The sequence below is a fragment of the Saimiri boliviensis genome, chromosome 19, assembly GCF_048565385.1.
Source record: "Saimiri boliviensis isolate mSaiBol1 chromosome 19, mSaiBol1.pri, whole genome shotgun sequence".
In the NCBI taxonomy this organism is placed as follows: Eukaryota; Metazoa; Chordata; class Mammalia; order Primates; family Cebidae; genus Saimiri; species Saimiri boliviensis.
Window position 1 is genome coordinate 14,409,064 of NC_133467.1, and position 288,358 is coordinate 14,697,421.

Genomic DNA, 288,358 nt, shown 5'->3' on the forward strand with positions numbered 1-288,358 from the left:
ATTCTCATATTTTCTTTTTCTTTTTCACCACGCTCTGCTAATTTTTTCTATTTTGGTAGAGCAGGGGTTTCACCACGGCCAGGATGGTTGTGATGTCCTGACCTGGTGATCTGCCCACCTCCGCCTCCCAAAGTGCTGGGATGACGGACGTGAGCAACCTCACCCGGACTTTTTTCTTTACCCTCTTTGGGAAGAACTGGGGTCTGAATTCCCATGGCAGAACTGAGATTGTGCAGTCTAACCTGGGCCCAGGTGGCTCTTGGAAGGGCCTGGTTCTAGTGCAGCCTGCAGACCCAGTGGGCTTTCTCTCTTCTCTGCTCCAACACCTGGAAGTCAGGCCTTAGTCATCTGTTTACAGCAGAGAACAAGCTTTAGGTCTGAGATGCAAAGCAGCTGGGCGCCTGGGGATAGATGTGACTATGGTTCCTGATCCAGCTCCGCCACTTACTAGCCGATGATATTGAGCAAATCAATTACACTCCCAGTGCCTCAATGATGTATAATGCATCTACTAACAACATGTTCCAAGAAATAATAGTTGAACAGAGACACAGGCATAAAGGCGTCTGGAGGCCCCGGGAATTGGGGGTGGGGGGCGGGGAGGAAGGGTAGCTCACCCCTGTAATATCAGCAGTTTGGGAGGCCGAGGTGGGCAAATCACCTGAGGTCAGGAGTTCAAGACCAGCCTGGCCAACATGGAGAAACCCCCGTCTCTACCAAAAATTAAAAAAAATTAGCTGGGCGTAGTGGCGCATGCCTGTAATCCCAGCTACTTGGGAGGCTGAGGCCAGAGAATCGCTTGTACCAGGGAGGTGGAGGTTGCAGTGAGCGGAGATAGTGCCATTGCCCTCCAGCCTGGGCGACAAGAGCGGAACTGTCTTTAAAAAAAAAAAAAAAAGCGAGCAAGTGCCTTCACCTTCTTAAGTCTCCTCACCTGGAGAATGGGGCTGGCCTCAGAAGGGGTCGTGAGGGCTCCGCGCGGTCAGCTGGGCGGGGGCCCATCTCTCGTGAAGGCTTTCGTTGGGCCCACGGAGAAGCGAACGTGGAGGCTGTGAGGGTCCGCATTGTCCAGGAGGGGAGTGGTGGCATGGAGACAGGAGCAGCCTGGGCGCGAGAGGGGAGAGAGAGGATTCCCGCGGCCCACGAGGCCTGGCTCCGCTTCCGGGCTCCGCGAACTTACGAACTTACGGCTGATGACTGCCGCAGCCTCCGGCGCGAGGCAGGGGAGGGCGTGGCCGAGGAAAGAGGGTGGGGCAATTGGGATTCACTGTTAAGAAGGTGGCTTTTCTGGCTCATTCTTCCAATTCACGTGACTTATTCTGACTTCTCCAGAGTGCCCCCTCACCTGTGGGAGCATGGATGTGTTCTGGCTTCTGATCCTATCAGGTTGGGGATAGGGTCAGACCCTGGTTGTGGCAAATTGTCCCAAGTAGTTAATGCCCCTTAGTGGGGGCTCTTGCCAGTGACCAACGGCCCTTCCCCCAAGCCACCCGCCTTCAGCCACTCAGAGGGTCTTTCCAGCCAGCACAGCTGCCACCGCGAGGTTGCTGAAGAATTGACAGGAGAAATCATTCGTTAAATGAAGCTGAAAATGTCAGGCCGGGTGCCGTGGCTCATGCCTGTAACCACAGCACTTTCGGAGGCCGAGGCGGGCGATTCAGGAGGAGGTCAGGAGTTCGAGACCAGCCTGGCCAACATGGTGAACCCCCGTCTGTACTAAAACTATCCAAAAAAAAAAAAAAAAAAAAAAAAAAAAATTAGCTGGGCGTAGTGGCGGACGCCTGTCATCCCAGCTACTCGGGAGGCTGAGGCAAGAGAATTACTTGAATCTGGGAGGCGGAGGTTGCAGTGAGCCAAGATGGCACCACTACACTCCAGCCCAGATGACAGAGTGAGACTTCATCTCGGGAAAAAAAAAAAAAAAAAAAAAAAAAAAAAGGCAGTCGATGGTGTGGTTCCATCCCGTCTCTCCAGCCCCATCTCCTCTTCCAATCAAAACAACCTGCCTTTCTGCTTTTGCTCCCATTTCCCCTTCACATGAAACACCTCCTCCCCTTGCTCATACTTCCCCTTCGCGCGAAACACCCTCCTGCGCCTCCTCTTGAAAGCGCTCTTGGTGCCATCGGCCGCAGCTGTCTTTCCCACCGCGCGAGGAACCTGCAGGTCAACATGCTGTGAGGCAGCCCGGCTCCAGCCTCCCTCATCTCCATCAACGGCTCGCCAGCCGCCACCAGCAGGACAAAGCCCTCTCCCTCACCACCCGCTTCAGTCCACGCATCTCTCCATTCCCAGCCAACGCTCTAGCCGCGTTCCCATCATCGCCTCCAATAGCTTCCTAACACGTGTTCTGCTCCAACACCTGGCGCATTAAAATTCACTCTGCACTCAATTTCTCATGTCACTCTCCTGCTTACAACTCTCCAAGTGAAGCATTGTACCTCGAATAAATCCCAAACCGTCCTGTGGCCCACGAGGCCCTCTTGGATATGGGCAGATCCGTGTCTACCAGTCTCCCTTGTTCACTGCGCTGTGGCCACACTGGTCTTCTTTCTATTCCTCATTCCCATCTCAGGGCCTTTGCACTGGCTGTTGCCTTTGCCTGGAATGCTCTTCCGTCAGATCTTTTCACAACAGGCTGCTTCTCCTCTTTCAGGTCTTAGCGCCAGTGTTAGCTTCTCAGAAAGGCCTCCCCTGACCTCCTTGTGTAAAGTAGCTCCTGCCCAACCCCCCATTTCCCATCACTATTCTAGGTGCTTCACAGATCTTAACCACTGTTCCGTTTATGCATTGGCTTTCTAGCTTCTTCTCTGTTTCCCTGCACTGGAATGTGAGCTCTTACAAGAGGGATTTTGACTTCTTGTTTTCTTTTGGGATCCACAGTGCATAGAACAGTGCCAGCAAATAGCAGATATTTGTGGAATGAATGAATGAATGAATGAACCCAGCCCTGGATGGGCATTACCTAATGGCGTCCTTTACTTATTAATACATGTGTATTTTGTCTCCACACCCTGATTATAAGTCATGCTAGGCAAGGACTGTCCTCCTGGGAAATTTCAAGACCTTCTGGCCAATGAATGAGGTCCAGAATGATGGCTTCTCTGGTGCTTTAGGCTGAGAAATTGCTCCATGTGGGGACTGTTTGACAAGCAGTTGGGCCCAAGGGTGGAGGGATGGAAAATATGAGCGTTCAGGGCCCTTCTGGTCATAGTAGCACACACGGAAGGGTGTGGTGTGATGATGCAACAGGTCAGCAATGACTACTCACACCTTTATTTATTCATTAACTCATGATTTTGCCAAGAAAGTCGGCAGCTCAGGATACTATTAATCATTGGCAGACACTGGTGGTTGTGAAATTGACAGCTATTTCCCCACATTTCTTCCTTACTCAAGGAACCTACCTTCTACCTTTACAGCCCAAAGGTCTAGACGCTTGCTCTGAGTTTCCCTTCCGATTTGTGGTGATCATTGTGAGCACCATTCCTGGCCAATGACACATGAGCAGAAGTTTGCCAGGGACCCCTAAAAACATGTTTTAAGTTTAAAAATTACTTTGTAAACTTTTCTGCTCTCAGGAATACTTTCCTAACATTAATTTTCTAACGTTATTTTTTAAATTGTCAATTTTAAAAAAAATTAGGTGATTTCTTTTAAACGTATAATTTCTCAGAATTTTACTCTCTGATGAAAGGAGGGGATAAGGTAACTAGAAGTCCCCCCCCTCCCTTCTCACGTTGAACCTTGTGTGAGTACGGGATACCGGAGCTGCTGCAGCCGCCTGGACCAAGAGATCCAAGGAGGAGTTGACCCCAACCCTGACGCTGCAGAGCCATCGGCCAGCGCTGGTGTCATCTGTCTCCCTCTGGGGTCCTTGTTATATGAGAATTATAAACTCCCGTTGTTGAGACTTTGAGGCAAGTAATTTTGTTCCTTGTTGTCAAATGCATATTAGCTTGCCTCAGTTCTTCTCAGTAATTTGCTTTTCATAATGGCAATTTCAGACATTGAGATCCTTAGCTCTTTTTATTTATTTATTTTTATTTTTTATTTTTTTGGATAAGAAACCAAAGAACGGCTGCTCCAGAGGCAGAGCCGTCCTTAGTCCTTTTTCTAAACAAAGATGTAGAAACCAATATGATCTTATTTCCCTTTGCTGGCCCCTCTTTGAAGAGCAAAACCTTTCAATGGTTCAGCTTCTTCACTGGAAACCAGCAGATCCTCCTGTCTGCTGTTCGGGGTCTCCTCAAATCATCAACATCCTGCAGATGTCTGTTCAAACCTCATGTTATGTATAGTTTCGGAAGTAGAATTAACTAGATAATGATCTCTCAAGCCAAAAGCAGAGATGACACAATCTTGCAGCTCCTAAGGAATCTTTATTTTTTTAAGGCAGGGTCTCATTCTGTCACCCAGGCTAGAGTGCAGTGGCCTAATCACAGATCAGCACATCCATGATCTTAACACCCACCAACCCCAGTAGCTGGGGCTACAGGTGCACATTACCAAGCCCAGCTGATTTTTTTTTTTTTTTTTTAACTTTTAGTAGAGACGAGGTCTTGCTATGTGGCTCAGGATGGTCTTGAACACCTGAGCTCAAGCTGTCCTTCCACCTCGTCCTCCCAAAGTGCTGGGATTACAGGCATGAGGCACCACTCCCAGTCAGAATTCTTGAGTAAATGCCTTTTCTACCCCTTTTCTCTAAGTGAGTAAGTTCAACTGTGAGACTTGCAGTAGGAATTTCAAGTTCTAATTCCATTTGGTTCATCTAATTGTTTGAATTAATTTTCTCAAAACAGTAGCAGTGGTACTGACAGACCGGTTGGGGAAGTTATTTAGATGATTATTATTTTTAAAAATATTTTGATTGTTTTAAAAATGGGTCATCACACATACCTGTTTGTGTTGTGGAAACTGAGAATCGTGGAACGCATTTAGGCTTAAAAGAGTGTTTCTGAGTTTCCTGACATACGTTCTTCAGGTGAAAAGGTAAGTTGCATAAAACATATTTTCATGTGGTAACCCTTTTTTTTTTTTTTTTTTTTTTTTTTTGAGAGAGAGTCTTGCTCTGTACAGTGGCGCGATCTTGGCTCACTGCAACCTCTGCCTCCCGGGTTCAAGAGATTTTCCTGCCGCAGTCTCCTGAGTAGCTGGGATTACAGGGGCGTGCCACAGCACCCAGCTAATATTTGTATTTTTAGTAGAGACAGGGTTTTGCCCTGTTGGCCAGGCTGGTCTTGAACTCCTGACCTCAAATGATCCATCTGCTTTGGCCTCCCAGAGTGCTGGGATTACAGGCGTGAGCCACCACACCCGGCCCATGTGGTACTCTTGTTCAAAACAGAAGCACAAGAAAATGTGATATATACTTGCAAAAGACGCCAGTACCACGACAACAAAATATATTCTAATGGAAAATAGGGTTACAGGCCAGGCACGGCGGCTCATGCCTATAATCCCAGCACTTTGGGAGGCCGAGGCGGGCAAATCACCTGAGGTCCAGAGTTCAAGATCAGCCTGACCAACATGGTGAAACCCCCATCTCTACTAAAAATACAAAAAAAAATTAGCCAGGCGTGGTGGTAGGTGCCTGTAATCCAAGCTACTCCAGAGGCTGAGGCAGCAGAATTGCTTGAACCCGGGAGGAGGGGGTTGCAGTGAGCAGAGATTGTGCCATTGCAATCCAGCCCGGGTAACAAGGGTGAAACTCCATCTCAAACAAACAAACAAACAAACAAAAAACAAAAGAAGAGTTACAGAACCAAGAGAATGAAGTCGAATGAAATCTCGGCCTCCATAGTGTGGTTCTACACAGTGTGACACACAGAGGCTGCTAATTAGTGACACAACATGACAATTATTTTCCTACACTGTCTGCCTACCACCAAATGCACATCTTCTTCTTTTAATACAAAAAAGCACCAAGAAGCACTAAGAATGCTTGAATTGTGTTAAATATACCACTTAAATTATGCATGACAGCAAAGCTTTTTAATTCCTTTGAGTCCAATTTATACTTGAAATAAAAACTATTTCGGTTAAAAAGCCCCAACCCAAATTTAGCTTCTTAATTTCAGCAGATAATAGAATTGGAATAGTTTTTAGGTTATAAAAGGGAGTATCATTTTATCTAAATGTGCCCTGTGCAGCACTTTGCAGAGAGAGAAAAATGAAGACGTGTGGAATGTGTCCTCTTTGGTGAACTTTGGTTGTTTGGGAGAGAATATTAATTTTTATTATCAGATGATACTTGTACATAGCAAAATAATCTTTTTAATTACACGGGCACACACGCGCACACGCAACACACACACACACACACACACACACACACACACAGAGTCAATTTCAGCCCCATTCCTCTCATCAACATCCTGCTTGCCAAGGGCACGCGTTGTTAACCATTTCGTTTTAACATCTTTGTTCTGGTGTTCACCTCTGTATTAAAAATATATATATTTTTATATTACGGATGTGGGGGCTCACATCCGTAATCCTGGCACTTTGGGAAGCTGAGGCGGGTGGATCATCTGAGGTCGGGAGTTCAAGATCAGACTGGCCAACATCCTATCTCTACTAAAAATACAAGTATTAGCCAGGCGTGGTGGCGGGCGCCTGTAATCCCAGCTACTCAGGAAGCTGAGGCAGGAGAATTGCTTGAACCCGGGAAGTAGAGGTTGCAGTTAGCTGAGATCATGCCATTACACTCCAGCGTGAGTGACAGAGCAAGCCTCCCTCTCAAATGATAATAATAATAAAATTAAAAATATATATGCTGACTCTTGAGTCATTAGTTGCAGACTTTAGCTACTGACTTCTTGTATTCCTCCAGGTTCCCCAGATAATAGAACCAATAGGATTTGCATGTATGTACACATACCTATGCATCTGTGTGTGCGCGCACACATGTGAACTGGCTCATGCAGTTGTGAGGGCTGGCAAGGAGCAAAGTTGCAGAGCAGACTGGTGGGCTGGAGCCCCAGGAGAGAGTTGATGTGCAGCTGGAGTCTGCAGGCAGAGGCTCACCACATCACGGAGGGGAATCTGCTTTCTTCAAAGTCTACCCATTTAACTGTTAATCTTACCTGAAACACATCATCACAGAAACATCTAGACTGACGTTTGACCAAATAGCTGGGTATTGTTGCCTAGCCAAGTTGACACATAAAATTAACCATCATGCTTCGTAACGTGGTAGATGCAGCCTTAAGCTCATACCTCCCTTCCTGTCTCCCCAAGGTAGTGACATCACAATAGTCAATGTTTACATTATGGTAACTGTAAATATTGTTCATTGCTGAGCCCAGAAGTACACCATGATTGTGCCTTACTTCCATGGTGCTTTGCTTTTCCTTTTATTATTATTATTTTTTGAGATGGAGTCCCACTCTGTCCCCCAGGCTGGAGTGGAGTGGCGCCATCCCGGCTCACTGCAACCTCCACCTCCCGGGTTCAAGTGATTCTCCTGTCTCAGCCTCGCGAGTAGTGGGGACTACAGACATTTGCCACCATGTCCAGCTAATTTTTGTGTTTTTTATAGAGATGGGGTTCCACCATGTTGGCCAGGCTGGTCATGAATCCTCATTTTTTCATTACTCTCTTTTCTTGGAACCTATTACTAAGTCCTTCCTCACCCTTTTTTCTTCATGTTGTTAAAAACATGAGGGTATTTACTCCCCTCTCCTCCCTTCCTGCGGGAGACCTTCCATCCTGTTCTGGTCTAGACTGCTGACTCTCTAGGCCTGCCAGACGACGGTCATCCTGGAAGTGTCCCTCATGCTTTTCCTGGGTTGGAGTCCCTGCTGTGGACCTCAGGTCTTTGTGCTTCATGGTTGATGCCCTTTGAGCAAGAATACGTGGGAAACAAGGGCCCTGCATTTCTGAAAATGTCCATATTGTACCTTTGCACTGGATTCATAGGTTGGCTGCAAATATTTTTACTGTTCTTGAAAACGTCACTCTATTAAGACTCCAATGCTGCTCTTCAGGGCAGTAATGACATTTTGTTCCTAACCTTTTACGTGTCGTATTTTATTTTTCTCTTCAGAAACTTTAGGATAATTTCACTTATTTATTTATTTATTTAATTTGAGATGGAGTCTTGCTCTGTCCCCCAGGCTGGAATGTAGTGACACAATCTCGGCTCACTGCAACCTCCACCTCCTGGGTTCAACCAGTTGCCCTGCCTGAGCCTCTTGAGTGGCTGGGATTACAGGCACGCACCACCAGGCCCGGATAATTTTTGTGTTTTTAGTAGAGATGGGGTTTCACCATGGTGGTCAGGCTGGTCTTGAACTCCTGACCTCATGATCCGCCCACCTCGGCCTCCCAAAGGGCTGGGATTACAGGCATGAGCCACTGCTCGTGACTGGATAATTTCTTTACCTATAGAGTTTTGATATTTGACAATGATATATAAAATGTTAGACCATTTCCAACTGGAAATCACATATTTGAGTTCTGGGATTTTTTCTTGTATAATTTCCTGTTTTCTCTGTTCTTTGTAGATATCTGGTTAATTTGACATTGGATTTCCTGGATTGGTTCTCTCATTTTATCTATGTTTTGTTGCTGTTTCACTTTCTAGATTTCTTCATTTTCAGGCTTTCTATTGAATTTTAAATTATGGTGACCGTACTTCTAATTTTCAAGAGCTTAATCATGTCTTCTGACTCATTAATCTTTTAGAGTGTCCTAACCCCATTTCATGATGCAAGATTATTTCAGCTGAGGATTTAATTACAGATCTTCTTCTGTGCCATGCAGCTGTTTCACCAGAATCCCTCTTTGTCTTTTTGGTTTGGTCTGTTTCACATTGGTGGCTTCCCTCTGATGTCTGGAGATGGTTGGCTATTTGTTCACATACAGGTGATGTGCTAAAAATGTGATGAGCAACTCAGTGTGCATGGGTGTGGCTTTTCGGCTGGTGGATTTCACAGGAAGGGGACAAGCCAGCTTTTTCTTTGGAGGCATCTCCAAATGTCAGTAACTAGAAGCCTTTTCTCTGTAGACAGTTTTACCAGAGAAGCATCCTCCAGTCTCCTTCTGTGGGAGAGGGTTGTGGCTAAGCCTGGCTGGGTCCCTCACTCCATCCACAGACTTGAACTTCATCCTTATCTTCAGTCTGTTGCCTGACTTCCATGCTTCGTTGTGTCTGGCGTCCTCAGGTTCAGGCCCTCTTGGTTCCACTTCTCCAGAGAAGTACTCACCTCCTGAGAGCACCGGAGAGAGCAGAGACAGTGACCTGGATCCACCAGGTGGGTGGGTACCTGCGACATCTAACTGTTCCAATTAGACTTGCCATCAACTTCTCTGTTTTCTTCCCTGTTGGGAAAGGCAATCACACGCAGCTTCCTGTCACATGAGAATGGGTCTGGAACACTTACTGAGAGATGAGTGCTACAGCCCGTGCTGGGCTTATCTCCATGAGAGGGAATATCTTTCCCTGTTGCAGACTCAACTGTGTGCTCCTTTGTTCTGCTTAAACTCATGTGTCAATGTCCGTCATAGACACCAGCTTTCTGCCTTTCAGACCCCAAGGCGGAGCGGGAGGGTCCTCCCACTGCAGCACGAAGTGGGCACTTACAGTCGCCTTGCCTGTGTTCACGGCGGGGCAGATCTACCGCCCTTGTAGGGTCGATGCCTTGCAAGGGGCTGAACCTCGTGCACTCTGCCCTCTGGCTGTAAGTAAACACCGAGCTTCCTGAGCCTGGCGTGTGTGTTGTCTGTCCTCACTGATCTTGCCTCACGCACTGGTCTGGTCTCTTGCCAGGGAGGCATGTATCTACCTTTTGACCCTGGCTGCACAGCCTGCACACCCAGCGGATGGTTAAACTATCTCCATGTTTTGCACCTTTTACTGTGACAGCCAGTGCCTCCAATTCCTGAGCTTTGCTGGGATTTCGTAGGGCATGAGCTGTTTCTCCTCAGTACAGTCATGCATTTCTTAACGACTGGGATAAGTTCCGAGAAATGCATCGATAGGTGACTTCATTGTGCGAACATCGTAGAATGCACTCACACAAACCTAGATGGTATAGCTAGCCACACACCTAGGCTATATGGTGTAGTCTATTGCTCCTAGGCTACAAAACTGTACAGCGTTACTGTACTGAACACTGTAGGCAGTTGTAACATGGTAAGAATTTGTGGTTATCTAAAAATACTTAAATATAGAAAAGGTAACAGTAAAATCATAATAAAAAAGATAGAAAATGGAGGCCGGACGCAGTGGCTCATACCTGTAATCCCAGCACTTTGGGAGGCCCGGGCGGGCAGATTTCGCGGTCATGGCAAAACCGTCTCTACTAAAACACAAAAAATTAGCTGGGCGTGGTGGCACGCACCTGTAGTCCCAGCTACTTGGGAGGCTGAGGCAGGAGAATCGCTTGAATCGCTTGAGGCAGAGATTGCAGTGAGCTGAGATCGCGCCACTGCACTCCAGCCTGGCGACAGAGCAAGACTGTCTGTCTTTTTTTTTCTGTCTCCAAAAAAAAAAATAAAGATAGAAAATGGAATGTGTAGATAGGGCACTTACCGTGAATGGAGCCTGCAGGACCGGAAGCTGCTGTGGGTGAGTGGAGGCTGACTGTGAACACGTAGGACATTGCTGTATACTTTCACACAACTGGCAGCACAGTGGGTTTCTTTACACCAGCATCACCATCATCTCGTCGGTAATGCGTCACGCTACAAAGTTACAATGGCTGTGACCTCCTTAGGTGATAGAAGATTTTCAGCTCCATCATATAGGATCTTCCGGACCACAGTTGTACATACGGCCCATTGCGGACCATTATTTGGGGATGACTGGCTTCCCTTCAGTAGGACTCGCCACTGTAGTTCTCCCCAGGGTAGGGCTCATGGTTCCCGGTTTGCTGTGTCAACTGCCATCCTCTCGACTACCACTTTCATATACTTTGACTCATGGTTACAGGTATTCTGTCTTTTCTCCCAAGATTCTATGTTATTACTGTTGTACTTTTGTGTCCTCAGCACGAACCATAGTATCTAGCACATGGTAGGCACTCAAATATCTGATTTGGATTTTTTTTTGAGACAGGTTTCACTCTGTTGCCCAGGCTGGAGTAGTACAGTGGCATGAACATGGCTCACTGCAGCCTCGACCTCCTGGGTTTAAGAAATTCTCTCACCTCAGCCTCCCAAATAGCTGGGACCACAGATGTGTGCCACTGTGCCCCGCTAATTAAAGATTTTTTGGTTGGGCACTGTGGCTCATGCCTGTAATCCCAGCACTTTGGGAGGCCAAGGTGGGCAGATCACGAAGTCAAGAGATTGAGATCATCCTGGCCAATGTGGTGAAACCCCATCTCTACTAAAAATACAAAAATTAGTTGGGCATGGTGGCACGCACCTGTAGTCTCAGCTACTCAGAGGCTGAGGCAGGAGAATAGCTTGAACCCGGGAGGCAGAGGCTGCAGTGGGCCAAGATTGTGCCACTGCACTCCAGTGGCAACAGAGCAAGACTCCGTCTCAAAAAAAAAAAAAAAAAGTTTTTTGTAGAGACAAGGTTTCATTATATTGCCCGGGCTGGTCTTGAACTTCTGGGCTCAAGCAATCTTCCTGCCTTGGCCTCCCAAAGTGCTGGGATTACAGGTGTGAGCCCCCAGCCTCAAATATCTGTTTTATGAGAGGAAGAATTTCTTAGGACCTACTGTAATTTGGGGCCAGTCTTTTCCTGAGAATTTCCGTAATGTCCATGGTTGTGTTAGGGGTTAAAGACAAAGCAGAGATGGCCACCTAGTGGCAGCTAGAGGAATTCAGGTCAGATGATGGTGGTTACCACTTCTAACTTGTTGGACCAGACACGATTCATGGTCCTGAGTGCCATACATTTCCATCCTTGGATTGCTTTTCTTCTTCTAGCACTTCGCCTCCATTCTCCTCTGAGTTCCTATTTCCAGACAGCCTCCACACCTGGGCATCAGCTACTTGGCTCTTCTTTGTGGTCCATTTGAGTGTGACTTTTTCCATGTTATTTTGCAAGGGTGATCAAAATTTAGCTGATTTGGGAGAAATGGCATTTGCCATCAGTTAGAAGGATGCAGCTCATAAGACAGTTATAATCTACCAGAGAACTGTTCCCTGACTCACTCTCACCCTTGTTGGGCCCTTTTATTAAGATATTCTCAAATCCTATGTATGCTTCCTGTGCAGCAGGTGTTGTAACTTATCACACAGGTTTTCAAATTATCTTCTGGTGGCTTTCATGAGACATTTAAGTTTTCTGAGGTCAGGGGCCATGCCTGTTTTTTTTTTTTTTTGCTATCTTCCCAGTGCTCAGCGCAGTGCTCAGAACACGAGGTGCTGCTCAGTGGCTGTCTGCTGAATCGGTGAGTGAGGGACCCAAGACCAGGCTGCTCAAAAGTACGTGCTGATGGCATGTACGTGCAGGTAAACAGCTCTCACCCACAGCTTACCGTATTCTACCGTCCAAGCATTAGCACACTGTAACCAAATAAGAAATCACAAATAAGTTACGGGGACTAATTTTCTGAAGCTGTCTCAGGAGGGAAAAAAAGGAAGACCTAACATAAAATTAATTTATAAATCAGTTTATTTACAGATTTTATCTTTTCTTAAAGTACATTTCAGTTAACAAATCTATTTACACAGGTATACATGGGAATTCCTCCCAGTTATTTTACATATCATACTTACAAACCACACCCTTAAGTGTTTGGTGCAAAATTGCACTGGATGTGACTATTGGCTGAAAATGGCCTGATGACCAGGCTATTTACATGTACACAGTAAACGGGTTTATTTTTTCATGTCTGCACAGTACAGTACACACAAGGAGGCTAAACCTCCCAGAGAATGCTTTGCAATGTGTTTACCATGAAGGCTTTGCAAAGTCCAGAAGGAAAAGCTATTAAACATAATTAAAATGACAGTACCTCCTTTACACCAGTTGACATTTTTCCTCACATTTTTATAATACAAAGACATTTTATTGAATTGCTGCACAACCAGTTGAAGATGATTTGTAAACATGTAAATTCCTACAATTTGCATTAAACATCATTGTAGTTTCTATAATTTGCTCTTTGAATTTGTTTTATTTCACTAGTATTATTAAGGTAGTAAAAGGAAGATGTAAGTTTGTATTTCTTGCAGAAAAGTTATGAGTCTCTAATGCTGTGCTACAGAAATTCTTTTGCAAGTACACACTTCATTCAAGTATTGCAAAAAGCTAAGGCCACTTTTTTTCAAGACAAGAAAGTGAACAAAATTGTTTTTATCAATAGGCCACAACACTCTTATGAGCAATGAAATCTCTTTTGAAAGATAATTTCTCAGAGACCTGTAGTCACAGAAGGAATTTTCTTTTCTTTTAGGTAAAAGAAAAACAAATTACCTTCCTTATTAACTACGTTTGAGCTCTTCCCACTTTTCCTACGGTAAAAATTCCTGTTTAGACCTGAAGAGGGAATCTATACCCTGTACTTATTTAACCCAGAGTTAACTACCCTGGATAGCACAAATTGTTTGGGACTCAGAAGTGAATCTGAAGCCTGTATGTTGGTTTACTACTAAATTCTGATAGTGCTATTCTAAAAGATATTACTGCTGATGCAAGGATATTTTTCTTAGAGGAATTATGAAGAAAGAGTGAAAGAGGACGAGGGTGTAGGGAGAAGGAACAAAGATTAGAAAGAGGGAATATTTAGGTTCTTGAGTAAGAGGCAGAGCTGATTTAAAAGATACCAATATGGAACGAGTGGCTGGGTATCCACATCTCTCTTAATCCTAACAATAAATCTATTTCAATTAGATCCAAATAGTTAAAATAATAAGACATCTGCTAATTATGGATTCCTTTTTTTTTTTTTTGCTACCAAACTACACGTAATCATTGTTAGCAAAGAGTAAGCCTGATCCACTTCTGCCTCTCATCTGGAGTCCAGGACTCTTCAGATGGCACAGACAGCTGCAGTCTGTCAGGACAGCCACGGCCACATTCTTGGCAGCATTTCTTACCAGATAGCTGATTCTATGACTTGTATGATTATTTTTTCATCTTCTGGAGTCATAATGTCATAAAGAGTAAAGATAAACTTTCTTATTAAAAACTGGTTTTAGGTCCAAATAATGATGTAGAAAAACAACCTACAGTCCCATTATAACATTTTGAAATTCATTTATAAAAAATTTACAGCAGCTGTAAAGTTTCAGTGTCATAAGGACAACGTGATCCTACAAACAGCCAAAGGATGCAGACAAGATGCTTTTCTGTCTTCCAAATAACACAAACTGAAAAGAAAAGCCTTTGCTTTTCCTTGGCCACATAAAAATAATATTTCCACACTACTGGTTAATAACCCCAAGAAACCTTTGTTCTCTTAGTCAATTTGCTCATTATGGCTACTAGACTACAGCTCAACATCACAAGCCCAGAAGAAACGCTGCTAAGACATCATTCTGAGCGTTTCCCAAGACCCAATCACAACATTTCAGTGCTTTCCTCATTTGTCAAGAGCTATCATACCAGTCATTGTGCAAAATGCAAATATTCCAATGATTATTTCAGTACGTTTCTTATAATGACAAGATGAAACCCAAGAGAAATGGGAGTGTGCATAGTGAAATATTTAAGATGCAAAGGCAAGTTTGGAGGGAAGATGCAGAAATGAACGAACGTGCACACTTAAAGATTATACCATCTTTGGGGTTTTTCTAACATATTTTGAAGCTATAACATTCCAGGATATTTGTAAGTATGAATCCAGTGGATGTCTTATATCATGCTTCTAACCAGGACCTTCAATATTAAGGCATTTACATTCACGCCTAAGAGTATCCACATTCTTCCAGATTACTTGAAGAGGGACAGGACTGATGAACAGAATCCAGTCAAGAAGGCAGGGTACTGAGGTCCCAGGAGAGCATCTCTTATGCTCTAATGTAGCAGCTGGAGTCTATAGATTTGTTTTCAGATGCAGGTAATAGTTGTGAGAAGCAATGCTGCAAGAGAGGCAGAGTTAAGTTGTACAGTGTCTTTAAATCATTTCATCCCACTCCTGCTACTGCAGGTGATCTTGGAAAAGCCCATATCTTCGTTTCACTGAATTAAAATGACTTCTTCAATAGGTGTAAGGTTTGTTAAAACCATAGGTTTCCTGTGCAAAGACTATGAACCATAGAAGCTTCAAGATGGAGATTTTAACTATTACAAGAAGAATCTTTCACTTCTGAATAGGGACACACATTTTCAACTTAATAATTTATCTTAAAATAAATTAAAAAAATGTTCCATAGCACAAAACAAGCACACGAATAACAGACAGTATCTTTTTGTCTTTGGTGCACACACTCATTTCCTAAATCATTCAAGTAACAGCGTCTCTGACTTCCTGGGGAAAGATGGGTGTAGAAGGTTTGAAGGCCAAAATGCATGATTTCCACTTTGCCATGCCTGGATGCCTGAGATGGTCCTGAGTATCTGTGATTCTGGGAGCAGCTGGTAGAGATTCAGAACGAGTACGGAAAGTGCAGGAGTAAACCAACGGGGAGAAGAACCAGCCCTGCACTGGTCCTTTGAGCCGTCTTCAGTAGGGGCATTTCTTTTTTCATGCCCACACAAAGAACACTAAACATAATGCAGAGGTTTATAATTCTTTAGATGGCGCTGGGACAGCAAGGCCACCACTTATTTCTGTGAGCCTGACAGGCCACCTGGTGCTGCTCAACCGCAATAATGGAAGAAAATGGTCTTCGAAAAGAAATGAAATGAACTCCAGAATGTGAAGTTGGCAGACATTAATAAGCGTGCCTATTTTAGAAGTGGTTAAGGGTTTAATACTGTTTAGAGGTTATAATGTCCATTTATGACTTCCACGGTACAGGCCAGGACTGCGTTTCACAAGTGATGTGATGCACTCATCTATACCTCTCTCACTTGACTTCAGACTCAAAGAAGTGATGCCCTAGTCTAAACTCGGAGGTAAGTCTGGTGTTTTCAGCCCTCATCTGAGACCTAGTGGGGGTGCTAGTGACAGGTGTAGGATTACACTGTGCAACCCTGCCCACCAAAAATAACCAATTAATCCAGTGGCTAGTCTCGAATGGCAAAGGCTGTAATACCAGATATACCACATCGTCTTATCAACTCCAAACCCGTAGTCTTTAAGAATAAGTACAAGGTCCGGAAGCACTCTTGCCATGATGGCGATGGGGTGTACATCAGGAGGCAGAAAGGCCCAGGACTCACATTAGCACTCAGTGTTCTATTTATTTGCAAGATGTCACACAAGTAGCATTCTCCCCTGCTTTTCACTGATCTGATTGAGAACATCAATGGTATCTTTGATCAGGGTCTCAAAGATCCCGTCGGCTAGCTGCATCTTCACACACAACTCATCCTCGTCGTAGTTTACCCACTGTGCCTCCTCCTCATGCAGCTCCTGAACCTAGGATTTAGAAGACAACAAGGTTAGAAAATTGCTGTCGCATAAAATTTAGGAAATATAATTGCTGACTCTGTACTCCTATTCACAGGAATACAGCCCAAGGAAATAAACCAGAGAAAAAAAGATAACTGATACGACATCAATACTCCTTTTAAAATTGCAAAAAGTTTAAGAAACTTCAATTGCTAAACATATCAAAGTGACTTCAAATTTACATTTGATAATATTCCAGTATTTCAGAGATATTAAAGACTACCAGTTTATGGTCTATGTCCACATGAGGGAGTATGTATCGGAATTTAACGGGGGGAGAACACAAACTGTTTAGACAGAAATGTTCCTCTACTTCCAGTGGAGTTACGTCCAATGAATTCACAGTAAATTGGAAATATCATTAAATCAGAAGTGCAGTTAACACACCTAACTTATTGAACATGACAGCTTAGCCTAGGCCCTCTGAAACATGCTCAGAACACGTACACTGGCCTACAGTCAGGCAGAATCACTGGCACCACGGGTGAGTGTCGGCGTTCACCCTTACGATGGTTGGCTGACTGGGAGCTGGGCCTCGCTGCTACCCCATACCATACATCACTAGGCCAGGAAAAGATCCAAATTCAAAATTCAAGTACTATTTCTACTGAATATGTGTTGCTTTCACACCATCGTAATGTTGAAAAATAGTAAGTCAAGCCTTTGTTAAGTAGGGGAGGCCTGTAAATGGATTTACAATTGTAAAATGCATATATCCAAAGATAATATTGAATGTGATTCTTGAGTATTATAAATAAACGAATAACACAATATTCCTTAGGGTAGTTTTGAAATGTAATATCGCTTATTTTTCGAATGACTGTTATATTAATATAATACTTGCTCTTTTTTCATTTTAGGATTCCTAGGTAAATAAAAACTAATCAAACATAAATAACTGCTCTAGATTTATTGCTTGCTTATAATACATTAAAAAAAAAAAAAGATTTTATTCTAAAAGAAACACATTAGATTGGCTGGGCATGACGGCTGACCCCTGTACTTCTAGCACTCTGGGAGGCTAAGGCGGGTGGATGACCTGAGGTCAGGAGTTCCAGATTAGCCTGGCTAAGATAGCAAAACCCCATCTCTACTAAAAATACAAAAATTAGCAGGGCATGGTGGCATGCGCCTGTAGTCCCAGCTACTCAGAAGGCTGAGGCAGGAGAATTGCTTAAACCTAGTGCGGGGTGAGGGGTGGAGGTTGCAGTGAGCTAAGATTGCATCACTGTACTCCAGCCTGGGTGACAGTGAAACTCCGTTTAAAAAAAATAAAAAAGATATCCACACTTTTATCAGGTATTATGAAAATTGTGTTAAGCTTTGTCAATCTGTTACATGAAAACTTCTCATCTGTTTTTTATCTCCAATAACTTCGTCAGATTTTTTTGACCAGTTGTATTCTTCAATTGTGAATTACCTGTTGTATTTCTTTTAGCTGTTTAACTTTTTTGTTATAGATAGGCAAGAGATCTTTGCACAATAAAGATATTCATCATTTACTTGTCAAAAAAAAAAAAAAGAAAAAAGAAACACATTAGATTTGCTATACAAAATGACATTGTAAATGGAAAGAAGGCTAGGTAAGGAAGTGAACCTGATCTAGTCACAAATTCAGCAAAGTTAATTACAGCGACAGGGGTCTCTAACCAGAAGACTTACTTGGCAAAAAAGCCAAGTGACAACACGCTTCTGGCTTACCCTGATACTAGCTTCATCTTTAAAAAGGCAGAGAAAGTGAAGAGGGGAACTTGTTCTCTGGGTTTGCCTTATGAAGAAACAAGAAGACTCTAGCATCCTGAAGCTTGAGAGAGCAAGAGAGGGAAAGAATCGTATTGTCCAACATATACCATTGGCTGGAGTTGACAAATATATAACAGGGTGGCTGCCACATTCTTTCTCTTTGAGAAAGGTTGTTGGGAGCATATGAAAACATTCATTCCTCTGTTCCCTAATGTGCCACCAAAAGCCAAATCAGCTTCAGAGAACTCCCTCTGGGAGAGTTACAGTGGACTTAAGCCTATGAGACAGAAGCCCACCAGTAAAGAAACTTGTTTAACTCAGATTTTGACCACAGAATCATGTTGTGTGGGTAGCTAAGAAATACCTGTCAACCTACCATGGAATTGGTGTTCCTTTCTTATGAAGGCTACTATAATAAACAGCCTAAAACAAGACTTCTTGAACTTGTGCTGAGGGATGGTCTAGGTGCCTGCACAAAAAATTTCACACCTCCAGTGAATTTGTTATTCAAAGTTGCACAACTTTCCTTTCTATAACTGTTCTCTTAGCTTTTTTTTTTTTTTTTTTTTTTTTTTTTTGAGACAGGGTCTCACTCTGTCACCCAGGATGGAGTGCAGTGGCGCAATCTCAGCTCACGGCAACCTCCACCTCCCGGGCTCAAGCTATCTGCCCACCTTGGCCTCCCAAAGTGCTGGGATTACAGATGTGAGCCATGGTGCCCAGCCTCTCTTGGCCTGTAATATTAAATTTGTTCTTTGAGCAATTTCCTCCACAGTAACAAATTTAGGAAACACCAATAAAATATTTTGTGCACTTGCAGTAGAAATATAGGCTTATGACATTTTTGTTCTCCCTCTTCGGTGTAACCTCAATGCAGCCCCCTCTCAAATGGAAGATTTCTGTGTTAGCAAAAGCTTTGTTCCTACTTAAGAACAGGAACTATTTCTCTATCAGTCAGTAAGAACATCAACTTTTCCATTTCTCTCTGGCCTTTAGAAAGTTCCCAATTTGGAACTTCAGCTATAACACCTGAGGGAACTCGTAGCCTGCAAGTTTGCCTCTATTTTTTTCTTCTGACCTTCAGAGTCTATTATATTCTATCATACATTTCCCTGATCTTGCTCCTGAAAAAATATGTATGTATATATAAAAATTAAAAAATTTAATATATAAACAGCTAAATTAATTACATCTAAAAGACTTAACAGTAAGGCTTTTTTTGGAATGGGTATTAGGCCGGTGGAATAGAGAAATGTAGCAAATAGAATATGGCCGGATTTCAGCAAGCAGATGCCAGGATCTTTCATCGTATCCTTGTGAACAAGTTGGGAAAAAAGAGACAGGTCAATTAGGCAGATTTACGCTTGTTTTAGGTGAAGTCTTACTCTGTCGCTCAGGCTGGAGTGCAATGGTGCCATCTTGGCCCATTGCAACCTCCAACTCCTGGGTTCAAGCGATTCTCCTGCCTCAGTCTCCTGAGAAGCTGGGATGACAGGCGTGCACCACCACACCCGGCTAATTTTTATATTTTTAATAGAGATGGGGTTTCACCATGTTGGCCAGGCTGGTCTCAAACTCCTGACCTCAAGTGATCCACCTGCCCCCACCTCCCAAAGTGCTGGGATTACAGGTGTGAGCCACTGCACCCGGTTGATTTACACTTTTTTGATTAAATGACAGCTTTCAACCTGGAAGGAAGTTTCTGCCTTGAAGACTCAGGGGGTTTTTCCCCTTCGCTCCCATTCTACCTTCTTCATATTCCATTACGGCAATTACCATACTGAATTATATTCTGTGCATCTGTTTTCCCACTGGGCTGTGAGCTCTTCAAGGGCTGTTTCTTTTTACTTACGATTTCCTCATGACTAGGATAGTGCAAATAGAAGGTGCTATATAAATATCTGCCACATAGAATAGATAATTTTTGTGAATGCCGAAAAGCTGTCTTTGGCTCTACTTCATTGTTTTTAGCAATGACCTAGATGAAGGCAGGTACATCAATTTTAGAAATGACATGAAGCTGGGAAATACAATAACTATGTTCAAAGAAAGAATCAAAACATGTGGTGGTAGCCTGGAACAATGGGCCACATTTAACAAGACTGAAGGAATAATAAGGTTCTATAATAGGGTCCAAAATAAATCACCATAAAAGCACAGGTTGGTCTTGGGGTTTTCCTAAACTCCTCTGAGTACTGTAAGTATGATACAGGTAAAAATAAACAAAAGAAATGTGATCATAAACTGCACTAATCAAAATATACTATCTAGAAAAAAATAGGTTGAATGACTACTAATTAAATAATACATGAGGCTGGACATGGTGACGCATGCCTATAACCCCGGGGCTTTGGAAGACTGAGGCAGGAGGATCCTTGAGCCCAGGAGTTCAAGGCTGCAGTGAGCTACAATCATGCCACTGCAGTCCAGCCTAGGTGACAGAACAAGACCTTGTATCTAAAAACAAAAACAATTCACGAAACATTACATGGCTAATTCTGAGCACTGTATTTAGAGAGGAACCCTGACAGAGCTAAGTTGATGTTGAAGGGACTGAAAACGGCATCAGACAACAGGAGACAAAGTCAATGTTTTACAAGGAGAAAAGACTTGGGTGAAACATGAAAGCTGTTTCAAAAGTGTGTAGAAAAACAGTTGTTACGTAAAGCCCCAAAGCTGTAGAAACAAACTGCAATTAACCGAAAGCCAGTGTAGGCTTAAGATAAGAAAGAAGGCACAGACAGGAGGAACTCAGGAGGGCTGAACGTTCTTCTCATCGGCTCACAGGCTGTAAAGGAGACTCAGTCATTAGCTAGGTGGTTTTACTACAAGATTTGTCATTTTAGGTGCAATTCTACCTACAGTACGGAGATTCTTCAAGGCTACTATAAAGGTCATACAAATGGTCCTCTAATTACTTCTTACTCATTCCGCAGCATCTACACTTTGAGAATGTACTGCTAAAAACAGCTCAAATTCTTAGCTAACCTAAGATATAAATTAATCAATGCCACTGTGAAAGAAAAAAGGGGCAGTGAATGACAACTAGAAATGAAAGACAGATTTCTCGTTTGACTAACAGAGGCCTTTATGTCTAAAAAAGTATTTGTAAATATACATTTTCTTAAACTGGAAGAAGCAACTGTTTATTATGAAATGTTTACTAAGATAGTTTATCAAGTCACAAATGTTTTAAAGGGGGATAATTAAGATTTTGATAAAAGAATCACCATGATCAAGTGGGATTTATTACATACATAAATCAATAAATGTGACATACCACATTAACAAAATGAAGGATAAAATCAGATGATCATTTAAATAAATGCAGAAAAGCCCTTTGATACCCTTTCATGATAAAAACTCTCAACAGATTAGGTATAGAGGAAATATACCTCAATTCAAAGGCCATATATGACATTTTATCTACAGTATTGGGCTGACCAATACTGAATGAGGCTCAATAAGTTTCAGACACCTTTAAAACTAGAGTCCCTAAGCAAAATTCCCAAAAGTTGAACCTCTAGAAAAACAATAAAAACATCACTTTTATAGGAAAAGGCGACTTCATCTTATCTACATTATGGGCTGACCAAAATTATAATCACTGTCTTCTGCTCTTTTGAACTACAATATCCAAATATTACTTATAAATAAAATTTGAAAATCTCTTAGAGCATATTAAAAAATAACAAAACACAACTCTACAAAACAAACAAACAAACAAACAAAAAAAACAGCTGTCAAGATCCAGTTCCAGCAAAAACGGTAAAGTAAGATAATGCCAAAAACGTCCTCATATAAATATGTAGGTTTATTAGATAAAATATAGCAAAAAGTATTTGTAATGTATAAATAAATTTTGAGAAAGGAGGAAAAATCTTAAGTCACAAATAGCAATTTAAAAGAGAGGCAAGTGCTATGACTACCTAGGGAGTTAAGAGCCATGGAAAGAGAATAAGGTCAAAGATGTCTAAGAAGTGCCACAGAGAATTGGGAAAGTTGGGAAGAAGTAATCTTTTAAAAGACAACAGCAGAGAATTTTCTAGAACTGAGTAAACATATGAATCCATAGATTCAATGAACATGAGTCTAAAGCAGAATAAAAAATCCACATTTAGACACATCCTGAAAAATTACAGAACACACACACACACACACACACACTCTCTCTCTCTCTCTCTCTCTCTCTCTCTCTTTCTCTCTCTCTCTCTCTTAAATTAAAAACAGAAAAACCAATTCCCCATAAAGGACTGTCAGCAGATTTCTCAAGAGCAAGGAGAGGTCAGAATGATACAGGAGTTAAACCAGCCCCGAAATCATTTTCTAATGAAGAGCAGCCTGTAAAACAAAGCTGCAGACACAGACAAGCTGGAAGCTAGCAGAGGGGCGAATGCCAGCAATTGTGCCAATAGAAAAAACTACTTGAGAATAGACATGTTCAAAATGGTGGCTTCATCTTCTTTGCCAGCCATGTGTACAGTAAGAAGCAGGCAGGATGGCACTGGCCAAGTAGAAAATCCATTTGCATAATAAGATTAGGGTGGAGTGACCACCCTTCCCCACACACCAGTAAATGTCACACCTGATGGGACCAATGGGCCCTATGTAAATCAGACACCGCCTCCTGAAGCCTGCCTATAAAATCTGCTGCAGTCTGCTGCTTTTCCTTTTTTGGAACGCCTCTCTTTCATAAGAGAGAGAGCTGCTCTCCTCGCTCCTTTCTTCTGCCTATTAAACTTTCTGCTCCTTAACCCACTTCATGTGTGTGTGTCTGTGTTGTTAATCTTCTCAGCTCCAGATGACGAACCACAGGTATTCACCCCAGACAATGATGCCACTTCAAAATTACAATGAAATATCTTCAAACTGCTTACGTAAAAAGAACTATCAACTTAGCACTCAATATACAGCTAAAATATAACTCAAAAGTAAGAGCTGAAATAAAGATATTTTTAAACAAAGACAGTTTACATTAAAGAGCTGAAGTTAATGAAATACTAAGTGTGCACTTTAGGTAGATGCAACTGAGCTCAGAATGAAGGAAAAGGATGCAGAAACAACGCACTCGTTATTATTTTCTGTTTTTTATGTTTTAAAAGTATTTCATAATTTTATTTATTTATTTGAGACAGAGTCTTGCTCTGTCACCCAAGCCAGAGTGCAGTGGCACGATCTCAGCTCACTGCAGCCTCTGCCTCCCAGGTTCCAGTGATTCTCCTGCCTCAGCCTCCCAAGTAACTGGAATTACAGGCACATGCCACTATACCCAGCTAATTTTTAAATTTTCAGTAGAGACAGGGTTTCACCATGTTGGCCAGGGTGGTCTCGAACTTCTGACCTCAGGTGATCCGCCCACCTTGGCCTCCCAAAGTGCTGGGATTACAGGTGTGAGCCACTGTGCCTGGCCTAAAAATATTTCACAATTAAACATGTAAAAGACCTAGAAAAATAACCAATAATGAGTGAAAGGTGTAACAAAATTATAGACCAAATAAGCTCATTCTTTTAGTAAAGACTTAAAAAGTAGGTAATAATTTCCATAGCCCTTGTTATAGTCTTGTTAAAATGTAGGGGGTTGGTGGGGATTATGCTGGCTCACACCTGTAATCCCAGCACTTTGGGAGACTGAGGCAGGCAGATCACGAGGTCAGGAGCTCGAAACCAGCCTGGCCAACATGGGAAACCCCTATCTCTACTAAAAAACAAAAATTAGCCAGGCGTGGTGGCGGGTGCCTATAATACCAGTTACTCTGAGGTTGAGACAGGAGAATTGCTTGAATCTGGGAGGCAGAGATTGTAGTGAGCTGAGATGGCACCATTGTACTCCAGCCTGGGTGATACAGCGAGACTCTGTCTCAAAATAAATAAATAAATAAAATAAAAGTCAGGGTGTTAGGCCTCAGTGGCAAGACTGCCCTCCTTTCATTCTAATGTTCCCCTGGCTTTCTGACTGTGGGTCTTAAGGCCCTCCCATGAGAGGGTCCCACCCAATACCTTGAGGGAAGGAATGCTGATGTCATGAAGCTTCCAGAAAAACCCAAGAGAAAAGGGTTCAGGGAGCTTCTGGATAGCTGAACCTGGAGGTTCCTGGAGGATGGTGGCCCAGGGAGGGCATGGAAGTTCTGTGCCCCTTCTCCATACTCAACCCCATGCATCTCTGCATCCTTTGCAATATCCTTCATAATAAATCAGTAAACCTAAGTAAGTGTTTCCTGAGTTCTGTGAGCTGCTCCAGACAATTAATTGAACCCAAAGAGGGGGTCTTGGGAGCCCCAACTTGAAGCTGGTCAGTCAGAAGTTCTAGAGGCCTGGACTTGCAACTGGTGTGTGTGTGGAGGGGGCAGGAGCAGTCTTGGGGACTGAGCCCTCAATCTGTGGGATATGATACTATCTCTGGGCAAAGAGTATCAGAACTGATTTAGGGGACACCCAGCTAGTGTCCACTGCTTGGTGTGTAGGGGAAAAGCCCACACACATATGGTCACATGAGTTTTCTTGTGTGGTGATGACTGTTGTGACGTAAGAGTAGAGAAAAAAGGTGGTTTGAGAAGTTTCTGTGTTATTTTTAAAAAACGGTATAGATGAAAGATGGCTGGCTTAGGTATATTAAAGCAAAACGTCTTAGATAAATTTGTCTTGAGCACATGTCACAGTAGAGGAAACTAGCATAGTCTGTGACTAGCTGGAAGCCTTCTGTATTAATTTGCTCTCTCTGGCATTTTGAATTGGTATATTACCCTATGCTAGTTTCCTCTACTGTGACATGTGCTCAAGACAAATTTATCTAAGACGTTTTGCTTTAATATACCTAAGCCAGCCATCTTTCATCTATACAGGTTGAGTATCCCTTACCTGAAATGCCTAGGACCAGAAGTGTTTTGGATTTTGGAGGATTCTGGATTTCAGACTTGTGGACTTGGGATACTTGACCTGTAGTACCCTTCTAGCTGGCCTTTCTTCTTTTGTACTCTTGTTCCATTTTAAGCATTCTTCCATGATTTTTAAAAACTGCAAGTCTACTCTAGTAATTTATGTTGCTTAAACTCATTGCTTGCTTTTAAGATCATATCCAAAACTTAACATGGCTTAAAAAGCACTGCACCATATAGACTGTCACCTCTCCAGCTGTATCTATGCCGCCTCCCCCTCATACTCTCACAACTCATGTACCTTCCCATTTCAGGGTCTGTGCACTTGTGGTTTGCTCTCCCTGAATATTCTTCTCTCTATGATAGAGGTCAGTTAAATGCTTATTCATCTTTAAGATCTGAGCTCAAATGTCACTTCCTCAGAGAAGCCTGCCCTGACCATCCTCCTTAGATCAGCTTCCTGTGGTTTTAACAGCACACTACATTTTTGTGCTTAACTTATAGCCACACACTTGTATAATGATATATTAATGACTAGTTTCTGCCATCAAACTGGAAATCTATGAAGGTGGGGTCTATGTCTGTTTTGCTTACTATTTTAACATCAGTCCTTAATTAGCCAATTTTTGACTCAATGTATAGACAAAGGGGATTTATTAGGAATATCATCAATTTAACTTATAGATTAGATGAATGTCTCTTACTATGCTTTTTTCTTTAATTCCTAAGAAGTAAAGGAAGTAACAGCTTGGAAATTATTATCAATTCAAACTTTAAAACATGATGGAAATATAAGAACAAATTCACTTTCTTGAGATGTGAAGATCTATGAAGAATTAGTTGATTAAAATCTTGTCTCTTATTTTACTGGGCTGAGGTGGGTAGATCATGAGGTCAAGAGTTTGAGACCAGCCTGGCCAACATGGCAAAACCCTGTCTCTACTAAAAATACAAAAATTAGCTGGGCATGGTGGCAAGTGCCTGTAATCCCATCTACTCAGGAGGCTGAGGCATGAGAATCACTTGAACCTAGGAGGCAGAGGCTGCAGTGAGCAGAGATGGTGCCACTGCACTCCAGCCAGGGTGACAAGAGCAAGACTGTGTCCCAAAAAAGAAAAAAAAAATGAAGCATAAGAAAGAATGATAAACTATAAAATACTAAGCAAATGTTACCTGCTATAGTTATTACTGAGTAAATGAAACACTAGAGAGGTACATATATGAGAAAGGTAATAAATTTATGTATTATACTTTCATTATATAAATGTGAATTTTCTTTCTTTTTTTTTTTTTTTTGATAAACACTTTTCTAATGTTAGAGAAATATATTGCAAATCCAAATAAATCCTATCCAGGGAATGTTCTGGATAATGATAACAGTGATGATGTTGAGGTAACAGCTAGTATTTACTGAGAACTGTTCCAAGTGCTTTACACATATACTTATTTAATTTTCTTAATAATTTTAACAGATAAGTACTATTATTGTTACCTTCACTTTGCAGATAGGAAAATGAAGCATAAAAATGTTAGATAAATTTGTCCAAGATTACACACCAAGTAAGTGGCAAAACAGAGATTTAAACATAGGCAGTCTGGCTCCAGAGTCCACACTGGTCTCTTTTCAATTCACTAGCTTAAACTTTGCTTCCATTCGAGTTTTAATTTCTCAAGTTCTACATAAAATGCTACCGATCAGTTTAAATGTTCATCTACTGACCACAAAAGAAAACAATTTACAAAACTGAGGGGCAGAAACACAGCAAGTAAAGGCTTTAAGATTTTAATACCATAGACTTAAGATTAATTATATCCCTTTTCCCTTTAGAATCTAACTACATTCTGAGTTTAAAAGATATGGTCAAAATAAAAACAGTTTCGTTGTATGCACTGACCAGGATATGATCCACTCGGTCTCTCTTCTTTCTTCCAAATTTCATCATTTTCTGCCAATCTGTTTTATGGTTTGGCTCCTTTTTAAGACTGAATAGCTTAAGTACTTCACTTGCTATGAAGCTCTGTAGAAACAAGAAAAATACATGAAACACAAACAAAAGAATTTCTGAGATTCATGTATTTACAATGCAGTAATCAGATTCATGCTAAGAATATGTTTACAATAAAATACCATACAAATTTCTTCCGCTTACAGTTCCATGTAGCAATTTGAAGGGAAAAGCATTCCGAATGCCGAGACTTTATTCACTTACACAACATATAAAAGTGAAACCTGGCTGGGCACAGTGACTTATGCCTGTAATCCCAGCACTTTGGGAAGCCAAGGCAGGAGGATCACTTGAGCCCAGGAGTTCGAGACCAGCCTGGGCAACATGGTGAAAGGCCTCATTTCTACGAAAAAAGGTACAACATTAGCTGGGCATGGTGGTACATGCCTGTAGTTCTGGCTACTCAGGAAGGTGAGGTAGGAGGATTGATTGAGCCCAAGAGATCCAGGTTGCAGTGGGCTGAGACTGCACCACTGCACTCCAGTCTAGGTGACAAAGTGAGATCTTGTCTAAAAAACAACAACAACAAAGTAAAACCCATTGATTAATTCTGCAAAAAAAAAACCACTTTAGAGTTCCCTTTACTTACGAAGCACCATTAGCTAACCTCAAGCTGGCAACACTACTAAAGAAAGCATAAGATAAATCTCTGAATTGGAAAAATCTCATAGAGAATTTTGGGACAATGTAATGTGAGAAAAGCAAAAGACTGCATCTGGGGTAGTTCATTTTGAAGCACCAAAATTCAAATATGTTAAATGAAAAATATTAATCAACACTTCAGTATGGAAAGCATAGTAATTTTATTACCAACAATATTTGAACTAGCACCCTTAAAAACTTTATAAAATGCTATGTCAAAATTAAAATTAGTGGGTAGCATTAATTGTATGCAGGCAGTTTGATTGTTGGTATACATTATGTATCTTGTCTTCAATTTATTGCTTTACTAATTTATTTTATTACTTTTTATGGTTGTTCTACTAAAAAATAGTGCTCTTAACAGGGGAAGGACACATTTATGAATCAGAATCACCTGGAAAGATTCTCAAAGTACCAATGCGCCCACAAATTCCATCACTCCCCACCTGTTCACAGACACACATACATGCGTTCAAACACTTATTAATTGTGGAAGGCTAGAAGGAATGAGTATACAAGTGTGTTTTTAAAGAGCTACTTACTTTAAGCCAGGGGCTGGCAAACTTTTTCAGTAAAGGACCAGACTGTAAATATTTTAGGATTTGTGGGCCACGTGGTCTTTGTCACAACTATTCAATTCCACTGTTGTAGCAAAAAGCAGCCATAGATAACATGAAAACAAATGGGCATGGCTGTGATCCAACAAAACTTTATTTATAAAAACATACAGGGGGCTGGATCTGGCTCATGGGCCATCGTTTGCCAACCCCTGAGGTAAGCATACATCCCGTCTCATAAATATCTGTTGCTGTTCTATCAGTATAAAATATTTTTAAACACTTTCTGTGATCAAATAAGTCTGAGAAATACAACTTTAAAGCTTTGCTATTCGGCATGGTCCTGGGACCAGCAGGACCAGCATGACTTAAGAGCTTGCTAGAAATGCAGAATTTCAGGTCCTACTGCAGACCTACTAAATTAGATTCTCCATTTTAACAAGATCCTCAGATCATTTACATGCTCATTAAAGGTTGAGAATCACTGCTCTGGAAATAGAACCTTTCCTGTAAAGAAACATGTGACTAGGCAGAGCAGACTGCTACCAATGTGACTTTAAAGTTTGCAGTCCTCGTAGCTTCTGGGCAAAGGTTTCTTAGATAACAAAATAAATATATTTATGTATCATATTACTATCCTACATAGGTCAAAACCACATTACCAAATTGAAACCTCCAAAGTCAAAGACAGAAAAGAAACACTTATCTGTCCAGTGCTGGCATACTGAAAGACATATATATGACATGTTTTCATACATACTTTTAGAACATTATACCTATCTCTACAAGCCCCAGAAACTTACCTAAAACTCCTACAAGTTGCAAAAATTTATCTCCCTCAGTATTTCCTGATTTTTCTTAAATATTATAATTATGTATATATAGAAAATGGTAAAAGTCATTTTTTTTTTTTTGCACAAACTTGAGAATTCAGGGTTTCCTTTCATTCCAATCCCTCCATTGTCCATGGATTCAGTGAATCAACAAATCTTTATTGAATACCCCACTATGGGATGGTCCTGAAGACACAAAGGCTAATAATACAGAAGAACACCTGCTTTTACAACATTTATAGATTTGTGTAAATGAACGGCAAGTCAAAAAAGAAGACACTTTATAGTCTGCAGTTTACCTTGATTTCATCAAGGTTATTTGGATTTTTCACTCTTCGGAAATAACTAGAGTTGATTCTACATGGCTTCATCCAGATAGGTTGATTTAAGTTGGGATCCTCAGCAAATATTTCCTCAAAAATCTCTTTTGTTAAATCAAAAACCGCCTTGATAGAGAAAAACAAACAAACAAACAAAACACAAAATGGCTAAGAATCCAAATTTCAGACAATGGGAAAAAAGTTTAAAAGCTAAAATTATCCTTTTACCTACCTGTTTGTAGACCCTTTTACTAGTGCTTTCTATATCTAGGCCTTTACTGGCATAGCCAAGAAGTTTTGTAGGAATACTGATGCTATGAAGATCATGGCCTAATTCTTTCCACTTCCAAAGTTCTTCTGCTGCATTATGTACAAGAATCTCGACTTCCTCTGCAGTATGGGGGACTGCCAATAATGTCTCACATGGCTGCTGAGGTTCTCTTTTAGGTTCTGCCATTAGAGGTACAATGGTTTCTTCTGCCTTATTTTTTTGGATCTTGTGAGATGAGCTCAAACCAAAGTCTTCATCAAACCAGTCTTGATCATCTCCTAATGCGCTCAGGAACTCCCGGCTGAGCTCGAGTTCAGCAAGTCTCTTAGCAAGTTCTTCCTGCCCACTGGCACCAAATACTGGGCTCTCCTACAGAAATGGAGCCATTCAAACAGAACACCATTTAGGGACCTCAGATCATTTTTTAAAATACAGAGTAAGTGTATTATTTATATATTTAATATTTCTCTGTAAGTAAGCAGAATGAAAAACAATATGATGGCTACTAATAAACAATTTAAGATAAAGTTATGCTGTTCTCTCAATTCTACTTACATAAATCTATATATAATTGAAGTTTTATAAAATGTTTATTGATTGGGCCTCTCCCTCCTTTTCACATTATCATTATTCTGTTTCTAAAGAACTGTCTGCCTATGGGATATGGAAATGGGATATAAAATTTCTCACCTGGTCACTATCTGACTCAAGTTACTCAAAGTCATTACTTTCGCTCAACTGTCCATGGGCAACCTAAACAAGCTGATGGTCTGAGTGCATGTCATAGTGGATATATTTCATTTTACCAGAATCAACATCACAACTGCTAACCTCTGCAGGGCAACCATGAATGAGCAGATACGTAAACAATTTCACAGGCAAAAAAGAATTGGGTGGTGAACCGCTGGAAAGCTCCATGGAACGAAGTTGTTTGGTGAATCTAGAAGGAGATGTAATCTGTGGACAGTACAGGGGTTGTCAACTCAGCAGTTTAAATGGATGGTTTAGTTCCCTAAAATCTGCCAGTGCTTGTGACAACCCTACAGTGACTACTCATGACATAATAGAGGACAATTACACACTTCAGCCAGAAAAACAGCTACAAGGCCTTTAAAAACTAGTATAGTGATCTTTCTCTAACAAACAACACATCAAAGGGGAAAAAAAAAACCTATCAGGAGTCACAGAATTAAAATGTACTATATAGGCAACGTAAGTTGCCTTGTTAAAGGTGTCAAAAGGTACACTGACACTCTTTCTAGACAAAATACTCACCGGTCTGGGACACATATCTGGAGAGGAAATCTCTTCTTTTTCATCTTCCAATTCAGTCCTTAAGAAGCAACTTGAAACACTCGGTGACTGCTCCTCAACACTTTGGGATAGGTCTTGGGGTGGTACTTTCTTTTGGTCATCACCAAGAAGCTCCTGATTGCTAAGCTGGATTTTCTCATCTCTGTTTTTTTTAATTTGTTGTAGTTGATTGACTGTGTCCTTTACAAAGACTTTTAGTAAACTATCTGTCAGTAAGCTGACTGTTTCCAGTTGTTGCTTTGACTTTTTTTCCTCATTTAGTGATAACTTCAGTTGGGCTTCCAGTTGGTTTTTTTCTCTTGTTAAAAGATCCAGAAGTGGTGTAGAAAGCTTTTCTGAAACTTCAACATATAGGTTGTCTTCTTTTTCTGTAAACTGCTGTTGCTTCTGCAATTCTTCAGAAAAGGTATTGTCTAAAGTATCATCTTCTGCAGCCATGGAAACCTTTTCTATGGCATCAGAAATGAGGTCTTTGTTTTCCTTTGAAGAAATCAGTGAATTCACTGAAGACTGCTGGTGAACATGGGCTTCAAGTACCCCAGAAATGTCCTGTACATCGCCTGTTTCTATTTTAAGGCTTCTATTTCTATTAACTGAGGCTTCTATATCATTCACACTAGGTAGGGATTTCTCATAAAAATATTCACTTATATCCTTTTCTCTGTCTTTTGGACCCTCTTTATCATTTTGCTCTTCATTATAGTATTGATACTGTTCATCTGAGTAAGAGTCTTCATCTTCATTAATGTCTACATAGTCATCAAAGTTTTCTGGAATGTGAGATATTTTTTGAGGAGGAGCAAAAATACCATGCTTTTCTTTGCATTCAAAATATGCAATGCCATCATATGTTCCATTGTTATTTCCTTCAGGTTTATCTAACTCCACTCCAGCCCAAAATCCTTTAGCAAAACTAGTCTCACCTTTGAATCGAAGAATTCCTGGCTGAACATTTCCAATCAACACCCTATCACCAATGTGGAAATCCAATAACTCATCTGCAGTAGGAACTGAAGCCAAGGAAGCGGATTCAGTAACTTGCTGTTCATGCTCCACATCACTGCGCTCCTTATCTTTCATAAGCTCAGTAGGGGACTTGAGTTCCAACAGCCTTTCAGAGTGAACATTGCTATGGACAGAAAGGCTTTTCTCACTTAGGCACTCACTGATTTCATCATTACTACCAAAGCTAGTGGCTCCACTTCTAGAGCTCCTCATTGGCTGTGACTTATCTCTGCAAGACTGAGCATCTTTCCTGAGTGACAGCAAAGATGAGACCTCAAAATCATCTTTGTACAATTCAGCTGAAATTTCTTTCTTGAAAGAAGACATTTCAAAATCTTCAGAGTATGGTATCTCTCTAGGAGCAAAAAGATGTTCTGACCAAGACAAATTATTTTCCTTTGTGTTCTTTTGAATGTCTTTTCCCGACTGGATGTTTGGACTATGATTCATATCTTGATCTGACTGTCTCTCTTTCAACATTTTCTCACGTTTTTGGAGATTTTCAATGGCTAATCCAACTAGATCTTTCTGAACATTTTCAGAATCTAAAGGAAAATCTTTCTTTGAAAGAATTTCAGATGCATCTCCCTGTTCTAGGTCTAATTTCCGTAAGACATCAGATTTACCTTGTTTAGAACAGGTATCTTCAATCTTACTCTCCTTCAATTTTGTATTCTCTATTTCCTGTATTTCTGATTTTTTACTAGATTCTTCAACCTTGCCATCTGACACATCAAGAGTTCTACTAGCGGCATTTAATTCTTTGAGAAGATGTAATGAAGGTACATTTTCTAGAGAATCTCCACATTCTTCCCTGATTTTCCGTGATGATCTGAGAACTGCAGATGGAGTCTGAAAATCTTCTGTTCGACTGTCCCATTCATTTACTCCCTGCGCATATGCAGATAAAGATCTTTCTGATACTGATCTCTCAGACTCTGACAGTGAAGCATCTTAAAGAAAAAGAAATCACCACATCAAAATTATTTAATCACAATCTTTCAATTTTGTGAATCAAAGTTTACAGAAAAGCCAAATTTTCATGGAAAAAAAAAACAAACCCTCTGGTTAATAAATATGACCTGTTGTGGCTATCTTACAAGTTTTTCTTTTATGAGAAGATCACCTGTATCAATAATAAATAGAACATTTAAAATTACTGAACATTCTAAAGTCTGGAATAATTTCTTAAGTGTTGTCTTAACTTATAAAGTGAAGAAAAATAGATCTAAGTTGATGAAGTCAGTGCTTTGCACATTCACCCCCAAATTATGCAAAAACAAAATTGTATGATGGTTATTACAAACATTTTTCAAGCAGGAAACCAGTGAAGGACAAACAGACTTCCATATATACTTCTAAAAGAATACATTTTCCTAGGAGCTTCATCTAAGCTCTTGAATTAAAAAGAAAATAGATCAACTATTTCTGCAAATACAGCAATTTAAGAGCTAAACTTGCAAAATATGATCAAAGTACAATATAATGAGCTAACAAACCAAGAATTAAAGTTTTGAATTCAAATCTCTTTTTTTTCTTTCTTCTTTTTTTTTTTTTTTTTTTTTTGTTAAGAGTAAGCATCTTGTTCTGTCACCTAAGCTGGAGTATAGTGGTCATAGCTCCCTGTAGCCTTGAACCCGGGCTCAAGTGATCCTTAGACTCACCCTCCTAAGTACCTGGGATTATAGGCGCAAGACACTGTGCTCAAGCCTATAGTCCCAGGTTCTTAGGAGGGTTGGCCAGATCTCTATTTTGTCACTGATGTTTCTCTGTGCCTCAGTTTTATTTCCTCACTGAATTTCATTTTATTTTTTGAGACAGTGCTTCACTTTGTCACCCAAGCTGGAATGCAATGGCTGATCACAACTCACTGCAGACTCAACTTCCTGGGTGTAAGCAATCTTCTAGCCTCAGCCCCACAAACAACTGGGACTACAGGTGCACACTACCATGCCCAGCTAATTTTTGTATGGATGGAGTTTCATCATATTGCCCAGGCTGGTCTCAAACTTACGAGCTCAAGTGATCTGCCCACTTCAGCCTCCCAAAGTGTGGGGATTACATGCATGAGCTGCTGCACCTAGCCTACATTTTATTTTCAATAATTAATTTTCTTTTGGTTAAACTGAAAAAATGTATGTAATTATTTATCTGGGAACTAGGCTAAAAACATATATAACCAGATTAAAAATCTGGTTGGGGGAATTAAGAGACACTGAAGATATACTCAGCTATTTAATCTTCATGCTTCAGTTTTTCTCATAAATTCTGGACAATAAAGACTGATTCAGCTGGGTGCGGTGGCCCATGACTGTAATCTCAGAACTTTGGCTGAAATGCTGGTAAAGTTCAACCCGGCTGAGGCGGGAGGACTGTTGAGCCCAAGAGTTCCAGTCCAGGCTGGACAGCAATGGTGAGACCCCCATCCCTTTAAAAATAAATAAATTAAATAAATAAATAAATAAATAAATAAAAAGATGAACTGGGTGTGGTGGCATGTGCCTGTGGTCCTGACTCCTCGGGAGGCTGAGATGGGAGGATTGCTTGAGCCCAGGAGGTCAAGGCTGCAGTAAGCTATGATCATGCCACTGCACTCCAGCTTGGGTGACAAGAGTGATTCTTTCTGTCTCAAAGAAAACAAAAACAAACCAAAAAAAAAGAATTCACATAGCCAATAAATCACTTTAAAATATTAAAAGTGACTTTAAAATATTAAATAATCTATTTAAGAAATTCCCTTTTTAATAAAAAAAGCTGTAAAGGTAGAATTTTGTAGACCTTTGCATAAATCCTTAAACTATGTAGCTACAACTTAAATATTTTTTCTAGTTACATACCAACATGTTCAGCAATAGACTCCAGGGATCCTCTGGAACGTTCTGACTCTGTTAGTGATTTCCAATTCTTGGTCGTTTCAGATCTGACATGTAAAAATTAATGAGCAGAAAGAAACATATTATTATAATAACTGGTAACAAAAAGCAGACATTCTTTTTATTTTTTTTGAGACAGAGTTTTGCTCTGTCACCAGGCTGGAACGCAGTGGTGCGATCTCAGTTCATTGCAGCCTCTACCTTCCAGGTTCAAGTGATTCTCCTGCCTCTGCCTCCCGAGTAGCTAGGATTACAGGTGTGCACCACCACGCCTGGCTAATTTTTGTATTTTTAGTAGAGACAGTTTCACCATGTTTGTTAGGCTGGTCTTGAATTCCTGATCTTCTGATCCACCTGCCTCAGTCTCCCAAAGTGTTGGGATTACAGGCATAAGCCACCACGCCTGGCTCAAGTCTACTTTTTAATCCTTCGCTATTCTAAAATACATCTCCTATTTTCTATTCTTACTACTGCTTACTTGAGGTCTGGCTTAGACTATTTTTCTTCCTGCTTCTAAGCTTACTCTTTTCTATTTTTCCTCTATACTGTGGTCAGAAAAATCTCTGTAAACACAAATATGATTGTGTCACTCTCTGGTTAAAAGCCTTCAGTAGTTTAAGAATATTACAAAGCCATTTAATAGCATATTACGTAGAAATTAAAATGTATATAGCATAATGGAAAGTGTATATGTAACAAAAACACACACAAAATCTAAGCGTAAAAGATCCTGGAAGGAAACATATCTAATTGTTGACATTTGCTATTTTGGGATAGTTGGGTATGGTATCACTTAAACTTTTTTCTTTTTACTACTTCCCCAGAAATAATAACAGTAATAATAATAGCAGCAGCTAATACACAATGCTTACTGTGTTCTAGGCCCTGTTAAGTCTTTTAACCCTCATAACAAGTGTATTAATCAGGTATTATTATTACTCCTGTTTAATAGGGTATAAACCCTTATTAAAAAAACTCAAGTACAGAGGGGTTAAAAAACTTGCCCAAAGTTACAGAACCAGCTAGGCCTGGAGCCAGGATTCAAACTCAGGTAATGCTAAATTAACTGTAATGAGCCTGCATTACCTCTCTAACAAAAAAGTCCCAAAATCTTCTTAAACAAACCTTCAAAGGCTCTACATTTTCTAAAAGGTAAAATACAAACTACTAAGAATACACGAGTACAAGGTTTTTCACAATCTGGCTTTTTTTTTCTTTCTTTTTTTCTTTTTTTCAATTCAGGTATACAATTTGGCTTTTATTTATTTTTCCTTCTGCTAACTCCAGCAATATCCTATTATGTTCAGCTTCTATGATATGCTAATCTGTTTTTTACACTTTTAGTCATTCATGAATAACCTTCCCTCTGAAATGACCCCTATGTCTCAATTGGACTGATCTGTCTAACCTTTACTTTTTGTTCAAAATTTGGTTTAAATATTATAACTTGATTTTCTAATATACAATATTGTATACTCTAATGTTTTAACTTAGTATCTTCTCTATTTGTTTATTGACTGCATAATATTCTATCGCCTGCATAGAACCATCATTAACTGAGCTATTCATCCATTTTTGGACACAAAAATTGTTTCCAATGTTTTATGAAAATAAAGAATGTTATGATAAATATATTCATGCGAATAGAGATTTTCAGTATCCATATTTTCTCAAGCTAGACTTCTGGGAGTAGGATTACTGGGTCAAATGTTACAGACTTTTGACTTCTGAAACAAAGCAAAATTGTTTTTTCAAAGGTTCACATCAGCTTACGCTACTACTACCAATATTAGAAAGTACCATTTTCATTGTACCCATCAGACTGCAGGATTAAAAATGTATTTTAAAATCAATATCTTATAAATATAACTTTTAATTGTAATACATGAAAATTTTAATTTACTGACACTAAAAATATAAAATATTTTTACTTCTATAATTTCAGTTACTTAAAACGTAGCTTCTATTGAGAATATTTCCTTATTCTTTTCTCAAACAAGGCAGAATATAGACAAGTCATCAAAAATTTCTACCTGTGTAGTGGTGTGAGGGGTTTGATCTTAGGTTTTTCAGAAGCTGAGGAGAGTGTTTTAATCTGAGGCTTGGCTGTTGGTGATGTTTCCAAATCTCGGCTAAGCTCGGCTTCAGTTTTCTTAATAAATTCGTCATATGACTAAGTTTAGAAAAATGAGATAAGTCATTAGGCAGAATTTTAAAAACCCATTTTAAATTATCAAATAGTGTATTTTAAGGTAAAATACTCAATCAGTAAAGAAGATATAACATAAAAATCTCCCTTCCTGCCCGCTGCAACATCATTTCCCAGAGCGCTATAATCTGTATATCCATCTCAAAATATTCTCTATATAAGCAAGATATAGAATTGTAATCCCAGCATCAATTAAGAAACGACATTCCACATCTACAGTTTAATACTACAAAGCAATGATTCATACCTTGCCACATTAAAAACTTCTTTAACTGATGATATTATTATTTTCTAAAGGGTGTATTACTACTTTCATGGTATTTTTAAGAAGTTAGCCATTCTGCTCTGAGTTTCAATGGCAGTCTCTGATGGGCTAAGTACTTAAGGATACAAATTATAAAGAGAAAGGTGTGGTTGACAGTATGATAGTGGAGAATTAAAAAAAATGTTTCTTGGTTATTTCCCATTCTGAAATAAAACTTTACTATTTTACAATTATAATTTGTATGAAAATTATATTTATAATTTAATAATTTGTAAAACGATGTTCCCTAGTTTTCTGGGCTGAAGTCCTTACTTTTACAGCTCTCACTATTTGAGACTAGTGTTTTGTTCAACACTGTATGTCTGGTATACAATGTGCTATTCACAATGCCTGGTCCAAAGTAGTTTATCAATACATATTTACAGAATGAAGTAATATGGATGGATGGATGGATGCTTGTCAACTGCTACAGATCCCTAAAATCTGGGCTGAAATGACTACTTTTACAACTCTCATCATCCACGCTATCTTTATCTGAACTGTCCACGTTTTGTTAAAGTAACTCCTGGTATTACAGGACAGCTAGGTGTTCCACACCTACACCACAGCTAGGTGTTCTAGCTTGGTAGGTATCCATGAGGACTATGAATACTAAGATCTGAAAGCTCTACATATAGGAGTGTAGTCCATTTATTAAATCTATGATCAAATAAAATCCAATAGACTTTTTTATATGAACTGCTATGCATTACATATTTTTCTCTCATATACTATAATTTGAAAAGTTAAATACAGAATTTTCTTTTGACTTTGTTTAAGCCATTAAGTAGAATACTGGATGAGATGGGTCATATGGCATTTCTCTAGAGGTCTCTTTTCTGACTGACATAGCTAATAAGGAACATTTTCCAGCAATACTATTCATTCCAATAGTACTTATCTCCAACAGTTACTTCAGTGACACCTCATTACTTGATATATAGGATGAAATCCAAACTCAACAGTTTGATTTCTAAGGTCCTGAATATAATCTTTATTTTTAAATTTTGTTTCCACTACTTTCCAGCATGAACTCCTCAGTATGGTCTTTGTATCTTAATCACTTTTCCTACTCGAACCACTGTACAAGTTACAATCCCTATTCTATCTCTGTATTATGTACCTGTTTAAATTAGTTTTATTTTCTCCACATCTATTAACAGGCCTATTTTCTGTGTGGAAGACAATACAATGGTAAAGGCACAGAATTTAAAATTAGAGCTAGATTAAAATCCTGGTTTCATCATTTATGAGCTGTGTATCCCTGCATAAATCATTAATCTCACTGAAACTCAGTTTCCTTATCTGTAAAACAGGGATAATAATACCCATACCTTGTTGTGAGCATTAAATGAAAAATATGTGTAATTAGCTTAGCTCCTGGTATATAAATAGGCATGTGAATATCTGATGATTAAATTAATAATGGTAGGAGGAGCATGTGTTTGTTATTACACAACAAGGATCAATGGGTGGAAATTAAAAGAACAGAAATTTTGACTAAATACAACAAAGAGCTCTTCTAATACTTAGAGCACTTTGAGTCTAACAAGGAAACCAGTTAGCCTGAAAGTTTGAAATTTCCAATTACTGAAAGTGTTCACGTAGAAGTCGAATGACCTTCTCCGGTGATGACATGAGAAGGAATTCTTGCAGTGAGTAGGGGATTCAGTCTGATTCTACAATGAATGTCATGTTCTAGGAATGCCAGGCTGGCAGAATGTGTGTGATAGGGAAGCAGCATGAGGCAGAACATTGAAGAGACTATGCAGACAGTAGAGGTAAGAGGTCATAAGGGCCCCAACTAGCTTGGAGAACATCTAAAAGAATAGGCAGACAGTAGAGGCAGCAGGAATGGACAGGGACAAACAAGGAACTGTATAAAAGAATCCACGGGAACTAGTGACTGGACAGGAGAAAACAGAGTAAGAAAGACATCAAAACCAGGTTCCCAGACTGGGACCGAATCAGCAAGGCTGCTACAGCTTGGGGGAAAATCCAAGTTAAGAGTTATCATTTAGAAGCTATCCAAATAGTACAGAATTGTACTACTTAATAAGTCGTGTGGCATGAAACACCACTCTGTGAAAGAAGGGAAGGAAAGGGGGCAGGGGAAAGGGAAGGAGGAAGGAAACGGAGAAGGAAAAGGGGAAGGGCACAGGGAAGGGAAGAGGGAAGGAGGAGGAAAGGGGAAAGGGGGAAGAGAAGGGGGAAGGGAAGCAGTAACAATTCCAAAAGCTAAAATTATTTATCTAATGGTTCTCTGCTTACAAGGGCATAGATACCAATCTTTCTTTCAAAGGCCTAATCTTTCTTATTTAGAAGAAAAGTTTTAATACTTTATTTTAAGATTTATTTATTTTTTAGAGGTAGGGGTCTTGCTATGTTGCCCAGGCTGGAGTACAGTTGCTATTCACAAGTGCAATCATGGTGCACTGCAGCCTCAAACTCCTGGCTTCAAGCAATTCTCCTCCCTCAGCCTCCTAAGTGGCCAGGGACTACAGGAACACACCATTGTGTGTAACCTTGATATTTATTTTAATGTTTAAACTTAAAATTTAATGTTTTAAGCAAGAATGTCCTTAGATACCCTCAGATTCTTTTAAGAGGATAAAATGTGGTGCCACACTAATAATGAGGAAACCTAATCCATTACTTTATTAACAACATTAAAAACATTTTAGGCATCACATACACATTAGCCTTGACATTAAACCCCTTTCTTCCTATGTCTAACCTCTAACTGCTTGATCAGACTGGCTTCCTGGGCTTTCAGTCTTTCCTTTTGCCTTTTTTTCTGTTCCTTCTTCAACTGGTTCACAACTGATTTTCTTTTCCGCAACTCATCCTTCAGAGCTCTGATCCTACCTTCAATGTCACTCTGGTCAGAAGTAGTTTCTGAAAGAGATACAAAATCTTTCATTTATAATTTTGACTTAAGCATAAAGTTAACTTAGTAACTACTAATAAAAAGCTATAATGTAATTTTCCATTTAAATAAAGCCAATCCAATGATTAAAATGATAAAATATGAACTTCTGAAAAAAATTTATTATAAAATGCATCCCTGCTTTTCTATAATCTCCCACACACACTATTTTTGGCTTGATTCCTCCTATTTATTTTCACTTTCTAATTGTACTACTTAAAATTGTAAATAAATCTGGAGATATGCTGTCTTGGTAAGACATGCAGCTGGAAGTTAAGAAATGTTTAGACTGATGAAATGTGGATATACTACAAGAAATTACTTCTGGTAACAAGATAATTACATTTAACTGTCTTTCCCCTTACTTGTTAATACATAATTTAATAGTTTTTAAGTCACATTAAAATCAAACTAGAATTATACCACATCAAATTGCTTGTGATTCATTAGCTGATGGTTTAATACCACATTAAAAAGAGAGAAATTATATTAAAAAAAAAACTCTGCTATAATCTTTGTCTGAAAGCTCTCAAAATATTTAAAATAGCTGAAATTAAGCTAGTTAAATCTTTTCTCTCCAACAGTTCACATACACAAGACATCTACTCATAGCAACATCATGAAAAAGATATTTTACTACAATGTGTCACACGCATGCTATGAAAACAAATAGGTATCATTTAAAGATACTGCTTATTTCATTATACATGGAAATTACATGGTATAGAAATTACTGTTCCTCACAGCTCCCTCAACCACACAATGGTGTCATTCCCATACATACATAATGTTGAGTGAGACATTTAATAATCTTACAAAAGAAATAATATCATACACAAATCTTAAGACTCAGATTTAACACTACATCATAAGCCAGGATTTTATCAGTTATTTCAGGTTAAATTTATTAAGAGCTAGTTAAGGAAGTTATTTAAATGCAAAAAGATTACTGTCTTTTTAATAGTGTGGTATACGTATCTGAATAAGGAATAATAAAATCTGAGTTCCTGTCACTTCTATGACACTGAGTTAAGGCACACTAGGAAAGTTAGGCTTGTTTTACATTAGCGGTAGCATCATACTGAGCCCTTAGCACAGGCAGAGCTCAGTATTTATTTATGTGCTTCCAAAATTACTATTTTGATAAAATTTTGTATATCACTACATTCTGACAGGCTTAGTTTCAATTTTGCCCCTATGCTAGCGATGATTTTCTACTAAAAATATCTTTACCATCTATGGTTGATGATTTAACAGAAACTGATGAAAAACCTGGAGTTTTTAGATAAAAGACCTCAGAAAATGTTTATGTTTTTAAGTACTAAAGGAACCAAATGTGGGCCTGGTGCACTGGCTCACGCCAGTACTTTGGGAGGCTGAAGTTAGCAGACTGCTTGAGGTCAGGAGTTTGAGACCACCCTGGGCAGCATGGCGAAACCCCATCTCTACAAAAAACCAAAAATTAGCCACGTGGGGCAGCATGCACCTGTAGTCCTGGCTACTTAGAAGGCTGAGGTGGGAGAATCATTTAAGCCCAGGAGGCGGAGGCTGCAGTGAGCTGAGAACATGCCACTGCATTCTAGCTTGGGCGACAGGGCTAGAAGCTGTCTCAAAACAAAATAACTTGTTAGAATATCCTGATTTTTAAAAATTAAGTTTCTGATTATTTGACACAAACTGATTATATTAGCTTGGTTGATAAACTCTCCATCACTTAAGTAAAAGTATTATAACTCCACTACATTAATATCTACCACTTCCACAAATACTGAATATAAATGATGTCATCTTGAATAGGTGGTGAATCTGTAGTTTACAAACCTCAGAGCTACTTTTCTGAAACTATTCATTCTTACTTAAATAAGCTCCACCAATAAAACAGTATCTTACAAATGTTATCATTAATCCTTTGTGCATAACTCATGCAAAGATGGTTGAAACATTATTCCACTGCCAGCAAATGAAAAAGATAATCTAGTATTGGCAAAGAAACTTGAAGAAAGTCACCAGTAAGTAACAGATCCAGGATAAGAACCCATGTTTCCAAGTATTCAAGTTTATGTCTACTGACATGTTATTCTCCTGGAAGTAATTTTTTACCAAAGTACATAAAAGCAAATATATAAAAACGTTAATAACTTTCCACAGAGAAATATGAGACATCCTTCAACTGTTCTGACTCAATGATTCTATTCCTAAGAATCTATTCCATAGTTAAATATACAAAAAGAGTTTTCATTATATATATGATAAACACACATATAAATGATATGTGATATCACACACAGACATAGAGTTATGTACCACATATGACAGTTTGGTCAATGACAGACTATGCAGCAGACTACATATATATGATAGTGGTCCCAAGATTACCATATTATATTTTTACTACATCTTTTCTATGTTTAGATATAGAAATACTTAAATTGCCTACAATCAGTGTAGTAATACTGTACAGGTATTACAGCCTAGGAACAAGAGGCTATACCATATGGCCTGAGAGTACAGTAAGGATCCACAGTCTAGGTTTGTCATTCTATGAATTTCACACACTGATGAAATTGCTTAATGACACATTTCTCAGAGCATAGCCTGGATATTAAGTGACATACGATTGCATATATACGTCTGTGTAAATATTTACATAAAGATATTTATTATGTCATTATTTGCAATTGTGAAATATTTGAGAAAATCTAAATGGCCATCACTAAGGAAATAGTTCAATAAATTATGGCACATCTACTCTTTGAAATATTATATAGTTAACTCAAAGAAGAAAGGAGAGCTATAAATATGGGTGTGGAAATATTCCATGATTTACAATTGTCTGACACATGGAAAACAAAAGGGTATAGCACAGGATCAATGACAAAAACAAACAAACAAACAAACATTTTTCATGTTTTCTTTACTAAATACTTACTCTCAAAACTAAAACTGAGTTCAAAAAGCAATACATTGGGAAGGGTACAGCGGTTTACGCCTGTAATCCCAGCATTTTGGGAGGCCGAGATGCGTAGACCACCTGAGGTCAGAAGTTTGAGACCAGCCTGGCCAACATGGTGAAACCCCATCTCTATTTAAAAAAAAAAAAAAAAAAAAAATTCAAAAATTAGCTAGGTGTGGTGGTGGGCACCTATATTCCCAGCTTCTCATGAGCTGAGGCAGAAGAATTGCTTGAGCCTGGGAGATGGAGGTTGCAGTGAGCCAAGATTGCACCACTGCACTCCAGCCTGGGTAACAGAGTGAGACTCTGTTTCAGAGAGAGAGAAAAAAAAAAAGCAAGACACTGAATATGTTTAACTCAATATATTCAACATGGCAATACTCGATATGATATTAATCTTCCTCACAATCTTACATAAACCCACCATTGTCTGTCTACATATGCTTCTTAAGGTCAACAAACTCCTTGAAGCCTTTTAGAGCAGAGGCTGTTCAAATACAACACAAATACAAACTCCTCAGGATTAGTCTTACCTGACTGTGTCATAGATAAGGACTCATCTGACCAACTGTAACAGTGCTGATGGGACTTGATAGGCAGGTGACATTGTCCTCCAGTCCTATGACTTCCTTTGCTAGACTCCTGCTTTGACATAGATGTACAGCTTTTGGGAAGTGACTGTTCAAACAGAAAACCAAATGAGAACTATTTTGTGATGTCATTATAAAATTCTATTTAAAATTTGAGATACTAGCCATTTAAAGGTAATATTTACAAAGAATTTAAAATAACTGTTGGACATAAGTGAAAAAAAGTTTACAAATTATTCAACCTGGGAAAGCTGATTTTTTTTAAATAGTTACAAATTACATAGGAGATAAGACCTCAATTTTTTTGAAGACAAATTATAAAAGAGCATGCTTTTAACAAGGTTTACAATAAATTAGAAGTGATTATCATGTCAGTGATGTTTACTCCCACATTCTTTTAATTTAAAAAATGCAAAGTATGTACTACTTTTATGGAAAGGAGAGGGGGAGAGAGGAAGGGAAGAAGAAAATAGAGCAAAAGACATTTGCCCACAAGAGAACAAAAGACAAAATTTCTACCCTGACATCAGGTGGAAGTGAGATGCCTGATTTGATTCCTAGCTACTATCACTTCCTATCCCTGTGACTTTGGGTAAGTTTCCTTGCTTGGGAATTAGAAGAGTAGTATCTACTTTATAGGATTCTTGCCAGGATTAAATGAGATAATCCATGTAAGGCACTTGGTAAATACTTGGTAAGTAAACATTCAATAAATATTAGCTTTTGTTATAAAAACCACTTTAGGACATACTAGTTTAGACTTCCGTGATATACTTTCTTGTGAAAAAAGCTCTAATTTTTAATAGTCAATCAGTTCTTGGCTATTCTGAGCCTCATCAATAATGATGCTAGGTAAAATCTAATCAATTTTTAAGAACTAATAAACTCGTAAGATTGTTTAAATGCAGTTTGGTTGTAAATGCCTAGAAGGTAGAAATTTAAAGGATAATAGATAATGCTACAAATAAATTATCTATACAAGCCTAATATTATCATACAATAAATAAGAAACCACTAACATGATACTCATTAAAAGTCTTTAATAACCTAAAAATGCTGATTTCAAGTATGTGCACAAGGACACTGGAATATTTTTTAACAATATTAAATAGGATCTTCATTGAATAAAAAATGTTTTTCTTCTAGATCTTCTAGGTGCTGTAACACATATGGATCTGATTGATTTTTCAACAGGGGAAATAAAATAAATTCTTTACATCCACAATAAAAATAGAAGACTCTAACAAAGGATATTCCATTCTGAATTTGGGTAGATTAAAAAAAAAAACATAAAAAGGCTTTAACAATGTCTGTGTATACTTTAGTATATCACAGCTATACTAAATATTTAATATTGTTTTGCTAATTATTTGCTATATTTAACAAAAACAGTTAACTTTCTATCTTGAGTTTTTACCAGCTAGTCTTTTTCTATAAAGTACACAGTTAAGGACAATGTAGAAAATCTTCTTAGCCTAATAATGGCCATTATTTTAATTTAAAATCAATAACTATTTCAGACCTGTCTTTAAGAGATTAAACCATTATTTTTATTCTATGAGTTATACAGAAGTTATTAGTTCAGTTACAGTAAAGGTACTCTTGTATTTTAAGATCTTACTGTTTTTGTTATGTGAAAAAACAAATTTCAGAAAGAACCTGTGTTGCTCCTATAAATTGTTTTTCATACTTTAGAAGTTCCTATTCCCTCAATATTAACAGACTTGATAGCATACAATTTTATAACCTCCATTAATGCCATCACTCATATATTTGTAAATCTACAGAAGTAAATGAAAAGCTTTATTTCTATTCAAATGTTATATCCTGTATGTTACAAGTATGGTGATAGTTAATACTGTCATTAATAGCAATAATATAACTGTTAATAATGTAACTTTCAGGCAATTTTTTTCTAGAGAATCTTTAAGATATAAATATACATTAACTTACATGTTTACTAGGAGAGGTAGAAGATTCTAGTTCCTGTGAACAAACCATTTCTTCAGTTAGTATACTGCGATCTGGACTCCCTGGTTGCTCCTGTCCTATAGACTCAGATGGTACATATTCAACAGCAGGGCTGCCTAATTCTTCCGGAATGGAGCTTTCACTGTTTAGATGAGAGTATAGAGGTACTGGAGATTCCTCTTCACTCGCTATTTCTATTAAGAGAGGGTGAAAACAAGAAAAAAATATACAATCTTGGTCAATGGGAAAATTACACTGATAAACATTGTTTTTAGCATATTATTACTCATTGCATTTATTTATTATTGCTATTATTACTTTTTGAAACAGTTTCGCTCTTGTTGCCCAGGCTGGAGTGCAATGAAGCCATCTTGTTTCACTGCAAACTCTGCCTCCCAGGTTTAAGCAGTTCTCCTGCCTCAGCCTCTCAAGTAGCTGAGCTTACAGGTGTGTGCTACCACGTCCAACTAATTTTGTATTTTTAGTAGAGAAGGTGGTTTCACCATGTTAGTCAGGCTGGTATCGAACTCCTGACCTCAAGTGATCCACCTGCCTTGGCCTCCCAAAGTGCTGGGATTACAGGCATGATTAGCCACCGTGCCTGGCCTACTCACTGCATTTAGATAGAATTTCTTTATCATCATCACTTAACATTTACTATAAAGTCTGTTTAGTCTAATTAAGAATTTTGGCTGATGCCAACTGAGAGAAGATACCTACCACCGTAATCAGCAATGACAGTAACTTACAATTTAAGTGTGTGTGGGGTGCAGAGCAGTTTCAACTCTTATACATTCTTTTAGGAGTGGAAATTGGTCCACCTACTTTTTGCATTATTTTTTTAGACAGGGGTCTTGTTCTGTCATCCAGTGTGGAAAGCAGTGGTGTGATTAGGGCTCGCCAAAGCCTTGATCTTCCCAAGCTCAGGTGATTCTCCCACCTCAGTTTTCGCAATTTTAGTAAAGACGAGGTTTCACCATTTTGCCCGGGCTGGTATTGAACTCCTGGACTCAAGTGATTTGCCCATCTTGGCCTCCCAAAGTGCTAGGATTACAGATGTGAGCCACCACTCTGGCCTGGTCCAACTACTTTGGTATTACTTGGAAAGGATGAAAATACATATTCTAGCAATTCCAATCCTAGGTATACATTCTAGATAAATCTTACCTATATGCAGCAGGAGACATGTACATGTTCATTGGCAGGATTGTTGTAACAGTCAATAATTGGAAAAAACACAAAAGTCTACTGATAGCAAAATAAATAAACTGTGGTATATTTATACAATGAAATGGGGCACAGCACTAAAAAGGAATGAACTAGACTATATGCACTGACGGAGATGAAGATACTATGCATTTGATTTAGCACTTTCAAAATTTATAGCACTGTCTTGCTTTGGGAATTTCCTGTCTATTGTGGCTTCTGCTCTTTCTAAAAAAACAGAAAGTTGTTTGACACTAAACAAAATTTTGGCACATATTCTTGCATAATCTTACAAATGTACATGGTTTGCTTTCTTTGCCTCTACAGGTAACATGCCACAAAAGGAGGTTATAATATCAAGCTTTGAGTAAGTACTGGAAATGTTTAATGTACTCAAATTTTAAAATGTCACTTAAATATTTTGTCTGTAATTATCTCCTTCTAGACCTGAAATCTGTAAGTTTATTTAACATAAGAAATACCTATGCCCCAAATTATGTTTTACTTCAATAAATAAGAGTGATATGACATTCCAAGGCATTTAATCCAAAATTTTAAAAGTATATTTTTACTGTGTATGTGTGGCATAATAGAAATGGTTGAATGAATGAATGAAAAAAACTCTAAAAATCATCAAGAAGGATATTTGTCTATGAAAGATAGAATGTGGGCCAGCCAGGCGCGGTGGCACACAGTTGTAATTCCAGTGCCTTGGGAAGCTGAGGTGGACATAAGGTTAGGACATCGAGACTAGACTGACCAACATGGTGAAACCCCTTTTCTACTGAAATTACAAAAAAAAAATAAAAATTAGTTGGGTGTGGTGGAACGTGCCTGTAATCCCAGCTACTCGAAAGGCTGAGGCGGGAGAATTGCTTGAACCCTGGAGGCAGCGGTTGCAGTGAGCCAAGATCATGCCACTGCACCTGAGCAACAGAGCAAGGCTCTATCTCCCCGCCACATCCCCAAAGAAAAAAGAATGTGGGCCAAGTGCAGTGGTTCACACCTGTAATCCTAGCACTTTAGGAGGCAGAGGCAGGCAATCACCTGAGCTCAGGAAGTCAAGACTAGCCTGGGTAACATGGAGAAACCCTGTCTCTACTTTAAAAAAAAAAAAAAAAAAAAAAAAAAAAACTTAGCCGGCCATGGTGGTGCATGCCTATAGTCCCAGCTACTCGGGAGGCTGAGGCACAAGAACTTGAGCCCGGGAGGTAGAGGTTGCAGTGAGCTGAGATCGTGCCACTGCACTTCAGCCTGGGCAAAAGAGCAAGAATCTGTTTCAAAACAAAACAAGCCAGGCGCGGTGGCTCAAGCCTGTAATCCCAGCACTTTGGGAGGCTGAGGCGGGTGGATCACGAGGTCAAGAGATCGAGACCATCCTGGTCAACATGGTGAAACCCCGTATCTGCTAAAAATACAAAAAAATTTAGCTGGGCATGGTGGCACATGCCTGTAATCCCAGCTACTCAGGAGGCTGAGGCAGGAGAATTGCCTGAGCCCAGGAGGCGGAGGTTGCGGTGAGCCGAGATTGCGCCATTGCACTCCAGCCTGGGTAACAAGAGCGAAAATCCGTCTCAAAAAAAAAAAAAAAAGGAACTTTGAAAAGGGTTTAGAAAATGTTTTAATTTTTAGGTAGTAGAGAATAGAACCCTTGTATTTCTGCTTTATAGCCCTCAATAGAGATACTTTATAATTATAAGTCACCTCATCAAAAGAGAAACTCAAATATATTTAACTATAAAGAAAAAAACGAAAGTCACATTTACTATTACCTCCTGGGAGATAACCACCAAGGATTCTCTCATCAGATGTCTCTTTGGAGGACTTCATTTTTTCCTTTTCCCATATTTCAAAAATTGTAATAGTTTTTTTTTAAAAAAGTTCAAAAATTAGAGAAGGATGTAAAGTGACTACTTCACACACCCATCCCCAACCACTTTCACTTACCCAGTTGCCACATCTCAAAGGTAAACCAGTGGTGGGTAAGTTCGGTTGGCAGACATGTGTCTTTCAAGATCTTTTCCTATACTCCCTGACTTCTTAAAAATTAACTTTGAAAAACTGTGGCAAAATACACATAAAATTTACCAACTTAACCAAATGTACAGTTCAGTGACATTAAGTACATTCACACTGTTGTGCAACCATCACCACTATCCATCTCCAGAACTTTTTCTTCCAAAACTGAAACCCTATACCCATTAAACAAATTCCCATCCTCCCTCACCCTAGCCCCTGACAATCACCATTCGATTTTCTGTCTCTATGAATGTGACTACTCTAGGTACCTCATGTAAGAATAATACCGTATTTCTTCTTTTGAAACTGGTTTATTTTACTAAGCACAAAGTCTTCAAGTTTCATAAATGCAGTATGTGTCAGAATTTCCTTCTTTTTTATGGCCAAATAATATTCCATTGTACATATTTCCCATATTTTGCTTATCCATCTGTTGATGGATACTTGGATGGCATTTACCCTTTGGCTACTGTGTATAATGCTGTTACAACCATGCATGTACAAATACATCTTTTAGATCTTGCTTTAGATTCTTTTGGATATATACCCAGAAGTGGAACTACTGAATCACATGTTAATTCTATTTTTAACTTTTTTGAGGAACTGCCACACTGTTTCATAGAAGCTGCAACCATTTTACATTTCCAACGGGAGTGCACAAGGGTTTCAATTTCTCCACATCCTCATCAACATTTTTTATCTTCTGTTTTTTGATAACAGCTATTTTAATTGCTGTGAGGTGGTATCTCATTGTATCCCTGATTTTTGAAGACAGAGTTACATGTCAATAAAAATCTGGCAAAATTTGGACATATATAAAGAAATATAAACAGTATCAGCCAATCTTCAGTTTTCTTTTGAAACATATTCCATATAGTGTGACATAAAACAAAATGGAGAAACATCGAAACTTTGTAAAATATATAATCTGCATGCACTGTCCAATACAGTAGCCATCAGCTACATGTGGCTACTTGAATATGAATTAAATTTAAAATTCCAGTTCCTTAGTTGTACCGCCAAATTTAAAGTGCTTAATAATCACATATAGCTAGTGGCTCCAAAATATAAAAAAATCTGAAATCTGAAACACTTCTGGTCCCAAGCATTCTGGATAAGGGATATCCAATCTGTATCTCTTTGTGGTTTTCATGCCCTGATTACTAAAGAAGTTGAGCATCTTTTCATAAATCCTTGACCACGCTTAGTGACCATTTGGAGTTCCTCATTGTGTGTCTGCTCTTCTGTCTAATTTTTATGTGGTTTTCATTTTATTATTGATTCACAGTAGTTATTTATATATTCTTGATACTATACCTTTTTCAGTCATATGGATAATAAAATCTTACTTTGTACTTTTTACTTTATGACAAAAAACAGAAATTCTTAATTTACTGAAGTCAAATTTATCAATTTTTTACTTTATAGTTTTTGCTCTGTGTCACATGCTCAATCCTTATTTCCCCCGGTGTCATAAATACATTCTCTTTTATTCTAAAAGTTTCATAGTTTTAATTTTCTCACTTAACCCTTTATTTCCTTCTTGGAACACATCTTTTATATTGTCAGGTAGGAATCCAACTTCATTTTGGCCTCCCACAAACAGGAGAGTCAGCTTCCATAGATGTACAGATCGGGTTATCTGTTTCACAGTCTATTTGTCTCTCTTTCTGTGCATATGTATTATTTTAATCACTATGCCTCTTGATATATGGTAAAGTAAGTTTTCTGCAATTTGTGGTTCTTATTTAGTAGTGTTGTTACTTTTTAGTCCTTTGTTCTTTTGCATAATTTTTTTTTTTTTTGAGACGGAGTTTCATTCTTGTCACGCAGGCTGGAATGCAGTGGCATGATCTCGGCTCACTGCAACCTCCGCCTCCTGGGTTCAAGCGATTCTCCTGCCTTGGCCTCCCGAGTAGCTGGGATTATAGGCATGTGCCACCACACCTGGCTAATTTTTGTATTTTTAGTAGATACACGGTTTCACCATGTTGGCCAGGCTAGTCTGGAACTCCTGACCTCAGGTGATCCACCTGCCTTGGTTTCCCAAAGTGCTGGGATTACTAGTGTGAGCCACCATGCCCGTCCTCATATAAATTTTTTAATGAGCTTGTCAAAGGTTTCCTACAAAGAAACCTTGCTGGGTTTCTGATGTAAATAGTCTTGAATCTATAGATTAATTTAAGGAGAATTAGTACCTGATGACAGTGAATCTGTGAAAATGGAATGTTCTATTTATTTTGTCTTTCTTTTATTTACTTTTTGAGACAGGGTCTTGCTTTGTCACCCAGGCTAGAGTGCAGTGGCATGAACAAGGCTCACCGCAGCCTTGACCTCCCAGGCACAAGCAATCCTCCTGCCTCTGTCCCCTAAGTGGCTGGGACTACAGGCATGTGCCACCATGCCCGGCTAATTTTTTTGTATTTTTTATAGAGACATTGTCTGGTCATGTTGCCCAGGCTTGTTGTGAATGCTTGAGTTCAAGAGATCTGCCTGCCTCGGCCTCCCAAAGCGTTGGGATTATAGGCATGAGACACTGGACCAAGGCTATTTTGGTCTTCTTTAATGTCTCCTAAAAAAATTCTAAATTGTTCTATTTAAAGATCTTGTACACTTTTTGTTAAATTTATTCCTAGGTACTTCATTTTTTTTGTTGTTGTTTCTATTATATTTTATTTCTATTTGTTTCTTTTTAAAAATTAGATTTTTCTAATCAATTTTTGCTGATCTATAGACACACAGTTGAGTTTTATATATGAATTTTATAACCAGAAACCTTTCTAAGCTTACTTATTAAGTCTAATAATAAACACGTAAATTCTGGATTATCTATGTGTATAGCTTTATTAATTGTAAATAATGAGAATTTTGCTTCGTCTCACTCCGTATAGCTTTTAATTCTTTTTCTAGCCTTAAACATATATGTAGGACCTCCACACAATGCTGAATAGAGCTAAAAACAAGCATCCTTGTCTTATTTCCAAATACAAAGGAAGTTTCTATGTTTTATCATTAAGGATGGTATCTATCATAGGTTTGGTTTTTTTTTTGTTGCTGTTGTTAATATCCTTTATTTGATAAAGAAAGTTCCTTTCTATGGCTACTTTGATGTGAAGTTTATTTATTTTAAAATAAGTTGAGAAATGTCTATTAAAGAATTATAATACTAGTTTATCCCCTGCTTTAGAGTCTTATATACTGGTAAAGATAAAGGAGGTCAATGTAAAAAGATGCTTAGCTACTGGGGTACAATTCCTCTACTGGTGGAATAATCAGAAGGGTTCTCTTACCTTACTGAGTAAGCTTTGGTAAGTTGCAGTTTTTAAAAGAATTTAGCCATTTCTTGTAAGTTTTCAAGTTTATACTGGAATAAAGGTGTTATAATATTTTTTATCTTTCTAATTTTTCTAGCATTTGCGGTTATATCATCTTTCTCATCATTTGCATCATCTTAATATTTTCATTTTAATTATAATTTTTTTTAGAGAGAGGTCTCACTCTGTTACCCAGGCTAGAGCACAGTGGGGGTGACCATAGCTCTCCATAACCTTGACCTCCTGGGCTCAAGCAAGCTTCTCTCCTCAGGAGCTAGGAATATAGGCATGCACCACCATGCCCAGCTACTTTTTAAGTTTTTTGCAGAATCAGAGTCTCCTATATCACCCAAGCCGGTCTTGAAATCCTGGCCTCAAGCGATCCTCCAGCCTTGGTTTTCCAAACTGCTGAGATTATAGGCATGAGCCACTGAGCCCAGCCTCTCATTTTTAAAAGTCATGAAATAAATCTTTCAATTATGTTAGGCTTCAGTCTGAACACAGTCAGTATTTATTACCTTTCTGTTCTGTTCTCTGGTCCTCTAGTTCTTTCTTAGGAGTTTTGGGTTTTATTACTTCTTTGTCCCATGCAGCCAAAGCTTGTTTTTCCATTTGACGGATTTCTGCTTCCTCTGCATCCAATCGTCGCTTCCACTCTAGGAGCTCCTCTGCATGTTGTCGCCGTTGCATTAATTTCTGCTCTCGCTTTGTCAGAAACCTATGGTCATACCATGAAGAACAGTTTGAGAGAACAAACCAATAGAGATCACTTTGAGAGCTCTATCTCTCACCACCTTATCAACAAGTTGTGCAAAAGTAGAACATTCATACTACTCTTCTCTCTGAAAAAAGCTTGAGATAATAGAAGCTTTCATGAGTCAACTTATTCAGAAAATGACGGAATTTATGTTTTACTCATAATGGTTTGTAAAGTTAGCAAAGGAAAAATAGTAGATTCAGAAAAAAAAAACCTTCAGAATACCTAGACAACCATAATTGATAATGTTCATACGTATATAGTAATTTTTTGTAGGTTATTCTTTTCCATAACAGAAGATGTAAGGAATTTATTCTGAAGGCTCAGACTAGAAAACACACAAAACCCAAAATAACAAATACCAAAAACAACAATAAAAAACAAACCCCAAAGCTGCAAAACAAGCAAGCAAACAAAAAACATGTTCATGTCCCTTTTTCACTTTTATTTTAAATTTCTGACTGGCTTTGCTTCAGGTTTAATGAGTTTTGTTTCTTCTACTAACTAAGAGATGCAATGTCAAGTGGTAAATCTTTTTTTCATGGAGAGAACATTGAGCACCACAGTCCAGTGTCTAATGCATGTAAACATAACTATTTATTTACTTGAGTAAAGGAATGTATCAAATTCTGAATTTAATCTGATTTCTGAACTTAAATAGCCAATGATGGGTTAGAAGACATTACTGAGTTAGGAAAAATTACTTAGTTTAGAGGCTACTAATAAACCATCTTCAAATGTAGATGCCACAACTAAATAAAATGTGAGCTGCTCACATTACTGGTGTTACATCTATGTGGTAGTTAACCAATAAACATGCGTTCATGTATCGCACAAACATTAAAAAGCACAAGAACTGTCACTCTACCTCTTGAGCAACGATCATAAGCAATCATCAAATTAATGTGGAAAGAAAAGGTAAAATTTATGGGACATTTGACAAGAGGCCTCTAGGCTATTAAAAAAAGAGAGAGAGAGAAAGCAAATAAAACAAACAAAAAGAACAGAGCATGCTCTATCAAAGAGTGCACTGAAAAAGGTGCAAAGTTACCTGACCAACTGGTTGTAGATATACAGCTGGAATTTGGGATGAAGGTTGGGAAAACAGACACTGAGAGAGGCCCAGTGATGAGACGTAAAGACAGAGAAGAAGTAGTGAACAGGAGAGCAGTGTCTACAAAATAAGGAGGAAGATTTTAAACCAAGAGATCAAGAGGCAGAAAGAATGAGAAAGGGAAAGCATAAGAGCTGAGTGAAGAACTTTTAATATGCTTCCTGAAGAACATTATAAGCGACTCAGTTAAAGCAGGCATTACACTCTCTGTGACATATAAAAAAGTGTACTTTTATAGATCTTACCAATGGTTTCTGAATAAACATGTCTTTCTTCTCAAATGTTGTTTAACCACCATCTATATTTTCAGTTAAATTTACTTATTTGTCAGTAAAGTAAGTACACTATGGGACTAAATTAGTTTTCAATTAAGCTTTAACAGATAGTATAACAATTATGGTCATGAACCTAGTATATCAGCAACTCTACATACATACATAATCCTGAGCAAGTGATTTTTTTAATCTGTACCTTGTCATGTATTTTAAGTTTGAAGTTAAATTTTAAAAGTACTACATTTGCCTTACTTAACATTACCTTCACAATCTAGCTTGAAAATAATATAATTTAGTAAATTGATTTACACAAAAATACGCTGTTCACCTCTACAATATAAAACTTAACTGCTAACAGGACCTACTGGAGTTATCTTGCTTTATAACTAACAAAGGCCCACTTAATAATATCGAAATACAATACCCATTCTATAAGATATCAGGATGCATAATAAAGTGAGCTAGTCCCAATAAATACTGTCATTTGGAAAAAAAAAACTGCTATGGATAGCTTAATCTTAAGGTTAAAGGTAAGAAGAACATTCCATTTTACAGTTATAAAAGCAGGGAAAAAAAAAAAAACCCAAATCTTCTTCTTTTGTAACAGTAAGTAGGTGTGTTTGTATATGTGCATGTGTGTGTGTGTGTGTGTGTGTGTGTGTGTGTGTGTGTGTAAAAAGTCCAGTAATAACTTTGGAAAGGTTAGTCCTCTTTGACAGAGCATGCTCCTGTTCACATGCACAACAACAATAACTTATAGATCAAGGCAACATTTTTGCCTTGGAAGGGCAAGGAGTAATACCAGTATGTCACAGAAGTGAGAAAATCTAGGTATAAATCCAGCCATTCGTTTGGATTCTTAAAATTATGTATAATCTTGCTTACATGTATTTGTAAATAACAGACTATTTTAATGTCCGTTTCCCCACATATCACATATAACTTAGTATTTCATTTCTCCTTTACTTACACACACACATACACACATGCAAAAACACACACATTCACATCTGGATTGCCTTGATTTTCTACACTGAAGTTCAAGGAAAAACATTTTTGCTAAATTTCAAATTAAGACATTGCAATCTTCCTTGCCATTCATTATGAATGCACAATAAACTTATTTTGATGCCAATTATCAAAATATTATGCAAAACAAAGCACTTGGCAAAAGGCTCAAAAAACCTATTCATAACATTCAAATATCACCCACCCTCTTAAGTGTATAACTGCTAAATGCAGGCATGACCTAGTACAAAAAGTAAAATAATATTGGAACATGTGAAATAAACTTTAAAAATGTACAATTTAAATTTGTCTAGCCCAACATAGAAAACATTAATTTTCTTCTATTAAAGATTAAGCATATTCAAAATCTCTAGTTTCAGAATGAGGAACGAAATAACTAATAGAAAATGAAAATAAAATAGTTTAAAAAAGTGTAAGAAAAGTTTAAAACTAGAATTTCTTTCTAGAAACATGTTCCTTATTAAATATTAACATTCTATTAAAAGTGCCCTTTAATTAAATATAAACATATTCTTATAAAAAGTGCCCTTTAAAAGTTGAATAAAGCTGAGACAAAAGAGCATTACTTCAATATAGAATTGATCATCCTTCAAGATGCTACATAGGAAAGAAAAAAAAATTGTGAATGATGGAGACAAAATTCCTACTAATACAAAATGCTTTTGATTGATGTCAAGGCATTCCTCCAACAAATCCTCTGATGGTAACAGAACACTGGACAAGAAAAAGATATACAACAGATTCAGTCTAGTATGGAAATCATTATGGCTAATTTTTTTGTATTTTTAGTAGAGATGGGATTTGACCACGTTGGTCAGGCGGGTCGTCAACTCCTAACCTCAAGGTGATCCACCACCTCAGCCTCCCAAAGTACTGGGATTACAGGTGTGAGCCATGGCACCCACCTGGCCAGCTTAATTTACTTTTTTTTTTTTTTTTTTTTTCAGACTGAGTCTTGTTCTGTCACCAGGCTAGAGTGCAGTAGCATTATCTCAGCTCACTGAAACCTCCAACTCCCTGGTTGAAGGGATTCTCCTGCCTCAGCCTCCTGAGTAGCTGGGATTACAGGCAGATACCACCATGCCCAGTTAATTTTTGTATTTTTTAGTAGAGCCGGGGTTTCACCATGTTGGACAGGATGGTATCGATTTTCTGTCCTCGTGATCCACCTACCTAGGCATTGCCAAAGTGCTGGGATTACAGGCATGAGCCATCGCCCAGGCCTTAATCCACTTTTAGTCACACTTTCACATCTGAACTTGCTCTGTACAGCTATTCAACTGTAGTAATTAGCTATCTAGGACTCTGCTAATTTCAACAAAATACTATTTAGAAGGATCAGTTTCTACTGAAGATAACTAAGTCATCAATTTAGGTTTTAAAAAAAATCTATGAGGTTGAAAGCAGATATGCTCACTTAACTTTAACTTTAGCTAGACGAACTCTGGAGAGCAGGATTCTAGTTTCAGCTCTACCATTCTGCTGTGTGTGTGACCTGGGGAAAGCTACATAAACTCTGTGGGCCTCAATTTCTTGATGAAAAACAAAGGGACTATACTTGATGACTTCCCTAAGAGCCCTTCTAATTTTAACATTTTATCACTCTTTCTCCACCGGAGCATTTCCACTTATTTTGTACCTCAAAAGACTGCTAGATCATGTGACTGCTAGACCATGTGACATGAGAACTTTTGTTGCCCACAGAGCTAATATAATTGTGGCCTGCATTCCAACAGATTATAAAATCATTCTATACTTTGAATAAAATTATGATCTAAATTTCAAATGGAACTCCTAGGTGTAAAAATCTTTTCATTATAAAAGATACCAAAAATCAACAAAATCTTAATAACTTCACAGAAGAAAGATTTACAGTTCTACATTTGTCTGGGATGTTACTGTGCTTCCTTTATCATTAGTTACTCAGATACCAAGGAGTCCATAGATCCCCTGGAATTGCATGTAAAAGTGTATATATGTGTGTATATGCATTTTTCTGAGGCACAGTTCCAAAACATCCGATTTACAAGCAAATTCAAGATCCCCAAAAGGTTAAGAAACATTGCTCTATTTTGTACTGATCTTGATGAAAATTACTGCTGCCTTATTAATGAATCCTTATGCAATGCTATGTATCTCCAAGCTTCTGAGACTACCCACCTATACTAAAACATGACTTTTTACTCTTCCTAAAACAAAACTCACAAAAAACTTAATACCTTAAATCATTTTATTCCTTCTGGGTTTTTAATTCTATTACTGTTATAATTAAAAAATGGAACACAGTACTTTACATTTTAAAATGGATTCTTTTGAGTACTTTAGCATCTTTAATAATAGAGAAACAGAGGCACAAATGAGGATATAGGTAGTTCTGACCAAAAAGAAAATGTACAGCAGGTCTGATTTTCTATAGTAAAATATTCTATAACTTAAAATCACCTACTAATCTACATGTACCTAGGCAAACAAAATAATACAGTACATTATTCCTGACCAAGGAGTTCCTGCAAAGAACAAAAACAGAGTATCAGACTTTCAGGATTTATTCAGCTACTACACTTAGACTAGAATGTTGTCTAAGAAAATTCTATTCATTTAAGGCAATGCTATTGAACATTATGACAATCTAATTAAAATATCTCCTTTAATGGAATATCAAAATCCTTCTAATGAAAATCCTTCATTATTAAAACTTAGATTAATGGTGAAGATTTTGACATTGATCAGACAATATCATAAATACTTTTGGACAGAAAAAGATCATAAAATATTTATCTGCTTAACTTTTTGATCAATCATTTAAAACTAAACACATTAATTTTTCTCCTTTAACAGTTTTGTAAGCCAACTGGGAAGTATAAACGGAGTATTTAAAATGTTTTGTGACGAAAGTCTTCATTTTTCTATGCTATGTTGGTCTGCAATGAATGATCAAACCAAAAAAATAGCTATATACTTTTTGTCCCTTCTTCTTATGTTAGAAAGTACTTGCTAATTTAACAGTATTCAGGAGGCTGAGTGGGAAGGATTACTTGTGCCCAGGAGTTTGAGTCCAATCCTATCCTGGGCAACATAATGAGACTGTTTAAAAAGTTTGGGAGGCCAAGGTGGGTGGATCATGAGGTCAGAAATTCAAGACCATCCTGACCAATATAGTGAAACCCCATCTCTACTAAAAATACAAAAATTACGGGGCATGGTGGTGCCTGCCTGTAATCTCAGCTACTTGAGAGGCCAAGGCAGGAGAATCACTTGAACCCGGGAGGCGGAGGTTGCAGTGAGCTGAGATTGTGCCACCACACTCCAGCCTGGGAGACGAAGCGAGACTCTGTCTCAAAAAAAAGAAAGAAAAAGTACACTCATCTATGAAAATGTCCTTGACATACATCATACTGTCAGGAAGAATTTATCTTTTCTGAACTTTCTCAGCAATTGATCTAAATATACTTCTCTATATGAACTTGCCACTCATTCTTTTTTCCGTCTACACTCTAAGCTCTCTGAGGACAGGGTTTAAATCTGATTTATCTTGGTATCCCTCAGAACGTAGCATACTCACACATTAATTAATAAATAATTGCTGAGAGAATAAGTGTATAATTAATACATCATATGGAAGAAGCAGCTACTGTTAACAAAAGAAAGAAAAAATGCATTGTCCTATAAAATAGGACAATGAAACACTTAAAGATGAAGAAAACACCATTCTTTCAGTGTTTCACTTGTTCTGTAAACAGAAAGAGTCAATTGCATGGTGTTTTTTTAATGAGTAGCTGTTTCACGTTTATAGGCAATCCACTTAAATTATAAATAATATCCCTCACAGTAATAAAACTCAGATTTCACTTACCAATAAAACCAAAAACACTGAGAGCTATTCAGTCCACAGGTTAGATCTACTGTATGTGTTTGCAAACATGTTTTCATTATTATTGTCTTTCACATTTTGAATATTATTTTTTGCTTTTTACTATACTGATAAATGGAAATTACATGACATTTACAAAATATCTACTCAACAAAGAGATCAAGAAAAGCCATACGTTAGGAATATAACATGGTTTTTAATATTTAACAAACACATTATTATCATAGTGAAATATTAAAAAAGGAAATCTTTCACGAAAGCCAAGAATGATATGATCACTTCAAAAAAAAAATCTGTCATAAAATCAGAGTTCAGAAAGTTAACAATAAGCAATGATATATAATGAAAAGGTTACTCCTAAAAACTAACTAAACTTATTGAGAAGGATGACTGCTCCTTGGTGATTTATAAGAGTAAAATAGGAATGACTGCCTTTGCGAATCTATAGAACAAACAAGTTCCGGGTCACGAAGTAGCAGAGGTTCAAATGATTTTGTTTTTAAGTGTCTACTGTAGCAAATAACTATGAAATTAACTGACACACTGTTTACTGAGCTGACACTCCAACATCATTGAAGGAGATCAAACTGTAGCGCTCTGGTAATATAAATGGTATTTAAAAACTAGTTTTCACATTACTTTGTTTCAGAGATCAAAAAATAGTGCATAATAATACCCTTTTCTATGCACCACCAATTTTGAAAAATACTTTAATTCATCCTTAGATTTCTTTTCTTTGAGACTAAGTTTTGTACTTGTCGCCCAAGGTGGAGTACAGTGGTTCGAACTCAGCTCATTGCAACCTCTACCTCCCAGGTTCAAGGCAATATTCTCCTGCCTCAGCCTCCAGAGTAGCTGGGATTACAGGCATGTGTCACCACATCTGGCTAATTTTGTATTTTTTAGTAGAGACAGGGTTCACCATATTGGCTATGGTTGGTCTTGAACTCTTGACCTCAGGTGATATGCCCACCTTGGCCTCCCAAAGTGCTAGGATTACAGGTGTGAGCCAGCACACCTGGCCTCATCTTCAGATTTCAGCACCATCATTCAAACATTTCTTTGCCACTACTGCCTTTACTCTGTTCCTATTACAAACATGATTTCATTGCTTCAAACAGATCAAAAAGTCACCGAATGCTTCAAAGCCTATTCTACTTGACAAACTTTTCAAAAATCTATTCCCATAGTTGTCAAGAAAAGATAGACGAATAATACAAAAATTCTAGATGATTAATATTTTGGAGTCTATGAAAATAATTAACAAAATGTGGATCAAAGTCAATAAGCTCATACTTGAACTTGTTATTTAGGATTTTTAAAGCTTTAATCACATTTCAATGAAATAAGCACCCCAGAAACTGACCTCAAGGACAGACTAGAATTAGCAGTTTTTTTCTACGAAGGTGGTTAAATTAGAATATCATTCTTAGAGACTAGCAATGAAGATTTTATTGAAATAGAAGAGCAAGAGATCAATGAAGAAATCACCCTGCCGGGCGTGGTGGCTCAAGTCTGTAATCCCAGCACTTTGGGAGGCCGAGGCGGGCGGATCACCAGGTCAAGAGATCGAGACCATCCTGGTCAACATGGTGAAACCCCATCTCTACTAAAAATACAAAAAATTAGCTGGGCATGGTGGCGCATGCCTTTAATCCCAGCTACTCAGGAGGCTGAGGCAGGAGAATTGCCTGAACCCAGCGGGCGGAGGTTGCGGTGAGCCGAGATCGCGCCATTGCACTCCAGCCTGGGTAACAAGAGCGAAACTCCGTCTCACAAAAAAAAAAAAAAAAAAAAAAAAAAGAAATCACCCTGACACTGTCTTCCCCCAACATTTACTACTCAAAGACATTTGTGGCACATATACAATGTCAAATTAGTGATACAAGTTTATGAAAGATTATTTTAATTTTGAATTCAAAGACTGCTGAAACAAAATAAAGTATGCTCATATAGGCTACTGTAAAATTTTATCAGAAAGGAAGAAAACCTCTTTAATCTAAATTTTAATAAATTCTTACCTGAAGAAGCTTTAAATAGTCTATGGAAAACATCCAAAAAATTCATATATTTATCAATATTTGGTTTCACTTCTTACATTTTTAATTAAAAAATTATTTTTAGGACTTATTTTTATAATTTAGGTATTTTTAAATTTAAGTATTTTTAATATGAAATGGCTTTCTTGCAATGAAGTGCCAATGTATAACTTTGCCTACAAAAAGTAAGGATTTCACATACAACTGCTTGACTGTTGTAACATAAACTAAATCAGAGATTAATATAACATATAATATAGAGCATTATTAAATTTGATGATATGCAGTATACTGCCAAAGGTAATCAAGTTAAAATTTACATTGTAGTAGTTCAAACTGCACACTTAAATGGTAGTCAACAAAAATTTCTAATTTCTCCATATTTAATAGGTTTTGAGGAAGCTAGATATGCGGCAGAGGTTTCAAAGGCAAGGACAGATTCCACAAGCATCTAATTTATAACCGTATTTAATTACATATACACCTCAAAGAGTAAAGTCTCACATAAATGTCATTTTATATGGTCAACACTGATGTACAACTGAGCTATATCTAAGTTGGAGCAGTTTTGAGAGTCTTTACAAAATAATTCTTATAACTATTTTAGAAAAATGTTAGACTAACAAATTAACATTCCTGGAAAACTTCAGCCTTTCTGGTTTCATCTAAGGCATTCATACCTACTCACCAGATTAAAATTTCACCTATTTGAATAAGTCTTAGAGGTGCCAGAGAGCCACAGGATGAAATGTCAGGATATAACATTAGTTGCTTCCCTAAATTAGTAGACACGACTTTCTTTTAATAAAAGAAAGTAGAAAACTTTATTATGGGTACACATGCCGATATTATTATTATTTTTGTGTGTGTGTGTGACAAGTCTAACTCTGTCACCCTAGCTGGAGTGCAGTGGTACCATCATAGCTCACTGCAGCCTTGACCTCTTAGGCTCAAAGGATCCTCCCACCTCAGCCTCCCACATAGCTGGGAATATAGGCACATGTTACCATGCCCAGCTAATTTTTTAATTTTTTTGTAGAGATGGTTTCTCACTATGTTGCCCAGACTGGTCTTGAACTCCTGGACTCTGGTGATCCTCTTGCCTCAGCTTCTCGAAGTGCTGGGATTATAGGTGTGAGCCACCACTCTCAGCCTTGTTTTTTTTAAATAAGAAACCTGTTTATACTAAAATTGTTTTATAAATAAGATCTACATTTAATTGGCTTCTAGGGTGATCTAACAATTCTGCTAAAATGCTACTAAATCCATAAAATATTTTGTCTTAACTTAATCTAATGAAGTATATTAAAAGTGTTATTTGCTGTACTACTTTCAAAGTAACTAAGCAAGAGATATTTATAAAAATGAATTACTTTTCATCCATGCGGCTTCTCATTTTCTTCAGTTTCTGCATAATGCTGCTAGTTTCACTGCTGGAGATTGAAATGGGAGAAGGACTGCGGGTCTCCAAGTCAGTTGGACCAGGACTGGATGCCTTATTATCCTTTGTATCATCATCACTATGAGAGTCCTGCAAACAGAGGCAAAATTGTATTGGACTTTAAGAGGACCCTGAAGCCATCATAAATACAATTCAAAATTAATACAATGTCACAATGTCACAATACAATATTTATAATAACTGAAAATAAGATATTAAAGGTCAAAATATATCATACACTTAAAAATGGTTAAACTAGTACATTTCATATTATGTATATTTTAATACCATTTATATACTGAGAGAAAAAGGGACTATCATAACATATAATAATTTTAAAAAAGAAGAAATGTAAGAAATACAAAAAAGTTTCTGCCATTAGTAATCTATCTACATGTCCTCTCTGAGATTTTAAAGTTGAACCTTCAAAAGGAATACAAAATTAAACACTGTAAATCTATAAAACATGTATGTACAGACAAAAAGAATGACTGTAAGACATAACATTTACTCTAATCATACTAGGGCATGGGTTTTTTCCTTTGAATATTTCTTATGTGAAACAATGTTTTCAAAAATTTACAAAGTTTGTAAAGAAAACATTTGGAAAATACTAATCAATACATTTTTTCTGATAAGTAAAAAGTAAAACCTTAATTGTTTATTATAATTTCCCCACAAATAGTCATTTAACTTTTATCTAACTTTTCAGAAAGATGGGTAGGGACAGTCATAACTGTTTTTATTTTGTAAAAACAAAGTAGAGTCCCTGAGCTTCCCTTTCTTCTTCCTGAACAGTTCAGTCTTAAAGTCACTGGATGGGGTAGAGCAAGGCAGCCGTCTATACAGGGATGGAGGGAGGGAGACAGGAGGCCAAGAGTGGGGTCTCAGAACCTGAGTAGGATGAAGAGGGCATCTAATGCAGGAGGATGGCTGGTAAGGAGAATCAAAGCCCAAGAAGGTCAACAAGAATGTCACACGGAAGCGACCCAACACACAAATGCAAGCCCAAACACAGTGAGGCTGGCCTTACCACAGAGAACTTCCTAGCACAAGAGGCAGAGTCCAAAGAGGGCAAGGAAGAGAAGGTGTGAGAAGATGGGAACAGCCCTACTTGGGGAGTCAGAACCCAAGTGGAATGAGAGGGGCATCTACTTACAGTAATGTGAAGATTAAATGGTAGTAATGTATCAATGTTAATTTGTTGACAACTTACTCTCAGATAACTCAGGATTATAGAAATTTTTTATACTGTTGGGCATTTTTCTGTAAGTTTGAGATTTTTTTCAAAAGGTTCTTTAAAAATCAAAGCACAGTATATTAGAGATTTAAAATATTATACAGCTACTGCTATACAGTCTAGTTTTCTAGACTTTTTTTTTTTTTTTGAGACAGGGTCTTGCTTTATCACCTAGGCTGGAGTGCAATGGTGTACTCACAGCTTAATGAGCTTAATGCACCCTTGGCCTGCTAGGCTGAAGTAATCCTCCACCTCAACCTGGCAAGTAGCTGGGACTATAGGCATATGCCACCATGCCCAGCTAATTTTTGTATTTTTTGTAGAGCTGCAGGTTTTGCCCTGTTGCCCAGACTGGTCTCAGACTCCTGAGCTGAAGCAATCTGTCCACTTAGGCCTCTCAAAGTGTTGGAATTACAGGCACGAGTCATGGCACCCAGCCCTATACTGACATTTTATAGTACCTTAGAACAGGTCCACTGGACATGGTGGCTCACGCCTATAATCCCAACACTCTGGGAGGCTAAGGCAGATGGATCACTTGAGTCCAGAAGTTGGAGACCACCGTGAGAAACATGGCAAAACCCCATCTCTACAAAAAAATACAAAAAATCGGCTGGGAGTGGAGGTGCATGCCTGTAGTCCCAGCTACTCAGGAAGCTGAGGTGAGAGGATTACCTGACCCCCGGGGAAGGTCAAGGCTGCCATCAGCTATGTTTGTGCCACTTCATTCCAGTCCAGGTGACAGAGTGAGACCCTGTCTCAATAAAAAAAGGAATAGGTTCAAATTTTGTTTTTGTCTGGTATCTCCTCTGAATCTTGTATCATTTTATTAAAGTTAGATAGCTAAAATGAGTATCATGTAAATACTAAAACTCCCATTAATTCTGAAGAAAATATTTGGATTAATGAGTAATAGCAAAGCCCTCTGTTCCAATTTAGTTTGTAAGTGAAAAATACTCTAAATTAAACCAATATTATGTAAGAACGACATGCCCCTTTAAAAACTTGTATATTCCATAGGAAAAAATAAAATAAAACTCTCAATATACATTAGGGCATTGCTACGGTCTGAATGTTTGTCCCCTCTGTAACTCATGTTGAATCTTAAGTCTCATTGTAACATTAAGAGAGTGGGAAATCAGAATATGGTATTTGAGAGCTTTTGGAAAGGTAATTAGAAATAGATGACATCGTCAGGGTTGGACTTTAGTGGCTTAATAAGAGAAAAAGAGAGCACTGAGCTAGCACGCTCAGTCCACTTGTCATGTGATGCCCGACATCACCCCTTGGGACTCTGCGGAGAGTCCTTACCAGCAAGAAGGCCATCACCAGATGTGGCACCTTGACCTTGAGCTCTCACCTTCTAGAACTATAAGAAAAAAATGTTGCTCCTTTATAAATTACCCAGTCTTAGGTATTCAGTTATAGCAACAGAAAATGGACTAAGACTGGCACATCCAAAGAACTTTATCTTAGTCCATTATTGTATCATACTGCTTGAATGAATACCATCTTAGACCATGAGACAGAGTTGGATATTGGCAGTCAACATAAGACAGGAAACAAATAATAACTTTATGTAATTTACCAATTTATTCTCCCCTGCAGACTTCAACTTCTCCTGTAGTTTTATGGTGGTCTGTCGGATCCTTTCTATCTCTTCCTGCTGTTTAAGAATCAGCTGTCTTTCCTTCCGAGCTGCCTTATTGGCTTCTTGAAGACGTTTTATTTCTGCCTAAGGTTTAAAGAGGTAGGAGAGGCATTATGATGGGGAGCAGACAAGGCCAAAGTAATATTTAAAAAAATCATCACATATATTAAAAATAAATACATATAATACATATAGTAACTTATAATAGAAATAGTAATACTGGAAAGTTTTAAAAGTAGCAAGGGAGGAAATAAATCACATACAATCCCACCATTCTAAAATCATTTAATTAGATTGATAATTTCATATCCCATTTAAAAAAATAACATATATTTCACATTTTTCCATGCTACTCAATGTTTATACTTACTAGTTTAATAGTTGCTTATCAAGGAATCTAATTAATGTAACTATTATTCTACTGCTAAACTTTTAGGGCCCTATAATTTTTTACTATCCCAAAGAATGCTTTAATGCCCATAGCTCTTTCATACCATGGACTAGTTCTTTAGGAGAGATTTCTAAAAGTAAAATAACCAAGTCAAAGACAATAAGTCATTTTATGGTTCTTAAAAACAGTTGTTTAAATTGCTTTCAAAAAAGAACCGCTCTTGCCTACAGTGCTACCAAAACATTAAAGCTACATTGCACCAATCTCTCTCCAGACAGATTATTACATTTTCAGTTGCTATGTGGGCAGAAGATAATATACTTCACTGCTAATAACTATCAAAATTTAACAGAGAATCCTTTTTTAAAAATAAATTTGTTTAAATCTGTTTTCTTGGCCGGGCATGGTAGCTCACACCTGTAATCCCAGCATTTTGGGAGGCCAAAGCAGGCAGCTCACTGGAGCCCAGGAGTTCAAGACTAGTCTGGGCAACATGGAGAAACCCCACTTCTACAAAAGACTCAAAAATTAGGTGGGCGTGGTGGTGCTCACCTGTGGTCCCAGCTGCTGGCAGGCTGAGGTGGGAGGGTCAATCTGAGCCCAGGAGGTCAAGGTTGCAGTGAGCTGAAATCATGCTATTGCACTCCAGCCTGAGCAATAGAGTGAGACCCTGTCTCAATCTATCTATCTATCTATCTATGTTTTCTTGTCAATAAGGCATAACAGACATAGAATTTGTTAGTTATAATTATTTTAATCATTGAGATTTTTTGAAACTACCTTAAAACGCAAGAAAGTGCTTAAAAAACACCTACATTTCCAAAACACCAAGTTAAAAATTAATATTCAGTTATATTTTCTCCTAGTCTTTAATCCTATAAAGAAATAAAACATTACAGATAAAACTAGTCTACAATCTTGTCCCAACTCCTCAGAGGTAACAACTATCATGGGTTTGGCATCTATCCTTCCAGTACATTCTTTTTAAATTCTCCTAAAAATATTTGTGCTTATCTGCAAAAAAAAGATACACTATTTGGTTTGTATGTTTAAAAATATTTTATAAATATCATACGTACATATTTTAAATCTTGCTTTAATAGATATCACTTTTGATATTTCACCATGCAAATTTATGCCTTTTAATGCTGCATAAAATTAAACTGGAGAACCATCTATTTATCTATTACCCATATGGTAGGATTTTTATTTTTTTAATTTTTTAGAGACACGGTCTTGCTCTGTTACCCAAATTGGAGTACAATGGCTCAGTCACAACTCAGTGTAGCCTCAAACTTGTGGGCTCAAGCGATCTTCCCACCTTAGCCTCCCAAGCAGCTAGGACTACAGGCATGTGCCACCATTCATAGCTAATTTTGAATTTAATTTAATTTTTTTTGTAATCACAGGCTCTTGCTATATTGCCCAGGCTGGTCTCAAACTCCTGGCCTCAAGTGATTTGTCTGCTTTGGCCTCCCAAAGCACTCACTGGGATTATAAGCATGAGCCACTGTGTCCACCACATATGGTGGGATTTTAAGGTTGTCATTTATTTTTTAACTATTCTACAAACAATGCTGTAAGTGAAGAGCCTTATATTTTTGTCTCCTTGAGCATATTTGTAAATTTTTCTGGAGTAGCAGTTTTCAAAGCATGCTCTATGGAGTTCTTGGAAGTCTTGAGACCCTGTCAGTGGACTCTCAGCATCAAAACATTGTTTATAATACTAAACACATTTTTAGCAAATACATTATTTGCTCTTTTCCACTCTCATTCTCCCATGAGTATATAATGGTTGTGTACATTTTAAAGTAAATAACTATATTTTCCAAAACAAAAAATAATTTAGTGAAAAGAATGACATTTTAGAGTGCTGCAAATCTCTTTATTACCTAGCTTGATTTTTTTTTTTTTTAACATTGTGCATTGGTCATTGGGAAAATGTTGGTTCACTAAGTTATGCGGATTTTCTAAATGTTGACATATTTCATTATGAAATATCAAAAAATTATACTCATTAACATTACCATTAATCTCAAAAGAAAAGTTATTTTGGGTGGCCAAGAGAAATTTTTCAAAATTCTGACTTTTGTGTGAAGGCTTGAATTTTATCATTAGCACATATATTGTCATTTATTTTTGTTTGTTTGTTTGAAGTGACAGGCATACTTTTTTCATTTTTAAGAAAAATATCTGTCAAATACCCAAATCTGAACTAGCACAGTTTGCCCTGAATCATTCTTTCAAGTAAAAATGCTATTCCATGCTGGGGGGAAGTCGGGGGAAAGGCTTGCAATTCAAACAAGCACACAAATACTTCTTGAATTAATCACTATATTCTGGTATCCAGCAAAGGTGCTTCATGATGGACTTCCCATTTCTGTCATGCAGAATACAAAAAATGACATGTACTCAAGGGTTCAAGACAATAAAATTAATAATTCTTACCACTTAGGACATTCTTAAATGAAACTTGTAATTTTTTTTTTAAACTGTAAGTGGCATGAAGAATAAGACAATTACCAAAACAGTTTGGTGCCACTGACTTGTGCTAAAGCACCAGCAGTTTCACTCAGCATTGTTTTCTACCATTTAGTGTAAAATGTCAACACAGTGAAAAGGGCAAATTCATATCCAATTCCGGTATCATTATGAAAATAAAAAAAAAAAGAAAATAGTTTTGACCTTCCAGACCTGTGAAAGGGTCTTAGTGGCCAGAGTTTTACAAAAGATATTTTCAAACTTCTACTAACTTAAGCCTGAGTTTCTGAACCAAATAATGTATAAATTCACCCAATTCAAGCCCAGAAGAAAAAAGAGATGACTTCTAAGAAATTCTTGGAAAACAAGGTTTGCTCCTCTTGTAAGAATAACTCACAAAGTTGTACAAATGAACTGTTCACATTAAAATGGTGAATGGTATAGGTGAATTATTCACTTTATTAAAACGGTTATTTTTATGTTTTATGAATGTCACTTCAGGGAGGGAAAAAAGAATAAGACATAGAAAAATACGGTCTCTCTTTTTTGGATACAGTTGTACCAAATCGCTTAGAGCCAGCCATTTTACTATCAGTCAAAAGAATTCTTACTAATACAGTGGCAATGAATATCTTAGCACATATATTCTTACACTTTGGTTCATTTAACTTTATCAGGCAACTTTTCAGGGGTAACCAATTGGATCAAAAAGTATATTTTGCACATTTACTTCAAAAATTCTTAAGTTATTACAGAGAAAGTAGTCACTCATAACTCTACACTGGTATTAAACACAGTTAGCATTTGCACATTTGTTTCAAATCTGTTATTGCCTATAAATAGATAAATATAGATGAAACCAAGCTCCATGCCAATCTCTTCCTCCTTCCTCTCTCCCCCAGAAGTGGTATCATTCCTATTTGTGCATTTTTAACTTTTGATGCATGAGTGATTCCACAAAACATATACTACTAACAGGTTACTTTAAAAAATTTTATATGGCTGGTATAATACTGCATATATTATTTGCATCTTGCTTTATTATAAAAAAGAACATTACGGTTTTTGATAAGTGAAGATCTAATGTTACACTGTCCCATATGACAGCTTCTAGCTACATGTGGCTAGTAGCTACAGTACTGGACAACACAGATACAGAAAATTACCATCATTTCAGAAATCTCTATAGATAGTGCTGATAAGTAACATATTCAGTTTCCTACACTATTATACTTTCTTGCAAGAATATGTTTTATCTCATCTATTCTTTTATTGAAGAGGTTAAATTATTTCCATTTTACTCTGCACATATGTGAAAGCTTTTTTAGGATACATACCAAGACAGAACTGCTGAGTCATATATTACGTATGTCCTCAACTAAACCAGATATTGGCAAGTGCTCTCAACTCAAAGTGGTTACGCCAGTCAACACTAACCAGCTACACAGAGTGGCAGTAATAAAACTGGAGACTCAGGAGACCTCAAACTCTCATTCTTCTCAAAACAGTTGTCAAGTCCTGAAGTAGCAGATAGAGGTCTAAGGAGTTAACCCAGAAAAGTCTCAAAAGCAGAGCAGGAATCCCCAGTTTCTTGTGCTAAATAAAAAATTTTATCTGGGTTTCCAGTGAACCCCAGGAGGGCCCCAACCCAAGGACAATGCAAACCAGAAGTAGACTGAGGCTTACCAACTCTACAACACAACCCTAACACAGCACAGTTTTTGAATGAATTAAGATGAACAGTTGGTAACTCTTAATAGCATAGCAAAAGAAAGGATAAATCCTCTCTGCGGGAAGAGACCATCAGCTGGAGTCTTTGCAATGATTTATATACAGTGTTTAGCATTCAATTAAAAAAAACTGCTAGGCATGCAGAGAAAAGGGGCTATATGATAGTTAAAAGAAAACAGACAATAGTAATAATAGAGGCACAGATGGTCACATATAAACAGACAGGGAAGAAATAGCAGTCAAGAAAATTAAAATAACTATGGATAATACGTAGAAAAAAAGATTAAAAAGTAGGCTGGGCAAGGTGGCTGAAGCCTGTAATCCCAGCACTTTGGGAGGCAGAGGCAGGAGAATCACCTGAGGTCAGGAGTTCAAGACCAGCCTGGCCAACATGGTGAAACACTATCTCTACTAAAAATACAAAACAATTAGCCAGGCATGGTGGCAGGTGCCTGTAATACTTGCTACTGGGGAGGCTGAGGCAGAAGAATCACTCGTACCCAGGAGGAATTGCAGTGAGCCAAGATTGCCGCCATTGCACTCCTGCCTGGGCAAGAGGTAAATTCCACCTGAAAAGAAAGAAGAAAAGAAAAGAAGAAAAGAAGATTAAAAGGTATTGTAATATTATAGAACTAAAAAAAATCAAATTAAGAACTCACTGGACAGACTTAGCAGCACACTGAGCAAAGTAGAAGACATACTAATGAACTCAAAGACAGGTCAACAGAAACTTCCCAAACTGAAGCACAATGCTTTTAGTTTCTAATTTGTTTGTCTTAAGGAATGAAATACAAGACAGAGGTGAGAAACACAGTAAGTGGTCAAAAGGTCTAAACCAGGTATCCCCAAACTACGGCCCATGGGCCGCATGAGGCCTCCTGAAGCCATTTGTCCGGCCCCCCGCTGCACTTCAGGAAGGGGCACCTCCTTCATTAGTGGTCAGTGAGAGGAGCACAGTATGTGGCGGCCCTCCAACGGTCTGAGGGACAGTGAATGGTCCCCTGTGTAAAAACTTTGGGGACGCCTGGTCTAAACTACATCTAATTGAAGTCTCTGAAGGAAAGGAGAAAAAAAATGAGGTAGGAGTGGCCAGGTACAGTGTCTCACACCTGTAATCTCAGCATTTTGGGAGGCCAAGGTGGGGGGATCACTTGAGTCCAGGAGCTCAAGACCAGCCTGGGCAATATGGTGAAACCCCCATCTCTACAAAAAAATAGCTGGCACTGGTGGCATACACCTGTGGTCCCAGATACAGGGGAGGCTTATGTGAGATGACTGCTAAAGCCCTGGATTCGGAGGTTACAGTGAGCCGAGATCAAGCCACTGCACTCCAGCCTGGGCAACAGAGTGAGAGACCCTGTCTCCAAAAAAAAAAAGAATGGGCAGAAGCAATACATGAAGAGACAGTTTTTGAAAAACTGATGAAATAAAACAACTGATAGATAAAAGCAGCTCAGAAAATCCTAAATAGGATGAATACAAAGGAAACCACACCTACATGCATCATAGTAAAACTACCAAAAAAATTTGGCTAATTTAAAAATAATCTTAAAAGAAAACTTCAAAATAACAAGATTAAGATAACTGACCTCTCCACATAAACAATGGAAAGCAGTAAATAATGGAAAAATATCTTTAAAAGTGCTGAAAGAAAATAATTTTATGCCTATTAAAAATATCCTTCAAAAATAAAGGTGAAACATTTTCAAACTAATAAAAACAAAAAATGTGTTATCAGCAGGCATGCAATAAAATACTAGATGTATCGAAATGAAAAATTTTATACTTCAAAGGGTATTATCAAGAAAGTGAAAAGAAACCCCCACACGATGAGGAATACATTTATAAATCTTGTTTTTAGTCTATTTTATAACAGAAAGCTACTGTAACATTATAGAAAGTTATTTACTTCTTTTAACTAAGAAAAAGTATTATTTTAAAACCAATTTTTTTTTTATTAAAAAGACACAACTTATTTTTTAAAAAATAGAATTGAGAATTTATTCAAATTCCTATCATCTGTAATGCTTCCTTGGATAAACTTATAACTAAGTAATAAGCCAATAAATATATCAGATAATTAGGTTCCTAAATCATCTAGCACAGTAACTAGCACCTGGCAGTAGGTTAGTATGGAAAAAACAGCTAGAATCTACTGAATACTTACCAAGCACTGTGAAACACACTTTACATGTTACCCCATTTAATCCACACAACTACCATATGAAGTATAATCCCACTCCTACAGATAAGGAAATCAAGTCTCAAAGAGTTACTTTAACTTTGACCATGATTACACACTTACAAGTGACAATGCTGGAATTCAAATAATAGCAACTAACATTTATTGAGCACTTACCATGTGCAACGGTCTGCTCTAAGTTTATTTTATGTATTAACTTACTTATTCCTCACAACAATCTTATCAAGTATGTTATTATTATTTTCTTCAGTTTATGGATGAGGAAACACAGAGAAGTTAAGTAACTTGTCCAGGGTTATGAAACCAGCAACTGGTAAAGTTGGGATTTTAGCCTAGGAAATTTGACTCCAGAGCCTGAATTCTTTACCACTACACCACCATGCTGCCTCTCCAGAACTCAAAACCAAAGTCTCTCTAGGCCCACTAAGCCCAAATATTTACCAATATGTAATTAATATGTCATGAAAGCCTAGGGAAACAATAATTTAAAAATTAATCAAAATAGATTCTTTTTTATATATATCTTAATTTTAAAAATATGTATTTCAAAAGAGTATTTTCTTCTACTTACTACATGAAGGTAGAAAGTCTGACTGTGTATTTTATTAATTTAGCAGTGACACACAATCCTAATTTAGGAGAAATACAGATTACCAAGCAACCCCTATAATTATAGTAGTATGAACATAAACAGTGGTAAGTATCAACTACATCTCATTTAAGGCAATAATAAGGAAAAGAAATTAGGCAAAATCATAGATTCCACAAACTAACTTGGCTTATGATAAGCTGTCCTAAAGGAGTGTCTTCCCTAACATACCTTTTCTTGCTGCAGCCTTAAAAGCAAACCACGCTGTTTCTTCCGGAGTGGGGGCATTTTATCATCCTCTCCTTTGTCTCGCAGATGCCTGCAAATAATATTTTTAATTGAGACAAGGATTTGATTAAATTTCCATTACCTGAATAATGTCAAGAATTCTTGACTACTAAAAAGTCTACAAACCAATTTAACATTTTCAAATGTGAAAAGTAATTGCTACATGCAGCCACAACCATTTATATCCTAATAAGTATTTTACTGAGGTATATGCAAGCCCTAGATTGTGTCCTCTAAAGACAGAAGGACTTCAAGAAATTTATAATATTGTATCATATGACAACATAACATTACAGTCAGTTAAGTGATAAAAGAGAACTGCAAAGAAAATGTTGTATGGGTAACAGGAGGTTTTGAAATACAAATCAAATATGACTGCCATATTTCTAGCTTGAGAAACTGGGTTGCTCAAATCAAATTAAAAGAGGAAACAAAACCATCTTAAAATATAAAGCATTCCATTTTACGAAAGAAGAAATGAGTGAGAACTGTGCTCACTGAAAGAACTTACTTTTTTTGATGCTCTAACCAGGCCAACTCAGCTTTAGTCTTCTCCTTCAAGGCCTTTTCACGGAGACGCAGGAGTGAAGACTGGTGAGCCGCCCTCATTTCTTCTTCTTTCATATACTGTCGAACCATCTCCATAGTAAATTTAGAAAAGCTATCTTGTCCTCCTGAGAATGGCATGTTCAGTTCCTAAAGTAGATGGTTACTTTCTTGTTTATCATCATCTAAACCTTTTGGTACTTAACTTCATTAAAAGTGGTATGCATTTACAAAAAACAAACTATGTATTTAACAAGGTTGCCAATAATGTAAGAGGATATTCTTTAAAAAGGCACATAAGGCAGATTAATGTTCATTTGCTAATTTTTTTGGCCAATAAATTTTTTTTTTTTTTTTTTTTTGAGACGGAGTTTCGCTCTTGTTACCCAGGCTGGAGTGCAATGGCGCGATCTTGGCTCACCGCAACTTCTGCCTCCTGGGTTCAGGCAATTCTCCTGCCTCAGCCTCCTGAGTAGCTGGGATTACAGGCACGCGCCACCATGCCCAGCTACTTTTTTGTATTTTTAGTAGAGATGGGGTTTCACCATGTTGACCAGGATGGTCTCGATCTCTTGACCTGGTGATCCACCCACCTCGGCCTCCCAAAGTGCTGGGATTACAGGCTTGAGCCACCACGCCCGGCCTGGCCAATAAAATTTTAATAAACTACTGCAAGCCAATTACTATACCAGGGATACAAAGTGGGGTAAGAATTTGTTCCTGTTAACCAAGAGGCATATAATTTAGTGAGAAAAATTAATGTAAATTTCTAAATGGAATAAAGTATTGGAAGTATGAAGCAAGTAAAAAAGCTAGCGAGATAATAATGCCTCAGATCCTCAAAGGCCTTACATTCATTCCAAAAAATAAGTTTGTATTATACTTTGTGAGGAAAGTGAGGCCAGATTTTATAAGAAAACTATAACATAAAATTGATATCTAACAAAAATCATTCTAGTAGCTGACAAATGAGTCAAGTACAAAATGTTTTCTCATATCTTTGAGAGAACATATCTACAACCATCTACCTCCACAGATAAAGTGAAACACACCTTGGCAGGAGACAATGTCGTCTTTTCTGGAGAAGCTTCTTCATCAGAGTCATCATGATGACCTCTTCTCTTTTCCATGTTAAATCTGCGATGACTCTCTGAAGGCAGTAATGATCGAAATGATTGTTCTTCTATTTCATCTTCTGTCATGGATTCATCAAATTTCAGAGAATATTCTGTTGCAATAGAAGTTGAGTCTAAAAGAATATGGAGAAAGTAGATGTTATCATAACTGTTCTCAGTAGGAATTCAATTAGTACCCCTTTGCCTCTTTATTGGCCGAGCCAATATAAATTCATAAAACTGATCACTAGTAGACATGAAATAATAAACAAAATTTATTTGCCTTACGAACAAGAAAAAAAAACTCCAAAAATACCTAGAAATACTAGGATAAGAACTATAAAGATTAATGTTGCAAAAAATTTAGAGAGCTCTTACAAATCAATTAGAAAACCACTAATGCACCTATAGAAAAATGAGAAAAGGTCAGATCAAATGCTTTACAAAGGAAATATAAACAGTAAAAGTGAAAAAAAGTTTAATATTACTATCAAAGACATGCAAGTAAAAACATCTTTTTAAAAAACTCATTAATTCCAAGCTTAATTAGAATATGACAGCTCTTGCAGGTTGGTTCCTGTGTGCCTTTGACATGGCCCTGCATCCTTTTTCTTATTGAATAATTCTTCACTTTCTGGTAACAAGATACTCCAGGCTCATCTTGTATTTTTCCTACAGCCCTAGAATCAGCCATTTCTCCAAAGAGCTCTTATTTATTTTATTCAATAATGATATTTAGAAACCACAGTCTAACGGCCAGGCACAGTGGCTCACACCTGTAATCCCGGCATTTTGGGATGCCAAGGTGGAAGGATCCCTTGAGGCCAGGAGCTCGAGACCAGCCTGGGTGACAGTACAAGACCCCCATTTCTTTAAAAGAAAAAAAAAGAAAGAATGAATGAAATTGTAGGCACTAGTTGTCCTTGCTACTACAGGTGTATCACTACTTCTGCACTTGCTCAATGAACAGAAGTAGGCAACATATGGATGTACACTAATCCATGTATACATGTGTGTGCACATACTCACAAACAATTACAATTGCTTTCATATCCATACAGTCAGCCAGTTAAACATGAATTCATACTTAGGTCTCTGATCCAGTAACAAAGTTCATTCTAGTCCTTTCTTGTGTATCTTCCCTTCAAACACTGAGAAACCCTGGCTCCCGCCATCCAACACTCACTCATTTATTTGTTCAACCCCAATATATATGTAAAGAATGGTTAACCTGTACCCCTATGAAAAACTATTATCCAACTAGAGTATAGGTTTATGTACTGTTCCTTTTGTATTAGGCTTATAGTAATAGTCTCCAAGCAAGACATCATTTTCCAAAGTTACTTAGGTCAGCTCTTTTCCCCCAACCCCTTCAATATTGTTATGCTATATATTTGTAATAGTTAGATTCATTTATCACAGGCTGCATTCCATTTTGAGATCTCCCAACATCCTGACTAATGTATGTGCATGCATGATTAGTTCACAGATATTAAAATTCACTCATTGTGATACACAGTTCCAAGGTTTTGACAAATATGTATCATCATACAGAACATACATGCATACAGAACAAATACTCCATGTAACAGTAAACATCCCTCCGTGCATCTTCTTTGCAGTCAGCTACTTCCTCTTCCCCTTAATGCCTAGAAACCATTGGTTTTCCATCACTTTAGTTGTGTCTTATGTAGAATGCCATATAAACTGAATCATATTATAATACATAGACTTTTGGGGTCTGCTTTTTCACTTAGTATAATTCATTTAAAATTCGTCCATGTAGTTGCGTGAACCAAAAGATTATTCCCTTTAATAGCTGAATAGTATTTCCCTATACGGATGTACCAGTTCGTTTACCCATTCCCCAAATAAAGGACATCTTGGCTGCTTCTAGTTCTTAACAATTATGAATATGCTGCTATGAATATTAGTGTACAGGTTTTCACGTAGACATAAGTTTTCAAATCACTTGGTAAATACCCAGGCATGTGATTGCTGGGTTGTACAGTTAAGTCTTATGAGATGCTATGAAACTCTCTTCCACAGTGACCATATAATTTTGCATTCTTACCAGTAACGTATGCAATCTCCCGCTGCTCTGCATCCTTGCTACCAATTTGTTATTGTCAGTTTTTCTAATGGCCATTCTAATAAGTGTTACTGTATCTTGTGGTTTTAATTTTCATTTCTCCAATGACATATGAGGCTGAAGACCTTTTCCTGTTTCTATGTGCCATCTGCATATTTGCTTCAATGAAGTATCTGTTTAGATCTTCAGTACATTTTAAAAATTGAGTTGTTTTTCCCTATTATTAAAGGGTGTTTTTTTTTTTTTTTTTGCATGAGCCGCCGCACCCGGCCTTTTATTACTGCGTTTTAAGAGTTCTTTATATATTCTAGATATAAATCCTTTATCAAATATATGACTTGCAAATATTTTCTCCCAATCTGTGGCTTGTCTTTTCATTCCCTTCACAATGTCTTTCACAGAGTAGAAGTTTTAAAATTCTGATAAAGCACAATTCATCAGTTTTTTTCTTTCACGGATCATATCTTGAGGTGTTACACATCTAAGAAGTCATCAACAAACTGAACGTCACCTAGATTTATGTTTTCTTCTACATGTGAGTTTTTTAAGAGTTCAGTTTCTTTGGAGAGTAGCTGCCTGTGAATTCTAGCTGTCTTGGCTTCTTCAGATTCCTAACTCCATTTCCTCAACTCAAGAAGACTACTGGGCTCCATGCTCTGCAGTCTGGAAACCCTCTAGGCAGTAAACTGGTGGAACAATAGCACTCATTTGTTTCTAGTCCCTCATGAATCAATACAATTCACTGACTGAGGCCCATTGCCTTGAAAACAGTTATTTCCTGTTTTGCCTGACATTTTACTTGCTTTAAGAGGGTAAGTAGGCTGGGTGCTGTAGCTCACATCTGTAATCCCAGAACTTTGGGAGGCCGAAGCGGGCAGATCATGAGGTCAGGAGTTTGAGACCAGCCTGATCAACATGGTGAAGCCCCGTCTCTACTAAAAATAAAAAATTAGCCGGGCGTGGTGGCATACACCTGTAATCCCAGCTACTCAGGAGGCTGAGGCAGGAGAATAACTTGAACCGGGAGGCAGAGGTTGCAGGTTGCAGTGAGCTGAGATCGCACCACTGCACTCCAGCCTGGATGACAGAGCAAGACTCCATCTCAAAAAAAAAAAAAAAAAAAAAAAAAGAAAAAGAGGGTAAGTAAATCTGGTCCCTGTTGGTCCATCATGGCCAGAAGTAGCAGTAATCCAAGTAATATATTTTTTTGTTTTTTTTTCTAGTCAAGTGAAGCACTGGGCAAGTAACTTAATATTGTTTAAAGAAGTTAAATAAAGTAAGTCACCGTTTATAATGTTTCAAAATAGTCACCTGACAATTATTTATTCACTGTTATTGGAAGCCAAGCACCATGACAAATACTTAAGATATGGCACAAACAAGTCACACATGGTCACCTTCTACGGCTTACAAATATTATCTATAATTAAATTTGTCATCAGTGCTTTAATTAGAAACACTGTATTATTAATGAGATAAAGTTTAGTAAATATTAATGGGATAAAGTTAGGAATCTCCTCAGCTAAATATCCAAGTACATCACTTTTAATGTCTGTATTCCAAAACACTAAACACCACTTCAGTCAAGTTGTTTGCCACTTTATTTACTTATTTAATTTTTTTTTTCTTTTTTTTTTTGAGACAGGGTCTTGCTCTGTCACCCAAGCTGGGAATGCTAAGGCTCAGTTATAGCTCACTGTAGCCTTGATCTCCTAGGCTGAAGTGATCCTCCCAACTCAGCCTCCAACGTACTAGGACCATAGGCTTTGTCACCAAGTCTGGTACATTTTTAATTTTTTTTTTGCAGAGACAGGGGTCTCCTCATGTTTTCCTGGCCGGTTTCAAACTGCTGGGCTCAAGCAATCCTCCCACTTCAGCCTCCCAAGTGCTGGAATTACAGGCATGAGCCACCCCATCCAGCTTATTTGCCACTTTATAACAGGGATCATCTTTCCTCCAGTTTCTGAACAAATGATTATATATTTATTTTCAAAGAAAGTTACCTTTTTCATCAGGAAGAGATGGAACGCTATCACTTCGTAGAGAATCATCTGCAGCAGTCTGAACCTTGTCATCAATGGAACTCTCCATCTTTTCACCATTAAGTTTCTTCTCATTTTCCTTACAAGATGGAACTGAAGGACTTTCTTGGCGGCTGCTACCACTACTACTTCTATTTATGGATATGTTGAAACAAAAACCAAATTAACAGAATAAGGATTATAGTTTCAAAGTAAACTTATTTGGCCAAATGACTGTGCTTTATAATCAAGATAAAAATGAAGATGTAATATAAAACAGAAAAAGCTAAGTAACCTAAATCTGAGAATATTTTAGAAAAGATGAGAAAGATGAGTAGAAGGGAGGAAAGTTTTACTTTTAAATAATCATAATAGGCAGTGTTATTAGATTATCAGTCCCTTTTTTCCTTTCATTTCAAAATCAAACTTCTGGGAAATGGAACTACTACTCACTGTTTCCACTTCCTTACTTTTGATTAACATCATGATTTATCACAATCTGCTTCCATCCCAACTGCTCTACTAAAACTGTTCTGAATAAGCTCTATCTATACTCTGAATTGCCAAATCCAATAGATAATTTTTCACTCTGCAACATTAGATGGTATTGACCCTATCTCCCCTTCTTTAAAAGTTCTACTTGCTAAATAAAATGTAAAAGGTTAGGATAATCTGGATGAAAGATATTTATTCTTGCAACTTTTCTGTAAGCTTGAAATCTTAAATGTTAAATAAAAGAGCTCTCCTTTCTTGTATCCTATGATTTTACTCTCACCTGCTTCTCTTCCCACCTCCCTAACAAGCTTTCCTTGTTTCTTTCATTTGCTTTAAATTTTTCTGTCTTTCCTTAAATTGATGGTTTTGTTTTGGTCCTTCACTCGCGCACACACTCTCTCTATTATTTTTTGGTTGTCTGTTTTGAGGAGTCTCACTCTGTTGCCCAGGATGGCTTGCAGTGCCATGATCTTGGCTCACTGAAACCTTCACTTCCCAGGTTCACACATTTCTGCTGACTCCGCCTCCTAAGTAGCTGGGATTACAGGCATGTGCCACCACACCCAGCTAAATTTTTTTTTGTATTTTTAGTAGAGACAGGGTTTCACCATGTTGGCCAGGCTGGTTTCAAACTCCTAACCTCAGATGATCCACCTGCCTCAGCCTCCCAAAGTGCTGGGCTTATAGATGTGACCCATCGCGCCAGCCCTCTTTCTCTTTTATACTACATATTCTCCTTGGGCAATCTTAACTATAACTTCAACTACTGTCATTTAGAGTGAGCCTCAAATTTGTATCACTATCTTTGCTTTGTCCTTCCCCTGATTTTAAGCTTCAAGTGTTGAAATGCCATGGGAACTTATGTTTTTGGCTACTCCTCAGCCAACAAACCATATATTCCCCCAAATGTTTTCCTTTCTCCTTCTTACATTTCTTGGTTTATTCATTTACTACACAAGCCAGGTGATAGGTTCCTAATATACTTAGGATCCTCTGCACATGCTTATTTCCTCCTCCAAAATGCCCTTGCTGCCCTGTCTGCTTAACGACCTATGGAATTCAAGACTTAGTTAAAGTGTTATTTTTGAGAAGACTGCACCGACCCCACCCCAACTCTCAAGGAAGGTTTGGTCACTTCTGTCCCTGTGTTCATACTGTTTTGTGTGTGTGTGTGTGTGTGTATGTGTGTATTTCTATGACAGTACTTATTAGAATGTAAAGCAATTGTTTGGTTTAAGAAGTTTTTGAAAGATAAATTTTCTAATAAAGCAATAAGGTAAAAGATGTAATGCAGCACACAAGAAGGGGACATGAGTCAGAAGGACATGGAGTTGATCCCAGTTCTACCAATTAGTAGTTATGTGCTAATCATTTACTCAGTAAACTTATTATTGTCTATTGTGTTCTAGGTACTTTACTAAGTTCTGGTGATACACGTATGCACGGTTCCCACTAGGATGGCTATAATAAAAAATACAACAAATATTGGTGGGGATTGCAGAAAAAATTTACACTCATGGTGGAAAAATGGTATAACATGCTGCAGTTGCTTTGGAAAATAGTTTTGCATTTCTTCAAAAAGTTAAACATAGAGCTACCATACATAACCCAGCAATTCCATTCCTAAGTATATACTCAAGAGAAATGAAAACATATCCACACAAAAGCTTATATGTGAATGTTCACAGCAGCATTACTTACAATGGTCAAAAAGTGGAAACCACCCAAATGTCCACCAACTGATGAAGGATAAATAATATGTGGGATATCCATGCAATGGAATATTATTTGGCCATATAAACAAAGTAGTAATACATGCTACACATGCATGAGACCTGAAAACATCATGCTAAGTGAAAGAAGTCAGTCACAAAGGGCTACATATTGTAATGATGCCATTTATATAAAAAATCCAGAACAGGCAAATCCACAGAGAATGGAGATAGAAAATAGATCAGGCCAGGCGTGGTGGCTCATGCCTGTAATCCCAGCACTTTGGGAGGCTGAGGCGGGAGGATCATGAAGTCAGAAGATCGAAGTCATTCTGGCCAACATATTTTTAGTAGAGACGGGTGAAACTAGCTGGGCATGGTGGCATGTGCCTGTAATCCCAGCTACTTGGGAGGCTGAGGCAGGAAAATTGCTTGAACCAGGGAGTCGGAGTTTTGCAGTGAGCCAGAGTTCTGCAGTGAGCCAAGATTGCGCCACTGCACTCCAGCTTGGCGACAGAGCAAGATTTCGTCTCAAAAAAAAAAAAAGAAAAAAGTATATCAGTGGTTGCCAGAGGAGGGTATAGGGAGTAACTGCTAATGGTTACTGAGTTTATTTTTGGGGTGATGAAAAGGAAGCCCTCAAAGAGCTTTTAGTCTAGACTGTAAATCAGGCATCCCCAAACTGTGGCCCCCTGAGGCCATTTATCCGCCCCCCCCCACCCCCGCTGCACTTCAGGAAGGGACACCTTTTTCACTGGTGGTCAGTGAGAGGAGCACAGTATGTGGCAGCCCTCCAACAGTCTGAGGGACAGTGAACTGGTCCCCTGTGTAAAAAGTTTGGGGACGCCTGCTGTAAATGACCAACAAAGAGATGTATACAAAGGGCAGTCAAGACTGTCATAGCTATACTCACAGTGCTGTCGGAGAACACTCAAGTGAGAGCTAAAGCAGATGAGGGGCAACACTAATTCTTCAAAGGTAAGTAACAGTAAACTAAATGAAATGAGGTGGGGGATGGCCTAGAAAAAAGGTAGATCAAAGGCAATGGCACAGAAGACAGAGAACATGGTCCTTAACACAGAATTGGAACTAGTTAGAATGAATGGAGTATAGTAAGAGGGGAAATGTCAAGAGATTGGGTTAGAGATGAACCAAAGGCTCAATTATAAAGGAACTTTTTATGCTAGGCTAAGTAATTTGGACTTTAGTCTGAATATTCTGAGGGAATACTGAAGATTTCAAACAGGTGCCGAAAGGGCTAGAAATTTTAGAAAAATCACTCTGGTCACCATGTGGCTAATGAATAGACTGTAGAAAGATTAGAGGATGAGGACAAGTATTAGGAGTTCACCATAGTAATCCAGATGATGGTCTACATGAAGTGTCAGTAAAACTGTCAGTAAAGGTTAAATGAAAGTCACATAGTTTCAGAGACATAATAGGTACCCAATAACCTTTGGTACTTTTCCCACATTTTCATATCTTTTAGTTTCATGATTTAATTTTTTAAACGGGGGTTTTACTATACTTGACAATGTTGGTATGTTACCTGTAAAAACACTGAAAAAGGCCGGGCGCGGTGGCTCAAGCCTGTAATCCCAGCACTTTGGGAGGCCGAGGCGGGTGGATCACGAGGTCGAGAGATCAAGACCATCCTGGTCAACATGGTGAAACCCCGTCTCTACTCAAAATACAAAAAATTAGCTGGGCATGGTGGCACATGCCTGTAATCCCAGCTACTCAGGAGGCTGAGGCAGGAGAATTGCCTGAACCTGGCAGGTGGAGGTTGCAGCAAGCCAAGATCACACAACAGTCTGGGCAACAGTGTGGGATTCCATCTCAAAAATAAATAAATAAATAAACTAAATAAACAAGATTAAGAAGTCAAAGAAAAACAATGTTTAAGCCATTTATCGGAGTTTACTAAACTGTACTGACAAAGAAATCAAATTGTCTTCACCTTCTGTCATGATTCCTGTAGCCTGAAGACTCAGAATAACTATCATATGAAGTGGAATACTTCTGATGCTTTGAGTCAAGGGTCCCTTCTTTACTCTGAGAGAGTGAAACAGATGGACGTTTCCTATAAATAAAATTAAAAACTGATGAAACATTCAAAGTCTCTAATAACAGAAAGATTTTAAGTATTGCCTAACAGTAGTATGAGATAAAATGTTGAATGAATAGTTATTATAAAATAACTTACACTATATTACAGAATATCTTGTTTCATTAAGGAAGTAAACATAAAATCACTCCTAGTATCAATGAATGTAAACAGAGACTTAAAATCTATGAATTAGAGACAGTCAAATATGATTAAGAAAAACACACAGAAATATGGTAATGTTACCCAATCCTGCCAAAAATAATCTCTTTAATGGCTCCATTGCTCTGAGAATAAACTTCAAAATCCTCAGTGTGCAAGGTCCTATACCATGATCTGATCCATGCATCATCTCATACCATTTTCTCTGCTCTCTGCCTCCTTTGACAGATGACAAATGACAATGGTCCTTTACATTACTAACTCCTCATCCATTAGATCTCACCACAAGCTTTATTTCCTTAGGAAAGCCTTCTCTGACCTGCTGGCACCCCCCGGCTATTAAAATTCCTATGTTACATGTCTCTGAGACATGTATTCCTTTTTTTTTTTTTTTTTTTGAGACCAAGTCTCACTCTGTCACCAGGCTAGAGGGCAGTGGCATGATCTCACAACCTCCAACTCCCTGGTTCAAATAATTCTCCTGCCTCGGCCTCCCGAGTAGCTGGGATTACAGGTACGCGCTACCACATCCAGCTAATTTTTGTATTTTTAGTAGAGACGGGGTTTCACCATGTTGGCCAGGATGGTCTTGATCTCCTGACCTCGTGATCCACCTGCCTCAGCCTCCCAAAGTGCTGGGATTATAGGCGTGAGCCACCTCGCCCAGCTCCTTTCATAACACTTAAATCAGTGAATAAGTATTTATTTACTTAACTGAATATCTGAGTAATGTTTATCTTAACTACTAGACTATTCCCATAACTGTATTCCCAAACAAGAGTACTGCCATGACAACAAATACTCCTTACATATTTACTGAATGAATATTAACCTAACAGATACTCATTATATATTTGCTGAATGAATGAATATTAACCTATCTGTTTCAGTTCTGGTCCTCAGTTGTTTCATAAAGTCTGGAAGGTGTTGCCGTTGTTGGTCATACAGTATTGCAAAAGGAGTTCCTGAAGCCGTGACAGCATCTGAGATATGAGTTCTAGTCAACTCTGCCATCTAAATATGAACACACACAAGAAAGGCAAATACATAAAACGATAAAGTCACAGAACTGAGAAGCATAGTGTCCTGGAAAGAAAGATCACTGACTTTAGAGCAGGCAAATTCTGCCACTAATAGATGAATTACTGTGGACAAATCATTTAGTCTCAACAGCTTCATCTTATAAAAACAGAATTGGACTACATAATTTCTAAGGTTTTACCTAGCTATAACAATCTATGAATTAGACAGAAAACCTTCAAGCATATCATAAGCAGTAATAACCCAAAAATTAAATCTTCCTTCAAGAATCAATTTAATTACTACTTCCTTTCTAACTCTTTGCTGAAGAGCAAAGTACATTTTCCCTACTCTCTAACACCACTGCAAATGCTGCATGTACTATTCATTCAATATTCATTTAAGCACTACTTTGAGCTATTCCTTTTCTAATGTCTTAGAGTATTTTGATATCTTTGTTAATGTTGTCTACATTAAAATTTTCTTGAGGAAGAAGATTCAATTTTATACTTATATGTACAACTCCACAGTACCCAACACGCAGTAGGTTCATGGATTTCCAAGAACTAAGTCATTTCACAAACAGTACTAACTTTTGGTTTAAAAAATTACAACCGCTAAAATAAAGTGAAACTGTATCAATTGTGAATTGTGATATCTTATGCAGAGACAGCAATAAAACTACTTCTGGCTATACCCCTGTTACAGGAAAGGAAAGACAGTAACTAATATTATTCTGGGTAAGAATGAAACATCTTCACACAAAGCAGATTTGTGGTTCCCCAGGACTGAGATTAGGGACTGGCTGCAAAGAAACATGAGGAAATGTTTTGAAGCAACAGAAATATGTTCTGCATTGTGGTGATGATTATAGGGAGATATGTGTGTGTGTGTGTGCACGCACATGTGTGCGTGTCTGTGTTGGTGGTTATAGGGAGATACGAGAGAAAGAGAGAGAGAGAGAGAGAGAGAGAGAGGAGTGATGGTTATAGGGAGATATATGTGTGTGTGTGCATGCATGTGTGAGACAGAAAGAAAGAAAACACCAACTGCATACTTAAAATGGGTACATTTTATGGTGTATAAATTATACATCAATAAAGTTGATACTTGTCTAAAAAGCTTATCAGAGGGCAGAAATTTAGAGCTCTTTGTCTTTTTTCTCTCTATAACATTCACATGTACAACACACTCCAATCAATGGTGCCTCTTATTTCAATAAGGTACGACCCCCACTAAAAGTCACTAATTCAAAGTATGCATTTACTAAGATTTTAGAAACACATTACTGGTAAGACCAAAGTTACACAGATTGACTAAGAAGAACTAAAAAGATAATGGTTCTCAGGGGCACCTACCTCACAGATTTGGCGTGCTGCATCTGTGGTGAGGCGAGCGGTCTCTGACTGCTGAGCTGCTATTTTACATGTTGCTTCCTGAAGGACTTCAGTTACTTCCCGTTGTGATTTAACTACCTGCTGTAATGATTCTGCATGGACCTTTACATAAAAGGGGGTTAAAAAAGAAGTTATGTTTTAGTCTCCCCTTGACCCACATTAATTTTAATTTATAAATTTATTTCATGGATTAAATGCCTTATTTGTAGTAAAAAACAAACAAACAAAAAACCCCACTTTACTACAATCTTGATTTCATGGTTTAAGTCCTTTTTTTTTTTTTTTAGATGGAGTTTTGCTCTTGTTGCCCAGGCTGGAGTGCAATGGCGCGATCTTAGCTCACTGCAACCTCTGTCTCCCAGGTTCAGGCAATTCTCCTTCCTCAGCCTCCTGAGTAGCTGGGTTTATAGGCATGCACCACCATGCCCGGCTAATTTTTTGTATTTTTAGTTGAGACGGGGTTTCTACATGTTCATCAGGCTGGTCTTAAACTCCCAACCTCAAGTGATCTACCTGCCTCGGCCTTCCAAAGTGCTGGAATTACAGGTGTGAGGCACCACACTGGGCCCATGGTTTAAGTCTTAACTCCACTGTTCACAATTTACTGTATTCGTGAGTAAGTAAATACAAATATACCTCAGTTGCCACTTCCCTAAACTAGAAATAAGTCTTGACAATTTATTTCACAAGGTTGTAAGAAAAATCGAATGACATGTAATTATCCCATAAAAAGTACTAAAACTTTATTATTATTTATATATATATATTTTCTCCTATATAATTAAAAGAATGCTAAAGTAATTTCTAAGATACAAATTTAGGTTTAAAAAACAAGAACCTGCTACAAAATAAGTTACCTGAGCTGCTTTGTTTCTAGTTTCTTCTAATTGTCTCTGACTCTCCAGAGCCTCTTGTTCAGCCTTCAGTTTCAAGAGGGCCAAGTCTCTTTCATGGCGTTGCTGTTGTGCCTTAAAGAAATGGTCAAATGTTGATTCTACAATGCTAAACTATTTTAACACAGTGACTATAATACACACAATACTATCTTCCTAATACAAATCATTTGAAGCAGCTAATTAGAACCAAAGGGAAAGACAGTAAAAAGAATAGTCAATAGCCACTTTTTACTTATCAAAATATTTAATGACTACCTCCCATGTGCCAAATAATGTAGTAATATAAAAAATTTCCAGGGCATTCAGGACTAGGAATTAATACCAAAAAGCTGGTTAGAAATAAAAGGCTATAGCGCCCAACTTTTTGGAAGAGATAAAAAATACGTCCTATGTGTAAAAGAAAAAAGTAATGCCTCACATTTCAAAATTTTATGTTTTTTTTTTTTTTACTTTGAAGTAGCAGTTTCATTAAAAAACGATGCCCCCATATAAGGTTTTCTTGTTACTAGGACCCTTTCTTTTCTTTTCTTTTCTTTTTGAGACAGATTCTTGCTCTGTTGCCAGGATGGAGTACAATGGTGCAATCTCAGCTCTCTGCTATCTCCGCCTTCTGGGTTCAAGCAATTCTCCTGCCTCAGCCTCCAGAGTAGCTGGGACTACAGGCGCATACCACCAAGCCCAGCTAATTTCTGTATTTTTTTTTAGTAGAGACAAAAGTTTCACCATGTTGGCCAGGATGGTCTCGATCTCTTGACCTCCTGATCCACCCGCCTTGGCCTCCCAAACTGTTGGGATTACAGGCGTGAGCCACCGCGCCGGGCCACCAGGACCCTTTCTTACTACTATTCCATGCAATGTTATCTACAAACATATGTATTTTCATCTCCTTTGAAATAGTGCTAAATAATAGAATTTTTCAAAAGGTGGTAAGGGCTGGGTGCAGTGGCTCATGTCTGTAATCCCAGCACTTTGGGAGGCCATGAGAGGACTGCTTGAGGCCAGGAGTTCAAGACCAGCCTGGTCTGGTCAACACAGTGAGATCCTCATCTCTATTTATTTTAAATTAAAACAAAAGTAGACAAAAAATGGTGATAAGTCTGTATGTAAGGCTGTGGTAATGTTCTGACCAAATCTAGAAACCCTGAATTGTAATGTATTTCTAAAATGGCAGAAAACCTCAGGGCTGACTCAGACTTCAAGGTCAGGATGGCCCTCCACTACAATGGGGTCATTTCCTCAATACAATGATTCTCAACAAAGTTAGCATTAGTCCCTCCCCCACCCTCTATCAGACGACATCTGGATATGTCCAGGGAGTTATTGCTGCCACAATGACTGGACAACACTGCTGTTATTTAGTGGGAGGGGGACAGGAATGATGGGCTCTCTGCAAAGTATGGGAACAGTCCCACACAAAGAACTGTCTGACAGGTCTTTTGGGAAGAAAAAACGGAAAATAAAATTGAAAAAAAAAAAATTTAGCATCAAAACCCATAAAACATTTAGGAATAAAATTCAAAATGTATAAGATCTCTACAATGAAAACTGTAATACTGATGAGAGAAACATTCAAAGATCTAAATAGAAAACTATATCATGTTCACAAATTAGAAAAGGCAGCACTGTTAAGATATGAATTCTCCCCAGACTGACTGATCTATAGATTTAATACCATTCTAATTAAAATCCTACCAGGCTTTTTTTTGGGGGGGGCAGGGTGGGGGGGGCAGAAATTGACAAACTGATTCTAAAAATTACATGGAAAAGCAAACAACCTAGAGTAGCCAAAACCATCTTCGAAAAAAACGAAACAAGTGTGAGGAATTGTATCTTGATTTCAAGACTCACTAAAAAGCCACAGTAATAAAAACAATAGGGTACTGACATTAAGGATAAATGAAAAGATGAATGGAAAATGAGACCAGAAATAGGTCTACACATAATTGATTACTTAATCATTGATAAACACACTAAGGTAATTTAAGTCTTTTTAATAAACTGGTCCTGGAACAGCTGAATATCCATATATTAGGGAAAAATAAACTTTGACTCTCTTCCTCACATCAAATCCCAAAATTAACTTGAGAAGGATTACACACTTAAATATGAAAGCTAAAATTATAAAGCTTTTGGGGAAAAACATGAGAATGTCAGGATATCTTAGTATCTTAGGGTAGGCAAAGATTTCTTTCTTTCTTTCTTTCGAGACAGGGTTTCACTCTGGAGTTCAACGGCACACTCTTGGCTTACTGCAACCTCCACCTCCCAGACTCAAGTGATTCTCCTGCCCTTAGCCCCTCCAAGTAGCTAGGACTAAAGGCATACACCACCGTGGACAGCTAGTTTTGTGTATTTATAGTAGAGATGGGATTTTGCCATGTTGCCCAGGCTGACCTTGAACTCCTGAGCTTAAGTGAGCTGCCCGCCTTGGCCTCCCAAAAAGTCCTGGGATAACAGGTGTGAGCCACCACGTACAGCCCAAAGATTTCTTAGAAAATGAAAGGTATTACCACAAAGGAGAGAAACAAAAAACTGGATTTGGTCAAAATTTGAAACTTCTATTCCTCAAAACACAGTTTAAAAAGTGAAAAGATAAGCCAAAACCTGGAGTACAATATTTCCAATACATCTGAAAACAGCTTGTTTCCAGAACTCGTATAAATCAATAATTTAAAAAAAACCCCATCATGAAGAGAGTAAAAGAGTTGAACAGATATTCACAAAAGAAGATAAAAGAATGCTCAATAAATACACAAAAAGACAATCAGTATCATCAGTCATGAGAGAAATGCAAATTACAACTACAATGAGATACTATTTCACACTCAATAGAATGACTGAAATAAAAGATTAATAATACCAAATGATAGCAGAGATATGGACAACTGGAATTCTATGTATTTCAGAAGTGTAAAATGTTACAACCACTTTGGAAAACTGTATGGCAGTTTCTTATAAAGTTTCATATACTTGCTCCAAGCAATTCCACCACTACTAAGTGCTTATACAAGACAAATGAAAATACATGTAGTACATACAGGGTTGTTTTAAAACGTTCATAGCAGGAATATTTACAATAGCCAAAAGCTGGAAATAATCCAAATGTACATCAATAAGAAAACTGATACACAAACTGTGAATATTAATGGAATATTACTCAGCAAAAAACAAAACAAAAAACTGTTAAAACAACATGGATAAATCTTAAATTGATATTGAATAAAATAAGTTAAACACAGAGTTCAAAGGACCCTTCATTTTATACGAAGTTCTAGAACAGGCCAAAATAAACTATGGTGCCAGAAATCAGAACAATAATTGCCTTTGGGAAGGAGGATTAATTGAAAACGGGCATGAGTCAACTTTCTGGGGTAATAACGTAACAGTTCTTAGGGTGGTTCTTACACAGGTAAATACACTGGATGAAACTCATCAAAACTATACACTTCAAATCTGTGTATTTTATACTACATAAGTAATACCACAGGGTTTTGTTTTTTAAAACATCTACACAAAGGAATAGTGCTTAGACCGTCTCTGGATTTTTGTTTGCTAAGGAAAAATCCACATTATCCTGGCTTTATCAAACACCTGGATCTCAAAAACTTTTCTTTCTGGTATAAAAAAAGCTTTGAAAAAAAAAAAAAAAAAAGACCTCAGTATTTATCAATGAAAAGAGAAAATATAAGGAATATTTGACTAGATGATTTTTATACTATCAATTAAACAAAGCAGAAAACATGGAAAGCAAAGTATTTGAGACAGCATGATTTTATTATTGTTATGCTGCCAAACACTGTATCTTTTTAGTATCCTGATAGTTTTCCCAGAACTATTTATTTATAGGTGCTATATGGCAGACTGTTTTTTTCTATTTGGCACAGTAGTTTAAGTCATCATTAAAACTATTTTAAATAGCGAAGAAAGAAGAAAAGCCACAGAAAGCTAAAAAAGAAAACTCTAAATTAAATACCTTTATGATCTGAGCTAGAGACACACTCTCCTGCTGAGCAAGTGAAATGCCTCTAACTCTTTCTACATCTGACAGTTGGCGCACGGATTCCTCAATGGCATTCAGATAACTGAGTTCTGCTGCCATGCGATGATGGAGGCCAGCAGGAGAAAAGCGCTTAGAACCTGGAGGGCATGACAATGGTCAAATGAAAAAATTAACATGAAATTACACCTCAGATTTCTAAAATCTATCATTCTAAGAGCCAAAATCAAGTTTGTTTTCCTTTGCAGGAAAAACTGGGACTTAGTACAGGAATACCTCAGAGATACTGCAGGTTCAGTTCCAGTCCAAAGGAATAAATATATAAAGTAGGTCACAAATTTTTTGGTTTCACAGTACATATAAAAGTTATATTTGCACTATACTGAGGTCTAGTAAGTGTGCAATAGCATTATGTCTAAAAACATGTACATACTGGGCTGGGTGCAGTGGCTCATGCCTGTAATCCCAGCACTCTGGGAGGCTGAGGCAAGCAGATCATGAGGTCAAGAGATTGAGTCCATTCTGGCCAACATGGTGAAACCCTGTCTCTACTAAAAATACTAAAATTAGCTGGGCGTGGTGGCACCCGCCTGTAGTCCCAGCTACTTGGAAGACTGAGGCAAGAGAACTGCTTTGTCACAAACACACACACACACACACACACACACACACACACACACACTTTAATTTAAAAATACTGTATTGCTAAAAAATGTTAACGATCTTCTGAACCTTCAACAAGTACTAATCTTTTTGCTGGTGGAAGGTCTTACCTCAATGTGGATAGCTACTGACTGATCAGGGTAGTTGCTAAAGGTTGGGGTGATTGTGGCAACGGTTTTATTTATTTATTTATTTATTTATTTATTTATTTATTTATGAGACGAAATCTAGCTCTGTCACCAGGCTAGAGTGTAGCAGTGGCATGATCTCAGCTCACTGCAACCTCCGCCTCTTGGGTTCAAGTAATTCTCCTGCCTTAGCCTCCTAAGTAGCTGTGATTACAGGCATGCGCCACCATGCCCAGCTAATTTTTTTGCATTTTTATTAGAGATGGGGTTTCACCATGTTGGTCAGCTGGTCTCAAATTCCTGATCTTGTACTCTGCCTGCCTCAGCTTCTCAAAGTGCTGGGATTACAGGTGTAAGCCACTGCACCCAACCAACTGTGGCAACTTAAGACAACAATGAACTTCACTGCATGTATTGACTCTTGCTTTCATAAAAGAGTTCTCTGGAGCATGTGATGCTGTTTGGTAGCATCTTACGCACTTTCTGCAGAACCTCTTTCAAAACTGGAGACAATGCTCTCAAATCCTGCTACTGCTTTATAGATTAAATTTATATAATATTCTAAATCTTTTCTTCAAACTTTAACTCATCAGCTGTATTAACCCCTAATTAGAGTCAGGTCATGCTTTGAAGCCACACCATGACTTCTCTCTAGCTACTATGAAAGTCCCAGATGACATTTTCTTCCAACATACGGCTGTTTCATCTGCATTGAAACTCTGTTCAGTGTAGCCGCTTTCATCAATTATCTTCTGGATCACTTGCTGCAACTTCTACATCAGCACTTGTTGCTTCACCTTGCACTTTTATTTTATGGGAGATGGCTTCTTTCTGTAACCTCTGCTCTCTTCTGCGGCTTCCTCACCTCTCTCAGGCTATACAGAATTGAAGAGAATTAGGGTCTTACTCTGGATTAAGCTTTGGCTTTAGGTTACCACTGGCTTGATCTTCTATCCAGGTTCCTAAAATTTTCTCCATATCAGCAATAAAGCTATTTTGTTTTCTTATCTATCATTCATGTGATAAACCTTTCATTTCCTTCAAAAACTTTTCCTTTGCATTCACAACTTGGCTAACTGGCACAAGAGGCCTAGCTTTTGGTGTATCTTGGCTTTTGACATCCCTTCCTCACTAAGCTTAATCATTTGTTCATTTGTAGCTTCTGATTTAAAGTGAGAGATGTGACTCTTCCTTTCTTCTTCTTTTTTTTTTATTGGGATGGAGTCTCGCTCTGACACCCAGGCTGGAGGGCAGTGGCATGATCTCGGCTCACTACAACCTCTGCCTCCCAGGTTCAAGCAATTCTTTGCCTCAGCTTCCCAAGTAGCTGAGATTACAGGTGCCCATCACCCTGCCCAGCTAATGTTTTTGTATTTTTAGAAGAGAAAAGGTTTCACCATATTGGCCAGTCTGGTCTTGATCTCCTGACCTTGTGATCCACCCACCTCAGCCTCCCAAAGTGCTGTGATTACAGGCATGAGCCACCGCGCCCAGCAGTGACTCTTTCTTTCAGGTGAACACTTAGAGATAATTGCAGCTGGTCTAATTTCAATATCATCATGTCTCAGGGAATAGGAAGCCCAGAGGGAGAGTGGCAGAGGGGAACAGTGAATTGGTGGAGCAGTCAGAACACACACACTGATCCATTAAGTTCGCCCTCTTAAACGGACATGGTTGGTGGCACCCAAAACAATTACTGATACAACATGAACATCAAAGATCACTAATAAAAGATCACCGTAACAGATACAGTAATAATGAAAACCTTGAAATATTGAAAGATTTGTCAAAATCTAAACACAGGGATATGAAGTGAGCACATGCTGTTGGAAAAATGGCACTGATGAACTTGTTCAATGCCATGAACCTTTAATTTGTAAAACAAACCAAAAAAAACCCTGCATTATCTGCAAAACACAATAAAGCCAAGCACAATAAAACAAGGTAGGCAGGCACAATGTAGTTTACTTCTATGTGTGCAAATGCACATGTGTGTATATATACACATACATATACATATAAACAGGTGTGCATATATGGGACATACTTGTCAGACATGTTTTGACTGATGCTAGCAAGATGGGGAAAAAAATCAACATTGCTGAGTCTCTCATGCTTTTTTTTTTGTTGTTGTTTTTTTTTTATTTCATAGGTGATGCTGCTAAATCTCACGCTTTTTAATATTTAATTTCTTACGGTTTTTAATACTTGAAAAGTAATCATATTCACTTGAAATAATATTTCTCTCTGACTCAACTGAAAGAAAAGGAGTTTTCAGAGAAAAAATTTCATATCTTATTCTAAAAATTACACCTGCATGGATCTACTTACCTGGTAATGGAGCCAGGTTTTCTGTCGTCGTTCTGCTGGCAGCCAGATTCAAATCAGCGAAAGCTGCATTAGGCTTAAATCCTGTCATAGTTGGAGGCATTACTGAGGACTTAGATCTTTCTGAAGAAGTTCCTGGAAGGTCAAACTGCAATGATTTTTGGGAACTTGGTGACACGGGAGAAGTCGGAGTTTTCTGAGATCTTCCCTTATCTGATGAGACACTGGAAGTTTTGATCCACAAAAACATTAGAGGAAGGAAAAGTACTTTGTAAACCAGCTAAATAATTCAAAAGAACAACATATAAAAGAACTTTATCAACATTAGATTTTAAAAATTGTGATTTAGGCATTTATTCATTAATATAGTCACTATGCTGAATAAATGACTACAAATATTCTTCTAATTGCTAGATTTACAGTGGTGAACAAGCAAGGCACAAACCCTGCCCTAAGTACAATAGAAAGGGAGCAGCTTGATTAAACTAGCACTCAACTCTTCCCTCTACAGTGTACATACTATTATGATTCACTCATTATAGCATGAAGCAAAGTCTTCTAAAATAGATACTATACAGCATTAAAATTGCAGCCATACATGAGTCTTAAAATACATCTCGGAAAGACAATATTTTATATTAAAAGGTAAGAAAAGACAAAAACGATTCTTTTGTTATACCCTCTTGTTAATCTAAGAGTCACAGAAAAAATTTTCACACTATCCATTTCTACATACTTAATATATTTCATTTCTTTATATCTACTTTTTAATACTACATCTCTTCCCTGAACTTTCTAATCAATAACATCTCATAACAGTTTGTAACAACTCTTAAGGCATTTAATTCAATACAAGGCACGTTTCTAACCTTTCTTTGAAAAAGTAAGCTCATTAAAGGTATTATTTCTCATAACATCAAGCATGCTGCCTTGCACTGAATATTTATTTACTGAATAAATTATTCAACGATGCACTATAAAAAGCATTTCAGCACAGTTAGATTTCCAATATACTGAAACAAGTTTGCTTTCAACTTCTAATAAAATAATGAAATAGCTTTCAAAGGTAAAAGTTTATCTTAAACCCTCTATAAAAATATTTGAATAAAAGTAGTCCTGAGAGGCACTCACGTGTTTATCTGACCTTTAGTTTTCTATTGATACTTTAGATACATACTATTTCTATCATCTATTTCAGGTATAAAACACAAAAAGAATGATCATTTTAAGAGATTTCCATTAAATAATTAAAACACAACATCAAACAAAACAAGTACTCTGCACCTCACCTTACAGTTTTGTAAGATGAATTTATATTTGCTTTGCAGAGTAAATTTAGTTAGACTAGCATTTCTAAAAGTATATTTCTAATAATGTCAGTAAGTGTTCCAAGAAAGAAAGAGAAAGAGAGAGAAAGAAAGAGAGAGAGAGACAGAGAGAGAAAAAGCAAGCTTGGGGACAAAGAGTGACCACAGCCAAATAAATTTAAAAAGAGAGAGAGATTAAACAATTTCTGAAAAATTCTGGACTCCTCCTTATCAAAGCCTCAAATTATTTTATCCACTGTGAATCTCAATGGGTGGGGAAAGGAGAATCTAGATTGCAGTATAAAGCATTTATGAAACTTATTTGGCTATGAATCCTATTTAAGAAATGCTTAACTTTGTAAATTTTGTGAAGTTAAATCATCAGAGTAACTCTTAAGATAAAGTTTTCTAAATTCCAACATCACTGACAAAGAAAATAAAATTCAGTTTTAAATACAGAAATGATGGTATTAATGATGCAATATTATTTGTAACATGAAAGCACTAAAAATGGTTATCTTTATTTGTCACAGTACTAGAAAAAGCACAGAGTTGCTGGGCGCAGTGGCTCACACCTCTAATCCCAGCACTTTGGGAGGCCAAGGCAGGTGGATCGTGAGGTCAGGAGTTTGAGACTAGCCTGACCAACATGATGAAACCCCATCTCTACTAAAAACACAAAGGCGCCTGTAATCCCAGCTACTCAAGAGACTGAGGCAGGAGAATCACTTGAACCTGGGAGGCAGAGGTAGGGCCAAGATAGGGCCACTGCACTCCAGCCTGGGCAACAGAGTGAGACTCCGTTTCAAAAGAAAAGAAAAGAAAAGAAAAGAAAAGCACAAAGTTACTTTAAAAGGAAAAAAATAAATCCCTGTCTTCTCAGAGCCTCAATTTCCAAGACAAAACCAGTGCACAGATGAAAAGTTACATGGACAAATGAGTAGGAACCATATAGCCAGCAATAACTGAAGGTTATTTGTAAGCAACAGACTAAGTGCATAGTATTATGATACTAGAAAGTAAAGAGAAAAACACAGTATGCAAGTCCCATAATCAATATTAGAGTGAGATTTCAAAATCTGTTTGAGTGGTCTAGTAAGTTGAGCAGAGAAGTTCAGAGGAAGAAATAAGCAATAAGACAAAAAGGATGCTAAGTAGTTGTGTTGAAAGAATGAATAGATGACAATCAAAATTTATATACAAAAGAAATGAGACAGTTTGTGGTAGCCCAGTGAAAACACTTCAAGTAGAGTTAGGCACTTAGAATTCATCTATGGGGCAACCATGACCTTGCAAAGCACCCTATGCAGGGTAGCTGCTTAGTCAAAAGACTGAGCCAAGAAAACAACTGCAGCATTCAGCACAGAAAATTGGGTTGTGTCAGAGGAAGAAAATTCCTGAGAAAGAGGTTTTATCAGTCTAGAAGATACATGACCGTATTCTAAAATAAAGAACAAAGCTACAAAGTCTACTTGTAAAGTATAGAATTGTGTAGTAGTTCAAATATACACAGTTAAGGAGACTGGTGAGCTAAAATTCTTCACATGGATTTTTAAAAATGATACTATAACTTTATATCTGAATTACAGTAGAAAGTAGACATTTCTTTACCTCACAGAATGTCCAGAAAGATCCTCCAAAGTGCTATCTGTATCAAGAGTCGGCTCAGAATCTTTAACAGAAAGTTTGCTACCGGTTCCAGATTTCTTTCCTTGATGGGAGCCACGTTCTGAGCTGGACTGCACTTTTTCCTCATCGAGAGGTGAGTTCTGGACATTTCCAGTGAATGAATCCAACCCTGTAAAATAAATTTCTTATAAAGCTGATTCCCAATACTAGAAGTTATTGAGAGAATAACTGATATATAGATTTCAGTAAAATAATAATAAGTATAAACCAGATATTTGAAATTTGACCTATACTGTATTCAAAATCTGTTTTCCATATCTAAAATAAAGCAGTTCACCCTTCTGTCTCCATTTAAGGAAAGTGAAGTTTCTTCCATTAATTCCATTTGCTATTAACAAATCATGCTTAGCTCAACTGGTAATAAAAGACAAGTATATTAAATAACAATAAAGTACTAATCTATCCCTATGAAAAAGTTACCAAAAATAAGTTTTTTAAGGATTAAAATCTAGAGCTGAAAGAAAAATGGTACGAACTGCTAACTGAACTACATAATTCATCTGAAAAACTATGGTAAAAACTATGTAGCCTGATTTATTAAAATATTCATATTCTCTGACTGAATAATTTTACTCACGGGAATATATCTTAAGGAGATGACCAAAACAAAAATTATTCATGTTATCAATGTGTAACTTTGTAACTTAAAGAAATTTAATCTACATTTCTAACAAGAGAATAGCTGTCTAAATTACACAGATGACAGTAACCTGAACATTTATATAGAACATTGTAATTAAAATGCACTTCATATATAGTACCTTATTGCTCTTAAACGTCTTGTAAAATAAGTACTATATCCCCAATTTACTGATGAGGTAACTAGAGATCTATGGGGCTTAATAACTCACTTAACAAAGGCATTCTGCTCTGGTAACAACAGAAATAGGACATATACCCAGACCTCTTGACTGTAGTCTTGTACACTATTCATCTTGATTGTATGTTTAAACAGCAGCACAGGAAAATATTTATTATTACCTTTTTTAAAAAGCAGATTACAAAGCTGCATATAAATTTTAAATATAAAAAATACATTTTATATATTATATATACATATGTTTATATATACATATAAATACATACACATAAATGTGTATATATACATTAAAATTTTTTGGAAAAAATTATAGAAAAATCACTATATTTAAAAATATGTATATACAAAAAAATTTTAAGTTAAATTTTAAAGATATAGATGTGATTAAAGATCAAAATAAAATACAAAAGTGAAAAAAATTACCCTTTACACTCATACTCATAGCAGTATTATTCAAAATAACCAGAAGATGAAAGCAACCCAAGTGTTCAACAGCTGATGAACAGATAAACAAAAGGTGGTATATTCATACATCCAAGAGAAAATTATTCAGACTTAAAAGGAAGAACATTCGGACACATGCTACAGCATAGATGAACCTTGAAGACATTATGTTAAGTGAAACAGCCAGCCACAAAAGGACAAACACGATTCCACTTATATGACATAGCTAGAACAGGCAAATTCATAGAAAGTAGAACAGTCGTCAGTGGGCACTGGGAGAAGAAGAGAATGAGAGTTATTATTGAATGGGTATAGTGCTGCAATTTGAGATGATGAAAATGTTCTGGAAATAGATAGTGGTCATGATGACAAAACAATGTGAATGTACTTAATGCTAATGATCTGTACACTTGAAAATGGTTAAATTCCCTGGTGAAATCTATAGACAAAGAAAGTCAGAATGGTGGTTGCCAGGGACTTGAAGGGAGGAATGTTGAATGAATATAGAGCTTCAGTATGGGAAGATGACAAAGTTCTGGAGCTGAGTGGTGGGGATGGTTGTACAACAGAGTATATGTGCTTAATGCAACTGAAGTGTAGGCTTAAAACAGAATATCATTAATCAATTAGAAAGGACTCTACAAAGTCTATTTAGGATACTGAGGCTAGAAGCAAGCTGTTAATACTGATTATCACTAATTTTTCTACAATAAAGCTGCACTGCTTTCCTAAGAACACTTTATTCATTCAATATTGTTTATAACAAATACACAATTTAAAATTTTTTCTTGACTTTAAACAACTAGAAATTATAGACAACACAATCTTCTGTGCAAGAAAGACCTATATTCCAATCAAGGGACCCATATAGAAAGAAAATGCCCCCACATTAAAAGATTGCCAAGTAAAGCCATATTCCATGTCTTAAAGCAAAAATGTTTTCTTAGGATTACCATTTTATCTACCAACTACTTTCAACTACACTGGGTACATTTTTGTACAAAGCATGCAGACACTCTTTTTCACCACCAGATGGAGCATATACAATAAAAATCACTGATTTTAGAACTTGGGGATTGAGCCGGGCGCGGTGGCTCAAGCCTGTAATCCCAGCACTTTGGGAGGCCGAGGCGGGTGGATCACAAGGTCAAGAGATCGAGACCAACCTGGTCAACATGGTGAAACCCCGTCTCTACTAAAAATACAAAAAATTAGCTGGGCGTGGTGGCGCGTGCCTATAATCCCAGCTACTTAGGAGGCTGAGGCAGGAGAATTGCCTGAACCCAGGAGGCGGAGGTTGCGGTGAGCCGAGATCGCGCCATTGCACTCCAGCCTGGGTAACAAGAGCGAAACTCCGTCTCAAAAAAAAAAAAAGAACTTGGGGATGAACAAAAAACTAAGGATGCTGTGAAAGTGAAACCCATCAAGGTTTTTCTGGTATTGTAGGTGAGGACTAGGGAAACTGAAAGCCACAAAATGCTACCTATACTTCATCTAACCTGTTTTCGATGATAATTTTTTAAACCTACATTAAATCATATTGTTAATACATATATACTCAATACATTATGGTTTTTTCTTTTTTTAAGGCAGGTCTTGCTCTGTTACCCAGGCTGGGAATGCAGTGGCGTGATCATGGCTCACTGCAGCCTCAACTTCGGGGGCTCAAGTGAGTCTTCCACTTCAGCCTCTCTAGTAGCTGGGGCTACAGGTCTGCGCCACCATGCCTGGATAATTTTTCTATTTTTTGTAAAGACAGGGTTTTGCCATGTTGCTCAGGCTAGTCTTGAACCTCAGGAGTCTGAAGTCCTGGATCAAATGATCCACCCACCTAAGCCTCACAAAATGCTGGGATTATAAGAGTGAGACACCATGCCCAGCCTATATTATGAAATTTTAAAACTGTACAGTATTCCACAGCAGAAGACAGACTGGATTTGGGAGTCAGAAGTCAGAATCTACGCTTTGCCAATAACTAGTTAGTGACCCTGGGTAAGACACTAACTTAGCAAACCCTAACAATTGCAAAATAAAAGAACTGAGCAACATCAGGATTTCCTAAACTGTGTTCAGCTGAATTCTAATGCCATAAAATGGTGATTGATGATTCTCTAGTCAAAGTAACACTTGGACAATGCTTCATACTACGGCCTCATCCTTATCCTAAAATAAGTAATGCACTAGCATATTGAAGTGTTGAGTCTTCAATAGGAAGAATCTTGTTTCACGGTAAAAGAATTCAACAGGAAAGAATCTTGTTTCATTGTAAAAGAATTTTCCAAATTTATGGAACCATGGAGCTCTTTTATTCTCAAAACACTTATGAAACAGTCTATATCACTGAACTTGTTTTTCACAAGAAAATGCAGAGTTTAGGAAGAGCTGGTAAAATGATGTCTAAACATCCTACAAAGACTTTCAGAACACTTCCAAATTGCAAAAAATTTATTAGTTTAATGATTAAAAAATAATTTCTCCTATCACTCTCATTGGAAGTATAAACTGGCACTAACTTTCTTAAAATTTATTTGGCAAAATGTACCCAAATTTTAAACATGGCATATTATTTGTCCCATTATCTCACCTCTAGAATTTTCCCCTAGAGGAAAAAACCAGACTAATGCATAAAAATGTATTTACAAGGATATTCAATGCAATAGTACTTACAATGGAATAAAGAAAAAAGAAAATAACCTAAATATCCAGCAATGGGGAAGTAATTAAATAAATTATAATATATTCAAATAACAAGCCAGGTGCGGGGGTTTACACCTATAATCCCAGCATTCTGGATGGCTAAAACAGGTGGAATGCTTGAGCCCAGCAGTTTAAGATCAGCCTGGATATCATGGCAAAAGCCCATCTCTATAAAAAACAGAAAAATTAGCCAGATGGGGTGGTGTGTGCCTGTAGTCCTAACTACTTGGGAGGCTGAGGTGGAAGGACCAGTGGAGCCCAGGATGTTGAGGCTGTGGTGACCCATAAGCTGTGATCACGCCACTGTACTCCAGCCTGGGTGACAGAGTGAGACCCTATCTCAAAAAACAAACATAAAAACAAGTAAAATCAGAATAGCATTCTGTTACTTAATGTATCAGAGTATCTCTGCATATGTATATATATATATGTCAGTATCTCTGATACTATGATAAACACTATTAAGTTTTTTTAAAAAAAACTAATTGCAAAGCAATTATTATTTACATGTGTTTGTAAAATAAAGTGTGTGTGTGTGTGTGTGTAATTTTATGTATATGTCAAAAATGTTAATAGCAGTTAATATCTGAAGGATCAATCAAAGGAAATTTGTCTTTCTTTGAAAAATGTTTACCTCTAATTTTTAATTCTTTATCATTGCAAATGTATTCCTTTTGTATTAAGGAAAAGACTCATAATGTTATATATCAAAAGGTATTATAATAATGATAAATATGAAAGCTAATTGCATTACCATAAGAAATTCCTCTAACTTCTTATGGGAACAAAGTATAACTTTAGATTACTACTATAAAATCATTGATAAAAGAAAAAGTTACTATGTGGGATTCCACTTACATTGTGTCTTTTCCTTTTTTCCTTTCTTTCCTTTAGAAGAAGTAGATGAACGAGATGATGCAGTAGACTGGGCTCCTGATGAATGCTGGGAGGTAACATCCACAGAGGAAGGATCATGGGCAGACTTTCTGTTAGAATGGTCCTCTTGAGGGCCTAAAGTGCTACTGTCAAAGAATAAATAATAGTAGTTCTAAAAAGAAAAGTCTTACAACACAGATAAATTAAAGATATTTAAAAATCTGTTTAATCACTAGGAGAACATAACTACAAAGATGGCTTCCACTTTACTTCTTTTTTAACCACTGTAAGCCTGGATTGCTCCCTATGGTTCAGTTTATCACTAAGACAAATCTCAGGTAAGTGAAACCAATAAAAACTAATATTTAGAGAAAAATATATAATGTTGAATACTGGAAAACATGGCCTCAATTTCTATTCAAATTTATAATTTATATATTATAACTATCTCCCCTCTTATAATCTTACAGACAACAATAACTTAATTATGTTCTACCTTTCCTGGAAAGAAAATGCATCAAATCATATTGATTGGTGATGTATTAAATGTCACCATAATTAAATCCTTGAAAGGTTTTATTTAAAAATTTAATGTTTTCCTTAGAGCTCAAAACTTAAAACTATGCTTTTTCTCATATAATTTTCATACCTATTCCTATTAATCTAATTAAATTTAACTGATTTTTATAAGATTACCTAATAATTTTACATCAATTACAATTTGTGATGTTTGAAAAAGATGATATTGAATATGAATAATTACAGATAAATTTAAATGGTAACAAAATATAGGGAGAAATTCTCTCCAGCAAAGTCTGGAAAGAATTTACATACACTTACTATGTAACTATGTACAAGTAATTTAACCTCTGCTTCAGTTTGCTCTCTAAAATAGAAATGATAACAAAATGCTTTCCACATCAGGCTATTATAAAAATGAGTTAATATAGGTAAAGTCCCTCAGTCTTTTCAGTGTCATACACACTAAGTGCTCAGTAATTATTAGATATTATAATCATTATAATTATTGTTTTTCAAAGCTTTGCAAAATTGTAGATATTTTCTTGATTATAAAACTATTACTTATTACTTGGAACCATGGAGTCTTATTATCTGATCTTCCTCAATTCTATCACAGAAAACCGTTTCTTAAGCTTTTTATGTTATTATACCATGGAGTAGTTTCCCAGTACTCCAGTACTCTACTAGGAATTCAAAGATTGACTTAATAACCTATATTTTGCTTAATATGTGCCAGGCCCTGTTCAAAGTACATGATTTTTTTTCTTTTTTTGAGATAGTGTCTAGCCTTGTCACCCAGGCTGGAGTGCAGTGGTGCAGTCTTGGCTCACTGCAACTGCCGCCTCCCAGGTTCAAGTGATTTTCATGCCTCAGCCTCCCTCTATTTCATCTAATACTCATAACAACTCTACAAAGCAGGCAGGTACTATTAATGTCCCATTTTACAGAGAAGGAAGCTGAGGCATAGGAGGGCTAAGTAATGTGTACAAACATAAACAAGTAATAATCAGGAGAGCCTGGATTTAAACAAAGGCAGTCTGGATCCAGAGCCCATGCTCTTAATAGCCACTATGATGTGCAGCCTCTACATGTATCTTTAAACAAGCAAAACTTGGCTAATATCAGACCAGAGTTCTCATTTGTAAATTTTTCTCACTCCTCAGAGTTTATTCCATATTGCCAATATATTCTTACTGAGGTTCAAGAGTTGATTTTTTTTCTGTCAAAGTCCCACTCCCCGGAGAAGAGACAAAATCATCTTCATATGAAACACTGCTTAGAGGAGTTGTGGTGGCATTCAAAGGCCGTGATGTTGATGTTCCTCGGTCCAACTTGTCTTCAAACCCTGACAAAAGTAACAATTGAAGCATGGTTAAAAGCAAAAATCAAAAAACTGTAAGAAAAGCATCCCATACATGGAGATTAGCAATATGGGCTTAGGGATATTTTAGTTCCCTTTAATAGTGCTTCTTTTCTATTTACCTTTATATCTCACAGCACTTTTTTAAAGCTTTTTATTATGAAAAATTTAAAAGATACATGAAAAAGAGACCAGCATAATGAAACCAAAGTATTAATCATACAGCTTTGACAATGACAAATACATCACCAATCTAGTTTCAATTAAACCTCCTACTACCTTCATCTACCAACCCCCAGTCTATTTTAAAGCAAATTCCAGATAACACTTCATTCTCATTTCATCTCTAAATATTTGTTTAACTAAAAAATCTTAACGAAAATTTAATAGAATTAATATGTTGACTGAAGCACTTTATTTCATCAAAAGAAGTAAAAATAACTTTCAAATCAAAAGAAATTTAAAATTACCACGAATAGAAATTTGGCTAAACACAAGAAAGCAATAGCATATGAAGGTCTATACAAGACCATTAAGAAATACCTAAAGATGAATTCTAGGAAAAAGCAATGTGATACCCAGTTGAGCATAAAAGGAACAGATGAAATCCATTCACTATTATAGAGGGAAAATCTCTAATCTGGAAATTCTAAGGTAATGTTAGCATAAAATGGGTAGATTCCATATACAGCAGGGAGAATAGAGAAAAGGACTTGAAGGAATTGAGTCAGTCTATCATAGAAAAAGAAAGCTGTGTTGCAGGATTTCAGGGATAAGAAGGGAACTTAGAAGTTATTGTTTTAGAAATCAAATATACAGTATTGTTCAAACTCTGATTGCTATTAAAATTAGTTTTGAATATTAATAGAGTTGTTTTCATATTAGAAATGCTACTAGTTATCCCTCTTAATTCCTGACTGCCATATTTCCAAGAATTCACAAATCACTACTGTGTTAAGAAACATACTTAGTTTCTTTTTGTTTTTTTGAGACTGAGTCTTGCTCTGTCACCCATGCTGGAGTGCAGTGGCACGATCTCAGCTCATTGCAACCTCTGCCTCCTAGGTGCAAGTGATTCTCGTGCCTCAGCCTCCTGAGTAGCTGGGAATACAGGTGCATGCAACCACATCAAGCTAAATTTTTTTTGTATTTTTAGTAGAGGTGGGGTTTTACCATGTTGGCCAGGCTGGTCTCAAACTCCTGATCTCAAGTGATCTGCCCGCCTAGGACTCCGAAAGTCCTGGAATTACAAGTGTGAGCCACCTAGCCCGGCCTATAGTTTCTATTTAAGTACATAACTATGGTCACAGAAAATGTAGCATATACCTGATATATATCCAATTCTGAACATTATGAATTTCTTTGAACTAGATAAAATTTCTACAACTACCAGTCAACTATTATTTTATGACAATAACAATTTTAAAATGAAAATTTAAAGATTAAATTACTAATATTCTATTTGAGGCTTGCAGGAAATTTAGAAGATGACTAACACGGACAATAATAAGTCTCCATTATCCACTTAATGAAAAATGTGTACTAAAGTATCTATCTTGCACAGAAATTATAAAATAATTTATCTTAATCTACGAATAGTACAAGCTATACTTATTTTTCTCACCTTTTCCATATAACTGATAGGATTTTGTAAAAATATTAATGACGCTATGTGGACTTCCCTTTGCCAATTCTTCCCATGGCCCTTTGCTTTGTGTACCACCTACGTGCCCAAAAAGTGGCAAGAATTTTTCGGCTTCTTTCTGAAACTCTTTGATGGGTTCACAACTATTTCTTTCTCCAGCGCAAAATTCCTTTTCTTTTAAAATTTCTGCTACTTTTAAAAGGGGTTGTCCATCCCTGTCTCCCTCTTCTTCAGAGAGACTCCCCTCACTAATAAGAGGCCCTTCACTGACTGAATCTATGCTGGAACAAAGAGACATTTTGGCTTTGTCTTGAGAACAGGCTTGCATTTCAGAGCTAGAAGAGTCAGTCTGCCTTTTACACAACTGTGCCAGCAGCCCTTCTGATTTGGGACCAGGGGATCTCATTCTGAAGCTTGATATGGCACTCTGAGGTCTTATCATCTCAGGAAGCTTTTTAAATTCACTAAGATTGCCTACACCAGGAAGATCATCATCAAAAGTTGCATGAGATACACAGGTACCCAGCATCTTCTGAATTCGGGCAGAGAAAACATCTTCAGTATCATCTTTCACAGGTGGACTTATAGCCTTTGTCCAGGGTCTATCTTCTTGAGGTGCTTGCTGCACATCATATTCAGTGTTCCATGTTGACCCATAGTTAATGTTGGCCCCAGCTAATTTCTTGGCTTCACTTTCAATTCTGCTGGACAAAGAAGCAGCCGTTGCTTTCAAGGCTTCAATACGATCCAGTTTACTCTTATATTGGCTGGCACTAGGTTTTAACAAGGCATCTGTATGAGTAGCTGGTGAGGTCACATATGGTTGAGGTGTAAAAGTTAATGGCCTTGAAGCCACATTATGATTCTTCCTGGTTGGTAAAATAGATTCCAAATCCTTAGGCAAAATTCCCACATGCTCTAGACTCAAGAGATGGGAGAGTAAACTTCCAGCTGTTCCAGCAAAAGGCTGTGGTTGAGAATGGTGAACTTGAGGGCTCAATCTGTCAGGCTGCATCCATGTAGGTTCCATCAAGTCTTTTCTGAAAATTAAAGTCACAATATGTTAGTTAACCAAACCAGCATTTCCAAAAAGTTTTGTTTTTGTCTGATTATGAGTAATGAATATGCACTGCAACAAAAAAATAACAGATAAAAAGTATGAAAAAGATAAAGCTCACTCAGCAAAACAATAAAAAAAGAGCCACTGGTAATATTTCATTTAGAATTATATCCTTCCAAACATTTTTTTATGTGTACATTGTTTTCATGGTATTGTTTGTATAAAAAAAAATTTTGATTTTACCATCTACACTGTTTTGCAAACTGCTTTTTTCAACTAAGATGCTATATTTTTCAGAAAATAGAAACAAAAAAAAAAGAAAGATGCCGTATTAAAAAAAAAAAAAACTATTAAAAAGAAGGCAATAAGATCTTTAAAATTCTATAATTTAAGGTAATAAGATCTTTAAAATTCTATAAACAAAATCCCTTACCATTTATAAAGTTATAAATAATTTTTAAAATAACATTACATAAAAGAGAAATGCTTAACACTGCTAAATCAATGCATTCTAATCAACAAATATTTACTTTATGCTGAACACTTATATTTAACAATATATATGCTAAATAAGGAGATATTTGTAAAAAATTAATGAAACAATTAAATGCAAAAGTATGAATACCAACTATACAATATAAATATACAACAATATACAATACAAATATACAACTATGAACATAAATATACAGGGTAGGGTATCCATTAAGTCTAGAAACAGAATAAAGATGTCTTAGACAACATTATGTACATTTACCTATATTTCCAGACCATAGACTTCTTCTATATTAAGGGATACTACAGAGAGATTATAGGACAATGTCAGCCATTAAGAAGACCCTTAGAGGAACAGGCCAAGAACAGTGGCTGACGCCTGTAATCCCAGCACTTTGGGAGGCTGAAGCAGGCGGATGACTTGAGACCAAGAGTTAAGATCAGCCTGGGCAACATGGCAAAAACTCCATCTCTACTAAATACAAAAAAACTAGCTGGGCATGGTGGCACGCGCCTGTAGTTCTAGCTACTTGGGAAGCTAAGGGACAAGTATCGCTCAAATCTGAGAGGTGGAGCTTGCAGTGAGCCAAGATAGCACCACTACACTCCATCTGGGCAACACAGCAAGACTGTCTCTCAAAAAAAAAAAAAAAAAAGGGAAGGGGTGGGTAAGAATAACATGAGGCTTTGTCCTTGATCTTGCCCATTATTTTTGGATGATGACATAAAGATATGCTTATCAAACTTGCAGATGACAGAAAGCTGGGAGGCAGAGCTGACCCAACAAATGGCCAAATTATGATGCAATATTATTTTTATAGGCTGCAGTCTTAAACCAGACTAATATGGGTAAATGTAAAGTTCTGCAATTGGGTTAAAAGAAGTCATCTGAACAACGGAAGCCAGCATAATAAGAAGTTGAAAAGCATGCCAATAGAATGAAGGAAGAAAGACTAGAGCACAGATTCTATGCCTTAGAATATAGGCTGTTACAAACGCAAAGTGTGAGGTTACTGGGGCCTAAACTAAGCTGGTAGTAAAGGGAATACAAAAGAAGTTATAGTATAAAAGATACTGATGAATAAAAAATCCAAGAGCTTTAAATTCAAGTATTTAATCCTAAGCTACTTCGAAGGCTGAGGCAAAGAATCACTTGAGGCCAGAAGTTCAAGACCAGCCTGGGCAACAAAGCAAGCCCTCATCTCCAAAAAAATAAAAAATAAAATAAAAATTAACCAGGCATGATAGTGCATGCCTAGAGTCCCAGCTACTTGGGAGGCTGTGGGAGGATCACTTGAGCTCAAGAGGTTGAGGCTGCAGTGAGCTATGATCATGCCACTGCACTCCAGCCTGTGTGAAAAAGCAAGACCCTGTCTCCAAATCAAAAAAAATTAAAAAGGCATAATCCTTACACTTTAGGATCTCAAGATCTAGCAGGGATGAAAGATTAATAAATAGCTAAAATAAGACACCACAAATGCTAAAACAAAGATTTTAAAAGTTTAGTAGAGTACAAAGATTAGGAAGCAATTAACTCTGCTAGCCAAGGAAAGTGATTGTTGAGCTGGATCTTCAGTTTTCAAGGTCAGATATGTAATCTGGAGTTTTCCAGGTTGCTAACACAGAATAATAGGATATGAAGTGCAATGAAAAGAAATGCCAAAGTTTTAAGCAAAAAGTAACATGCTTTAAACATAGTTATGCTACAACTATTAATAGGAATGGGGAAGCTCAGGAATTGGGTAGCAAGAAAGTGGACAGTAAGTCAGACATCACAAGTCAAAGAAGTTTGATATTAAAAGAAAAGTGAGGAACTGGTCCAAGGTAGTATGTGGTCTAATACTAGATTTGTTTGTGTTTGGTTTGTTTTTAATATTGAATAACTTGTTTAGAATTAGAAGAAAATTCAGAGAAAGGTAAAAATTGAGACATTAATATAGGGGGGTATGTCTGACAACAATAATGCGAATGAGATGAACTACAGAGTATCACCTATTTAAAAGCATTCAATCCTCTCCAGAGATGACACTTAGAAAAATAAGTAAATAAATAACTAAAAGCATTCAAACTCAAAACAAAAATTTTAAGTTTATTTATACAAAGTTTTAAATGTATTTATAACCTTAAGCAAATCATATGAAACATTTCACTTTTGGGAAGTAGTATGTAGAGTAGTTAAAGCACAGGCTTCTCGAGTCAGACCGATTAAATTAAAACCTATCTCTATCACTAATGCTTTAACCTTTGAGAAAACTCTCTAGGCCTCAATTACCTCTTCTGTAAAACAGGAATAACAGCAGTGCCTAATTTGAGGAATTGCAAGGATTAAATAAGAAAATATATGCAGAGTACTTAGATCATTGCCTGGAACCTGAGAAACACTAATAAAGGCTAGCTATTTTTATTGATAGTATTATTCTAGGGACATGGGGTTTAAAAAAAAAAAAAAAAAAAAGGATCTGCTGATTCTGAGCACCTAGGAAAAAAGAAAAATTGTTTTTTTAAAGAAAGAAAAAAGGATCACATGGGCTCGGCACGGTGGCTCACGCCTGTAATCCCAGCATTCTGGGAGGCTAAGGCGGTGGATCACTTGAGGTCAGGAGTACAAGACCAGCTTGGCCAATATGGTGAAATCCAGTCTCTGCTTAAAAAAACAAAAATTGGCCGGGCAGTAGTGGCGCATGCCTGTAATCCCAGCTGCTGGGGAGGTTGGGGCAGGAGAATTGCTTGAGCCTGGGAGGCGGAGGTTGCAGTGAACCAAGATTGTGCCACTGCACTCTAGTCTGGCCAACAGAGGGAAACCCTGTCTCCCCCACCTTTCCACCCACCCCAAAAAAAGAACCATGTATATTAACCCAAAATTGAATAGTGATTTTGATTTCTATTTATGCATTCTCAAAGAGTTTACAAATCTTTCCCTTTCCAAAATGGTTAATATAGAAAGTATAATTTATAATTATGTAATCTAAACATCATCTTTACTTCCAAGCTTACAGTTTTTTGTTTACTTTATTGCAAACAATATATTACAACAAAAAAATATTTCTTAAGAAAATTTAAGGTAAAGTAGTCTGTTGACTATCTGAAATCAAATCAGATCCCTTCCTAGTCCTTATTAATATGTTCACAAGCATATCCAAAGATAGCTCTTGAAAGTAGGATGGATAAATTGTTCTTAGACATAAGAAGAAATTTTAAATAGCAGTGGATACAGAAATCCCTTTTGAAAATTACTAGCCACAAACACCTTAAAATTTCACTGTCATTCATTCATCCAACACACTTTCATTGTTTAGTTCACAGAAGGCAAGAGTGCCTCCAACTGTAAAAGAAACTCACATTTACATCAAAGGGCAGGTAAAATTTGAACAATTAGCCTAGGGCATACAGTAATTATGTATGGGATATTAAGCACTATGCTTAAATATCCATCAGAAGATATGAACCAATTTCTAAATAAACCTCTCAGCCCTCTTGTTCACAAAGGTCAGTCAACAAAATTCACTGAACATAGACCATTCCACTAAATTTCATAAAAAGAAAGAATCTTAATCATCTTTCATTCTTCCCCTTTTACCTCGCAAGAGGCTGTGGAGGTTCTGAGAGAGACATGTCACTACTGGAAGATGCACTTGGGGGACGTTCCTGTACTTTGTTTTCTTTGTCAGATTCTCCAGATGGCTGATACCCTGGTCTGGCCTAGGAGAAAAGGACATCAAATTTACATGAGTTCTATCACAAAGATATATTCAGGTAGTACCTAAGATAAACATTAAGTCACCACAGCTTTGCAAAGATCACAAATGTAGGGGTTTTTTTCTCAAATGAAACCAATTCAAATTTATTTTGTCTTAAAAAAACAAATAGCAAAACACCATCTAAAATTCAACAAGGAGCCAGGCACTTTGGGAGGCTGAGGTGGGAGGATCACTTGAGTCCAGGTGTTCAAGACCAGTGTGGGCAACATAGTGACACTCTGTCTCTACAAAAAATAAACAATTTCCCAGGCATGGTGGTGCACACCTCCTGCCTCCCCTTCTACCTCTACCTCTTTCACCTCTGCCACCCCTGAGACAGCAAGACCAACTCCTCCTCTTCAACATGAAGATGACAAGGATGAAGACACTGATGATCCACTTCCACTTAAAGAAGAGTCAACATAGTTTCTCTTCCTTATGATTTTTTAATAACATTTGATTTAGCTTATTTCACTGCAAGAATACAGTGTATAATATATATAACATATAAAATATGTGTTAATCAATATTATGTTATCAGTAAGGCTTCCAGTCAATAGTTGGCTATTAGTAGTTTAGTTTTTAAAGAATCAAAAGTTACATGTGGATTTTTAACTGCACAGGGATTGGCACCCCAACCCCCACATTGTTCAATGGTCAACTGTATTTGCTCAGTACTACAATAAAAACCATGCAGGGATGTAACTAATAGCAATGATGAGAGGAAAAGAAATCAGTAACAATCACAGTAGCAAATTCTTAATTCAGCTTTTATTTTCCATCATATTTATCACATTCATTACTCTTCCTATTTAATACATTTCATGAAGGCCACGATTACTATAAATATTATCTGAGTATACTAGGAATGATGAGTAATTTTTAAATAGTATAGCAAATAAGTGTTTCCTAATCATGAATGACTCTCCTTTGAATATGTCACTACTATTACCTGTGTTTCCTGTGTAACAAGTTGATGAGATGGCTCTTCAAGCAAGGTCTTTTCTAGTAGCAATTTGGAGTAAGTTTCCTGTAGTCGCCTAGTTGTTGATGGCTCAGAAGGAGGTACATTTTTTACTTTAGTAAAGGCTTCTTTCTGTTTCCGGTAGAGCTCTTGCAATCGTTTGTTTTTCTGTTCCGTAGCCTCCTTTTGAGCCTTCTTCTCTTCATTTTGCTTTCTCTTCCTTTCCTCCTGCTGCCTAACAATGTACTGTCGTACCTCATCTGTGTCATAGTGGCGCCTTTTGGAAATAACAGGGGGCTCTTCATTAGCTGTTATTTTGTCAGGTTTTCTTTTTACTGGGCTATGACTCCTAGGAGCGTGTACTGGTGCCGATGACTTCTGATTCTGTACCTCTCCAGTATCTTGCTTTGCAGTGTGAGCTGCAGAATCCAGCTGTAGGTCATCAAGAATGCCACGAATTTCAACAGGTAAAAAGTCCTTATTTAAGGCAGTATTTTCCTCCTGTTTATTATCTGGAAGAGATGAAGCTAGTTTCTTTATATTATTTTCAGACCGAGATTTACTTCTCGAACGTTCTGAGTTTCGTTGAAGATGTCTATGTAAAACGTCCAATCTGGGATCAGATTCTGCTCTTCCAATGTGACCCCCTGCAAAGTATGAACTGTTAGTGATATATCGAAATTCTATATTCATTCCTAAGATTTAACTGCATTAACAAGAAAATTAGAGCATTTTACTTTATCTTAAACTCAAAATCAAATATTCTATAGTCTTCTGAAGAGTATTATAAAAGGAAAGAAAAATCTCTCTTTTTAGCAGTAAAAGAAGGATCTCAATCTTCTGAAAAACTGTATTTCCTTGGGTTTTTTTTTTTTTAATACAGTTTTAAGTATTTCTGGGAAAAAAAGGATAGCTCTTACGATTGATATGAATATTTAGCATTTTGATTTATCTCCCATACACATATTTAATGTTACTATTTCTCTCTTTCCACAACCCATCAAAAGGCTGTTAAAAAAAAGTCAACAATCTTTTTAGAGGAAGGCATCCCAATGAGAAGCAAGGAAATGGAAATACCTTAATAAAATCTTAAAAAATATATTTTTTGAAGCTCTGCAAAAACCAGATTGCATATGCCAAATAATAATAGCACTCAAAGTGTTACTTTTTCTGAAAATTCTACAACACTGACCCATTTCACAATTACGTGAAATGGCGCTATGTTCAGATAAGTTTATCAAAGGATTTCTGAAACTTTAATTTACATTTCCTGTTGATATGAGGGAAAGACTAAAATTGGTCTCTCATCTGATCTCATTTACATTTTTAAACATCCATAAAACAAGCTGAAATATTTTAAAAATTTTGAGTATTTGACCCTATTTCCAGAGAAAAAAAGGCAAAATTTAGCAAGAAACATATAAAGAACATAATGATTCCTTTTACTAGAATGCTTCTTCTACAGATATTTTGATCTATTTTGCTTATTCTGAAACCCTAGAGATTAGAGTAGTGCCTACTCTAGAGTGGGCACTCAGCAAATATTTGTTGAATAAGCCTCTACAACTCTTCAGTCAAGGATGAAAAAACATAAATATACAGAAAAAAATCATTTTATCATCTAAATATTTGGTAATGTGGCTTGTGACTGAGAAAACACATGAGTGTATTTACAAGCTAGATAAAAGTGAAGAGGCCGAAATACAAAGTATTATATGTATACTGACTTCTATATGTCAAATTATAGTTGCAACTGCATCTTTTTTTTTTTTTTTTTTTTTTTTTTTTGAGACGGAGTTTCACTCTTGTTACCCAGGCTGGAGTGCAATGGCGCGATCTCGGCTCACCGCAACCTCCTGGGTTCAGGCAATTCTCCTGCCTCAGCCTCCTGAGTAGCTGGGATTACAGGCACGCGCCACCATGCCCAGCCAATTTTTTGTATTTTTAGTAGAGACGGGGTTTCACCATGTTGACCAGAATGGTCTCGATCTCTTGACCTCGTGATCCACCCGCCTTGGCCTCCCAAAGTGCTGGGATTACAGGCTTGAGCCACCGCGCCCGGCCCCGCAACTGCATCTTACTGAATCCATTCCAGAAGTTCAAATTAAACTGAAACAAATTTGGCTGCTGAAAAATAAAACTGGCATATGAGTATTTATATTTCATTTCCCAAATTTAGTGTTCATGAAAAAGTAACCAGTTATTTGAAATAGCACTTACTCAAGAAACTTTGATAGGAGAAAAACAGTGGACGTGAGGGTCAAACTAAACAGTTCCACCACCAAATCTAGCCCCCACTGACTACATACCCTTGGGAAAAATCACTTCTCTTTTGGAGCCTGTTTCCTAATCTGTCAAATAAAAAAATCCAACCTTGTGAATGTTTGTCCATGTTTGCTTGAATATGTTGGGATGAACCAGATTGGACTTGATTCTCTCCAATATCCCTAAAAGTCTAATATGATTTCATTAAAATAATGCTTTCATATTCACAATGACAGCTAAATGTAATTAATACAGCATAATCCAAATTCTTCATAAACATGAACATTAACACCTACCTGCAGATATTATCCACAAACAAGCCCAATACAACATTTTTTCTTTTTTGAGCTACATTCAAAATTATAAAGCAAAATCCTAATACATTCTTAAAGAGTACTTTTTCATTCTCTAAGCAGTTAATATCAACTAATTGTTTTCTCAGTAATTTTAATTATAGCTACTTACCAGATTTAGCAGTTCTTTCTCTTCCACCTCTGTCACTTGATGCTGTTCTTCGCTCTTTTTGCTCCATTCTGGGTGCAGGTCCCAGAATCTTCTTTACTAATTTTTGTCCATCTCGCCACGAAGATGTACTTATAAGATGACTATTACCTAAAAAAATGCATTGCACTGAATTTAAAACTTAAATTTTAATTCTAAGAAGTATATTGACTCAACCATACAGGTTTTATTATTAATCTTATGCTCATCTGCCAAGGTCAAAAGATTTACAATATGATGATATTTTTAAACGTTAAGCTCCCCAAGTCAGTTAACCATTTGTTTATATCTTGATTTACCCACACATCTGAAATAAGTGTAAAATGCTTTGAAAGTTAAGTACCAAATAATGATTCTTAAACCTCCACAACTAAGGCAGAAGACCAGCCTGGTCAATGTAGCCAAACCCCATCTGTACTAAAACTACAAAAAATTAGCCAGGAGTGGTGGTGCGGACCTGTAATCCCAGGTACTAGGAAGGCTGAGACAGGAGAATCGGTTGAACCTAGGAAGCAGAGGTTGCAATGAGCCAAGATCGCATCCCACCACATTCCAGCCTGAGCAACAGAGCAAAACTCCATCTCAAAAAAAAAAAAAAAAAAGAACTAAGGCAGCAAATTTGACAGAACAAAAATATGTATTAACATACAAGTGTTTGGTTTGCTGGAAAAAAAAGTCAAAGAACATGTAAAAAATTCTGAGGAAATATATTACAGAGTTAACAGGGATTACTTTTGAAGGGGGACGGTATTACAAAAACCTTCACATTATATTTTACAGATATGTACCAAAAGTACATACTACTTTTCTATGTACAAAACAGTAACATTTAAAAAGTACAATCATTTTAAATGGCCCTCATCATAAAAATTCATAAAAAATAAGTGTTTCACTGCACGTGGTGGCTCAAGCCTGTAATCCCAGCACTTTGGGAGGCCGAGGCGGGTGGATCACGAGGTCAAGAGAGATAGAGACCATCCTGTTCAACATGGTGAAACCCCGTCTCTACGAAAAATACAAAAAATTAGCTGGGCATGGTGGTGCGTGCCTGTAATCCCAGCTACTCAGGAGGCTGAGGCAGGAGAATTGCCTGAACCCAGGAGGTGGAGGTTGTGGTGAGCCGAGATCGCACCATTGCACTCCAGCCTGGGTAACAAGAGCGAAACTCCGTCTCAAAAAAAAAAAAAAAAAAAAAAAAAAAAAAAGTATGTTTCAATAAATACAGCTGTTTACCAGGAGAAAAAAAAAAAAGATTTTCATCTACTAGCTTCGGACTCTAAGAAACTAAAAATTAAGCAATCATCTCAAAATAGACAGTGACTTAAAAAAAAATGAAATAAAAGACTGTTTTCAAAATAGAAACTAAAAAATAAACACGGAATAAAAGTGTTTAAATGCAAAGTAGTATAAGAAATAGAGGCCAGGCATGGTGGCTCACACCTGTAATCCCAGAACCTTGAGAAGCTGAGGCAGGAGGACTGCTTGGAGCCAGAGGTTCGAATCCAGCTTGGGAAACATAACAAGACCCTATCTGTACAAATAATTAAGATTAAAAAAAAATTAGCTGGGTACAGTGATGCCTGTTTGTAGTTCCAGCTACTCAGGAGGCTGAAGTGGGAGGATAACTTGAACCTAGGAGTTCAAGGATGCAGTCAGCTATGATCATGCCACTGCATTCCTGGGCCACTGAGTGAAACAGAAAAGAAAGGAAAGAAGGGAAAGAAGGAAAGGGAGGAAGGAAAGGAAAGAAAGGAAGGAAGAAGGAAGGAAGGAAACGAAATGAGAAAAGAAAATAAAGGAACAGAACACAAAAAAAGAAAGAAAATGAAGGAACAAATAGAATGACAATGAAAATTATGTAGTAGCACTTCAAGCCTAATTAAATTATTTTAAACATTTTTACATTAATAGCCAATGCTAGCAAAATTATAATAAAATCATTCTGCTTATATATTACTTGCTGAAATATAATTGGGCATAGTTTCTTTAAAAAAAATAAAAAGGCGAACATGGGATTACGTGTCCGGGGACCCCAACAGTATTCATTCCCCTTGATCAATAATCCAATAAACAGAAATTTATACAATATAAATAACCTAAAAGAAAGAAAAAAATAAATGAAAATGTTGACTGTATCATTTTTATAGTATCGGAAGTAACTAAATACTGAAGAATGTGAACAGTTACTATTTCTACTAGAATATTGTATGACAATTACAAACGACAATTTTCCTAAGAAACAACAGAAATGTTTTTGTGAAAAGATGCTAACAAAAAAAATGAAATTTTACACATACCAAAAAAATGTATATATACAGTGATTACCATCACATACTATTACGAATTTAAAATGAATATAAGGAAACATAGAAAATAATACTAGTTCTTTATTGAAGTCTGGATAGTGGGTTTATCTGTTTTCTTCTATTTTTCCAGCTGTCTGTGATGCTACTTTATTGTCATTATAATAAAAGACATTCCATTTAGAGTTTCCTTAAAAAGGGCTTTAATTTACAAGTTTAAACGGAAGTATCATTTTAGTAAAAACATCAATTATAAAAAGGTGTGTTATAATGTGTGCTGTTTACTTTATAAATGTTTTTCCACCTTGTTATTAACCTTAGTCTATCTAAAATATTTAAAGAGTTTTAAGTACATTGCTCAATCTATTTATAAGAAACTTTATGCTCTTACGTAAAATGAGAGAACAGACTTCTCTTTAATTTCAGCCTGATCTTCTGAATCAAAAACAAGCAACCACGAATACACTGGGTAGTTATTTATACATGTTGGCATCTGAATATGCTGAGTGGTTATTTCTAAATGCTAACTTTCTGGAACAGTTACACAGAGTCATTGGTTAAAAAAATAAAACAGGATTTTCACTACATAAACTATTAATACAGCTTTAACACATTTAATGACTCTCTGGCTCATTGTCACAGTGCATACATGAGAATTAGCCTACCACAAAACTGGATGAATACAATCCAATATTAGCATTCATAAATATTAGTGGTTCCTGTGCTTCATTTCAAACTATGCCTCTGGCAACAGTATTACATAATGTTAATAATGCCACATGAAACATAATACTTTTTAAAAATGTAATTATTGGCTGGACATGGTGGTTCACACCTGTAATTCCAACACTTTGTGAGGCTAAGGCAGGAGGATTGCTTGAGGCGAGGAGTTCAAGACCAGCCTGGCCAACATGGCAAAACTCTGTCTCTACTAAAAACACAAAAATTAACTGGGCATGGTGGCACATGCCTGTAATCCCAGCTACTCGGGAGGCTGAGACACAAGAATCACTTGAACCTAAAAGGCAGAGGTTGTAGTGAGCCAAGACTGTGCCACTGTACACCAGCTTGGGTGACAGAGCAAGACTCTGTCTCAAAAATAAGTAAATAAATAAAATGTAACTGTTAATGCTCAGATAACTTGTTTATTGTAACATTTTATTTATCTGTATATAGCCAGTGTCACTCTGACACCTAAAGTTAACAATGAGTGTCACGAAACGTGTTACCTGCCATTCTACTGATTCTGTTTGACTACAAAAACAGATGCCTAATCAAAAACCAGTACCCCATCAGTTTTGCCCTGATGTTCTCATAATACTTTGTGACATCTTACCGCAGCACTCACCATACTTTATTGTAACAACATATCTACTATTTCCTGACAAGACTATAAGCTCCATGAAGGCAGGGGCTAGATGCATCTTGCTTATCAGTATATTGTCTAAGTTTAGTACAGCACAGTGCCTCACATAACAAATGCTCAAAAATATTAATATTTGTATAATGAATTAATTAATTTAGAATGTCTCCAGACCAAAAGTGACAGGTTCCAACTTTCTCCATTCTCTTGGTCCAAATTACTGAGATGAATATGACATTCCAAATAGTCATTTTCAACATAGCCAGAAATAAAAATTACTATTATTAATGGAGTCATACTAACAGTAGAATGTTTATCATATGCCGGGCTTTATAATGAGTGCTTTTGGGTATTAACTCCTAGTTCTCACAACAACCCTGTGGGATAAATAATACTGCTTTCCCATTTTACATATGGGAAAACCAAGGAACACTAAAATTAGCTCATTTACCAAAGGAACAAAGCTAGTTATAAATCTGGGCACTTTGGATGAGGGCCAAAATGTCATGGAACTAGAGAATTCTTTTTTCCATTTCTGAGCTATTCAGAGTTCCGCCTGACCAATACTGGTATGAAACATCATAGTTCTGACGTGCAAAATTTATTCTCTTTTGAGAATAAGTCAAAGGAATTAGTGACAGTCAGAAACAATACCCTTGTATAGAAAAGTTCACCACATAAAAATTACCTTTAATCTGGTTAACTTATATTAAAAATAATCATAGAAAAAAATTGAGGGGATGACAGATGTGTTCAATATCTTGATGAACATATGGTGAACAAAGGGTTTCACGGATGTATAAAATTATGAAAATGTATCAAACTGTACATTCTAATTATGTCCAATTTATGTCAATTACACCTTAACCACACACACACACACACACACACACACACACACACACATAATGATACATAAATGTATTAAATTTTTATATGTGCCAAACAATGAGAATATTTGCTAACAGTAATATGTAACTTTACTTTATATGAGGATGGATTAAAAACTTAAAGGTAATTCCTAAAACCATAAAAACTCTAGAAGAAAACCTAAGCAACACCATTCAGGACACAAGTATGAACAAAGACTTCATGATTAAAACACCAAAAGCAATGGCAACAAAAACCACAGCTGACAAATGGAGTCTAACTCAGCTAAGGAACTTCTGCACAGCAAAATAAACTACCATCAGAGTGAACGGGCAACCTACAGAATGGGAGAAAATGTTTGAAATCTATCCATCTGACAAGGGCTAACATCCAGAATCTACAAGGAACTTAAACAAATTTACAAGAAAAAAAAACAACCCCATCAAAAAGTGGGCAAAGAATATGAACAGACACTTCTCAAAAGAAGACATTTATGCAGCCAACAAACATATGAAAAAAAGCTCATCATCACTGGTCATTAGAGAAATGCAAATCAAAACCACAATGAGATACCATCTCATGCCAGTTAGAATGGCGATCACTAAAAAGTCAGGAAACAACAGATGCTGGAGAGGATGCGGAGAAAAAGAAATGCTTCTCTACACTGTTGGTGGGAATGTAAATTAGTTCAACCAAGACAGTGTGGCAATTCCTCAAGGATCTAGAACCAGAAATGACGTTTGATCCAGCAATCCCATACGGGGTATGTACCCAAAGGATTCTAAATCATTCTACTATAAAGACACATGCACATGTATATTTATTGCAGTACTCTTCACAATAGCAAGACTTGGAACCAACCCAAATGCCCATTAATGACAGACTGGATAAAGAAAATGTAGCACATATATACCATGAAATACTATGCAGCCATATAAAATGATGAGTTTATGTCCTTTGCAGGGACATGGATGAAGATGGAAACCATCGTTCTCAGCAAACTAAGACAGGAACAGAAAACCAAACATCACATGTTCTCACTCGTAAGTGGGAGTTGAACCATGAGAACACATGGACACAGGGAGGGGAACATCACACACCAGGGCCCGTTGGGGGATGGGGGCTAGAGGAGGGATAGCATTAGGAGAAATATCTAATGTAGATGACTGGTTCGTGGGTGCAGCAAAGCACCATGGCATGTGTATACCTATGCAACAAATCTGCACGTTCTGCACATGTATCCCAGAACTTAAAGTATAATTACAACAACAACAACAAAACTTTTTTAAAGGGATGGACATGTTATTGAGAAAACTAACCTGTTTTACATTCTGTACTTGATAATTGTGCTACTTTTTGAACTTTTCGTACTGGCTTGACTACTTTCTTCTCTTTACTTTTTTCAGCAGGTTTCTCCTTTATAGAAATATCATCTGAAATGCAGAAACATTTACAGCAAATATAACAATGATTCTCACTCACTTCTCCTCCCCCCACCATAGGAAAAATCAGTATAAAGTATATGCTGCAGGTAGGGAAAAACAAACCTACACTGAGGCTATTTCTACTATTTCTATGGCCTGTATAATACCAGTAACAACTCCTTTTATGGAAAAAAGGATGTGGAAAAATCTACAGATTACCACTACTCCACTGCTGGGTTCCAATTCTTTGGTATTTATTTATTATTCTAGGAAACTCTTGAGAAATTCACCTAGTTTCACAAATGCTTCCAAGTCAGGATCACTGCACTTTATAGACTCTCAGAGGTGAGCACTCTCACAGATTCCTATCTCATTTAGAAATTTCTATATAAAAACTTTACAAGATACTCAATATAATATTATTAAATTAGGGTCTCTTTATGATAATGCTAGTGAAACATATAAAGTATTTTATATATACATTATTACTCACTACTTTTTTAAAAATCCAACTTGCAGAAACATACTGATTACACACGTTAAGTTTCAAAAATTAGCCTCAATTACGGATCAGAATAAATGTGGTTTAAAATATATGTGGAGTTCTGCATTTTGGATACAGTGGAAGTAAGTATAAGGAAAGGCCTTATAGCAGGAGCATACCTAGTACCTAAAAAAAAAAAAAAAGGAAGCAGGGCAGTGTAAAGAAGAATAGTAGGAACTAGGGTCAGAGACATAACTAAGGGCTAGATCATACAGGGCTCTGTAGGCCATTGTAAGAATTTCAGGTTTTACTCAAGAGTGAGCTGGAAGGTTGTTGAGAGATTATGAACAAAGGAGCAACATGATCTAAATTAAATTTTAGCAAGCTGTGATGACAACAGACTCATTAGAAGAAGAGCAGATAGAGGGAGACCAGAGAGGAGACTACCAGAGTAATCCAGATAAGAAACTGATGGTGGCTTTGATCTAGGCGGAGGTGAGAGAGGTGGTGAAAGTGACTATATTTTAAGTATATTTCAGACAATATTAGATACAAAATATGAGATGAGGGTGTGATATTCAAGAATCACAAGATTTGGAACAATTATAGGGATAGAATGAACTAACATGGAGACACTACCAGAGCAGCAGGTTTAAGGGGTATAACATGACCGCATTTATTTAGTTAGTTCCATTTTGGATATATTAAGGTTGAGAGATCTATTATATAACCAAGGGGAGATATGGAAGTAGCAGCTGCATATAAGTGAGTTCAGAAGGAAAGTGTGGGCTAAAGACATTATTGTGGGAATCAATAGCAACAGAGAACATTTAAAGCCACAAGACTAGATAAATCTGCCTTGTATGCATATAGGTAAGTTGAAAAAAAAAAAGAAAAAGAAAGAAAGGAAGGAAGAAAGAAAGAAAGGGTGAGTAGGAGGGGGACTGGAGAGAGAGAAAATGAAAGAAAGGGAAGAAAAGGAAGGGGTAAAGTAAGAAAAAAAAGATTTTTTTTCAGAGAGAGAGGAGAAAGAAAGCAAGCCAGCCAGCCAGCCTGCCCAAACACTGAGGACTGAGGCTGGGGCATCCTGATGATTAGGAAAAAAACAACTGAAAAAGAATAGACTTATGAGGAAAATCAGATACTTATAGTATTCTAGATGTCAAGTGAACAGTTTCAAAGAAGTGATTGATCATGCTGCTGAGAGATCAAGATAACGAATTAGTATTAAATATTGCATTTAGCAATGTGGAAGTCATTGATGTTACTGACGATCTTTTCTTTTTCTTTCTTTTTTTTTTTTTTCTTTTTTTCTTTTTTGAGACAGAATCTCACTCTGTCGCCAGGAGGCTGGAGTGCAGTGGCGCAATCTTGCTTCACTGCAACCTCGGACTCCCTGATTCAAGCAATTCTCCTGCCTCAGCCTCCTAAGTAGCTCCCTCAGTCTCCCAAGTATTACAAGTACACACTACTCCACACAGCTAATTTTTGTATTTTTAGTAGAGACAGGATTTCATTGTGTTGGCCAGGATGGTCTAAATCTCCTGACCTTGTGATCTACCTGCCTCAGCCTCCCAAAGTGCTGGGATTACAGGCGTGAGCCATGGCGCCCAGCCAATGATCTTGACAAATAGGGACAAACACCTATAGAAAGAATTTAGGAGAAAGAGAGAAGACAAATTGGAGACAATGAGCATAAAGCAACTTTTTGTGGTTTTGCTGAAACAAGAAAGAAACAGGACAGCAGCTAGAAAAAAGTTAAGGCCAAATGAGGGGTTCTTTTACAATGGCTGCTATAACAGCATGTTATCACATGCTATGTTGATGAGCATGATCTGGTAGAGGGAAAACTTGATGATGCAAAAAAAATTAAAAAAGGAAATAAGGCTGAAGTCATATCTTTAAATACACAAGATCAAATGGAATCTAAAAGACAAGTAGATGGGTTAGTCTTAGCTAGGAACATCATAGTTCATCTACCATAACAAAAGAGAAGACAGAATATAAAAGTCTTTTGACATATTCTACTAGTCTATAATGATACTATCCTATCAGGTATATTGTTATTATTCCTATTTCACAGATGAGAAAACCAAGAAAGAGAAGTTATGAAACATAGCTAATATACTCAGTTAATAAGTGGCAGAGCCAGAACTGGAACCCTTGGAAGCTGACTCCACAATCTCTGCCCTTAACAATTACTATTCTTAGGCCGGGCGCGGTGGCTCAAGCCTGTAATCCCAGCACTTTGGGAGGCCGAGGCGGGTGGATCATGAGGTCAAGATATCGAGACCATCCTGGTCAACATGGTGAAACCCCGTCTCTACTAAAAATACAAAAAATTAGCTGGGCATGGTGGTGCGTGCCTGTAATCCCAGCTACTAAGGAAGCTGAGGCAGGAGAATTGCCTGAACCCAGGAGGCGGAGGTTGCGGTGAGCCGAGATCGCACCATTGCACTCCAGCCTGGGTAACAAGAGCGAAACTCCGTCTCAAAAAAAAAAAAAAAAAAAAAAAAAAACAATTACTATTCTTCCTTTCCACATGAGAAAAAATTTCTGAACAGAGTGTTATATAATAATAGCAAGAAAACTAGACTGGACACTTAATGCCACAGATATGTATTACCAGAAGATTTATGAGGGCTTACTACAAAAACCTCACATTTTAGAATCGGACAGAGTTAGTTTTGAATCTTGGCTTCAATTCTCAACTACTCTATCCAACCCTAAGAAAATTACTCTTTGAATCTCTATTTCTTCAGCTGTAAGAACTACAAAAGACTGGTTGGGCTCAGTGGCTCACACCTGTAATCCCAGCACTTTGGGAGGCTGAGGCAGGCAAATAACAAGGTCAGGATATCTTGACCACCTAGGACAACATGGTGAAACTCCATCTCTACTAAAAAATATTAAAAAAGAGCTGGGTGTGGTGGTGCATGCCTGTAGTCCCAGGTATTTGGGAGGCTGAGGTAGGGCAACTGCTTGACCTTGGGAGGCAGAGATTGCAGTGAGACCATATCATGCCACTGTACTCCAGTCTGGCAAAAGAGTGAGACTCCATCTCAAAAACAAAACAAAACAAAACAAAAAAACAAAAGACCACTCAGCATCTTGCCCAAGCTCATACTATTCGGTAGGTAGTACTATTATTAGTATGACCTTCCTATTAGCCTCTTCCAGTCTTCCATGGGTTCCTCTGATTTCTAATTCCTAATTTAATTCCTTCCTATAATACTTTTTTTTTTTGTATCTTGCTCTCATATAAGTATCTTATCTGCTGCCTGCCAAATTGCTTACTAGTTCAAAGATCTCAGACACCTAAGCAGAAGTAAACTTCAACTAAATTTTGCTGTTTCCTTCAAATCAAGCAGTCCCAACTCTGAAAGTCCCTTAGTTTAAAAATAGCCTAGTTTCTGTCTCATTAATCATGTAGGCTAATTTTAACCCTAGAGCTGAGCCTAGAGGCTAAGAGAGCCTTATGCCTCAAACCACCACAGCTTCAGTATACCAGGCAGTTAGAGAAAGAAAATATTGTTAGTTTGGTGACAATTTTATGTGTAAATATTACAAATTGCATGGCATGTATGACAAAATACTCAAAACATAAGAAAGCTCTATTCTCACCTGCAAAGTGAAGTGCTAAATCTCGATACAGTTCTCTACTCATGTTTTGAAACTCAGCCTCCTGCCACACTTTCCCATCAGGTGTTCGAATCCTGGTCTCTGAAGGGTTGAAACCTAATACATATCAGTAATACAGGACATACTTATCAAAGTTGCTTTATAAGTTTTGTTTGTTATACTTTTTCAAGTCATATATAATTGACAAACATAAAATTAACTCTTTTAAGTGTACAATTCAGTGGTTTACAGTATATTCACAAAACTGTACAACTATTGTCATTATCTACACCCTGAAAGAAACCCTATACCTATTAGCAGTCACTCGTCATATGATCCTCTCCTCCCCTGGAAACTACTAATCTACTTTCTATCTTTATGGATTTTCCTATTCTGGACCTTTCATATAAACCAAATCATATAATGTGGTCTTTTATGACTTATTGTTATCTGACTTTGCATAATGTTTTCAAGGTTAACCCATCATGTAACATGTATCAGGGCTTTATTCCTTTTTATTGACAAGTGATATTCCATTATATGAATATACCAATACTTTATCCATTCATCAGCCAATAGACATTTGGGTTTTTTCTACTTTTTGGCTATTATTAAAAGTGCTGCTATAGCACTGTTTACAAAAGCAAAGACCTGGAACCAACCCAAATGCCCATCGATGACAGACTGGACAGGGAAAATGTGGCACATATACACATTTTATGCAGCCATGAAAAACGATGAGTTCATGTCCTTTGTAGGGACATGGATGAACCTGGAAACCATCATTCTCAGCAAACTGACACAAGAGCAGAAAATCAAACGCCGCATGTTCTCAGTCATAGGCGGGTGTTGAACAATGAGAACACATGGACACAGGGAGGGGAGCACCACACACTGGGGTCTGTTGGGGGGAAATAGGGGAGGGATGGGGGGGTAAGGAGTTGGGCAGAGACAGCATGGGGATAAATGCCAGATATAGGTGATGGGGAGGAAGGCAGCAAATCACACTGCCACGTGTGTACCTATGCAACAATCTTGCATGTTCTTCACATGTATCCCAAAACCTAAAATGCAATTTTTTTTAAAAAGTGCTGCCATAAACATTTTTGTGTAAGTTTTTATGTAGACATTTTAAATTCCCTTGGGTATCATATCTAGAAGTAGAATTTCTGGATCATACAGTAACTCTATGTTTAACTTATTGAGGAACTATCAAATTGTATTTTACTTATTTTACCTTATCTACCTTATTTCATTTTATTTTATTTTTTGAGACAGAGTCTCAATGTGTCACCCAGGCTGGAGTACAATGGCTAACACAATCTTGGCTCACTGTAACCTCCACCTCCTGGATTCAAGCAATTTTCCTGCCTCAGCTTCCTGAGTAGCTGGGTCTACAGGCATACACCAACCATTCTCAGGTAATTTTTGTATTTTTATTAGAGACGGAGTTTCACCATGTTGGCCAGGCTGGTCTCAAACTCCTGACCTTAAGTGATCCACCCGCCTTGGTCTCCCAAAATGCTAGAATTACAGGCATGAGCCACTGCACCTAGTCTACCAAACTGTTTTCTAAAGCAGCTGTACCATTTTACATTCTCACCAGCAATGTATCAGGGTCCTAATTTCTCCACATCCTTGCCAATACTTATTGTATAACCACCCCAGTGGGCATAAAGTAGTATATCATTGTGGTTTTGATTCATATTCCTCTAATAACTAATAATGTTGAGCAGCTTTTATAAGTTTTTAAAAGAAGAATGCATATTCTGTGATACTTAGTAATGAGTAAAATGAAAGAACAAAAAAAAAAAAAGAAAAAATAATGCATAACTAGCTATCACATAGTATGTTAATACATACTGTTTGGGAAAAGTAAACATCAGTGAAATAAAGCAATATACCTTCATTCAAAAAGACTAAAAGTGGAAAAGCACTAAATTAAATGATAAAACAATACCTATCATAATCATGAATTCCAAAGGGACAAACTACCCTTCTCCAGACTAAGGGAGAGATAATACTATTTACTCTTCTTGTCACTGAAGACAGGCATTATAATTGCTACCATTTATGGGGTTTTGCCTATGATTGAACAAATGGGCAAGCTGACGTTTATATGGGCAAATTGTGTCCAAAGTGTGGAAAACAGGTCTTTCAAACATATTTTTTCTATTTCTCAAGAAACCTGACACACGTGGGATTCCCCAGGAATTACCATTTGGTTTTCCACTTCAAATTTGTCCCTACTCTAACCGGGCACGATGGCTTACACCTGCAATCCCAGCACTTTGGGAGGCTAAGGTAGGTGGATCATTTATTTGAGCCCAGGAGTTTGAGACCAGCCTGGCCAACATGATGAAACCCTATCTCTACCAAAAATACAAAAATTAGGCATGGTGATGTATGCCTGTAATCCCAGCTACTCTGGAGGCTGAGGCACGGGAATCACTTGAACACAGGAGGCAGAGGTTTCAGTGAGCTGAGATTATACCACTGCACTCCAGCCTAGGAGACAACGTGAGACCCTGTCTCAAAAAATAAAATAAAACAAATTATCACTATTATTTAAGAAATACACTGAACTTTGTTTTGTCAAAAACAATAAAATGAATAAAGATGAGCCGGGTGCAGTGGCTCAAGCCTGTAATCCCAACACTTTGGGAGGCCGAGGCGGATGGATCACAAGGTCAAGAGATCGAGACCATCCTCGTCAACATGGTGAAACCCCGTCTCTACTAAAAAGACAAAAAATTAGCTGGGCATCGTGGCGCATGCCTGTAATCCCAGCTACTCAGGAGGCTGAGGCAGGAGAATTGCCTGAACCTAGGAGGCAGAGGTTGCAGTGAGCCGAGATCGCGCCATTGCACTTCAGCCTGGGTAACAAGAGCGAAACTCCATCTCAAAAAAAAAATAAAAAAAAAATGAATAAAGATGATAACCAAAGTAGTATGAAGATTTATATCTTAAGATGGGCTCAACTTATCAAATAATTAGCAACCAATAAATAATTGTACAATTAAGTCAATGAAAAGAATAGGCTGGAGTAAAAAACTAGCAGTAGTACTTTACAGGTATAAGAGAAAATGTACTGGTAAATTAATTACATGTCTAATAGTAAATAATCTATTCAGCTATTAGGTATAATAGCATAAGTTTAGTTTCACACAACATCTGTAGCAAGGAACACACCACTAGGTCCATATCTACATAAGGAAAAAAGTTATAAACATAGTGTTCAGTTTATTGCAAAATATAGCTTGTTATTAAAAAGATGTGGCAATTCTGCCTGGCTGCCTGAGGACTGACCGCCATCATGAACGATACAATAACTATTTGTGCTAGAAGTTCATGACCAATCATCTACTTCAGGGAGCACAAACAGTCATAGATGTGCTTTACCCTGGAGAGGGAACAGTACCAAAGATGGAAATTTGGGAAAAACTAGCCCAAATGTACAAAACTACACCAATGCCATCTTTGTATTTGGATTTAGAACCCATTTTACTGGTGACAAGACAAATGGCTTCAGCATGATTTAAGATTCCTTGGATCATGCAATGAAAAATGAGACCAAACACAGACTTTTAAGAAATGGCCTGCATGAGAGAAAAAAAGACCTTAAGGAAACAGCAAAGGGAACACAAGAACAGAATGAAGAAAGTCAGACAGAGTAAAGATTCTGCAATGACTTTATCTGTGATGACTGCAGATTTTTCATGAGCATTAATAGACAGCAAAAACTTAAAAAAAAGTGTGACAGTTCCATGCAAATCTATTTCTGTCCTTCTCAACTTTCACCATCACCTAATACCACTGCTCAACATTTAACCCTCTAACTTTTCACCCTCTTTTAACTCTTTAACATTTAATCCTCTAACTTTCCTAAAGGAAACTCTCCTCTTTAGGAAACATTTGTCTCTATGAGAGTCTTTCTTTGTGTTTGCATCTTATATGTTAACTTTAAGATTTCACTAGCTACATCAGTTTCTCTTTCTGTCCACAAGACTTTATTTCCATTTCTTTGTCCACTCTTTTTCTTAATGGTTAAATTTACTTAATAGAATAAAAAATTTACTGTGCACTTATTTACGTCCATGACACTGTACTAGGCTCTGAGATAAAATAAGGGTAACCATGATAGGCTCTTTATCATCATGGGCATTTACACCAGGAAGAAAAAGATAGGCAAACAACTAAATATAGTACAAGAAAGAATCACATTTAAGTATCATTCGTGTTCACCATTTCAAATTTTTAAAGCAGAATCACAGAACACTTGTGTTTCTTTAAAAAATAAAATAAGAGGCCGGGCGCGGTGGCTCAAGCCTGTAATCCCAGCACTTTGGGAGGCCGAGGCGGGTGGATCACGAGGTCGAAAGATCGAGACCATCCTGGTCAACATGGTGAAACCCCGTCTCTACTAAAAATACAATAAAACTAGCTGGGCATGGTGGCGCGTGCCTGTAATCCCGGATACTTAGGAGGCTGAGGCAGGAGAATTGCCTGAGACCAGGAGGCGGAGGTTGCGGTGAGCCAAGATCGTGCCATTGCACTCCAGCCTGGGTAACAAGAGCGAAACTCCGTCTCAAAAAAAAAAATAAATAAATAAAATAAAATAAAATAAAATAAAATAAGAAAATCAAGGTGCAAAATGAGTTTACTATGCTAATAACCATATAAAAAGGAGAAGAAAATAAATATGCATACACACAATACACACATACTCCTATTTGCTTGTGTTTGCAGAAATTATCCCTGAAAAGATACACAAATTGTTAACACAAGTAACCTCCAGAAAGCACAAGAGTGGCAGAACTTTTCAAGGTACACTCTTTTCATCTTTTGGACTGTGAACAAAATGAATTTATGTCTTTAAACAAATGAAGTTAAAATGTCACTTTAGAATACAGTATTTTAATTTGCTTTTAATTTACACTACCAAAAAGTTGGCAGAAAAAGTTTCTCTTTTTTCCTTTTTTTTTTTTTTGGCGGGGGCCGGAGTCTCCCTCTGTCACCCAGGCTAGAGTGCAGTGGCGCCATCTCATCTCACTGAAACCTCCACCTCCCGGGTTCAAGTGATTCTTGTGCCTCAGCCTCCAGAGTGGCTGAGATTATGGGCACATGCCACCATGCCCAGCTAACTTTTTTGTAGAGACAGGGTTTCGCCAAGTTGGCCAGGCTGGTCTTGAACTCCTGACCTCATGATCTGCCTGCCTCGGCCTACCAAAGTGCTGGGATTACATTATGAGCCACCGTGCCTGGTGGAAAAACAGTTTTTTTATCGTTGGAAAAAAAAAATCGATTGCTTAGGACATTGCAAGCCATATTCTATAATGGGTTCTCAAATGTTTGCTACCTTTTTTAAAGTAACGCCTCCAAAAGTTATATTTATAAAATATTTTAATACAAAAACTAGCACATTAAAAAAATCGTAAAAGGACTATGGGAAATCCAGTCATCAACTCAAAGAAAGTTTTAGTTAAGATACTCACTTTCATTCTATAGAAGTATTTTTAACTTTCAGGTTTTTGTAAATTATTACAAAATATGAATTCAAATTGACCATTTTAACTTTTTCTTAGTGGAATAATCATTGGTATTTCAGAACTTTGGCTTGTATTAAAAACAAAATTTAAATGTGTAATCTGTACTTAATGGTTCTGACATTAAGTATAGCAAAGAGTTGGGTAATCACTACTATATTTTATAATAAAAAATTATTAATCGTAATATTGGACAAGAGCAATTCTTCAGTATTTTAAAGTGATTTCGTCAGTTTTCTCACAAATTAGCTGGAATGAAATTAAATCATCCATTTTTATTTAATTCACAATGAGGATCACCAGCAAAACACAGTAAACAATACAAAACAAAACAAGTAATTGCTAAAACTGTATGCAGTGGATGTGTTCTAGAAAAACATGACTAAAGTTGCCTTAGGACCACAAAAAACTGCAAAACTTCTCAAAGAAAAGTTCAAGTCGATAGAGAAATACAAAAGAAAACTGATTACAGTAAAAAAAAAAAAAAAAAAAAAAAAAAGTGCCTTAGATTGTTAGTTACTTTAATAGAAGAAACAGGCCGGGTGTGGAGATTCACGCCTATAATCCCAGCACTTTGGTAGGCCAAGGTAGACAGATCACCTGAGGTCAGGAGTTCGAGATCAGGCTGGCGAACATGATAAAACCCTGTCTCAACTAAAAATACAACTAATAGCTGGGCACGGAGGTGGGTGCCTGTAATCCCAGCTACTCAGGAGGCTGAGGCAAGATAATTGCTTGAATCCAGGAGGTTAGGTTGTAGTGAGCCAAGATCATGCCATTCCACTCCAACCTGGGTGACAGAGCGAGACTACATCTTAAAATTTTAAAAAAAAAAATTAATACAAGAAACAAATTATAATATTTTGATCTGCTTAAGCATATATACAAAAACTAAAATTGGAAAAAGTACCCCCCTCCCTGCACACAAAAAGGGCTACTCTGGCAGAAGTTTAAATAAGAAAAATCTAACATAAACTAATCAAGAAATCAACCTTTCATTAAAAACTTTACATAGATGACCCTGTGAAAATAATTTCCAGAACATCAAAATAAAAATAGAAAAACAGAAACTCCTTAACACCACCATATGTAAAAACTTCAGTTGGCTTTAAAAAAAAAAAAAGCTCTAAAGAGCACTTTCTAATGAAAATCTACCAATGTTGGCATAAATGTGATTTAAATATTGTTTTCTTAAATACAGGGGCAGTAAATCGTTCATGTTAAAATTTGAAGGTTAAAGTATCAACAGGATCATTGTCAGTGCCAACATACTTATACTCAAATATTCATTGGAAATGGAATTATCTTTCAAATATTACTTTTGAAATAATAACAATCCAAATACAATGGCAGCACATGATAAGGGCAGGGCAGTATTCTTTCAGTTCCCTGAAAACAGGATGAATTATTATTTGTATAACTTAGTAAATGTCCATTAGTGGTTCTTAAACTACAAGAATCCCCTGAAGGACCCATTAAAAACTCCAATTCTGGACCCAGCCCCAGAAAATCTGACTTAGGACTAGGGGATGGGTCCAGAGTTGGAATTTTTTGGCTCTAGGCATCTGCATTTTTAACATGTATGTTGAAATAATTTCTTACGCAGTTGATTTGAGAATAACATCCTGTTCCAAAGATGATCCTCTCTATTCAAATACATGCTAGGAGAAAGAAGAACAAGGAAGCTGGGAAAAGAAGACATAGAAACTGATTACAAACCTTTATATGCTGGAGCAGGTGGTGCTGTTGCCACTTTTCTGACTTTTGCTGTTACTGAGTTATCAACATTAACAACCATTACTGGATGATCAATATGACCCAGCCTTTGGCCTCGGCCATTTGTTTCTTCTGAGTGTTCCCATTGTTTTCTAATTCGTTCCTTAAGTTTTTCCAGTTTGATATCATGTTGTCGCCGCTTTAAAATATCTAATCTTTGGGAATTAGAAGTACTAGTAGAGGATGGAGAAGAGTCAGTTAGTCGTAACACTTTTGGATCAGTGTCATGGGCCATGTTATTCACAGAAAGCTTCAAACTGTTCTCACTTCCTTTTGTTCTGCTAGGCATTTCTTCCTCAGTTCTTGTAGAAGCTCCCATCCTAATCAAACATTCAGAATTTTGCAATGCATCAATTGCTGGTCGATCATTTAAAAACCTAACAAATGTATCATTGATGGCAGATGATTGGGAGCTCTCAAAATCACAGCTACGTATATTCCGTTCTTCTCCATTGCCTTTCATCCAGTTCCCACTCTCAGTCTTTTCTTCATTAACATCTACACAATATACATGCTTTGACTCCAGATGGCTGGAACCCAAATTGGAAGGTGCGCCATGGATTTCCCTACAATAAAAAATAAGTTCTATGACTACAACTAATAATAAATTGTATATTTGAAAACTGCTAAAAGTAGAGTTTAAGTGTTCTCACCACAAAAAAATAAGTACATGAGGTAATACAAGTTAAATAACTTGATTTAGCCATTCCGCAATTTATACATATATCAAAACATCATGTTGTACACCACACATATATAGTTTATACTTGTCAATTTTAAAGCTAAATTTTTTCAAAAGCTTTTCATAAAAGTACAAAAACTAGTCAAATTGAAACCAGTCATACAAACTGAATGAGAACTCTCAGCTAGCATTAGACCAAAAAATTTAAAACCTAGAAATTCCAGTTAAAGATCGCAAAAAAACCATTAGTAATATTAAGACTCAATAGTCAATGTCCCCTCTATCAAGTAAAATGGCAAATAAACTAAGTAACAACCTGCATACTATAACATAAGAAATATGCAAAAGATATGTAGAGAGATTTCCTAAGAACTCCAGAAAAAAAGGATTATAATCTGAATTTGGCTATCCACTTGACAATTGTCAATAAAATCTGTTATTTGCTACTGTATAAAATCTTATCAAGAAAAAAAGTTCTCAAATACTGCCATTTCATATATGTCAACTCTAAAGAATGAACCAAATTAATAAATAGACTGGGGGTAGAAATAAAGTGGAAGTATAATAAATATTTTCCTCCAATTAAATGTCATTAGTAATGCTAAATCTCTTAACCACAGAGTACTTTTTGGCAGCTCCAAACTTTATAAAGCATATCTAGAAAATCAGGAGTAAGTAAAGAAGACTGGGCAAAGCCTAAGTACCTCTCACAAGTCAATATTCATTGCTCACAGAAAACACTAGCAAAAAGCCTCTTCCAGAGACTATTTTTATTTTACATGCATTCCAAAAAGCCTTATTTTAATTTTATTTATTTATTTATGACAAGGAATCTCACTCTATCACCCAAGCTGGAGTGCAGTGGCACATTCTTGGTTCACCACAACCTCTGCCTCCCAGGTTCAAGCGATTCTCCCACCTTAGCCTCCTGAGTAGCTGGGAATACAGGGGCACGCCACCATGCCTGGCTAATTTTTCTGTTTTTAGTAAAGACAGAGTTTCATTATGTTGGTTGGCCAGGCTGGTCTTGAACTCCTGACCTCAGGTGCTGGGATTACAGGTGTGAGCCACTGTGCCTGGACAAGCCTTATTTTAGGAAAGCAGTTTATGAAAAGGAAGGCTAATGAAGACAAATGTTTTAGCAGTGAGAAGAGCACACAAATCATGAAAAAAAAAAGTCAAGAAAACTGTAAAACCAGATATAACAACAGGCTGGACCTCAATGTCTGAAACAGGAGCCACCAGCCACATGTGGCTATTGAGCACACGATATGTGTGTGGCTAATTGAAACTGACATCTGCTGTAATGTAAGTTACATACTGGGTTCTAAAAATTTAGGAATGTAAAATATCTTTTTTGTGTGTAATACTAAACATGTTGAGATTACATGTGTGGCTCACATTAATGGTTCTATTGTATAGCACTGCTCTGATCTAGGGCATTTCAGGTAAAGGCATAAAACCCTCAATACTACAAAAAATCTTAAAGCCATGACAACATAACATAGTAACTGTTTCTACTGGGAGCATATGAGCACGTGCATTTTTTTCTAAGAAAACCACAGTCTATAGCTTCTATCAGATTCCCATTAGGGTCCACAACCCAAAAAACTTTAGACCCTGCTCTAAGTGGTTGATTACTGAAAAAGATGGGGATGGCCAAATGTGATGGCTCACACCTGTAATTCCAGTACTTTGAGAGGACAAAGTGGGTAGATTGCTTGAGCCCAGGAGTTTGAGACCAGCCTGGGCAACATGGCGAAAACCTGTCTCTACAAAAAATACAAAAATTAGCTTGGAATAGGGGGGTGCTTGTCTGTAATCCCAGCTACTCGGGAGGCTGAGGTGGGAGGATGCCTTGAGCCCAGGAGATCCAGGCTATAGTGAGCTGTGTGTGACTGAGCCACTGGACAGCAGCCTGGGCAACACAGGGAGGGAGGAAGCAAGGGAACAAGGGAGGAAGAAAGGGAATGAGGGAGGGAGAAAGGGAAGAAAAGGAAGGAGGAAGGGAGGCAGGAACGGGAGAGCAGGGAAAGGTGAGAAGGGGGAAATGGAGGGGAGGGGGGAAGGGAAGGGGGAAGAGAGAGAAAGAGAGAGAGAGAAGAAGAGAGAAAGAGAGTAGAAAAGAGAAAGAGAGAGAAAGAGGAAGGGAAGAAGGGAAGAAGAGTGGAAGAGAAGAAAGAGAGGAGAGAGAGAAAGAGAAGAAAGGAGAGCGAGGGAGAGAGAGGGAGGGAAGGAGAGAGAGAAAGAAAGGGCTGTGAAATGAGTCCTGCCATCAAAGACCAAAGCTAAATAAGATTATTTTCACTATCTTAACAAGACTGCAACAATTCAGTTAAAATAATTTAATTCCAAAATCAGCATACACAGAGAATAAAATAAAACATAAAATGGTAGGTTACATATCATGTCCGAATCTCAAAAGAGCAGAAAATTAACACCTCCCCAACAAAAAGTAAAGTAATTTCACACAGTCTTTCATTCACTCACCATTAAATATGTACTGAATACATATAAGGATGTTTACAGTTCTTTCGACTTTTCTGTAAATTTGAATTTTTCCCTGGTAATATGTTAGGAATTATATTTAATATTTAGTACATGCTAGGCACTAAGCTAATGGCTTGAGAATAAAATTTATATCTTTAGATAGTCTAATGGGCAGATATGGAACCAAAACACAATGTAACCTAAAAATGCTCTAATTGAGGAAGTTACACAGTACTATGGGAGCAGAGGAGGATGATGGACCAGGCTGGAAAATTGAGAGTTGGGTAGAAACAGATCTAACTATTTTCCCCACAGTAAGTAATAAGAGTTTTAAGTGATGAATGGAATCCACCAGGTGGAGGGCATTCCATTCACAGCTATCTTCTGGGTATTTTTTTCTTTTTTTATTTTTTCCAGACCATCCTGGCCAACATGGTGAAACCCCATCTCTACCAAAACACAAATATTAGATCCACCTAGATCTGCATGAGGTATCATTGGTTGTCAGGATAATGCCAAAATGACAACTTTTTCAAAAGAATCCTTAACTGTCAGGCAAGAAAAATTCTCACTGAGTGTGGGAGGAATGGAGGGATAAAAAGGAAATCTGATGTCTTTTCCTGGAAGGTTTAGATTAAAGTCTCACTTCTCTATCTCAGGGTCCCAAAATAATTTTGTTTTGCCCAAAGTAAAGCTGAGCACAGAGTCTCAATTTCCAGAGAAGTTGGCACCTATTTGTAGGAGAAATTGCCACCCCCCCCCCCAAAAAAAGAGTGAGGACTTTTGAAACCCAAACATTTGAGACCAAGTGCTATAAAGTACAAAATAAAATGTAAATATTTACCCCAATATCTCATATAAAAAGAACATCAAATAATATTTGACCACTCCAGACATCTCTCCACAGAGATAAGACAGATAAAAAGATAAAAATGGGTATTTTTTTCTTTCTTAAAAGATAACATAATTTACAGGCCGGCCTCAGTGGCTCATGTCTTGTAATCCAAGCACTGTGGGAGGCTGAGGCAGGTGGCTCATTCGCGCGCGCACACACACACACACACACACACACACACACACACACACACAATTTAGTGGGGCATGGTAGCTTGTGCCTGTAAGTCTCAGCTACTCAGGAAGCTGAGGTGGCAGGGTTGCCTGAGTCCAGAAGGTGGAGGTTGCAGTGAGCCATGACTGTGCCACTGCACTCTAGCCTGGGCAACAAAGCAAGACCTTGCCTCAAAAACAAAAATCCATAATTTACACACTTTTAAATATAAAGTAGTATTATTTGCAGGAAGAACACTGAACATAAATATGAAGTCAGCAACTCAGTCTCAATTCTGGTAAAACTATGTCTTTAGGCAAGTTGCTTGATATCTGTGTGTTTAGAGATTCTGAACTTTGATCATTCTTCTTCAAACTTTTCCCTTCTCCATTTTTTAAAACTCTGAACTTTACCCAGGTTATACCCCTGACTTTCTTTCTATATTTTTACCAGCACTTGTAGTGCTTCAATACTACTGATACCTCCCAGATTTATATTCTCAGCCCTGGCCATCCCACATACATTCTTACCCAAAATTTTAAATGCCTAATTATTTTCACCTAGATAATTCAAAATTATATCAAATGCAACATATTAAAAACGGAACTTATAATCCACCTCCATCTCCCAAGTTACATAAAATTTAAGAGTACAAACATATACCTAGAACTACCAAATTCTTCATGAAACGTCTTGATTTGTGTTTAAAACACAAAAAATGCTTACAAATGAAACAAAAAAACAGTCCTGGTGTTTATTACTTATTAATATTTGCCATACTAAGAAGATGAATGCACTAAAATCATTAGTAAAGTGTCCCTCAAGTAGAAAGTTCTGTAAGTTTATGAGCTGAATATCTTAAACTATGTTAATAAAAATGCAAAGCATTTTATATTATCTATACTATCAAAATTCATACATCAATCTTTAACATCTAAGTTACTGAAAGCCACTGGCAACAAAATAATAAATCAATTCACATTCTCAAAGAGACAGAAATTTTATATGACTAATTAATGCTAACCCCCAAAAAAGAAAAAAGTAAACAATATAAAGTTCATTAAATAAAATAAATGATCTGAGATATTAAGAAGAAGCAAAAAAGCCATACTTCCAGAGATGGAATAATTTGTTTCTAGGAAACATATTTATTACAATAAAGGTGGACTGGGGCAACTATTACTATTTCTTCCCCCTCAAATATTTATCTATAAAAGAGGCTACTGCAGTCAGTATTTCACGTTTGCACTATCTTTTGTAGCCACCTTTTGTGGAGAATGAAAAAGGTAATTAGAGTATTATACTATTTCACAAGCAGAGTGCTAAAAAAACTCAGAAAATGAAGTATTCTCTTACTGTAAATATTACAGGTTAAACCTATTTGATACTTGTTTCTATTTCAATACTAACCTATAAGAAACCAAAGGTTCACGAAATTCCACACGATTATTTTTCTTCACATTACTCTCCAGGGTGGTAGCTCTGAGAGGACTACGAGATTTCTCTTTTCGTGATTTAGAGGATTTGGAGGTTGGAGCATTAACCCAAGAATCATCCAGGTATCTACCATCTGAAGAAAAAGGAAATCTATGAGAACATATGATATAAAATACAACTGCCTCTGAATTTAGCTACCATCTTTAAAAAAAATAATTTAGCCATCTATTATTTCTAATAGTTGGACATTATAGCTCTTGTATCTCTAGTTGGATATTATATAAGTAGATGAAAAACATTCAGGTTAAATTATTAAAGTAGCTCCATTGACAGAGAAAGATTGTATTCTGAGCAAACAATATAAAACTTATTTTTGTCAATGGCTCTCATTCACTTAAAAGAGAAGTGTGAAATATAACCTAACAAACTCCCAGGTTAAAAAAAAGATAAATATACATCACTCTCTTACAGTTTAGGTAGACAGTACTGACCCGGAGGTTTTCACCCACCAATTAAGAAACCACAGAATGGCCAGGCACAGTGGCTTACACCTGTAGTCCCAACACTTTGGGAGGCTGAAGTGGGCAGATCCACAAGGTCAAGAGATAGAGACCAGCCTAATCAACATGGTGAAACCCCGTCTCTACTGAAAATACAAAAATTAGCTCGGTGTGGTGGTGTGCACCTGTAATCCCAGCTACTCAGGAGGCTGAGGCAGGAGAATCACTTGAACCCAGGAGGCAGAGGTTGCAGTGAGCCAAGATCATGCCACTCTACTCCATCCTGGGTGACAGAGTGAGACTCTACCGCAAAAAAGGAAAAAAAAAAAAGAAAGAAACCACAGGATCAAAAGCAAAAGAAATATTTGCATTGTATCAGTTTATGACAGTCACCATATGAAAGATACTCTATTTATGATTTTAAATCCCAATTTAAAAAATACATCTTATTAAGTCAACTAAATTTCATTTCCGAAGCGCTATATATCTGTGAAGTACCAAAAAAAAAAAATCAAACATATATAACCTCAAAATTCAATTCTCATTGCTAAAACAAATGAAAATTCACTGTCAAGGATGATGCAATAGTGCTAAAGTCCCTGATCAAAAGATGGTGAAAACACTATCTACAGTAACTGAATATAAGGCTGCTTCATAACTACTGAACATCAACGGGGGAAAAATTAAATGTCAATGTCTCTGACAAAAAAAGCAAGCAACACAAGACTATAAGAAATTAAACTGAAACAAAACTACTAAATCAACAACTTATATTTAAGGCAGAGTGTGGTAGCTACGCCTGTAATCACAGCACTTTAGGAGGCCAAGATGGGAGGATTACTTAAGGCCAGGAGTTCAAGACAAGCCTGGGCAGCATAGAGAGACGTCGTCTCTACAAAAAATAAAAAAAGATTAGCCAGGTGTAGTGGCACACACCTATAGTCCTAGCTGTTTCTGTTTTTTGAAAATTTACATTTAATATATCTATATACTTAGAAGTAACTTCATACATACCTTTTCTACTTATTTTTCGGGTGGCACTTGTAGAAGACTTCTTGGTATCCATGACAGAATCACATACAGCTGTACTTGTAGGGGCTACTTCTAATTTGTTTTCAATGTGTCTCAGCTAAAGTTTAAACACCATTACAAGACATAAGTTAATTCTGTAAATAATCCAGCTACCATCCATTTACATGGTTATTTAAAAGTATATTGCCCAATACCTTTTTCCAAAGTAGAAAAAACTTCAGGAATGCTTTCTTACAATATTTGTTTTTCATCATTTTTTATTTTAGCCACATCTGGCACAATGCTGCCCAAATTTAGGCAAGAAAATCAGTAAGATTCTGAAGAGTATCAAAGAGTTTCCATTTGACATGCTGACCTATTTTTCTAATTGTTGAGTATTTTAAATGTGGTAAATTATCTGACTTTTTTTTTTTTTCTTTTTTTTAGATGGTCTCGCTTCATCGTGCAGGCTGGAGTGCAGCAGTGCGATCTCAAGTCACTGCAACCTCCACCTCACGGGTTCAAGAGATTCTCCCTCAGCCTCCCTACTAGCTGGGATTACAGGCATGCACCACCACGCCCAGCTTTTGTATTTTTAGTAGAGACGGGGTTTTGCCATGTTGGCCAGGCTGGTCTGGAACTCCTAACCTCAGGTGATCTACCCACCTCAGCCTCCCAAAGTGCTGGGATTACAGGTGTGAACCACTACACCCGGCCAATTATCTTACTTCATATGTGACATACCATTATGTAATATATCCTGTGCATTTTACATGCAAAAATAAGAAAGAATTATTTACCTGGACCAAAATTTGGGACTATAGGTACTCAACAGCCACAATGTTTTACAGTTTTATGTCTATAAAATAAGTTTCACAATAAAGACAAAATTCACAAGATAAAACTCGGGTTTCACACACACTGCAACACAGGTCAACTTTCGGTTATAACTACCAATGTTCTCAATGACTGAAAAGCATTTTCTCCTAAAGAGTAAAGTATTACATGCTTACTAGAGAAAACCAGGAAAACAGAAAAAACATACAAAATAAAGTTAAAATCATCAAAATTCCATCACATAGACACTCTGCATAAAGTTTTGATTTATCTTTCTTCAGGTTTTTTTTGTTTTGTTTTGGTTTTGGTTTTTTTGTTTTTTTTTTTTTTTGAGACAGGGTCTCACTGTGCGACCCAGGCTGGAGTGCAGTAACACGATCTCGGCTCACTATAACCTCTGCCTACCTGGCTCAAGCAATCCTCCCACCTCAGCCTCCCAAGTAGCTGGGACTAATGCACCACCAGGCCCAGCTAATTTTTATTTTTTTGTAGAGACAGAGTTTAAAATTCAGAATCTGAATTTTAATAAGCTCTCAAATGCCCAGATTGATCTCAAACTCCTGAACTCAATTGATCCACCTGCCTCAGCCTCCCAAAGTGCTGGGATTATAAGCATGAGCCACTGCGCCCAGCCTTCCTTCAGATTTTTGCATCACGATGTATTTTAAAATTTGGAATAATTTTTGATATATTAATAGTTCTACATCAGATTGTCTCCCCTAGCTATATTCCTTTATCATCCTTAAAAGTTCTTTAAAAACAACAAATCGTCTTGAAAAACAATTATTAACAGTTTAACTCTACATTAATTTAGTACTAACTTTAATTGGGGAACAAAAACTATTTCTACATTATAAAATATATAATGCTCAGGTAGAAGAGAGAATATATATTGCTGTATTCATATGTGACTCTGCACTGGGGCCAAATCTAGGTTATAACACTTTTTCCAGATTTATTTTCAAACCAATTCTAAAGATCAGAGGACAGAAAATACCACTAAAATACTTAGTAAAAAAAAATAGGTGATTCAAAGTCAGGTGGTATAGAAAACAAAAAAGGGCATATTAGGAGAGTAATTTGCCCAGAAAGCAAATGAAAAAGAAAAGGGTTTCCTTTTGAATGGAGTATGCATCACCTGCCAAATTTGGATTCCTAAACTCTAGACAAGATGGGCCAGAACACAAACGGGAACAGCTTGCCCACAGTCATTCTTCTCTGGTAGTAGGAGAAAAAAACAAGCTCTTACTGCCACAAAAAAAAAGTAGCTTTTTCAACACTGTTATTCAACATAGTACTGGAAGTCCTAGCTAGAGCAATTAGACAAGATAAAGAAATAAAGGGCATCCAAACAGGAAAGGAAGAATAACTTACAGTCCATTCAAGAAGTAAATTTTCTTCATTTCCTCCCTGACAATGAGCCTTCTACATAGACAAAGCCCCACCTTCATCCTCTGCTTTAAATTTTCATTCTTTCTCTCTTTTTTTTTTTTTTTTTTTCCTGAGACAGGCTCTCACTCTGTCACCCAGGCTAGAATGCAGTGGTGTGATCACATCTCACTGCAGCCTCAACCTCCCGGGCTCAGGTGATCATCACACCTCAGCCTCCTGAGTAGCTGGGACCACAGATGCATGCCACCACACCCAGCTAATTTGTATACTTTTGTAGAGTTTATAAATACTTTTTGTAGAGGGGTTTTGCCATGTTGTACAGGCTGGTCTTGAACTCCTGGGCTCAGAATGATCCTCCCATCTTGGCCACCCAAAGTGCTGGTATTACAGGATGTAACACCACATTGAGCCTAAATTATCTTTTCCACATACCAAATGAACAAATTTATTAAAGGTGGGTAAACAGTACAAATTATTATTATTACTGAGGCAAGTCTCACTCTGTCATTCAGGCTAAAGTCCAATGGCATGATCAATGGTCACTGCAACCTCAAAGCCTCAACCTCCCTGGGCTCAAGCAATCCTCTTACCTCAGCCTCCTAAGTAGCAGGAACTACAGGTGCACACCACCTGGCCTGGCTAATTTTTGCCTTTTTTTGTAGAGACAGGGCTTTGCCATGTTGCCCAGATTAATCTCAAATTCCTACAGTCAAGCTATCTACCCGCCTTGACCTCCCAAAGTGCTAGTATTACAGGTGTGAGCCACAGTACCCAATTTCAATATTTTATATGCCATGATGCTTGTGCTCCTAATTCCTAAAGTAGTATCTTGTTTATTACTTTACAATTTAATAGCTGTCATTTATGTTCTTTTATAATATATAGTGCATATACATAAAGAGAGAGGACCTCTTGAACCCAGGAGTTCAAGATCAGCCTGAGCAACATAGTGAGACCCCATCTCTATAATGAAAAATAGAAATAAAAAAGTAAATTTTAAAAAACAGTAAGAAAAAAACTTTATTCAATCATAACAGGAAATAGATTTTAATACAGATATAAATAAATGGAAGCTAAAACTACTTACAGCAGCCTTGGTTTGAGAAAGTGCATCCCACGATGTGGTTATATCTGCTGGGAAAAAAATAATATTTACTATATCACTCAACCAGAAACTCTGAATTAGTCCCCCGAATCTGAATTTTAATAAGCTCCCAAATGCACTCAAAAGTCTGAAAACTAACTTATTAGGCAGAACAATTCCTCAGCAAATGCTTTATTATATTGAGTCAAAATGAGTTTTTATCTGTAAGATTATTAAGCCAATTTTCCCAACATATGGTTTAAACAGACACTGCTACCATTAGCCCTTAAGACATTTTCACTCACACCTGTATCACACAGCTCCAAAAATAAGCAGGATCCTCAGTTTATCCCAATGAGCTAAATAAATACAAAATTTTATATTATACTGTATTTTACAATACAATGTAAAAATGATCAGAAAGCTACTCCAGATTTTGATCTACCTGTAAAAATATAAGTAAAATCCATTCAGTCTTTCAGATAACAACCCTTGAAATAGTTTAAGGTTCTGTATTTTCCATAAGTCATCCTTCTCCAGGATAAATATTTCCACTTCCTCCAAATGCTGTTCATATGACTTAATTTCTAGATCTCTCACAAACCTATTAATATATTCTAGTTTGTCAATTTCCCTAAAAAAAAAACCTTAAAATTACCTATAATGCATTATTTTAAAAAGAATTCAATGAGAATGTTACTATTATTATCTGTACCCCTGTAAGTCTACAACTATAATGGCGCTATACCATTTATTGACATCAAGCCACAATTTCTGAAAAATTTTACATGTACTGGTTCATTTTAAAAAAGGATTCCTGGTTTACAAAACAGTTTACCATAGGATGCCTTTTAACAGGAGGTACCTTGTATATTTAAAATGTAAGATAATTTTTAAATTATCCACTTTTTATAAATCAAAGTATAGGTATAATTTTTATTTATTAGACCAAAATGTAATACACATGACATAAATGAATATTAAGTTCAGTTTTAAAAAAACACAAAATCATACCTTGAACAGCATTCTTGTTTTGAGAGTTCCTTGGATTTGGTAAAGGCACCTCTTTTGATTTGCTGCTCCTCATCCTGCCAATTTACCTGCAATCACATCAGTATTCACTGAACATCAATCTTATAATATTATTTTTCCTTAGAAAAATAAATCATTAAAATTATATCATGAATATTTCACACCCATCAGGATGTAAATAGGATAGGCTACTATCAAAAACACACAAAGTAGTAAGTGCTGGCAAAGATTTGCAAAACTAAAACCCACATGTGCCGTCGGTAGGAATGTATAATGGTACAGTCACTACGGAAAACAGTGTGGCAGTTCCTCAAAAAAGTAAAATTTGAATTACCGTAAGATCTAGCAATTCCACTTCCAGATATATGATATGGTTCGGTTCTGTGTCCCACCCAAATCTCACCCTGAATTGTAATCCCCATAATCCCCAAGTGTCACGGGCAGGACTACGTGTAAGTAATTGAATAATGGGAGCAGTTTCCCCTATGCTGTTCTCATGATAATAAGTGAGTCTCATGAGATCTGATGGTTTTATAAACATCTGGCATTTCCCCTGCTTGCACTCATTTTCTCTCCTGCCACGCTATGAAGAGATGCCTTCTGCCATGACAGTAAGTTTCCTGAGGCCTCCCCAGCCATGCAAAGCTGTGAATCAATTAAACATCTTCTCTTTATAAATTACCCAGTCTTGGGTAATTTATAGCAGCATGAGAACAGACTAACATAGTACATAACAAAAAAACTGGTGGAGGCTCAAAGAACTATTTGTACAACCATGTTCAAAGCAGCATTATTCATAGTAGCTAAAGTGGAAGTAGTCCAAGTGCTTATCAACAGATGAATGAATAAACAAAATAACATTAATATATATAATAGATTATTATTCAGCCTTAAAAGGAAGGAAATCTTATATATGCTACAACATGAAAGAATCTTGAGGAAATTATACTAAGTGAAATAAGCCAATCACAAAAGGACAAATACTGTATAATTCCACTTATATAAGACAGTCAGAATAGTCAAAATCATAGAGACAGAAAGTAAAATGGTGGTTGCCAGGGGCTGGGGAAAGAGATGAATGGGGACTTACTGTTTAATGGGTTCCAGTTTTGCAAAATAAAGAAGTCTGGAAATGGATGGTGGTGATGGCTATACAACAGTATGAAAGTATTTAACACCATTGAACTGTACACATAAAAAATGGTTGTAATGGTAAATTTTATGTTATGTATATTTTATAATAAAAAAAGAAAGGAAAAAAATTATATCACAACTCAAAGGAAAAGATCATGATCTGCTTATGCTTATACAGCTTAGTGATAAGCCATACTATATTTTCCTATGAATAGAGGGAAACTAGTCCCATAAAAATCATGTAACAACACATAAAGTTTGATAAATATAAGAAGAAAAACTCATTCTTACTCCCAAAATCTAATACAACTATTAATAAATAATTTTATTACTATCATCACTGTAACTTCCATTTTTGTGCCCTGCTTAACTGCTGGACATTTGTGGTGGTTTTAAAAAATGTTTCCAAAATTTCTTTGATACTCCTTTCTCCAAAATGTAGAAATTAATTCTTCTCCCATTGAGTAAGGTTAGACTTACAGGCTTATTTTAAACTAATGTCACATGTGGTGAAAGTGACAATATGTGACTTCTGAGACTAGGCTATAAAACACAATCTCCTCTCTCTTTATATCTCAAGGACCCAGGTGTCGTGTCCTAAAAACAGTCAAGCAATCCTATAGAGGCCCATGTGGCAAAGAAATGAAGCTGCCTGCCCACAGCTATGTGGGTGAACTATCTCTTTTAAGTAGATCCTCTAGCACAAGTCAAATCTTCATAAGATTACAGCTCTGCCTGACATCCTGACTCCAACCTCATGAGAGACACTGAGCCAAAATCACCCAGGTAAGCTGCTCCCAAATTCCTTACATACAAAAAGTGTGAGACCACAAATATTTGGTGTTTTAATCTGCTTAAATCGGGATAGGAGGTTATAAGTTACACAATAACAGATAACTAAGACAATACTATGTCTCATTTTCTCTATTACAAATAACACTGAAATGAATAAATATTTGTATTTATGAATTTCTGCTTATTTGAATTACTTACCTAGAACAGGATCTGCAAAGTGTGTTAAAGCTGGATGAAAGAATGTGAAGAACAAGCTGTTCTTGAAATACAATGTTAAACTGTCTTCTAAGAACTACCCATTTCATAAATGTCTTATCTATCCTTTTAACTTTTGCTAATAACAGAAAAAAAATGGATGCTTTAATTTGAATTTGGTAGATGCTAGCAGGATTAAACATTCTGCTCTATATCTTAACCTTGGTGCTTCATTTGTAAATTATCTTTTCTATCCTGTGCCCACTTATCTACCAGGATCTTAATGTTTTCCTTATCAAGTTGATGAGTTATTTACCTTATGAATATATTAAACCTGTCATATTTTTAAAACATTATGTTCTCCAATTAGCAAAATGTCAGCAAAATGACGTAATAATCATAAATCTATATGCATCCAACACCAGAGTACCCAGATATATAAAGCAAACAATATTAGATCTAAAGGGTGAGAGAGATCCCCAAACAATAGTTGAGGACTTCAATAGTCTACCCTCAGCACTAGACAGATCATCCAGACAAGAAATCAATGCATAAACATCAGCTCTAAAGTGTACCACAGGCCAGGCATGGCAGGTCACGCCTGTAATCCCAGAACTTTGGGAGGCCAAGGCAGGTGGATCACCTGACGTCAGGAGTTTGAGACCAGCCTGCCCAACATGGCAAAACCCTGTCTCTACTAAAAATAATTTTAAAAATTAGCCAGAAGTGGTGGCAGGCACCTGTAATCCCAGCTCTAGGGAGGCTAGGGCAGGAGAATCACTTCAACCAGGGAGGTAGAGATTGAAGTGAGCCAAGTGTCTCAAAAAAAAAAAAAAAAAAATTCCTGTACCACAGACCAAATGGACCTAACACACATTTACAGAATATTTCACCCAACAGATGCAGAATACACATTCTTTTCATCATTACATGAAATGTTCTCTAGAAATGACCATATGTTAGGAAACAAAACAAGTCTTAAAAAAATTTTTTAATCAAAATCGTATCAAGTATCTTTTCTGACCACAATGGAATGAAACAAACAATTACTAACAAAAAGGACATGCGAAACTTTACAAATACATGGATATTAAACAATATCTAAATTTATTGAGAGCTTTTATCGGAAGGGATGACAAACACTCTCAACAAATTAAGTATAGAAGTACATCAATATAATAAAGTCCATATAACACAAACCCACAGCTAACCATGGTTCTGAACAACTAATAGGTGAAGGAACAAATTAAGAAGAAAATTAAATAATTCTTTGAAACAAACAAAAATAGAAACACAACAAAACCAATGGAACATAGCAAGAGCAGTATTAAGAGGCAACTTTATAGCAATAAATGCCTACATCAAAAAAGCAGAAAGATTTCAAATAAGCAACCTACTAATGCACCTCAAGAAAATAGAAAAGCAAGAACAAACCAAGCCCAAAATTAGTAGAAGGAAAGAAATAATAAAATCAGATCAGAAATCAATGAAATTGAGACAAAGATAATAATAGAAAAGATCAATGAAACAAAAGGTCAGTTTTTATAAACGATAAAATTGACAAACCATTAATTAGCTAGACTAAGAAAAAAAAGACAAATAAAACCAGAAGGAGACTTCACAACACCACAGAAAATGCAAAAGATCATTTGAGACAATTATTATGAACAATTATACACCAATACATTTAAAAACCCAGAGGAAACAGATAAATTCCTGGAAACATACACATACCAAGATTAAACCAAAAAGAAATAGAAACCAAGAACCAAACAATAAAATGTCAAGAGACTGAATCAGTATCTACTTAGTTGCCATATCATTTATACCTTAAGTTGTTTCTCTATTAAGATATGTAAAATATGCCGCATACATAAAGCTGTTTGTAAAAAAAAGGAAAAAATTTAAGATGCCTCTCTATTTCTTTCTTCCCCTTGTCTCTGTTCAAAGCATCATCTTTAGCTTAAATTATGGTAAAAGCTTCCTAAATTATCCTGCTCCTAAATCCATTCTCCATACTGCAATCAAAGTTATCTTTTTAAAACACAACCTAGCAATTCTGCTTTTATAACTCTTCAATAACTATCATTTATGGGACAGAGCTCCAAACTCCTTAGCATGATGGATACTTGGAGACCCTTACAACACAAATTTACAGTCTCACCTTTTTACTTTTTTTTTTTTTTGAGACAGAGTTTCGATCATTGCCCAGGCTGGAGTGCAATGGTGCGATCTCGGCTCACCGCAACCTCCGCCTTCTGGGTTCAGGCAATTCTCCTGCCTCAGTCTCCTGAGTAGCTGGGATTACAGGCACGTGCCACCATGCCCAGCTAATTTTTTGTATTTTTTTAATAGAGACAGGGTTTCACCATGTTGACCAGGATGGTCTCAATCTCTTGACCTCGTGATCAACCCACTTCGGCCTCTGGATTACAGGCGTGAGCCACTGCGCCTGGCCCCTTTTTACTTTTTTTTTAAGCAAAACTGTATAACTACTTTCCTGTCAAATAGGTATATCTAGAGTACATTCTCTAAATACCTAGAAAATTTCATTTTCTCCACATTGTCTTTTCCTAAATTTTCTCTGGCAAGAATGCCCTTCAAAGCCAAACTCTAATGTCATCTCCTATAAATCTTTCCCAAATTGACTCTTAACAGAGTAGAATTAGTACTTCAATTAGTACTTCATCTATTTCCTCTAGTATTCTCTTCATTTTTTTCTTTTCTTTTTTCAAGAGACAGGGTCTTGCTCTGTCACTCAGGTTGGAGTACAGTGGTGCAATCATGTTCACTATAGTCTGAAATTTTTGGGCTCAAGCAATCTACCTGCCTCAGCCCCCTGTGTTGCTAGGACTATAGGCATGCGTCACCATGTTCAACTAATTTATCTTACTATATATATATATTTTTAGACAGATCTCTCTTGTTGCCCAGGCTGTTCTCAAAATCCTGGCCTCAAGCGATCCTCTGGACTTGGCCTCCCAATGCACTGGGATTACAGGCATGAGCTACCATGCCTGGCCTCTGTTCATTTTTCATAGTTCTTAACATTATATATACATACATACATACATACATCATACATGATTCATTCCATTCAATGAACATTCATTAAGCACTTAAGGCTCACAATCAAGTAGAGGAAACATACACATAAATAGTATGCAATATAATGAGTGCTATAATAGAGTTACAAATAGCATATATGTATCAGTCTCCTCACAAGGCAGTGTGGTCCTTAAGGACTGTATCCTCTTACTCATCTAGAGATGAACAGAACCTTCAAAGAATAGATGAACAAATGGCAGCATTAGAAGCTGTTGTGAGCTCAATTTAAACAGAAAAAAAATAAAGGGAAATCAAAGGCAGGGATGCCAGTGGAAGGATGAATGGTAAAGAAGAAGGTGTAATGGGTCAATAGAAGTGATAAGAAACATGATCACAGAAGCAAAAGAGGTAGTTAAAGGGCCAGGCTGCAAAACCACTTATAAAAAAGAAAGAGGAACAATTAACATATTTATCATTATGGCAGTAAATAAGCGGGAAAAAAAACTGGAAAAATAGAAAATGAAAAGAAATGAAAAATAAGGAAATGAAATTCACATACTATTTTGCAAGTAGCCTGTAAGAATATGTGGTAAAATAAACTACAAGAAACACACCTACAAAATTTGACCTTGCTGATACTAGGGCAAAGAAAAGAGCTACAGGTATCTGATGTCATGGAAATAATGGAAGCAATTTAATAAAAGCATGTCTTCCTTAATGTGCAATAAATCAGAAGACTAGAATAAAAGATAATGCTATTGCTCTATTACCAAGTAAAAGCCTAATTATGATTACACTAAAAAAAAGTGTAAGAAATACATATGAATGGTACTGAGCACCCATTTATACACTCACTGACATGAACAGAGTAATGAACAGCTAAACTGGAACAATGAAATGCTGCCATCTAGATTCAATGAACAGCAGAAACTACTCAGAAAGGAAGACAGTTCTCTCAGCTACCCACTCAAAGCAAGGATTAACTACTAGATCTATGGCTTCAACCTCACAAAAATGTTAGTGTTTCTTAAAAGAGAATGACGTACAGATTATTTGCAAGAATTACTAGAGGGGTGCCACTGCTAATTATTAGGGTACAACTTAGCAAACATATGTTGTATCTATTGGCAATCGAAGTCCCTGATTCTGGAAGAATGGCGATTGTCACTGAATAGCCATCCTTAACTGACAACCCTACCTGAGCTACACTGAAAAACAGTAACAAAGACTGCAAGGTACAAGAGTCTTTGATGCACACCAAGAAGCCAGAACTCCTAACATGGAAGTTGAAATAACTGGAGTTAGAAATCCAGACACATTGTTCTAGATCATATTTGATGAATTCAATCAGGAAGCTTAATGTATTCCTTTTCTTAAAACTCATATCACAAATCACAACATTTCTTCTCCTAAAATCCTATAGATAAAATTGTGAGGTAAAGGGGTAGGAGGATTCCTAATACTTTTTCTCTTCCATTCCTTTTAAAAAAAAAATTTTTTTTTCCTCAAAGATCCCTGTTCTGATCTATTCTCAGCTCTGAGTCTCTCATTTACTAATACAGTCTCCCTTAAGAAAATTTGCTTAAAATTAGGAAAACACTTATACTCATTTCCTAAAAAACAAATGTGGATTAGTAGCTTATTTTCCCCCTTTTCCTCATTCACCTATTTCCTTCTATAATATTTTCCTTTCGCCGGGCGTGGTGGCACGTGCCTGTAGTCCCAGCTACTCAGGAGGCTGAGGCTAGAGGATCACTTAGTCCGGGAATTCTGGGCTACAGTGCGCTATGCCAATCGGGTGTCCGCACTAAGTTCGACATCAATATGGTGACCTCCCAGGAGCAAGGAACCACCAGACTGCCTAAGGAGGAGTGAACCGGCCCAGGTCGGAAACGGAGCAGGTCAAAACTCCCGTGCTGACAGTAGTGGGATTATGCCTGTGAATAGCTGCTACACTCCAGCCTGGGCAACATAGCAAGACCTCACCTCTAAATATATATATATTTTTTCCTTTCACTTATTTTCTGTTTTCTATTATAATCTTTTATCTGACTTCCTCTCCTTCCCTTTTCACTTTAATTTCTCTATTTTTACAAATACTATTCAAATCTAAACCATACGTGCTTATGATTAACTCTGTTAAAACACAGTCTTGGTTTAAATTATTTTCTATTACTGAATCACTTTTCTACATCTAAAAAAAAGTATTCTCTCTATGAATACAATTTCTATTAAAACTCAAGAAGAACTTTACCACACTAAATTCTGAATATATGAATACATATTTATTGAAACATAATATGCTTGGCTTCTTTAAAAATAAATTAGGGCCCATGCTGTGAACTGGTGTTGAAGATAATGCACAAAATATTAGTTTTTTTTTTTTTTTTTTTTTTTTTAAGACAGTGTCTCACTCTGTCGCCTGGGATGGAATGCACTGGTGCCATCACAGCTCACTGCAGCTTTGACCTCCCAGGCTCAATGTGATACTCACACCTCAGCCTCCCTAGTAGCTGGGACCACAGGCATACCGCACCATACCCAGCTTGTGTGTGTGTGTGTGTGTGTGTGTGTGTGTGTGTGTGTGTGTGTATGCGTGCCTGCGTGTTGTGTATGCTGTAGAGACAGGGTTTGGCCATGGTGCCCAGGCTGGTTTTGAACTCCTAAACTCAAGTGATCTATCCATCTTGACCTCTCAAAGTGCTGCAATTACTGTACCCAGCCCAAAATATTAGTCTTAAGATGCTAGTCAATGTCAAAATGTACCTTCAATTACAGTTATTATATTATCTGTTCATTTCAATCCATGGCAAATGGGGGTAAATAGGAAACATCCTTTTTATTTAAATCTTTTAAATATAATACTTTAAAATCATTACACTTCCCTCATTCCACCACTTCTGAGCTAGTTCTTAGGCCTTTTTTTTTTTTTTTTTTTTGAGATGAAGTCTTGCTCTGTTGTCCAAGCTGTAGTGCAGTAGCACAATCCTGGCTCATTGCAAACTTTTCCTCCAGGGTTCGAGCGATTCTCCAGCCTCAGCCTCCCAAGTAGCTGGGACTATAGGTGTGCACCACTGTGTCCAGCTAATTTTTGTATTTTTAGTAGAGACGGGGTTTTCCCCATGTTGGCCAGGCTGGTCTCAAACTCCTGACCTCAGGTGGTCCACCTGCCCAGCCTCCCAAAGTGCTGGGATTACAGGTGTTAGCCACTGCGCCCTGCCGTTCTTAAGCCTTTTCATAAATATAACTTTCTCCCAAATAACCTACACATACATTCCCAATCATTCCCATTGAAGTGTGTTTCAGAGCAGCCACACAATGTCTTCCTCCAAGCAGGTGCAGAGTTCTTGTCTCCTGAGCATGCTTTCTCACATAGCATTAGAAAGACAATTATCTGGGTAACATTTTAAAAACAAACATGCCCATCTTCAAGAGATTTTGAATCAGCAGGTCTGAGAACAGTCCCCAAAATTTGTATTTTTAAAGGTCTACAGGGATCCCAAAACATAGCCGGCTTTGAGAACTACAGCTCTAGTGATTCTCTTCAGTCCTACTCTTTGAAGCCTGAAGCTTCCAAAACCACTGTTGATTCCATAAACATGAACATCAAGGGAGAGAACTGATCCTATCCCCCCACCACCTGAGAATATTGGTCTTCCAAAGCTCCAGAACACTTAGCAGCCATACTGCCTTTAAACCAGGAGCCAAAATTATAGACCTCTAACACTATGAGGAGGTTACCGTGAGGACAATTAACAAGGTAATAATCACAGCTATATCATTTTATGTATCCTTCTATGTGGGCCAAGGACTTTATCTTTTCCCATATATTATTTAATCTCTATCACAACCTATGAGCCAAGTTTCCTTATATCCATTTTACCAATAAAGAAACAGCATCAGACAGACTATGGAACTAGACCAAGGTCATTCAGCTAGTAAGTGACACAACTGGAAATTAAATCCAGCTCTGCTGAAAATCTCTGAAGCCCTCTAATAGTCACTTCACATAATGCCTCTCATAATATTCCAACTCAGCCACCATCTATAACAACAATCCCCTATCCTCTCCCATAATCTCATCATCATAAGGCATCTTGCTTTCCCACCTAGACTGCCATCTTAAGAACTTCTCCTCCATAAATTACATTGCTGCACTTTAACTTCTTTTTCTTTTCTTTCCTTTTTTTTTTTTTAAGCAAGGTCCCACTCTGTTGTCCAAGCTGGAGAGAAATGGCACAATCACAGCTCACTGCAGCCTCAATCTCTTAGGCTTAAGCAATTCTCTTATCTTAGCCTCCCAAGTAGCTAGGACTACAGGCACATGCCACTACCATGCCAGACTTACTTTTTTATTTTTTGGGGTCTTGATATGTTGTCCAGGCTGGTCTCAAACTCCTGGGTTCAAGAGATCCTCTCACCTCAGTCTTCCAAAGTACTGGGATCACAGGCATGGGCCACTATGCCTAGCCGCCCTTTAACTTTTTTAGAGAATGCTCCTTTAACCTATGTGCCACAACTATTATCAAACTCATCCCCAAAGGATGGAACTTCCTCACAAATGTCTACGGATGAAGTTTTTTATTCTCACATCCCTCCTAAACAGGGCAGGTGAGTTGTTTCAGCAAACTCCTTTATCCCCTCCATTGCTGGATCAGACTGATATCCTTCCATAGCCATGAAAATCTCTTCTTCAATCTGACTCATGCCACCCATTCATTTAATAAATACTCCTAGGCAGTCTGGGTACAGCAATGAAAAAAACCACATGGCTCCCACCCTCACAGAGTCTAAAGGTTAACCGTTAACAAATATTACAAATAGGATGAAAATGAGGAAAAATGGAAGTGCTATGGCAGCATATAACAGAAAGAACTCATCTAATCTGGGAAGTGGAGAGAAAAGGGTCATTTGAGCTAAGACCTAAAAGGATAATAAAGGAATTAGGCAAGGTAAGCAAGAAAAAGCTTTCCCAGGAGTAGGAACAATATGTAGAAACGTCCCTGAGACAAGAAAGAAGCATGATATATTTTAAGAAACCAAAAATCCTGTGTGTTGGAGAAGAAAACTTGAGAGAGACAAAGCTGGAGAAGGAAGGGGACAAGATCATTCAAGATCTGACAGTGATCGTATTTATGTTGTCAAAGGATCAAACGTTGGCCATTGTTTCCTTTCTTTTCTCTCTTATGCCCTTGCCACAGTTCTCAGAAACCAGTAATATAGCACTTATATCACTTTAGTATGTCTCCTTACTATATTGCAAGCTTCTTAAAATTCTTAAAATGTAAAGGTCGAATACTGTGGCTCATGCCTATAATCCCAGCACTTTGGGAGGGCGAGGCAGGCAGATCACTTGAGCCCAAGAGTTTGAGACCAGCCTGGGCAAAATGGCAAAATGCTGACTCTACTAAAAATACAAAAATCAGCCAGGCATGGTGGTTCATGCCTACAGTTCCAGCTACTCAGGAGGCTGAGACAGAAGGATCACCTGAGCCTCGAGAGGTGGAGTAAGTAGTGATTGTGCCACTGCATGGGCAACAGAGTGAGACCCTATGTAAAAAAACAAAAACAAAAAAAATTGAAGTAAGAATACTTTTATTATTCATTGTAGTGACTCATTATTCTAGTGTTCGCTTTACAATGAGATTAACTAGCATCTTATAGAGAAACAAGTTGCTTCACGCAAACAAAAAAAAAATCAAAGTCTACACAAACAATAGGGCTTTGTTCATATTAAAGTCAAATAGCATGAGGAATGAAAGAAACTGTCTTTGACATACTAATTGTATCATATAAAATATAGGCCGGGCACAGTGGCTCACGCCTGTAATCCCAACACTTGGGGAGGCTGAGGCAGGTGGATCACCTGAGGTGGGGAGTTCGAAAACCAGCCTGACCAACACGGAGAAACCCCATCTCTACTAAAAATACAAAATTAGCCAGGCATGGTAATCCTAGCTACTCAGGAGGCTGAGGCAGAAGAATTGCTTGAACCCATGAGGTGGAGGTTGCAGTGAGCAGAAATCTCACTACTTGCACTCTATCCTGGGCAACAGAGCGAGACTCTGCCTCAAAATTAATTAATTTAATATAATATAAACAAAAGATCAAAGTAATAATAACTTCTAAAAGTTAGCCAAGGATGAATTTAACTTGACAATACAAAAGAGAAACACAATTTCAGTAAAGCTACTAGATGGTATAAAAAGAATTCTGTTAAAATGAGATAAATAAAAAACACAGACATCTATAAATCAAAAAAGGATGTGACTTTAAAAGTTTGACTGCTTGACAGCATGACTGCTTGACAGCAAACATAATCTAAAGCCAATAAAGACCCCCCATTTCAAATATCACCAAAATATCAACCTCATGGGAGAAGTACAAAGGCTCACACAAAACAGTAGCCAAGAAATTAAAAATAATTACATTTATATTTAACTTCCTCTCTTAACATGCAGACTTAGAAATCATATAGAGAGAGAAAATGGGGAATGAACATGTAACTTTTGCAGAAAAGGAGCCATAAGAATATTCCACCTGTTTCTGGATCTACACGCCCAGGTTCTCTCAAGAAACCACACCATCAAATTATTTTCTCTCACATGTGTCTCCAATCTCCTCTCCTCTCTGAGACTCTTCCTATCAGCATTTATATATAGTCAAGTTTTCTTACCTAAAACAAACAAACAAACAAAAAAATTCCCTTAACTCACTACCTTTCTCCATTGCTTTTTCCTTCACAAACTTCTCAAAAAAGTTGAATACATTCGGTGTCCATTTAGACTTTTCAACCACTCTTCAAGCAACTCCAGTGTGGTTGCCCATCCCCATTTCTCCATAACGAGTCTCATTAAAATGACCAAAAACCTCTTCATCTCCAAATCTAATAGGTATTTTCAATCCTCAACCTACCTGACCTCTTGGGCAGCTTCATTACAATTGACCACTCTCTAAAAACACTCTTTTCCTTTGACTTCTATATGCTACGCTCCGATTTTCCCACTTCTCTAGTTCTCTTTCTGTCTCCTTCACTAGCTAGTCTTTCTCCATATAGCTTTTCAACCTTGAAGTTCAGGAGGATTTGACCTTCAGCTTTTTTGCTTCTAACACTATACTCTCTCACTGGGTGACCTCACTCTTGCAAACGGCTTTCAAAACCACCTATCTGCCAATAACTACCAAAACTCCAGATTTTACCTCTGATAATCCTAACTCACATATCAAACTGCTTATTTAGAAATTTGAAAGGCACATCAGACTTACCATCTCCAAAAGCCAGCTCATGATTATCCCACAAAAAACGAATGAGTTATTCCTTATCTCAGTCATCCAGCTGCATAAACCAGAAACAACTACAAGAAGAGGTGACCTCAAGAAGAGGTGACCGTATGACCTGTAAGGTTCTTTTCTAGTCTGAATTTATAATCTATACTACCAGTACTCAAAGTGTGGTTCAGAGATCTTTGAGGGTCTTTCAGACTCTTTCAGGAAGCATCCTTGAAATCAAAACTATTTCCATAATAATATTAAGACTTTGTCTTTTTTATTCTCATTCTGAGTGTATAATGGGGATTTCCAAAGGCCATATGACATATGATAGCACAGTAGACTGAATGCAGAAGCAGATATGAGAATCCAGATGTCTTCTATTAAACCAGATATTGAAAGGGGTTGAAAAATGTCTAACAATGGCACTCACTGCTTTTTATTGTTGAGAATAGTTAGTTATTTTTCATTTAAAAATGTTAAGCCCAGGTGCAGTGGCTCAGGCCTGTAATCCCAGCATTTTGGGAGACCAGGGTAAGAGGACTGCTTGAGTCCAGGAGTTCAAGGTCAGCCTGGGTGACCGTGTCTCTAAAAAAAAATTTTTTTTAATTAGCCAGGTGTGGTGGCATGCACCTGTAGTCTCAGTACTCAGGTGGTTGAGGCTGGGGGATCAACTGAGCCTTAAAGGTCAAGACTGCAGTGAGCTATGACTGCACTACTGCACACCAGCCTTTTATTATAAAATAAAATATCCAGGAATAAATTTAACCGGGGGTGAAAGATCTCTACAAGGGGAACTACAAAACACTGATGAAAGAAATCACAGATGACACAAACGGAAAAACATTCCATACTCATGGATTGAAATAATCAATATTTAAATGACCATACTGCCCAAAACAATCCAAAAATTCAATTGCCATTAAATTATCATCATTTTTCACAAATTGGAAAAAACAATTCTAACACAACCAGAGGCATCACATTACCCAACTTCAAACTATATTACAAGGCTATACTAACCAAAACAGCCTGTTACCAATAGAAAAACAGATACATGTATCAAGGTAACAGAATAGAGAACCCAGAAATAAAGCTGCACACCTACTTAAAAAAAAAAAAAAAAAAACTGGCTAGCATATGCAGAAGAACGAAACTGGACCTCTATGTTTTACCACATACAAAAATTAACTCAAGAGGTATTAAAGACCTAAATGTAAAGCCTCAAACTATAAAGATCCTATAAGAAAACCTAGGAAAAACTCTTGGGCACTTTGGCATAGGCAAAGAATTTATGACTAAATCCTCAAAGGCAAATGCAACAAAACAAAAATTAATAAACAAGTCTTAATTAAACTAAAGAGCTTCTGCATAGCAAAAAAACAATCAACAAAGTAAAGAGGTAATCTAAAGAATCAGGAAAAAAATTGCAAACTATACATCTGACAAAGGAATAAGATCCAGAATCTACAAGGAATCTTAAATGAGCAAGAAAAACAACAACAACAACAACAACAAATAACCCCACTAAAAAGTGAGCAAAGGACATAAATGGATACTTCTCAAAAGAAGACATATAAGTGGCCAAGAAACATATGAAAAAAATGCTCAGCATCACTAATCACCAGGAAAATACAAATTAAAACCACATCACCTCACACCAGTCAGAACGGCTATTATTAAAAAGTTAAAAAAACAACTAGTGACAAGGATGCAGACAAAGGGAATATTGTACATTGCTGGTGGGAATGTAAATTAGTTCATCTGCTGTGGAAAACAATATGGAGATCTCTCAAAGAACTCAGAATTATCATTAGATCCAGCATTCCCACTACTGGATATCTATCCAAAGGAAAATAAGTCATTCTATTAAAAAGGCATCTACACTAGTATGTTTATCACAGCACTACTCATAATAGAAAAGTCATGGAATCACCTAAATACCTATCAACAGTAGATTAGATCAAGAAAATGTGGTACATATACACCATGGAATACTATGCAGCCATAAATAAGAATAAGACCATGTCCTTTTGAGCAACATGGATGCAACTGGAGGCCATTACCCTAAGCAAATTAATACAGAAACAGAAAATCAAGTATCACAGTTCTAAGTGGGGTCTAAACAATGGGTAAAAACAGACAGGGAAGTATCACACACTGGGGTCTGTTGTGGGGGGCTAGGGGACAGACAGTTGGGGGTAGAGAGGGTTAACATGGGGAGAAATGCCAGCTATAGTTGATGGGGGTATGGAGGCAGGAAACTACCTTGCCATGTGTGTACCTATGCAACAATCCTGCATGATCTGCATATGTACCTTAGAACCTAAAGTACAATTAAAATAAATAAATAAATAATAAAGCTGAAAACAAGAGACTGTGAACTCCAAAAGTGGGAAAGGGCTGGGTGTGATGGCTCACGCCTGTAATCCCAACACCTTAGGAGGCCAAGGTGGCAGACCACTTGAGCCCACCAGTTCGAGACCAGCCTGGTCAATATGGTGAAACTCCGTCTCTACTAAAAAGACAAAAAATTAGCCAGGCACGGTGGCTCCTACCTGTAGTCTCAGCTACTTGGGAGGCTGGGGCAGGAGAATGAGGCAGGAAAATCACTTAACCATGGGAGGTGGAAGTTGCAGTGAGCCTAGGTTGTGCCACTGCACTCCAGCCTGGGTGAAAAAAAAGTGGAAAGTGAGGGGTAAGGGGTAAAGGTTGAAAAACTACCAACTGGGTACTACATTCACTATTTCAGTGATACATTCAATAGAAGTCCAAACCTCAGCATGATGCAATATATCCATGTAATGAACGTGCACATGTATCCCAACTCAAATCTAAAATAAAAGCTAAAGTGTAGTCTAACTTCATTTATAACTAGAGAAACAACCTATATTAAAGCTGGACATTAGGAGTCAACCAGCCTCATGCTTTCAAGTATGTAGTCATAACCCATTAGTAGGTTAAAAACAAAGCAAAACAAATCAATATGGTGGAATGGAACTAGCATTTTTTTTTTAATGGAACTAAATAGAACTCATTTGCAAATATCAGGTGTATTGAAAGTAGTGAGGGCTTTTTTTTTTTTTTTTTTTTTTTTTTTGAGACGGAGTCTCTGTTACCCAGACTGGAGTACAGTTGTGCAATGTTGGCTCACTGCAACATCTACCTCCCAAGTTCAAGTGATTCTCCTGCCTCTGCCTCCCGAGTAGCTGGGATTACAGGCATATACCACCATGCCCGGCTAACTTCTTGGCATTTTTAGTAGAGATGGTGTTTCATCATGTTGGCTAGGCTGATCTCAAACTCCTGACCTCAAGGGATCCTGCCTCCCTCAGCCTCCCAGAGTGCTGGATTACAGGCATGAGCCACCGCGCCTGGCCATGAGGGCTTCTTAAAGTAAAACTTTAAAAGTGAAACCTTTGTTTCATTATATATATACATACACATGTGACACACGTCTATTCTTTTTATTTAAAAAAATAAAAAAGATAAACGTAAAAAATCAACCTCTGGGAGCACAGAACATGGAAAATATATTTCTTTCTTTCTTTTTTTTTTTTTGAAAGAGTATCGCTCTATTGCCCAGTTGGAGTGCAGCAGTACAATCTCAGCCACTGAAACCTCCAACTGCCAGATTCAAGCAATTCTCCTGCCTCAGCCTCTCAAATAGCTGGGACTACAGGTGCATGCCACCGTGCCCAGCTAATTTTTGTATTTGTAGTAGAGATGGGGTTTCACCATGTCAGCCAGGATGGTCTTGATCTCTTGACCTCATGATCCACCTGCCTCAGCCTCCCAAAGTGCCGCGATTACAGCCATGAGCCACCACGCCCACCCAACAGTTTTTTTCTTATGGAACCCCTAGGCCAAAAATATACCTAACAGTTCCATTTAGTAAGTAAAGTCCACAACCTAATAAGTATTTATAGCCTAACAACTTACTAGCAGTTTGAAAAATAAATATGTATAAATTGAAGTAAGTATTTTTATTACTAAATTACCACACACAATTACTTAACAGGATGTATGCACCTACTAGGCATTACACGGTTTCTCAAATCTTGAAATAATTTTGGACATCATCACCTTCATTTACTACTCCAAATTGATTTTTGCACAGTACTTGCTTTTTATCACAGCAACCTCCCAAAACCTAGCTTTTGAAGACACACTCTCATCAGAAAGAATGTCACACAATCTTTTGTGCACTATCTCAAAATGGTAGTTTGAGCAGTGTCCTACAGATGTTAAATATCCCACAGCTATCCAATATTGCTATTTCCCTGGAAATTTCTCAAATATCCCATAGTGTCCATGTGAGTTACAATGGTGTTCCACAGTACAGCAGGTCCTCTATAACACAGTTTTATTCAATGTCATTTCTTTACAGTTTTGATGAGAATAAAAAGACTGACTTCCTGCCAGGGCTACCATGTTATTTGGAGTTTGCATGTTCTCCCCATGACTCTGACTCTGTGGTTTCTCTCTGTATACTCCAGTTTCCTCCTACATCACAGAGGTGCACGCATTAGGTGAACTGACATGAGTTGGCATGTCTAAATGGTCCCAGTCTGAGAGAGAGAGAGAGAAAGAGAGAGAGAGAGAGAGAGCACACACTAGTGTATAAATGCTACCTGCAATGCTTGCAGTCACTTGCCATCCTCAACTGAAATAAATGGGTAAATATTTTTTTTTTTTTGAGACGGAGTTTCGCTCTTGTTACCCAGGCTGGAGTGCAATGGCGCGATCTCGGCTCACCGCAACCTCCGCCTCCTGGGTTCAGGCAATTCTCCTGCCTCAGCCTCCTGAGTAGCTGGGATTACAGGCACGCACCACGGTAAATATTTATCTTACTTGACTTTTCCTAGTATTTCTTAAATCTACACGTAGGTCACATTTATTTCAATGTTTAACATTAGAGGTGTTTGGGGTCTTAGAAGTTTAATGTTTCCTGTGACCAGAAGTTGCAGTTTCCAAGAACTTATGGACAATATTAAGTGAGGACTTACCTCAGTGCACTGTTTAGGAATCCTACATTTAAGAAACACCGATCTAACCTATGAGTTTACTTCATAAATTAAGAAATAAGACTTAAGGTTACAAAGCTAGCAGAAAAACAAGTATCTTTATTACAGATTTTCCTAAATTTCAGCCTTCTACCAACAAAAATTATGTGTGTGTTTTTGTTTTTTGTTTTTGAGATGGAGTCTCACTCTGTCGCCCAGGCTGGAGTGCATTGGTGAGATCTTGGCTCACTACCACCTCCACCTCTCAGGTTCAAGTGACTTTTCTGCCTTAGCCTCTCTAGTAGCTGGAATTACAGGTGCCTGCCACCAGGCCCAGTTAGGTTTTTTTTATTTTTAATAGAGACAGGGTTTCCCTAAATTGGCCAGGCTAGTCTCTAACTCCTAATCTCAGGTGATCTGCCTGCCTCAGCTTCCCAAAGTGCTAGGATTACAGGCACGAGTACTGCCCCTGGCCAGCAAAAGCTGAGTTTGTTTTTTGTTTTGCATTTTGTTGAGGTAAGAGTCTTGCTCTGTCACCCAGGCTGGAGTGCAGTAGCACAATCTTGGTTCACTGCAACCTCCACCTCCCTGGTTCAAGCAATTCTCCTGCCTCAGCCTCCCCAGTAGCTGGGATTACAGGCCTGCCACCATGCCTGGAGAGTTTTCATATTTTGAGTAAAGACAAGTTTTCCCCATGTTGTGTCGTGTGTGCTCAAGCCCCATCTCTGTCTCTCTCTCTCTCTCTCTCTCTCTCTCTCAGGTAGTCTCAAACTCCTGACCTCAAGTGACCCACCCGCCTTGTCCTCTCTAAGAGTTGGGATTACAGATGTTAGCCACTGAGTCCCGGGCCTTCCATCAACAAAAGTTTTGGCATAGGATCTAATTATGAGATATTCTGTTGATGAAATGGATAGATCTCTAAAAATTACATTAAAAAAATACATTGATATCACTATAAAATACAAGAAAAAATTTACTTCAATTTTTTTAGAATCGCTTCTCGGCCTTTTGGCTAAGATCAAGTGTAATTTTTTTTAGAAAAAAGTTTCAATAATTATAAGTGAGTCTTACAGTAAAACCAGACAAAACACCTAAAGTTAAAACGGAAAGTCATCCACTCCCCCCAGGGATAACAAATGTAACGGTTTTATGTCTGTTTAAACAGACCTTTTTCTAGTCACATGCAAAATGAAAACAAAACTACATTTATTTGTTCATGTGTATTTTGTTGTTGTTTTTGAGACAGTCTCATTCTGTTGCCAAGGCTGGAGTATAGTGGCACCATCCAGGCTCACCACAACCTCCACCTCTTGGGTTCAAGCAATTCTCATGCCTCAGACTCCCGAGTAACTGGGACTACAGGCACATACTACCATGTCCAGGTAATTTTTGTATTTTTTAGTAGAGATGGGGTTTCACTATGTTGGCTAAGCTGGTCTTGAACTTCTGACCTTGTGATCCATCCACCTCGGCCTCCCAAAGTGCTGGGATTACAGGCAAGAGCCACCGCGCCCAGCCCTGTTTTTTTAAAATAAATCACATTCTGTAGTGCAACTTATTTTTTTACTCAATTTTATATCATGAACATTCTTCCACGTCAATACATGACAGTAACAGCAAACACTTACGTGGTGCTTATTATGCTTAAGGTATAAGTGTTAACTCATTTAATTCTCATGGTATCCCTGTAAGATGAGAACTACTAGTATATCCAATTTATAGTTGACTTTAAGTAATTTGCCAAGAGTCACAGCTAGAAAGTGGTGCAGTTAGGTTTTGAACCCAGAAAATCCACTGCACGGTCCCAGGAGCTAAAAGATATGCTCACCTGCTGCTCAAGAAGTAAATATAGATATCCTGAAACCTGCTAACAACTGCATAGTAATGCTAACATAAACTTTCTTATAGAATTCCTGTGCTGTGTTAAAATTTATGTAAGATAAACTCCTAAACAGGAAATTATTTTATGAAAGAGTATTTTTAATTTTGTTACAAAATGCCAAATTTCCTCCCAAAAGGTTGCTCCAATGGTATCAATTCACAGTCCCAATTACAGAGAAGAGAGATCAGATTCATTTTTTTTTTTTTTTTTTTTTTTGAGACGGAATTTCGCTCTTGTTCCCCAGGCTGGAGTGCAATGGCGCGATCTCGGCTCACCGCAACCTCCACCTCCTGGGTTCAAGCAATTCTCCTGCCTCAGCCTTCTGAGTAGCTGGGATTACAGGCACGTGCCACCATGCCCAGCTAATTTTTTGTATTTTTAGTAAAGATGGGGTTTCACCATGTTGACCAGGATGGTCTCGATCTCTTGACCTCGTGATCCACCCGTCTCAGCCTCCCAAAGTGCTGGGATTACAGGCTTGAGCCACCGTGCCCGGCGATCAGATTCATTTTTAAGTTAACACTTTTGATTCATGAAAAAAAGGGTCATTTTGAGTTTTTAGTTAATACTGATTAGACTGCCCGTTGATCACAATTATGCTCTGATTTTATAATTATCTGAAATATTATAGACTCAACAGCGGTGTAGTGGATTCTTCTTCCAGTTATGAAATCAACTATGTGTGAGCTACCACCCCTACATAACCTCTGTTTCCGTACGTATAAAATATGGGAACTGGACTAGATGGCGTTGAAGAATTTAAACTCCCAACGCTGTGATTAAGAAGTGACTTAAAGTTATTACAAGCCTGGCTGGATTTAGTGGCTCATGCCTGTAATCCCAGCACACTGGGAAGCTAAAGCAAGCAGATCACCTGAGGTCAGGAGTTCGAGACCAGCCTGGCTAACAGGGTGAAACCCCGTTTCTACTAAAAATATAAAAAACTAGCCAGGCATGGTGGCACAAGCCTGTAATCGCAGCTACTTGGGAAGCCGTGGCAGGAGAATCTCTTGAACCTCAGAGGCGGAGGCTGCAGTGAGCTGAGATCGAGTCACTGCACTCTATCTTGGGCAACAAGTGCGAAACTCCAACTTAAAAAAAAAAGTTATTACAAGCCTGTAATTACAAAGTTATTACAATACTGTAATACTAGTATAACAGGTTAGGGTCTTAAAGTTTCTATTTTCTTTAAATTACCATAACAATTGCCAGAGCACCTGCGGAAAAAATAGTCAATAAAATTTCCACTGTGGCTTATTTTCAGTGACTTTTTAATCCCAGGCTGTCATTCCCCTGCTACCTAGCAAATCTGAGCATATCTCTGGAACATATTCCCAAGAGTTGAGGTGTGCCTAGGAACTAAGAACTAGTTTTTTGTTTTGTTTTGTTTTTAAAATATTATCCTGGGACCACTCTTTAGTCAATTTCCTCAACTAGTATTTATTGACTATATTATCATATGCTAGGCACTGGGTACATAATAATGAATAAAGGATCTCTGCCATCATGGAACTTACAGACCAGATGAGAAAGGGAAAGAATAACTCAAAATCACCACAAGTAAATATAAAATCACATTTACGGTAACAATGAACCAAAAAAAAAAAAATACAGAAAAAAATACTATGCAATCTATTTATTTTTAACTATGACACTAAAATTTTTTGACATGGGAAAAGTCAGTAAGAAAAATTATTTCAGTTTCCCTCACATTGCAAAAATAACAATCACAATCATACACAGAGAGTTAACTTTTTAAATCATCAGTTGTCTCAACAATAAAATTAAGATCCTACTACTTTTCAGTTATGCTACTGATCATGTGACTTGATATTTGTTTTACATAACAAAGAGTATAAATGACTGGAAGAATAAAGAGGACAAAACTGAGTATCCAAACAAAGTGAAAGACAATAAATGAACTACACTTTAAAAACCTAGTTCAAGCAAAAAGTATATACATAACGAAGTAAAGTGATCCATAATTCATGATTTGTCAATAATTAACAAGATATTATAAAAATACTAATGTTTTTAAAGAACTGATGATCATCAGCATAAGGAGCATGTAAAAAGGAACAAACACAGAATAATTTTTTAAATATTTTTAAATAATACCAAATGTCAGATTACCTATATTAATATTAAAAATAAAATTCCAGATTATCTGCAGAAATGAGAGGTATTCACGTAAATGATTCGGTGCGTCAGTTTCCACAACTGCAAAATGATATCTGCCATACCTATTTCACAAGCTCACAGTAAAGACTAAATAAAATAATGTATGTGGAAGCACACCAAAAAATGATGTCAGTTATTTTAGACAACTTTTTTGCTCCCACTATAACTTATAGCAATTTAACACATAAAACTGATTATAGAGGGACTTCATCTCCTTTCTTCTGCTCATGCTATGGCAGAAGTGTTATAAAATAGGCAAAAGACTGACAAAAGAAGGAAAAAATTCAAAAACTTTATAATTCATAAACTGATTGCCCCACAGGTTGGTTATTCAAGTATTAACGCTCTTACATGACACACACACCAATTTATCTCAGAAAATCAAAGCAATTCTTTCACATATGCATGAAACTTTTTACATATATAACTTGCCATCTCTACATACATACAGTTCTGCTACTAAGGATGAACAGAAGAGATAAAGATACACTTCCATTTATCCACACATACAATGTATTCTAGCTTGAAGTTTATTTTCAGATTACAGTATCTTAAATTTGATGCAATCACAGTTCAAATGATTCAGATTTATTTTATTACATTAAATGGAATTTGTCAGTTTAGCACACCAAAACTAATTATTTCACGCCCATGGTTTTGAAGCAACTTTCAGCATGGGTCAAACAGCTAATCCCTAAAAGTCACAATTCCATGTCATTAGCAGCGCATTTCCTTGTTTAAAAACGGTATTTTAAACTAAGAAATTTTTAGAATGAAGGGCAACTTTTAGTATTCTATCAGTGTTTCTACAGAACTTTTCAGGTTTTTACGAGCTCTGCCAAAGATAGTCTTTCCTTTAAAACTCTTCAAATACAGGGCAGGAGGTATCGTTAACATGGCAACAATAACGACTTCCCCAAATTCAAAACAAGGATCACCATCAAAACAAAACAATCAGGTGGAGTACATGGATATTAATCACTTCTGACAACCTGTTTTTTCCCATATGAAGGATTTGCTATTGCATTAAAACATTAAAATCTATACCTACGTGCAACTTCCTATCTGAAAATTATAAATCCAGGCAAATTCCAATTCATATGTTGTGACATTAGCTAAATATTACTTAGCATGTTGAGCTGCATTTAAAAGAAGGCGGAGGAAAATACTGACAACTTCCAAAACATAAAACTTGTTAAATCTCTTCCTAAATTATCTGTGAATAAACCGGTAGACTACATCCAGTAGCCGCTAGACTAGAGTAGATCAAAGTTTTCCCTATACTTGAGAATGTGATCCCCACCGAAAAGGAACAGAAATTGATCATCTCTGCCACTGAAGCCAGTCCCCGGAATCTCCCTAAATATGCCTGATCTCCAAATGAAGAAGGGACACTTCTCCGGAGACCAAAGGCGAGAGGTATCTTACCTCTTTGCAGGCTAGAGGAGGGACGGACGAAGGGGGAGGACACTGGCAGGTAACGAAGGAAATTCCGTCTTCAGCAGGCACTGGTGGGACGCGAAACCTAGCTCCCGGAAAAGCCTCAGAACCAAGGGAGGTTCCCCAAGGGGGACGCCAGGCAGGGCCAAGACTCCCCGCGCCCGGCCCCGCCTCTCTCGCCGCCACCGGGGACCCGGGACCGCGGACAGAGACAGTTGAGGCTGAGCAAGACTCCACGGTCCCAACCAGGTCCTCCTGAGGCTCACCTGAGAGTGTCGCCTCCGCCCTCGGCTCCCACGGTGCATCCCGCGGGGCCTGGCGGAGGGTGCAGTGACGCCGCCCCGACCGGCCCCAGGGCTGCCCGGCCTGGCCTCCCAGCTCCGGGGACGCACCGGGTGCCCGCCTCGCACCGGCTCCGGGGATCCGCCGGTCCGCTGGGAAGGAAGACAAGGAGGAAAGGTTGCCTCCCCTCCCCTAGGGCAAGCCACCCCCCGAGCTGCGGCTCTCTGCAGTTGCCTCTGGCACAGGTTTGGCCCCGCTCCCCCGCCCGGGAGTCACTTCGGCAGGGGCGGCCCAGTCGCCATTACAGCCCAACAACTGACACGGAGAAGGAGCGGCGCCAGCGGCAGTGGCTGTGGCGGCGACGCGAGGCAGGGCGGGAGCAGTAGGGCCCAGGCAAACCTCGCGAGAACTGTCCCGAGACGTTGCGACAGGAATGCAGCCTTTGGTTAGAGCCATGTTGAGTGTGGCCGAAAACTGGGAGAGCGATAAAAGACGGAGCGGCTCGAGAGGAAGCCATGTTTGGTGTGGCGAAGTTTAAGCTCCTAGGACTCGGGAGGAGCCAAAGTGTCTCCGCAGAAGAGACCACCCCTGCCCCTTCCCTTTGACGCTCATTGGGCCTGCTGGCTGCGCATTTCCCCCCGGGCCGAGAAAACAGGCTTGGGGATTTGACAAGAACGAACGCAAAGTCTAGAAACGGCAGCTTCTGAGAGTTTACAATGTTTCACCAATTGTCGTCCAAGTAAATCGTCACCGCAGTCAGACTAGTTGCAGCTCTGCCGTTACCCGCTGCTGTCACTGTGGCCATTTTATTCGCGAGGGTTGCAGTTCTGTTTAGCATGCACTCTAATGACTTAAGACTTCACTTGCGTGGGCAAGTAAAACGGAGTTTACTCCCGTTACGTACCGGCTTTGATATAACAGTGCTTTGAGCGGCCCTCTATGGCCAGCGTATCTTCTCATATCTTTATCTTGTTTCCCAGTCTCCGTGAGATGAATGCTGTCATCTGTCAAGACTTGGTTTAAAGGACCTCTCTCCTGCAAGTAATGCCACCTTCCACTAGGTGCTCACTGCACACAAACTCGCCGCCCATCACTCTGTCCACCTTTTGAACTCCGATAGTTATTTACCCAGAGACTGTTTCTCATCTTTAAGTGCCTTGAGGACTTTAAGGTCTCTTTTATCTGGCCTTAGCACAGTAATTAGGACATTGTAGGTGTTCAATAAATGTTTGTCGAATATCGATGACAGCAGGAGGCAGAAAATGGTCCCTCTTTATAGAGCCTATAGCTGTGCCTGAATAGCAGGTACAGAAGTCCTGCAGACTTGTAAAATCTATCTCCAGGAAGCTGCACTGGAGGGAACAGGAAATGTGGGTAATCGTATGGTGCAAGTGGTAGCAAGAAAGACAGCATTAGGAAAATGTTATTTACGTTTTGCCCAGTCTTGCTGTTTAAAGCCCTGTGTTAGATGTTTTTCATGCGGTATTTTACTGAAGGCAAACAACCACCTTATTAAATACACTCACTTTTTTAAAACGAAGAAACAGGTACTGAAGAGGCTAAGTAATTTGCCCAATTTTATACCATCAATAAAAGGGAGATATAAGATTTGGGATCTCCTTTACCCCAAAGCCTGTACTTTTTCAGCCCCATGCTATCCCCTTGGCAACAGAGAAAACACCAAAGTTCTGTCACTGTGCTAGGAGCAGTATGACTCTGGTATCAGCCTATGCACAATTTCTACTTCTTATACCTTGTGTTGATCTTTCTTCTCCTCACCTCCTAAATCCCCCAGACACACCAATGTCTTTCTAACATCCCATTACTCTTGTGTTTACCCTACAGATTGGCCCTTGAGCCTATCATTTTATACTAGCTGCTTATAGTTTCATGAGAGTAGTTAATCTCTGGAACAAGATTGGAGGCTTAATGTGAAAAGATTTGTCACCCTTCTCAGACATCTCCATAGCGTTAGGCCGGTAATAGGTGTTCTGTATGGCTCCCTTGTTTCTCCTACTTTTTAGTAGACACTAAGATTGCTTTTTTTCTTTATATTCTTTGTTGATTACTATGGCTTTGATTCTCGCCACTCTTCGGATAACTGGATCTTGGCCCTAGACTAAATCTCCAATTATCGTTACCTATCTCCACATAGAGAGAGAAGTCACCAGCACATTCAGCTCCCAAATTAAGCTTATCATTTTTCCTCTCCTCAGACCCGCGAAGCCAGTTCCTCTTCTTTCCCCTGTATTTCTGTTAGTGACCATCACAGAACACTCTTCTGAGAACTAAGAGGTTCAAAGTTTCAGAAATATCATATACGCTTTTCTCCGCCTTGCTTCCACCCAGTCGTTAAGTCTCTAAATACCACTGATGCATATTTCTTATATGGACTTCCCTTTTGTCCAGCTGTACCACTACTCTTCTAGTTTAGACTCTCATTTCTTTTTTCTTTTTCTTTTTGAGATGAAATCTTGCTCTGTCGCCTAGGCTGGAATGCAGTGGCGTGATCTCGGCTCAATGCAACGTCTACCTCCTTGGTTCAAGCGATTCTCCTGTCTCAGCCTCCTGAGTAGCTGGGACTACAGGTGCCTACCACCAAGCCTGGCTAATTTTTGTATTTTTAGTGGAGACGGGGTTTCACCATGTTGGCCAGGATGGTCTTGATCTCTTGACCTCATGATCTGCCCGCCTCGGCCTCCCAAAGTGCTGGGATTACAGGCGTGAGCCACCGTGCCCAGCCCTAGACTCTCATTTCTACTGCCCAGATGATTATAGTAGTATTCCCAGAGTTCAGCTTGAATTTTGTCTCTACCATGCCTCTATCTGCCAATGTAAGTAACAACTTTTCACCTCAGCCATCAAGGCTTTTCTCAGTATGGCACCAACCTAACTCCGTCTCCCTGAAGTAAGGCCGCACAATAAAGTAGAAAGGGCAGAAAGGTGACATCAGAAAGACTCTTTTTCAAATTTTGGCTCTGTCACTTACTTGCCCTGTGACCCCTCAAGAACCACAATCTTCTTGTCTGTAAGTCAAGGCTAATGATATCTACCATGTAGGGTTGTCTTAAAGATTAGAAATAACATCTGTCAAGAGCTTGGCATTAAAACACAGAAATAAACTGTAGCTAATATCACTAAATGGGAAGTGATACACTGATTGAAAATGTTACATTCAAGCCACAGTGGATCTGAGAAACAACCTGTTGATTCCTACCTCTAGGCCTTTGTTCCCTAACCCAGAACACATATTACCCCAGCTCCCAATTTCTGCCACATTCTCTAAGTACCAACTGAGAAGCTAACTACTACAGAAAAAAAAAAAAAAAAAAAAAAAAAATCCTTGATTGCTTATGCTGTCCAAGTGCTCTTCCACCCTGGAACTGTGGGATGCACTCCAGCTTACAGTGGTATCTACTCTCGGTAGTTCTGCGCGTTATCTTATACATCGTGATCATGTTAAATTGTAAGAACCTTTGTCTCCACTGAGGATTAAAGGCATGAAGTCTACAAATAGTGAATGACATCGTTACATCCCCAAAGCTGTATCTGCCCATTTCTTAATCGTTGTCCAAAGATCAGTATCAAATTTTGCATTTCCAGGAAAGAAAACATAACTATTCACCTAGAATTTGAATTCTGGGTTTAAAGTCTGGCTGAGGCTGGGTGTGGTGGCTCACACCTGTAATCCCAGCACTTTTGGAGGCCAGGGTGGGTGGATCACTTGAGGTCAGGAGTTTGAGACCAGCCTGGCCAACATGATGAAACCCCATCTCTACCAGAAATACAAAAGATTAGCTGGGCATGGTGGTAAACACCTGTAGTCCCAGCTATTTAGGAGGGTAAGGCAGGAGAATCGCTTGAACCCGGGAGGCAGAGGACACAGCAAGCCAAGATTGCGCCACTGCACTCCAGCCTGGGTGACCAAGTGAGACAGAGTCTTATTTCAATAAATAAATAAATAAATAAATAAATAAAGTCTGGCTGAGCTACTTACTGGCCATATTTCTTTGGTCAGGGTACTTAACCTCCTTGTGATTCAGTTTCCACATCTGTACAGTGGAGATTGCAATGGTACGTACCTCATGGAGTTGTGTAAGTATTAAAAGAAAGAACATATGTAGAGGAATAGAGAATGTGTTCAGAATATGCAAATGTGTAGAGACAGTAGGTAGATAAGTGATTGCCTGAGGCCAGAAAGTGAAATAGAAATAGGAGAAGGGAGGAGAAATGGGAAATGACTACAAGTGGTTATGAAATTTCTTTCTTTCTTTCTTTCTTTCTTTTTAAGATGGAGTCTCACACTGCCGCCCAGGCTGGAGTGTAATGGCATGATGTCGGCTCACTGCAACCTCCATCTCCCAGGTACCGGGTTCAAGCGATTCTTCCACTGCAGCCTCCCAAGTAGCCGGGATTACAGGCACCCGCCATCATGCCCTGCTAATTTTTGTATATTTGTAGAGACGAGGTTTCACCATGTTGGCCAGGCTGGTCTTGAACTCCTTACCTCAGGTGATCTACCAACCTAAGCCTCCCAAAGTGCTGGGATGACAGGCGTGAGCCACCACACCCTGCCAGAGGTTCCGTTTTATGTGATGAAAATGTTCTAAAATTGAGAGTGTGATGGTTGCACAACTCTATAAACATATTGAGAACCATTGGATTGTATGCTTTAAATGGGTGAATTGTATGATATGTGAAGTATATGTCAATAAAGCTGTGTTGAAAAAGAACACATGTAAAGGGCATATACTTGGCACATAATAGGTGCTCAAAAGTGTTGCTTATTTTTACTATTTTTAATATGCTGAATTAGTGCTTTGCATATAATTAGATATTCAGTATTTGTTGAATTAAATTTATTTGTTTAATTTAAATTCTAGGTGAATAGTTATGTTTTCTTTGTTGGGAATGCAAAATTTGATATTGATCTCTAAGAGAACAAATTAAGAAATGGACAGATACAGCTTTGGTGCTATCATGATGTCATTTACTATTTGTAGTTAATTGAATAAAATTATGTGTCAGGATTAACTAAAGGCATTCCTAAGGAAATGTCAAGACTAGATGCCAAATCTGATCTATAATCTTGTCCACCAGCTTTTCAATAATTAATTCAACCATTACAAATCTCCCTTTCATTTTAACAAACTCTGCAGATACCAAGTTTAGGGATAGGTTTTCTGGTTACTTTTATTTTTTTCTAGAGTCAGTCTTTTGGCTTAGTCTTGCACTTTTCTAGGGGATTTGTTATTCTGCTGGGCAGAATTATAAAAAAAAACAAAATTTATCAAAAATAAATGTATTTGATAAGAAAATAGCCATAACCATTTATCTTCGTGTATATAAATATTTGTGTGTACATATGTGAGTATGTGTATGTGAGCACACAGCCAAGGAAATATTGGCTGGGCATGGTGGCATCTGCCTGCAGTTCCAGCTACGCAGGAGCCTGAGGCAGGAGAATCGCTTAAACCTGGGAGGTGGAGCTTGAGGGGAGCTGAGATCACACCACTGCACTCCAGCCTGGAGACAGAGCAAGACTTCATCTCAAAAAAATAATAATAAAAATAAAAAGCAGTTTGCAGATAGCTATATACTGTTATGATGCCACTTCCATAAAGCTTAAAAACATGCACAATACTGGTATAGATTATTCAGGAACACACACAAATGTAGTTAAAGATTTTTAAGTGCTCAGGAATAAAAAAGACTAAATTCAGAAAAGCTGCTTTTCTTATTACACCCGAGTCTTGTTTAGTCAGCATCCATGAATAATAACCTTTACCAAAAACATAACCTTTATCAAAAGGAAGGATTCTTTTTGTTTGTTTTGAGACAGGGTCTCGTTCTGTCGCCCAGCCTGGGATGCAGTGGCAATTAAATTGTCTTTGATGGCAACTTTATTAATTGCATTATCATTACATGTTCTTTTTTTTTTTTTTTTTTTTTTTTTTTGAGACAGAGTTTCGCTCTTGTTGCCTAGGCTGAAGTGCACTGGTGGGATCTTGGCTCACCACAACCTCCACCTTCCAGGTTCAAGTGATTTTCTTACCTCAGCCTCCCAAGTAGCTGGGATTACAGGCATGTGCCACCATGCCCTGCTAATTTTGTATTTTTTTTAGTAGAGACAGGGTTTCTCCATGTTGGTCAAGCTGGTCTTGAACTCCTGACCTCAGGTGATCCACCTGTCTCGGCCTCCCAAAGTGCTGGGATCACAGATGTAAGCAACCACCCCTGGCCACATGTTCTTTTATAAAACAATTTTCTAGCCTTAAGGGGCATATGAAAACTTCTTAGTACTTTGTGTGACTTTAAGAAAAAAATCAAGATACTAAAATTTAGGGGAATTACGGCTCGGTGCGATGGCTCATGCCTGTAATCCCAGCACTTTGAGAGGCCAAGGCGGGTGGACCACCTGAAGTCAGGAATTTGAGACCAGACTGGGTAACATGATGAAATTCCATCTCTACTAAAAATAAAAAATTAGCTGGGCGTAGTGGTGCCTGGCTGAGGCATGAGAATCGCATGAACCCGCGAGGCAGAGGTTGCAGTGAGCTGAGATCTTGCCACTGCACTCCAGCCTGGGCAATAAAGTGAGACATTGTCTCAAATATAAATAAATAAGTAATACAATTTAGGGGAATTAAAAACTGGAAATTAAGTTTTTCAAGTATACATCTCTCTAATAATAAAATACTTAAAGAGAAAAAAGAATGGTTAACAAGTGGATCCACTCTAAAAGTAGAGCATCAAGTGTTAGTAACTCTAAATAAATAGAAAATACGTTTTAGAGTACTGCAAGGCTACAGTAATCAAAACAGTATGGTACTGGTACCAAAATAGAGATACAGACCAGTGGAACAAAACAGAGGCCTCAGAAACAACACCACACATCTATGACCATCTGATCTTTGACAAACCTGACAAAAACAAGCAATGGGGAACGGATTCCCTATTTAATAAATGGTGTTGGGAAAACTTGCTAGCCATTTGCAGAAAGTAGAAACTGGATTGCTTCCTTATACCTTATACAAAAATTAACTCCAGATGGATTAAATATTTAAACATAAGACCCAACAGTATAAAAGCCCTAGATGAAAACCTAGGCAATACCTTTCAGGACATAGGCATGGGCAAGGAATTCATATCTAAAACACCAAAAGCAATGGCAATAAAAGCCAAAATAGACAAATGGGATCTAATTAAACTAAAGAGCTTCTGCACAGCAAAAGAAGCTATCAGTAGAGTGAACCGGCAACCAACAGAATGGGGAAAAAAAATTTGCAATCTACCCATCTGACAAAAGGCTAATATCCAGAATCTACAAAGAACTTAAACAAATTTACAAGAATAAAATAATCCATCAAAAAGTGGGTGAAGGATATGAACAGACACTTCTCAAAAGAAGACTTTTATGCAGTCAACAAACATGGAAAAAAAAGCTCATCGCTGGTCATTAGAGAAATGCAAATCAAAACCACACTGAGGTACCCTCGTGCTAGTTAGAATGGAGATCATTAAACAATCAGGAGACAACAGATGTTGGAGAGAATGTGGAGAAATAGCACTTTTACACTGTTGGTGGGAGTGTAAATTAGTTCACCGATTGTAGAAGACAGTGTGGCGATTCCTCAAGGACCTAGAAATAGTAATACCGTTTGACCCAGCAATCCCATTACTGGGTATATACCCAAAAGATTATAAATCATTCTATTATAAAGACACAGACACACGTATGTTTATTGTGGCATTGTTCATAATAGCAAAGACTTGGAACCAATCCAAATGCCCATCAATGACAGACTGGATAAAGACAATGTGGCACATATACACCATGGAATACTACGCAGCCATAAATAACAATGAGTTCATGCCCTTTGTAGGGACATGGATGAAGATGGAAACCATCATTCTCAGCAAACTGACATAAGAACAGAAAATCAAACACTGCATGTTCTCACTCATAAGTAAGAGTTAAGCAATGAGAACACATGGACACAGAGAGGGAAACATCAGACACCAGGGCCTATCAGGGGATGGGGAGCTAGAGGGGGGATAGCATTAGGAGCGGTACCTAATATAGATGACAGGGTGATGGAGGCAGCAAACCACCATGGCACATGTATACTTATGTAACAAACTTGCACATTCTGCACAGAACTTAAAGCATAATAAATACATTTTTTTAAAAAAAAAAAAAAAGAAAATATGTTTTAGAATTTGAAAATATTAGTGAGGCAGATGGTATTTTCCAAAGATGGCTGCACCAATATATTTCATCCCACATGTTCTTCTTATAATGTGACGTAGACATTTCTGCATTGAGAGATGGGGTCTGTGTCCCCTCTTCTTGAATCTGGGTGGACATTTGCAATGGCCTCAACCAATAGAAGACATCATAAGTGATACAATGCGACCTCAGAAGTCAAGTCATTTAAAAAATTCAGATTCTGTTCTGTTTTCTCTCTCTGGGGACAATGCATTTGGAATCCTGATCTGACATGAATGGAGTTCACCCGAAGCTGCCATCCTGGAAGACTATGACATAGAGATGCCCAAGAAGCCCCAGGTATTCCTAATCCCAATTGTTTAAGTCTTTCCACTGTTAACCACCAGACATGTAAGAGTAAAGACTTGAGATCATTCCAGTTCCCAGCTGTCTTAGTCAGGCTTTCCCAGAGAAGTTACCACATGATTACAAAGGCTGGCGAGTCTGACATCTGCAGGGTGGACCAGCAGGTCAGAGACCCGTGGAAGTTGATGTTGCAGCTCAAGTCCAAAGACAATTTGCTGGCAGAATCCTCTCTTCTGTTCCCTCAGTGTGCTTTTACTTAAGAAACTGATTGGATGAGCCCTACCCACATTATGGAGGGTAATCTGCTTTACTCAAAGTCTACTTATTTAAATGTTAATCTCATTTAAAAAATACCTTCGAAGCAACATCCAGACTGGTGTTTGACTAAATATCTGGGTCCCACGACCTAGCTAAATTGACACGTAAAATTAACCATTACACCACCCAGGCTAAACACCAACTGGAGCAGCAACAAACTGCTCCACCAAATCCTGCCCAAACTGTAGACCTGGGAGCAAAATACATATTATTTTAAGCCACTAGATTTCAGGGTGATTTGTTAAGCAGCATTAGTAGCTAGAAGTTATATTTGTAAACCATAGTCTATTTGTATATACATATGTTACTTCATTCACTTTTTTTTTTTAAGACCTGAGTCTCGCTCTGTCGCCCAGACTGGAGTGCAGTGGCACACTCTCAGCTCACTGCAGCCTCCACCTCCCAGATTCAAATGATTCTCCTGCCTCAGCCTCTCAAGTAGCTGGGATTACAGGCGTCCACCACCATGCCCAGCAAATTTTTTTTTTTTTTTTTTTTTTTTTAGTAGAAATGAGGTTTCACTATGTTGGCCAGGCTCGTCTCGAACTTCTGACCTCAGGTGATCCACCTGCCTCAGCCTCCCAAAGTCCTGGAATTACAGGCATGAGCCCCATGACTGGTCTCATTCCCTTTTATTTTCACATTTGTTTTGGACAGGAAGGGACACTAAAACATAATCACTAAAATTGGGAGCCAATCAAAATGGAGCAGAATCAGAGGCCCTCCTTGTTGGACTGGGTGTGAACTCCTTGGTTGTTAGATTTTGGAAATCAGCAGCTATTTACCAATCAGTGTGGAATTATGTTAATAGTTAAACAAAACCAGTGCAGGCTAGGTATCAGCTAAGCATGAGGTATATGATATCTTATTGTCATGTTTTCAGTAGGCTTTGGCCCATTTGTTTAATCATCCTAATAGCCTTAGAAGAGAAACACAGCAAGACTTTGCCTTTGGTGAGAATGCTCTGGAAAACCTGAGCAGAGTCTGTTTTTCACTGGGCAGACCTCCAGGTATGAGTCTATCTCAACACTGTGTTTGTCTCATGATGGATGCTGCTCAGTACTGAGACTGTAACTCAGCTCAAAGGAATTGCCCTGAGATTTTGAGACTCTGTGAGGGCACATGATGGAACCTGCTGCTGATCAGATACCTGAAAATCAAAACACCAAAAAAAATCATGTAGCATGTACCTTAAAGTTCTTTGAGTATTCGGCCATTCATAGTCACAGACAAAACACCAGTAAGGCAACAGTGTTTGTCTGCCACATAGAAAAAGGATGGGATTTGAGCTCATCAGTGGCTCAGTATCTCACTCTCCTAAATGGGAAGTTAACTTGACCATTGCGAAAAGCCATAGCTTGGAAGAGAAGAAACTCTAATTAAACAGTCTAGTAAAATTAAAATAGGACCCTTTCCCTCATTGACTTTACTTGCAATCTCTTGTTATAAATATTAAAACACATGGGTTCTGCTTTACTGCCAGGTAAAAGTGTCTTGCTATCTATGATAGTCCAAGGCATCACTTCAGGAAAAAGGTCAGAGAGATCTTCAATCTACATTGCGCCTAAATGAATTTAGCAATGAGCAAGCTCAAATAAGCACAAATTCATTTTGGATGGTCTGGGGATTTATTTCATGCCTTTAAAAAAGATCTTAAAATCCACACTCCAAATAATCTACAGATACAATTAACATTAATTTTGCACAAACCAGTTGCTGCGAATAAAATTTGTGTGATGAGACACCTCAGGGTTTATAAGGGCTTAAAACTTTCATATTTCCATAGCAAGGTGTTGTTGATCTAACCTACATCTGATTGCAAACCTTGTACTCACAATGACTTACACTATGACTCTAGAATAATGAATTTAACTTCTGTGGACTTAGTATTAGGAGGGATTCTAATTTTAAGGTATAAATCTTTTTTGAAATATAGGATACATCTTGAAGGTTTGGTGGAACTATAGGACAAACAGCTAAATTAATGGTGGCACCTGTATTTTCTCCACTACCCTGTTTGGGTTACTGGTTCATAGTGGTTGAGAAAGGTAACTAGGATTTAGGAAGTACATCCTGTAATATGTAAAGATGGCATGAAAAGAATAAAGATGTGCTTCACAATCAAAAATAAAATAACTTGTTTAATGCAGTTTAATCCTGTGCATTTAGCTGACAGTTAATGAAAACTCATTGAATGGATGGATGAATTAATTCATCCATCAATGAGGTAAACTAGGAGGCACTAGCTGGAAATCCAAGGCAGAACAAATCCACTTCTTATGTATCTGGTTATTTGGAACTACCCCTACAACAAAACTACTATAAAGTAGTTTTGGGGATTAAATTACATATCTGGAATATTGCTTCAGATTCACGTTTCACTTTTGTTGGCAAATCTCTCCTTTAAGATTAGTAGTGAAGTACTCTTGGAATAGCACCAGGCAATGGAGTCAGTTTCTTTCTCCTTTATTTCTGGTAAGGTCAAAAGCAAACTGGGATTTAGCAAACCTGAAGCTGGCTTTAAACAAACAAACAAACAAAAACCTTAGAATTATAGACTCATTTACTGTAAGCAATTGTGAGACAGAAACAATGGGTACATCTCAAAATTATTATTTTTTTGTTGTTTTTTTTTTTGTTTTGTTTTTGTTTTTTGAAACGGAGTTTCGCTCTTGTTACCCAGGCTGGAGTGCAATGGCGCGATCTCGGCTCACCGCAACCTCCGCCTCCTGGGTTCAGGCAATTCTCCTGCCTCAGCCTCCTGAGTACCTGGGATTACAGGCATATGCCACCATGCCCAGCTACTTTTTTTGTATTTTTAGTAGAGACGGGGTTTCACCATGTTGACCAGGATGGTCTCGATCTCTTGACCTTGTGGTCCACCCGCCTCGGCCTCCCAAAGTGCTGGGATTACAGGCTTGAGCCACCGCGCCCGGCCTCAAAATTATTTTTTAAAATCAGCATTGTTGAGTGAAAAAAAATGAAGTTGCTTAAATGATGTTTGTAGTCTGACATTTACAGAAATAAAAGCCCAAATAATTTTATGTATATGTACAAATATTTATTTTTATGTATATGTACAAATATATTTTATGTATACGTACAAATAACAATATATAAAAATCATAAATTCTGGCAGTGGGGAGATAAGGCCAATTTTGTTCCATTTAATTGCTATGATTTGCTTCCACTTTGTTAGATTTCCTCAACAAGATTTGTGAATCAGACAACCAATATATTTAAATCTAAGCACTAAGCCTTTTCTCTTTCTCCAAATTAAGTTTTACACCTGTTCAGGAAAAGAGTACTTCTGAAATGTGTGATTTGGGAATGTTTTTAAGCTTTAAAAATTATATCTTCCTACATTTAATCTTTACAAACCTGAAAAGATTAATGTTGAGTATCTTCTTTAATATACTCCCTATGGGGGTTTTCTTTAAATAGTGTAGCTAACAGGCATGGTAATCACTTTTAACTATACAAAGGCAATGCCTTTTTTCTTAGAACACTCTTAAAAAGTGAAGTGTCTCTCTTAAGAGCATCTCTCTGTTTTGATACTGATTTATAGCCCAATAATACAAATGAAATATGATGCAATGGGACATCATATAGCAAGACAGCTGCAGTTTTTTAAAAAACTGAAGGCTGTGTCAGAATGAGGTTATATGTAATCAAACCAGGTTATATTTTACAAGGGATAAATCACACTATTTATAGGCGGTGGAAAGTTTTAAACTTTTGACAGGCGATTTTCTGTAGTCCTTCCAAAAATAGAAAAAGGCAGCTGAGTGCCCAGCTTGGAAGAAGACCCTCAGGTTTTAATGAGACTCATTGGCTACTAAAAACACTCCTGGAATCCCAGGACTGAGTGCTCCCACCTGTTGAAAAAGGAATGCGAATCTGTGAGCATTTGGTTACAAATCCTACTGCGTTAACAGAAAGCCCACAAAATATTACAAAGGGGAAAAAGCAGCTGAAAAACTGGCAGGCAGAAATACGAATAATGATGAAGAGGTAGCTGGTTTTGGAAATATATGTGATTACATATATTATTAAGCAGGAATTGAAAAACTTGTGCAAAGCAAACATATCTAATACATTCTAACATACACTGATCATGTATTAAATGTGTGTATATTCTAATTTTCATTATTTATATATAAAAATTGTTATAACACAGATGTATTTATATAACACATATATGACAAACAGTTGTATAACCTCTAATAATCTCAGTACTTTCCAATACTTTGTCTTGTTTAATTCTTATCAAAATCTGTGATATATTACCATCATTCCTCTTTCACAGATAAGGAAATTGATTGGAAAGGTGAAATGATTTGCTTATGGTCACAAAGTTGGAGAAGTGGGATAGCTAGAATTTGAACCTCCATCTTCAGAATCCAGAATGTGTAACTATTCCATCACACCATGTGGCTGTGCAAAGTCATTTTAAGAAGGACAGCCTGCATGTCCTACAAACTTCCACACAAAAAAGTCAAGAACTTGCCTTGAACCCTCGAACTGGGCCAAACTGCAAAACTGCCAATCACAACATTCTAGAAAATACTAATGTTGTCTGATAGCTCCCATATGCTTTGTTCATTCCTTTTCTTTTCTTTTCTATTTTCTCCTCTGACTATATTTTCAAAAAGTCTGTCTTCAAGCTCACTGATTCTTCTGTTAGATCAATTCTGCTGTTGATGGTCTCTACTGCGTTTTTCATTTCATTTATTGTAATTTGTGGCTCCAGGATTTCTGTTTAATTTTCATATTTATTGTTTCAATCTCTGTTAAATTTCTCTGATAAATTTCTAAATTAATTCTTGGTGTTTTCTTGAAGTTCATTGAACTTCCTTAAAACAGCTATTTTGAATTTTTGTCTGAGAGATTACACATCTCCGTCACTTTAGGGTCAGTCTCTGGCACCTTATTTTGTCCATTTGGTGAGGTCATATTTCCCTGAATGCTCTTGATGCCTGTGTAAATGCAATGATGTCTGCACATTGAGGGGTTAGGTATTGATTTTAGTTCTCAGTCTGGGTTTATCTGTGCCTGCCCTTTTTCAGAGGGCCTTCCAGGGATTCTAAGAAGACTGACTGATGCGTTCCCTTAGGCTGTGATCACTGCAGTTGTCCCAGCACTAGAAGACACCCTGGGCCCAGGCTTGCCATTAGTCTCATGAAGACTCCAAGGTTGATGGGGCTTTCCAACTCAGATGGACCTGGAGAAGACCCAAGGAGGGTACTGGGACTGTGTGGGATCACTGACCAGGGATCGGTATCCAAAAGACTACGTTCCAGTGGTCCAGCAGATCTTTGCATAGACAAGATGAGTCCCCAGCTGCAGTGAAAGAGGCCGTCTCCACACAGCCTTTTGACTTGGGGAACTCCAAAGCGCTTATCAGTTTGCTAGTCCCTTCAGCTCTTATTGATTTAGCTGGCTGAGATTTTCTGGAAGCCCACAAAACTCGCATTTCTTTCTTCCAAAAGGGAGAAATGCAATTACTACTGGGAAAAATACTATAGAGGGAAACCTCGAGGAACTCAACGAACTGTCCATCTCTATTTCCAGTTCTTGAAAATAAAGAGAAAATATCACCTAGTGAAACATTTCAAAAACTACTAACGTCTCTACTCGGAAAACTTATGGTCCGAATGCACCACAGAGATTGGCTGTTTTCATTCAGCACAACCAATTAACATACAAATAGATGAAACAAAGAGACTTCCAAACATTAAACAATTTGATTCTCTTATGCCAGGAAGCCATTCAGGGAATCAACCAATTATTGAGGACTACCTCCAACAGGGACTAATCATTCCATGCACTAGCCTATGTAATACCCCCATCCTATGGGTTCAAAAACCTAATAACCAGAGACGGAGATTTGTCCTGGGCTTAAGAGCCATCAATAACATTTTAATACCCCAACATCTTGTCGTACCTAACCCGCATATATTACTATCAGCCATACCACCAGGTAGTCAGGTTTTCACCGTGATTGACCTCTGCCCTCTGCAGTGCTTTTTTTTTTTTTTTTTTTTTTTAATTATTCTGGTTGATCCGGGTAGCTGGTATCTTTTTGCCTTAACACAGAAAAGACAATATACCTGGTCAGTAATGCCTCTGGGGTATGCTGATAGTCCCAAATACTTCTCCCAAGTCTTAAAAACAGACATAGCATATTTGGCATTTCCTTCACATTCTGTTCTCATACCATATGTGGATGACTTACTACTTTGTTCTTTTACCTTAAAGGCCTCCATAGAGGACAGCCACTGTCTGTTAAAGAAATTAGCCACTAAAAGCCATAAAGCTTCAAAAGAGAAGCTACAACTTTCTCTCTCACAGGTGAAATATTTAGGACCTCTAATTTCAGGACAGGGTCTTTCACTTGATCCCCAAAGAATAAAATCAATCTTGGCCTTTTCTGTTCCCAAGATCGAAAGACAACTCTCTGAGTTCTTGAGATTAACAGGACACTAGATAATGGATCCCAAATTTCTCTGCCATGGCTCAGCCTCTGTACTGCGTCCTAAAAGCTGACCACTTTGAACTCCTGCAGTGGCCTGAGAAGCCTCCGCCTCTTTTGAAATATTGAGGAGAGTCTAGGGCATTCTAACTAGAGCTTCCCCCTTTCTGTTTTTGTTCACCAACAAAATAAAAATGACTTAGGGGTTTTTACCTGAAGGCATTGAGACCATCAGTCACCTCAGATATTATAGCCAACAGTTAGGTCCTGTGGCAACATGACTCCTATCCTGTTTGTGAGCTGTCATAGCCACTGCAAATTCATTTAGTACAATCAAATAATTAACATAGGTTCTCTGTTATGTTTTTCGATCAATACCCAACAACTGTCTGCTCGTAGACTCACTTCTTACAGATTCTATTATCGCCCCTCTAATGTAACTATTGATTGCTGTGACTCTTTGAATCCTGCCACCTTATTTCCTCTTCCTTCTGATGAGACACCACATGACTCCATAACACTAACTGCTACCTCACTAACCTTCAGAAAAAACCCATAGGAAATCCCCATTCCAAAGGCTGAATTTGTCTGGTTTACTGATGGATTCTACCTTGAAATACCGCAGAGAAATGTCAAGCTGGCTATGCTGTTGTCTCACTATCTGAAACCACTGAAAGTGGTTTCCTACCAAAAACTATTTCTGCACAGAAGGCAGAACTCTTTGCAATCTCCCAAGCATGCTGGCAATTAATGAGGCTGCAAACACTTACACTGACAGACACTGTGCTTCTGGGGTCACATGTGATTTTGTTACGCTCTGGAAACAAAAAGATTTTCTGAACTCTACCGGCCAAAAGATAAGAAAACAGTGACTGTCCTGAAATTACTTGATGCTATCTAAAAACCTAAATCTTTAGCAATAATTAAAATTCCAGACACAGAAAACTGATACCAAAGAAGGTAAAGGAAATGACTTGACACAGCTGCAAAAGCTGCAGCTTCTATGAACCAACCACCCAAAACTTAATACCCCTTTAGATCTTCGAATGACCAATGTAATACAATCAAGACTTGTATCCACAATGCATGAAAGCTCCCAAATTGAAAAAAAAAAAATAGACAAACTCAAGAATGTTTTCATGACTCTAAAACCAGCTGTGATGGTTAATATTAACATTAGGTGTCAACTTGATTGGATCGAAAGATGCTTAGATAACTGGTAAAGTATTGTTTCTGAGTGTGTCTACGTGGGTGTTGCCAGAGGAGACTGACATTTGATTAGGTGGACTGGGAGGGGAAGACCCACCCTCAATGTGGATGGGCATCGTCCAATCAGCTGCCAGAATGGCTAGAACAAAGCGGGTGGAAGAAGGTGGGATACGCTGGCTTGCTGAGCCTTCAGGCTTTCATCTTTCTCCCATGCTGGCTGCTTCCTTCTGTTCCCCGGCCCTCAGACATCAGACTCCAGGTTCTTTGGCCTTTGGATTTCTGGACTTAGACCAATGGTTTGCTGGCGGCTCTTGGACCTTCAGCCACAGACTGAAGGATGCACTGTCAGCTTCTTTGCTTTTGAGGCTTTTGGACTCTGACTGAGCCACTGCTGACTTCTTTCTTCCCCAGCTTGCAGATGGCCTACAGTTGGACTTCACCTTGTGATTGTGTGAGCCAATTCTCCCTAATAAACTCCCTTTCATACATCCTCTGGAGTACCCTGACTAATACACTGACCTATGCTATGGGTTCCGTAAGAGACCAGTTTTGTGAGATGGACTCCACAATCAAATTTTAGATTATACTAATCACTTAAACCATTGGGGATAAAATGATTCTTTGGGAAAAACAGTACTATTGAAAACTCTCCCCAAAGGTTGCTTCTCAAGTTTAGCAAAGATCCCAAGTCTGTCCCAAACACAACCTTAGAAAATGTATTTATAATTCCATAGGACATTTTCCTTTAGCTTCAGGATCTTTTGAGATATGACAGATGGATTTTATCTAGCTACCACCATCTCAATGATATACATTTGTTTTGGTTATGATTTGTATGCTTTCTCACTAAGTGGAAGACTTTCCCTAGTGCAGACTAACAGCCTAAGCAATAAGTTACAGCTTATTAGAAAAAATAATTCCCACATGGGACATACCCTCAGAACTACATAGTGACGAAGGCAGTCATTTTACTGGGCAGAATATAAAATCACTATGCAAAATTTGGTCTTATTCTTCATTTCCGCTATTCCCACCACTGACAGTCCTCTTGATTAGTGGAACAAACTAATGGAACAATTAAAACTCGGCTGGCAAAATTAGTTAAATCTTTCTGTCTGTAGTGGTGAAAAAGTTTTGCCCTTCGTGCTGTTTAATCTTAGACCTACCCCTTTTGGGAAACATAGGTTATCTCCATTTGAAATAATTACTGAAGACTCATGCACTTTATGAATCAAACCTAACCAAAGGTCATGTGCTCATTTACTATAAGGAACTGGTCCAGGTGTTATAAAAAAAATTTTTTTAAAGGCTAAGTATCCTGAATGGACATCTCAATCTGATGGTGATCTGAAACAAAAACTTACCAAGAACCACTCTGCTGCTCAGTCTTGGAATAAGAAGCAGGTAACATGAGAAGCTGACAGCTGGCCCAAGCCTCTGGCCCCTGCCTGTATATGACTCCAAAATACTACTCACTATTACCCTTGTACTAATTTTTATCCTATTTATAGAACTACTTTATCTGTCATTCAAAGTCTACAAGGACCACAACACCATGTACCAATTCTTGTACTTCTGCCAAAGTAATTTTCTTTTCTTTTCTTTTTTAGGCAGAGTCTCACTCTGTCACCTAGGCTGGAGTGCAGTGGCATAATCATAGCTTACTGCAGCCTTGAACTGGGCTCAAGCAATCCCCCTGCCTCAGCTTCTTGAGGAGCTGAGACTACAGGTGCACACCACCACACCTGGCTAACTTTTCTTTTTGTGCTTTTTTTTCCCTCTGTTTTTCTTTTTCTTTCTTTTTTTTTTTAAAATTTTATTTTCACACCCGGCTAACTTTTAAACCTTTTGTAGAAACAAGGTCTCACTACGTTGCCCAGGCTGGTCTCAAATTCTTGAGATCAATCTGCCTGCCTCAGCCTCCTAAAGTGCTGGGATTACAGGTGTGCACCATCATGCTCGGCCTTTAAAATGGGTTTTCCTAAATAATCTACACCTCACATGAATACCTCTTTGAATCTGGGAGAATTTATTTTTAAATCACCTCTGAAATTTCGCCCCCAAAAAGCAATGCTGACTTACAATAAAAAATATTTCCCTGAATTGTTTACAGAAGATAATCAATTTTCTAAGTATATTAATAAAACTTATAACGTATTAATTTTAATAAAAATTCACATGTATCGTTTGGCATCTAGAAAGCTGACCTAGTTAATCAAACAGAAAAGATTAGATCCTGAAATACAGTTCTGATTCTATCACTGAGTCATTGCGCATGCTTAAGCAAGTTATCTAATCTCCTGGTATCTTAGTTTCTGCACCTATGAAATGGAGGTAATCATATTTGCTGTAAGATAATGTCAGCCAAGCACTTGGGGAACCTCAGATGAAAGGCGCCAGAAGTATTTTGCTATCTGCAGCATGACCTCATACTGTCTGAGAAATGGACCTTACCAGGCTTGTTGATTATCCCAGCACCTCACTTACAAACTTTTCCTGTTCAACTTAGTTTTTTACTTTATTCTAATTTCTATTTACTGGGTACTCTTTATGTATTTTAATTTCATTGGCTGTTTCTATTGTTTTGAGGAGAGCTGATGCTTTGAAGAAACCATGAAACTAAAACTTCTTTTTTGGTTTAAATTCTTACGTTTAAAACTTGAAACAAATGTTTTAAAGCACTCAACTTTCTAATTATGGGAGATGGCTATAGCTATGAGAGTCATATTACCCTTATCCGTTAATTCCTCTTGTTTACTTAGAGTTGATTTCACATTAATTTTAGCATGCATATATATACATTACTACCTGTAAACTTTGCAAAACATTTAAGACAGATGTTGAGACTGCTGGATATTTGGATGTTTGTGTCCCTTTTCTGCAGGAATGAGATAACAGATGATGTAAGGGCAAAGGATTAGTTGCTTAGAGCTAAATCTGAGCTTAACCTATAGTCCAACTAGCTAATACATGTCTATCTCCTTTGGGCAAATTGCAAAGGTCAAAGGGCCACCTTGGGAATAACCAGATGACTTAAAAAAACAGAACTGCTGATTCAATAACAAAACTTAGAGGAAAAGTCAGAGATAGGAAGTTGGCTGCATTTTCTGAACACAAAAGCACTTCATTCCCTCTGTCTGCTAACCTTCGTTTTCAAGGCTAATGAAAATATTTCAGAGGAGCAAAACTTTGGTCTTTTGAACCTTCCAGTTAACAGAAAACTTAAATCTTTGGAACTATTTCCAAAGGAAAAGCTTTCATTGGCATTTGCCCACTCAGATCTTATATTTCAAGCAGCAAGTATTACACTACTCCAACACAGTTTGAGATGTATGTTGAACATTGGACAGATCATGGACTACCAGTGATTCTCTTTCAGAGGAGATATCAAGAAAAATATTCTGGAGTTTACATTATATTCAGCTATGATAAACTTTGCCAATTTTATAGAATCAGCACTGACAGAGACTTTAAACATCATCTGGTTCAACTTACTCTCCAATTAGGACATCAGAACCATAACAGGCCTTTGTTATTAGAGAGCATTCTTCCTAATAGTTTCAAACATTATCGTCAGTTTTTTAATCATAGAGAGGTGTACATTTCACTAATCCAGTGATTCTATGGGTCAGGCAGTATGTTTCCTTAACATACATGCATTATCTGGTTTTTTTCTAAGTGTAAGTATGGACTTTATTATTTTTTAAGTCTTTTGAGGACTACAAATTACAAAGTAAAAGCAGATCACTGCGTAGAAATTTAGTGAATACATTTTGCTTGTGCATGAAAACGTGATCAAAGTCATTCATTTAACAAATTGACCCCATTCAAAATATTCAGGTATAATCCTCTTTTTAAGGTTACTATACCTTTATTTCAAATTGTATTACATGTTATTCCCTCAGAATGAACTTTTAAACGACAAACTTTTGGCTCATAAGAATGGCACCTTCAAAAGGGGTGATTTCCACTCCATCTCTGATGGCATTATTCCAGGCTAGTAGCTTCTTTCACCAGTTAAAAACCTTCGAAATGTTCACTTTTAACACAAAGTCTTTCCATAACAAATGTGGCTATATTCCACCCCCACCCCCAACATTATATGTTTATAAGACATGATTTAATGCCATTTTTGCTCCTTAAGAAGTGGATACTGCCCGTGTGTGGTGGCGCATGCCTGTAATTCCAACACCTTGGTGAGGCTGAGGCTGATGGATCACTGGAGTCCAGGAGTTCTAGACCAGCCTGGGTAACATGGCAAAACCCACCTCTACAAAAATTAGCCAGGTGTGGTGGCATGTACCTGTAGTCCAAGCTACTCAGAAGATTGAGGCGGGAGGATTGCCATGAGCCAAGATCATGCCACTGCACCCCAGCCTCAGTGACAGAGTGACTGAGATCCTATCTCAAAAAAAAGAAGTGCCTATTATGATGGAATACAATGTAGAATGATGGTTAAGAATGCAGATTCTGGAATTAGACTGAATTCAAGTCCTAGCTCCACCAGTAACTAACAGTATAGCTGTGGATCTGTGTTTCCTCATTGGTAACAGAAAGATAGTGACAATACCTACTTCAAGTACTATGAAAATTAAACGGAGGGAGAGACATCCAAGATGGCTGATTACTAGCAGCTCAGGATTGTAGCTCCCAGTGAAAGCGCAGAGAACGAGAGGACGCCACACTTTCAGACGAGTTTTTGTTGCTCAAGGACCAGGGGATTCCCAGCGGAGGAGCCCCACGGGTCGCCAGCGTGACTCTTGTGGCCAGCGTGGCAGTTTTACCTTTTGCCGGCGCCCCTGCGCGGTGGTTCTTGGTGCAGAGTAAACAGGACTGGGTCCCCTTTTGGTCGACTGTTGGAGCTCCGAGAAGGCAGAGTCACCTATTCAGCTGATTGAAAAAGGGACTCAAGAAGGAAGCCAGACCCGAGATTCCTGGGCAGAAAAGCACCACGGCCACAGTGGGTTGCTCGGATTCCGGCACTGGGAATCAGCAAGTTGGACGTCCACTCAGAGACCTAATTTGAAAGTCGGTAATTACAAAGACGACAGGTGGATAAATTTACAATGATGGGAAGAAACCCCCATAAAAAGGCTGAGAATACCCAAAATCAGAATGCCTCTCCCTCTACAGGGGATCACAGTTCCTCATCAACAAGGGAACAAGGCCTGGTGGAGAACGAGTGCGTTTCATTAACAGATTTAGGCTTCAGAAGGTGGATAATAAGAAACTTCTGTGAATTAAAAGAACATGTTCTAGCCCAGGCGTCCCCCAAACTGCGGCCCCCTGAGGCCATTTATCCGCCCCCCCCCCCCCGCTGCACTTCAGGAAGGGACACCTCTTTCATTGGTGGTCAGTGAGAGGAGCACAGTATGTGGCAGCCCTCCAACGGTCTGAGGGACAGTGAACTGGCCCCCTGTGTAAAAAGTTTGGGGACGCCTGTTCTAGCCCAAGGGAAAGAAACTAAGAACCTTGAAAAAATGGTTGATGAAATCCTAACGAGAATAGACAATCTGGAGAGGAATAGAAATGAATTAATGGAACTGAAGAATACAATACAAGAATGCCGCGAAGTATGCACAGGTTTTAACAGTCGAATTGATCAAGCAGAAGAAAGGATATCAGAAGACCAACTTAATGAAATGAAACGAGAAGACAAGATTAGAGAAGAAAGAGTATAAAGGAATGAGCAAAGTCTCCAAGAAATATGGGACTATGTGAAAAGACCTAATTTACGTTTGATAGGTGTACCTGAATGTCATAAAGAGAATGAGCAGCCTAGGCACATAGCAAGACTCCATCTCTATGAAAATACATACATACCTAAGAGAATTGCTTTGTTAGGCAATTTCATTATTGTGCAAATATCTTAAGAGTGTCCTTCCACAAAGCTAGATGGTATAGCCTACTACACACCTAGGCTGTATGGTATAGCCTATTGTCTGGGCTGCAAACCTGCATGGCACATTCCTGTACTGAACACTGTCAGCAACTGTAACATACGGGCAAGTGCAGTTGGCACTGGAACAACTGCGGGATTAGGAGTGTGACACCCACACAGTCAAAAATCCACGTACAACTTTTGGCTTCCCCAAAACGTAACTGCTAATCGCCTACTGCTAACTGGAAGACTTACTAGTAACATAAACGGTTGATTAACACATATATCATATACTATGTTCTTATAATAAAGAGGGAGAAAATAAAATATTAAGAAAATCCTGGCCGGGCGCGGTGGCTCAAGCCTGTAATCCCAGCACTTTGGGAGGCCGAGACGGGTGGATCACGAGGTCAAGAGATCGAGACCATCCTGGTCAACATGGTGAAACCCCGTCTCTACTAAAAATACAAAAAAAATTAGCTGGGCATGGTGGCACGTGCCTGTAATTCCAGCTACTCAGGAGGCTGAGGCAGGAGAATTGCCTGAACCCAGGAGGCGGAGGTTGCGGTGAGCCGAGATCGCGCCATTGCACTCCAGCCTGGGTAACAAGAGTGAAACTCCGCCTCAAAAAAAAAAAAAAAAAAATCCTAAGGAAGAGAAAACATATTTACTGTACTGTAATGCTCAATACTGCAGATTTAGGGTTGGTTAAATGCCCCTCCATTCTGAAATGGCAGGCAGCTGCAGCTACAGACCTCAATCTAAAATACGTACCAAGCAATTAAACTTTTTCTTGTAGTGTCGTTTTTTTTCTCTGCCTCTTGGGAGCATTTCTAGCATCCCTGGTGGCACTTTGTATGGGGCTCATGGTGTTATTCAATGTTTAGAATATTGCATTAAACATGATGAAAAACGCGAGAAATGTGAGAGATCGCTTTTTACTTCAATAAGCAATTTACTGGAGCAAAGGACTGCTCCCATGGAGATGATTAGCTCATAGGGTGTTTTAAGTGGATACTCTAAACACTTGAGTTCTGCTGTAATAGCAACAGGAGGTGGTTACAAAATTATTTCAGTGGAACAGTAGGCACTACAGTTAATTTTATAGTTACTTTTTGTAATAATTAATGAAAAATTTTTGTTCTTTCCATAGCTTCAGTGGTAAAAGTGGTTTTTTGTTACATGGAAGAATTGTATCCTGTTGAAGTCTGGACTTTTAGTATACCCAGCATCTGAATAGCACACATTGCACCCATAATTTTTTCTCAGTTATGGTTTAACACTGCATTTTTACATTTTTAAATATTTATCTAGACTGCATATGGTACAGCGTATGGTCTATGTTTGTGTGCATAGGTTTTGATAAATTTTAACTTTTTGTAATAGATTTGTATATGATAGTAAGTGATAGACTAGTATCTACATGTATTTTATGCATTCTTGACATACCTTTTATATATATATATATATTTCTAGTCTATGAGGTTCATCTGGTTTTTCAAATTGTTGCAAATCTCCAAAAACGTATCTAATTCATTTATTGAAAAAAAAAATCCACATAAGCGGGCCCATACAGTTCAAAACCGTGTTGTTCAAGGGTCGACTGCATTTGTGTACCTAAACATACCTAAACATAGAAAAGGTACAGTAGAAATACGGTATTATAATCTTATGGGATCACTGTTGTCGATGCGGTCTGACATTGAAACATCATTATGTAGGGCATGACTGTATAGGTATCCCTTAGCTCTGTGAGCCTCTCTAGCAAATAATTGGAGCCCAAGAGGGGGATTATGGGAACCCTAACCTATAGCTGGTTGTTTAGGAGCCTAGGTCACCAACTGGGGCTTCTGACTGGCATCTAAAGTGCAAGCCATTTTGAGGGACTGAGCCTTCAACCTATGGTATCTGAGGCTATCTCCAGGTAGCGTAAGAAGTGAATTGAATTGGAGGACACCCAGCTGGTGTCTGCTGCAAAATTGCTTACAGCTAGTGCTCGACTTACGACCACGACTGGTTCCGACAGACCGGTTGTAACACGATCTGGTCGTAAGTTGAGTAGGCTACATGTACAGTACTGTGAAATGATGCTATAAAAATCTTTAAGTCATATTTTATCATAGTTTTCTTTCATTATTGTTATATATCATAATTTTCTTTGTTCATTTTATGCCATTTGTATCATCTCTACACCATTTTGTTTCTTATTTTTACACAAAACACAAATTGCTGTACCGAGTCTGGGATCACAGTTGAAATGATGCACGCAGAGATGGTAGTGCTGCCGGAAGCTGGTCCGCACTGTCGTAGGCCCAGCTGGGCAACGTTTGCACCGCCAGATGCGGAGCAGTCGTGGCCGTAAAGTCGAATGGTCGTAAGTTGCATAGGTCGTAAGTCAATCAATAGCTGTACTCACACATGTGATGTGGTTCTAGCCATCCTTCCCTACCCAGGTGTCCTGCATATTTCCATGAACTGGTCTTGCTTAATGTGTGGGGAACCTCCCCTGACATGCATCTGCAGTCAGAAGGGTACTATAAAGTGGAGAATAAAGTGGGAGAAACTGAATTGGTTTATTCCTACATTCAGAATGGGATCCTCGAGTACACCATAGTGGGCGGCATAGACGTCCTGAAGCCAGACTGCCTGGGTTCCTCTCTGCTCCACCACTTCGATTGCTACTTTAGCTCACTGGGCTTCAGTTTCCTATTAAGTTGGGATAATCATACCACCTCACAGAGTAACAAGAATGAAATCAGTTAATACACATAAAGCACTTGGAAGTGTTGAGAGCAATTAATAAATAACAGCTGACCAAAAATAGAGTGCTGAACAACTTGATACATATTCAAATATATATTATAAAGACCTTTCTGTAGATATTTTCCATATTTGTTGTAGGGAAAATAAGAGGAACTCAATTAAAGCTATGAGAGATCTGGATTTTACGCAATTAAAAAACAGAACAGATTAAAAATTTGCCCAGTAAGAGATGTAATTAACTCTACAGAGGGCTGTATAGCATGCAGTAGATTCTGTAATTGAGTTTAGCCTAAGCGTGGTATTCTCTAAAAGTGGAAAAAGAATCCTGAGAAAATCAAGTTTGAATCTAGTACCTGGCCACCCACCACCTCACTTGCCCAAGAAACATAACTGAAAACTAAAGCTTGGTGTTCTGTTGTGGGACTGCTGCGGGATTTACAACAAGTTAACAGAGCTGATGTATGTTTAAATAGCACCTGAAGTTATGATAACTATCTCCTTTGTTTAGCCCAGAGAAACAGAAGCTATGGGAAGAAATCACATTTATAATAGACCCATGACCAGGACTCAGATTTTAAAACTTTAAAATGTTTCCATTACCTTGTTATTTCCCTTCGTTGGTTTTTTTTTTTTTTTTTTTTGAGACGGAGTTTCGCTTTTGTTACCCAGGCTGGAGTGCAATGGCGCGATCTCGGCTCACCGCAACCTCCGCCTCCTGGGTTCAAGCAGTTCTCCTGCCTCAGCCTCCCGAGTAGCTGGGACTACAGGCGTGTGCCACCATGCCCAGCTAATTTTTGTATTTTTAGTAGAGACGGGGTTTCGCCATGTTGACCAGGATGGTCTCGATCTCTTGACCTCGTGATCCACCCGTCTCGGCCTCCCAAAGTGCTGGGATTATAGGCATGAGCCACAGCACCCAACCCATTGGGTTTTTTTAAAAAGCTAAAATGAAATGACTTAATCACATAGCATGTATTACATATAAAAGGACTTTATATAGTTGAAGAAGTTATGCAGTCGTTCTTTAACACATCTGCCCAGTTCTTGGCCTGACCTCAGGAAAGTGCCCTACCGCAACCCAAACCCCTGGTCCCTGTTAAAAGGGTGACCTAGGAAACTATGTTTTATCATGTATTCTTCTCAGGAATCCTTCATACACTGAATTGAGCCATTAAAGTCATCTTTTTGGCATTTAAGTCACAAGGGGGATGTTGCTAATTGGGTAGCAGCAATAGAGACAAAGACTGGTCTCCATACGAAACCAGTCTTCCCAGTTCCCATATTTTCTTGTCTTGGAGTCCGAGATGTATATTCTTGCAATCTTGACCCCAGCCCTCCTTTGCTCATTTCCTGGTTGGACAGGGTTTTTATTCTTTACGATCAATTCTTGACCAAATATGTGTGGCTCTACTTCAGACTAAAAGTCAACATATTGACATGAAGAGATGGGAATTCAGTCTATCACTTTGTGCTTAATATTTGGGGAGAAGATAAATGAGCTAAACAGAATGGAGAGAACTTCTCAGCACTTTTACACTCAAATCAGATCTGGTCAGTTCTGCTTCTCAAATATTTTTCTTATCCGTCTTTTTCCCACAGCCATAGCCATCTTTTATCTGAATTATAATACCCTTTTAGGCAATAGAAAAAGATGGAAGGATACTTGCTATTTTAAGAAAATGCAAATACCGAATATCACTGTGGAAAGACCTCATGGCTTCCCAGTCTTTTCCCTTGATATTCACCTTCCCCTTGAAGAACCATGATGATCGCCGTCTCTACCAGAGAAGCGCCAGTTTCCCGTCCACGTGTTGATTGGTCTTCTTTGTTTTTCCTTATTTGTAGCATTGCTAAATCCAGGAGAAATAGTCATATAAAGCTTTTAGATAGGGCTTAGGAGTAATGGGGGATAGAGGTGGGGGAAGCAAATAAAACACTAAGATGCAACTTACCTAGCTATAATTGCGTACAGCTTGTTCTTTTTATTCAATAAACATTTGAGCACTCTGTGATTACCATGGTGCCTACACGGACGACACATCACTGCTTGCAAGATGCAGGCGGTAGCTGGGGTATGCTAATGCTGCGACAGGTTAAAAAAAGATAAATCAGTGCGTGGAGCACCTGTCACTTTAAACTACGCAGGAAAGGCTGTGCTCTCTCCCTTTCATCTGGAAGATTCACCAGTCATTTGAGCCCTTTGAAGTCACTCATTCAGCCCTCAAAATGGTTTGGCTGGACACTATCCAGTTCTGGACAAGAGGACAGGAGCTGGCTTCCGCTAGCAGCTCGTGAGGTTTTCTTTCGTCGGCGGTATTGCTGGTTATCTTGTAATGCTTGTGATGAATTTCTCTAGCCTCTAAGTCACCCAACCCAGGAACTCCTCACGCTGCTGGGTTTTATAACAAGAAAGGTCTTATTGTTTAAGCTACCAAAAAAGAAGAAAAGAAGAAAACAAGAGGCGCCCTAAAATAATATTTGGGGGAAGGCAATTAGGAAAGAGTTCACTAAGAAAATAAAAACTTAAAGGACAAACAAGCGAGAGGGCAGGAAATGAGGAAGTAGTCCAAAAGAGTCTAAGAATGTGCAAAAGGCAAGGGAATGGTTATGTTTAGGAAATCGCGAGTAGTTCAGTCTGCGGTGTAGAGTACAAGGGTGAATTTCCTCCTCTTCCAGTCAATGGCAGCCTTCTCAGTTTGGTCTTCCAGGCTCAGGAACCACATCTTTGGTGGTTAGTGCCAATAAAATTCTCTTCCTTAGAGAAAAACCCTTGCCTCTTATACTGCAAAATTTTACTCCATGATCTTGATAAGGACAAAACAGCAGAAGAGTACATTTATGTATTTAATGAGAACTTGTTGTCACTGCCAACAGAAAGGCCGCTTTCCATAAACCCGGGATCATAGGGAAACTGGTTATTCTATTTTTAGCTTACGTATGCACTAACGGTACAAAATATGTAAACCCCATCACTTCTAAATGGCAGTTCTCTTCATTGAATGAAAATCCGTTTACTTCCAATTTTTGTTTTGAGAAGTAGAGGCTTAGAAAACATCCTTAAATATTAAAATCGCATTAAAAGGGAAGCAAATTAAGTTTCTAGAAAGTTTAAGAAGGTACTGTACTGTGGTTTTCCTTGGTCATTGTTGTCAACCAGTTAAAATGTACTCAGTTTCTCTAGATCCACAGCTCTTAATTTGAAGCTGAGGTCTTAAATTTTCCTTTCTAGGCTGGACTCAGCGGCTCATGCCTGTAATCCCAGCACCTGAGGTCAGGAGTTGGAGGCCAGCCTGGCCAACATGGTGAAACCCTGTCTCTACTAAAAATACAAAAAATTAGCCAGGCATAGTGGTGTGAACCTGTAATCCCAGCTACTTGGAAGACTGAGGCAGGAGAACGCTTGAATCCAGGATGCAGAAATTGCAGTGAGCCAAGATCATACCACTGCACTCCAGCGTGGGCAAGAGTGAGACTATCTCAAATAAATTTTAAAAAGTTAAAAATAAAATTTTCCCTTCCAAAAGGATTACAATGACATGAATACAAAATGGAGTGTTTTAGGTAGCAATTACCTAAACGTGGATGCTGTTGAGCATGCATTCTCAATGGGGTGAAAACTGGTTCCCTTAGGGACGAAAAAAATTCCATTTTGTATAAAGCACGAAAACATTTATAGTTCATAAACAGATACACAGTATATATGTGGTGTTAAAATTTCGTGGGGAAGGGGTAACTTGAAAAAAATCTAAAAGAGCTCTTTAGGGAGGCGATAAAGAAAAGTTTAAGTAGCCAGTTACTTAGGAGGCTTACGCAGGAGAACTGCTTGAGGCCAGGAATTTAAAAGCAGCCTGGGCAACATAGTGAGATCCCATGTCTACTTAAAAAAAAAAAAAAAAAAAAAAAAAAAAAAAAAAAAAAGCTTAAGCTGCTGTAGAGATTCTTTTGCCAACTTAGGAATATCTAAATTAACTGTATTTTTTATTATTTATTAATTTATTTTTTAAAGATGCGGTTTCACCATGTTGGTCAGGCTGGTCTTGAACTCCCGACCTCAAGTGATCTGCCCGCCTTGGCCTCCAAAACTAGCCAACTGTATTTTTAAAAACCCTAAATGCCAAACTAACATGGAAAGTTACATCTGTTCCACTTCTAAATAATATACTGTGAATGGCTCCAGTTTCTTGGCTTTTGTCTCTTCTAGCCAAAGTTGCTAAAATTGTTCAAGGAAAAAACTTGGATTTCTTTCTTATTTTTCTTGGGGAGGGGGATGGAGTTTCACTCTTGTTGCCCAGGCTGGAGTGCAAATGGTGCACTCGGCTCACTACAACCTCCACCTCCTGGGTTCAAGGGTTTCTCCTGCCTCAGCCTCCTGAGTAGCTGAGATTACAGGCATGCACCCCCATGCGCAGCTTTTTTTTTTTTTTTTTTGTCTTTTTAGTAGAAACGGGGTTTCTCCATGTTGGTCAGGCTGGTCTTGAACTTCCGACTTCAGCTGATCTGCCCACCTTGGCTTCCCAAAGTGCTGGGATTACAGGCATGAGCCACTGTGCCCAGCTCATATTTCTTTTTTTAAAGATGATAAATCATTAAGTTTATAACACATAGACAGTACAAACCAAGAAAGTAAATTTATTTAAATTACTAAAATAGCTTTTAAAGTCATTTACAGATCAGCTGCTGTAATTATTCTTCCTGAAAGATATAGGTAACATATTACTTTTAAATTACTTGGGTCAGTGAAACATTTAATAAAAACATTTATCTATATAATATGTACGTATAAAATAAGCCTTTTCAAAAACTCCTGTTTTGATAATCCTCTATAAAATAAATCAGATGGTCTGACTTCTTAACAGGAACAAATTACAGTAATGGGTATACATTTATGAATATTGGTTGTACTAGTGGAAAGAAATCAGACCACTCTACTATAACTTGTGGAACTATTAAAGAGTAATGACAAAGCCATTAATTTAAATATTTACATTCAAAGGTTTGTGGACAATACAAAAACAAGGTAGATAGATCTAGAATTGTAACATTTTAAGAAAACCATAGCAGTTGAGACGAGAAAGCTCAATTGTAGATGCAAAGTTATAACTAAAACATTATATTAGTGAAGAAATACATTTCACTCTTCATATAAGTTCACTGTCTTGGCTTGAGGCATTCCATAAAATGTATCACCTGCATAGTAAATCTTCGTATTTGCTATGGAGTTGCACTAAAGGACTTAGATCACAAGTGGATGCACAGAAAACAGAATCTTCTTCAACAGCCCATGATAGCTGGTTAACAAATGGTTTGTCAATTCCTGAAACTCTATTTCTTAATTCAAATCAAAAGCTTCAGGATGTGCCCAAAATAAACTGTTCTGAATTTACCTACTCTTTTTTTTTTTTTTTTTTTGAGACGGAATTTCGTCGTTGTTGCCCAGCTTGGAGTGCAATGGCGTAGTCCTGGCTCACTGCAATCTCCGCTTCCCAGGTTCAAGTGATTCTCCTGCTTCAGCCTCCCAAGCAGCTGGGATTACACGCACCTGCCACTACACCCAGCTAATTTTTTTGTATTTTCAGTAGAGATGGGGTTTCACAATGTTGGCCAGGCTGGTCTTGAACTCCTGACCTCAGGTGATCCACCTGCCTCAGCCTCCCAAAGTGCTGGGATTACAGGCATAATTACTGTACCCAGCCTGACTTACTCTTAAGAGTCAAATGAACAAATATATTAAATCTTGCAATATACATGAAAAATCCTTGGGAGGACCAAGAATTTTTCTTTAAGGAAGAAAAAAGGAAATGTAAAAAAAAAAAAAATCCCAATGGAATCCACCAAGATGAACAGTTCATACACCTATGTCTGATTAACCTACATCTCAGTGGATTACTGTAACATTTCCTCCCTTCACCTTCTCATTAATTTCTCCTTCCTGGCCTTGTTCTCTCCATTTTCCAAAACACAAAAGAAAACAAATTCCAGACGCACATTTAGATGACCTTTGACTACTTTTGTTCCTGTAAGCAGAAGGTAAGGAACTTATACCTAAATGACATAAAAGGGGACATAATGGGAAAATGCATGGTTACATTTAGGAAGCAATCGTACTAATAACGCCAACAAACTTTGTGAGAAATCTAAGTTAAAAAATCAGGAAGGTTCGTAAGAAAGGAGACAAATCCCTCTCACTGGTCACACTGTAACTGTAATAATTTAGCCCAGAATCAAAACAGATTCTCTATGGAACCACATATAATATACACTCTTAAAATACCTTTAACACAGCTCTCAACGGAAACTGAAATGATTCTCTCATATCACAGATAATTAGGTTGAATAAAATGTGTTCCATGTTTATGTAAGAACTTAACTTCCTTTAAAAAGAAACCAGTTCTTTCAAAGAGCTCTGAATTCTGTCTCTGGTTAGAAAGCGTGAAAAATTCTCAGAACTTGGGACATGATTTTTCTCCTCTCTCACTTCTTATAAGCAGATGCCCCTTTTTAGGGCATTTTCAGGTTGCACAGGCAGAACTAAGTGAGAAATACGGCTCCAGAGGCCATTCAATTTGTCTGGGTCCATATGATTGTAGGAGTTGGGTGTGTTAGAATTGGTGAACTTGACTTTGAGGAAATCTCTAACTTTTTCTTCAATTTCCTTTAGGCCTAGGCTGGTTCCAAGTGTCTCTTCCTCCAGTAAGACAGTCAGGACTAAGGCTACATCTTTGAAGGCTGCGTTTTCATGGTCACAATATTTGTAGAAGATCAAAGTAGAGCCTGCGGGCAGTGACTCAAAGCGGTGTACCACAGCTGCATTCTGGCCATTCGTAAATCCATTGCTCAGTTCCTGGTCTACCTCTAGTTTGACGGTATCACTGTCTTGAGTAGCTTTGCCTGTCCCATCAATCCGGATAGCACGAACACTACGGAAAGAAGAATAGGCATCAGCAATTTGTTCACTCAGACACCTAAGTGCTTCTTCAGCATCTCGGGCAGCAGTGAGCAGCAAGATAGCAGGCTGAGACCGAGGATGGGAGCTATTAAGATGTTTTTCCAGGAACGTCTGGCTCCTTTTCCACAGCTTCTCATCTTGACCGTGGTACTTATTCTTCAGTTGATTCATCTGGTTCTGGAACTCTTGAACAGCAGTGGTTTCTACCTCAGGAGTACTGAAGAACCAAAAACTCCCACAGGTAAGAGCAGCAAACAGAGCAAGTGGCCACCACCAGCTCCTCTTGCCAGAAGATGCGTTTTGGGGTTGTCCAGTCACTTCTACTCAGAAAAAAAAAAAATGACAGGTATAAATACGATTTTCTTAGATTTAACGGCAAGTGACTTTTAAAATCAGTATCAATCTTTATAAACATTAGGTACAAGAGGAAGGACTTTAAAGAAGAAAGCTGATTATTTTCTTAATAACTGATCACATTTTCAAGAAAATCTTATACACATAGGCTCTGAATTATGTGTATAAATATGCATATGTCTCTTCAATATAAAAACAAGTCTTTGAGGAAAAAAGTTTTTAAACACAAGAAATGGCATAAACAAGGCAGAAAAAAATATAATTTATAAAGCAAAATTACTACTTCCACTGCTAATAGCTGGGAGAATAGACTATTAAAAGACGCTTTTTAAATTTAGAAACTCGGCATTCACACGGCTAATTATTCAAGGTGAAATATTTCTGAGGTATGTAAAGGGATAAAGAAAAGGATGCATTATAAATGAACATCTTCTATGTGTTATAATAGCTAGCTGTCCCTTTAGATTAACTGCATTGATGCATATCTTTTTGTGGCATGCAAGTTAACACTAGTAAAATTTAGTTTGTAACTCATCCCTAATTACTATTGGCAATAATAATATTAATTTATATTTATCTAGTGCTTTTCAGTTTAGAAAGTACTTTCTCATTTTCTACTTCATTGACTCAGCTAATATGATAGTAACAATAATACTTTTACACTTTTATTTATTGACTGTTTTAGGCTATTAATTTTAGAAGGGACCTTTTAGAGCAGCAGTTCTTAAGGTGTGGTCTGTGGGGTACCTCAAGACCCTATTTTTTGGAGGGGTGAGGGGGGGTCCCTTAAGTCAAAGTATTCTTCTAAACTAAGATGTTATTTGATCTTCCCTTTTGTTGACATTTGCACTGATAATACAAAAGCAATGTTGAGAAGAACTTCTGATTCCTTAGCATGAGTTACAGGGCAGTGAAACCAAACTGTACGAGTGTAGTCACTGTTATTTTTCACTGTCATGCATTCAAAGTTTAACAAAGAGGGACATTCTTTTACTTAAGAATATCCTTTATGAAGCAGTTCATTATTTATGCTATTAAATCTCAATCTTTGAGTACATATCTTGTTGATCTTCTTTGTGAAGAAACAGGAAGTTTGCACAAAGCATTTCTGCTGCATCACACAGTACTATGGTGGTCTCAAGGAAAACAGTTTTGTGCAAATCAATTACAAGCTGAATTAGCACTTTTTTCATGGAATACTAATTTTTGCTTCAAGAACAAGTAACATACTACAGTCAGACTTGTATATTTGGCAGACATTTGCTTTCAAGTGAAAATTAGGATTTCAGAATCCTAAATCTGCCACCATGAGCTTGACAACTCCCAATTTGTACTTTAACACTTCTTTATTTTTATTTTTTTGAGATGGAGTCCCGCTCTGTCACCCAGGCTGGCACACAGTGGTGTGATCTTGGCTCACTGCAACCTCTGCCTCCCAGGTTCAAGTGATTCTCCTGCCTCAGCCTCCCGAGTAGCTGGGATTACAGGTGCATGCCACCATGCCTGATTAACGTTTTTGTATTTTTAGTAGAGACAGGGTTTTGCCATGTTGTCCAGGCTGGTCTTGAACTCCTGACCTCCGATGATCCACTGGCCTAGGCCTCTCAAAATTCTAGGATTACAGGCATGAGCCACCACACCGGACCCTTTAATAATTTTTTAAAGTCTTGAGATTGGCAGTGATATTAACAAATGTGATCTTTTATATTACATTCCGAATGTGTCAATGTTTGGAAAATCTGCATATCTCATCGAACCAATGTCTTCCAAATGACCAGTGCAAGATACTCCATTCAAAGTCTAAGACAGACAAATTAACTTTAATGTAATAGAGTACAAAGAACTCATTAAGATGGTTTCAGATATCATATTTCAAGTAACATTTAAGAAACTACCAGTTGTTGAGTTTTGGAGAATTCAAAAAACAATAGCCACAATTATCTGAAAACTCTATTAAAACTTTTCATATCTGTATAAAGCTGGGTTTTTTGTAGATACTTCAACCAAAACAATATATTGTAACAGATTGAATACAGAAGCATATATAAGAATCCAGCTCTACTTTTTAAGGCCAGGCATTAAAGAGATTAGAAAAAATGCAAAGCAATCTGATCTGTCACCCTTCTTGCTAACTTATTTTAAAATAAATTAATGAATATTTAAAAAATTCTCAACTTTAATTTCCAGGTACATATGGATAGGCATAACCATATCCATATTTTCAACAAAAACCTCTCTGAGATTCTTCTTTTTTTTTTTTGAGACAGAGTTTTGTTCTGTCGCCAGGCGCCAGGCTGGGGTGCAGTGGCGCAATCTTGGCTCACTGCAACCTCTGCCTCCCAGGTTCCACCAATTTTCCTGACTCACCCTCCCAAGTAGCTGGGACTACAGGTGCATGCAACCATGCCCAGCTAATTTTTCTATTTTTAGTAGATGGGTTTCACCATGTTGGCCAGGATGATCTTGATCTCTTGACCTTGTGATCCGTTCGCCTCAGACTCCCAAAGTGCTGGGGTTTACAGGCGTGAGCCACCACGCCTGGCCCATTAACTTATTTTCTTAGTACTCTTTCAGAATAGTAAGACTTAGAGAATTAAAGAAATTCACCACAGGGCTGTACAGGAGGTGAGTAGTCCCATCTACTCAAATACAGGTGTGCAGACTCCAAAAGCCACTGTAATCCCATAATGTCATGCTCTCACTGTCTTTCTTTTAATTCAGCATGGCTTCCTCAGTTAACAGTATTGGTAACTTTGCTTATTATTAGCTATTACTTTTGGTCTTTTGAACAGTAAAGTGAAGGGCAATACCAGATGTTGTCTCATATAGTTTGTCCATAAAGAATTTCACTGCTAGTAAAATACAAACTTTTTTCTCTGAAGTGCTTAAAATATGATTCTTCAAATAGCATCAAGTCATCCTGCTGTCAAAAAACTTTTTTTTTTTTTTTGAGATGGAGTCTTGCTCTGTCGCCAGGCTGGAGGGCAGCAGTGGCACAATCTCGGCCCACTGCAACCTCCACCTCCTGGGTTCAAGCGATTCTTCTTCCTCACCCCCCAAGTAGCAGGGACCACAGGTGCATGTCACCACACCCGGCTAATTTTTGTATTTTTAGTAGAGACGGGGTTTCACCATGTTGGCCAGGATGGTCTCAATCTCTTAACCTTGTGATCTGCGCACCTCGGCCTCCCAAAGTGCTGGGATTACAGGTGTGAGCCACTGTGCCCGGCCAAAAAACATTTTTAAACAATTACGGAATACCAATTTTACAGAAACATTTAATAAAAACTGAATAGACAAACTTACGTCGGCTGGAGGTTGACGGTGACTGGTTTCTAAGCTCTGATTTCTGAATGCTGTCATCTAAAGGTGAGAGTAATAAAAGAAGACTATCAACTTATATTTTATAATTTGAGTAATTATTTTTAGTAGAGAAAGAAGATACACATTCCACCAGGAAAAAAAGAAGACAGATCACCAGAAGCAGAAGAAAAAGCAGAATATGTGAGTGCCAATTAGACTGAGGACTCCTTGAGACACAAGACCCATTTCATTCATAGCTGTTCACAGCATATGGTCGGGTTTAGTACAAAACACACAATACTTAGTTTTGAGAGAAAGTCTGCAAGTATTTGACCCATAAGTATCTCATAGGATTGGTGAAACTTCCAGGATAAAAAGGACAAAGAAAATAAGCACATCATAATAAAACAAAACATATTATACCATCTGAAAAACTGCCGTATATTGAACTCTTGCCTGGTGAAGATGCTGTAAAGACAGGGGAAAAAAAGACAAAATGTGGATTATAGACCACTGGGCTCTCCGGGTAAGGAATTTGAATATAAAACTGAAGCTTAATCCTCACTATTTTCTACCTCAAACTGATTCAATATTTCTTCTGGGGATTCTGACCATTTTAAATATTAGTAGTATTTAAAAATCACATTTAAAAACTTTTCATTATTTCTGTTAACAGACAAGTAATTACGTAGTTCCGTTTTAGGCTTGTGGTTAAACAACAGAGCTCAAAAACAGTTTTCTCACAACTCCATCAAATCTCTACTTCCATCTGAATTTATTTAGAAAATAAATTAAGCCTGGCACAGTGGCTCATGCCCATAATTCCAACAACTCAAGAGGCTGAGGTGAAAGGACAGCTTGACCACAGGAATTTAAGACAGGCCTGGGCAACACTGTGAGACCCCCATCTCTTAAAAAAATAATAATAATAATAAAAAGAAATTAAAAACTATCCTAAGCCTTCCCTTTCCCTTCCATCTTTCTAAGCATACTAGCAGGTTTTAAAATCTAAGAGAGGAAATGGAGGGACAGTCTCCAGAAGGTGGAGAGGCTCAGTTATCTCATTCATACGTCCTACATTACCAGTATTGCCATCTATCACTTGCCTGGAGTTTTATAACTTTTGTATATATAAATGAACTTCCTGGTGAATATTCTTAGCATTATAGCAACAACTTTCATTTAAGAAACACTGGAATAACTGGAGGAATAATATTAGCAGGGCTAAGATTCAGAAATAGCCTTATTTTTGGTCATATGACAAAAACTCCGTAATTATATCATAAGACAAAATGACGGCAACTCTAAAAGAAACATTGTTTTTCAATTAGTTTAGCTTAGGACATTTCATTATTTAGAAGCTTCTAAGTTAGGTTTTCAAAGTTACAACTAAAATAACAAAATTTAAAAAACCTGACCACGCAAAACCCAAATCCATCAGATCATGTTTATTTTGAATACTTCACTCCATGGTTTGAAAAGATCAAATGAGATAATATACACAAAATGCTGTGAAGTGCAATTCTATGACGTTAATAATGAAGAACAGCTAAATAATAATTATGTACCATATATAATATTTAGGTAATTCATATAACACAAAAACATACACAGCAGGGTATATAGTGCCAAGGCAGGACATTGTCTAAAGGGTAACTGCTATCCTTCTTATTAACATTATTACAGATGCTAACAACAATTCTAAAAAACATCTTTTTAAAAGAAAAAATCTGGCCAGGTGTGGAGGCTCACACCTGTAATTCCAGCACTTTGGGAGGCAGAGGCAGGCAAATCACCTGAGGTCAGGAGTTTGAGACTACCTGGCCAACACAGTGAAACCCCGTCTCTAATTAGCCAGGTGTGGTGGTAAGTGCCAGTAATCCCAGCTACCTGGGAGGCTGAGGCACAAGAGTCGCTTGAACCTGGGAGGTGAAGGTTGTAATGAGCTGAGATCGCGCCACTGTACTCCAGCCTGGGTGACACAGCAAGACTCTGTCTCCAAAAGAAAAGAAAAGAAAAAACTCAAGCTTTTCTAACCTAGAGTATAGTGGCAATCACTCTATAACCATCAAGAGTAGAGGGCACAAATCCTCCACAGCTGCTATCGATTCTACAGGATACCTTGTTAACGATAAATAAGCCCTGATAGTTATGAGATTTTAGACTTTAAAAATTGTGTTTACACATATAAGCTCATTACAATAATCTAGTTATAGGCACTATTGTCTCTAAAGGCAAGAAAACTGAGGTTCACAAAGGTTAAGTGATTTTACCAAGATTACTCAATTAGTAAGTGGAAGAGCTAGGACTGGCGCCCAAGAGCATTAACTAGAAACTGTCTTCCTTTCTCTACATAAATTTCTCAGACAGGTTCCAAAACATTTATATTAATGCTCTGACCTCTCCATGTACATATATCCTTCTCTATAATCGTTGTTTGATCACCAGGCAAACAGGAAAAAGCAAAGACAGTGGTTCCATCTTTCCTAAAAGGTTTGGATGCAGGCAGGAACCTGAACTGGGACCTGTCTATCCAGAAAACCGGTGCCAACATCAGGTGACAATGTTACATGGCGTAGAATCTATAGTCCAAGGCTCTTGAACACTCACATCTAAAAATGACTTTTTTTTCCTCACGAAAGCAGGCAGAAATATATAAAGAACGAGAGAGAAAATTTGGAATGCTAAGAAAACATTTTTTAATAGTCATGAAGAGGAATCTATTATATAAGTTTGTGTGAAAATCACTGCAGTCTTCCACCTCCATTGAAAATACTTTCTTCTTGCTCATTGTTCTATCTTAAAGTCCTCATGTGGTTGAAAGTCTAAAAGATTCTATTACACGTACAATTCTGGTATGTTACTGTTACATAACTCTGAAAGCTCAACGTGGTATCTATATGTGGTAGGTGGCTAGCAATCAATGTATAATTCTGTAAGCTATAAGAAATATAGTAAGTTAAGACAAAGTAGAAATGCTAACAGATAAAATACTAAAAATTAGCTATCAAGTTAACGACTAAAAAGATCAATTTCTGCATTTCAATTACATGTTCAATATAATTAGTTTTCCTTCTGTACTGCAGTATCTTATTAGAAGAAAAACATTATGTGAACATTTTTTGATAAGTATGTACTAATTTCCCATATCTGGAAGCCATTTATCTGATATTAACTACTCAGAATATATAGTTAAGAACTTAGAAATGACATAAAAAGTCTCTGAATTTTTAACATTATATATACCAAAAGTCATGCATTTTTACATCCAACAGTATCTCTTGGGTCTTCAAATTTAATTTAATATTTGATTCTTGTTATAAACATAATTCTAATAGGATGAATAATTAATATTTGGTTTCCTAACTATAAAAGGTCAGGAAGAGCAAATTATAAGAGTAAATGGTCTTCTAATAGCAGGCACACACTCGAAGCAATAAGAAATAATAACCAACAATAAGACAAGGGCAAAAAGTTATTTCAGTTCTAGGCTGCTGAAGAACTCACTTATACGTGGGCTAAAAACTTCACTTCTTGCTGGGCAAGGTGGCTCACACCTGTAATCCCAGCACTTTGGGAGGCCGAGGCAGGCAGATCACCTGAGGTTCGGACTTTGAGACCACCTTGACCAATATGGAGAAAACCCATCTCTACTAAAAACACAAAATTAGCCAGGTGTGGTGGCACATGCCTATAATCCCAGCTACTTGAGAGGCAAGAGAATTGCTTGAACCCAGGAGGCAGAGGTTGCAGTGAGCCAAGATTGCACCATTGCACTCCAACCTGGGCAAAAAGAGCAAAACTCCGTCTCAAAATAAAACTTCACTGCTGAGAAAAAATGAATTGTGACCACTCCTCCTTTACTGATGGAAAAGCAGAGCGACAGATGTCATCTGATCCAATTACAGAAGTAATCATCCCATGAGCAAGAGATGGATTTTTATATTATCTAAATAAAAGTAAGAGAATACCTGATGACCTCAAGACCTATTGTGGCTAGATGAGTAAAGGAGGGAGAGAGGTTAAGGGTCACTGAAGGCAGAGAATATGCATGGACTTTAAAAAAATATGGTCAAGATTTAAATGTGGACACATTTCTACAGAAATTATAGAAACTGAGTTCAAAGTAGATGGTTTTATCACGTCAATTTATAGTATTCCTTAAATTCTGTGACATTTAATCCATTCAAAACCTAAACATAGGGCTGGGTGTGGTGGCTCATGCCTGTAATCCCAATACTTTGGGAGGCTGAAGCGGGCAGATCACTTGAAGTCAGAAGTTCAAGATCAGCCTGGCCAACATGGTGAAACCCCATCTCTAAGAAAAATACAAAAATTATCTGGGTGTGGTGGTGCACGCCTGCAAGTCCCAGCTGCTCAGGAGGCTGAGGCACAAGAATTGCTTGAATGTGGGAGGAGGAGGCGGCAGTGAGCTGAGATCATGCCACCGTACTCCAACCTAGTCAACAGAGGAAGACTCCATCTCAAAAACAAAACAACCAGAAAAAAAAACTCTAAACATGAAAATATAACTTGTGCATTTCAGCCTTTATTATATAAAATTATGAGTATACAAAGCTGTTCCAAGTGGTTATTTATGCAAAGTCTGCTAAAAGCAAAAAACAGGGAATTGTCAAGAGTAGAATTTCATTACTGTATACAGACTGTATTGCTGCTAGAACTGACAGCCTGTTTGTTAAGACCCATCAATGGCTGGTTTTTCCACGCCACTATTTACATTCTACACCCAGCCCATGTGCTGCCAGTCCAGGAAAATGGAAATTACTAAACTAGTAATCATAGCTGTACTTTATTAGTGAAATCACAACCTAAATGTTTATCTGAAGAACTCAACGTTTTTGTCAGGCAAAGTATAGCAAATACACTTAAGATTAGTTCAATAACAGAGATTTATTTACTTACTTTGCATCCTAGTCCTTATTCTTGCAGTAGGTGGAGACCATTCCTGGGGAGTTTTTTGATATCCTGAGCCTGAAGCAAATACATATATCAAAATATAATTTCCCATACTTTGAAAGTTTATACCATATTCCAGTGTTATAAAATTAATCTATCAGAAAGACAAAATAAAGCAGGGGAAGAAAACCAAAAAAGCAAGAGTTTTGTAAGTAAAAGATAATTTCAAAGGATCCTGTCCCAGTGAGGATGAACCACTTCCTATATAGCAAAGCAGGTAGCAAATAAATATATTATTACCTAATATAAATTACTTGTGGTAAAATAGCCCTGAACACATTTCCACATCACAGAATAATTATTACAGGCAGTACCAATCTGAGGTGGATTAAAAAGGGTAAGGAGGGGTAAAATGACTTAAAATCTTATTACAACTTTGATGGGGAGAATAAGGCAAGGTTAGAATTGACTGAAAAAAGAGCAGAAAACCAATTACTTACTCGGCACTGAAGGTTGCTTATCATGAGCTGTGAAGTTTCGACCTGAAACAGAAAACAGGGATAAGGTCATAGAATACTTGAAAGTAACACAAAAAAGATGTTACATAGACATTTTGCTTATTAACTGTGGATACTAAAAAACAACAAACAAAAAACATTATCTCAATTCCAAGCATATAAGTAAATAAAGTATATATGTTTAGAGCATACATATAGAATATATATATATAAAGAGTGTGTGTGTGTGTTTCTTTCCCTCAAATTTCTAAACTTCAAAATGTTTAGGAATTGGAAAACAACAGGGACTCAGCTTTAGGATCGTACCATCAAAATAATGACTACATATAATCTATGTGTATCAGCTATTGACTATAATTTTGCTTTTTTTTTTTTTTTGAGACGGGGTCTGACTCTGTCACCCAGGCTAGAGTGCAGTGGCACGATCTCGGCTCACTGCAACCTCTGCTTCCTGGGTTCAAGTGATTCTCCTGCCTCAGCCTCCCGAGTAGCTGGGATTACAGGCATGCACAATCACGTCCGATTAATTTTTTTGTATTTTTAGTAGTTACAGGGTTTCATCATGTTGGCCAGGCTGGTCTCGAACTCCTAACCTGAAATGATCTGCCTGCCTCAGCCTCCCAAAGTGCTGGGATTATAGGCGCCCAGCCAATTTTGCTTAATTCTTATGTGGTAGATACAATTATTGCTCCTATTTTATAAATAAGGGAAAACCAAAACTGGTAATTTCCCCCAAATTATATATCTAAAAGTAGTGGGGCTGAGATACAAATCTAGGCAGTCCACATCATATACCACATACCATACCATAGAGAAATGGCATGTACTATACATGCAGATTTATGGACGTTGCAAAGTAGCTATGAAGTAAAAGATGCTGCTTCAGGTTTTGAGATGGTATTTGACAATAATTGTAAACGGACACAATGGGATGACTAGAAAAGGACATTACAATTATAACAAGGGAAATTTCCAAATCTGCCCTGAGGAAACAAGTTACTCTTCGATGATACATATATGTATCAATTTACATTTATTTACTTTCAACTTTTTCTCAATACAAACATATGCTAGCTGTTTAAAAAAAAGTGCCATTCTAGAAATGCGTAATTTAAAAATTTGTGAATATCTATCTGTTAAGTATCTACTATGTGCAAAACACCGAACACAGAAATACTATGGTAAATAAGACAGACATACATTATTCTCTCAGCTTTGTTTTCAGTCTATACTAAAAAAAAATACTTTCAAAAATGTGGATACATACTTAATATTTTTTTTCATCTAATTCAAAGACATACTTTTTTCAAAGTGCCCTTTGATCTACAGCTGTATCTTTTAATATATGGTATGGCATGGTTTAATTAGATGGTTTTTCTTTCTCCTTGATACATAAAACCAATGGCATCTTAGAGTCAATGAAATACATCTTGATCACCTTTTCATTAGTATACTATGAACTAACTCATTTCTCATTTCTAAATAGTATTTCTTTCTTTTTGAGATGAAGTCTTGCTCTGTCACCCAGGCTGGAGTGCAGTGGCAAGATCTCTGCTCATTGCAGCTGTTGCCTCCTGGGTTCAAGTGATCTTCCTGCCTCAGCCTCCCGAGTAGCTGGGATTACAGGCCTACCACCATGCCTGGTTAAGTTTTGTATTTTTAGCAGAGACAGGATTTCACCATGTTGGCTAGGTTGGTCTTGAACTCCTGATCCACCTGCCTCGGCCTCCCAAAGCGCTGGGATTACAGATGTTAGCCACCACGTCTGGCCTAAATAGTATTTCACTGCACGGGTATAACATCCTTTATACAGGCAGATACATTTAAGAGTCTCCAGAGATCAAAGATTTGGAGTAAAATAGGGAAAACACATAAAATAACTAGAAGAGTAATTTCCACAACTGATTTTTTTCCAGCAGCTAATTCATTTTATAGTAACAAACCCAAAACTTTCTAAAAATTAAAATTAAAAAAATATATAATTGAATTCTATAAATACGATGATTATAAAACAGATTTCCAAAGGCTTCTTCTTAAGAAAAGAAAGCAATGTGGAAGAAAAAATAGTTCTTGAAGATTTTACATACAAAGATATTTTTGGTTGATTAACAATTAGCTCAGTTTTAAACTAGATTTCATAACTCATACTATAAAAATAAATAAATAAATAAAATGATAATTAACTCAGATTTTGGGAGACTTGATTTAAAAATGTCAAAAGAAAACAATAGTAGTGCTAAAATAATAAAGGTGCTGGGTGCAATGGTTCACACCTGCAATCCCAGCATTTTGGAAGGCTGATGTGGGAGGAATGCGTGCGCCCAGGAGTCTGAGACCAGCTTGAGCAACACAGTAAAACTCCCATCTCTACAAAAAATTTAAAAATTAGCTGGGCGTGGTGGCATATGCCTGTAGTTTAAGCTACTCAGAAAGCTGAGTCAGGAGGATCCCTTGAACCCAGGAGTTTGAGGCTACAGTGAGCCTTAATTGCACCACTACACTTGCCTGGGCAACAGAGCGAGAATGTGTCCCAAAAACAAGAAAAAAGAAAAGGAAACAATAAAGTTAAAAAAAATGTCACCAATGATTCTTAAGCAAATCATTACTAGCATTTTGGTCTACTACATTCCAATCTTTTTTTGTTATATTTTCTCAACAGTTGATCACAAAAATTTTCAGTTCTAAGACTGAAATGAATTATTTATATACCCATCACTTTTTTTTTTTTGAGACAGAGTCTCACTCTGTTGCCCAGGCTGGAGGACAGTGGTGCAATATCAGCTCACTGCAACCTCTGCCTCTGGGTTCAAGTGATTCTCCTGCCTCAGCCTTCCAAGTAGCTGGAATTACAGGCATGTACCACCATGCCCGATTAATTTTTGTATTTTTAGTAGAGATGGGGTTTCACCATGTTGGCCAGGCTGGTTTTGAACTCCTGACCTCAGATGATCCACCCACCTCTGCCTCCCAAAGCGCTGGGATTATAGGCATTAGCCACCACACCTGGCTCATCCTTCCAAACTTTTACAATAGAGTTGAAATTGTACTAATATAAAAGTTTATGTCCTTATTAGGATAAGTCCATATAAATAGACTCAAACTACTGTATTAGTCAGTTAAAATAAAAACAACCCATTTATATCACAAGCAAAAACATTCAACAAATCACAGGAAGCAGTAGTTTTTTGTTTGTTTTTTAAGTTCAAACTCAGCTTTGGGTATAGAGAACAACAACTCAGTAAGTGAGGTCAAGAGGTAGATATCGGATGAGTTTTTTTATTTTTATTTTTTAGCATTCATTATTCCTCTTTTTCAATATTTACATTAAATTTCAAAAGAGGATCTTCAAAAATAGGAACAGCATTTGACCAAGCCCACAGGGAGACCTGTAAACATGGCTTTACTTACTTTGTGATGACTGCCAAAATGATTCTGTATATTTACTAGATGATCTGGTGGTTTGATCTAAAAAATAAAAAACAACAGTACACTATAAATAATGTTCAACTTTTAAAATGCACATTTTACAAGACAACAGTGAGAATTTAATAAAAAGAGCAAAAATATTCAGATAAATTCCAGGTGATTAAAAACTTGGATGTATATTTTAAAAAGTTTCTGTTGAAAAGTGTCTGTTCATATCCTTTGCCCACTTTTGGATGGGTTGGTTGGTTTGTTTTTTGCTTGTAAATCTGCTTTAGTTCTTTGTAGATTCTGGATATTAGCCCTTTGTCTGATGGGTAGATTGCAAAAGAAGACATTTGAGGCCAACAAACACATGAAAAAATGCTCATCATCACTGGTCATTAGAGAAATGCAAATCAAAACCACACTGAGATACCATCTTACGTCAGTTAGAATGGCGGTCATTAAAAAATCTGGAGATGACAGATCCTGGAGAGGATGTGGAGAAATAGGAACACTTTTACACTGCTGGTGGGAGTGTAAATTAGTTCAACCATTGTGGAAGACAATGGGTGAATTTCCTTAAGGACCTAGAAACAGAAATTCCATTTGACCCAGCAACCCAATTACTGTGTATACACCCAAAGGATTATAAATCACTCTATTGCAGAGACACATGCACACGGATGTTCATTGCAGCACTGTTTACAATAGCAAAGACCTGGAACCAAGCCACATGCCCACTGATGACAGACTGGACAAGGAAAATGTGGCACATATATACCATGGAATACTATGCAGCCATAAAACATGATGATTTTGTGTCCTTTGTAGGGACATGGATGAATCTGGAAACCATCATTTTCAGCAAACTGACACAAGAACAGAAAATCAAACACTGCATGTTCTTATTCACAGGTGGGTGTTGAACAATGAGAACACATGGACACAAGGAGGGGAGCATCACATACTGGGGTCTGTTGGGGGGGCCAGGGGAGGGACAGCGGGGGGGGTTGGGGAAGTTGGGGAGGGAAAACATGGGGAGAAATGCCAGATATAGATGATGGGGGGATGGAGGCAACAAACCACATTGCCATGTATGTACCTATGCAACAATCCTGCATGATCTGCACATGTACCCCAGAACCTCAAGTACAATCAAAAAAAAAAAAGAAAAGAAGTTTTTCTTGTCAGATAAATGATTTGCAAATATTTTCTTCCAGTCTGAGTCTTCTCATTTCATTTTATTAGCTGTGTCTTTCACAGAGCAGTTTTTGATTTTGATAAAATTCAGTTTGCCTTTTTTCTATTGTTGATCGTATTTTCATGATGTATTTAAGAATTTTTTTTTCTAACTCAAAGGCACAAAGATTTCCTTTTTTTCTAGAAATGCTATAATTTCACATTTATTCCTATACTACATTTTAATATTTTAAGCTGTGAGGTGTGGAAGGGTCAGGAGAGTTTTGTTTTTGTCTTCCAAAGGGTTTAGTCACCATTTATTGAAAACATTGTATTTTTCTCAGTTGAACTGCCTTTGCACTTTTGTCAAAAATCAGTTGACTATCTTTGTCTGTGTCTGTTCCTGGAGTCTCTTTATTTTCCATAGATCTATATGTCTATCTTGCCACGAGTATCACACTCTCTTGGTTACTATTGCTTTATGATAAGCATTAAAATCAGGTAATGGGAGTCCTCCAACCTTATTTCTCAAAAATTTTTTGGTTATTCTATTTCTTTTGCCTTTCCCAATAAATTTTAGCCCTGTCAATATCCGCAAAAATTCCTGCCAAGATTTGATGGGGACTGCATTGAATTTTTAAGACCATTTTAGGGAGAATCGAGGAAAGTACTGAATTTCCAATCCCTGGACACACATTTGTCACTCCATTTATTTAGAAAAGAAAATAATGTTTTCTTTTGTGAGTGTTTTGTAGCTTTCAGCCTACAGGTCTTGCATATATTTTGTTAGATTTATACCTATGTGTTTCATATTTCAGGAAATGGTATAAACATATTTAAATGTTTTTCATTGCTGGCATATAGAAATAAACTTTTTTGTATATTGATTTTGTATTTAATGTATTTAATTTAACACCGTTTTATCTGAAAATAAAGAGTGATTTATTTCTTCCTTTACAGTCAAAAAAATTAAAACGTTTCTAGGTCACGGTGCTCACACCTCCCCAGCACTTTGGGAGGTAGAGGAGAGCAGATCACCTGAGGTCAGAAGCTTGATACCAGCCTGGTCAACATGGTGAAACCCTGTCTCCACTAAAAATACACAAATCAGCCAGGCATGATGATGCATACCTGTAATCCCCAGCTACTCAGGAGGCTGAGGCAGGAGAATCGCTTGAACCCAGGAGGCGGAAGTTGCAGTGAGCAGAGATCACACCACTGCACTCCAGTCTGGGTGACAGAGTGAGACTCTGTCTCACATAAAAAAAAAGTTAAAAAAGTTTCTAAAGAGTCATGTCATATCAAAATAATTAGCTAAGTAATTATATCTTTTCCATAACCACTTAAGAACATGCCAACAAGGTAAGGAGATATGAGTTGAGGAAAATTTTGAAAGTTTACCACAATGGATCATCTTGAAATCATTAATATTCATTTTGCTTTAAATTTTTATTTTGTCTTTTTGTTTTTTCCCCTTTTGTGGAGAACGGGGTCTCACTATATTGCCCAGGCAGGTCTTGAACTCCTGGGCTCAAGCTATCCTCCCACCTCTGCCTCCCTAAGAACTGGGATTACAGGCGTGAGCCACAGCACTCGGCTAAATTTTTATTTCAAGTGGGCAACATGTTTGTATACTGTTTTTCTTTCTCTTTATTTTTTTTTAAGAGCTGGAGTCTCACATATTGCCCAGGCTGGTCTTGAACTGAAGGGATCCTCCTGCCTTAGCCTCCTCACTATCTGGGACTATAGGTGCCTATCACCAAGCCTGACTTTTGGTCTACTCTTCTTAAAAACGTATTTTTCCACATAAAAGTAGAATTTATAACATTCTAAAGGGACTACAGGACCTGGGGTTTATGTACTTCCAAATAGTTATGCTAGTAACAACAGCAGCAAACTCTCAGCTACATGAATGGCTTAATTGATCTCTAATTTTTAGAGCTGCATGTAACATGTATGAACACTAATAACAGCACTTAATCTGAGTGTTCATTATGTTCCAGGTAAGTGCTTTGCATATATGAATTAATTTAATCCTTGCGACAATCCAGTTGGCGACACTGAGGAACACAGAAGTTAAGTAACTGTCTAAGAGCATACAGCTAAAAAGTGAAGGACTGGAACCCAAGAATTCTTCTGGCTAACCACTGCTAGCATGTTACAAATCTCCATTTCTGTATCAAGAATAAATGGGAAAAAATGAAGAAGGGTAGGAAATACACAGAATACCAAACGCCCTTCAACCAGCTTATGATGCCAAGCATGGTGGCTCACACCTATAATCTCAGCAATTTGGGAGGCTGAGGCAGGAGAACTGCTTAAGCCTGGGATGTTGAAGCTATAGTGACCCATGATCACAACACTGCACTAAAACCTGGGTGACGGAGTGAGATCCTGTCACAAAAAAAAATAAAAAACAAACACCAAACCAGCTTATGTACTTATTTTTAAAGTGAAATGATGAAGTAAAGAATAGGAATTACAGGCCAGACACAGTGGCTCATGCCTGTAATCCCTGCACTTTGGGAGGCTGAGGCAGGTGATCACCTGAGGGCAGGAGTTCAAGCCCAGCCCGGCCAACGTGATGAAACCCCATCTGTATTAACAACTCAAAAATGAGCCGGGCATGGTGTTATGTGCCTCCCAGCTACCTGGGGCACTGAGGCAGGAGAATCACTTGAACCTGGGAGGCAGAGGCTGCAGTGAGCTGAGATTGTGCCACTGCACTCCACCTACTGTACTCTGGGTGATTCCATCTCAAAAAAAAAAATAGGAATTACAGAAATTTTAAGGAGGTGGTGAGGGGAAAGTAGAGAACACTTTTCTGCAGGACTAAAGTATAAAATTACTCATTATTTACAGAGTTTACAACCTTGTTTAGCATTATCTTATTTGGGGAGAAGAGGTCTTTTTCAGCATTACCTTAAGCCTCAAACTGGTATTTTTCTCTCTTTAGTCTTTAGTCAACTCTTTAATTGAATAATCTTAAATTCACATGAACAATCAGAACCTATTAATGACTAACTTGTTTTGAATTTGAAAATCCAGAGATAAAAAATAGTTCATTAAATTAAAACTTCCTAAAAGTCACATTCCAGCCAGTGTTGTCAGTCGCAATGGCAATGTGATTAGTTTCTCTATAAAATTCAAAAACAACAAATCACTCTCCTTGAGCACAAAAATATCTTATTTTCCACAAATATCGAAAAACCTAAAAGTGATCTGTTTAGAAAGCATGACATTATTAATCAGACGTATACATGAAATCAGTAGTTTTAAGAAACATTAAAAGTTCATAAATTTGAAACTTTTTTTAGAAAGCAAATTCATGGAACGCCAAAGATAGCTTCTACAAGAAAAGTCATATATATATAAAGCAATGTTACCTCCAGCTTCATCAGAATCCCTGGATCTGGTCTTAACAGTAGTGACACTGCTATGAGAGCTGTCTTGATCATCTTCTTCAGTTTCTCCTAAAGAGAAGTAAACAATATACTAATAAAATCTTATTTTAATGCTGAAAAGATCTGAATTCAAAAAAACCAAACAAGTAATTTAACACTAAAAGAAGGCTTTTAGGTTATCAGATACAGAACTGCTGTTTATTATGCTTATTATTTTGAATCCCAAAGTTCCAAATGAACTAAAATTTAGCTCATTTTGTGTTCTCTGGGGCACACAATACTTTCCTAAACAAATATTCAGAGTAATATCTAAAAAACTATATTCTAAGGCTTAAATGTAGAGTCAAAAATCAACAGATGAGCATTAAACAGTAGAAAAATTTTAGTTTATGGGGAGAAAAACTACACATAATTAGTATGTAGTTAAATTCAGATATGTGTTTGTGTATGTGTTTGTGGTAGAGGGGTAGTGTACACACACCTATGTACAAACATTCTATTACGCAGGTAACTACCCTCACATTATGTTGGACTTCAACACAAACTAAATTTTAATCCTGTACTTTTCAAACATAAACTGGTTATGAGAATTTGGAAAACTAATTATTTTAATACAATAATAGAGAATAATGTCTTTATAAAATGAACTCAAATAGACAAAAGATGCTTAAAATGTAAGGCTGTCATCACTCATTCTATCCGTCCTATTTTATCTGCCCTGTTAACAGTTCAGATAAGCAATAATTTTTTTTCATGAAGAAAAATACACTATTTTCTGTTCTCACTTTTTTTTTTAAAGAGACGGCATCTCACTATGTTGCCCAGGCTGGAGTGCAATGGCTAATCACAGGTGCAATTTTACTAATGATTATCACGGGAGTTTTGACCTGCTCCGTTTCTGACCTGAGCGGATTCATCCCTCCTTAGCCAACACTGTGGTCCTCTGCTCCCTGGAGGTCACCATACTGATGCCGAACTTAGTGAAGACACCTGATCAGCATAGTGCACTATAGCCCAGAGCTACTCCTGGACTCAAGTGATCCTCCTGCTTCAGCCTCCTGAGTAGCTGGGACTACAGGCAAGTGCCAGAGAGCCCAGCTCTGCTCTCACTTCTTAAGTATCTGTCAAGATGGCTTCTAATATAAAGAAAAAGACATATTGTATGATATTTACAAATAAAATACCTTCTTCAGAGAAAATGACCTTCTGTTGGACACTGATGGCTTCTAGAAGAGAAAAGCATACATCAAATATTAAACATATAACATCAAAAGCTAAAGCTTAAGAATAAACATAAGACCATCTAGTTTAGGAAAATGGACATAACAACACATTTAAAAAATTCTTTTTCTGTTAAATCACTAAGAATCTATCATTTTCTTCTAGGTTGCTTTAGAAATAAGTCTGATATACACTAGAATAAGAAATGAAGAGTTTGGCCAGGTGTGGTGGCTGATGCCTATAATCCCAGCACTTTGGGAGGCTTGAGGCAGGTGGATTCCTTGAGGTCAGGAGTTTGAGACCAGCCTGGCCAACGTGGTGAAATCCTGTCTCTACTAAAAACACAAAAATCAGCCAGGCATGGTGGCTGTAATCCCAGCTACTCGGGAGGCTGAAGCAGGAGAATGGTTTGAACCTTGGGAAGCAGAGGTTGCAGCTGAGATCGCACCACTGCATCCAGCCTGCGCAAAAGAGCAAGACTCCATCCCAACAACAAAAAAGAAATGAAGTGTTTAATTTTCCTTCAGTTACAAGTCTATTTTTACTCTAAAATGTAACCTTTATACGAAGAAAGCATTAAATTCTACAATGAAAAATATTCTAGTGTGTATAAGTTTACTATATTCTCATTCTCTGACTTGCCAAATCCCCTGTACTCTCTTTAAAAACGGACTACAGGCCGGGCGCCATGACTCACACCTGTAATCCCAGCACTTTGGGAGGCTGGGGCAGGTGGATCACAAGGTCAAGAGGTCAAGACCAGCCAACCTGGCCAAGATGATGAAACCCTGACTCTACTGAAAATACAAAAAAATTAGCCGGGTGTGGTGGCAGGCACCTGCAATCCCAGCTACTAGGCTGAGGCAGAGAATTGCTTGAACCAGGAAGGTGGAGGTTGCAGTGAGCTGAGATTGTGCCACTGCACTCCAGCCTGGGTGACAGACGGAAACTCTGTCTCAAAAAAAAAAAAAATTTTTTTTAATAAAAAATAAAAATTAAAAAAAAAAAACACAACTGACTACACTAACTGGACAGATGAACCAGTTCTTTAGGGCAGTGGTGCATCCAACGAGGAAGAAAGGTAAAGAGGTTCCGGCGAGTCCATGTTCATCACTGTTTTCCAGAGCAACAGAGAATTTGAAAAAAAATAAACAAGCAAAACATACTGAATAAACTTGAAACAGAGTATTTTTACATGGGCTATTCTAAAACATAAAAAAAGAAAAGTGAGATGTACCCAAATGTAGGTATTGCATACTTGCGTTAAAATATTACTGAAGGATCATTTGTGGAGAAGGAGCATGATTTAGAATTCTTCAACAAAGCTGAAAAATTTTGTTTCTTTTCAGCTTTTATCTTTACTGATCTTAACCTCAATTTGTATACTAAAAGGGACAATAATATTACAGAAAGCAACTGCTACCACATTATATCATGAATTTGAAAATATTTCTTTCAAATCCATTTAATAAGATTAGTAGAATACTGGTCAACATTTGAGATCCACTGAAAATACTCCCTCTTGATAGTGGCAAGCGTAAATCAATATCTGAAATACATATGCTTTTTTTTTTGAGATGGGGTCTCACTCTGTCGACAGGTTAGAATGCAGTGGAGCGATCTCGGCTTACTGCAATCTCTGCCTCCCAGGTTCAAATGATTCCTCTGCCTCAGCCTCCTGAGTAGCAGGGACTATAGGCACTCACCACCATGCCTCGCTAATTTTTTGCATTTTAGTGGAGACAGGGTTTCACCATGTTGGCCAAGATAGTCTTGATCTCCTGACCTCATGATTTGCCCCACCTTGGCCTCCCAAAGTGCTGGGATTACAGGTACGAACCACTATGCCCAGCCGCCAACATTTTTTTATTTAAAAACAAAAACAAAAACAAAAACTAACACACAGAAAACTGTTCATGACACTATGTGACTCTTAAAGAGCTAGACCAGGCGTCCTCAAACATTTTACACAGAGTGCCAGTTCACTGTCCCTCAGACCGCTGGAGGGCCGCCACATACTGTGATCCTCTCACTGACCACCAATGAAAGAGATGCCCCTTCCTGAAGTGCGGCAGGGGGCCGGATAAATGGCCTAAGGGGGGCCGCAGTTTGGGGACGCCTGAGCTAGACTCTGGTCTGGGTGCGGTGGCTCACGCCTGTAATCTCAGCACTTTGGGAGGCTGAGGCGGGCGGATCACAAGGTCAAAAGATTGAGACCATCTTGGCCAACATAGTGAAATCGTGTCTCTACTAAAAATACAAAAATTAGCCGGGCATGGCAGCACACACCTATAGTCCCAGCTACTCAAAAGGCTGAGGCAGGAGAATCGCTTGAACCCAGAAGGCACAGGCTGCAGTAAACAGAGATTGCACCACTGCAATCCAGCCTGGTAACAAAGTGAGATTTCATCTAAAAAAAAAAAAAAAAAAGCTAGACTCTGGTATATTCAGTATTACTTTGTTCTAGGTTTCTTAGGAACACTGTCCTTTCTTTTTCTCTTTTTTGAGGGAGAAGAAGGAAAAGTCAAACTCATCTGGTAGTGTTCCCTTAAAAAATTTTTTGTTTTAAGATTTTAACTTAAAACAAGAGATGGGGTCTCACATGATGACCAGGCTGGTATCAAACTCCTGGCCTCAAGCAATCCTCTCATCTCCTAGCCTGTAATCCCAGCACTTTGGTCTCCTAAAGCACTGGGATTACACGCATGAGCTGCATAACTGGCCAAAAATTTTTTTAAAATACAGGAATTAGCCAGGTATGGTGGCACATGACTGTAGTCCCAGCTACTCTGGAGGCTGAGGTGGGAGGCTCAGTTGAGCCTCTGGAGAAGCTGGGACTACAGTGGGAGGAGAGCCAAGGCCACACCACTGCACTCCAGCCTGGGTGGGAGTGAGACCCTGCCTTAAAAAAAAAAAAAGAATAGAGATAAACAAACCTAATTCACTCATTTTAGTATTTCCATTTGTTTTGTATGTCGAATCTGCAAGAGAGATAGCAAGAGAATGATTAGGGCTGAAAAGGAAATGCATCATAAGGTTCCTTATCACAGGTTCATCAAGGAAGCCTTAGATCTTTACCACTGAAATGCTTAAAAGGATAGTCAACTATCGATTGAAATAAATCAACATAATTATTAGAATGAGAAGCGACAGAAACCTAATGTAAAGACAAATACATTTCCTTTTTAGTTCCCATCATAAAGCATCATTAAGAGCCAAAAAACAATGAAAACGAAGTAGTAGACCACTTGGAGTGACCTTACTAGTTTTCTTCCTAGTCATAAAATCAATTTCAGGCAATACTTTATAAAGTTTTAGGAAAAAAAGGTAACTGAGGGAGGGACATTTTGTAGTCCTGTGCCACAGAGCTCCATCTTGAATTTTTTTGTTAGCAGTATACTGGAAGAATTAAGTACCTGACCATAGTTTAAAATCATCGTAGCTAATAGAAAGAATCATAGCAACATATAAGAAACAATCTCTTTAAAAAATATGGAAGCCCTTTACATATGAATATAGAAATAGCTCTCTCTATGTGTGTTAAATAAACATAAAAACAAACTAGAAAGTGCAGAGAAGTAAGCCAGATGCCGTGGCTCACGCCTGCAATCCCAGCACTTTGGGAGGCCGAGGTGGGTGGATTGCTTACCCAGGTGTTAGAGATCAGCCCAGGTAACATGGCAAAAACCCATCTCTACAAAAAATACAAAAATTAGCTAGGCATGGTGGTGCATGCATAGTCCTAGCTACTTGGCGAGCTGCGACAGGAGGACTGCTTTAGCTGAAGAGGTTGAGGCTGGTGTCAGCCCTGGTTACACCACTGCACTCCAGCCTGGATGACAGAGTGAGACCTCGTCTCAAATTGTGGGGAGGAGGTGGGGAAAAAGACAGAAATGAGAGTTTAGTAAGCCAAAATTTGTGTTACAAAAAAAGCAAGATAATTTCATCCGTAAATTTCTATAAATCTCCAAAAAACGGAAACTGACAACATGGGTTGCTTTTGATGAACAGAGACTGGCTGGCCAAAGGACAGAGAGGGCAGGGAGAGTTTTTAATGTATATTTATAGTGACTTCTGAGTTCTGAACCATATGAATACATGTACAACCATATTTAAAATAAAATTGTATTTATAAAAAAAGGTAAGCCAACAGACAAAACAGTCTCTTACCAGATCTTGGGTTTCTTAGAGGGGGTCGACATAAGCTGATTACAAGATCCTCACTCAGCACTAATATAAAAAGAGAAAACATTTAAAAATATATAAAATGTGAAACACATTAGCTTTATTATACGATCATCCCTTATTTATTCAACAAAGGTTTACAGAGCTTTTATTCATGCTAGAGAATTAGAGACAAGTTTTCTTTCCTTTTTTCTTTTTCTTTTTTTTGTGTATGGAATAAAAAAAAAGCCTGTTGCCCAGGCTGGAGTGCAGTGGCACCATCTTGGCTCACCACAACCTCCGCCTTGAGGTTTTCAAGTGATTCTCCTGCCTCAGCCTCCTGAGTAGTTGGGATTATAAGTGCCTGCCACCACACCCAGCTAATTTTTGCATTTTTAGTAGAGACAGGGTTTCACCATGGTGGCCAGGCTGGTCTTGAACTCCTGACCTCATGATCCACCCACTTTGGCCTCCCAAAGTGCTGGGATTGCAGACATGAGCCACTGTGTCTGGCCAAGAGACAAGTTTTCTAAGTGAAAACTTTGGTGAACTAGTGACAATAGTGAACTAGAGAAAAGTTTCCTGCCATATAAAATTTATAGCCTTGATGGAGAAATCTGCAATTTTTGTCATCAAACAGTATCTGCAGGAAAGGAAAGAAATACTAAATAAAATTATTCTAAATGGCTCAATTAAGAACCAAAATCTGTATTACAGCACCAATTCAATTACCTATTCCATTTGTGACTGACCCTCATTGTGGATTACTTGTGGAATATTTTAATTTTAGGGTTAATATTCTGAGATATTAATAACTTATTCTAACTCTTTAACCTTGTGTTGAGGACATGCAAATTAATTTTAAATAAAGACGTTAATGTGGGCCAGGGTTCAATTCAGACTGTCTATAGTTCAATAGCATATGGTTAGTGGAGAAGCCAATTCTACTAAAATGTTAATTTTAGGCTAGAAAACCACCTATAAAGATAGGTTTTCTCCAAGTACTTCACACAACATATTCTAAAACAAAATACATATCAAAATTTGGATTGCCTTATGTTTTGTTTCATGTATCTGTATAAAAAAGCATTATGTCTTAGCTCTGAGTTACAAAAACCACATTCTGGAACTTCGATGATCCCCCTAAATATTCCAGCTCTAACATTCTATCAAATATCTATCTCAGTTAGTATTTCACATATCAAGTATTTAGAATTTGTATCAATATCTTTAAAAATAAATCTTGCCAGCCTGGGCAACATAGGGAGACCCTGTCTTTGCATAAAATAAAAAATTAACCAGGCATAGTGGTGTGTGCCTGTAGTCCCAGCTACTTGGGAAGTGAAGGCAGGAGGATAGCTTGAGCCAGGAGTTTGTGGCTGCAGTATAACTGCATTGCACTCCAGCCTGGGTGATAGTGAGACCCTGTCTCCTTAAAACAAAAACAAAAACAAAAACCTTTGCGCATGTGATAATAAAGGCAAATTTTAGGCCGGGCGCGGTGGCTCAAGCCTGTAATCCCAGCACTTTGGGAGGCCGAGGAGGGTGGATCACGAGGTCGAGAGATCGAGACCATCCTGGCCAACATGGTGAAACCCCGTCTCTACTAAAAATACAAAAAACTAGCTGGGCATGGTGGCGCGTGCCTGTAATCCCAGCTACTTAGGAGGCTGAGACAGGAGAATTGCCTGAGCCCGGGAGGCGGAGGTTGCGGTGAGCCGAGATCACGCCATTGCACTCCAGCCTGGGTAACAAGAGCGAAACTCCGTCTCAAAAAAAAAAAAAAAAAAAAAAAAAAAGGCAAATTTTAGTTCCCGTTACTCCACAAATAACAACTACCTTCCTCTTTTTCTTCTCTATATTCTAGCCTTTTCAGGTTTAATTAAAACCTAAAACTCAAAATCTATTTTTGGCTGGCTTGCTTTTACTAAGCTATGTTTAATCAAACTTACTCTATAGACATCACTTAACTACTTTAGATCCCATCTTTTCATTTAAGAAGCATTTCCTGTATGTGCTACTATATACATAACCCTATGTAAAGTACTTGAAAGACACAGGGTACCAGAGAGAGGTATGAGAGAATAAAATATAAAGAACCCTTCTTTGGTAGGAGGCTCCCTCACTTGCTTGCTTTTGTTCACCACTGCACCCTCAACATCAAAGCACAGAGACTGGCACAAAGCAGGTGCTCAATAAATATCTGGAGAATGAACGAATGCTCTGACTACATACAGCAGCTAGAGAGGCAAATGGTCATGATAAAATAGTAAGCATTTAAAAACAATTATCTATGATTATTTAGTTAGAAACCACACTGGTAGAACAAAAATACTCATTTAACTTTAGGAAAAGCAAATACAATTTGTCCTAATATATTTTTAGATTATAAAATTAGTTTCAGGCCGGGTGCTGTGGCTCAAGCCTGTAATCCCAGCACTTTGGGAGGCCGAGGTGGCCGGATCACAAGGTCAAGAGATCTGAGACCGTACTGGTCAACATGGTGAAACCCTGTCTCTACTAAAAATACAAAAAATTAGCTGGGCATGGTGGGGCGTGCCTGTAATCCCAGCTACTAGGGAGGCTGAGGCAGGAGAATTGCCTGAACCCAGGAGGCGGAGGTTGCGATGCCGAGATCGCGCCATTGCACTCCAGCCTGGGTAATGAGCGAAACTCCGTCTCAAAAAGAAAAAAAAAAAAATTAGTTTCATAATTTCCGGAAAGGAATGAATCTGGCCAGAGAGGAATAACTGTTATATAGGTATATACGACCTGAATTGATTAAATAATCTAATGGCTATTTTAATGTGAAAACAATTCAATTATGAAACGTCAAACAAAAAGATTTCAAAGTATATTCCTGTTCTGAACTAATCAACATTTTTCAAGTTTTCCAATAACATGATGACCAAATTATGTAGATATTTTTAGTATGTTGCTTTATAAGGTGATCCTTTGATTTAGTCTATATATATATATATTTTTTTTTACATGGAGTCTTGCTCCGTCGCCCAAGCTGGAGTGCAGTGGCGTAATCTCAGCTCACTGCAACCTCTGCCTCCCAGGTTCAAGTGATTCTCCTGCCTTAGCTCCAGAGTAGCTGGAATTACAGGTGCCTGTTGTATTTTTAGTAGAGACAGGGTTTCACCATATTGACCAGGCTGCTCTCGAACTCCTGACCTCACGATCTGCCCACTTTGGCCCCGAAGTGCTAGGATTACAGGCGTGAGCCACCGTGCCTGGCCTAGGTCTTTATTCTTAAGGGTATCTTTGCATAATTTTCTCTCAGACCACACTGGTAGCCTCATATGCAATTACAGCAATATTTTGAATACCAAAGTTAAACTGCACATCTATTATTCTATGAGGAAGAAGGGCTTATCCTTACCTTAAACTTGTACTTAAAGCAGTCCTCTATCAAAGAGTGACTCCATTTAAATAATTTCTCTTAGACTTTATAAGCGTTTAATAATTCCCTAAACGCTCCTTTCATTAAGAGGCACGGGACAGGAATATGCCAAGTATTAGATGGAGTACAAAAGCACCTTTTAGAGGAAGAAAACCCTGAGTATCTCAAACCTCTCAAAGACAGACATACTCTTATATCTAGTGATACTGAATGCGCAGTGTGCTATTGATAGTCCCAAAATCTATGTACAGATTCCATCCAAACTGTCATTTATATTGGTAAACTTTTTTTTTTTAAGACGGAGTCTCACTCTGTTGTTCAGACTGGAGTGCAGTGGCACGATCTCTGCAGTCTCCACCTCCCAGGTTCAAGCGATTCTCCTGCCTCAGCCTCCTGAGCAGCTGGGACTATAGGCACATGCCACCATGCCCAGCTAAATTTTTTTGTATTTTTTAGTACAGATGGGGTTTCACCATGTTAGTCAGGATGGTCTCGATCTCCTGACCTCATAATCCGCCCGTCTTGGTCTCCCAAAGTGCTGGGATTACAGGTGTGAAGCACCACAACGGCCGTCAACATTTTAAATTTCCATTTATAGCATAAGCTTCCTTAGAAAAAGGACACATTTAAGCAAAATTGTATGCACTTCACATTTCTGGTAAAGTGCCAGGAGAAAAGAAAACCCTCACCTGTATGTTTTACCGGGTACAAAGTGATTTCAAATGTACTATCTCATTTCTCCAGTGGCCCTGTGACTTGTGCCAGGCAAATAACACAGATAAAAGCCTAAGGCTCAAGGTGGGTGAGTAACTTCACCAAGGTCCAGTGCTTTCCCCACAACCTCAGGCAGATATGACGTCCTTTGTTAACAGTCCTTAGATATGAGCCTAATATAAACTCCGAAAAGACTGTTCCAGACATTCTATTACATAATAGTTTTATAATGGTCTGGAGGCTGACACTCAGTTGTCTTCATTACACCAATTTACTTAACCTCATAAATTGTATAAATTACTCTAGATTTAAAATTTGAAATACTTTTGCTATCCCAGGTATACAATAAAATCTACTGTAAATAAATTTAAGATTATGGTTTTCCAAAATGGCCCAGAAAACCTGATTACAGCATCATTGTTCGAAGCATTTTTCTAAGATAGTTTATACTCTTCACACAGTAACATAGACTATTCAAGGAATATAGGACAGGCTGGGTGCAGTGGCTGACACCTATAATCTCAGCACTTTGGGAGGTCAAGGTGGGTGGATCACCTGAGGTCAGGAGTTCAAGACCAGCCTGGCTGACATGGTGAAACCCCATCTCTACTAAAAATACAAAAATTAGCCAGATATGGTGGCAGGCGCCTGTAATCCCAGCTACTTGGGAGACTGAAGCAGGAGAATCATTAGAACCCGGGAGGTGGAGGTTGCAGTGAGAGGAGATGGTGCCATTGCACTCCAGTCCGGGCCACAGAGCGAGACCTGTCTCCAAAAAAAAAAAAAAAAAGAAAGAAAAAAATTGAGCATAAAGGTATGCTTATTTGAAACTGAACTTGAACCAGATATATTTATTCTAAATTCAGAACAGAATGGTTCACATTATAAGGCATAATCTTATTAGAAATAACGGACAAATAAGTCAGGATCTGGGGACTAAAAACCAGGGATGATCATTGTTAATAGCTATGATCATCTATTATTGCGAGACTTTCCTAACATCAAAAAAAGCAAAACTGAAAATTAAATGGAACTAAAACCCAAAGCATTGACAACTTAACTGGACTATCCTTTCTCCAGCTTTTTAAAATATTTTAAACAGCTTTTAAAACTTAAGTAAACCATTAAATGTAGTCTACTTCCATGTTACACTGATTCTAAGACAAGTTTTTTACACCCTTTCACATCCCAACATCTCTGAAATTGGGATGCGTCATATCATTACGGCATATTACCATAAATTACCAAAAAATTGGCAGCATTTCCCCCTGCTAGGTGGTACATAAAATAATGATGATGTTTCTTACAGTTGATGGCATCTTAGATTTGACAAATCACAGTATTAAACTGAAAAGACTGAATACATTGTGTCAAGATTTTACCAAGAAAAAACTTAATCCATTTTAAACAGAGGGCAGATGACACATTCATTCATTTGATACTTAACAAACAAACTTCACTAAGTAGCTAGTTATGACATGAGAGAATGACAGTGAGCCACTTGGGGGAGAATGAAAGGGCTCTGGAGAAGACAAAGCTGAGTTTGAATATTGGGTTCAGTCACATATGTGATCTTAGAGAACTGTCTTAGCTTCTCTGAGCTTCAGTTTTCTCTTCTATGAAGTTGGTATAATATTTATCTTACAAGGTTATATGGGTGGCTGCTCCTCTCAGTACTCTGCCCTTGTCTTTTCTTTACACATACTTACATTGCTTAATTCGATGAACATTTAAAAAGCTGGCAGGTAAGGAGAAAAACAAAAAGTTAACTATTCTTACCTGGAGTCTCCTGTGTGCTCCTGACAGTCTTCTTTGAGATCGTTTGGCTTAAATCACTTTGGGAAGATGGTTCATCCTCTAAAAAAAACAGATGTAACAAAGAGTTAAAATTCAGAACATGACCTGGGAGATCATGGCACAGATTACGGATTTTTATAACAATAACATAAGCAAAAATGCAAGGAATTCACTTCTTTAGAAACAGGTAGTTAGGTTTACCAAACTTAGGAATTAAACTAGTCAGAATTCCTCTTGAGATAGAATACAACTAATTCATCAGAACATAAAAATATTTGCATTGTTGTTTTACAAAAATATATTACTTTAGAAAAGTAAATAGATGGGGTAGAGAGTCACAAATGGTGTAGAAGAAAGCAGAAGAGTGAAAAATGTTTAAAGATTTTAATTAAATCCTTAAAGATGTAATAAAATAGGGGTAAATACTTTACCTGTTTTAAAAAAAAAAAAAGTTAGCCTATATAACTGCACTAGGCTCTGTGGGACTCAATACAATGTAACATATTTATTGTCCACCACGTGCAAAGCATTCTTCCAAGTACTGAAAGATATTGGATTAAACTAAGTTCTTAAATTACTATCAACTATATATTAATAGGATCCTTGTCTGCAAAAACTTTATAACAAGAGATAAAACTAACACATATATGGACTACACTGTCTTGAGCCGCTACACCCCAAAGTATCTGACGTAACTTTAACATAAAGTTTCCAAAATCAAGTCTTTCAAGTCTGTCAGTACCTTCACGAGTCAGCAGGAAAACCTGCAGCCTACCACCGTGCTCTAAGCTGCAAACCCACTCTTCCTCAAATCAATGGTCTACCACAAACTGTGTCATCCCATGGTGACTCAGATCCGCTGATTTTTACCTCACAGGTACCTTACCGTGGGACTAACATGAAACTTCATCTGTGACTCAGTGTTAGGTTCTAGAATGGGGAGGGGAGGGCAGGGTGGGAGAGGAGTAGGTTAAGGAAACTAACTGATCGACCTATGCCTAACCTGACACTGTACCTTCACTTTGTCAGCATCCCTTTTGCCCATTCAGATGAAAATGCTAATCAACAGCCTTGTGGTTCAGGCTGCTTCGTCGGCCTCATTGACCACACTACTTTAGGTTACAGTGACGCTCACCAAAGTGGCCCATGTTTAGCAGGGACACATTTTAGCACCGGAGAAAGAGCAATCAGCTCCAGTTTATGAGACACGGGGGCACATCAGCGCAGGATATAAGCGAGTTATCCCATTTCGGTGTGAGCACTGGGCGAGGTCTCAGACCAACTCACGGAACTCGGCCACCCCTCGAAATGCCCGCTCACAAAATCTCTCCTCCTCCTCTGCCCATCCGGGTGGGGAGGGAAAAAGCCGAGAAGGTTAGATCCTCAGCGGGGGACTCTGGCCTGCGAGCTTCAAAGAAGGAAATGGAAGTGGTTTCCGTAGAAACATCCGCGGGGTGGAGGGGACCGAAATGAAACCAGACCCGGAGTCCTTCGCTGTCCCCTCGTGAAGGTCTGCAGAAAAAGGCCGCCCTGACTCCCCGCGACGGATGCCCGATGTTGGGCACGGCGCCCCAGCCCTGCGCGGGTCGCTCGGTACGACCGTCTTCCCACTCCTCGGGTCGGCGCTTCCTTCCCGCTAGCGGGTCAGGATGGACCCTGCACCGGGGCCCACCTCCAGACGGGGCCGGGGAGCACCCAATACCCAGTACCCAATCCCAGTCCTTAGTACCCGGGCGGGGGTGGGATCCACCGAGGCGCGCGCCCGCCCCCGCGCGTCCCCTAGCTCGCGGCTGGGACTGTTACCCCCGCGGTCCTCACCTTCAGAGGAATGAGAGTCCCGCAGCCCTCTCCTAGTCGTGGCGGGAGACGGCTGTAGCGGAGGCTGCTCGGGGTGCTGCTGCTGAAGGCGGCTGGCCCTTCGCGTCTTCATCTCCTCGGCTTCCTGGGGTCGCGGCTGCCTCCGCTGCCTAGACCGAAGGTAGTACGCGCTTTCTCTCACTTCCTCTTTCGCAGAATCATGCCGGAACTCTTCGAGCCGGATTCGTTTTCCCACCGGGGATCTTTCTTTGGCCGCCCGGGGCTCGAAGTCACCGTACACTTCTGGCGGCGCCTCAGAAAACCTCACTTCCCGCCGGCCCTGGCGCGACAGAGGAGTTGCGTACGCAGGCGCGTCGCTGCTGCCGCCATTTTGAGGGGCGAGCCGGCCCCTTCCTTCTCGGATGGGGGCCCTGGGGGTGACGTGCATACCCCATCCTTCCCGCACCGCCTCCGCCCGCCGCCCCTCCCCCGCCATAGTTGTTGACGTAGCTTGAGTTGATCGCGAAGATGGCTTTAATGGAGCCTGGGTTCTCCTGCCGGTGGTGGCGATGGCTTCTCGGGGGTGTTAGGCGGTGGTCGCTGTGGTCAGGGAGGCAGTTGAGTGTCGCCGGGGCCGCCGCCTGCGTCGTCACTGCTGTGTAGCAAACCTGCCTCTGGGCCCATGGTGTGTCTTGAGGGCTGTGGGAGAGGCAGTGCCAGAGCTGGGTCAGCTGCTGTGGGTCGCTCCCGCCTCCTGGCTGGAGGCACCAAAGAGGAGGGGAAGGGGGAGGAGGACGTCTCTGCCATCGGCCTCAAGTAAGGGAGGGGTGGGGGCGACGGAAGGGTAGGAGGGCAGACTGCCCGTCCCAAGCCCCGCCGCTCGTGGCCAGTGTTGCCTGCACGCAGGGAGGCTCCGGAAAAGCGAGTGCGACGAGGAGGGAGAAGACCGAGTTTCGCTGCTTGGCCCCAGGCTGTTGCGCAGTTCCCTTGGAATCTTTTTGATCGACTGTTAGGTTGGCCATGTCCTTCCCGGTGTCCCTGGCAGGAGCGATGGCCAGAGAGAGAACTTCTGCACACGTCATGTTTTCGTGGCGAAATGTTGAGTCTCAACTTCCTTAGGAAGGCGGTTACCTAGTTTTAAATTTTGTCACCTGTTGAGAGTGTACAAAATCCCATCTACAGTCATAGTCGTTGGAAATATTTTCTTTTCTGAAATATACCCATAGGAAACAACCTTATTCCTGTTTTTTAATATTTCTTAGTTTTCTACCAAGAAGCCCTTGTTCGGAAGACCATGTTAGCGCTACATTATGCACAGTGAGAAGCAAACAAGTTTTTTGATTAAAGACAGCACTGTAATTTTAAGTTGTGATCCATTACTTTTTTTTTTTTTTTTTTTTTTTTTTTTGAGACGGAGTTTCGCTCTTGTTACCCAGGCTGGAGTGCAATGGCGCGATCTCGGCTCACCGCAACCTCTGCCTCCTGGGTTCAGGCAATTCTCCTGTCTCAGCCTCCTGAGTAGCTGGGATTACAGGCACGCGCCACCATGCCCAGCTAATTTTTTGTATTTTGAGTAGAGACGGGGTTTCACCTTGTTGACCAAGATGGTCTCGATCTCTTGACCTTGTGATCCACCCGCCTCGGTCTCCCAAAGTGCTGGGATTACAGGCTTGAGCCACCGCGCCTGGCTCGATCCATTACTTTTATTGTGGATATGACGTGATGCTCTGCATTTGATTTAGCATGTTTTGTGGACTTTATGTAATAAGACAGCATGATAAAAGCTGTTTGTTTCACCTCCATATACCATGTTTACAGATGTGGCTAATCTTCAAATACCTAACCAAATTTAGACACACTCAGGGAAGGTCGATTAAGTTCGTGTAAAGTCTGAGTAATTATTGAAAGAAAGCTTACTTCAAAAAATAAAATAAAAATAAGCGTGGTAGCTCATGCCTGTAATCCCAGCACTTTGGGAGGCCGAGGCGGGTGGATCACGAGGTCAAGAGATCGAGACTATCCTGGTCAACATGGTGAAACCCTGTCTCTACTAAAAATACAAAAAATTAGCTGGGCATGGTGGCACGTGCCTGTAATCCCAGCTACTCAGGAGGCTGAGGCAGGAGAATTGCCTGAACCCAGGAGGCGGAGGTTGCGGTGAGCCGAGATCACGCCATTGCACTCCAGCCTGGGTAACAAGAGCGAAACTCCGTCTCAAAAAAAAAAAAAAAAAAAAAAAAAGCTTAAATTACTTTCACATGTACAACTTCTTGTAGGACTTTGTATGATTGATTAGATTGACTACATTTTACAAATTGTAATTTGGATACCAGTTACAATGAGTGATCCTGAACAATATGAAGGTGTTTGTTTATTCTTCCAAGCAATCTTAAAATGTTTCTGAGTAACTCATTTGTTGCTCAAACTTGGCACAAATTTCAACTACTGAAGTCGTAATCTGTACTATGTTTTTACTAATATTGTCCATAAATTTGGCCACAGGCACGAGGAGTTACAGCTTTAGAGTGAAATAGGGTTTGGCCTGTTAGGAGCTTAGTTTACTGTAGGTTTATAAACAATATAGGTTTTAAAAAACTGCAGGAACAGTAACAAGAAAGACCCTACCCTCCCTCCCTTTCTTTCTTTCTTCCTCTCTTTCTTTTTCTTGTCTTTTAAGGAAACGTGAAAAGGATACTCTCTTTTGTCAGCCTGGATTAGATGCTATATTTTGGAAATTTGCTAGATTTACTCTTCTCCAGTAAAATCCTGAAAAGTATTGATATCATAATATGTGGCTTTCATTTATGTTTTAAGTAGTGCTTTCTCTTTAAAGCGGCTATTACATGACTCAGTAACACGATAGTAAACGTTCCTTAATAGATTTACTTATTAAATGTAAATTTTATAGTAATATATTGAGTTCATGTTATGAACATTAAAGCCTCCTTGAAACATTTTACAAAGACAGGTGACTGTAGAAACTGGGATACTAGCTTATAAAACTTGGATACAGGTTGTAAAACTTGGGTTTGAGGGACAAATTAAAAAGGAGACGAGAGTCTGATTCAAGTTGAATTAGAAGTTGAAAGATTCTACATATTACTGAATAATCAGACTATGCATATTTTGTAATTAAAACTGCTTGTAAAGGCTTAGGAATGGCCTTTCAACTAAATTAATGAGACACTTATTGTAAAATTAGAGGCATGGTAACTTTAATGCTAACATATATATATATATACACATATATATGTATATATGTATATGCATAGGATTTTCCCTCTTTTGTCGAGGTTGTAAGCATATAGAAACATACCTCTACTGTGATTGCCTCCTTCACCTAGAAACCGTGCAGATACCAAACTTTCATCACTGTGAGGCAAAGCTAAACTGTTGTCAAACTAGATATTCTGCTGTAGCTATTATCCAGTCTGTAAGAGTGGCTCAAAACAGGTGACATTACAGTGACAGTAGACCACCTTGGTCTCCGAAAGTGCTGGGATTACAGGCATAAGCCATTGAGCTCAGCCAAAACCAATTCTTTTAAATGAAACATTTTAAAACAATAAATTTTTGTATAGGAACTTTTTGTTTAGGGTAAGTAGAAATTCAGTTAAAGAGAAAGCATCTATCCATTGTGACTTAGTAGAAATGAAGTAGGCAACATTGTTATTTTTAATAAGGAAAAGATGATTAAAATATTAAATAGGAAGTTAATTAAAGACATAGGCACCATTTATTCCTCATTCTTACAAGTGATTGGAAAAAGTATTTTAATAATACAAATGAAAATATCTAGCTGGAAATGTTACACTGAAATTAAACACAATGAAGTGAATGGAATATAGTATTCTACTTTGTTGAATTAGAAATTGCAGTTAATTATTAAACAGCATTGAGTATTACCAAATCCTGTCACTTCTGCCAAAAGAGGATGATTGAGAAATGAAGGCATCAAAAGTCATATTACATGAGGGATTATTAATTCAGTATGTCCTCTGTGCTGGGGATACATCAGTGAACAAAATAGACTAAAAGACAAAAAACGTTTTCTTCCTTTTTAGAGATTATATTCTATGGGAGGAGTCAAGCAAAAATCAAAATAAGTAAAATAGTGTATTGGTCAGGACTGTTACAGAAAAATAAATGAGGAAAGGGGAAGGGAGTTTTACATGCGATTTCTTCTGTGTTGTGTTGAATTGGCGTGGGTCAGGACAAGAGTTTTAGACATACTCGATTTTGCCCCCAACCAATCGTATGTTCTTGGGTAAGTTGCTCACCATCTCTTAATTTTCACATTTATAAAATTAACAGATCAAAGCAATAGCTATTTTTTGTTACTACTATCATTTAGCAGACACGCTACATACGTCATCTAATTTATTCATAACAATCTTATGAAGTAAACAACGTCCCCATTTGACACACGAGCAAACAAACAGATTTAGATTAGGCAACTTGAGTTCCAGGACACGGTGCTTGCCCTTATCATTCGGCACTGGTTCTCACTGTGTTGGTCCTGAGTTAGGTCATAGGGGTCAGGGTGGAAAGACGTCTTGCAGAGATTCCTGCAATCCTGTCAGATAGCTTGAGAACTCTGGGACCTCTGCAGGTTGGTTGCACACATTTACCGTGCCTATAGCTGGGTAAGACGACCTGGCAGTAGAGGGCGAAGGATGGAGGAGAAGGCGGCAGAAGGCAGGGCACAGAGACTACTACTCCCAGCATTCCACGGGCTCCTTCCCGCGGAAAGTGTCTGTCGTACGGGCGGGGACGCTGGACGACATTCGGGCCGCCGCGGCCGCTGGGTGCAGCCGGGCGGTGTGGAGTGGAAAGAGCACTCGAAGAGCTCCCCTGATACTAACCGTTCTGCGATTTAAAACTCCGCCAGAATTTGTAAGTAAACAAAATGACTATACAACTTTTCCGTGTTTTAGTATTGGAACTGATAATACCGAATTTTTCAAAAGGGCTTTCAGAAACGGCCCCTCCCCACCCCCACCTCCTTACTGCCCAAACGATATTTTTATTTTTATTGTTTTTGAGACCGATACTTGCCCTGTCACCCAGGCTAGAATACGGTGTCGCGATCACAGCTCACTGCAGCCCCGTACTCCTGGGCTCAAGCGATCCTCCCGCCTCAGCCTCCCGAATAGCTGGGACTCCAGGCCCGCAACACCATGCCCCGCTAATTACTTTATGTTTTATTTTTATAGAGACAGGATCTCACTATATTGCCCAGGCTGGTCTCGAATGTCTGGCTTCAAGTGATCCTCCCGCCTCAGTCTCCCAAAGTGCTGGGATTACAGGCTTGAGCCACCACACCTGGCCTCACTCGAACAGTAAACGAGGTAGGTTGGGGTTATATTTTCGTTTTGAGATAAAACGAAACAGAATCTTATAAATATTAGACGGGTTAAGATGTGAGTAAATTTTTAGCTTTAAACTTTAAGGTGAGAAGCAGAATTATTTTAGGGTTCGAAATGTAAGTGGGAAACTTCCCTACTAGTGCAGGTGGGGATTACTCCATGCCCGGCAGGCCTGGGGTCTCAGCATTCATCATCCTAATCCTGAAAAGATAGTAATTTAAAAAAACGTGGTGCTAAAAAGGGCAAACTTGTAGTTTTATTAAGACCTCCTACCATTTTGCTCATATATTATGTATGTACCATACTCTCAGTTGTATTTCATATCGGATAAAAAAGTTTGCACCTTTTCCTTCTTTTAACAAAGTTCTTAGTACTCTCTACTTGGTGAGTAATGCTTAATTATCAGACTTGATACTGTTACATAGATCCGGAAATGAGTTACACGGATTAAACATACTGGTTTTGTTTTACCTGTCTTTAGGTTTTAAAACATTTTATTTTGGATCTGTATGAAAGATCCTTTCTTTGTTTTGAGCTGTGGCAGCTATCCATGTTTTTTGAGTTTTATTTTTTCAGCACAAGATGAGTATAAAGGGGCCAGTGGAAACATTTAATAAAAAAAAAGAACTCTAAGTAAGTAACTATAGATGTTCTTGGAAGCCTTTGTGTGGATTAGAACAGTTTGAAAAACCAACATTTACTGTGAGAACTGAGTGCCTGGCTTCGGTAATGTTTATTCTGCTGAACGTGCAGTCCACAACTTGATTACCTGTTTTTCTGCAGGTTTATGACGTAACCTTGGCTGACTCATTTAAGCTCTATTTTATCTATTTTCTTTCTAATGTAGAGGTAATGTTAGCTTGAGAACTTCAATAATTCACAAAGAAATTAACTTCAGAATTTAGCTAATTATTTGAGGATGATTGGGTATTTTAATAATGCGTTGAATCTTGTGCATAACTTATTTTTGCCTAGGAAGTCATTTCTGTATTCCATTCATGTCCATGAACACAGAAGTCAAAACTGTATTCCAAGAAAATCCACACTTCTTTGAAGTGCTACTTGAATTTCCTGAAGGAAAGTTTGCTTCAAGGAGCCTTGTCTACTTTCTTACTTTGAGGTTGTTCACTAAGCCAACTGTGAAGGCACATTAACCTGAAGGTTCTACAACCTCCAAAAAAAAAACAGAAAGAATGAAGAATTGGCTGTTTTTGTTTACCATTTAGAATTTTAATTGTGTTAAAATTTCATTAATATTTCTGCATCATATGAACCACTGGATTAAACTGTGTCCCACAAGAAGGAATTCAGTAGGTGATCATACATTATCATAAATTTTGCACAGAAATCAAGCATTTGGGAATAAGAAAGGGTATCCCTAACATCAATAATGAGCGTAGACTTTGGAGTCATAGCTGGGCTTGAATTCCTGTGTTGTCACTGTATGGGCTGTTTTCCTCTTTACTAATTAATATTTAAAGGAGTTGGCCCATGATTTTTTTTCTTTTTCTTTTTGGTGCCATGGTCAGTTATGATCTGTGCTCATAATTTTGGTAATTGAAATTTCTGGGAAGAAAATTTATCTGTAATTCCACTACCTCAACAAATCATACTGTTTTGGTTTTTAGAGATTTTCCTTCAGCCCTTGACCATGAGTATATATCATGTAAATAAATGTAATGACATTTTTGCAAAACGTCAAATTTTAAAACATTGGTTTCTTCTGGGGTTTTGTTTTAATTACATAAATGAAGCTGCCTGGTTTTGCCTTTAATAGTTCAAATAGGCCAGGTGTTACGGCTCATTCCTGTAATCCCAGCACTTTGGGAGGCTGAGGTGGGTGGATCACTTGAGGTCAGAATTTGAGATCAGCCTAGCCAACATGGTGAAACTCCATCTCTACTTAAAATATAAAAAAGTTAGCTGGGTGTGGTGGCGGGGGCCTGTACTCCCGGCTTCTCAGCAGGTTTGAGGCACAAGAATTGTTTGAACTTGGGAGGTGGAGGTCGCGGTGAGCCGAGATAGTGCCATTGCACTCCAGTCTGTACAACAGAGGGAAACTCTGTCTCGAAAACAAAACAAAACAAAAAACAAAGAAAACCAAGGGCAGAGAAGGGGAGGGAGAAAGAGAAAAAAAACAAAAACACCAAGTCGGAAGCTGGAGCAGTCATTTAGGTCTAGGCAGTCTGACCTTGGAGGATAGTTCTATGTTGGGTTCTATATTGGTAGATTTGCTTTATGGATGTTAGGTCCTATTTATAGGCAGGACTTGATCCTGGAGGCTTACTTATAAGTTCTTTGTATAAAAGTAACATTATTTACAGTTTTTGTCTGTTTGTTTTTTGAGACAGCGTCTCTCTCTTTCCCAGGCTGGAGTGCAGTGGCACAATCACAGCTCACTGCAGCCTTGACCTTCCAGTCTCTAGTGATCCTTCCACCTCAGCCTTCCAAGTAGCTGGGACTACAGGCACACACCCCATACTTGACTAATTTTTGTATTATCTTGTGTAGCCAAGGTCTCGATATGCTGCCTAGTGCCCAGGCTCTTCTCTGAACCCTTGGGCTCAAGCAGTCCTCTCCTGCCTCAACCTCCCAAAGGGCTGGGATTATAGGCATGAGACATTGTACCTGACTACAGTATTTTTTAAAGTAGTGTTTAGAGGTACTTTATAACTGCCTTTTTTTTTTTTTTTTTTTTTTTTTTTTTGAGACAAGGGCTTGCTCTGTCACCCATGCTAGAGTATAGTGGCACTATCACTGCAAACTTGAACTCCTGAGCTCAAGTGATCCTCCCACTTCAGTCTCCCAGGTTAACTGAGACTACAGACACACACTGCCATACCCAGCTACTTTTTGTATTTTTGTAGAGATAGGGTGTTACTATGTTGCCCAGGCTGGTCTCAAACTCCTGGCCTGAAGTGATCCTCCCACAGTAGCCTCTCAGAGGGCTGGAATTAAAGGCATGAGCCACTGCGCCTGCCTTATCTCTCCCGCACCCCACTTTTACCTATTTTGACCACTAGATTTTTAACAAATTTTGTAGGAAAATAAAGATTAGGGAAATGTTTAGTCCCTTAGCAGATGAGGCCATTCACCTATAGTTTTATTAGTTGCAGTAAAAATATAACTTATACACAAGGCAAATTATAAGGTTTAAGCTTTCCTTTTTTAAAATTAAAAATACAAGATTTATAATGAAGGAAAACTAACTTTAAACCAATGGTCCTTAAACTTTATAGTGAACACCAGAGTCATCTGGCAGATCTGTGAAAACAAATTTCCTGCAGGAGTCTCAGAGATTCTGGTCTAGGTTGGGGCCTGAATTTGTACTTTTAGCAAGCTCCTAGGTAACGTTAATGATTCCAGCTAATAAATTTAATATAGTGAGGAAACAAACACTTGTTGTCCGCCTGTCTGGCTTAATAGTACTATCCCAGTAGCACTGAGCATCCACATCTTGGCTTTTAAAGGAACCGGCACTTTTTAGAGAAGTGGCCGATTTCAGTGCGGGGGTGCAGAGAAAATCCGAGATGAGCCTAAAACATCTTGTGGCGCCTGAAAGTAAGGAAATGCTAAAAAAAAAAAAAAAGTTAGGGACCTTGTTGAAAGGACCCAAGAAGCAAGTTGAAGGAGTTCCTAGTATCCAAGTTGGAACAATTTGAGCAATAAAATGAATAATGATAGTATTGGACTTTAACCCATACAATAAAATGAGTTCATAATGATATTGCTAAATAAATAAATAAGTGGGGGGGAGGGACAACTAATTAATAAACGTTTATTTTTATTATTAATTCCAGTTAATAAACGTAGATGCGAAGAAGGAAATACAAAACCACTGTTAGGGAAACAGTACCAAAGTAGTTGTTGCAGACGAAATCCAGTTAGAGGAAAATCAGAATATTTACATAGTCTCTAAGTATCTCTCCCAGGATAATTATTAACTACAAATAATCTGACAGTGGAGATACTATGTTTACAAAGTGACCAAGGTTAACATCACCAGTAATAAGACAAGGACATCATGAACCCAAAGATAAGCAGTGAGAAGGACACAGCAGCATTTCTGAGGTATTTGCTGTTCCTGCCAAAAATGCATAATCTTTTTATCTTTCTAATCACGATAAAATATTATGAAAACCTAAACTGAGGAACATCCTACAAAATAACTGGCCAGGTCGGGTGCAGAGGCTCATGCCTGTAATCCCAGCACTTTGGGAATCCAGGGCAAGACGGTTGATCGAGCCCAGGAGTTTGAGACCAGCCTAGGTAACGTAGCAAGACCACATCTCTATTTTTTTTAATTAAAAACAAAAAACACCAAACCCCAAATAACTGACCAGTATTCTTCAAAAGTGTCAAGGTCACAAAGACATGAAAGGGTCATAAAAGACATGTAAAGACTGAGGAACTGTCATAGACCGGAGACTAAGGAAAAATAACAACTAAAGGCTACATGATGTGGGGATCCTGGATTGGCCCTGGGAACTTACAGAGGACAGTAGTGGAAAAAATGGTGAAATTATGAACATGGCCTCTAGTTTAGTTAATTGAATTGTACCAATGTTAATTTCTTATTTTTGATAACTATAAAATGCTAGATAAAAGGTATAAGGGAACTCTGTAGAATTTTTGCAACTTTTCTATAAGTCTAAAATTAGTTCAAAATAAAAAGTTTAATAAAAATATGTTGACTTGAAGTAGAACTCAAAGTGATTAGGGAAGTTAAACCAAAACTGGCAGTCAGTTGTGCCTCTCACTATCAGAAATTTTTTTGTTTGTTTGTTTTTGTTTTTTTGAGAAGGAGTTTAGCTCTTGTTGCCCAGGCTGGATTGCAATAGCGCGGTCTTGGCTCACCACAGCAGCCTCCTGGCTTCAAGTGATTTTACTGCTTCAGCCTGCTCAGTAGCTGGGATTACAGGCATGTGCCACCACATCCAGCTAATTTTGTATTTTTAGTAGACATGGGATTTCTCCATGTCGGTCAGGCTGATCTCGAACTCCTGACCTCAGGTGATCCACCCACCTCGGCCTTCCAAAGTGCTGGGATTACAGGCGTGAGTCGCCGTACATGACCACTATCGGAAATCCTAGCGAACTCTTAGATCCTTCATGCATAGCTTAATACCTCTACATGGTCAGCTAAAACTGCAGACGCAAGTCAAAGGAGTTTGGAGGGAATAGGACGGGTAAGTAGGCGAGAAATACTCTCTGTACTCAGAAAATATACATAGAATTTGAACTGCGCCAGGCATTCAGTTACTGTATAAAAAAACGGTTTCCTAAGGAAATAGAATGCTTTTTGTTCCTAGGTTATTACTTTTTCAGACTCCGTAGAATAAGTCACCAGTGAGTGAAAATACAGAGAAATGAGTGAGTAAATTGTGAAAATAATAATGCTGGGATATTATGACAGTGGATATGGTACAGAGGAGTGAGCAAGACTTAGAATTTTAGTTTTAGACAGACAATAAGTAGCTAGCACAAGTTAACGGAGATACCTAAGCTTGGCACCAGATCTGACTGATGAAAGTTGTATATTAGCCTTAAAGTTTTGGCTGCTGGTGTTTTGAAGTGAAACTGTAGGCAGAATTTGGACCATGGGCTTTTGGAGCATTAGAGCAACATAGAATTTTTATTCTATGTACCAGTAAGTTTCTAAACCAGTTGTTCACCTTTATGGTCATCCCCCTCAAAAAGTATGCTGGCAATGCATACACACCTGTTTTGTTTGTCAGTTCCTGGGGCAAGAGAGAGGAGAACATTCTGCAGCTGTTTTCTAACCTTGGATCATATTTTTTATTTGGCTTATCTGTTCTAAGGAGGGAACAGTGTGTGTACTAAATAGTGCTGAAGATTGTTATCCATATGCCTTCTCTCAGTATTCTCAAGACTATGCCTTCTCTCAGTATTCTCAAAACTGCCAAATTAAAAGTGCTTTCTCACAAAACAAGTTGACTTTTTCCCAGGAGCATTTTATTTGCAACAAAAAATTATTTTAGATTATACGAATTCAAAAAGAAGAATGATTCCTTTTTTCATACTTGTTAATCTTTTATCTAAATTCAGAAGTTGTGAAATAGGAATCTCTTAAATTTTCACTTTGTGTATGAAACTTATTGGAGACTATCTCTTACAAAAAAGTTATGATTATTGATTAGCTTTGACTACCCCCTAGAAGAAAATATTTAAAATAGGAATTCAAGAGAGTTTAAAGTATTTATACTTTTTCTATGTGCCTATCTTGATTTTATATATCATACGAGGAATTGGTTGAGGCTGAAGTCTAAAGGATAAATTGCCTGAAAAAGTCATTCCAATCCTGACTCAGTCTGAAACTTAATTCTCATGCTACCATGAAAAGAATGAAGGAATTTTTATCGATTGAAGGCAGGTTTGAGCCTATTATATACATACATTCAGGAAACTGAAAAGAACAAGATAGACTTTTTAGAGAAGTTAATTAAAAAGTTGCCATGGTTAGTTGATGTAAATGTCAGTGGAGAAATGGAACTGCATTTCTATTTCCGTGTGAAAGTACTATTTTCTTCTCTAAATTTTCTTTTAATGAAGTTTTCAGGAAGGATCTTAAATTTATTTTAATTCACATACACAAAGCCCCTGATTTGTATTTTCTTTTGTATGGCATTTGTGCAGTAGAAAAGCTCCTCAAATTTTTTTCGCCCACTGTTTAGTGAAGGAGGTTTGAAAATAGAGGCATCCCAGCTTCTGTTGTGGGCCTCCCTAAATTTCCTGTGATCTCTGCAGGGGATCTTTTTTATGTTCCTCCAAGTGCCCTTAGCCTTTGCTTAAGTCACTGGTTCCAGTCTGGATTCCCTAGACATCTGGAAGTCCTGAATGATTGTTCTTTCTGTATCCATAGTACTTGGCATTGGGCCTAGCACATGGTGCTTTCCTCAAATAACTTAAACAATTATGTTTAACAATCAGTAGAGTAATGGTAGTTCTCAAGGTATTTTCAGCATTTCTAAAAACCTAATGATAGTCATATATTTACCTTCAATCAGTTGCTTTGGACTTAAGCTAATGGAGTTGAGAAATGAAGCCGATTTTACAAATCCAAATCTTTCCTACTCTGTATTATAGGCATGTAATGAATTCTGCCTAATTTAAAATATTGGAAGTTCTAAACCAAGGCTAGTAATAGTAGTTTTTTGTTTTAGTAGAAATTCTGTTTGGCAGATCTACATATCTGATTACTAAAAATGAGAAAATGAAATTATTATGAGACTGCAGATTGTTTGGACATCTTTCCAAAATGGGGGAGGAGGGGTGAGGTTGGAAGAAAGTTACCTTGGATAGCAAAACGATTAGGAACCATAGTGCCTATGGTCCTGAGTAATTTCAGATTCCTCTAGGAGTTTAAAAAGAGTTACCATCTTGTTGGAAAAAAAATCCACATGTGTATATAGAGAGTGTTATATGGTAATTTCAGAGGATTCAGGACTCTCTGAAGTTTGTCCTGTATTTTTTGGTGTGGAATTGAAAAATTAGAAGGGGGTGATTTCTCCCACTGCCAGTATTTATTCATAATGGAAGAGGAGGGTCCTTTGGCTTTGTGAGATTAAATGAGTTAATATAAATAAAGTGTGTAGAACAGAAAATAGCACTCCATAAGGGTTAGCTACTAAGTGTTATTATCTAACAGACAGAAGGTTACTGTATACCATTTAATACCCTGCCAAATAAAGCTCGCTGAGCTGTAGATTGCTTGGAGGAACTGTATCTTTTTCTAATTTGTATAAAGGCGTCATATGAAATAGCAGCTTCCCTACACACAAATTCATGTCTTCATAGAGTATGCTAAGATAAACCCTCTTTTTTGTACAACATTGGGTAGGCTTCTTTTACCTTATTTCTATGAAGAAACGGCTGCTTAAAATTCTGTGAGGAAAACCGACCCATATCCTTCTATATGGCTCTTCTTTATCCCAGTAAAAGTTGCCTGCTTTGCCTCTGAGCACATTAACTGCTACTGGTCTTCTCGTCCACAGTGTGAAAGTTTGTTTTTGCTTATTAATCTCTTTCTCTTTTTAAACATTATAAAATATTGAATACAGATGCTGTAAGCTATTAGGATTTATGATACAGTGGTTATTCTTGTACCTACACCCAGTTAAAGAAAAACAAAATTACAATTATCTTTGAAATTCTTTGAATGTTCTTCATCTCCCAGTGTTCCCTCTCCCATCAGAGATAATAATTATCCTGAGGTTTGGACTCATACTTTTTTTTAAAGCTTTATTATATACTTATCCCTAAACAATGCATTACTTTTATATGCTTTTGAAACTTTATGTAAGTGGAAAGTTTATATAAGAATTGTGCATGTATGTATGTTTTTCCTTCTGCTACTTGCATTTTTTTTTAAGCTCAACATTCTTTGTTTGTTTGTTTTTTTTTTTTTTTTTTTGAGACGGAGTTTCGCTCTTGTTACCCAGGCTGGAGTGCAATGGCACAATCTCGGCTCACCGCAACCTCCGCCCCCTGGGTTCAAGCAATTCTCCTGCCTCAGCCTCCTGAGTAGCTGGGATTACAGGCACGCGCCACCATGCCCAGCTAATTTTTGTATTTTTAGTAGAGACGGGGTTTCACCATGTTGACCAGGATGGTCTCGATCTCTTGACCTTGTGATCCACCCGCCTCGGCCTCCCAAAGTGCTGGGATTACAGGCTTGAGCCACCGCGCCCGGCCCAAGCTCAACATTCTTGAGTTTCATCTATGTTTATAAGGACAGTATCCTATTGTACAGAAATACCTCAATTTATTCATTCTCCTGTTCATGGCCATTTTGGTTGTTATTTTGCTCTTACACAGTGCCACCATGAATGTTTTTATTCATGTTTTTAAATGTACATGTGTAATTTCTCTAGGGTATATGCCTAAGAGTGGAATTGCTGAGTTATAGGAAATGCACATCTTCAGCTTTACTAGGTAATGCCAATTCCAAAACTGATTACAGATTTATAGTCTTGTCATTAGAGTGTAAGAATTCAGGTTACATTTTATTTTTGTCATTTATTCATCCAGAAATATTTATTGGTCACTATAACAGTAAATAAAAGGATAAAATGTCCTGCTCTCAGGAAGTTTATATTTTAGTAGAGAAAAATAGCCAAAATAAATAATATAGCAAAATGGTACCTGTTTTATGGGAAAAAAAAAAAAAGCAAGGGTAGTGCTTGTTATTGTACTGCTCATAGAGCCATATGGGAGATTTGAGTTTAAGAGGATGAGATATAACCGAGAAGTCCTGTGTTTCAGGTGGTGATTGACATAAACAGAGATGCAAATATGAGATTGATCCTGATGCTTTCTACACTTGATCTTAGCCAAAAGGCCAAGAAGCGATGGTCCTGATGCTTTTAAGCAGATAATGGTAGTGAAGCTGTGAGTGTTGGGGTGGGTATGGGGGTTAGGAATCTTGGCATTAGCATTTTCCTAGGCCCCTTTTATTCCTACTCATCCATTAGCTCTAAGGCTAAAGAATGGGTGAAGAAGCTGTAATGGTTGGTATTATTCTGAGCATTCGGGGTTCTGGGGCCTCCTATTGGCTCTTGCCTGTAGGAGAGGAGGAAAGACTTGTTTGGAACGTATGCAACAATGGAGTTCTCTTGATACAGAATTACTTGGAATTCTAGTGCTTGTTTGATTACTAAAGTTGGAAAACTGAAGGTTGGGGAATGGATGGAATTTTTCTGAGCACTTTGAGCTTTAGGGCTTTCTCCTGACTCCTACCAAGGAGTCCTCTGGGAAGAGTGTTTTTTCCTACATTATGTGGAACCCCCTTTGTCAGACTTCTTAGTTTTTGTAGTCTGGTAGATGTAAAATAGTATCTTGCTGATACTACAGTAGTATCGTATTGTATTTATTTGATTTTGCTCTAAAAATCCAAAATTTGATCATTTAAATGTCAGACTTTTTATTTTTTATCTTCTGTGTTTATTGGGCTCCACCATTGTGTAAGTTTCATTCGTCATCTCTCTGTACCATGACTAGATGCCCAAGGTTTAATTCAGCAGCTGAATCTTTTACTCTGGTAGCTTTTGTCAATAGACCCTCAGGGAACTCTGTTATACCCTGTGCAAACCCCACCTTTTGTCCCCTCTGCCTGAGGAACTGAATTAGTAGCCCTCAACTGTATACTGCTACCTAACTTCAGAAAACACATCAGTATATCTGTATTGACTCTCTTTCACCTGCTCTGGGGCTCCCATCAAAGTACGGGCCCCATGTTGTAGCACTGTCAGAGGCTCTTCATTTACATTTTAAATTTACTATTTTAAAATCTGAGAATCACAGCTATTATTTCTGTAAGGAAAGTGTTCTGGCTTACCACAGTAAGGCCATAATTCCTTCTGTTTTTCCGGCCAGATCTTTATATTTTAACCCATGCTTTCCCCAGTGTCTCTTATTACTCTCACAGGATCGAGCCTCAGAATTTACAAAAAGAACATGGGAGAAAGTCGTGGTATATAGTACTCTGACAATCTGTGACACTCTCTAGGTGACCTTCTACAAACATCCTACTGTCCCACCTTGTTTACATGCTACATTCAGTGTCATGAAAGAGTGCAAAGATGATGATAGTATCTGCAAATTCCAACTGATTTACTATGCATTTTCTAAGAACAGCTCAGGACTATTGCTCAGCGCTATGACTTACTTACCTTCTCAGACTGAAACTAGATGGTGGGCAATGAGACCTGCCCCTTTGATTTTTTTTTTTTTTTCCTTAAAAGGGATTTCATTCAACTTCCTATGGTTAGCTTTTAAGACTATTATGTAAAAATCGTGTAAGCTTTTTTGTGGATGGATTGAAACCTATTAAGGAAAGCCTGTCATTGTTAATGTTCCCATACATTGTGGGAATGCCATACCTGGCACCCGTTTTACAGAAGAGATTTACAAAAGATCTCAGAGTTTTACCAAGTTAGACGTGATCGTACAGACCTTATTATTCACAAGCTACACATGGAGTAAAAAAGAAATACAGTCCTAAAAAAATTAAGCTAGTCCTAGTATAAATGATGTAGAATTCTTTCTAGTACCAACAGATCAATTGGTTTGAACCCATGTTTAAATAGTCATGGGAAAACCCATGAGACATTTCTTAACTGCCTATAACTAACCTGAATAATTTCCAAATGCATGTTTCTAATAATAATGTGAGCAACTGCAAAACCCATATGAGTCGTCTGAAGTTTTATCATTTACAGGTATGTGACGCATTCCAGATTCTCCATCCAACTCAGCATCAGCTACTTCATATCAACTGGGTCCTGATTAATGTTCTCCCAAGACAGACTTCACTGGATCTTCGCTCAAGACGACTCTGCCAGGTTTTTCTGACCCCTCTACATTGCTATAAAGTGTCAAGGCCTTAAGACTTGGGTACGTGTATTACAACGGCAAGAGTGCCAGCACCAACAAAAGACCCATTGGACCTGTCAGCTCCTCTGTTTCACCAAGCAGACACAATAACCTTCCCAACAAAGCAGAGTAAGCCAAGTGCCTCTGTGTGACACCACCAGCAGCTGATAACGCATAAGAAAAATATAACTAATTTAAACTAGAGCCCTATCTCTTCTTGAGAAGCTGGGATTTGAAGGAGCTATCCTGAGATCGGTACTGCTAGTAAGTGACTGATAACATTGTAAACTGGATCGGTCCCTGAGTTCAGAGACTGAGTTGCAATTGAGTGAAAAATAGACAACGAAATCTTGAAGAATTGCACTGAGGTGCAAACCAAGTTTATTTGGCTCTCCAAGTAATATTGGTTGAACTAAGAAATTGGTAAACCAAACCTGTATTAGGACTGGTTGTTTGGGTGTCTCTCTTTGTCATTGTTGCCTCTTGCTGTTACATTGCTGTCTGTGTTGTCTTTCTAGGTCCAGATGTTTTCCGATAATTCGCATTGCCCTGATTGTGGACAACAGTGGTTCCCTAGTTTAGAGCTAGGCCACTGGTTGTACCAAACTGAACTTGTTGAAAATGAATGTTACCAGGTATTCTTAGACCGTATTAACAGAGCTGATTATTGCCCTGAGTGTTATCCTGATAATCCTGCTAATAGAAGCCTTATTCTTCCTTGGTCTTTCCCACTTGAGTGGGCTCCCCAAAATCTCACCAGATGGACCTTTGAGAAAGCTTGCCATCCATTTCTCCTGGGTCCTCCACTGGTTAGAAAAAGAATACATGACTCTCGAGTAGCTGGTTTTAACCCAGCATTGCAGTTAATCTTGACCAGAACAGATAAAACCTTAAACAAAAAGCTGGGCCAAAACAAATAGCTTCTGTCATAGTCAAAACTGTCAAGTCTAGAGGCTTTTGTGTGGTTAGCCCAAAGAAGATGGAAAAATAATTCATTTCTAAATCTGACCCAGATTGTCACTGCTTTGGGGGAACTGCGTAAATTGTTGGATCTGTTTCTGTGCCTACACATATTTTGCTCACCATGAATTTAGTCAGTATTCAGGCAGATTGTCCGTCTAGACTGAGGCTCATCCATATTTCCTATTAACAATGATTTGAAACTTAACCACTTCTAAAAAACTTTCTGCAGCTTAAATAGTGACATATGACAAGGTAGTCCTAGAGGGCAAGTCTCATACTGTGTGCTCCGTAATGGTATTTCTAATGATAACTTTCGTAGGAAAGCATCCTTGTTTTAGCTGGATCCTAGATTAGTGCAGTGAATTTTAATAAGTTACACTGTTATAGACTCCACTTCTTATGCATTAGTCAGTGATGATATATATAGATAGATAGATAGATACAATTTATCCTCATATAGCCATCTATTAATCATTGGCCCTCTTTGGCCCATCCTCAGTGTGGCTGTAACATTATTGATTACTGGTCACTGTCAGATAAGTCACATTCTATTAGGAAATACCTATATAGGTTTTGCAGAAACATGCAGAAATGCCACCTGTCTATACTTACTTGGCTTTCCATAAACAAAAGACTGCTTTTTCTTTGTCGTGACTGAATTTATAACATCCTCCCCTGGAAATGGAAAAATACCTATCTGGGAGATGTATGACAAAAGAAATTATCAAGCCTGACCTCATATATATTGTCAACAGTCTAGGGGAAGCATCTTCTTAGAACTAAGAAGATCCTGCTGAACGTTGGCCACATTCTGAACTTCTATAGTTCACGAAAATCATAGACCCAGAGTTGGGGTTAAGCCACTTAGAAAAAGCTGTTGAAAGCATCTCAGAGGCCACCGAATAATTTTTAAATTACAGTTAACATGCCAGGTGTCAAGGTATCTAGTGCTTTTCTATCACCTCAACAATATTAGCAAGGTCCCAGCTTCTTCCTGTCCTTCCTGCTTGGGATCTTTTTCTTTTTTGCTTTTGCTTTTTGAAAAGTAGTTACAGTCTTGCTGTATGGCCTAGGCTGGTCTCCAACTCCTAGGCTCAAGCATCCTCCCACCTTGGCCTCCCAAGGTGCTGGGATTACAGGTGTGAGCCACCTCACCCAGCCTAGGACCCATGTTGCTTTTTGTCTTTATGGTTTTTTTCTCAATGCATATGGTATGACCTCTTGTTGTACCAGGCTTTTTAATCCCTAGAAAAGGCTGGAAGTGGAGAGCAAATGGCTTTATTTCAAGTCTGTCTTTTATTTGGGAATCAAATATTTTCCAAAAATCCCTAGTAGATTTTTTCTTACATCTCATTAGAAAGTACCAGTTTACAAGGGAGCCTGGCAAAGCTTGGCAGAGGGGAATAGGGTTAGCATTGCCTGGGTAGGGCACATTGCCTCCATTAATGAAATCAGGGCTCTTTTTTATTTTTTTGAGACAGAGTCTTGCTCTTTTGCCCAGGATGGAGTGCAGCAGCACAATCTCGGCTTATTGCAACCTCTTCCTCCCAGGTTCAAGCGATTCTCCTGCCTCAGCCTCCTGAATAGCTGGGATTACAGGCACCCGCCACCACACCTGGCTGGTTTTTGTGTTTTTAGTAGAGATGGGGTTTCACCATGTTGGCCGGGCTGGTCTCAAATTCCTGACCTCAGGTGATCCACCTGCTGCAGCCTCCCATAGTGCTGGGATTACAGGCATGAGTCACCGTGCCTGGCCAGGGCTCTTTTGGCAAGGAAAAAGTGAGGAATGAATGGTTTTTGGTGTGCAACAAATCATACTTGCCACATGTTGTGAAACCTAAACGTATTTGTTAGTCTGTATGAAGAATGTACCCCAGAGATCCACCCTGTATCTGCCTTATGTCTCTTACAATGGAGGTTCTCTCCTGTTATATTGCTGAATAAACTATGTGAACTGCTAAATTGAGTGAAGACTAGTTAGTTTATCGCTAACTGTTTAATGAAGAACTTCACTATCCTACAATTCTTCCTAAAAAGTGAAAATTTACTTTGAGAGAGTGCTTTTGAGAATAGTATGATTAGTAGTATTATTAGAAAATGCTTATGTTACAAGGACATACACTAAAACAGTCTACAAATGTGAAAATTTAAATATCAGCAAAATAGAGAAAAGGTCTTTGTTTCTGTTTTAACCAGTCTCTCCATTAAATAGATCAGATTAGAAGGATTTATACCATTGATTTCTCAAATGAATACCTAAGCAGAACTTGGGAGAGCTTGTTTAAAAATGTACATTTCCTGGGAGCTGCGGTGGCTCAGGCCAGTTGTCCTGGTGTTTGAGGAGGCGAGGCTATGCGTTTGAGGCCAGCCTGGGCAACGTAACACCTTCTCATTCATTTGAAAAATAAATGCAGATTTCTTGGTCTGTTTTAGAAATTTTGATTTTTCAGGTTGATTATAGGGCCCAGGAATCTGTGTATTATAAATAACACCTCACGCTGGGTACAGTGGCATGTACCTTTTATCACAACTACTTAGGAGGTTGAGGCAGTAAGATTGTTTGAGCCCAGGAGTTCAAGACCAGCCTGGGCAAGATAGTGAGACCCCTGTCTCTTTAAAAAAAAAAAAAAAAAAAAAAAAGATAGAACTAGTATCTTGGGAGATTCTGATGCAGGCGCTCTATAGACCACACTTTGAGAAATGCTGTAGTAATATGTCCACAGTGTTTACTTATCTGGCTTAAGAGGATGGGAGCAGAGTACTCATAATACTGCAAGATGTTACCATTTATTTGGTAATGCTGGTAATGTAAAAAGAGGTTTCCTGTCAGACTGAAGATCACTGTTGATAATTTAGGTCATAACTTAGCCCCATTTTTCTCATTATTTAAACTAATCAGGACTGTTTCAGTCCTCTTCACAAACAGTTTTGTTTGGTGTCATTATAAGCTATGTGAATATACGGGCGAGAAAAAGAAATCAAAAATATTAATTTTAATATTAAGAAGGTTCCTTTGCCTTCAAACATGATCACATACCTGTAATATGGTAAGCTGTCAGAAATCAACATCATGGAGTAAAGCTCATAAAACTGAGCAAAGAAAAAAATTGAGGAGGGCTTTGAATACAGCTTTTCACTTTAGATCTTTCTAGTATGGCTTCAGATATTGCAGATTATTCTAGAATCCTCCATAGTTGATGTGAATAATGAATTTTATTAAAACATAAATGCTGTGTTGGTAAAATTAATTCTAATGACAAATGATCTGGAGGGTTACCCAGTGTTTTAAAGAGCCATACTAGTCTCTCTTTTTATAGCGTGGAAGAATGGGTAATACTGCTTATATGTTATGGTAGCATTTCTAAAATGACCGTTATAACTACTTCCTGTTATTTTATAGCAAACCTGGGAGTGGATGGTAGCATTTCTAAAATGACCATTATAACTACTTCCTGTTATTTTACAGCAAACCTGGGAGTGGAAGGGTTAATGGAAACATGCAAGGGCAGACTGGAAAGCCACCAAAGAGGTGGCTTCTGGGGGATGTGAGTGAGTGAGGTAAGATTCATCTCTGAGTTACAGGTGAAGGAAGTCCAGGCAAACAGGAAGGCAGAAATGAGTCCATGGCATCCAAAGAATATGTGGCAGTCCACATTCATAGCTGTCTGTAAAAGTGAGATGAACCATAGCCCTTTCATCTCTCCTGTCTCCCTGGCAACCCTGAGTCTCCATGGAATTTTAGGGACACAGCTTGAAAATTGCTTTTTATAGAGGCAAAATAATGGCCTTGCAGCCAGCTGGGTTTGTATTCTAATTCTGACATTATTAAATGACCCTGGGCATTTTAACCTCTCTGTATCTAGTTTCATCATGTGTGAAAAAGGTTGTGTAATAATACCTGCCTCATCCTGTTGTGAGGTTTAAATGCAATAACATATACCAAACATGGCACATACTAAATCTTTAGGATGAGGAAAGATACAAGGCAAGAAAGCAAAAGCAGAAGTTACAACTGGGGAATAATGTAGAGTCTTACTTACTGTTTTGTTGTTTTGAGACAGGGTCTTGTTCTGTCACCAGACTGGAGTGCAGTGGTGCCATCATGGCTCACAGCAGTCTTGACCTCCTGGGCTCAAGGGATCCTTCCACTTCAGCCCCCTAAGTGGCTGTGACTACAGGCTTGCACCACCATACCTAGCTAATTTTTGTATACAAAAATTATACACAAAGGAGTATTGCCATGTTGCCCAGACTCATCTTGAGCTTCTGAGCTCAAATGACCCGCTCACCTTGGCCTCCCAAAGTGCTGGGATTATACGCCAGAGCCACCATGCCCGCTGAGTCTTAGTTTTAGAACAGGGATGAAATCCAATTGTTTGAACTGATGCTGAATATTATAAACTTACTGGCTGGTAGTTCACACCTGTAATCCCAGCACTTTGGGAGGCTGAGGCAGGAGGAGGGCTTGAGCCTAGGAGTTCGAAACAAGCCCGAGCAACATAGTGAGACCCCAACTCTACCAAAAATTTTTAAGAAGAAAAAATTAGCTGGATGCAGTGGCATGTGCCTGTAGTCCCTGCTACTCAGGAGGCTGAGGTAGGAGGATCCCTTGAGCCTCAGTGAGCTGTGAGCTTGAGGCTGCAGTAAGCTATGATGGTACTGCTGCCCTCCAGCCTGAGCAACAGTGAGGGCCTGTCTCTAAAAACAAAAACAAAAAACTTCTTAAATCTCTCCTGATGAAGGACAAGATTGATTTTGGGACTGAGGTTGAGCCTATAGTATAAGTCAAATGGTCTTTGTTGTAAAGATTAAAAGGCCCGGCAAGGCGCGGTGGCTAACGCCTGTAATCCCAGCACTGTGGGAGGCCGAGGCAGGCAGATCATGAGGTCAAGAGATTGAGACCATCCTGGTCAACATGATGAAACCCTGTCTCTACTAAAAATACAAAAATTAGCTGGGCATGGTGGCGCACACCCGTAGTCCCAGCTACTCGGGAGGCTGAGGCAGGAGAAATGCTTGAACCCAAGAGGCAGAGGATGCAGTGAGCCAAGATCATGCCATTGCACTCCAGCCTGGGTAACGAGCAAAACTCTGTCTCAAAAAAAAAGGTCTGGAGGGATGGATAACCCAAGGCAGATTTTTGTCGCAATTCTTAGGCCCATTTTATAATCTTAATTATGGTACATATGATTCCTATATCTACCTTAGATCACCTGAGGCTTTCCACAGCAGATAAACAGATTCCTGATGTGACAGGTCCCCGAAAAAGAAAAGAAATAGAGAAAAATTGAAAGATACGTACAAATTCACTCAGGTCATATGTGCTAGAGTCACAATTCAAATCTAGATTTAAGTATTCCAGAGTAAGGGTGCTTTGTGTTATGCTTCATGCAAGCTTTTTAAAGGGTCGTGATTAGGTCCCACAGCCAAACTACCTGAGTTCAAAACCTGACTGCCCTCAGTAGTCACATGTTCTTGGGTAAGGTTCTTAAGCTTTCTGTATCTCAGTTTCCTCATCTCTGAAATAGTAGGAATATTAATAGTTTACACCTCATAAGATTGTTGTGAAGATTAAATGAGTTAATAAAGTGCTTTGAGTGATGCCTGGCACAAAGACGGCACTCAATAAATAGTAGTTCTTAGAGCTGTTGTGTATGTTTATATGTTCTTCTTTTTCGCAGCAGGACTATAACTTGTTTCAGGGCCAAGATATCAGTTTCTTTTGATCCCTAGAGCCTAAAAATGGCATCATTCACTAAAATAAAATTATGTTTAAAAGTAAAGATATATACTTAATTCTACCCCAACTGTCATACATTTGTCATGATGGCATTTATATCTAAACTACCATGCTGGAATGGCTGATTTCTTTTTTGCTCTTCTTGGCTGCTAAACTTCTAATTTTCTTCTCCATTTAAAAAATGGTCTTAGTGCTTCCTGATACCTATCCCCTTCGCCCCTCCCCAGGTTTTTCCGGGGTCTCGACCCCCTCCCCTCTTTTTCACTGGTTCCCATGGCAATGCTAGCAGTTTGCAGGATAGAGTTGGAGGGTGGGTAAGGTCCTTTTGCTCTCCCAGCTCTGATTTTGTTCTCAGAGGCAGCTTTTCCATGTCCTGTCTCCTCCCAGCTGCTTGTGACAGAATGTCTAGGAGGCCGTGGTGGAAGCGTACCTCTGTAATGCAAGGTCATTGCATGTAGGCTCAAAGAGTTTTCCTTGCAGGCCTTGCCTTTTGATACTTAATTTTTTTTACAGAGACTAAATTTATTACTCATTTAAAAAGACAGTAACTACATCAAACATATAGAAAAGTGCAGAGAATAATATAACAAGACCTGTGCTCAGATCTAAAATACATGAACGTTTTATCACATTTATCTCAGTTATTTTTATTTTTTTTTATTTTCAAATGTTTTTCTATGATTAGAGAAAAAATGTTTTGTGTTTTTAAAAAATTTTTTTATTGCATTTTAGGTTTTGGGGTACATGTGAAGAACATGCAAGATTGTTGCATAGGTACACACATGGCAGTGTGATTTTTTTTTTTTTTTTTTAAGGAAATTTTATGTGTACGGTTGACACCCTCTTGTATTCCTTGCGGAAGCAAGCACTAAATGGAAGTTGATGTGTATCCTTTCCATTTATGTGTTTATTTTTTGTTATAAATTATATATGTAAATAATGTACAGAGTAACAAAAAATGGAATGCTTTCAAACCATTAGTATCAATTATATATACATACACACGCATATATACGTATGTACACATATATATTTTGTTTGTTTTTGCTTCTGAGACAGGGTCACTCAGGCTGGATTGCACTGGCGTGATCTTAGCTCCCTGCAGCCTTGAGCTCCTGGGCTCAAGGGATCCTCCTCCTTAGCCTCCTGAGTAGCTGGGATTACAGTCATGTGATAATATGCCTGGCTACTTTTAAAAGTTTTTTGTAGAGACATCGTCTCATTATGTTGCCCAGGCTGATCCCGAACTTCTGGACTCAAACAATCCTCCTGCCTTGGCCTCCTAAAGTGTTGTGAAGATTAAATGAGTTAATCCATAAAGAGCTTTGAATGCTGCCTGACACAAAGAAGGCACTCAATAAATAGTAGCTTTTATAGTTGTTGTGTATGCTTTATATGTTATTTGTTTTCATAGCAGAATTGGAACATCCTGGCTTACATGCATGAGCCACCATCCCTGGCCCAAATTTATTTATAAACATGTAATAGGTTATTGAATTGTGGTTAGCCTTATAGCACTTAATTTTGTATGTTGGAGTCTTCTAGACCTGGTTATGCAACTTCAGTGCGCAAGTCATTTGGTATACCACACAATGGCACCGACCGAGTAGTCAAAGCATTTACCATTTTACAGTGAGATGATGCAGAAAAGGATACATCGTAAAAGACAGAGCACAGGGTAGCTGCATTTACAGAAGAAGCAATGAGGCAAATCTGTGTCCCTCCTAGAGAAGTCCCAGGAGATAGAAATTAAGCAAGGCATCCCTCAGCTGACCATCTAGTAGATTCTTCATAAATGGAGAACAAAACCTTACAGCCCTAACCTGTTACAAGCCCTGATGGAGACAAAGCAAAATAATGCAAGTTTTGCTGCAGATTTCAGGGTCACAGGGCAGTGGAAATGACTGTCAGTGATGAGGCTACATTTTATTTAAGCAGAAATATGAAAATTATCACCTCCATGTATAGAGCGCTGAACACTAACATGGCACAATCAAACTTGCAAGGAATTCACTCAGAGTAAATGTCTTCCATTGCCGTATGAAGCACACAGGTCTCATCAGTTCCTTGTTGTAGAAGATACTATCAAAAGTATCTATTTTTCAGCATGCTTATGGAGGGGTTTTCCCTACAGCTATAGCAAGTCTCCAACTACCCCATTTTCCATCAGAATGAGGCTCTGGCTCACTTCCATTATGCAGTCCAGAGGTTCCTAATGAACACATACCCTGATAGGAATCAGATACTGTTCAAAAGATTGACCTGCCTGGCTGGGCACAGTGGCTCACGCCTCTAATCCCAGCATTTTGTGAGGCTAAGGTAGGCAATCGTTTGAGGCCAGGAGTTGGAAACTAGCCTGGCCACATGGTGAGACCCTGTCTGTGCGAAAAATAACAGAAATTAGCTGGGCATGGTGTGCACACCTGTAGTCCCAGCTAGGAAGGCTGAGGCATTGTCCTGGGGGAAAAAAAAAAAAAAGATTGACCTGCCGCTGGAACAGTGCCTCCAGATCTCTCAGATACCCTGCCATGTGACCTTTTCTGCGGATTTGTTAAGAACTTCTTGTTTGTCCCACTTGCACTGTGAGGGAATGCTATTTCAACACTGAACAATGATGATACGTTACAAAAAGTCTGAATAAAGTGGGCTGTAGGGTCTATGTGTGCTTTGTGACAGGAATGGTGTATGTCAAGCATTTATGATTTTAGAAATGCCTGTGGTGGTGCCTTTGCAGATTCTTTTGGACTGCAACCTAGGTACCAAGTAATATATTTTTGAAAGCCTTCAGCTCCGTTTGTTTGCAGTAAAGTTTATTGAGGATAATCTATGTCACATACAAATTTTAAGTTTGTTAACACAGGGAACCACCACCTCAGTAAAGATGTGAAACACTTTTTTTTTTTTTTTTGAGACATAGTTTTGCTCTGTAGCCCAGGATGGATTGCAATGGTGCAATCTTGGCTCACTGCAACCTCTGCCTCCAGGGCTCAAGTGATCCTCCTACCTCAGCAGCTGGGACTACAGGTATGCACCACCACACCTGGCTAGTTTTTGTATATTGTTTTTTAGAGACAGGGTGTCACCATGTTGTCCAGGCTGGGTTTTTTGTTTTGTTTTTTTGAGATAGAGTCTTACTCTGTCTCCCAGGCTGGGATGATCTCTGCTTACTGCAACCTCTGCCTCCCGGGTTCAAGCAATTATTCTGCCTCACCCTCTTGAGTAGCTGGGGCTACAGGCGCATGCCACCATGCCCAGCTAATTTTTAAATATTTTTAGAAGAGATGGGGGTTTCACCGTGTTGGTCAGGATGGTCTCGATTTCCTCATTACTCTCATTTTTATAGGCAATGAATGTGAAGTAACTTTACTAATCAATTTATTTTTGACAAAAAATAAGAATTAACTAACATATGATTAAGTTTTATTGCTGATAAAATAATTTTGATTCCTTTTGTATAAAAATAATTTTATCTGTCTTTGAGCATTGCATAAAAAGGCATTGTATGAAGAGGTATCTCTCTCCATGTTTTACAAAAGAATACTTGAAGAAAACCAAAGTCAGTCCAAATGTGTAGCGGCACCTCAAAGCAGCCATCTCAGTTTGGGGGAAGCTCCTGTATTGTTGCTTTTTTTTTTTTTTTTTTTTGTTTTTGTTTTTGTTTTTGTTTTTGTTTTTGTTTTTTGTTTTTTTTTTTGTTTTTGTTTTTTTTTTTTTTTGAGACGGAGTTTCGCTCTTGTTACCCAGGCTGGAGTGCAATGGCGCGATCTCGGCTCACCGCAACCTCCGCCTCCTGGGTTCAAGCAATTCTCCTGCCTCAGCCTCCTGAGTAGCTGGGACTACAGGCACGCGCCACCATGCCCAGCTAATTTTTTGTATTTTTAGTAGAGACGGGGTTTCACCACGATGACCAGGATGGTCTCGATCTCTCGACCTCGTGATCCACCCGCCTCGGCCTCCCAAAGTGCTGGGATTACAGGCTTGAGCCACCGCGCCCGGCCTGTTGCTTTTTAATATAAGTGAAACCTTCTGATAGGCAGACTATGAGAAAAGTATCTGGAACAGAAATTGAAGGCCTCCAGGAAATCTGCAGTGATCGTTTCAGCAGTGACTTAAATTTCTACTCTTAGATTTATTTTTTTATTTTAATTCAAGCTCTTCTCTTGAAGATTCTGGTCACTTGGTCTTACTTTTTATACTCTTTCAACTGTGCTGGAATGTATTAGGAGATTATGATATTGGTGAAAGATTAATAATCTGGAGCTGTTTTTTTTTTTTTTTTTTTTTTTTGAGACGGAGTTTCGCTCTTGTTACCCAGGCTGGAGTGCAATGGCGCGATCTCGGCTCACCGCAACCTCCGCCTCCTGGGCTCAGGCAATTCTCCTGCCTCAGCCTCCTGAGTAGCTGGGATTACAGGCACGTGCCACCATGCCCAGCTAATTTTTTTTTTTTTTTTTGTATCTTTAGTAGAGACGGGGTTTCACCATGTTGACCAGGATGGTCTCGATCTCTCGACCTCGTGATCCACCCGCCTCAGCCTCCCAAAGTGCTGGGATGACAGGCTTGAGCCACCGCGCCCGGCTTGGAGCTGTTTTTAATAGTTAGGATTTGGAGTGCGATTCTCATGAAAGGAAGTTTTCTTCACCAAAAAAGTTGCAGAGAGGAAATGTTACTCAAACTAAACATATTTAATAAATAAAGCTGATATTTGCATTTCTCCTTCGTATGGATAAAAAGTCATTTAATTTTTTTCATTTTGTTTTAGTCACTGTATATATGCCTTATTTCCTGGGTCCACTGGAAACATGAGTCTATTGGGACTTGGGACAAGAAGAAAACAAGACATCTTCACAAGGAAAACCAAGCACTAAAAAAAGTATCCCCCCAACTCTGGAGAGAGAGAACACAAACATGGCCGACGATGGACTTACGGAGACTCAAGAGGGTAAGACTGATTTGTCCAGCACTGAGGGGGTGGCTGTAGGAAACCAGGGTGTGTAGAGAGAAAATCTCTGATGACTGAAATCTGAAGTTTTAAAGTAAAAAAGCTAATTCAGTGGATTCATTTGCTTTGATTATACTTATTCTTTCAGATTTACTGAACTTTACCATAAGGTGAGACCCTAATTATAAGAAAGATAAATGTTTTAGAGACGCCAATAGTAGGGACATGTAGTAATGGAAAAATACAATGATTCTTTAAAAAATGATGGTAAACAAATCTTTAGAGTTATATATTTCCCATGATGTGCTATATTTAGAAGGGATTTTCTTTTTTTTTTTTTCCTTTCTGTCACCCAGGCTGGAGTGCAATGGTGCAATCTCAGCTCACTGCAACCTCCGCCTCCCGGGTTTAAGTGATTCTTCTGCCTCAGCCTCCTGAGTAGCTGGGACTACAGGCATGCGCCACCACTCCTGGCTAATTTTGGTATTATTAGTAGAGACAGGGTTTCACCACACTGGCCAGGCTGGTCTCGAACTCCTGACCTTGTGATCTGCCTACCTCAGCCTTGTAAAGTGCTGGGATTACAGGTGTGAGCCACTGCACCTGGCTGATAATGATTCTTTGTAAAAAATGTAATCACAATACCTTTATCACACCGAAAAAAGATGAATTATAATTCCTTAGTGTCATCAAATATCTGGCATTCAGATATTGCTGATTGTGTCATAAATATTTATTTAATGATTGGCTTATTTGAAACTGGATCTAGACATTGTGGTTCACATATTGTATTTGGTTGATGGTCTCTTAAGTCGCTTAGTAAGTTAAGAGACTCCTTTTTTCCCCTTGCCATTTATTTTAATTTCTTACCGTTATTAAAGAAATGTCTTTTGGAATTTCTCCCATCCTCCATTTTGTTGATTATATTCTTGAGGCATAATTTAATATATTCCTCTATCCCTATATTTCTTGGAAACTGGTAGCTCTAGAAGCTTGATCAGATTTCAGTTCAGTTATCTGGCAAGAATACTTCTAGGTGGTCTAGAGTACTTCCTACTGCATTGTATTAGGAGGTGAATGATATGTTTGGGTTTCCCCGTTTTCATGATGTGAAGATTGGTCACTGGGTTCAGCAGTTGTCAGTCTGGCTTATACACTATAAAAGTTCCCATCAGCCTTTTGCATAAGGTTTTAGCTACCATTGATGAGCACTGCCTTCCGTAATGAATGACCTCATGATCTTCCTTTCATTAGGGAAGGCAGTGCTCATCAATGGTAGCTAAAAGATTAGGGAAGAAGATATATTCAATATAACCAAAAGTTAGTTCTAACAATCTGTTGGTCATACAGATGGTTTTATATTAGTGTTATTTTGGATTTATTGACAAGTTTTTATTGTTGTTTAAATCACCTTTAGTGGGAACCAACAGAAATAACGTTTAGGAATAGTGTCTTGTAAACCATGAAAATCTATATAAATATTGTTATAACAGAGACACTGTTAAAATATGAATTCATGGGGAATTTTTTCCAATAAGAATTATAAATTTTTATCTCAATAGACTCTCAAAAGGATTTGGAAAATGATCCATCAATAAATCCTCAGGCACAAGAGACCACAATCATAGCAAGTACTCCTGAAGAAGCTCAGACCCTACACTCTGCCGCTGATCTTAGCAAAGGCCACCAAGAGGTAGAGACAATAGGTCCAGAAAGCGTAGATACAGGTGATAAATCAGAAAGTCCAGATGAAGCAAATGTGGGGAAACATCCAAAGGATCAAATAGAACATGAGAACAACCGGAGTTTTCTGGATGGTGAAAAAGGGCATCACCTCCCTTCAGAAAGTCTGAGTGAAGAACCCTTGGATCCAGATCCCAGCCGTTCTCCAAGTGGCAAGTTAGGACAAGCAGACACACGCTTAGGGAGCAGCTCTGCAGCACCCCCTACGGAAGTGAGTGATGGAATGGGAACATCTCAGGAACCACGTGCTGCAGACTCCCAGGAGGCCCAGAGTCCTGGACATTCCAGTGCAGGACAAGGGGGCGAGGATACACTGAGGAGGCGACTGCTGGCCCCCGGTAAGAGAACCCTCTGAACTCTTCTCCTATTTTGTATGGCTCTGTTGACTGAGAACACAGCAGAAGTCAGAGGCCTTCTTTCCGGAGAACTTTTGTCTATCTTTCATAGGATTAAGGCCTTGGAGCCCTGCCCACGCTTGCAGCAAGCCATACGACTGAGTTGATTTTAGCCATCAATGAGGTTTCTCATCTAGGCTAGCTTATTCCACTATATTCAGTTGCTTCCTACACATAAACTGCATTTCTAAGCAAGGTTTGTTTTTTTTTTAAACTGTGAATGTGATATGACAAAAAGGGGCATGACTTTTTAAAAATTCACTTTTGGCTTTTTATTTCTTATGAGAATATTTTGACATAGAATTTTTGAAATCTTTTACTTTTTGGGAAACTAAATGTTACATCAGTCAAGAGATGGGTATATTTGAAAATTAACATTCATGGGACAGTATCCTTAACTCAGTCACGTTTCAGTTTTATAGGACTTTAAGTCAATTAGTTTCTCTCTACCTGATTTTGTCTGCCTATATGCCAAGAGGAACAAGCATGTCTTCCCTTATGAAGGGAAGCATTGCAGTGCGCTAAATCCCTAAATGGAACTCAAGAGGTGTGAATTCTAGTTGTGGCCCTACCACTTGCTAACTTGGGCGACCTTGGGAAAGTCTCTTCAATTCCTGGTGCTTCAGTTTCCCATCTGTAAAACAAAGAAGTTAGACGAGATGATATCCAAGGATTCTTCTAGCTCTCACCTTCTGTGATTGTCTGCGTGGATTTGTATCTTATAAGCACTTGGAAGAGCTCAGTCTGAAATGCCCATTTGCCAGCGCAGTTGCGTATGCACCAGGGGCAATTGCATAAGCCTCTAGTCCCAGTCACTTGGGATGCTGAGGTGGGAGGACTGCCTAAGCCCAGGAGTTCGAGCCTGCAGTGTGCAATGACCACCCTTGTGATTGACCTCTGCGTTCTAACTAAAGCACCTGGGCCGTGAAGTGAGACCCCATCTCTTTAAAAAAGAATTCACTGTTAGGCAGTTTCACTGTAAGCAGAAAAAATGTTTTGTTTTGTTTTTTAGCTGGAGTCTCACTCTGTCGCCCAGACTGGATTAAAGTGGCATGATCTCTGCTCACTGCAACCTTTGCCTCCTAAGTTCAAGCGATTCTCCTGCCTGAGCTTCCTGAGTAGCTGGGATTATAGGCATGTGCCACTATGCCCAGCTTATATTTTTGTATTTTTTAGTAGAGGTGGGGTTTCATCATGTTGGTCAGGCTGGTCTTGAACTTCTGACCTCATGATCTGCCAGCCTCAGCCTCCCAAAGTGTTGGGATTACAGGCGTGAGCCACCGGGCCTGGTGAAAAAATGTTGTTTAAAAAATCCAGTTTAGGCCGGGTGTGGTGGCTCACACCTGTAATCCCGGCACTTTGGGAGGCCAAGGTGGGCAGATCACAAGGTCAAGAGATTGAGACCATCCTGGCCAACATGGTGAAACCCCATCTCTACTAAAAATACAAAAATTAGCCAGGCATGGTGGCACATGCCTGTAATCCCAGCTACTCACAAGGCTGAGGCAGGAGAATCACTTGAACCTGGTGGGTGGAGGCTGTGGTGAGCCAAGATCGCACCACTTCACTCCAGACGGCAACAGAGCAAGACTCCATCTCAAAAAAAAAAGAAAAAGAAAAAAATCCAGTTTAAGCCAAACAGAGTAGCTCACTCCTGTGATCCCAGCACTTTGAGAGGCTAAGATGGGTGGATCACTTGAAGCCAGGAGTTCAAGACCAGCCTGGGCAACATGGCAAAAACCCATCTTTACAAAAAATACAAAAGCAGCCATGTACACTTATAGTTCTCAGGAGGCTGAGGTGGGACGATTGCTTGACCCTGGGAGGTCAAAGCTGTGGTGAGCCAAAATTTTGCCACTGCACTCCAGTCTTGTTGACAGAGTGAGACCCTGTCTTTAAAAAAAGAAATGCAGTTTATGGATGGAAAGCAACTTAATATAGTTGAATGATATTTTTTATATATATATGTATATACTCTAGGAGATGAGAAACCTTGTTTTAATCTCAACTATATCTCTTTATGTGACCTTGGGCAAGACCCTTTAATATTCCTGGACCTTTTTTCATGGTAGGTTAAGTAGTGGGGCTGGAGTAGGTGTCCATTACAGATCCTTTCAGTTCTTAAATTCCATGATATGATATTTTAAAAACCTACTTTTTTGGGATGATATGAACAATTCTTTATAATTGAAGAGGATCCTACTCATCTGTGCTAACAGAAGTAACTGGCCAGGGTTAAGCACAAATTTCTAGTGTGATTTAGCTTCGAGTGCTGTAAAGTGTTGCCCTTCTTTTCATCCACATATTTTCAGCTTGGTGTGCCCACCCTACACCTGGATTTTTACGTATTTCGTGAATTTTCTTCACCTTATATTCCTTGCTTTGTATATCTCCTTGACTAAGAGTTTCAAATTTGCTTTTGTAAGCTGTTTTGCAACTGTGCAGTAATATCTCCTATCTCAGAATTTAGTGCCTCTGTTATTTTTATGTTCGGGGTCTTAAGGAACCATGTAAAACTCAAACACTGGAATTAGAGCACAGTTACCCTGTAATGTTGAATCTTGTGTACAGTCAATATTTCTTAAATCCCTTCTTAATTTTATGCATTTTGTTGAATCACATTTTAATTAAGCTTGGCCGCAGTATTCATTTCTTTTTCTTTGTCTTTGATGTAAGAGGCAGTGAGGAATTGTGAATATAGCAATATTATCTTTGAATGAATTTCACAGCATTTCATTTTATTCTTCTAAGTAGAATAAAAGTAATAGTCTTAAAGAAAAGACAGGAAAAGTGTTAACTTTGGGTTTTTGTTTTTTTGGTTTTTCTTTTTTGAGATGGAGTCTCGCTCTGTCCCCCAGGCCGGAGTGCAGTGGCGTGATCTCTGCCCACTGCAACTTCCATCTCCCGGGTTCAAGCGATTCTCCTGCGTCAGCCACCTGAGTAGCTGGGATTACGGGTGCCTGCCACAGCCACCTGAGTAGCTGGGATTACAGGTGCCTGCCACCATTCCTGGATAATTTTTGTATTTTTATTAGAGACAGGGTTTCACCTTGTTGGCCAGGCTGGTCTCGAACTCCTGATCCCAAGTGATCCACACACCTCGGACTCCCAGACTGCTGGGATTACAGGTGTGAGCCACCGTGCCTGGCCACGGTATATAAATCTTTTCAGTCAAATCATTCTTTGGTTTGGTGAGAGTTATAAAGGTATACATACTGTCATTAGTTTACTGCCTAAAAATAATATAGATTCCTCCCCCACTCCCCAGAGGCTGGAAGTCATCCACAACAAACACAAAAATTGGAAGAAATTAAAGAGAATGCACGGGACATCATGAAAAAGACTAATAAAAAGAATATTTGGAACTATGGTAAGAGCAAACCTGGTTTTACTGCAGCACTGATTCACATTCAGAAAATGCTTAGAAAACTAGCAGATTTAAACAGTTTTAACATTGTGTTTGTTATACTTATTTAATGATTGGTAGTAAGTCATAGTAAAATAGAACAATAGAGTTTTAGGGATTTTTCCCTTAAGGGTGCTGGCTGATATGTTGGTGTGCTTAACGAAATGGAAATTCCCACGGTAGGAAAAGCTTTTCCTAAACAAGAAACAAAAACTGCCTTTCTAACTAGTCATTTTAAAGTTATGATTCCTAAAAAAATGGTCAGCTATAGGTGTAGGTTCCTTGAGAAGATGGAAGAAAATCTTGATCACTTATGTCCAAATTACATCATTAGTTGTAACAACAAATATAGACTCAGCTTTTACCTTTTATTTATTTTTAAAATTTTTTTACTGATACTTAACTCTTAAATGAAGCTTTTATCTTTTAACAAAGATATTATATCTTCAAATAATTAAATCTGAGAAGAGACTAGAGAAATGGTACTTCTGGTAGAGTGAAAGTTTAAACAATTTATGCAAAAGAAAACCTGACGGTATCTCTGCCTCACTTCAGTTGACCACAGGCTTTGTTTCTGACTTGTGTTCTCTATAATTTTCTGTTCTTTTCTCATTTTTTGACAGGCCCTGTCTTTCTTTGCCTCCTGGTTGGGGCTGTTGTGCTACCTTCTGTGTATAGCTACTATTTCTCTCCAGCCCAGCAAGTGCCCAAAAATCCAGCTTTGGAGGCCTTTTTGGCCCAGTTTAGCCAATTGAAAGATAAATTTCCAGGCCAGAGTTCCTTCCTGTGGCAGAGAGGACAGAAGTTTCTCCAGAAGCACCTCAATGCTTCCAACCCTACTGAGCCAGCCACCGTCATATTTACAGCAGCTCGGGAGGGAAGAGAGACCCTGAAGTGCCTGAGCCACCATGTTGCTGATGCTTACACCTCTTCCCAGAAAGTCTCTCCCATTCAGATTGATGGGGCTGGAAGAACCTGGCAGGACAGTGATACAGTCAAGCTGTTGGTTGACCTGGAGCTAAGCTCTGGGTTTGAGAATGGCCAGAAGGCTGCTGTGGTCCACAACTTTGAATCCTTTCCTGCCGGCTCCACTTTGATCTTCTACAAGTATTGTGATCATGAGAATGCTGCCTTTAAAGATGTGGCCCTGGTCCTCACTGTTCTACTAGAGGAGGAAACATTGGAAGCAAGTGTAGGCCCAAGGGAAACTGAAGAAAAAGTGAGAGATTTACTCTGGTCCAAGTTTACCAACTCTGACACTCCCAGCTCCTTCAACCACATGGACTCAGACAAATTGAGTGGGCTGTGGAGCCGAATTTCACACCTGGTACTGCCGGTCCAGCCAGTGAGGAGCATAGAAGAACGGGGGTGCCTTTTCTAAAGCTAAGCAGAGTTGGTTACAGAAGGTATATACGTTTATGAAAAAAGTCTGTTTAAAGGCCTTCCATTTATATGGAAGGGGGTTGATAAAATAGATTGAGGAAATAGCTTGAAAAACACCAGTGAGCTTATTTTAGAAACAAGTTTTTATTTTTTACTCCTTATAAAATCTTTCTAATCTAAGCCTTGACAAAGGTAAAAATTAACTGAACTTCTTTTCTTTGCCTTTTGGACCAAATCAAGTTTGAAATATAGGATATATATGAGAATTTTAAAAAAAAATTCTAAAATATAGCACCATTGCACAGGAGATACTCTTCTTAGAGTAACTACAGAGTGATTTTTTTTTTTTTTGAGTGAGACTCTGAAGAGCCTTTTGGATAGTGTTTAGACTTGGACTAAAGCAATTACAATTATGAAGCAATGATAATTTTTAGAAAATTTTTCTATCACATGTTGAATATTTTCAAACATCACTTTAATAATCTAAAGTTATGGAATTACATCTTATATTAATTTTACAGTTTTGAGTAGTATAAAAAAAGGAAGTAAGAATTCAAACCATTAAGTATGTACTTAAATACTACATGTAAGACACTGTGCTTTTATTCCATTGAGCTGAGGTATAAGCAGCTGTACTCAAAAAACTTTCTTAAAAATGAGAACCAATGGGGAAATCGGGGTTTATAATCATTGGAAATGAAGAAATTCCAATTGGCTATATCTTTACTTCAGCTTTTCTTGAACAGTTTACAGCAGTGATTTTCAAACTGTGTCTACTGGTACCCTTCCCCTTTTTATCAGAACAGTTCTGCTTTTAACTGTTTTATATGTTGGGGTTCTCTGAGATTTCATTGCAGCAAAGAGTTTCACTGATAATGAAGTTCGAAAACCATTGATTAAGTGAGAAAACATCTTAGAAGATAGGAAATATGTAAAAAAAAAAGAATGTATTAAATCGTATGAGTGGGAAGCTGAAATACAGGTTTATTGTATAGATACATTATTTATGAATGATAAAGATCTATACATGAACAGCAGAATGTATAAGCTAGCATTTACTAGCGTGTTTCTGAAGCTTTTGTTCATTTCTGTTAATTGTCATTTGTCTCCTCTGTATGGAATTTTATACTTCCCTAGGGTCTGTAGGCTCTTTCAGCAGAACAGATTTTTAATAACCATTTTTATTTTTTAAAATTTATTTTTGAACCAATTTAATAGTAAATTTTATATGAATACTTGGCATAACTTTACCAAACAGTTTACTTCTATGCAGTGATGCAACATTATATAATGCAGCTCTTTCTTGACCAACTAGTTACAGAAGTACCATTAGGTTAAAAATTAGAGAAATGCAAGAGATGGTATACTTAATGAGAGGAAGCAGAAATGGTCAGTAATTCTCAGAGGTTTTGATAGTCAATACTGATTGTTGGACCATGTTCTGCGATTGTAAGAAAGACTGAAAACAGTGTGTATGGAGACAGCAGTTGTTGATTAGCATTTGAGCTCTGAAAGCGGAACTCTAGTAAAATGGTCTTGACCTAACAAAGGGTCTGTTCTATTATATGGACTGTTATAATCCTGGAATGTTTAAACTGGGTTTTGGCCTCTCTGTTATATGAGATCATATGTATATATCTAAGAAGTCATGATTAAAGTATGGGAAGATTTTAGGAAACACTAAGAAGATAGAGGGATCTTGACTGATACCTAAAAAAAATTATACTTGAGTAATTGCTCAATTGAGTGTAGGAGCATACCTGAAGGAAGAATTTGCATTTGGGACTTTGAAGGTCTCTTCCAAGAGATTTGGGAAAGGCCTGAACAAAAAGTGAAAGCACCGGGGATGTAAATCGATGTCAATCCAATATGAAAGCAGAGGAAATTGAAGGGAAATCTGTATACCAAATTTTTATCTTTCTAGATCTTAGATGCTAGCTCGACATCCACAAAACCAGTGTTGCCTTGTAGAACTGCTCTATTGGCCTGCTGACCTGTGCTACCTCAGATCTGTAAAGGAACCAGTGTGATACATATTCTTGTTTCTTCATTCACTTGGATATGGTTTTCCATCATTTCCTTTCAAAATAATTTAGAAAAATAAATTTCTAAGTCACAATTTTTTTTTTCTTTTTACTGATTTAGCCTTTTTCGAAACACTTTCCTTCCATGTGTAGTGCAACCAGTTGAGAGTGTTGTCAGTTTTCTGTCCACTATTTCTGACCCCCAGGCTGGAGTGCAGTGGCATGATCATAGCTCACTGTAGCTTTAAACTCCTGGGCTCAAGCAGTCCTCCACCTTAGCCTCCTGAGTAGCTGGGACTACAAGTGCACAGTACCACACCACTCTATTTTGTATAGAGACAGGGTCTCACTGTGTTGCCCAGACTGGTCTTGAACTCCTGGCCTCAAGTGATCCTCCCACCTTGGCCTCCCAAAGTGCTTGGATTATAGATGTGGCTCAAAGCACCCAACCTCAAACCTTTTTTTTTTTTTTTTTTTTGGTGCGAGAAGGACTTGTTCCGTCACCCAGGCTGGAATGCAGTGGCGCAATCTCAGCTCACTGCAGCCCATGCTACTGGGTTCAAGTGATTATTGTGCCTCAGCCTCCCGAGTAGCTGAGATTACAGGCGCTCATCACCATGCCTGGCTAATACTTCTATTTTAGTAGAGATGAAGTTTCGCTATGTTGTCCAGTCTTGTCTCAAACTTCTGGCCCCAACTGATCCACCCACCTCGGTCTCCCAAAGTGCTGGGATTATAGGCATGAGCCACTGTGTCCGGCCTCGAAAATCATTTTTAAAAGAAGCAGTATATTAGCGCTGGGTCTTCTCATGACTAAAATGACTATTTTTAAAGCATACTATATTTTCTAAGTGGACAGATAATTCAAATTTATTCTCTAATGTGTTCTCAGGTTAATTTCTATTTGTTTCTATTTTTTACTTTTTTTAAGGTTTCAGGTTTTCGTTTGTGTTTAGTAATTCATCTTTTATTATTGTCATAATTTGCTTATTTGACTAAGAAAAATTATTTGTGGGCATACAATATCATACATGATACCTAAACATTGCCATTTAATTACTGTTCCAGAATAACTTTCATTATGCTGTATATTAATATAAATTACTTCTTGAGTAATCCCAGAACTGTAAAACCAAATGGTGGAATCAGAAACTGTCTTGGGCCTTGAGGTTTTTCTTCCCTTAGGGTAAATTTTCGGTTTTTTGGTTAGCTTCCAGGGTTTGGCCGAAAAGTTCCAAGGGGTTCTAATCACTAAAATAGTAATGCTAATTTGTTTCATATTTCTATTTTAAATATTTCTATTTTTAAAAGCAGTCAATAAAGCAATTTCAGTACATTTCATTTGGAAGCCTCCAAGTTTATGGTGGTTAGTGACCCACCATTCTCTCAACTATTGACTCGACTAAATAGTGCTAGCTGCTGAGATAGTTTTTAAACAGTTTTTTTTTTTTTTTTTTTGAGATGGAGTTTTGCTCTTGTCACCCAGGCTGGAGTGCAGCGGTGCTATCTGGGCTCACTGCTGCAACTTCCACCTCCTAGGTTCAAGCAGTTCTCCTGCCTCAGCTTCCCACGTAGCTGGATTACAGGCACCCGCCACCACGCCCAGCTAATTTTTGTATTTTTGGCAGAGACGGGTTTCCCCATGTTGACCAGGCTGGTCTCAAACTCCTGACCTCAAGCTCAGATTTCCAAAGTGTTGGGACTATAGGCATGAGCCACCGTGTCCAGCCTAAACATCTTTTAACTGGTCGACTTACACTTTTAACTATTAAAGACGGGAAGTACAATGAGCAGTGATGTTAAAATATAACAAATAGGGCATGTGAAAGTTATAATAAGAATCAGATGATCTTCACCAGCACTGCATTCACATATATCCATCCAAACTTTATGACACAAAGGCAGGTCTCTGGCTCTTCAAAAATGAAGGTTAAAGAGATAATAATAAATACTAGCTGATTAGGGCCATCATGTATTTAATAGGAATAAAGATTATATTCATAAATTTTACTTGCAGAGAAGTACTTTCATTTTGTTTTAAAGACAGGGTCTTGCTCTGTCACCGAGGCTATAATGCAGTGGCATAATCATGGCTCACTGCAGCCTGGAACCTCAAGGGGACGATCCTCCTACTTCAGGAACCACAGGCACACGCCACCCTGCCTGGCTAGTTGAGAATTACTTTCAAATAGCAACATGAAGCCTTTATCATTTGAAAATACAACATAATTGTAAACATAAACCAGTACATCTTTGTAAAGCCAGTAAGATATTCTTTGACAGAAGCATTGTTTGAATGTGTGTTTCAGGTTGAATATGTAGTTCAGTGTTGGTCTCTACTTTAATAGCTTGTTTATCTATCTGAGCACTTTTCATTTTAAAATTTATTTGTTGAGAAGTCTTGGGAGTTTTGTTTTTCACAATTCAAGTAGCTTGAACAGTATCACTTGTCCAATGGGAAAGTTGATGCTTATCTTTATGGCAAACGCTTGGTTGAATAATCTATTTGCAAAGATGTTAGTTCTAGAGAGAGTTAAATAAAGTTAAGGTATCTGTAAACAGTTTCTCCAGATGACTTAAGCCTTATTTTTGTAAATTTATGTTAAATTTTGGCTGCTAACTTGTGAAATACCTAATGATATGGGCCTAAATTTGCCTCATTCAGATCCAGATGGGGCTGTTAAAATTCATTTCTAGCTAATAAACTGCACTATAACGTCTGTATCTCTGTGGACCATTCCAAATGGCCTGAGAACACAACCGAATCTGCAAAGAGGCAAATGACTCAGTCTTCAGTGCCTTTCCTTCCAGTATTATCTGCATTATCTGTGTCCGCTTGCTTTGATGTCTTGAAAAGCCCATAAATTGGTTCTTATTTTGGGAAATAGTCTCCCACTTTTCCTCTTTGAGGCTTATAAACTAGATCTGCCTTTGGCTAAGAGGAGTTACATGAACCAAAAAGAACATTTTGGACTTGGGAAGCAATAGGCTGGGTCACATTGCATGGGACAGAGTTAACCAGCTCCCCCCCCCCCACCCCCCACCGGCAGTCACAGCCCTATTCCCTGTACTCCCACCAAGCCTAAGGTCACATCAACACAAAGCTCCAGGCAGTTGTTTCTGGTTCATCAGAGAGCACAGGAAATTTAAACCTATTTGCCTTTCCTGTCATAAAAGATACAGCACGTTGACTTTCAAACCCAGTTGCATTTTCCTTATTTGTACTTAACAAAAAATATGTGGGCTTTGCCAATCTTAACGTCCCACTTCTCTACACTCCCTTTCTGTGTAATGGGGAATGCTTTCACATTTGTTTTTTATGAATTCTGATGCATGTGCCTTATTCAGATTAGTTGCCTGGTCATTACTCAGAATAAAGAATAAATCTCCTTAATTTTTTTTCAGCTGACTGATTCTTGATTAAACATCCCAAAATAGCAAGTTTATAGAAATGGCCATGTGTGATAAATGGTGGGAAAGGAAACTGCCCTCATTTGGCAGTAGGCTGAGGAGCTAGAAAAGCCTGTGAGGGTTGTCGGGTGGCATTTGCAGCCATCAGTGAAGTGGTATAGGGCAGACTCTGCCTAGGATCTGCTGTAGCTCTTGGGTAGCATTCTTCTAGTGCTCTTTCTATTTAAGGAGGCTTTCCTGAGTATGGGAAAAACGTGGGGATTGTAAGCAGATCCCTGGGAATTGCTGCTACCCCATGGTATGCTTGTGTGTGTGTGTGGTTGGGGGGGCGCTGAGACAAGGTCTCACTCTGTCACCAGGCTGGAGTGCAATGGTACGATCTTGGCTCATGGCAACCTCCGCCTCCCAGGCTCAAGCAGTTCCCCTGTCTCAGCCTCCCGAGTAGCTGGGACTACAGGCGCACGCCACCATGCCAGGCTAAATTTTTGTATTTTTGGTAGAGATGGGGTTTCACCATGTTGCCCAGGCTGGTCTCAAACCCCAGAGCTCAGGTGATCCGCCTGCCTCTGCCTTCCAATGCGCTGGGATTACAGGCTGGAGCCACCGTGCCCAGCCTGTGAATGTGTTTTTTAAGTGTGGACATCCCTCATCTTGTGTGTTGGGAGTGGGGGAGGTGGGGGTGTGTTCAGAATTTCTGCCTTAAAATGTTGCCAAACCAGAATTACAGAGCAGAAGCACCTGAATGCTCATCTTAGCCCCTCACCCATCTTCTCCCAGCTTCCCGCCCCCCTCTTCATACCGGACTAAAACCAAAGGTCTTAACACATTTTATAGAATCGTTTTCTAACACATCTGAATCGAATTTCGAAAATCTGAAAGACCTGTTTTTGCAGTTTCGAAAAATAGGAACTTAGCGAGTCAGCATATCTTAATATATGAGCTTTCAGTGAAAGGAGCTAAAAGTCAAGTGATAGGATGAACCTGAAGTCAAAGTACGCAGAATTTCCTAATACGCATTCCATAAACATCAACAGTAGATCAGCGGCAATGAGATTTTCTTAACGCATAAACTCACCACTAGAGTATATTACGTACTAGTGTTCTACTGTACACTAAGACAGGCCTCGATACTGATTAATAAGGGAGTGAGTGGCTATGAATTATTTAGTTGCTGTAAGAATTGTAATTTTAAACAGGATCCAATCAAAATGATTTCCAGTCTGAAGTTGCAATTAGAGTCATGGAATGTTTGGTGCAGAAGCAGCTTCATCAAGCTAAACTGAGAAAATATTGGGCCAAGGTATTATGTACTTTAAGAAAAGGAAATGAGTAGGCAGATCCTATTATGTGTATGTTCAGGGCACTCCTTACTGTGGAATCTTGCCCATATGGTATGTGACTTGAGGGCTCACAGAAGGCCCCCATAAACACACTAAAAATGAGACACTAGCCGGGTGTGGTGGCTCACGACAGTCATCCCAGCACTTTGGGAGGCTGAAGTTTATGGATCCTTTGAGCCTAGGGGTTCAACACCAGCCTGGCCAACATGGTAAAACTCTGTCTCTATAAAAAATGCAAAAATTAGCTGGATGTGGTGGCACATGCTTGTAAGTCCCAGCTACTCAGGAGGCTGAGGTGGGAGGATCACCTGACCCTGTGGAGGTAGAGGCTGCAGTGAGCCATGATTGCACCACTGCACTTCAGCCTGGGTGACTGAGACCCCGTCTTAAAAAAAAAAAAAAGAAGAAAAAGAGAAAAAAAAGGCCAGATGCAGTGGCTCACACTTGTAATCCCAGCACTTTGGGAGGCCAAGGCAGGTGGATTACGAGATCAGGAGTTCAAGACCAGCCTGGCCAACATGGTGAAACACTGCCTCTACTAAAAATACAAAAATTAGCCAGGCATGGTGGTTGGTGCCTGTAATCCCAGCTCCTTGGGAGGCTGAGGCAGGAGAATTGCTTTAACCTGGGAGGTGGAGGTTGCAGTGAGCAGAGATCGTGCCACTGCACTCCAGCCTAGGTGACAGAGCAAGGCTCTGTCTTGGGAGAAAAAAAAAACACAAAAAGACACTTTGTCTTTTTGACCTGTATCTGACACTTTCTAGGATCACTAATTCTTAAGTACACAAATCAATAGTCAAGATAAACCATTAATTCAGTAACATCTCTTATTATCGTATTGCCTGAGAGGCCATCTGAAGCTCTCACCTGGAGTTGGCACGCCTCTATAACTCCAAACACATAACAATAATGGGTAAAATATTTTGAGGAAAATTTTAGAAGACAGAGCCACTCTCTAAAACAAGATGCAATGGCCGGGCGCGGTGGCTCAAGCCTGTAATCCCAGCACTTTGGGAGGCCGAGGCGGGTGAATCACGATGTCAAGAGATCGAGACCATCCTGGTCAACATGGTGAAACCCTGTCTTTACTAAAAATACAAAAAATTAGCTAGGCATGGTGGCGCGTGCCTGTAGTCCCAGCTACTCAGGAGGCTGAGGCAGGAGAATGGCCTGAACCCAGGAGGCGGAGGTTGCGGTGAGCCGAGATCGCGCCATTGCACTCCAGCCTGGGTAACAAGAGTGACACTCTGTCTCAAAAAAAAAAAAAAACACAAAACAGATGCATCTTTGAGGGTCAGAAATAGAATAAAATCTTGAGGAGGGCTAAAGCTGCAGGCCTGCCAGACCTGCATGTGAAATCAGACAAGGGGCTGGGGGCTTGGAGCTAACAGCTCTCCACACGAGGCTCACCAGGCTATGTAAACAAATTACTTGTTGGAAGCCTACAATATTGGTATTGTTATCTGCAAATATTCAGCAGTTAGTTTATCTCATGCAGCCTTTAAAAAAAATCTTGTTTATGTCTTATATAAAGTATGCTACAATTTTTTTTTTTTTTTTTTGAAAGATGAGCTCTTTCTATGTTGCTCAGGCTAGACTTGAATTCCTGGGCTCAAGTGACTCTCCTGCCTCAGCCACCCGAGTAGCTGGGACTACAGGAGCACAGCCCTGAGCCTATTATTATTATTATTATTTGTTCTGTTGCCCAGGCTGGAGTACAGTGGCATGATCTTGGCTCACCACAACCTCTGCCTCCTGGGTTCAAGCGATCTTCGGCCTCAGCCTCCCAAGTAGCTGGGACTACAGGTGCCCACCACCGTGCCTAGCTAATTTTTTGTATTTTTAGTAAAGACTGGGTTTCACCATGTTAGCCGGGATAGTCTCCATGTCCTGACCTCGTGATCCACCTACCTTGGCCTCCCAAATAGCTGGGATTATAGATATAAGCCACCGTGCTTGACCTTTTCTTTGTAGAGACAGGGTCTCACTTTGTTGCCCAGGCTGGTCTTGAAATGCTGGCTTCAAATGATCTTCCCACCTCGACCTCCCAAAGTAAGTGCTGAGATTACAGGCCTGAGGCTCTGCACCTGGCCGAAGTTGACATTTATAATTTACCTTTACAAAATGTGAAGAATTCATAATATGACTTCATTTTTTTTAAGAATCATAGCCTAAACAAAATTAAATACAGTTTTTAACGACTATAAAAGTACCCTAATCACATGAAGATAATTATGTGTATTTTTTTGTCTGTTTTGTATGATTTACATTTTAATACATGGCATTTGTTTGAAAAAGAATAGAGTATTTTCCTAAAGATATCTCAGTGTTTGTATTGACTGTCAATTTATTTCCCTATTGTTTTCAGGTTCATGATAATTTTTGTACATAAAGTTAACTTTCACAATCATAAATTATTGCAGCACTTTTTTCTTGCAGTAATAACCGTTCATTAAATTGAATGGTAGATTTTCAAATCTAAGGCATACAAGGTGATTTCCACTTCAAGTTACATTATAGACTGCATTTATTTATTTGAAAGTGAATATTCAGATTTAATAAGTCAATGACATACTTCATTTGAATTACTATAACTGTTCAAACAGTGTTTATGAAGAATCCATCTTTTCCTCACTGATTTGAAATGCCGCTTTATCACATACTGGATTCTCATATGCGTTTGTGCATATTTCTGATTTTTCTAAGCTGATCTATTGACCTGGCTGTTAGGCAAAAATACTACACAGTTTTAATTATTGTGGCTTTAATATCTGGTGGTGGCTCATTTTTCAATTTTTCTAGCATTATTACTTATTCTTTCAAATGAATCTTAAAATCACCTTGTCTAAAAAAATTAATATTTTTCATAGGATTACATTAATTTTTCTAATGATCTGGTAGGAAACTGGCATCTTTAAAATATTAAGTCTGCATATCCAAGAAGCAAGCAAACTCTGTTTAGTTCTGGGTAGCCTTGTTTTTATGATTTTACTATGGCTAGAAGCAGCTAGTAAGTGTTGTGTCTGAAATCTAAAAACCCACATCTGGTGAAGTTCTAACTTTATTTAAAACACCAATTCTGGCTCGGCATGGTGGCTCACACCTGTACCCCTAGCACTTCGGGAGGCCGAGGCGGGCGGATCATCTGAGGTCAGGAGTTCAAGACCAGCCTGACCAATATGGTGAAACCCCCATCTCTACTAAAAATAAAAAATTAGCAGGCATGGTGTCGCATGCCTGTAATTCCAGCTATTCAAGAGGCTGAGGCAGGAGAATCGCCTGAACCTGGGAGGTGGAGGTTGCAGTGAGCTGAGATTTTCCCATTGCCCTCCAGCCTGGGTGACAAAGTGAAACTCTGGCTCAAAATAAATAAGTAACACCAATTCTTTTTCATACTCAAATATGAAAGATGACAATGGATTATCTCTGCTCCCCCTAGTCCCTCCGGCACTGGGAGATTTCCTTCCCTTTTCTGGAAACAGGGAATCTTTATTCATCTTTGGAACAGTTCAATTCACTGAGGATCCTCAGAGAAGTGCCTGAGCTGCTTCCTAACTGCCACGGTTTTCTGTGAAAGGAAAGCCCTCTCTACTGGAGTATTTTACAGATGATGTTGAATAATAGAAGCTCTGCGAAAATATTTATTCCTAGAATAAGAACATAAACACCCTCATACCAAAGCCACTGGTGGTCCTCGGTTTTTCTCCACATATTCCTGATTCTGTAATCCTTTTGTCTGACTTTTTTGCGTTTTGTAATCTTGGGTGTGAGGCTTCGCATTCAATTCACAAATATTTACTGAATACCCACATGTGCCAACAACCGAGTTGAACATCTAATATCTTAATGACACAGGGAGGAAATCCCCTCCTATGGTTTGGGAGAACATTTCCTTCCACCCCAAGGTTTGTAACCTTTGAATAAAATCCTTCCTGTTCTATCTATGGGAAATACGACTAAGAATATGGAGTTTAGCAGGATGTCGTTTTTGCTGACAGTGGGGTACCCATAAGCAATATGCTGGCCAAAGTCTCAAAGTGGATCAACATTTTGACACTTAATAGCAGCCTGATTTGAAGAGAAGGCAGAAGGACAAACCAGCCCTGCGTTAGAAAGAATTAATCCACTAGCACCTATGGGTCCTTATCTGCGACTCGTTGCAGCAGATAATGATATTCCCGGCTGTGATTTGGGCTGGTTGTCCCCTGACAAGTTTTCATGCACAGAACCCAGGTCCAAACCCAGGTAGAAAGAAAACGCAAACATGCCTCTCGTCTAAGGGGGTGACCCTTTCAGTCTCAGTGAGGATGCAGTAGCTGCCTTGCAGAAAGGTCTTGAAGACCTTTAGCAGCGTTGCTCTTTCTTTCTCTTTTTCTTTCTTTGACAGGGTCTAGCTCTGTCACGTAGGCTGGAGTGCAGTGGCACCATCACAGCTGACTGCAGCTTCGACCTCCCTGACAAAAGCGATTCTCCCTCCTCAGTCTCTGGAATAGCTGGGACCACAGGCATACACCGCCGTGCCTGGCTAATTACATGTTTTTTTTGTTTGTTTGTTTGTAGAGACAGGGTTTCACTATGTTGCTCAGGCTGGAGCAGGTATTTTTCCGCCAGCATTTAGTCCCCATCATTTTGCCTTACCTTACTTCCTGGTGGGCGGCACCGCATGTAAGTTTTCGTCACACAAAACAACGACGACTAGAGAGATGGCTTTTTCTGGTGTGCAGACAACCGTTTGCAGAGGAAGGATGAGAACCTGCAGGTTTGCGTTGTTGTTTTGATTAACTCTCCACCCACCAGCCCCAGCCGGCAGCACCAAGGAGCAGCACGTTCCACAGTCACCTGGAGAAAACCCACCATACTAAAAAGCAAACAGATCTGTTTTATGGGGGGAGGGTTCACAGATGTATGTGGGAAAAATTAGCAAATGCTCCCTGCTTACCATCTTCACTCTTTCCTTTTCATCCTGAACAGCAAAGTCGTTTAGTGGTTGGGGGATCACGTGTTCCGCCTAATGTTTAAAGCAGATACTTATGGGAGGAGGAGAAGTTTCCCTGTGAGAAAAACCACAACTATGCATTGTTATTTGAAAGTTTCTCTAGTTTCACATTCTTCACATCTTGAAAAATGGAGTGAGAACTGGCTTTTTTTTTTTTTGGCTGTGAGGTGAGCTGTGGTTATCTGGGAAGTGAAGGTAGTTTTCTTGAGTAGTGCCTGCTGGGTTTGATTCACTGCGCTGGCCACCTGTAGCTGCTCCATCCAGGAGTACCGGATTCCACCTTCTCTTCATCTGCAGCACTGCCTCGGGCTGGCTGTTATCTGGCCTCATGGCCTCAGCAGAGATGATGCTGTGACAGGGCTTTGGCTCTGTTAGCCACGTGGGATAGAGACACACGTGCCCATGTGGCCCAGGCCTGCTGCATTTACCCAGCTTCTGTAAACACACTTTCTTGTAGAATCACAAAGATGCAGGACATCCTGCCTCTTCCATCTGCTTCTTTCTCCTCCTGTGGCCGCTCCTGTGTCTCCTTTAGTCCTGGTGTGGCTCCAGCGTCTAAGAAATGAACACGTGGGAGTTACAACCCTTTTTTAAGAGTCTTCTGCCTAAGGGTTTTCTGTCGCTCAGTCCTTTTCTTCCCTTTTACAGCGAGGTGGCAGGTGCTCGAATTTTCTGAGAGAAATGAGGACAAATGCAAGCCCTTTCCCTGGAGCCTTTGCAGCTGGTCGACTCAATAATAGTTCCCGAGCGCCCGTGGATCTGCCAGGGCTGGCTTTGCTCTATAATAAACACCTGCAGAACAAAGTTCTGCAGCGCAAACAGTCCTTGCACTCCAGGACTGTTCGATTATCCTTCAAAACGGGACACGCTTTTTCCTGTTAGATTGTATCTGTGATCATGCACTGAGGTGGGGGTGGATGTGATGACCTCTGACGGTCCTTCTAGCCCTAGAACTCTTGTCATTCTAATGGCCAGGAGCACGTCTTGGCGTCTGTCTGCTTTTTCCGTACTGCTTTCATTTACCACATGATTTCTTGCTACCTTCTCAAGACTATAGCCTTTCACCTAGCACATGCCTGCATGTGTGCACCTGTGGGAAGTGGGCAGATTCCTCTTCAAAGTCTCCTTTCTTGTTTAAGAAAAATTCTTAAATGTTAGAAATAATAGGTCGTTTTAAACACTTTCTTCAAAAGCCTTCTTGCCCTTTTGCTAGAAGCCCTAGATTATGCAGCTGTTAAACATATTTACAGGCACATAGTACATTCTATGTCCTTGTACTTTAATGAAGATAACTGTGCTGGACGTGCACAGGCACGTCCCAGCTTGCAGCCTACGCCCCTTCCTTATTTGGACTTCCTTTTTTTTTTTTTTTTTTTTGCTCTCCATTGCTTTTACCTATTTAGAAAAAAAAGTTTCAAGTTATTAGCCAATTGGGTTTTAGTTTGCGTTGTGAAGTCTGGCTCTAGCTAACGGAGGTCAGATACGGCAGTAAGGACAACCCCAAATGTATAAGAAATAAATATGTCTGCTTTCCTTTGTTCGTTGTACTCTCGTGGCAAGATTGCTAATGGGAGTCCCCTTTCTGCAGGAAGTAGAACAAATTGCTTTGCTGAGAGATCCTTTGTCCCGGTACTAATTGTTCTTTGCGGCACCAAAAGAAAAAATGTATACATAACAGCAGCCATCTCTGGCTGAATTTCAGTCTGTAACCACCAGACCAATCTTATCTGGCCCTACTCTGTTGATAACAGAATGTCCAGTTATTTTTCAGACACAGAGCTAAGAAGTTGCAACTTATGTGCCAGAGCACGCCCAGAAAAGAAAACTTCAACCTCAAGTGACACCCAGAACTAAAGTCTCTCCCCAGCCATGGAACTCAAAGTTTGGGACATGGGTGGAATCTGAATACTGGAACGTTTTCAAAAGTGGGGGATCAATTGTCTAAGAATTTCTGGTGATAAGACCCCTCCCCATACCTTACCAAAAGTCATCTTGTTTGAATTCTTCCAATCAAATCCTGCCCTGCCAACACTTTCACAAACCAACCTGTCCTTCCTAACCCATAAAACTTGTCCCAAAACCCAGATCTGGGAGACAGATTTGAATTTTGCCTGCTGTCTCCTTGGCAGTTGACCTCAGAACAAAGCCTTTCTTTTCTTAAGGTGCAGTGCCATAGTACCGGCTTCTCTGTGTGTCCAGCAGCAAACCCATTGCTTGGTAGCAAGTCTGTCTTCACTGTCTACAAAGTGCTTTGATCGATACTTCCCTGCCCCTCCTCTAGTGACCTAGACCCATCTGTTGTAATTTCACTCTTTTGTGTGTGTGAGTTTGAGACAGTCTTGCTCTGTCGCCCAGGCTGGAGTGCAGTGGCACCATCTCGGCTCACTGCAACCTCTGTCTCCTGGGTTCAAGTGATTCTCCTGCCTCAGCCTCCTGAGTAGCTGGGACTACAGGTGCCCACAACAATGCCTGGCTAATTTTTGTATTTTTAGTAGAGACAGGGTTTCACTGTATTGGCCAGGCTGGTCTTGAACTCCTGACCTCCTTCTTTGCCTACCTTGGCCTCCCAAAGTGCTGGATTACAGGCATGAGCTACCGTGCCCGGCCTTGTAATTTCACTCTTTTCCTGAGGACAGTCTGGGGGGAAAGAAATACTGAGGCTAATATTGGCTTCCTAAAGTAATGATTCCACATTAGGCAGGCACATGGATCCACCCGGTCTCTGATTATGGCCAGTCTTTGAGCACCTGACTCCACTTTCTACCTGCAATCTCCACTGTGCTTATTTTAGTTTCAAGCAAGTACATACCTGGAAGGTTTAGTATCTCACCTGTGAAAATATGTGTTAATTTTCCACCCTGGAGTTTAATAAGCTCCTTGAGGGTAGGCGTGGTATTTTTATTTTTATTTCTCCAACACGTAGCACGAACATTTGGTGCCTAGGTTAGGTCCCCAACTGTGGGAAGTAAAAAAAGTTCCTCTTCAAAGTTTCCTTTCTTGTTTAAGAAAAATTCATAAGGGTTAGAAATAATAGTTTGTTTTAAACACTGTCTTCAAAAGCCCTTTTGCCTTTCTGCTAGAAGCCCTATACTATGCAGCTGTTAGAAGTGCTTACAGGTATGTAGTACATTCTATGTCCTTGTACATTAACCGAGATACCTGTGCTGGACGCGCTCTCAGGCATGCCCCAGCTCGAAGCCTGTGCCCCTTCCTTATTTGGACTTCCTTTTTTTGCTCTCCATGACTTTCACCTGTTTAGAAAAGTTTCAAGTTATTAGCCAATTGGGTTTTAGTTTAGATCGTGAGATCTGGTTCCAGCCGATGGAGATCAGATACAGCAGCAGGACCAACCCCAAATATGTAAGAAATAAAAATGACTCCTTTCCTTTGTTCGTTGTATTCTCGTGGCATGATGGCTAGCCAGGGTGCTCTTCCTGCAGTCCAGGAAGTAAAAATTGCTTTGCTGAAAGATCCTTTGTCTCAGTGCTGATTTTTCTTCAAAGCATGGAGCATCTATTTCCAATACCAACAAATGTTACTTGAATAAACAGTTTTCTGACTATTAACTCTCCTCTCTAACGGCGATTTTTTTCAAAATCCAGGCATGGATTGGCCTTACTGCACAGTTCAGCATAGGAGCATGCTGGCTCACCATTAGAGTACTGGATCTCAGGGGTCAAAGCTGTGGACGCAATTGGAGAGGAAGTCACTGGGTTCACCAAGAGAATGATCGTTTCTGGCCCTTGTATACATAACTTCATGCAACACAGAGACTCCTGAAAGTCGCACATGAGTTGGGTTTCTGAAAATCAAGTTGTTTCATCTTTATTGAAATGTTCTAGCTTCATTTGACTGGACTTGGGTCACCAATAGGTTTCTTACATTTTGGCTTTGAGTTTCTTTGCCTAGAGGCCTCTTTATTCCAAAAAGGTCTAGGAATAAAAGGGGGGCATGATATATTAACATGGGATGACTCAAAGGGTCATTTTGCAGATGGGGAAGCCGAGGGACTAAGTGGCTACCTAAGGCCACAGTTCACAGTGCAGACCTGAGCCCAGAACCTAGCTCCCGAGCCCGAGGCCACTGGTCTTCCTGTAGGGAAACCTTAGTGAGCTAGGGAAGTACCGTATTTACAAGAACCTACCACTGAACCATCTGGGGGTGTGGAAAATGGCTGTTTGCCTCAATTTGAGGCTTTCTCAGCATTCTGGACTTGTTTCACAGAGTCCACCTCTCCTTCTCCCCACTGGGAGGTACGTATTGTCTAGGATACCCGTAACTGTAGGACTGGCAGCTCGGGAAGGGCTGTGGCAAGGGCTGGCGGAAGCCCTTCCTCTGGTGCTCCCTGGCACCTCCCCCCCTACATGATGCAGAGGTCTGTGTGCTCTGTCCTCCCCGGCTCAATCATTCTCCGCTTTCAGCTTCTCAGTGTCCCGGGATCCAAACTGCACCCTGTGTCCCTGCCAGTCCAAGAGCTCCCACAAATGTCAGCAACAGGAAAGGGCCACTTTCAGGTTTCCAGCGGGGCCTGAGGGCCATTGTGGAGTCAGTAGCAGAGGAGGCAGGGCGAGCAGAGCCGCCTGGCAGGCACAGCCCAGGAGCAGGGCCTGATGCGCAGCTGGAAGAGGACGGATTGGTCCTGGAGTCTCTGCTGGCTGGGCCGGGAATGGTTCTAGACACGGGTCCCAGGCTGGACAGATGTTTGTTTGCTTCCCATGCTCCTGCTCAAGAGGCAGGAGTTCAGAGGACTTGGATTGTAAAATGTCTCATTAGACCCGGAACAAACACCCTGTCAGGGGAGTGAGTGGTTCTTTGCTAGTTTTAGGATGGAAACGCTCTGGGAAGGCAAAGCCCGGCCCAGGAGGATGGTCCCTGGTGGGAGCGGATACCGACCTGGCTTGTACCCAAGGCCTGCCCCTGAGTCCCTGACATGGTCAGGTGCCTGTGGCCAGGGCCGGGGGAGCCACGTCATCTTCCATCCACACCTGGAGGGGAAGGCGACCTCACATGCCCAGCGCGATCTGGTCCCCCAGCCTCTGGCCATCCACCCCTGTGGAGACCAGAACTGTGCTGTGCCCTGAGCGTCCAGGGCTGCCTCATCTATCAGTCGTGGCTGGGTTGCCTACTGTTGGTGTGGGGAGAGGGCGGAGTTGGTGACAGGGTAGAGAGGAAGTGGGAGGCCAAGTGGTTCCCTGGAGGCCTAGGAGAAGCTCCCCAAGGACAGCCAGCTCCTCCCCTGCGCTCCTCAGTCTGACTCAAGCTGCTCCTTCACCCTCCTCCCCTGCTGGCCCCTCTCTTCACCAGTTCCCCTCCCAACAGCCACCCTTCCTTCATCACCGTCAGCTCACTGGGTGGAGAACCAAGAGACAAGGATGTTTCTTACTAGGCCTGTAGTCCCAGCTACATGGGAGGCTGAGGCATGAAAATCGCTCTGGGGTATGCTGCGTGATTCCGGGGGTCACAGCCTTAGGTGGTTTCACGATCTTCTGGAAATAATCGGGAGCCCGCTTCTGAAGTCTCTGCTGGGCTGCTGGGGATCTGGTCCCAATTCCCTTCTCTTCCCTTGCTGCCCCTGTAACAAAGGGCTGCCATGTGACAGGATCTCCTCAGGCTTCAGAGAGGTGATTTCATCCAGAGCCACACAGGTGGGAAGACCACCGGCCTGGAAGGTGTGTGCGGGGTTGGGAAGGGGGGAAGGGTGGGAGCAGGGGCTGAAGCCTGGGTCGCCCCTCAGGGAATCAGTGGCCAATAAACAGCACTTGTAAACTTGAGCGTAGAAAACCGGGTGAGACGTTTTTACGGTCAAAGAAGCTTCTCCTTGAAGTCCCTGCAGAAGCCCCACGAGCAGAGTGACAGGGACAGGTTTTGGGGAAGTCGGCTGGATGATGCCATCAGGGGGCTGCTGGAATCTGGGGAGACAGAGCTGTTGGTTGGCAAGCCCCCGGATATGAGGGCGATGTGCCACTTTGACAATGGCCTCAGCCTCCGTTTTTTGGGCTGAACAGCGCAGAGGATGAAAACTTCTCACCCGGTTTTCTAAGTTTTCTACGCTCAAGTTTACAAGCGCAGTTCAGGGGCCCTGATTCTTTCCAGGGGAAGATCACCAAAGTACCCAAGGCCGAGACTGCTGAGATAGCACAGCATAACCTGCAGTCTCCAGCTCGATTTGCTCAGAACTCAGAAAGAAAACTGCCCACCCTCCTTGAACCTCAGGCACTGATAAGAGGCATTTCCCAAAGGACAATGACAAGCACGGCCAGGACCTCCCCTGCGCTCCTCAGTCTGACTCAAGCTGCTCCTCCACCCTCCTCAGGGCTGCAGCTGAGACTGACGGCGGTCCAGGGCCACCCAGGAGAAGAGCTGGGTCAGGGCTGTGACCCACCAGCAAGCATGAGGCTGAGCAGATGTGCCGGGCAGGCGGGCCAGAGGCTGGAGGCCGGGTGGGGCTGGCTGCCCTGCGGCCACGGAGGTGGCTGGAGGCAGGGCTGGGTGCGGCAATGAGTGTGCCCGAGGGTCTGGTTTCTGTTCCCATAGGACAGCCATGGTGACAGAGCTGTGACCAACTGCTCACTGGGCCAAGGATGAAGGAAGCTGTGCTCCCACTGGTGCTACGGAAGGCTGCTGCAGGGCTGGATGCCTGGGGGCTGGACTGCTGGGGCAGGCTGCCTGCTGCACCCCCAAGCTGCAGTCAGGGCTCGCCCTGAGGCCCCGAGGTGGAGAGAGCAGCTTGCTTATACACACCCATGTGCACACGGGCATACACACACACACACACACACACACCACGCTCTCACTTCATCCCTGAATTCTCCCTGACACAAAGCCAGCTCCTGGTTCTCCAGTCCCCTACATCCGTCTCTGCCTCTGAAGTCTCTGCTGGGCTGTGCTGGGGATCTGGTCCCAATTCCCTTCTCTTCCCTTGCTGGCCCCGGAGCAAAGGGCTGGCCATGTGGCATGATCTCCTCAGCTTCAGAGAGGTGAGTTTACCCAGGGCCACACAGGCGGGAAGACCACCGGCCTAGAAAGGGTATGCGGGGTTGGGAAGAGGGGAAGGGTGGGAGCAGGGGCTGAAGCCTGGGTTGCCCCCTGGGAAACTCACTATCCTAGCAGGTCTGCCTCAGTCACTTTCCCAACAAACAACACATCTCCCCTGATTGAACCCTGACGGAGGCAATGGGGGCGATGCCAGGCAAGAAGGTGGAGTTTGCCACTGTGTGAGCAGGGAGAGCGCTGCACACAGACGCTGTGGGTGCTGAACAGGAGCCTTCACCCTTAAATCCACACTGATGGCCCCCTTCCCTTTCCCCAGTGAAGAACGAAGGACCCTGTGGGATTTCTATTTCAAATTTCTCATTTATTCGACATTCACTTGGTTGCGACTCCAAGTTACCAAAGATGCAAGACAAGAAGTCTGTAGCAAGAGTGGTGAAGAGGAGGTGGAGAAAGACGGCAGAGAGAGCTGTGTTCCTGGCCCCTCCTTCTCTTCCAATTTAGGGCGCCGTTTGAAAAGAGTACGAAGAGTGTCCCTTAGCGCAGACTAGACAGCAGAAAAGGACGGTGCAGTTGAGCGAGGGAAGCTTCCTTTTCCACAGCGTGGGCCCCTGCAGCTGCAGCGGGCAGGCAGGCAATCTTGAGCCTGGTTGGAGCCAGTGCCCTGAGCAGCGTGGGCTATGTGGGGAAGGGCTGGGGCGCACCATCTCTCCAATGCCCCAAACCCAGATTCTGATTTGTGGGGCGGCAGGACTTCGCTAGGAAAGCCATAGGAGGGAGGGGATTGCACAGGATGCTTGCACCCAGGGACCCCATTGATCAGGGGCAAGAAGCGGGTGATGGTGAATTGGGTCTTGATTTTCACAAAGGCAGGATGTATGAATGATGTTATTTCTGGCGAGGAGGACGGGGCTGCTGTGGTTGATTGGCTGTGGAATTCCAGGGGAGCAAGGCACTAGGAAGTGGGGAGCTCTGCCAGGCCCAGCAGCTCGTCAGCGGCTTGCACTTGGCCCAGTGAGGACTGGCAGTGGGATGGGTGTGTTGAAGCTGCTCCCCTAAGCTGTCCCTCTGTGCCAGGAGACAGATGCCATTACCCCACCTACAGCTGCTTCCTGGTCCAAGAGAAGAGTTACCATTAAAGGTGACTCCATAGGAGGGTCTGACAAACGTGCTTGCTTTTCACTGACAACTAAAATTGGTTTGCTGCTAATCTTGTTTTATTGTGGTCTTTCATCCATCAGCAAGCATCCCGGCACACAAGGTCAGAAAGCTGGGTCAATACCTCCAGACCCTGCCAGGATTAGGGCAAGAGGGAGTGGCCCGGGCCAGCAGATCTTTTTGGGAAATCCTTACTTCCTAGAGCACTAAATGGTCCTTAGTTTATCTGGGCAAACCACGTTTCCCCAGAGAAAATGGAGTCTCAGAGATTAGTGACTGGTCCTAGAGCTAATGAGTGACCAAAGTGTAACCAGAGCCCAGTCTGCTTCTCAACTCAGGGCGCTTCGATTACTGATTGAGATGTAAGGTGAAAGGTGCCTTAATCGTGGTGCAAAGGACGTGCGTTCCCCTCCTCCCTCCTTGCTCCCTCAGAGGCACCCTGCTTTTGTCAAATGCAGAATCAAGATTGCAGCAGGGAGACCAGCCCTTTCCCTGCCCCACCCTCTGCGAATTCAGTGACTCAGGAGTGGGAGTGGGGCGAGCTTCTGCAGGGCCACTGGAAAACTCATCAGGCATGCTCACTCACCAAGCATAAGGCCACGGCCACGTTCTAAGTGGGAAGTCAGAGTTGGAAATGAAGCTGGTGTGAGCCACAATGAACGGCTCATCGCCAGAGACTGGGGAGTAGGGCGGCCACGTGTGGGCGGCGAGCGTGGAATCCCAAGGCTATGTGCTGTTGCTCTGGGATGAAGGTCCTGCTCAACGGCGTCACGGGTGGATGTCCGAGTAGAATGCTGGGCTATGGGGGTGCTGACGTGGTTTCAGCTGCTGCAGCTTCACCCCATGGAGAGTCTGAGCTCTTCCTGTTCACCAGCCCGCTGGCTGCCATGGGGATTGGCCACGTTAACCGCCTTTCATTCAACCTATTTGGGGATCAGACTTCTCTTTCTCGATGGTACACGGGAGACCTTTCCACTCTGCAGCTCCTGAAGGTACAAAGCCCCTGTTGCCTACCGGTGGTGACTGGTGTGTGTGTGTACACCTGGGAACGGGAGTGCACACACCCTCACAGGACTGCATCCACGCGAGCTGCTCGGGGTGGTGGGCTGGGCCGAGACAGTCAGCTGGTCTCTGCTAAACTACTAGACATCTGGTAACGAAATGAAAAAGCTTCTCCAGCAGGGGGCGCTGGTTCCTAAGGCAGAGAAAGGATTTCGGGGAACACAAGGTTAGAGTCACTTTCTGGTGCCGTCCCCGTAAGTCACCTTAGGCTTTAAAGTAAACTCGACGTGTTCCACGAGGAAGGGGGCAGGCGAGATGTGACACGTTCAGGAATCAACGTCCCTACGGGAGCAGCTACAGTGACAGCAGTGGCTATGGTAACCAACGTACAAAAGTGGGTTGTGAACTAGCTCTTGGATACGCGGCCCCGTTCGCGCCCCTCCCCTGGCTTCTCCAATGCTGGAATCGCAGCTCTCCCTTCTCCCCCTGCCCTCTGTCCCCTTCTCGTAGGCACAGATGCTTCATCTCCCAAGGGCGCTGGAGGCCTCCAGAGCCTTCGCTGAGCTTTCCGCGGTGCTTTGTGCAGTCCAGCAAAGCCAGGGGCTGGGCACACTGCAAGGGTTGTGGTGCTGCTGGGGCTGCCAGAGGAGTGTCCCAACCGAGAACCCGGCGAAGCTGCAGACTCAACCTAGCAGCGCCCCACCTATGGGCCACGGAGTTGGAGCCAGGCCCTGTCCCGCTTCTCAATGCAATCAAAAGCTTAGATCCTAGTAAACCCTTCACTGTGGAGTAAGAAAAGCCAAAGAAACAGAGAGAGCCCGTGAGGGGCTGTTGGAGGGTCAGCTACTGTGTCCATGGCTCCCGCCAGGGCAGCAGTGTGGGCGTGTCTGCGGGTTAGAGCGGAAGGGTTTACACGTCTGTACTAATAGCCCTTGGATTGGTGAAGGCCTCACGCCCAGAGCCTGGCCAGGTCACCGGGTAACTCTGGGGTGCTGCCAGTTTGAGGGATAGGGGTCCCCCCTCTTTGTAGTATGTGGGAGCAAAGGAGAGCCTCTCGCCTCCACCCCCATTGGGCACCATGTCAGCCGTCCGTATGTAAAAGGCGGAGCTGTATGGGGAGCAGGTCGTGCAGTGGCTCGCTGCCACCCCACAGGGCTGGCTGCAGGGCTCCCCGGTGAGAGGCGCCAGGCTGCCTCTGCCGTCCAGGGCTTGGGAGCTGCAGGCATTGCAGCTGGGGCCTCTGGGGTGCGTGGGAAGGTCGTGCTCCTGCTCCTCCTCCTCGTCTGCATCCTCGGTTCCACTCTTCTTGCAGCAGTAATACTGCGGGGAAGGGCAGAGGGATGACTGAGAGGGTGAATGCTTCCCCGGCCCCAACGTGTTTTTGGGTGTGCACAGGTGCCCCCGCCCCCTGCTCCGTGGAGAACCTAGGCCAGGCACTGAACCCCGGGGGCCTGCTCCGCAAGCTTCTGTTCCCAGCTTCGCGAGGCCAGTGGTCTTGCCCTTTCCCCTCCCACTACTACGTGCGGTAACTCCAGGCTGTGGGTAAGTGGGGGCAGGGCTGGGGCTGCTGGCTGCAGCTTTCAGAGCCTCCCCAGCACGGTGCTCTTCCCACCCCCCTGAAATCTCAGAGGGGCAGGAGACACAACCCAGTGACCCTGAATCTTCCCGGCACACTGTGTACCCGGAGGGTGCAGGCTAGGGGGATGCATAACTCCCTTCTGACCAGCCCATTCCCAGGCTCTGTCACTTGGCCTGCCACATTCCATGGCTTTGGGCTCTGTGGGCCCTGAAGTTGGCCTCCAGTGTCTGCTCCCATAAAGAAAAAGAGGTTTGCTGGTGGCCTTGCAGCCTTGGGGCTGTGGGTCCTGAGGACTGACCTGGAGCCTGCAGTAGCACAGCACGGCAATGATGCAGAGGAGGATGACCGTAGCTAGGATTCCGCCAGTGATCACAACCGTTCCCGCTGTCATCCGCCCGGCGCCCCATCAAACTCTGCAAAGATGTGCGGCGGGCTGAAGACCAGCTGTGGCTGCAGCCCTGGGCTGGGCCAGAGGGAGTCTTCCTGGAACTGCCCTTTGGCTGGGCAGGGGCCCTGAGAGCAGCCGGAGCAGGAAGGGCTGGGCCCCAGGGGCTTCCTGAAGGCTGAGCGCGGGCTGTGGCTCCAGACTGGGCCAGGCTAAGCAGGGTGTTTGGTAGGGGCAGATAACAGCTATGGGAGGGAAGAGAGAAAGCTGAGTGCTAATACTGCCGCTTGCTTCTGTGCAGTTTCCAACAGTTCTGTCTTTCCCCTTTGGTGCTCTTCTCGCCTTTTCTCTCCCCTCACACCCTTCTTAGCTCGCCCCCCCCCACCCCCCTACCCCCGCCCCTGCCGTTCTGGACGCAGAGTAACAGCTGCTGCTGATGGCGGGGCTCCTCTGTGCGCGGCATCGCACTAAGTGCCCCCTGCGCGTCTTACCGCATCCTGGCCATAGCCCTTGAGGCAGTTACTAGTTACCCCTGCTGCAGGCGTGCTGAACGAGGCTGAGAATACTTTGGCTGCGCATCTATCCAGCCCGTTCATCCCAAAGGCCGTGCTCTTGATCCCCGCCCTCCTGGCACACACCCAACTGGTCCCTAAGCCCTTGGCCCTTGCTGGTGGGGACAGGGACAAATCTCAAAAGCACCAGGTGGCTCTTCTCTGGCTCAAATCTGCACTTTTTTTTTTTTTTTTTTTTTTTTTTTTTGAGGCAGTCTTTCTCTGCCGCCCAGGGTTGAGTGCAGTGGTATGATCTCGGCTCACTGCAACCTTCACCTCCCGGGTTCACACGATTCTCCTGCCTCAGCCTCCCAAGTAGCTGGGATTACGAGCGCCAAGTCACCACACCTGGCTAATTTTTTGTATTTTTAGTAGAGACAGGATTTCACCATTTGTCCAGGCTGGTCTCAAAAGCCTGACCTCGTGATCCGCCCGTCTCAGCCTCCCCAAGTGCTGGGATTATAGGCATGAGCCACTGCACCCGGCCCCAAACCTGCACTTCTCTTAGAGGTATCTGTCTTCTCCTTCAAACCCTCCTGGAA

At 39.0% G+C, this 288,358-nt stretch overlaps 5 protein-coding genes, 1 long non-coding RNA gene and 1 pseudogene across 22 annotated transcripts; 2 read left to right on the forward strand and 5 right to left on the reverse strand.

Annotated features, from left to right (window-relative positions):
• Positions 1 to 12,559: 12,559 nt before the first annotated feature.
• On the reverse strand, positions 12,560 to 167,037 carry CEP350 (centrosomal protein 350). 11 transcript variants are annotated; one of them, XM_074389581.1, is made up of 40 exons: positions 166,675 to 167,037; positions 143,441 to 143,526; positions 142,430 to 142,476; positions 139,117 to 139,231; positions 137,576 to 137,735; positions 131,889 to 132,511; positions 124,627 to 124,740; positions 120,414 to 120,527; positions 114,523 to 114,669; positions 111,781 to 112,439; positions 110,669 to 110,790; positions 105,516 to 106,576; positions 103,726 to 103,876; positions 101,992 to 102,155; positions 97,095 to 97,281; positions 94,180 to 94,400; positions 91,034 to 91,197; positions 87,022 to 87,132; positions 86,126 to 86,266; positions 84,625 to 84,761; positions 83,439 to 83,561; positions 79,254 to 79,423; positions 75,096 to 75,292; positions 74,009 to 74,193; positions 73,441 to 73,528; positions 65,752 to 65,898; positions 62,856 to 63,013; positions 54,206 to 54,328; positions 52,916 to 53,115; positions 45,841 to 46,052; positions 43,831 to 43,975; positions 40,153 to 40,313; positions 36,936 to 37,075; positions 34,867 to 34,949; positions 30,986 to 32,982; positions 29,672 to 30,079; positions 29,419 to 29,565; positions 26,977 to 27,099; positions 16,235 to 16,433; positions 12,560 to 14,988 (listed from the first exon to the last, which is right to left on the reverse strand). In XM_074389581.1, exons 2-39 carry the CDS (start codon positions 143,511 to 143,513, stop codon positions 16,269 to 16,271), a joined length of 9,483 nt encoding a protein of 3,160 aa, XP_074245682.1. In that variant the 5' UTR covers positions 143,514 to 143,526; positions 166,675 to 167,037; the 3' UTR covers positions 12,560 to 14,988; positions 16,235 to 16,268. The 11 variants fall into 11 exon arrangements, with proteins under 11 accessions (XP_074245682.1, XP_074245683.1, XP_074245684.1 ...); XM_074389582.1 differs by having other exon boundaries at positions 12,560 to 16,433; positions 142,430 to 142,473; XM_074389583.1 differs by having other exon boundaries at positions 12,560 to 16,433; positions 101,992 to 102,152.
• Positions 167,038 to 196,518: 29,481 nt separating this feature from the next.
• Positions 196,519 to 229,645, reverse strand: TOR1AIP1 (torsin 1A interacting protein 1). 5 transcript variants are annotated; one of them, XM_074389678.1, is made up of 12 exons: positions 229,067 to 229,643; positions 227,231 to 227,308; positions 221,335 to 221,394; positions 220,101 to 220,145; positions 217,128 to 217,169; positions 215,926 to 216,012; positions 211,361 to 211,417; positions 207,935 to 207,976; positions 207,441 to 207,509; positions 202,941 to 202,985; positions 202,521 to 202,577; positions 196,519 to 199,180 (listed from the first exon to the last, which is right to left on the reverse strand). In XM_074389678.1, the coding sequence occupies exons 1-12, from the start codon at positions 229,539 to 229,541 to the stop codon at positions 198,393 to 198,395; spliced, it is 1,845 nt and encodes a 614-aa protein (XP_074245779.1). In that variant the 5' UTR covers positions 229,542 to 229,643; the 3' UTR covers positions 196,519 to 198,392. The 5 variants fall into 5 exon arrangements, with proteins under 5 accessions (XP_074245779.1, XP_074245781.1, XP_074245780.1 ...); XM_074389680.1 differs by lacking the exon at positions 202,941 to 202,985 and having other exon boundaries at positions 229,067 to 229,645; XM_074389679.1 differs by lacking the exon at positions 220,101 to 220,145.
• A 6-nt stretch (positions 229,646 to 229,651) lies between these two features.
• On the reverse strand, positions 229,652 to 230,154 carry LOC141582151 (uncharacterized). Its single transcript, XR_012514990.1, has one exon. It is a non-coding gene; the product is annotated as an uncharacterized LOC141582151 (long non-coding RNA).
• Positions 230,155 to 234,305: 4,151 nt separating this feature from the next.
• Positions 234,306 to 279,717, forward strand: LOC101044812 (torsin-1A-interacting protein 2). 3 transcript variants are annotated; one of them, XM_074389684.1, is made up of 5 exons: positions 234,306 to 234,396; positions 257,274 to 257,453; positions 259,016 to 259,534; positions 262,860 to 262,961; positions 263,621 to 279,717. In XM_074389684.1, exons 2-5 carry the CDS (start codon positions 257,420 to 257,422, stop codon positions 264,376 to 264,378), a joined length of 1,413 nt encoding a protein of 470 aa, XP_074245785.1. In that variant the 5' UTR covers positions 234,306 to 234,396; positions 257,274 to 257,419; the 3' UTR covers positions 264,379 to 279,717. The 3 variants fall into 3 exon arrangements, with proteins under 3 accessions (XP_074245785.1, XP_074245784.1, XP_074245786.1); XM_074389683.1 differs by lacking the exon at positions 234,306 to 234,396 and adding an exon at positions 245,983 to 246,072; XM_074389685.1 differs by lacking the exon at positions 234,306 to 234,396 and adding an exon at positions 248,837 to 250,329.
• LOC141582379 (U2 spliceosomal RNA) lies at positions 243,643 to 243,787 on the reverse strand (annotated as a pseudogene).
• Positions 246,069 to 248,733, forward strand: LOC120360141 (torsin-1A-interacting protein 2). Its single transcript, XM_039459953.2, has one exon. It carries the CDS (start codon positions 246,333 to 246,335, stop codon positions 246,726 to 246,728), a length of 396 nt encoding a protein of 131 aa, XP_039315887.1. The 5' UTR covers positions 246,069 to 246,332; the 3' UTR covers positions 246,729 to 248,733.
• Positions 279,718 to 283,498: 3,781 nt separating the features above from the next.
• On the reverse strand, positions 283,499 to 287,358 carry LOC101045762 (protein FAM163A). The gene is made up of 2 exons (XM_010336075.3): positions 287,179 to 287,358; positions 283,499 to 286,621 (listed from the first exon to the last, which is right to left on the reverse strand). Exons 1-2 carry the CDS (start codon positions 287,269 to 287,271, stop codon positions 286,211 to 286,213), a joined length of 504 nt encoding a protein of 167 aa, XP_010334377.1. The 5' UTR covers positions 287,272 to 287,358; the 3' UTR covers positions 283,499 to 286,210.
• Positions 287,359 to 288,358: the final 1,000 nt, after the last annotated feature.

Bases quoted from the DNA above. Each gene is read 5' to 3' on its own strand.
- LOC101044812 (XM_074389684.1), top strand. From the start codon at position 257,420: ATGGCCGACGATGGACTTACGGAGACTCAAGAGG. The intron at 257,454-259,015 runs GTAAGACTGATT...TTATCTCAATAG, and splicing joins ACTTACGGAGACTCAAGAGG to ACTCTCAAAAGGATTTGGAA. The intron at 262,962-263,620 runs GTAAGAGCAAAC...ATTTTTTGACAG, and splicing joins AAAGAATATTTGGAACTATG to GCCCTGTCTTTCTTTGCCTC.
- LOC120360141 (XM_039459953.2), top strand. From the start codon at position 246,333: ATGTTTTCCGATAATTCGCATTGCCCTGATTGTGGACAACAGTGGTTC.
- LOC101045762 (XM_010336075.3), bottom strand. From the start codon at position 287,271: ATGACAGCGGGAACGGTTGTGATCACTGGCGGAATCCTAGCTACGGTC. The intron at 286,622-287,178 runs GTCAGTCCTCAG...CCTTCCCCGCAG, and splicing joins TGTGCTACTGCAGGCTCCAG to TATTACTGCTGCAAGAAGAG.
- TOR1AIP1 (XM_074389678.1), bottom strand. From the start codon at position 229,541: ATGGCGGGGGAGGGGCGGCGGGCGGAGGCGGTGCGGGAAGGATGGGGT. The intron at 227,309-229,066 runs GTGAGGACCGCG...TGTTTTTTTTAG, and splicing joins GGACTCTCATTCCTCTGAAG to AGGATGAACCATCTTCCCAA. The intron at 220,146-221,334 runs GTAAGAGACTGT...TCTCTCTTGCAG, and splicing joins TCTAAGAAACCCAAGATCTG to ATTCGACATACAAAACAAAT.
- CEP350 (XM_074389581.1), bottom strand. From the start codon at position 143,513: ATGAGGAGCAGCAAATCAAAAGAGGTGCCTTTACCAAATCCAAGGAAC. The intron at 63,014-65,751 runs GTAAATTACATA...CTCTGTTTGCAG, and splicing joins CTGCAGGGGAGAATAAATTG to GACTCTCATAGTGATGATGA. The intron at 54,329-62,855 runs GTAATTCATTTT...CTTATTTTGTAG, and splicing joins AGAAGCCGCATGGATGAAAA to ACACTGCTCTCCTGTTCACT.